This window comes from Phyllostomus discolor, chromosome 1 (assembly GCF_004126475.2).
Source record: "Phyllostomus discolor isolate MPI-MPIP mPhyDis1 chromosome 1, mPhyDis1.pri.v3, whole genome shotgun sequence".
Lineage (NCBI taxonomy): Eukaryota > Metazoa > Chordata > Mammalia > Chiroptera > Phyllostomidae > Phyllostomus > Phyllostomus discolor.
In genome coordinates this window covers 105,963,309-106,212,397 of record NC_040903.2, presented here as the reverse complement: position 1 = coordinate 106,212,397, position 249,089 = coordinate 105,963,309, and the positions used below count along the sequence as shown (strand labels likewise).

General features: G+C 41.7%; 1 protein-coding gene, 1 long non-coding RNA gene and 1 pseudogene across 2 annotated transcripts; all 3 read right to left on the bottom strand.

Moving 5' to 3' along the window:
• Positions 1 to 84,033: 84,033 nt before the first annotated feature.
• Positions 84,034 to 248,089, bottom strand: SCD5 (stearoyl-CoA desaturase 5). Its single transcript, XM_028506535.2, has 5 exons — positions 247,468 to 248,089; positions 152,168 to 152,298; positions 130,139 to 130,344; positions 89,134 to 89,366; positions 84,034 to 85,785 (listed from the first exon to the last, which is right to left on the bottom strand). Exons 1-5 carry the CDS (start codon positions 247,700 to 247,702, stop codon positions 85,595 to 85,597), a joined length of 996 nt encoding a protein of 331 aa, XP_028362336.1. The 5' UTR covers positions 247,703 to 248,089; the 3' UTR covers positions 84,034 to 85,594.
• Positions 95,619 to 96,899, bottom strand: LOC114492316 (annotated as a pseudogene).
• Positions 214,640 to 215,365, bottom strand: LOC118500930. Its single transcript, XR_004903514.1, has 2 exons — positions 215,172 to 215,365; positions 214,640 to 214,963 (listed from the first exon to the last, which is right to left on the bottom strand). It is a non-coding gene; the product is annotated as an uncharacterized LOC118500930 (long non-coding RNA).
• Positions 248,090 to 249,089: the final 1,000 nt, after the last annotated feature.

Sequence of the window (249,089 nt, the reverse complement as noted above, 5' to 3'; positions counted from 1 at the left end):
CCAAGACCCCCACCTACCAGTGGCACCATGTCAATGATCTCCAGAAGCGTCTGGGTCAGTGCCATTTTTGTCACAGGCTCACCATTAACTCCTATTTCAAACGTAGCCTTAGGGGGCTCCCACACACCGTAGATCATCCTTTATCAAATTGCCTTGGTCAGACTGACCTCCATTCTTTTGGGGGTCTCCGTACCACACCTGTCTCATTAATATGTTGCCTCTCGAAGCAGACGATTCAAATTCTCCATTAGAGAACTCTTCCCTTCCCGCACACTCCTGTGATTATTATCTACCTTGTTACTGTTTTCTCCTGGCTTCTACACTGAGCTTCTTGAGGCCAGATACTGGCTTCTCATGTTTTCCTTACCTTAACAAATGGGACTGTTATCCATTCAGTTCAAATAGCAAAAAGAGAAACTTAATTCTAATCCAGAATCCCCTGAAAGTATGTGCTAACTTTTATGGAGGTTAGCCTATGTGTATTTTCAGAGTGTAACAATAGCTTTCACCAGACTCTCAAAGTGATCTGTGAATTTCTCAAAATTAAGACTTGCTTGAAGCCTATCTGTGAATGAACCCCAGCTGGGACGTGACACCCCTCCCACCCCCACCACTCCCTTTCCTCTGCATCAATTTCTCTGTGCTGAATGAAGAAACCCTCCACCCAGACCTTCCAATTCATTCTGTTAAAACTTCTGGATCCATTCAAATAGTTCTGGTTTGTCTCAACTGCCTGCACATCAGAATCACTGGAGTGGAGGGAGGGGTGCTTTAAAACAATGCAAGTGCCTGAGTCCACCTCAGACTCCCCAGTCAGAACCTAGAGTGGGGTGGAGGGTGGCCAGGAGGAGTGGTGGGGCCAGTACATGGGTATTTTTACAAATAGCCACAGGTCATTCTGACATGCAGGTGCCTAAAGCACTGTCTTTCATGGAAATAGGATCCCTGATTGGTAAAATGTCGGTACTTTCCCCACTATGGAAGGACTGAAAGTCCTTGCACTATTTTAGTTTATTTGAACATTTTCATTTTCACTTAGAGCCAGGCTCACTTTTGCTTAAGAAACCAACTTGAATTTGTGAGGATAGCAAGCCCAGTGCCATTTGTCAGTAGCACTAAATTACTGCCACTTTCATCTCCAAAATGTCTATCTAAATAAACCCAAAGAGTGAAATAAATTACATTCCTGACAGTAATATTGACAGCTGAAATATTATGTTAAAATGTTGGCCTGAAGGAGAGTTGGTTGCTATACGCAGACTCTGTTAATGTCATGAGAATTTTAGTGAAGGTTCAAGAGAACTGAAGACAAAACATAAATTTAACTGTGCTTTTTTATCTTTGTTTTGTTGGTCTTGATATCCCACCCATTAAAATTTGTCCACTGTATATTCAATATGACCTTAGATATTTTAAATCATGTATAGGTATAAAATTAAAATACTATCCCAGCACTAGATGTCTTTTTAAAAAGTGTATATAAAGATTCATCCTGTATTCTTAAATGATCTGTTGACAGTATTCCAAAATGCTTCAGAATGTGAGGAAAGGGCCAGCTACAGAACTAACAGGGTTTAGGGCCTGAAGATGGAGGCCAGCCACAGCTACCTGGGGTAGGATGGAGAACGATACGCAGGGACAGAACCATGCCACAGGACCCCAGTGAGGCACCGTGATTCTGACACCATGTTGCTCTACCAACTCTGCTGACCCAACTCTGGTGAATAGCACAGGCACTTATCCATCTGAGGAGGGGGGTGACAGTTTTTTTGGTATAAGTGAACTATCTAACTGAAACAACTACAGACCATTTAGAATTACAAGGAAATTGTATGTACCCACTCATGTCCTTTCTTTTGGGCAGACAATTTGCTGTTGTTGATGATTCAAATCCCTTTCTTACTCAATTGGAAAACCAGACTTGAGAAGCACAACTCGTAAATGAGACTCCCAGGATTCTGGGAGTCCCTACCGCTGCTCAAACTGCAACGACTGTAATTATGATAAAAATCTCTGTAAAGCAGTTATTGCCAACCCTTCTGTAACCACTGATAATTCAAGTCATCTCTGATAAAAAACAAAGTTCATTGAAATTACATTTGATCTTGACCAACATCTACCTATTAAAGAAAACCTTGTAGAGGTAATTGGAAAGAGAATGAAAGAGAATATATTTGGTTACAGGATGTCCAATGGGAGCTATTATTTTGTTTTTATTTTATTGGAGGCTCCACATAATAGTCGTCCATCACTCTTATAAGATGTAGGTCTTATAAAGTAGTGTTTCCTTAACCACTCACTAACCTTGAAGGTATAAGAGGTTTGAAGTGAAGGCTGAGGAGACTGCTGTGGATTAGAGAATGATTTCTATAGCAGAGCTATGGGTGTTCTAAGAGGCCCCTCCTTTGCATCCTCCCCGTGCCCTGCATCCATGGTGGGGGGTGGCAGAGGGCAAAGAGGGCTTTACTCTCACCTTAAGTCTGGTGAGAGGCAATCTGGACAGACCTCTCAGAGAGATCAGGATGTGTCCCCCGCAGTTTGGGGAACACCGTGGACTGGTGTCTACCTCATGCCTGAGAAATCTAAGGGTCCAGAGTTGGTGAAAGTGGCCTGAACACAGGGTAGAAACTATGATAAGGAAGCAATTTACTCCCACAGAAGACAAGCCTAAGAGAATGAGACAGACAGTGTGGGCTTGACTTTGATCCTACCCAAGAGGACTGGTTGAAAGTAAAGGACACCTCAGCACAAAGAAACCAGAGGTTGGCCTTCAGAAGCCCAGGCCCCAGGGTGGGGTGGAGGAGAATCTAAGGCAACCAGTCAGAGGCTAAAGGAACTTGCTTGCCTGAGCCCAGGAAATGGGTAGTGAGAGACTCCCCAGCAGTGGTTCTGAAAAACCCATAAAAATGCCCATGAGAGAAAGTGTCAACGGGAAAATCTGTCATGGCCAGAAGAAGCTGTGTCAGCTAGAGCTGCCCAGGGCCTTTTTGCCTCCTCTTCCCCACTTTAATCTTGGAGGATTTGGGTGGCCTAGTGAGTGTGGTAGAAGGGGAGGAGATTCAGGCTGGGAGAAATACAGAGGAAGCCTGCCATTACTTCCCTTTGCCACTGAACTATGGAGTTTTTATTGTTATACTGCTCTACACATATTAATTACTGATATAAGAAAGTAACCAGCAGCCTTTTTATTATTTAAGAGTGACCCAAATAAGTTACGGGGCCTATGCATTAATTCATCCAAGGGGCAGGAAAACAACTGGCCCCACTGAGTAGGTTTGAACAGACCTGACAGGAGAGAATAAATCTGTGTTCTGATTATACCATGAGTCCCACTGGGTCAATATTTCAGCTATACATTCAAATATAATGCATTCTATATTATATCTTACAACTTCTGAGAATGTCTCATTCTGTCTTCTTACTTGATTTACAAGTAAGTAATATGTATCAAGAAACATTGTTCATGTATATATAAACTATAACTTAAGCTTTCTAGTAAGAAAGTTGGAAGTAAGTGTTCTGGATTGAAAGATCCAAATGGATCCTGTAATGAAGATGATAATATTATCCCAACTGCCATCGATAAGATAGGGATCTTACAGATGATGTAACTGGAGAACAGAAAACAACTTTATAGGGTGTTTGAGAGCATTAACTATGATAATATTTGGAATGCTTATCACAGAGCCTGATATTTACAAATAGTAAACAATTACTATTAATATGAAAAAATAAAAAGAAAATAAAAGATCCAAATGAAACTAAATGTTGGCTTAAACTTATATTAAATAGCTGCCACAGTTTCCTCATCTCTACAGGGTAGGATTAGAAAAAAGGTCTTTTTCAGTTAGAAAATTCTGTTTTGAAAAGGCAACAGCCACAGATAGCATGTTCCAATTAAAGACCTATTAATCCTTCTAAGGATGTTCCACCTGGCCAGCAGCCTTCAGACCAGCACATCTGGTGCTACAGTACTACAGTGTGCTGGAGTGATGAGGGAGAAACTTGTATTTCTGAAATGTGGACTGACAAGTACAGGGGTGCCTTCCTTTGGAGGCCAATGTGGCTGAGGTTGATACAAGCACCTTGGTGACGGTTTCCATATTATGCAGTGGCAGTTGTGATCTGGGCATCCCCAAGCACTTCCCGGTATTCTCTTGAGTATTAGGTGTGATCAGTGCTCTCTCCTCCTCCAGTGGGAGAGCAGATTTGCAAAGAGGTCTGTGACTGGTGCTCAAAGGAAGAATCTCAGGTAAACACCAGATTCTGTTTTCTGAAATTCACTGGAAACTGAGTTTTCCTGTTTGAAATATGAGACTTATTTGTTTCATGAGAGGCAGCCAAAAGAGTGTGAACAATTTTGATTTCAATCAATTCCCTCTCTTAGGACCTTTTGCCAACATGCATTAAGTTTATGGAAGGCATCTATTATTTATATGATAAAAACATACCTTCTAAATCAGGGGGCTAAAGATGAATAATTTTATGGTATCATATTCTTTTTGTCTTAAGGGATGGTTTTGAGGAATTTACATCATTCTTATTCAGTCGTTTAAAGTTCTAGCTAAAAGATGTTGCTTTAACCCTATAGTTTTGTTACCTTACTCTGTTGTCTGCCCTATCAGCAGCCCCAGCCTCTACCAGAGACCTTGCTAAATATTTTAAACATCACCCCTAGACAGAAGCTCAATTTCTCTCCACCAAAAAATCTTTTATAATTTATATCCAGTTTATACTCACTCCCACTCTCTCTTTCTCTCTCCTTCTCCTCCAACCCCACTCTTACAAAATTAAGGTCTTCATTTTATTTTCTAAGTCTCCTAACTCTACCAGTTGTTATTCTTCCTGCTATCCTCTCCTAAGACTCTTAAGAGGCGCTTCTCATTAGCCTATAAACATGGCATTTTTCCTCCATCTTAAAAACACCTATCATAGGTCCTGCTTTCTCAGGCAGGCTCCTATTTCACTACTCCCCCTTCATTTCATGAGAAATTTCTCAAAAACATACTTTTCACTTGCTATCTTCTCTTTATTCTGCTCTTTGATTTACTCTCAGCCCTAGCAATCTGGATTCCACACCTACACTGTGGACTATGCTCCCTTGGAGATGCACAGAAATGACCCTTCAGGCAACTGAGTTCCACTGATTGCTGAATGGACTCCTACCCCACCTCCCTGGCCTCCTTGAAACTTGATGACCCTTCGCTTCTTGGGGTGCCATCATTAGCTCCTGCATTTCCTTCTTCCTCTCTGAGTACTTCCTCATATATTTCTTCACAGGAATGCCCCGTACAGGGATGTGGTCCTGTATATCTTGCTCTTGGTCCCCTCTCTTCTAACACTGGCCTCTCCTTCTGCGTAATGTTACTCTTTTCAGACAACTCCTCAGACCACTCATCCATCATGAGTCTCTATTTGATGAGCCAGCCAGTACCCTCAACTCAAAACTAAATTCCGGGAACATCTTATTTGTATCGTAGATCAGCCTGAAAACTTGGATTAGCAACAACCTCTCTCTTAGAGTAATCTCATCTTCACTCAGTTACTATGTTCTATTTCTTCCTCCTACTTTTACAGTGTCTTAGGAATCCATCTCTTTTTTATTTCTACTGCTTTAGGGTAAGTCTTCATCACCTCCAATAAGCTCGATTATCTTACTTTTTTTCTTTGCCTCCACTCTTTCCCCTATCCCAATTCTCTTTCTCACTGTCCCGCAGTATCTTTTAAAGTGATTTTCTTTCCTTTTTTTTATTTTGTAACTTTTCCTTAGATATATGGTCATATATGCACAATTAAAATATGAATAAAGAAAATACCTGGCTGCTGTGACTCAGTGGACTGAGCACCAGCCTGAGAAATGAAAGGTCATTGGTTTGATTCCTCATCAGGGCACATGCCTGGGTTGTGGTCTAGGTCCCTAGTGGGAGGCATGCAAGAGGCAATCAATCAATGTTTCTCTCACACATTGATGTTTCTCTCCTCTTTTTTTCTATCTCTTCCTCCTCTCTAAAAATAAATAAATAAAATCTTGTTTAAAAGTGAAAAAATTCAAATATGTATAAATAAAATTTAGTCTCCCACTGTCTCTAGCCCCTTCATTCCTACCTCACAATGTTAACAGCCTGGTATATATCCTTTGGAATTTTTTTTTTCATGCTGAAACAAACATATATTCACATTTTTTTTACTTCCAGTCAAGATGGAGGCACAGGTAGACATGCTTTGCCTCCTCGTATGTCCACAAAAAGAATTACAACTAAGTCTCAAAAAAATAACACTCAAAACTGTCAGAAAATCAAACTCCATGGAAGTCCTACAACAAAGGATTTATAGAAGCCATATTAATCTAGATGGGTAGGAGGAGCAGAGATGTGGAGATGGGTGAAAAGGCCAGGAAATACAATGTGGCACAGAGAGGTGGCAGCAGCAGCGGAGCAGGCAAAGGCAGTCCCACATTCACGTGAAGTGGCTAAAAATTGGGAGGGATACCTTGGGAGTGGGCAATCCCAGCCCCAGGCCAGACTATACAGCCCAGAATTCCAGCACCGTGAAGATAAGTCCCCATAACTTCTGGCTGTAAAAATCAGTGGGGGTTGAGGTGGTGGAGGAAACTGCCAGATTTTCAGGAAACTCTGCTTAAAGGGCTTGTACAGTCTTAAAATGTACTCAAAACCACCCACTCTGGGATTTAATGCCAGGGCAGCAACTGGAAGGGTGCCAGTCACATAGCGGGAGTGGGTAAAGTGTCTGGAAATGGGGTGAGTGCGGGGCAAACCTCCAAAAGTCAGGCAGCAGCGCAATCTTCTCTCTGAATCCTCCCCTGACACAGAGCCACAAGGTGAAGTAGGTTTCCCCACCCTGGTGATTACCTAAGACTCCATCCCACACAATTTACTGGTGCCTTGCTACATAGGCCATGCTACTAAGACAGGGAGCCAAGCAGCTCTACCTAATACACAGAAACAAACACCGGGAAACTGCCAAACTGAGGAAACAAGGAAATATGGCTCAAGTGAAAGCACAGAACAAAACCACAGAAAAAGAACTAAATGAAACAGATACTAGCCAACCTATTAGATACAGAGTTCAAAATACTGATGATCAGGATACTCAAATAACCCATTAAGTATGGCAACAACATAAAAGAAGAAATAAAGGTCACATTAACTGAAATAAAGGAAAATCTATAGGGAACCAATAGTGAAGGGAAGGAAGTGGGATTTAAATCAATGATTTGGAACATAAGGAAGAGATAAATATTGAACCAGAACACAAAGAAGAAATAAGAATTAAAAACAAACGAACAAACAAAAAGAAGGTAGTATAAAGAAGACTCTGGGACAATTTCAATAGGTCTAAAATTTGCATCATAGGGGTGCCATAAGGAGAAGAGGAAGAGCAAGAAATTGAAAACTTATTTGAAAAAATAATGAATGAAAACTTCCTTAATTTGGCAAAGAAAATAGACATACAAGTTCAGGAAGCACAGAGAGTCCCAAACAAGTTGGATCCAAAAAGGACCACCGCAAGACACATCATAAGTAAAGTGCCAAGGGTTAAAAATAAATAGAGAATCTTAAAAGCAGCAAAAGCAGAGAGTTACCTACAAAAAGTATCCATAAGACTATCTATCAGCTGCTTTCTCAAAAGAAACATTGCAGGCTACAAGGGACTGGCAAGAAGTATTCAAAGTGATGAAAAACAAGAACCTACAACCTAGAGTACTCTCTCCAGCAAGCTATTATTTAGAATTGAAGGGCAGATAAAGTGCTTCCTAGACAAGGTAAAGCTAAAAGAGTTCATTATCACAAAGCCATTATTACATGAAATGTTAAAGGGACTTATTTAAGAAACAGAAGATCAAAACTATGAACATTAGAATGGCAACAAATTTACAACTATCAACAACTGAATCTAAAAAAAATAGCACACAATCAGAACAGGAACAGAATCATAGATACAGAAATCATTTGGAGGGTTATCAGCTGGGAGTGGAAAGGGGAAGAATAGGGGGAAAGGTGCAGGGATTAAGAAGCATAATTAATAAATACAGAATAGACAGTATAGAAATGGAGAGGCAAAAGAACATAAATGTATGACCCATGGACATGAACTAAGGGGGGTGGGGATTGCTGCAGGGAAGGAGGGTGCCAGGTGGAGGGGGCAATGGGTGAAAAATGGGGACAACTGTAATAACATAATCAATAAAATATACTTAAAACGTATGTTCACATTTTAAACATGAAAATGGAGTCATAATACATATATTACTTTAGAACTATCTCTTCTCACTTAAAAGTATATCATGGACATCTTTCCAAGTCAATAGACATAAAACTAACTCATTTTTTTAGAAACTCACAGCTTTATTGCAATAAATCAAGTACCATAGAATTTACCTGTTTAAAGTGTACAATTCAATGAGTATATTCACCGAGTCATACAACCACCATAATCAATTTAGAACATTTTCACTACCTCAGAAAGAAATCTCATACCCATTACCAGTCAATCCCATTTTCTCCAACACCTTCCCTGACCCCTTGCAAACACTAATCTACTTTTTGTCTCTATGGATTTGTCCATTTTGGATATTTAGTATAAATATCATATAATACATGGTCTTTTGTGTTTGGATTCTTTCACTTAGCATGTTTTCAATACTTAAACATGTTGTAGCAGGTATCAATATGTAGTCCTTTTTGTCCTGGCTGGTGTGGCTCAGTGGATTGAGTGCCAGCTTGCAAACCCAAGGGTTGCCAGTTGGATTCCCAGTCAGGGCACATGCCTGGGTTTCAGACCAGGTCCCCAGTGGGGGGCATGTAAGAGGCAACCACACATTGATGTTTCTCTCCCTCTCTTTCTCCCTCCCTTCCCTTCTGTCTAAAAATAAATAAATAAACATTTTAAAAATACTTAACCCTTTTTTGGCTAAATAATATTCCATTGAATGGATGTATCACATTTTATTTACCCATTAATCTGTTGATAGGCATTTGGATTGTTTTCATCTCTTGGCTATTATGAATAATGCTGCTATAAACATTTGTGTACAAGTTTTTGTGTGGATATATATTTTTAAATTTCTCTTGGATGCACAAGTAGGAGTGAAATTTTGGGGTCATGGTAACCCTATATTTAACCTTTTGAGAAACTGCCAGACTGTTTTCCAAAGTGACTGGACCATTTTTACATTGCCACCAGCAGCATGTAAAGGTTTCAATTTCTCTACGTCTTTGGCAATGCTGTTAGTGTCTAATTTTTTAAGTGCTTTTAAAATTATAGCCATCCTAGTGAGTGAAGTGTTATCTCATGGTTTTGATGTGTATTTCCCTGATGGCTAATGATCTTCACCATCTTTTCACGTGCTTATTGGCTATTTGTATATTTTTTTAAAGAAATGTCTATTCAGCTCCTTTGCCCATTTTTAAATTGGGTCATATGTCTTTTAACTTTTGAATTGTAAAGTTCTTTATGTCTTCTAGATATAAGTCCCTTAGAAGATATATCATTTGAAAATATTTTCTCCCATTCCATTGGTTATCTTTTCACTTTCATGATCATATCTTTTGAAGCACAGAAGTTTTACATTTTAAGCCAAAATCATCTATTTTTTCTTTTGTTGCTCATGCTTTTGGTGTCACATAAAAGACTTTGCCTAACCAAGCCCACAAAGTTTTACTCCTACACTTTCTTCCAAGAGTTTTATAGTTTCAGCTCTTACATTTAGGTCTTTGATCAATTTTGAGATACTTTTTTGTGTATGATATAAGGTCCAACTTTATTCTTTTGCATGTAGATATCTAGTTTTCCCAGAACCATTTGTTGAAAAGATTATTCTTTCCCCTATTGAACTGTCTTGGCATTCTGGGTTAAAACTGGTGACTGTAAGTGTGAAAATTCATTTATTGTATCAGGATACATCAATTCTAATCCATTGATATATCTTGATCTATCATGATTACTGTAGTAAATTTTGAAGTCAAGATATGTGAGCCCTCCAACTTTGTTCTTTTCCAGGATTGTTTTGGATATTCTGAGTCCCTTCTAATTCCATATCAAATTTTGATCAGCTTGTCAATTTCTGTAAAGAAACCAGCTGCTATTGCAATAGACATCACATTGAATCTATCGATCAATTTCAGGGATGAGTGCTATATTAATAATATTTGGACTTCCAATCCATGACCCTGGAATGTTTTTCCACTTATTTTTTTCAGTTATCAAAGTCTTCTTAAACTACTTTCAATGATGTTTTGTAGCTTTCAGAGAGTAAATTTTGCATTTCTTCTGTTAAGTTTATCCCCAAGTATTTTATTGTGAAGCTATTGTAAATGAACTGTTTTTTTAATTTTACTTCCCTTCATCTTTTTTCTTCCTAAACCACCTACTTCTGTGAGCCAGGGGCAGTCTAGAAAATCCCATTACTGCCACCAAAATGTAAAGGAAAACACACTCCTCCTGTATGTCTCCTCTACTTTCTTTTTTTTTTTAAGATTTTATTTATTTATTTTTTAGAGAGGGAAGGGAGGGAGATAGAGAGAGAGAGAGAGAGAAATATCAATGTGTGGTTGCTGGGGGTTATGGCCTGCAACCCAGGCATGTACCCTGGCTGGGAATCGAACCTGGGACACTTTGGTTCTCAGCTTGCGCTCAATCCACTGAGCTATACCAGCCAGGGCTACCTCTACTTTCATTACTCTACTACAATGCCAGATGTGTGGGTTTTGTACAATGAAGCAACTCTCTGACACCAGCTGGGTGTCCTACAATTTAACTCGATTCTGACAAGTTGATATACCTGGAGACAGTGTCAGATCCCACAGGTTAAGGGTATAATCTCTGCCACTGAGTCTCACTTCTGACGCTAATCCCAAGTCCAGTTTGTTACCTGTGCTTTTGGCCAACAAACTGTAGATTGCAGCTTCCAACAATTTTCTTCTGAAATACAATTAACTTGCTAGAGTAGCTCACAGACACCTTAGGACAAGAATTTACTTACTAGATTATTGGCTTATTATCAAAGGATGTAATTTAGGAATAGCCAGATAGAAGACATGCATAGAGCAGGTTACATGCCAAGGGAGGAATGGAACTTCCATGTCCCCTCTGGACACCTTTCTCTCCCAGCACCTCCATTTGATCACCAACCTGGAAGCTCCCTAAAACCTGTTCTTTTGAGTTTTTATGGAGGCTTCATTACATAAGCATGTTGATTATATCATTGGCCATTGGTGATTGATTCAACATCCAGCTCCTCTCTCCTCTCCAGAGGTCAGGGAGATAGGACTAAAAATTCCAACCCCTTCAGTCACTTGGCTGGGTGGGCTTTCCAAAAGTTTTCTCATTGACATAAGCTGACCTGTGGTTGAAAGAGGGGCTTGTTATGAAAAACAAAAGATACTTTTATCACTCTTATAACTTGGGAAGTTTTAATAATTTTTAGAATCTGTGTGCCAGGAACAGTGGCTAAAAGATCAACTATATATTTCTTATTATAAATCACAACATCACTGCTAATGTATAGAAATACAATTGCCCTGGCCTGTGTGGCTCAACTGGTTGGAGCATCATCCAGTGCACCAAAAGGTTGCCGGTTTGATTCCTGGTCAGGACTTACCTAGGTTGCAGGTTTGATCCCATTTGGTCAGGAAGCAAACTGGTTCAATCCCATGTCTGGGTGTGTACATGAGGCAACCAATCGGTGTTTCTCTCTCACATCTCTCTCTCTCTCTCCCCTCCCCCCTTCCTCTCTCTCTAAAGATCAATGGACATATGCCCAGGTAAGAATTAAAAATAAAAGAAGAAATACAATTAATTGTTGTATATCAATCTTGTTACCTGTAAACCTGCTGAACTTATTTATTAGTTCTAATGTTTGGGCTTTCTGTTTTTGTTTTTTGTGGCTCCTTAGGATTTTCTATATGTAAGATAATATTATCTGCAAATTGAGGTATTTTTACATCTTTTGTTCAAGTACAGTTGTCTCCATTTCCCCTCTACCATTTCCCCCCACCCCACTCACCTCCACCTCCCACGCTCAATCCTTCTGCCCTTTGGCTTTGTCCATAGGTCCTTTATACATGTTCCTTGATGGCCTTTTCCCTTCTTTCCCTCATTATCTTCCTCCCTTATGGTTACTGTTAGTTTGTTCTTTACTTCAATGTCTCTACATTTTTTTCAAATCTGTATGCCTTTTATTCCTTTCTCTTGAATAAATGCCCTAGCTAAAACCTTTGGTACAGTTGTAAATAGGAGTGGCAAGAGAAAATATTCTTTAAAAAATGTTTATTGGCCCTGGCTGGTGTAGCTCAGTGGATTGAGCTCGGGCTGCCAACCAAAGCATCGCAGGTTCGATTCCCAGTCAGGGCACATGCCTGGGTTGCAGGCCATGGTCCCCAGCAACCGCACATCGATGTTTCTCTCTCTCTCTCTTTCTTCCTCCCTTCCCTCTCTAAAAATAAATAAATAAAATCTTTAAAAAATGTTTATTGATTTTATTTTTTATTTTAAAATATATTTTATTGATTATGCTATTACAGTTGTTCCATTTTTCTCCCCTTTATTCCCATCTGCCCTGTACCCCACCTTCCAGTATCATTCTCTCACCTTAGTTCACAATCATGGGTCATACATTTAAGTTTTTTGGCTTCTCCATTTCCTATACTGTTAACCTCCCCATGTCTATTCTGTACCTACAATTTATACTACTTATTCCTCATGTCTTTTCCCCCATTCTCCCCACTCACCCTCCCCACTGATAACCCTCTGTATGATCTCTATTTCTGTAATTCTGTCCCTGTTCTAGTTGTTTGCTTAGTTTGCTTTGGTTTTTGCTTTTTTTTTAGGTTTGCTTGTTGATAGTTGTGAGTTTCTTGTCATTTTACTCTTAATTTTTATCTTCTTTTTCATAGATAAGTCCTTTTAACATTTCATATAATAAGGGCTTGGTGATGATGAATTCCTTTAGCTTGACCTTCTCTGGGAAGCACTTTAACTGCCCTTCCATTCTAAATCATAGCTTTCCTGGATAGAGTAATCTTGGATGTAGGTCCTTGTCTTTCATAACTTCAAATACCTCTTTCCAGCCCCTTCTTGCCTGCAAGATTTCTTTTGAGAAATCAGCTGATAACATTATGCGAGCTCCTTTGTAGGTAACTGTCTCCTTTCCTCTTGCAGCTGTTAAGATTCTCTCCTTATCTTTAATCTTGGGTAACTTAATTATGATGTGTCTTGGTGTGTTTCTTCTTGGATCCAACTTCTTTGGAACTCTGAGCATCCTGGAGTTACTTGCATGTCTATTTCCTTTGCCAGATTAGACAAGTTCTCCTTCATTATGTTTTTCAAACAAGTCTTCAATTTCTTGTTCTTCCTCTTCTCCTTCTAGCACCCCTATGATTCAGATGTTGGAATGTTTAAAGTTGTCCCAGAGGTTCCTAAGTCTCTCCTCATTTTTTTGGAATTCTTATTCCTTCATTCTGTTCCAGTTGAATGTTTATTTCTTCCTTCTGCTCCAAACCATTGATTTGAGTCCTGATTTTATTCCCTTTACTGTTGGTTCCCTGGATATTTTGCTTTATTTCACTTTGGGTAGCCCTCATTTGTTCCTTCATTTTGCGGCCGAGCTCAATCAGTTCTGTGAGCATCCTAATTACCAGTGTTTCAAACTGGGCATCTGATAGGTTAGCTATCTCTTCATCAGTTAGTTGCATTTTTTCCAGAGCTTTGATCTGTTCTTTCATTTGGGCCACTTTTTTCTCTTGGCACACCTGTTACATATAACAGGCAGAGCCTTAGGTATTCATCAGGGCGGGGCAACCCACATGGCTGCATTGTGATGCTGTGTGTGGGTTAGGGGTCCTACGGAGAACAATGCTGCTTGCTCCACTCTCTGTCAGTTTTCAGTCACTTCCTCCACTACCCACAATCAAATGGGGCCCTTCTGGTGCTGATTCCTGGTGGGTGGGTTTGTGTACCTTCTAGGACACTGTGGGGCTCTCTAACAAACTCTCCTGTGAAGCTGGGAGTTTCTTCTGCCACCTCAACCTCCACAGGTTTTTTCAGTCAGAGGTTTTGAGGATTTATTTCCCCACTCTGGAACCTTGGATTGCATGGTCTGTCTCACTCCCCAGTTGTTCCTCCCAGTTTTCTGCACACAAATGTGGAACTGCCCAGTCAGCAAGCCACCACCATATTGCATGTCCTCTCCACCCAGGCTACCTGTCTCCACTCCTCCTACTGGTCTGGATGAATATTTCATCTTTAACTCCTTAGTTGTCAGACTTCCATACTGTTTGACTTTCTGGCAGTTCTAGTTATTTTTTGTTTTTAAATTTGTTGTTGTCCTTCTTTTGGTTGTTCAAGGAGGCAAAGTATATCTACCTATGCCCCTATCTTGGCCAGAAGTCAGTCAAACCTGTTTATTGATTTTTAAGATAGAGAGAAAGAAGCATCAATGTGAAAGAGAAACATCAGTGGGTACCTCCCATATGTGATGCACCCAGGGATTGAAGCTGCAACCTAAACCTACAACCTAGGCATGTGTCCTGACTGGGAATCAAATTCCCCAAATTTGGTGTATAGGATGATGCTCTAATCAACTGGGCCACACTGGTCAGGTCAGGAGCAAACATTTTATTTTGCTCTTGATCTTAGGGGGAAAAATTCATTCTTTCACCACTGAATATGATGTTTGCTGTGGTGTTTTTGTAAATGGCTTGATAATAGGTTGAGGAAGTTTCCTTCTGTTCCTAGTTTGTAGAGTGCTTTTGTCATGAAGGGGTATTGGATTTTGTCAAATCATTTTTCTCTGTCTATTGAAATGATAATCTCAGTTTTGTCCTTTATTTTGTATTATGATATATTAATTGATTTGGGGGCATATGTCAACCTTGCATTCATGGAATAAAACCCACTTGTCATGATGTGTAATAATCCTTTGAATATGTTTCTGGATTCAGTTTGCTAATATTTTCTTGAAGATTTTCGTAGCTACATTCATAAGAGATATTGTTCTGTAGTTTTCTTCTGATGTCTTTGTCTGGTTTTGGTATCAAGGTGATACTGGCCTCAAAAATGAGTTGTCATTTTAACAGCTTATGAAATATTTAATAATTATGAAATATTGAAATATTTGGATTATCAATGTAAGAAACATCCAAACCTGTAGAGAATTTTATGAGTTTATTTGAGCCAAACTAAGAACAATTGCTGGGAAGCAAAATCTTAATGGATAGAGAAAATGGCCCAGAGAACGGCAGTTTTGCAGCTTATTTTATACATTAGAATAAAAGGAGGAGACATAAGGAAGGTTACATGAAATCCATTGGTGTAGGTTAAGAGAACATGAGAAAACAAAGTAGGAGATATCTCTGAGATTGGGTAAAAAAGTAAAACAGATTCCAGCCAAGATGGAGGTGTAGGTAGAAACACTTTGTTTCCTCACACAACCAAAAAAAGAACAATAAATTTAAAAATAATAAACAACCATAACTGCCAGAAAATCAACTGCATGGAAGTCTAACAACCAAGGAGTTAAAGAAGAAACATTCATCCAGAGTGATAGGTTGGGTGGAGATGGAAAACTGGGGTGGAGAGGCAAGGTGGCAGCTGGTGACCAGGGGTGGGTGAGGCAGTGCCTGGCCGACAGGATTTCCCAAATTCAAGTGCAGATAAGTTGGAAGGAACAACAGAAGAGTGAGATAAACCGTGCAACCCAGGTGTAGGGAAAATGGTCAGTCAGGCTCTTTCACACAGATATCTGGGTGACTGTGGCTTGGCAGTGTTCAGGTGGACTTGAGTGAGGGCCCACATGCATACAGTGAAGCTGTTACATAACTGAAGGTCAGTATTGGCACCTTGCCAGCTTTGTGTGCACTTAGTATATAAGCTTAGTATATAATCCAAGCTTGTGGTGAGCCTGGATTGCCCCACCTTGGAATAAAGACATGTCAGATATCCCCATGGTTCTGTGAATTTTCTTCTACCTACTTGAATCCGTGTGAGCCTGCCTGGCCTTGAACAGCTTTAGGACACCAGGGTTCCAGCACGGGGAAATAAAACTTAAAAAACTCTGGCTGTAAAAACCTATGGGAATTACAGCGTCAGGGAGAGAAACTCCCAGTCTCACAAAAGAGTCCACTGCAAAGGCCCACAGGATCCTAGAACACACACCAGCCCACCCTTCTGGGAACCAGCACCTGAAATGTTACACTCTGCTTGTGGGAAGTGAGGGAAATGACAGAAAGTGGGGTGAGAGCCAAACAAGCTAGTAAACAACATTGTTCCTTCTCTCACCCCTCCCCCATGAACAGCACTATAACACAGGGAAGTGGGTTACCCCACCCTGGTGAATACCTAAGGCTCACTCCTTGAAACATAACAGGTGTGCTGAGACAAAGAAATATGGCCCAAATGAAGGAACAGATCAAAGATCCAGAAAAAGAACTAAGCAATGAGGAGATAGCCAACCTATCAGATGCAGAGCTCAAAAAACTGGTAATCAGGATGCTCACAGAAATGCTTGAGTACAGATGCAATATAAAGGAAGAAATGAAGGCTATACAAGGAGAAACCAATGAAAATATATACAGGGAACCAACAGTAAAGGGAATAAAATCAGGACTCAAATCAATGGTTTGGAGCAGAAGGAAGAAATAAACATTCGACCAGAACAGAATGAAGAAACAAGAATTCAAAAAAATGAGGAGAGGCTGAGAAACCTCTGGGACAACTTTAAATTCCAACATCTGAATCATAGAGGTACCAGAACAAGAAGAGGAAGAGCAAGAAATTGAAGACTTGTTTGAAAAACATAATGAAGAACTCGTCTAATCTGGCAAAGGAAATAGACATGCAAGTAACTCCAGGATGCTCAGAGTTCCAAAGAAGTTGGATCCAAGAAGAAACACACCAAGACACATCATAATTAAGTTACCCAAGATTAAAGATAAGGAGAGAATCTTAACAGCAGCAAGAGGAAAGGAGACAGTTACCTACAAAGGAGCTCCCACAATGTAATCAGCTGATTTCCCAAAAGAAATCTTGCAGGCAAGAAGGGGCAGGAAAGAGGTATTTGAAGTTATGAAAGACAAGGACCTACATCCAAGATTACTCTATCCAGGAAAGCTATGATTTAGAATGGAAGGGCAGTTAAAGTGCTTCCCAGAGAAGGTCAAGTTAAAGGAATTCATCATCACCAAGCCTTTATTATATGAAATGTTAAAAAGATGTATCTAAGAAAAAGAAGATAAAAAACTATGAGCAGTAAAATGACCACAAATTCACAACTATCAACAACTGAACCTAAAAAACAAAACCAAAAACTAAGCAAATAAGTGGGACAGGAACAGAATCACAGAAATGGAGATCACATGGAGGGTTATTCATGGGGAGTGGGAGAGCGAGAATGGAGGAAAAGGCACAGGGAATAAGAAGCATGAATAGTAGGCACAAAATAGACAGGGGAAGTTAAGAATAGTTTAGGAAATGGAGAGGCCAAGGAACTTATATGTACAACCCATGGACATGAGCTAAGTGGGGAGGAGGAAATGCTGGATGGTGGGGAGGTGCAGGGCAGAGGGACATAAAGGGGAGAAAAAATGGGAATACTGTAATAACATAATCAATAAAATATACTTTGAAAAGGTAAAACAGAGACACACACTTCTTTCACATTGGTAGGTACAAGATAGTTAGTAATTAACATTTCCGGCACAGAGATGGTTTGCAGGGAACAATGAGGAGCTCTGTACTTCAGAAGCAGTTCTGCCCTGAGGGGTCTAGAAAAAGGAAATTACTCTGACATTCCAAGGAAATGTTATATTAGATGCAAAAAGACAATAGATAGGCTCAGTTAAGGTAAAGACTGATTTTTGTTGAGGAAGCTACAGGCCTAGAAAGTGGCTACCCACCAGGACCTCCCTTCAGTTAGAACGTGCTATGTTCAGAACATCCTGTGTGGTTACTTTGGTGTCTGAGTTTGTAGGGCCGCCACGAAGGCCTCCCCTGAGCTTGTCAAGTTTAGTATGTGGCCTCTTTTTCTTTTACAGGATGTATCACAGTTTACTTAACTATAGCCCTATTGATAGCCCAAGCTTTTAGTTTGTTTCCATTTTTACCACTATTAACAATGTGTTAGACATAAATATTTATGTAGTTATGATTTTATTTCTGAAAGAAATTCTTAAATGTGAGATTTCTGACTCAAAAAGTTATACATATTTTAGTTTAGGTGGAAATTTCCAGATATAGTTTCAAAAAGAATATAACAATTTGAACCCGTGCCTCTAATGGATGAGAATATCAGTTTCTCTACACTCCACCAAGAGTGAATGTTGCCAAAAAAGGAGAGTTGAGCTAAATTATCTTAAACAGTTTTACAATATTCCATAATTTGCCAGCACAACCTCCTCTGCCTCAATCCGCACCCCCACACACCCTTTGGGACTGTGGCAGCCCCCAGGCTGCTGAGGATTGAAGTGGGATGAGTAGAACCTACTGGTACTAAGAAGAAAGTGGGCCTCAGACACATACATCCAGAGTAGAGCGAGGCATAGTGAAAGAGAGGCCTCTGCTTTGTTCATCTTAGTAGCCCCGGGTCACCGCAGATACCCCAGTATCTTAGCATGGCTCCTGACACACAAGGCAGGCACTCAGTTTTGCTTACGGAGTTGTGAAAGCACTCAGAAAGCTGAGGCTGTCTCCTTCTAACAAAGTCCTATCTTATTTCCAGGCTATTTGTTACCTTATCCAACATTTTTTTCCAGCCGTTTCTCGGTAAAGGCTGCTTCCACCTTCGTTTGAACCCCAGTGGCCTATGAAAGAAGATAAGCCAGCCAGCACAGGGTCTGATACATCGTGGATTCCAAACTCAGCGAGAGCTCATTTCCTAGGACAAAGTTACCAACAAACATTGGGTTGTTCATATCTAAAGAACAGGTCCCCAAGAGCCTGAGGTCTCAGACCACAGCCACCACTATGTGAGTCTATCAAATTTTGATATGCACCTCAGCATTGCATATGCATACAGTGACCTCCCTCACCTTTGCTCCTTTAAATGCACTAATTGAAAGGTAAACATCTCACATTCCCTAGTTATCTCAGCCCCCACCCTCTGCAGATCCTCTCACCACAGCACCAGCCCTCCAATTTCCCAGCAGGTAGTCCTATCAAACCCACAGAGCCCTGAGCCTCAAAGAGGCAGGCTGACATGATCCTCTCCCTGGGGATGCTGGCTGGACCTCTCCTTGGCTGTTCTTTGTTAACTCTTTTTTTGTCACTATAGATACAATATTTGAAAGTAGCAGAACCATCCTTGTTTTAAAGCATTCAGCGCTTTCATTGGCTCAGTCTGCTCTCCCCACCACTGAGTTAGTGAGGCTAAGTTTAAGTTTGGGACCCCACAAGCACAACTTTACAAGGGGTTATTTTGCATTATAAATAGACGTGAGAAGCTCCCACATGCCAGGTGAGGAGGAAGTCCCTGCCGTGTCCAAGTCAAGCCAATTCAGTTAAACTCCACCCAACAACTTGCTGCCAGGCAACAGAGTTAGTTCAAGATGGTCCTTGGGCCATCAACTGTCATGTCACCTTGAGCCAGCTACATTCTCTGGGTCTCAGCTGTAAAATTAAAGTCTTGGACCTTAGGAGATCTCCTAGCCTGTATGGTCTGTGACTTTAGATGCAGAGTTACCCGTGCAGAATGGAGCTGAGGCAAGTCACTATGAGACAGGATCCTCTGTTCTTCCCCATTAATAGACTTGCACAGAGGAAACCTGATTAGAAGTAACATAAAAAACAGCTTTGTTGGTTAATTAAGGCTTCTAACACTAACATTAAAGAGAGGGTGCATCATGGTTGCAGACAACCAGTCACCAATATTTTGACAGAGGGGTGGGGCTGGTTTGGATCTTTTTTAAGCTGCAATCGATGAGGTCATTCTGCGCTTTCTTCCCAACCATTGCATCCTGTGGATCTCCTCCCAAATCATCCTCATGGGAATGTATGAACAATTCTGTCCCCTCCCCACTCCCAAAGTTTTCAGACTAGAGCAATAAAACCAATGTCTTATTCTTAAGAGCAGCTCTATCCATATCCCTAGTGTACATATGTGCACATGTCTGCTTCATATTTGAACATATTCAATAATCAAGTCCCCCCATCTTATGAAAGAAATTCTCTTTCATTTGCCCCTGAAGACCTGCCACCACTCTAGACAGACAAGAGTCACGTACTTCAGAAACAAAACACAAAGATTGCAAATCCTGTTACTAAGTCTACCTGTAAAACAGAGATTCAGGTGAATATTTGTAGAGAAGTCTCCCCTCACCACTGTGGGGCTGGAAAAGAGCAGGAGGGGGCAAGGGCAATTAAGATAGAAAGATTTTAAGTTTGAGAAATGTCGAGCTTCTTCCACAAGAAGCTTCATTTCTCATCAACACCCAGGAGGCCTCCAAATCTGTGCCCAGTATCTGAAGTCCATCAATTGACCATGATTGACATATACTTGTCCATCCTTGAGCCAGTGACACTTGCCTGTCTTATGACCTCATGTGGACAGCAGCCTTGGACCACCCAGAAGACCTATCTAGAGTTGAAAGCGGGTCTTTAGATATTCTGAGTGATGATGGAATGAAATGGCAGCTTGTGCCCCTGAGCAATGTGAGAAAAATTGAAACAGTTTAAAATCCCTCACTGAGCCTAAGGTGGGGCACATGGTCCTTATTAAACACACACACACACACACACACACACACACACGGTTCCCTAGACTCCTACCCATTTCCCTTGCACAATTGTCATTCAACCTATCATCATTGACAACTGGCCTCCCTACATCTATCTTGTCTCCTGCAATCCACAGAGCAGACAGAGTAGTTATAATAAATATACTTTGCAGATCATTTCTCTCTTCAGTGGCTTCTCATTACACTAAAAATAAAACCCAATCACCTTCCCATTGCCTACAAGATGCTATGTGGTCTGGGGTTTGGACATCTCCCCAACCTTACCCAATCTCCATCCCCCTTGTTCACCTTGTTTCAGTGATATTGGCCTTTGGCACCCACCAGTCTAGAACAGGCCAAACTCTATCTGCCTTCAGGGCCTTTGCACTAACTGTTCTCACTGCTTGGAAAGTCCTTTCCTTGGTTGCTCATATTACTACTCTCTTTTCATTGGTCAGATCTCAGCCTAATTGTTTCCTGCCTCCTCTAAGACAGTTGCTATTGCCCTGCCCGGGTTGCTCTCTTGATTGGAGTGTTGTCCTGTACACCAAAAGGTTGTGGGTATGATTCCTGGTCAGGGCACATGCCAAAGTTGTGGGTCCTATCCCTGGTCAAGGAGCACACCCGAGGCAGCCAACCAATGTTTCTCACATCAATGTTTCTCTCTCTTTTCCTCTCTCTCTAAAATCAATAAATACATACTCAGGTGAGGATGAAAAAAATAAGCTTCTTTTATTCTTTCTCATCACCCTGTTAATTTCCTTCACAGCACTTACCACAATCTGTAATTATCTTGTTTATATATTTGTTGACTATTTTTGCTGGTTTCTTCCAATGTAATTCAAGCTCAGCAAGGTCAGGAGGCAATCTATCTTGTTTATAGTTATATCCAAATGTCCAGCTCACTACCTGGAACATATTAAATATTCAATAAATATTTATTGACTAAAAGAATGATAATGAATAAAGGAGGTGCCAAAATAACACATTTACATGTAATCATACACATATATTATAACTTCACTCACACAATGCTTACCTTGTGCCAGGTATTGTTCTAAGCACTTTATATGTGTTAACACATTTAGTCCTCACATAACTCTATGAAGTAGCTGTTATGATTATCCCAGGTTTACAGTGAAGGACATAGAGGCACAGAGTAGTTAATTAACACCCCTAAGGTCACACAGTGAGCTGGGTGGTGATGAGATTGAATCCCAGCAGTCTTCTTCTGCAGTCCATGCTCTTAACCATTATGTTATAAAATCTCTGAACAAGTAATAACATATTTAGCACATTTTTAATTTTCTGGTGTGGGAGACACTTTTAGCTGCCCACTCCATATCTATCTCTGCTTCCCCTCCATTTTTTCTTGCCAACAGAACCTCACTGTTTCCGGAAGGCAATTTAGTGAGCCCTCAGCACTAAGCCAATCTTGATCATTCTACTCCCATTTGCCATTTGCTCACATTCTCAGTCTTTTTTGCATATAAGGTTGACATGTGACCTGGTTCTGCCCAATGAGAGACCAGAAAAAGTCAACTGGTGGACTTCCTGTTACAAAGGAGACTGGCAAGAGCTAAGAACTCACAGACACCATTTTTCTTCTTGTTCTGTATGTGGACCTGATCCTAGAGCTGCAACAGCCACGTTGGGACCATCAGAGGATGAGTATGAGGACAAACGACCAATATGCTCAGAATGATGGAGCTGCCAGACCAAATTTGGAATCACCAGCATCAGACATCTTGTTATGTGATAATTAAATATCTGTAAACAATCTTTTTTAAAAAATAATTTTATTTTAATTGTTGTTCAAGTACAATTTTCTATCTTTCACTCCCATCTCAGCCCACCCACCTAGCCCTCCCCACCTCCCTCCCATTTCCACCCACCCCTAATTTTTGTCCATGTGTCCTTTATACTTGTTCCTGTAAACCCTTCCCCTTTTCCCCTGAAATTCTCTCCCTTCTCCCCTCTGAACACTATCAGCCTATTCTCTATTTCAGTGTCTTTGGTTACATTTTGCTTGTTTCTTTGTTTTGTTCTTTAGGTTCCTGTTAAAGGTGACGTCATATGGTGGTATTTGTCTTTCACTGCCTGGCTTATTCCACTTAGCATAATGCTTTCCAGTTGTATCCATGCTGTCGCAAAGGGCAGGAGTTCCTTCTTTCTTTCTGCTGCATAGAATTCCATTGTGTAAATGTACCATAGTTTTTTGATCCATTCATTTACTGATGAGTACCTAGGTTGCTTCCAACACTTGGCTATTGTAAATTGTGCTGCTATGAACATTGGGGTGCATAGGTTCTTTTGGATTGGTGTTTCAGGGTTCTTAGGATATAATCCTAGCAGTGGAATTGCTGGGTCAAAAGGCAGATCCATTTTTAGTTTTCTGAAGAAATTCCATACTATTCTTCATAGTGGCTGTACCAGTCTGCAATTCCACCAACAGTGTACTAGGATTCCTTTTTCTCCATAACCTCTCCAACTTGTTGTTTGTTGCTTTGTTTATGATGGCCATTCTGACTGGTGTGAAGTGGTATCTCATTGTGGGTTTTTTTTTTAAGATTTAATTTTTTAATTTATTTTTAGAGAGGGAAGGGAGGGAGAAAGAGAGAGAGAGAGAGAGAAACATCAATGTGTGGTTGCTGGGGGTCATGGCCTGCAAAACATGCATATACCCTGACTGGGAATCAAACCTGCAACACTTTGGTTCGCAGCCTGCGCTCAATCCACTGAGCTATGCCAGCCAGGGCTCATTGTGGTTTTAATTTGCATCTCTCTGATAGCTAGTGATATTGAGCATCTTTTCATGTGTCTCTGGATCTTCTGTATGTCCTCCTTGGAGAAGTGTCTGTTCAAGTCCTTTGCCCATTTTTTAACTGGGTTGCTTGTCTTCTTAGAGTGGAGTCATGTAAGTTCTTTATATATTTTGGAGATTAAACCCTTGTCTGAGGTATCATTGGCAAATATGTTTTCCCATACATACAGTTGGTTCTCTTTTTATTTTAATATTGTTTTCTTTAGTTGTGCAGAAGCTTTTTATTTTGATGAGGTCCCATTTGTTTATTCTTTCCTTTATGTTCCTTGCTCTGGGGGACATATCAGTAGAAATGTTGCTGCGTGAAATATCTGAGATTTTCTTGCCTATGTTCTCCTTTAGGACTTTAATAGTGACATGGCTTATATTTAAATCTTTTATCCACCTTGAATTTATTTTTGTGTATGGTGTCAATTGGTGCTCGAGTTTCATTTTTTTGCAAGTAGCTGTCCAGTTCTCCCAACACCGTTTGTTGAAGAGGTTACCCCATTTTATGTTGCTGCCCCCTTGTCAAATATTAATTGACCATAGAGACTTGAGTTCTTTCTGGGCTCTCTGTTCTGTTCCATTGGTCCATGTGCCTGTTTTTTTTTTTAAAGATTTTATTTATTTTTATTTATTTTTAGAGAGGGAAGGGAGGGAGGGAGGGAGGGAGAGATAGAGATAGAGATAGAGAGAGAGAGAGAGAGAGAGAGAGAAACATCAATATGCGGTTGCTGGGGGTTATGGCCTGCAATCCAGGAATGTACCCTGGCTGGGAATCAAACCTGGGACACTTTGGTTCCCAGCCCGTGCTCAATCCACTGAGCTATGCCAGCCAGGGCCATGTGCCTGTTTTTATGCCAGTACCAGGCTGTTTTGATTACAGTGGCCTTGTAATACAGTTTGGTATCAGGTATTGTGATCCCTCCTACTTTACTCTTCTTTCTCAAAATTGCAGCAGCTATTCGGGATCATTTATGGTTCCACATAAACGTTTGAAGAGTTTGTTCTATGTCTGTGAAATAAGCCATTGGTACTTTAATAGGTATTGCACTGAATGTGTAAATTGCTTTTTTAGGTAGACATTTTGATTATGTTAATTCTTCTGATCCATGAACATGATATATGTTTCCATTTGTTTGTGTCTTCCTTGATTTCTTTCTTCAGTGTTGTGTAGTTTTCTGCATACAGGTCTTTTACCTCCTTGGTTAGATTTATTCCTAGGTATTTTATTTTTCTTTTTGCTATGTCAAATGGGATTTTTTTCTTGATTTCTGCTTCTGCTGTTTCATTGTTGGTGTACAAAAATTTCTTTGATTTCTGGATATTGACTTTGTATCCCGCTGTTTTGTCAAACTCGTTTATTAGGTTGAGCAGTTTTTTGGCAAAGTCTATAGGATTTTCTATGTACACTATCTTGTCATCAGCAAACAATGACAGTTTTGCTTCCTCCTTTCCGATTTGCATGTATTTTATTTCCTTTTCTTGTCTGATTGCTGTGGCTAAAACTTCCAATACTGTATTGAATAGAAGTGGTGAAAGTGGAGAGCCTTGTCTTGTTCCTGATCTTAGTGGAAAAGATTTTAATTTTTGGCCATTGAGTATGATGTTGGCTGAAGGTCTCTCATATATGGCCTTTATTATGTTGAGGAATGCTCCCTCTATTTCCATTTTGCTGAGTGTTTTGATTATAAATGGGTGCTGTACCTTATCAAATGCTTTTTCTGCATCTATTGATATGATCATGTGGTTTTTGTGTTTGCTTTTGTTTATGTGATGTATTACATTTACTGATTTGCGAATATTGAACCATCCTTGCATCCCTGGAATGAATCCCACTTGGCCATGGCGTATGATCTTTTTAATGTATCATTGGATGCGGTTTGCCAATATCTTGTTGAGGATTTTAGTGTCAATGTTCATCAGCAATATTGGCCTGAAGTTTTCTTTCTTTGTTGTGTCTTTATCTGGTTTTGGGATTAGGATGATGCTGGCTTCGTAAAAAGAGTTTGGGAGTCTGAGGCTTTACTCTAGGCAGCGTTTTTCTTGGCTTCTGTGAAGAGGGGGGAAACTTGCGGATAGGTGGAGAAACAGAGCAAGTGGGCCAGGTTACTGAATCATTTTTGAAAGCAGGACATCAAAAATTATTGCACTCTCTGGAAAACCAGACGGTAAGGAGACGGCTACATGGCTACATGACAAAAGGGGCCCAGGGATCAGCGCGGGGTCTAGGGGTGTGCAGACCCCAGGCCCGCCCGGTGCTCCGGGTCCTGCCCCAGGGCGCCCGGGAGAGGGAAGTCGCTGCTTCCTCCCCCGAATATGAGGTGTGAGCAACTCCAGGGGACAACGTGTTGCTAATAGGAACAGATTGGCCAGTTGGACTGGGAAAAAATCGCCCAGGGACTAAGATCGCAAGCCCAGAGACCTGGGAGGAGTGAGGGACTCTAGCCGACAAGACCAGGGGGAGCCTGAAAGGGCACCTGTGCCCCTAGCCCAGTAGAAGTGCAGAGCGGTGGAGGGTACAGAGCCCTGCCGCGCTCTGCTCTCGCCCCATAGGGAGACCTGAATCGTGTGCTGCGATCCCAGGAGGGACATGGCACTTGGTGCGTTCCTACAGTGGTGGCTCAGAGATTTCCAGCCAGCCCGACCAGGGGAGCTGGGAAAGACGCCAACTCCTGGTTGGGGTGCAGTTCGGCGGGGAACGGAGCCGGAATCGGCTTGGCGCGCACCGTCAAGGATGACTGACTCTCAGGCGCTTTGATCCCGGAAGGGTCGAGGCGAGACGCTTAGGGCGATCCTAGACCCCGAATCTCAAAAGTTTGGGGGAGGGGTGCGCCCTTTTACGATCCCCAGGGAGGGTGCAGTGAATCCCAAAACGTCAGGGGTGCCTCCTGAGTGCATAGAGCTGGAAACCTGCAGGACCCGGGAGTCCGGAAGAACATGGGAGTGAGATCCAAAGAGCCAGTGTGTTCCAGAGCGCCTAGGCTACCTGAAACACCAGCTGAGGTCTGGCTGGGAGAGAGAGAAGCATTTTAATGGTCCCTCAGCCAGCTGAAGCCAGCAAGATCAGAATAACTGGTCTGGCCAGTTAGAAACCAACAAGAGGTTTTTTTTGTTGTTGTTTTGTGTGTTTTTTGTTTGTTTGTTTGTTTTGTTTTTGTTTTTTCCCTTTTCTTTTTTTTGTTTGTTTCATTTTGGTTTTTTTGTTTTTTGTTTTTTGTTTGGTTTTGTTTGGTTTCTCTGGCTGTTGTTGGTTGATTGATTTTATCTAGTATTTTATGTGACATTTTATTTTTCAATTCTTATTATTTTTATCTCGCAATCCCTTATGTCTCTCTTCCATTCATCCTAATATTATTCTTTCCACTCCAAATTTATGTCTCCTGCACTACATCTTCTGCTTTTTTTTTGTCTTGCAAGTTACTGTAAATTTGTATTATCTTTTTCTCACTCTTCCGACATTTTTTATTTTAATAATATTTTGGTATTCTTTTTCTTTCTGTATAATTTTCTTTGCTTGGCTGGTTATACTGTCAGTTGATAGGTTCCCCCTGGTATCTCAGTCACAAGGTGTGGATAAGTTACTATCCTTCATCTGTGCTCCTTTAATACACCTCTCAAGGTTCTATACTCTTTATTCTTGTTATCTAGACCTCATCGATTCTGCCACAAGACTGTCACTTTACTATTACTACTAGTAAGACCTAGTCTATACAATTGTAATTGCTTCTCAATACCCGTACCTGATCTCAGCCCACTTTCCAATTTTCTGAACTATACTATTGTGGGGGTTGTCTCTATTCTTTTACTCACGACTCCTATATACTAATCTTTAGTCCAATCCTACCTTAGAATCTGACCTCCCACAGACTCACAGCTTTCTAGATCCAACTAACAATCCTCTCGTCCCCAATAAGAGTCTTACCTTCTTTCCATCCTTTCTAAAACGTGGATAGTGGGGTGGAGGATCACGGTTAACACCATAAGGAGCCAAAGGATAACCCTTCTCTTCTCTACTGGCTGCTATCGTAAATATCATAGTATACTGTCTTGCTGTATTAAACCACTTTGCCTTACTCCTCCAACTGATCACAAAAAAGAATAGGGGGAAGCTGTGAGCACCAGGATACACGAAGGAGATTGCAACACTGAATCTCACAAATATTCTACCACAGAAGTTCACACCATAATTAAAGGTAATTAGAACAGATCAAATTAACAAACAAGAAGAAAAAAAGAAGAAACCCACGAACAATGAGAAAACAAAGAAACAACCCCCAATTGAAGGGAAACAAGGAAGCCTCAGGAAAAATGCTAAATGAAATAGAGGCAACTCAACTATCAGATAGTGAGTTCAAAACAATGATTACCAGGAAGTTCAATGAACTCACAATGAGCTTTCAGAAATTAGAGGGAAACTACAACAATCTCACCGCAAATTATATAAACATGAAATAGGAAATAGAAACTCTCAACAAAGGTCAAGAGGAAATGAAGAATACAATTTCTGAAGAACACAGTAGAAGGAATGAAAAGCAGACTTGATGAAGCAGAAGATCGGATTAGCGAGCTGGAGGACAAAGTAGAAAACAGCATCCAGAAGGAGCAAGAAAAGGAAAAGAGGCTCAGAAAGAATGAAGAGGGATTAAGAGAAATGCAAGAAAATATGAAATGTAATCATATCCATATAATAGGGATACCAGAAGGAGAAGAAGAAAAGCAAGGGATCGAAAACCTAGTTGAACAAGTAGTGAAGGAGAACTTCCCTAATTTGATGAGAGAAAAAGTCACACAAATCCAGGAAACACAGGGAGTCCCAGTCAAGAGGAACCCAAAGAGGCCCACCCCAAGGCACATCATAATTAAAATGACAAAATTTCAAGACAAAGAGAGAATCTTAAAGGCAGCAAGGGAGAAAAAGGAAGTAACATACAAGGGAGCCCCAATAAGGCTAACAGCTGACTTCTCAATGGAAACACTTCAAGCCAGAAGAGAATGGCAAGAAATACTCCAGGTAATGAGAACCAGAGGGCTGCAACCAAGGCTACTATATCCAGCAAGGCTCTCGATCAAGATAGAAGGCCAAATAAGAAGCTTCCCAGACAAAAGAAGTCTAAAAGAATACACCTCGACCAAACCAGCTCTGCAAGAGATTCTAAAAGGACTGCTTTAAGGAAGGGAGGGAAGGGAGAGAGAGAGAGAGAGAGAGAGAGAGAGAGAGAGAGATGTACATAAAAGACAATGAATAAGTACCTATCAATAATAACATTAAATGTAAATGGATTAAATGCTCCAATCAAAAGAGATAGAATAGCTGATTGGATAAGAAAAAATGACCCACATATCTGCTGTCTACAAGAGACCCACGTCAGGATAAAAGACCTACACAGGCTGAAAGTGAAGGGCTGGAAACAAATCTTCCAAGCAAATGGACAGGAAAAAAAAGCCGGGGTAGCAATACTCATATCAGACAAAATAGATTTCCAAAAAAAAGTCCATAAAGAGAGACCCAGAAGGTCACTTCATAATACTCAAGGGAAGAATACATCAAGAAGACATAAATATTGTAAATATATATGCACCCAACATAGGAGCACCCAAATACATAAAGAAAATCTTAGAGGACTTCAAGAAAGAAATGGACAGCAACACAATTATAGTGGGAGATTTTAACACCCCACTATCAAAAATGGACAGATCTTCTAAACAAAATATCAACAAAGATATTGTGGCATTGAACAATACCCTTGATGAAATGGACTTTACTGATATATACAGAGCCCTCCATCCAAAAGAAGCTAAATATACATTCTTTTCAAAGGTACATGGAACATTCTCAAAGATAGCCCACATGATAGGACACAAAGCAAGCCTCAAGAATTTCAAGAAAATTGAAATCATACCAAACATTTTCTCAGACCACAAGGGACTGAAGCTAGAAACCAATCCCAAGGAAAAAAACCAAAAACACTAAAAATCATGGAGATTAAATAGCATGCTATTAAACCATGAATGGGTCAAGAATGACATTAGGGAAGAAATCAAAAGGTTTCTGGAAACAAATGAAAACAAACTCACAACAACCCAAAACTTATGGGACACAGCCAAGGCAGTCCTGAGAGGGAAGTTCATAGTGATACAGGCCCACCTAAAAAGGTTAGAAACATTCCAAACAAACAACCTAACCCTACGTCTACAAGAACTCGAGGAACAACAACAAAGGCAGCCCAGAACAAGCAGAAGGAAGGAAATAACCAAGATTAGAGCAGAATTAAATGACATAGAGACTAAAAGCACAATTCTAAAGATCAACGAATCCAAGAGCTGGTTCTTTGAAAAGATAAACAAAATGGACAAGCCTTTAAGCAGACTCATCAAGAAAAAAAGAGAGAAGACCCAAATAAACACAATCAGAAATGAAAGAGGAGATATTACAACAGATACTACAGAAATACAAACGATTGTAAGAAATTACTACAAAGAGCTGTATGCCAAGAAATTTGAAAACCTAGGTGAAATGGACAACTTTCTAGAAAAATATAATCTTCCAAAACTTGATGAAAAAGAAGCAGAAAGCCTGAACACACCAATAACAACAAAAGAAATTGAATCAGTAATAAAAAAACTCCCAACACACAAAAGCCCTGGACCAGATGGTTTCACAGGAGAATTCTAGAAAGCATTTAAGGAAGAGCTATCCCCTATTGTTCACAGACTATTCCAAAAAATCCAAAAAGATGGGAGTCTCCCAAACTCTTTTTATGAGGCCAACATCATCCTAATCCCAAAACCAGATAAAGACACAACAAGGAAAGAAAACTTCAGGCCAATATCGCTGATGAACATTGACACTAAAATCCTCAACAAAATATTGGCAAACCGCATCCAATGATACATTAAAAAGATCATACGCCATGGCCAAGTGGGATTCATTCCAGGGATGCAAGGATGGTTCAATATTCGCAAATCAGTAAATGTAATACATCACATAAACAAAAGCAAACACAAAAGCCACATGATCATATCAATAGATGCAGAAAAAGCATTTGATAAGGTACAGCACCCATTTATAATCAAAACACTCAGCAAAATGGAAATAGAGGGAGCATTCCTCAACATAATAAAGGCCATATATGAGAGACCTTCCGCCAACATCATACTCAATGGCCAAAAATTAAAATCTTTTCCACTAAGATCAGGAACAAGACAAGGCTCTCCACTTTCACCACTTCTATTCAATACAGTATTGGAAGTTTTAGCCACAGCAATCAGACAAGAAAAAGAAATAAAAGGCATTCAAATCAGAAAGGAGGAAACAAAATTGTCACTGTTTGCAGATGACATGAGAGTATATATAGAAAATCCTATAGACTCTACCAAAAAACTGCTTGACCTAATCAATGAATTTGGTAAAACAGCAATATACAAAGTCAATATCCAGAAATCAAAGGCATTTCTGTACACCAACAATGAAACAGCAGAAACAGAGATCAAGGAAAAAATCCCATTTGAAAAAGCAAAAAGAAAAATAAAATATCTAGGAATAAACCTAACCAAGGAGGTAAAAGACCTGTATTCAGAAAAGTACACAACACTGAAGAAAGAAATCAAGGAAGACATAAACAAATGGAAACATATACCGTGTTCATGGATTGGAAGAATTAATATCATCAAAATGTCCATAGTACCAAAAGCAATTTACACATTCAATGCAATTCCTATTAAAGTACCAATGGCTTATTTCACAGACATAGGACAAACACTTCAAAAATTTATATGGAATTATAAACGACCCCGAATAGCTGCTGCAATTTTGAGAAAGAAGAGTAAAGTAGGAGGGATCACAATACCTGTCACTAAACTATACTACAAGGCCACTGTAATCAAAACAGCCTGGTACTGGCATAAAAACAGGCACATGGACCAATGGAACAGAACAGAGAGCCCAGAAATAACCCCAAGTCTCTATGGTCAATTAATATTTGACAAAGGAGGCAGCAACATTAAATGGAATAAAAATAGCCTGTTCAACAAATGCTGTTGGGAGAACTGGACAGTCACGTGCAAAAAAATGAAACTTGAACACCAGCTTACACCATATACAAAAATAAATTCAAGGTGGTTAAAAGACTTAAATATAAAACATGACACCATTAAGGTCCTAGAGGAGAACGTAGGTAGGAAAATCTCAGATATTTCACGAAGAAACTTTTTTACTCACGTGTCCCCTAGAGCAAGGGACATAAAGGAAAGAATAAACAAATGGGACCTCATCAAAATTAAAAGCTTCTGCACAGCTAAAGAAAACAGTATCAAAATTAAAAGAGAACCAACTGTGTGGGAAAACATATTTGCCAATGATACCTCAGACAAGGGTTTAATCTCTAAAATATATAAAGAACTTACAAGACTGCACTCTAAGAAGACAAAGAACCCAATTAAAAAGTGGGCAAAGGACTTGAACAGACACTTCTCCAAGGAGGACATATAGAAAATCCAAAATCACATGAAACAATGTTCAATATCGCTAGCTATCAGAGAGATGCAAATTAAAACCACAATGAGATACCACTTCACACCAGTCAGAATGGCCATCATAAACAAAGCAACAAACAACAAGTGTTGGAGAGGTTGTGGTGAAAAGGGGACCCTAGTGCACTGCTGGTGGGACTGCGGACTGGTACAACCACTATGGAAAGCAGTATGGAACTTCCTCAGGAAACTAAAAATTGATCTGCCTTTTGACCCAGCAATTCCACTGCTGGGACTCTATCCTAAGAATTCTAAAACACCAATTCAAAAGAACTTATGCATCCCAATGTTCATAGCAGCACAATTTACAATAGCTAGATGCTGGAAGCAACCAAGATGCCCATCAGTAAATGAATGGCTCAGAAAACTATGGTACATTTACACAATGGAATTCTATGCAGCAGAAAGAAAGAAGGAGCTCCTACCCTTTGCAACAGCGTGGATACAGCTGGAAAACATTATGCTTAGTGAAACAAGCCAGTCAGTGAAAGGCAAATACCATATGATCTCACCTTTAACAGGAACCTAAATAACAAAACAAAGAAACAAGCAAAATATAACCAAAATCACTGAAATAGAGGACAGGCTGACGGTGACCGGAGGGGAGAGAAGAGGGAATTTAAGGGGACAGTGGGAAGGGTTCACAGGAACAAACTTAAAGGACACATGGTCATAAGCTAAGGGGAGGGTGGTAATGGGAGGGAAGTGGGGAGGGTGGGAGGGGGGACTGGATTGGGAGTAAAAAGGAGAAAACTGTATATGAACAATGATTAAAAAAAAGAGTTTGGGAGTCTTCCATCATTCTAGATTTTTTGGAATAGTCTGTGAAGGATAGGGTTTAGTTCTTCCTTAAATGCTTTGTAGAATTCTCCAGTGAAACCATCCAGTCTCGGACTTTTGTGTGTCAGGAGTTTTTTGATTACTGATTCAATTTCATCTGCTGTTATTGGTGTGTTCAGGCTTTCTGCTTCTTCTTTACTGAGTTTCAGAAGATTATATTTTTCTAGAAAGTTGTCCATTTCACCTAGGTGTTCAAATTTCTTAGCATATAGTTCTTTGTAGTAATTTCTTACAATCCTTTGTATTTCTGTGGTATCTGTTGTAATCTCTCCTCTTTCATTTCTGATTGTTTATTTGGATCTTTTCTCTTCTTTTCTTGATGGGCCTGCTTAAAGGCTTGTTGATTTTGTTTATCTTTTCAAAGAAGCAGCTCCTGGATTCATTGATCTTTATAATTGTTCTTTTAGTCTCTATGTCATTTAATTCTGCTCTGATCTTGGTTATTTCCTCCTTCTACTTGCTCTGGGCTGTGTTTGTTGTTGTTCCTCGAGTTCTTGTAGACGTAGGTTTAGGTTGTTTGTTTGAAATGTTTCTATCTTTTTTAGGTAGGTCTGTATCACTATGAACTTCCCTCTCAGGACTGCCTTCTCTGTGGCCCATAAGTTTTGGGTTGTTGTGAGTTCATTTTCATTTGTTTCCAGGAACTTTTTGATTTCTTCCCTAATTTCATTCTTTACCCATTCATTGTTTAATAGCATGTTATTCAATATCCATGAGTTTCAGTGTTTCAGGTTTTTCCCTTGGAGTTGGTTTCTAGTTTCAGTCCCTTGTGGTCTGAGAAAATGGTTGGTACTGATTTCAATTTTCTTGAAATTCTTGAGGCTTGCTTTGTGTCCTATCATGTGGGCTATCTTTGAAAATGTTCTATGTGCATTTGAAAAGTGTGTGTATTTAGCTTCTTTGGGTTGGAGGGCTCTCTATATATCAATTAAGCTCATTTCATCTAGAGCATTGTTCAATGCCACAATATCTTTGTTGATATTTTGTTTGGAAGATCTGTCCATTTTTGATAGTGGAGTGTTAAAATCCCCCTACTATAATTGTGTTGCTGTCAATATCTGTCTTGAAGTCCTCTAAGGATTTTTTTTATGTATTTGGGTGCTCCTATGTTGGGTACATATATATTTACAATGTTTATATCTTCTTCATGGATTCTTACCTGGAGTATTATGTAGTGACCTTCTGGGTTTCTCTTTATGGCCCTTTTTTGGAAGCCTGTTTTGTCTGATATGAGTATTGCTACCCTGGCTTTTTTTTCCTGTTCGTTTGCTTGGAAAATTTGTTTCCAGCCCTTCACTTTCAGCCTGTGTAGGTCTTTTGTTCTGAAGTGGGTCTCTTGGAGGCAGCATATGTGTGGTTCATGGTTTCTTATCCATTCAGCTACTCTATGTCTTTTGATTGCAGCATTTAATCCATTTACATTTAAGGTTATTATTCATAGGTATATATTCATTGCCATTTCATACCTGTATTCCGCTCTCTCTCTCCCTCCCTCCCTCCCTTCCTCTCTCTCTCTCTCTCTCTCTCTCTCTCTCTCTCTCTCTCTCTTTTCCTTCCTTTCTTTAGCATAGTCCCTTTAGCATCTCTTGCAGAGCTGGTTTGGTGAAGGTGTATTCTTTTAGACTTCTTTTGTCTGGAAAGCTCCTTATTTGGCCTTCTATCTTGATTGAGAGCCTTGCTGGGTAAAGTAGCCTTGGTTTCAGGCCTCTGACTCTCATTACTTGGAATATTTCTTTCCATTCTCTTCTGGCTTGGAGCGTTTCCATTGAGAAGTCAGCTGCTAACCTTATTGGGGGGGGTCCCTTGTATGTTACTTCCTTTTTCTCCCTTGCTGCCTTTAAGATTCTCTCTTTGTCTTGAAATTTTGTCATTTTAATTATGATGTGCCTTGGGGTGGGCCTCTTTGGGTTCCTCTTGATTGGGACTCTCTGTGTTTCCTGGATTTGTGTGACTTTTTCTCTCATCAAATTAGGGAGGTTTTCCATCGTTACTTTTTCAACTAGATATTCGATCCCTTGCTCTTCTTCTCCTTCTGGTATCCCTATTATACGGATATCATTACGTTGCATATTTTCTTGCATTTCTCTTAATCCCTCTTCATTCTTTCTGAGCTCTTTTCCTTTTCTTGTTCTTTCTGGGTGTTTTCTTCTACTTTGTCCTCTAGCTCGCTGATCCAATCTTCTGCTTCATTGATCCTGCGTTTCATTCCTTCTACTGTGTTCTTCAGTTCAGAAATTGTATTCTTTATTTCTTCTTGGCCCTTGTTGATAGTTTCTATTTCTTTTTTCATGTTTATATAGTTTGTAGTGAGTTCATTGTAGCTTCCCTGTAGTTTCTGGTAGCTCATTGTGAGTTCATTGAGCTTCCTGATAATCATTGCTTTGAACTCAATATCTGATAGCTGAGTTGCCTCTATTTCATTTAGCATTCCTTCTGAGGCTTCCTCCTTTCCTTTCACTTGGGGATTGTTTCTTTGTCTTCCCATTGTTTGTGAGACTCTTCTTATTAGTCTCAGCTTCTTAAATTGGTCCATTCTGTCTCCTTGGGTTTACGGTGTGGTAGAATACCGGTGAGTTTCAGTGGTGCAGTTTCCTTGATGTCCCGAGCTCACTGGTCTTGGGCTGTCATTTAAGTTGGTTCTGTGTTTGTCTTTGGGTTTTGATTGTTGTTGGGTCTTTCTTTGGTGGGTCCTTCCCAGCAATTGGTTAAATGAGGGTCACTCTGTCCACTACCTCTTATATTTTGTTGTACTGGTAAGGGCAGGTTGTGTTGAAGCTGGTTCTTCCATGTGTATAAGGTTTTGAGGATTCTCTCTTGCTCTTGTTCAGTTGTTTGTACTGGGTAGTGTCTCTACTATTTAGCTGTATTTCCAGATAGGTCCTGGATTGAGGTTTGTGTGGTTTCCACTCCCTCCTTCACCTTCTTCTGTTGTTATCTGTTAGTGGTTCCTTTGATGTTGGGTTTCCTCTTCCAGTGGGTATCCTGGTGTTCACCAGTTCCACCTACTCTTTTTTGTGATCAGTTGGAGGGGGAAGGCAAAATGGTTCAAGACAGCAAGAGAATATTCTATGATATTTACAGTAGCAGCCAGTAGAGAAGAGATAGGAGATCCTTTGGCTATGTATAGTGTTAATCATGATCTTCCACCCAACTAGCTGATTTTTAGAAAGGATGGAAAGAAGATAAGACTCTTATTGGGGAAGGAAGGATTGTGAGTTAGATCTAAAAAGCAGTGAGGTTGTGGGAGGTCAGATTTTGAGGCAAGGTGAGAGTAAAGGATAGTAAATAGGTGTAGTGTGTGAGAGAATAGAGTTAACCACTATAGTAATAGAGTTCAGGAAACTGTGCAGTGGGCTATGATCTGAGAGGAGTGTTATGAAGTATTTACAATTGTATGGAACAGCTATTATTTACAATAATATTAGGGCAACGATCATATAACAGAATCTAAGTGATCTAGATAACAAAAATAGGGAGTATATGACCTTGAGTAGTGTCCTAATGGGACACAAGTGAAGTGAGGGACTGTAAATTAGCAATACACTATGAAAGAGATATCAGGGGAAATCTGTCAAATGATACAATATAACCAGCCTAGCAAAGCAGACTATACAGAAAAAAGAGGAATATAAAAATACTATTAAAATAAAAGATGTAAGAAAAATGGAAAAAATAATGCAAATATGCAGTAACTTGCAGGTTCTCTGTAACGGCAGAGTGTAATTTGTCTCATTGTCACAGCTGTTGTGATGCCCCTTCTTTGGGTCCAACTCTGGTCTTTTCACAGTTCCAGGGTTTTATTTATTTGTTTTTTTGGTCTCACTTGTAGGTATTATAAAAAAAAAAAAGGGTAGATGAAGGAAGGAACAGGGATAAAATTGGAGGAAAGAAAGAAAGAAGGAATAAAACAAGAAAGAAGGAGAGGAAAAATGAATTAAAGGAGAAAAAATAATAAAAATTAAAAATTATTTAAAAAGTAAAAATAGAATAAAATTTAAAAGCCTCTTGGTTTCAAAGTGTCCAAACCAGTTTTTCTGGTCTTGCTGGCTGCAGCAGGCTGAGAGGCAATTGGTATGGCTTTTCTTCCTTCCTGATCTGCACGCAGTCAGCCATGCACACTGTCCTGGCACCTCTCCCCTGTGCCTTGGGTGTGGGAACCAGGCCTTTCCCCAGGGTTACCGCTGTGGGCTGGGGTGCGGGAGTGTGCTCACGCCAGCATGTTTGGCCAGGCTGCCTCACCCTTCCCGGTGTTATGGGGTGTGCAGGGTCTTCCACACAAGCACAACCTTCTGTGCAACCTCGGGATCACTGCCCAGCTGGGTGGCAGGGAAGCTGGAGTGATTGCTGTAGGAGAATCCCCCAAACAGTGTCTGTGTTTTCACTTTTTCCTTTTTGAGAAATTCCTCCTACTCAAGCCTGCCTCTCCATACAGTGGCCTGGCCTCTTCCACAGCCCAATTCTCCAGCCAGACTGGTGACTATGGGGGTCAGGGCCTGTCACGCAACTCTCAACTCTGCTGGTGTCCACAGACTCTAAGGGTGCTCACAGCCTCTGTGTGTTTGCTAGCAATAGGGTTTCTCCTCGTGTCACTCTGATCTTGTTTGGCGGGGAGTGAGCCCTTGCCCCAGCTCTCTCCCAAGGACTCTGTGGCAAACTTGGCAGTGGGCACCCGGCAGGGCCGCAGCCCTCCTGGACCCTAAGCTGGTCCCTGTGACCTTATTGTCCTGAAGAACTCTCCTTACTGTCTGTTTTTTCAGTTCTGCTACAATTTTGGGGCCTTTATTTTCATATGTTGAGGTATTGTTGATTGTTTGCTCTTTTACTCTGTGGATCAGCTAGGATTTTCTCCCGTGTGTAGGAAGTGGAATCTGCTCCTTCCTACCCCAAGGCCATCTTCTAAAGCTTGCAAGCAATCATTTTTAAAAACAACTTTATCGAGGCCCTTGCTGGTGTGGCTCAGTGGATTGAGTGCCAGACTGCGGAAGCAAAGGGTCCCAGTATGATTCCCACTCAGGGCACATGCCTGGGTTGTGTGCCAAGTCCCCAGTAGGGGGTGCATGAGAGACAATCACACATTGACGTTTCTCTCCCCAATTTCTCTCTTCCTTCCCCTCTCTAAAAACAAACAGACAAAAAACCAAAACTTTACTGAGGTAAAATTTAATTCAGGCATCCTAAAATTCACCCATGTTAAGCATACAATTTTAGTAAATTCACAGAATTGTGCAATCACCACTACAACTTAGTTTTAGAATACTCTATCACCTCAGAAAGATTCCTAGTGCCAGTCTGTAGTCAATCTTCATTCTATTTTTTTTTTCTGTTTGTAGAGATTTGTGTTTTTGGATATTTCATAAATTTTTTTTGTAGATGAAGGTGTTCCTAACTACTTTTCATAGCATATGGATACTCAACTGGAAATGGACCCCACACTTGGGTCACAGCAAAATGAAGGGGAAAAGATGGCCAACAATACTGGGTAGTAGAAAAAGCCTTTAAGACTAGGAGACCCCATTCTGGCCTTAGCTCTTCTCCTAACCAGCTGCATGCCTATAGTAGGTTTTCAACTTCTCTGAGTTGATTTTTCTCATCCATAAGATGAGAAGATCCAAGTGAATAGCTTTTAAGTTCCCTTCCAGATCTAAGATTTTGGACTACTTTCTCAAGAAATAAAGGCAGCATTTTAGTTATTTTATATAAAAACCCTTCATTGTTCAGTAAAAACTGATTGAGACCACTTTACCCTTTTATAAATCTAAACAGTTAGTCATAGTAAGGTTGGTCATCAGTAGTCATTCTACTAATTGGGAGCATTGAGGGTGTTATGAAATGCCTATCAAAGAAAGAGATCTGTATTGAGCAGGTCAGTTATTGTATGCAGAAGACAATGAATAATTGTTACAAAAGGGTTATGTGTTTTTGGCCTTCTTGTCAGAAAAAGGGTGAAAGATGCTTAGAATGTGTCATATTTATGGCACATCTGAATGTCTTGACATGAATATTTCTTTTGTGAAAGGGGTGTTACGCATTAGAGTGCATTGCCTCATATTGTAGAGAAATAGGATCATATTTACCTTTACAAGTCTATTTCCTACTGTCAATTTTTTAAAGGTGTGACAAGGACATTGTGGCTATGGGTTTCTTAGAGCCCTCTGGGGTGGCGGGACCGTCCTGTGGCATGATTGCAGAGACGGTTACATAGATTTATACGAGTGTTAGAATTCATGGAAATGGGCACACAGCAAACAGGCAGTTTTACTGAACATTAATTTAAAAATTAAAATTAAAGAGTCCTTACCTTTAAGAGATACATATTAAAATATTAAAAATGAAATGATATAATATCTAGCATTTGCTTCAAAATAATGCGGAAGGGAGGGAGATGGTGAGGTGTAGATGAAACGAGATTGGCCATGAGTTGGTAATTGTTGAAAAAGGGTTTGTTAGACTCTTCAGGGGCTCTCTTTTCTCTTTCTGTGTATGTTTAAAGATTTTCCTTATAAAAAGTTAAAAGTTAAATGCAATGGTGAGAAAGAATAAAGTTTCTTCCTGCTTGAGTGCTTAAAATAAGCTTATTTTTTATTTTCAGACTGATGGCTCTCCATAGGGGAAGAGTTGTCTACACAGGTGAAGTGACAGGAAAAATATATCATCCCTGTATATAACTTATTCATATGTCATGATGTGAAAAAGGATTTTTTGTGTATATGATCCAGCTGGGCTGAGTACATTTTAAAATTATCTTTACTGAGCACCTGCTTATGATAGTAATCAAGATAATCCTATGAATATCTTAAATCTTTACACCTTCCACAGAAGATATTATTCCCATTATGCAATGAAGAGAAACCAAGGCTTAGTGAGGATAGGTTACATGCCTAGCATAGCGGAGTTGGAATGCAGAGCCAGATATCCCTCTAGAGACCCTTTTCTTGCCCACTGAGCAGACACTGTTCTGAGAAGGGTGGCTCACACAGGGGCTGTGTGCCCATCCTTGCTTCTACCTGCTTCTATTCCAGCACTTCACAATTGTCACCTTCTTCAGAGTACTCCCAAAGGGCTACTGGGTCTGCTTTGTCCAAGGCTGGAGAGCTCAAAGTGCATGATGTTCACTTCCCCATAAAGTGGCCCAAAGCCAGCAATTCACTGTGCAGGAGTATGAAAGTTCAACTCCCTTGCTTTGACTCAGACAAACTAAGGCGTAATTAATACTCTAGAGCTCCCCTGAAATGTGTCTGTCTCCCATCCCACTTCTTCCACTCCCTCACCTTTCTCTCCTGGTAGCGTTTCATTAATAAATCACTTGACTCATAAACCTCTGTCTCAGGGACTGTTTCTTGGTAGACCAACCAAAGGCAACTTCTTCTTCTGATTTACATGCAAGTTTATGCTAATATTCCCTTACCTAGGAAACATTTGTGAAAATGTTTATTTGTTGGTATATAGGTAAGTTCATATGTACTAATATATTTAGGTATGCAATTACTGAAGTGACTAGAAATAGAAGTGTTAAAGAAGAACAATGTTAACTTCTATGAAGATCACATTGACTTAAAATAAGAGGCTAAAGAATATGCTCTTCTTTGCCACAGAAGCTGCCCAAATACTGTAATAGCAGAGAGCATCAGAATGGGCTTCTACATGCTCACCCAAACACTGTATGCTCAGTCAGCACCTTTAAGGCATAAAGGTGGACAAGAGGGTTGGGAAGAGGCCCTGATAATGTGGATGGAAGAGGAGAAAGAGAATACTTTGAGTAGACTTAAATCCAGGTCCTCAAGTCTTCAAGAACAACACAGGCAGTGCCATTTACAGAGAAGAGAGCCCAACTGTGCTTCATCCCAGGTGAAATGGGGATTTTAGTTTAAAACGGATTCTCTTTGTCATTATGTTGTGTTTTCTACAGGACAGTGTGAGTCTGTAACTAAACTGGGTGAATTCACAGCTGTAACTATTTAGCTGTGCAATGCTGGCAAGTTACTTCAAATCTCTGAGCCTTTATTTCATAAAATGAGACAATAATAAGAACTACCTTATGTGGTTGTTGAAGGAATTATGTTAGATTCATACATTATAGTACATACCTACACCACTCAGACATGATAGGACTTTAATAAATGATCATTACTACTCTTAGGGGAGCTGCAAATTTCCTTCCCCGAATGTCTTTAGCAATAGCATTGAAGCTCAAGAGATCCAAGATGTTCCCATGCACTGCTGGGGCCTGGGAACTTCTGCATCCTTTAGAAAGAAATATGGCAAGTCAAGCATCCCCCAGATAAAGTCAGTCTAGGCTTCCACAGCAATTTGTTCTTATCTATGTTATAGCATTTTATGGTGGTATATTCTGATTTTTCTGTTACAGTGTCTCTCTCTATCACCAGGAAGAGAAGTCTCTGTGGATCAGGACATCATTTTCATTATTGTGTCTACAGCATTAAGCAGCTGAAGCAGCAGGTGGTCAGTAAGTATTTGTTGTTGAACAAAAGCAGAGCTTTGTACCAGAAACTGGGCTTTGGACAGAATCACCCTAAAAGGCTCAAGCTGAAAAGAAGAAAAGAATTTACACAAAGATACAATGCAACTATACTTAGAACAGCAAAAAGAAAAGAAGAAATAATGAAGGGAGGGAGGGAGGAAGAGAGGAAAAGAATGAAAAAAAAACAATGTGAACATCCATAGTAGCAGAAGTTAAGTACTTTAACACATACCTAATCAATTAAGATATTATGGAGTTATTAAAACTTAGAAAGTCTCTGTAGCAACATGGAAAATATAATGAATTGTTAAGTGAAACAGAAAATTTTTTATCTGAGTGATCACTACAACATCATATAATGCATACATACAGGGATGAGCAGGGGATGTGAACATAGGAAAACAAGTTATTTTATTACAATGATGAAATAACAGAAAGTATTTTTAAAAATCTGGCTTTCTGTTAGTATTGCTACAGTATTATTTTGGGCATGAGAAATTAAATAATGTTTTTAAATAAAAAAGAGTGGCTAATCTTTCACTGCAGGACTACCTCAGGTTTTCATAGAACAATCTTCTATGAAAGGTTCCTTCCAGCCCAAGATGGTAATATTTCCCATCGCCTAATACCACATTCTGAGACTTCAAGAGCAGCCCAGCAGCAGTTGCTTGTGCATAACACCTATGCTGTCAACACATAGTGGAAAAATTGAGTTACAATAAAGGCAGAATCAATACAATTTGTGAAAGGGTTAACCCCCAACTCCTAAAGTACTTACTAAAACTTTACTGCCTATCTGCTAATATGCCAGTCACTCTCCTAACTGCTGGAAATACAAAGGATGAACAGGACAAAGTTCTTGCTCTCAAGGGAGTTCAAAATTCAACAAAAAAGAGAAGGAGCAAATTAACAGCCACAGTTATTATGGTAAGTGCTAAGTCAGAGCACAAAATAGGTGCTGAGGAATGGTTAATTAGGGTTTGTTAGGGGCAAAGAATTGAAATGACTTCAAGCTAGCTGAAATTTAAGAGGGGCTCATTATAAGGATGCAGGGAAATGTCATGGAACCCAAGGAGGAAGTACATCCTGGCCCCTCAAGATCCAGGAACCCTAGTTCTTAGATCTGAAATCCATTAGGAACCAGTGTAGCTAGGAGTCTCACCACCTCTCTCTCTTTCATTCCTTTTGGGGTAATGGGATCTTGGTCTCTTTTTCTCTTGGCACATCTATTCCTCTTTATCTCCAGATTAAGTTCATTGCTCTGTTTCGTATGGTCTACTGTGGCTTCCTTCAAATGGTGCCAATCAGCAGAGCCTACATAATCTTTAGATCCAACACTTAAGTTAATTGGAGTCATTGGGCCTCAATTCCAAATTCCTGAGAAAGAGAATATGATAGGTGAATCTTGAGTTAAGCCTGAATGTAGTTGGAGGCAGGGTCATGAGTTACTTTCTCTGTACTCCTGAAGGGCCATGGGGACACACTTGCTGGAAAGGGGCAACATGAAGACCAGTCATATTGACTGACATATCCCCTTCATGGGAAAGCAAGAGACCTACATCTGACTAAGGACACTGTGGTCAGGAAGTGGTTTTGAGTTGAGTTTTGGGGTGATAGTGAGGTGTTAGACTAAAATATGGTACAGATTTCAAATATAATTAAGAGGTAGAGTTAATAGACTTGATTGAATGATAGAAGGAGGATTGTAAATCAAATCTCAGTCTATCACATAATTGCTTTAACTCATTCTATTAGTTAAAAAAATCATCATCATCATCATCATCATTAATCTTTACCCAAGGATGTTTTCTTTATTTCTTTCAGAGAGAGAGGAAGGGAGACAGAGAAACATCAATGTGAGAGAGATACATCAATCTGTTGGATCAGAAGTGCCCAGACCAGGGCTTGAACACATCTGGATTGGGGGTCGAACCTGCAATGTAGATATGTGCCCCGACAGAAGATTGAACCCACAACCTTTTAGTTATAAGAGAATGCTCCAACCAATTGAGCCACACTGGCCAGGGCTATTAAGGAACTTTTTAAACCTCACTGCCCTTGGGTCTATCAGAATTTTTTCCATAGACACACCCAGTAAACTCCCACCTGCTTCAGCAACAGTCCCTTGTATTCATCTACAACTCCAACTGCAGTAAGAGCAGAGTTATGGAAAACAGTCTGACTCCTAAGAGGAATTTCAGAATTCCACCTATAGCCTAAGCTTGTCACTGCATACTGCATTCCAAGACCACACATTCCTATGCACACACACACACACACACACACACTCACACTTTCAAGGAATAATGCAAAGCATTTTTGCCTAGCTATGTGTATTTTACTTGTTTTTCATAATGTGTGAAATAAATTCACCACATAGTTAGAGAAAATTACAGTCAGCATACACAATGTGTTATACTCTATATTATGTTAATACAACACATTGATTGTGTGCTTATGTGCATTTAAATTTTTTTTGACAGAGTTGTTGTCGGTTTACAAATCCTTATGTTTTGCACATTGGTCCTTTCCATTCCCTCTGACATCAATCTAATTCAGGATACTAATAACATCCTAAATTATTGCAGCAACCTCTTTCTGACCATTCTGTCCATAGTCACCAGAGTTAGCATCTCAAAGCATCACTTGCAAGATGAAATTCTCTGTTCACAAACCTGTGTTTCCCTACTACCTACCAAAGAAGTCCAAAGTCATGTCCTGTCATGAAACACCAGCAGAATTAATTTTTTAAAATATTGTTTTTATTTTTCAGTACTTACCAACCTACCAAGCTCCTTTGCTACCCTCTCCCACCCCCACACTTCACCTAAACACACACAAATCTTTTCAATCAGTATATATTTTTCTTTCTGTGTAGAATAAGTACACTTTTTCTTCTCTCTTATCCAGTGAGTAAATTGATTCCATTTCTTCCACTGTATTTTTGCTAACCCAGCAGGAAGTGATTGTGTTTTCCCCTTCACCCCCACAATGTTTATTTAGCATTTACTCTTTTCCTACCATATATATATATATCTGAGTATGCCTTGTCTCTTTTTCTAGATAAGACCCAAACTGTTTCGGGCATGTGCTGTGATCCTTTCACCCACCCCCTCCCCTGCCCAGCCAAGTCCTGTATCAGTCAGTCACTTTGAGCAACAGAACCCAAGCTTGATTCTCTTTAAGGAAATTGTTGGAAGGGTTTTGGGAACTCACAAAATGGTAGGAGGCTAGAGAACCAAGATCAGATTACAGACAGAAACAGAGACCAAGGAGGACTGAGGTCAAGAAATGCAGCTGTTTTTTTAACAGGATTCTGCCACCACTGTTGCTGGGCACTGCTGCTGTTAGTTGCTACCACTGTCATTACATTGTGCCCCTCCACATCTGCTGTAGATAAATCCTACCCATCCTGTCTCTGCCCCTCTAGCCACTGGTTCAGTCTCTGGGCCCAGAGTCTGATAGGCTGAACTCAGATCTTGTGCTCATGCCCTGGCTTCCATGAAGAGAGAAATGGAGTCTCTCATCTCTCTGACTTTCCTTGAGGAGCCAAAGCTCACCAGAGCCAACAGAACCACATACAATAAAGAATTTGCCTCAGATAACATAATTCAGTGAGGTTACATGGCTCCTCAAGACAATTTTAAACCACAATTTCTATTCACCCGTCAAGTCAGGATTTCGATGTCACCTCTCCTAAGAGCTGATGTGAACTTCTCTCTCCTCCTTCCAAATGGAGCTAGGGAGTCCCTGCCAGCTCACAGAACATGCTACACATTTCTCTATTAAAATACTATATTGCACTTAAAAATAATATGCATTATTTTCTCTATCTTACAATTAATTCATTTTTGAAAATATTAGATTATAAGGAAGAACATAAAAACCCACCTATAATCCTATCATTTTTGAATTGTATACTTTTCATTTTTTTCTTCTGCTATACACATATATCATTTCACATGACATTATAATAGTCAGGTTCATATCTCTCTTCCCTACTAGACTTGAACCCCATGAAGGCAGAAGCAGCTGGTAGCACCTAGTACAGTGTTCAGCATGTGCTTGATGCATGCTTGCTCAGTCAGCTGAAAAGCTCCTTGAACACAGAAGCCATGTTTTATAAAACTTTATAATGAATGTAAGACCTATTATACTGTCTTGTACATGGTAGTTTCACTTAATATTTTTGAATTAAATAATTTGTCATGTGTCAATCTTAAATTTTGAAGTTTTCAGCTACAGATACGTAAGCTTTGTTTTCCTGGCTGCACAAACTGAGGGATAAGACCAGGAATCTGAACTACCGTAGCAATGATAACGAAAGTGGCCTTTGTCTCTTCTTCATCCTCAGCAAATCACCAGGAATATTGAGCTTCCCAAAGTGCTTTACTTTCTCCTTGTAGGACCAAAATACTTTTTCACTGACAACCCAGAAGCCTAGAAGTTCTCCTTCCATAGCTATTTGTTCTGACACTTTATGGCTGACCTTTTCCATAGCATAGAGAGTGTGCTAAAGATGACAGCAAGTCCTTTGTCGCTTTCATCACTGAAAGGTGGCATCTATTTCTCCACCCTTCTGTATGTGGGCTGGGCCTGCAACTGCACTGAACAATAGGCAATGGAGAAAGTGATGCTCTCCCCGTTCTGAGCTTGCCTTTACTTGAGCTGTCGGCTTCCTCTCTGTCCTCGAATGCAGCTTCTGTGCTGTGAGGCAGCACAGGCAGCCCCTTGGAGAGGTCTCCATGGAAGAAGATCAAGGCCCTGGCTGCCAGCTAGCCCCCAACTCTCAGCTATGGAAGGGGCTGACTGGAAAGCACATCCTTAGTCCCAGTGAGGCCATCCCAGCAGAGGCTACATGAAATTAATTGCACCAGCCCAACCCTGACCTAATATCAAAATTGTGAGCAAACAAATAGTTCTTGTTTTAAGCCATTAAGTTTTGAGATAGTTTGATAAATAACAATGTATAACTGCAACAACCCCCAAAGTTGACCCTGCTTCTCCACCAGAAGCAGAGGAGAGATCTCTTTCTTTTGAGTAACAGCAACAAACTTGCTCTTCTAATTCCTTCTTGAGTGTGTCAGAGAGCTCAGGAGTTTAAAAGAGATTTAATTTTTTATTTATTTTTAAAGAGAGGGGAAGGGAGGCAGAAAGAGAGGGAAAGAAACATTGAATAGACATTGGTTGCCTCTCCCCTCGCACCATTCCCTTCTTTCACCTGAGGATCTAGCCTGCAACCTAGGCCTGTGCCCTGACTGGGAATCGAACTGGCAACTTTTCCATTTGCAGGCTGGTGCTCAGTCCACTGAATCACATCAGCCAGGCCAAATTTAGGAGGTTAAGTGGAACCTTCAAGTGTCTTAGTCTAAAGAACTCCCTTTCTTCAACAATTGAACAGTATTTCTAGAGCCCTCAGGGCCTTCAGCCTTGCCCTTACACAGAGTAATCTCTCTAAACATCTAAGGCGTTGCCCAAGAAAGTGAGGGCAGCCTGGATGGCCCCTTCCTGTTTATAAGTCTTCATTGTAGCTTCATGGTGCCCAACTAACAGTCCTTCCAATCCTCTTTGTTTTTCCCTCCAAAGAGTCATCAGGTCTCTGTGAAATTAGGGCCCTACTTAGCTACCCTGGTTGGCCTTGGTTGGGCCCCTCTGATGCCCACATCTTAGTCACATGCATCATGTCGTCCACAGTGTCTTGCTAATCTCCAGCAAGCTTTGGAAACCTTCATTAGCTCATAGTAAAATGACTGAATAACTTTTCCCTGGTGTTTGCTTTCCCCAGCTTTCAATTTCTTCTGCTTGATGCTTCAGCTATCTGATTTGGATGTCAGTGCAGCCTCTTACATCAAGGCTCTAGTCTGCCTCAGCAGCCCCCGTGGTGTAATTTCCTCTTCTGACTCCAAGGAGCTGCAGCAGGATGTGCATTATCAGGGAATCCTGGGGTTGAGGGAAGCTGGGGGAATCGCTTAGATGATTTCCTTGCCTTCAGGCAGGACTGCAAGCACACTAGAGTGGTAACAAATAATTTAGGACATAAAAATAACTCAGGAAGTACTTAACTTTCTACCAGACATCTGAGATTCTCTTGCAATCTCTCCCATTTTCCACCCCAAATCTAAAACCTCCAGGGTGGGAACTGAAGCGCTTATTAAAAACCCCAGCAAGCCTGGGTCCTCTGCAGGCCTGGGCCTCCCAGCAGCACTGGAGTAGGCACACACTCCCCAGAATAGGGGAGAGGTGCTGATAAGAGTCTCCATTAAACTAGCTCCACTAAGAAATCTTCTAGGTCAGGTGACTAATCATCCAAATTGGAACATTTTTGAGGATAAGGGGTTTGCTGTTGAAATTATGTCATGGCAACCAGTTACAAACTGAGATTGTCCCAGGCAAACTAGGATGTGTGGTCACCCTGTGTTTGTGTTTGAGGGGTGCCAAGAACATGGTGGGGAGATGAGGGGTGAGGTAGGACATGGTTAAGAAGGGTAAAGTGTTCTAAAAATGTATATACAGTGTGTCCTTCAGAGCTTTTAGACCAATGGTTCTTACATTCAAATTTCTTGGGGAGATTAAGAAAAGATCAAGCCCCAGACCCCATCCTAGATGGATGTGTCAGAATCTCTGTGGGTAAACACCAGGCATGAACATGTCTTGAGTGACCCAGGAGATTTGAACGTGTAGGCAAAGTTGAACACTCTGCTCGAGACCTCACTTGAGTACCTATACTCATAAAGGTGAAAGCTGAGTGGTTCCTTTGGAGCCAAAAGACTCAAACATACCTGTAAAGTTTGACGTGTTATTTAGGCTGTTTTCAGCTGCAAAAATCAGAAAACCCTGGTGATCCATAAGTTGTTTATCACCTCATACAATATGAAGGCCTCAAGTAGGGTGGATCTAGGCTTGGTTAATTCAGTGCTTAGCAACATCATCAAAGTCTTAACACCCTTCTGTCCTTTCCCTCTGTCATCCAATCTTCTTGGCTTTCTTCTAGACTGGATCCTACATAGTCACAAGATGATTTCCACAGTTCCAGGCATCAAATTCAGGCATGAAGTCCAGAAGGACTGTCTTATCCCTGTGTCTTTCTAACATCTAGAAGACCTTGCTAGGAGCCCTGGAGCAGACCTCATCTCCTGTTTCACAGCCAGAACTGGGTCCTTTACCCATCTCCAAAACAATTACTGGCAAAAAGAATAAAATCACCATGATTGGCTGAGCTGGGTAAGGGGCTTCTTCCCCAGCAGAAGAACATCTGGCATAACAGCGTTCTATTGGCAAAGAAACAGAGTGCGTGAGAACCAACAGTGTCTATAGCGCCTAACAGTGCCTAAAATCAGCAACATTGTCAGCAAACTAGGTAAAATTGGTTTTTGGATAGAAATACTTACCCTAATTGGATCATTCTGAGGATCAAATGAGATAGTACATGCAAAAGTACTATATGCAAAGTAATATTTTTATTTTTTTAAATATTTATTTATTTATGTTTATTGATTTTAGAGAGTGAGAGGAAGGGAGAGAGAGAGAAACATCAACCTGCAGTCCCACCCATCCATTCATCCATTGATTGACTCCATTGTATGTGACATCCATTGTATGTGCTCTGACCAGGAATTGAACCCACAACCCTGGCATATATGGACGACACTCCAACCAACTGAACTACATGGCCAAGGAGTATAGTACTATTTTTAAATGATGTATTATTTAAAACTAAGACACAGGTATACCTCAGAGATATGGTGGGTTTGGTCCCAGATCACCACAATAAAGCAAGTTACAATCTTCACTGGTGGAGGGTCTTGCCATCAAATTTTAAAAAGCATAACATCCGTGAAAAGCAATAAAGCAACACAATTAAACAAGGTATATCTGTATCAAGTTTACCTAAGAAGTTCTGGTCAGAATTGAAGTGTTGGCCTGTACTCTCCACAGGCGACCAGTACTACTTAAAATATTCTTCAAGAACACACCACACCTAGTTCAGCCACAAGGTCTTGGTGGACAGGACATAAGAATGAGATACATGCCCTGGCCAGGTGGTTCAGCTGGTTGGAGCATTGGCTCATGTACCAAAAGGTTGCAGGTTTGATCACCCAGTCGGGGCACATACCTAGATTGTAGGTTTATTCCCCAGTTGAGGAGGAGATGGGAAGCAACTAATCAATGTTTCTCTCTCACATCGATGTTTCTCTCTCTAAAAAAAAAATCAGGAAAAACATATCCTTGGGTGAGGATTAAACAAAAAAAATGAATGAGGTGAAATGCATGGGATATTATTAAAGAAATACTATTTATGATGTATAGGGAAAGAAGGAAGTATTGGTATGCCTGGAAAAGGAAGAAACACTTAAATGGAGGGAAATAAGCCAGAAGCAGACCCAGAGAATACATGCAGATGTCAAAGAACCCCTGACCAGAAAACTTTGGGAGGTAGATCACTATTATTTAATATCTGTCAGGCTTACAAAGAATTCATTGCACATGACATTACCTGATGGCTTTTTCCTGATTCAAAGAAGCAAATCTATCAAAATACAGATTTTGCATTAGGCTGCTTTGCCATTTGTAGGGCAGCTTGGCACATATGTTAAAGATTTCAACCACTTGGGGAGTCTTTGCAGAGGAGAGGATGGGGAACTGAGATGTGCATGAAACTGAGATTCTCTTCTATTGAATCATTTTGGAAATGATTAACTTAGTTCTTTTAAAATGTGTTTATTGCTTCTCTTGCCCCTACTCCATCTTTTCTTAAAAAACTTTGCTCCAGACTTCCAATCAAAGTGGAAGCTTAGGTAAGCATGTTTCACTTCATGGAGTCACAGAAAGAATTACAACTAGACCTCAAAAGAAATAACACCCAGAATCATCAGAAAATTGAACTGTGTGGAAGTCTAACAACAAAAGATTTAAAGAAGCCACATTCACCCATACAGGTAGGAGGGATGGAGATGCAGAGATGGGAGGAGAGGTATGGAGATGCAGTGTGGCATGGAGGGGAGGCAGCAGCAGAAGGGACAGTCCCTCATTCATATGTGGTAGATAAAAATCAGGAGGGATACATTGGAAGCAAGCAATCTCAGCCCCAGCCAGACTGCACAGGGAACCCCAGCCAGGGTTCCAGTGCTGGGAAGGTAAATCCCCATATCTTTTGTCTGTAAAAACCAGTGGGGGTTGGGGCAATGGAAGAAACTGCCGGGTTTTCAGGGGACTCTGCTTAAAGGGCCCACATGGTCTTAGAACATATGCAGACCCACCCCTTCTAGGATCCAGCACCAGGGCAACAGCTGGAAGGGCAACATTCCCATATGGGGAGTAAGTGAAATGACTGGAAACAGGGCAAGCGCTGGGCAGACCTCTAGAAACTGGGCAATGGTATTGTTCCCTCTATGAGACTTCCCACACACAGAGCCACAAAGCAGTGAAGCAGGCTGCCCAGGCCTCATAACTACTTAAGGCTCTGCCCCACACTATTTACAAATGCCTTTTAGACAACAGGCCACACTACTAAGACAGGGGCTCAAAGCAGCTCTACCTAATACACAGAAACAAACACAGGGAGGCTGCCTAAATGAGGAGACAAAGAAATATGACCCAAATGAAAGAACAGAACAAAACTCCAGAAAAAGAACTAAACAAAATAGAAATAACCAGCCTATCAGATGCAGCGTTCAAAACACTGGCAATCAGGATTCTCCAAGGACAAATTGAAACATAAAAAAAACCCAGGAAGAAATGAAGTTTACACTTACTGAAATAAAGGAACATAAGGAAGAAATAAGCATTCAACCAGAACAACAAAAGAAAAAAATAATTCAAAAACACGAGGACAGTTTAAAAAGACTCTGGGACATCTCCAAATGTACCAACATCTGAATCATAGGGATGCCAGAAGGAGAAGAGGAAGAGGAAGAAATTGAAAACTTATTTGAAAAAGTAATGAAAGAGAACTTCCCTAATTTGGTGAAGGAAATAGACATATAAGTCCAGGAATCACAGAAAGTCCCAAACAAGTTGGATCCAAAAAGGACAACACCAAGACACATCAAAATTAAAATGCTAAATGTTAAAGACAAAGAGAGTATCTTAAAAGCAGCAACAAAAAAGGAGAGGGTTACCTACAAATGAGTGCCTATAAGTCTATCAGCTGATTTCTCAAAAGAAACTTCGTAGGCAAGAAGAGACTGGCAAGAAGTACTCAAAGTGATGAAAGGCAAGGACCTACAGCCAAGATTACTCTATCCAGCAAAGCTATCATTTAGAGTGGAAGAACAGATAAAGTGTTTCCCATTTATGGGAAAGCTAAAGGAGTTCATCACCAAGTCATTATTACATGAAATGTTAAAGGAACTTACTTAAGAAAAAGAAGAATATCAAAACCATGAACATTTAAAGGCAACAAATTCACAACTATCAACAATGGAATCTATAAAACCAAACAAAGCAAACAGCTAGAAGGTTATCAGCTGGGAGGGAAAAGGGGGAGAATGGGGGGAAAAGTGTAAGGATAAAGAAGCATAATTAGTAGGTACAGAATAGACAGGAGGATATAAGAATGGTATAAGAGATGGAGAAGCCAAAGAACTTATACGCATGCCCCATGGACATGAACTAAGAGGTGGGGACTGTTGGAGGGAATAGGGGTACCAGGTTGAGGGGGACAAAGAGGGAAAATTGGGACAACTGTAATAGCATTATCAATGAAATATATTTAAATGACTTTGCTCCAGTCTAAGTTGTTTCTTCATGTTCTTGGTGTGGGTATAGTGATATTTGAGAATTTTGAAATCCAGACCATGAAACAAAATATTCTGTGGTTAAACCACAGTACCAATGGGATACTGTCACTGAAGGTACCACTAACCACACAACTACACAGTATACCAGTGTTTGTAGAACCAAGGTTCTAATTGTACCTTGTCCTGCCATGTCCAGATCCCAATTTACAATGGGAATAGTAAACCTGGACAAACAATACAGAGGCAAGATCCAGAGTTAAGCAACAATACATTCTTGGCAAACATGTACAAATAAACAAAGCTACTCTTGAGTAAAATTATAAAGAGGTCAATGTCCCCTTGGGTGCCCACCCAGTTCTCTGGTACATATCTCTATTCTCTGTTTCCTTTCTTCCCTTGATGAGATAATGAGAGTTCCCCACTTATAGCAACCCAGAGTCCTCTCTCCTGCTTCAACCTTCCCACTCCTCTCTCTCCCAGCCCCTTTTCCCAAATGATCATGAGCATTCTCTTCTCCCTATCCCCAACCCAGAGTTCATTCTCTTTCAGCATGGCTGGTCCATGCTGGGTGTTAGGATAGGGTGGTTCAGTAAATCAATCTAATTTCAGGCATGATGACTGAAGATATTCACCTTTAAATGAAATGCTTCAAACACAAATGAATCTGTAATTGTAGGGATTTTAGGCAGCAACTAAGAGAAGTAAAAGTGAAGATTTTCAGGCAGTGACAAGGAAAAGAGAGATGTAGAAATTTGGGAATGTCTCTGATATATTACCCACTTAGGCCACAGCAAACTTATTTAAAGCAAGCTCTAGAATCACTTCCTCATCTGGGAGAGAAGCAGAGAGGAAAGCAAGAGGAAATTTTGTCTTCTGAAGTCATGAGGTACCTTTCCTTTTGTCTGGGACTTTGCCTCCTACCCCCTCTTTTTATGTCAGTAGCCATGGATATCTCTGGTCAATGTCCTCAGTCAACCCAAACTGTGTAAAATTGCACAAACTGCACAGTTTGTAATTGCACAAACTGTAATAAAAATAAAAAACAGAAAATAGACAGCTACTCCAGGGTATCTTTTCATAGAAGCACTTCTAAGAGATCAGACTTTGGATCAATATGTTTACAAGGTTCCAGATGCATAGGCAGAATTTTGAAATAAGCAAATCCAGCCCTGACCAGTGTGGCTCAGTTGGTTGGACTGTCATTCCAATGGCTAAAGGGTTGTGGGTTTGATTCTCAGTCAGGGTACACACCTAGGTTGCAGGTTTGGTCCCTGGTCTGGGAGGTTTTGACCCCTGGTCCAGGAGTGTAGGGGAGGCAGCCAATCAATGTTTTTCCCTTGCATAGTTGTTTTTTTCCCTCCCTTTCTTTCTCTCTAAAAAAGCAATGAAAAACTAGCCTCAGGTGAGGATTAAAAAAACTAAAATAAGCAAACCCAGACAAGACATGTAAAAAGTGACAATGATAATGACTCATCTGTGCACTCTAATGTTCTTAGGTCCCTTTGGTTTCCCCGATGAGAAGATTCTAAAAGGAGGTATAGGTTCTTTAAGTAAAGCCTGATGAACCTCTTCTTGTAGTGAATATCAACGGCAGGCAAGGAATTGACAGCAGCAAACAAACAGGGCATTAAGAGGTTCTGCTACTGACTATTCCTCTCATAATAATGCACAAAAATAAAAATTTGTGCTTGATTTCTGTAATAGCAAAAGATTGGGGGGAAATGGAATGTCCATCAATAGGGAACTTGTTAAATAAATGATGGTGCATCTACACAATGAAATACTGGGCAGTTGACCAAAAGGATGAAGAAGCTATGTACTCACTGGCACAGGAATACCTTCCATAGAGATTGAATATATAAAGGTGCTTTTTGTGTAAGAAGGGGGAGCAGAGGAATGCACTTATTCACATGTGTTGCATTTGCATAAGTAAATGAAAATTATGTGGTTACTTGTACAAAGGAAGGGGGTAGGGGAGTGAAATAAATGGTAAAAGGACTGGGAGCCAGGCTCTTTACCACTTGGAAGATTGTTGGGAATTTTGAGGCCTAAAAATGGATTACCTATTTAAAAACTTTTATGTTTAGAATTTGAAATATTTTTGAAGTGTTGAACCTTTAATATACTCTTGCCCAGGGAGCTAGGTTGAACTTGGACAGTGGACTCCATGGGACACAGGCAGAAACAGAGCCTTGATGCAATTTGGAATAAGAAGCCATCTCTACCATTCTTTAATCCTGAGTAAGTTGCTTCACTTTTCTAAGTCTATCTGTAAAATGGGAATAATAAAAGAATCAAAATGATGAATGTGGAACGCCAAGTAAAAGTTAGCTACCACCATTCTTATTACCACGTAGCTGGTCAGTGCTGGTATGCTAGAACCAGGTCTCCTGACCTCATGTTTCCCCATAAGATATACAGAAAAGGGGCTGTTCTTTGCTATTCAAATACTTAAAGATTTCTTGGGAGAAAGGCATCCTCTAAGAGGTAAGAGCAACTTGGTGTTAATGAAAGAAAAGCCCCTGAAATGAACAGTTTTTCCCTCTAAAAGTGGTTCTGTCCTCTATTCATCATAGCACTTTAAAACTTAGCATTAATGGATGAGTTAGTATAATGTTTGAGCTTTGATTTAAAATAATATATAGCAGGGGGTACTTCCAGCCAAGATGGAGGCATAGGTAGTCATACTGTGCCTCCTCATATAACCAAAAGGACAACAAATTTAAAAACAAAAAGCAACCAGAACTGTTGGGTAAATTTCTCCCATTGATCTGCCAACAGCAACCAAGGCTGAACTACAAGAGGAGGGTATATTCAGCTCACACAAACAGCACACCTCAGGTACCCAGCTTGGGTGAAAGGGGATGCTGTGCCACTGGACCCTACAGGGTACCTCCTACATTAGGCCACACTACCAAGACACAGAGTCAAAGCAGCTCTACCTAATATATAGAAACAAACACAGGGAGGTTGACAAAATGAGGAGACAATGAAACGTAGCCCAAATGAAAGAACAGATCAAAACTCGAGAAAAAGAGCTAAACAAAATAGGAATAAGCAATCTTTCAGATGTAGAGTTCAAAACACCAGTTATAAGGATGCTCAAGGAACTTAGTGAGGACCTCAAAGCATAAAAAAGAGCCAGTCAGAAATGAAGGATACGCTAGTTGAAATAAAGAACAATTTATGGGGAAACAACAGTAAAGTGGATGAAGCTGAGAATAAAATCAATGATTTGGAACATAAGGAAGCACAAAACAGCCAATCAGAACAAGAAGAAAAAAGAATAAGGAAAAATGAGGATAGTGTAAGCAGCTTCTGGAACAACTTTCAGAGGTCCAACATTTGATTCAACATTTGAATCTCTTTCTGCCAGAAGAAGAAGAGTAAAAGCAAGAAATTGGAAATCTATTTGAAAAAATAATGAAAAAATTTCCCTAATTTGGTGAAGGAAATAGACATGCAAATCCAAGAAGCACAGAGAGTTCCAAAGAAGATGGATGCAAAGAAGCCCACTCCAAGACTCATCATAATTAAAATGCCAAAGGTTAAAAATAAAGAGGTAATCTTAAAAGCAACAAGAAGAAAGCAGAGAGTTACCTAGGGGAGTTCCCATAAGACTGTCAGCTGATTTCTGAAAAGAAACTTTGGCCCTGGCTGGTGTGGCTCAGTGGATTGAGCACTGGCCTGCGAACTAAAGGGTACCTGATTCAATTCTCAGTTAGGGCACATGCCTGGGATGTGGGTCAGGTCCCTGGTAGGGGGTGGGGTGTAAGGCAGTTGCACATTGATTTTTCTCTCCCTCTCTTCCTCCCTCCCTTCTCCTCTAAAAAGAAATAAATAAAATTTTTTAAAAAGAGAAAAAGAGAAATTTTGCAAGCTAGAAGGGATTGGCAAGAAATAGTCAAAGTTATGAAAAGCAGCGGATAAAATAAAATATAAAAGAAAAGCAGGGACCTGCAGCCAAAATTGCTCTACTCAGCAAAGCTATCATTTGGAATTGAAGGGCTAATAAAGAACTTCGCAGACAAGAAAAAACTAAAGGAGTTCATTATCACCAAACCACTATTATATGAAATTCTAAAGAGACTTATTTAAGAAAAAGAAGATCAAAACCATAAACAATGAAATGGCAAAAAATACATATCTACCAATGATTGATTCTAAACACAAACTACACAAACAAGAACAGAGACAGAATTATAGATACAGAGAACATTTTGATGGCTGCCAGATGAGAGGGGGGTGGGCAAGAATGGGTAAAGAAATGAGGGGATTAAGAAGTACAAATAGTGACTTCCAGCCAAGATGGAGGCATAGGTAGACACACTGTGCCTCCTCACACAACCAAAATAAGGGCAACAATAAATTTAAAAACCAAAAAACAACTAGAACTGACAGAAAATTGAACTGTGTGGAAGTCTGACAACCAAGGAGTTTCAACCAAAGAAGAAACATTTATCCAGGCTGGTAGGAGGAGCAGAGACTGGAAGCGAGGGTGGAGAGGACTCTTGGCAAGGGGGCAGCTTTCGAACTGAGTGGACCCACATTCACATGTAGATAAACCAGGAGGAGCAACTGGGGAGCGAGACAGACTGTGCAACCCAGGGTTCCAACTTAGGGAAATAAAGTTCTAAAGCCTCTGACTGAAAACACCTGTGGGGGTTGAGGCGGCAGTGGAAGAAACTCCCAGCCTCACAGGAGAGTTCATTGGAGAGACTCACAGGGTCCTAGAACATACACAAACCCACCCACCTGGGAATCAGCACCAGAAGTGTCCAATTTGATTGTGGGTAGCCGGGGAAGTGACTGAAAACTGGCAGAGAGCAGAGCAAGCAGCACTGTTCCCTATCAGACCCCTCCCCACTTACACTGTCACAATGCAGCTAGGTGGGTTGCTCTGCCCTGGTGAACACCTAAGGCTCTGCCCCTTATATGTAACAGGTGCACCGAGACAAACAAAATGTCCCCAACGAAAGAACAGTTCAAAAATCCAGAAGAAATACAGCTAAGTGACAAAGAGGTAGCCAACCTATCAGATGCACAGTTCAAAACACTGGTTATCAAGATGCTCCAGAAACTCACTGGGTACTTCAACAGCATAAAAAAGACCCAGGTGGCAATGAAGGTTTGCATTATGTGAAATAAAGAAAAATCTACAGGGAACCAACAGTGACAGGAAGGAAACCAGGACTCACATCAGTGATTTGGAGCAGAAGGAAGAAAGAAACATTCAACCAGAACAGAATGAAGAAATAAGAACTCAAAAAAATGAGAAGCTTAGAAACCTCCAGGACATCTTTAAATGTTCCAACATCCGAATCATAGGGGTGCCAGAAGAGGAGGGAGAGCAAGAAATTGAAAACTTATTTGAACAAATAATAAAGGAGAACTTCCCCAACCTGACAAAGAAAATAGACTTCCAGGAAGTCCAGGAAGCTCAGAGAGTCCCAAAGAAGCTGGACTCAAGAGGAACACACCAAGGCACATCATAATTACATTAGCCAAGATTAAATATAAGGAAAGAATATTTTTTAAAATACATTTTATGGATTATGCTGTTACAGTTATCCCATTAGCCCCATTCATTCCCCTCCACCCTGCACACCCCTCCCAATCACATTCCCCCACTTTAGTTCATGTCTATGTGTCATAAGTTCTTTAGCTTCTACATTTCTCATACTATTCTTGTCCTCCACGTCTACTTTCTACCTATTGTCTATGCTACTTATTCTCTATACCTTTTCCCCCTCTCTCCTCCTCCCACTCCCCTGTTGCTAACCCTCCATGTGATCTTCATTTCTGTGGTTCTGTTCCTGTTCTAGTTGTTTGCTTAGTTTGTTTTTGTTTTTGTTTTAGGTGTGGTTGTTAATAATTGTGAGTCTGCTGCCATGTTACTATACATACTTTTAATCTCCTTTTTCTTAGATAAATCCCTTTAACATTTCATAAAATAAGAGCTTGGTGATGATGAACTCCTTTAACTTGACCTTCTCTGGGAAGCACTTTATCTGCCCTTCCATTCTAAATGAAAGCTTTGCTGGACAGAGCAATCTTGGATGTAGGTCGTTGCCTTTCATGACTTGGAATACTTCTTTCCAGCTCCTTCTTGCTTGCATGGTTTCATTTGAGAAATCAGCTCATAGTGTTATAGGCACTCCTTTGTAGGTAACTGCCTCCTTATCTCTTGCTGCTTTTAAGATTTTGTCCTAAAATGGAGGCATAGGTAGACACACTGTGCCTCCTCGCACAACCAAGATAGGGACAACTACAATTTAGAAACAGAATAACAACCAGAACTGACAGAAAATTGAACTGTATGGAAGTTGGGCAACCAAGGAGTTAAAATAGACACATTCATCCAGACCAGTAGAAGGGGCAGAGTCAGGCAGCCGGTGGAGATGGGTCAAGGCACAAAGAGTGGTGGGACCGGGTGTGTAAGGCATCCAGGGCATGCAAGACTGCAGTGGGCAGACCCTGGGTGTGCAGGGTGACAACCGGCAGACCCAGCAAGGCAGTGATTGTTAAGCAAGGCACTGTGAGCAACCCAGGGCACCAGCACTGGGAAATAGAGCCTCAGGGCACTGACTGAAAAGACCTGTGGTGGTTGAGGCTCAGGGAGAGACTCCCAGGCTCACAGGAGAGGTCTTTGGAGAGACCCACAGGGTCCTAGAACGTGCACAAGCCCACCCACATGGGAATTAGCACCAGAAAGGCCCAGTTTGCTTGGGAGAAGCAGAGGAAGGGACTGAAGTCTGATAGAGAGTGGAACAATCACCATTGTTCCTTCTCAGACCCCACCCCCACATACAGCGTCACCACCCAGTAACTGGGTTGCCCCACCCTGGTGAACACCTAAGGATCTGTCCCTCATATGTAACAGGCATAATAAGACAAAAAAATGGCCCAAAAGAAAGAACAAATCATAGCTCCACAGGAAATACAACTAAGCAACCAAGAGATAGCCAACCTATCAGATGCACAGTTCAAAACACTGATCAGGATGCTCACAGAACTGGTTGAATTTGGTCACAAATTAGATGAAAAAATGAAGGCTAAGCTAAGTGAAATGAAGGAAAATGCACAGGGAACCAATAGTGATGGGAAGGAAACTGGGACTCAAATCAATGGTGTGCACCAGAAGGAAGAAAAAAACATCCAACCAGAAAAGAATGAAGAAATAAGAATTTAAAAAATTGAGGAGAGGCTTAGGAACCTCCAGGACATCCTTAAATGTTCCAACATCCAAATTATAGGGGTACCAGAAGGGGAAGAGGAAGAGCAACACATGGAAAACTTATTTGAACAAATAATAAAGGAGAACTTCCCCAATCTGGCAAAGGAAATAGACTTCCAGGAAGTCCAGGAAGCTCAGAGAGTCCCAAAGAAGTTGGACCCAAAGAGGAACACACAAAGGCATATCATAATTACATTACCCAAGGTTAAAATGAAGGAGAGAATCCTAGAAGCAGCAAGAGATAAGGAGGCAATTACCTACAAAGGAGTTCCCATCAGACTGTCAGCTGATTTCTCCAAAGAGACTTTGCAGGCAAGAAAGAGCTGGAAAGAAGTATTCCAAGTCATGAAAGGCAACGACCTACATCCAAGATTGCTCTGTCCAGCAAAGCTTTCATTTAGAATGGAAGGGCAGATAAAGTGCTTCCCAGAGAAGGTCAAGTTAAAGGAGTTCATCATCACCAAGCTCTTATTTTATGAAATGTTAAAGGGATTTATCTAAGAAAAAGGAGATTAAAAGTATGTATAGTAACATGGCAGCAGACTCACAATTATTAACAACCACACCTAAAACAAAAACAAAAACAAACTAAGCAAGCAACTAGAACAGGAACAGAACCACAGAAATGAAGATCACATGGAGGGTTAGCAATAGGGGAGTGGGAGGAGGAGAGAGGGTGAAGAGGTACAGAGAGTAAGTAGCATAGATGGTAGGTAGAAAATAGACAGGGAGAGGGTAAGAATAGTATGGGAAATGTAGAAGCCAAAGAACTTACATGTATGACACATGGACATGAACTAAAGGGTAGGAATGTGGGTGGGAGGGGGTGTGCAGGGTGGAGAGGAGTGAAGGGGGCTAATGGGACAACTGTAACAGCAAAATCAATAAAATATATTTAAAAAATGAAATTTAACTATTTGTGACAGCAGGGATATACCTAGAGGATATTATTCTAAGTGAAATAATTCAGTTAGAGAAAGACAAATTCCATATAGTTTCACTTATATATGGAATCTAAGGAACAATGTAAATAAACAAGCAAAATAGAAACAGACTCATAGATACAGAGAACAGACTGATGGTTTCCAGAGGGAATGGGATTTGGGGGAATGGGGTGAAAAAGGTGAAGGGATTGAGAGTGCCAGTTGGTAGTTACAAAACAGTCATGCAGATATGAAGTACAGCATAGGAAATAGAGTCAATAATACTGTAACAGCTATGTGTGGTGTCATAAGGTGGGTGCTGAAAATATCAGGGGAACACTTTGTAAGCATATGATCATCCAGCTACTATCTATACACCAGAAAGTAATATAAAATATTGAATGTAAACTCTATTGAAAATAGTTTTCAAAAAAATAAGAACTTATATTCAACCAGTATTGCCCACCAAAAGTATGTGTCTTTCTAAGCAAAGCTATGGTTTGCTTTTATGTAGGTTTTTTTCTTTGCTTAGTTTTCTGTCAAAAGATAATCCTGTCTTCAAGTTAAAATACTTTCAAGTCTGCCACAGGACCATGGGGCTTTAAATATTTTTGAATCCTTTCTTTCAACTATATTGACATTTAAAATTAGTTGGTGGTTCTAGTCTTCTTAGGAATAAATGAAAGTATCTCAATAATGTTAACCAGCCTTACTATATGCCAATCATTATTCTAAGTGTTTATGCACACTGACTTAGGCTAGTCCCCTGTCCTTTCCAAAATGTCCAGCTTGGATGGTTAATTATGTGGTTACCCTGCCTATCCTATTATTATCCCCCATTTTACAAATAAGGAAACCAAGGGGCAAAGAATTTAGGTAGCTTGCCCAAGTTCATACATGGAAGTAAGTGACGGAGCTGGGATCTAAATCCAAGCTTTCAAACCATGCTCTTCTAAATACTGTACAATACTTCTTGCTCTGAGTCTGGTGGGAGAATATGGAAGAGTATAGATACAAGTGACATAACCTTGTTTTTCTAAGTAATTATTGATTAGGTTTGTTAGGCATTATTTAAAATTTATTTTATATCCTATGAATAAGTATGATAGAGAATAAAACTAGTTTAGTGAGTTCCCTTAAAGTCCTGGAAAATGAGTCTGGAATGGTTCTTCCATAGCAGCACAGCACTTAGGCAAGGATGTGGCCAGAATTTCAAAAGGCTTCAGAGACTGGCCACAGGGCACAGATCAAACTGATACCTGACTTAAAACACTTGCGTACCTTCCTGTGCCCTTAGGACCAGGTCTAACAGTCCTCACCTGAACTCCATGACTGTGTCCACCTTTCCAATCTTACAGGTTTTCTTTCTGTTTCTGGAACAATTCATCCTTTAGACGCTTCAGGGTCTTTCTCTGCACACACTGTTCTCTCTGCCTGAAGAGTCCTCCCTTCTCCACTGCCTTTGCCAAGAAACTCAGAGTGAAGCCCCACTTCTCAGAGAGCTGTTTCTTGACCTTTCCCCCAACTCCCCCACCGCCTGGGACCATCTGAAAGGTCAGGTCACACGCTGTGGGCTCACTCTCCTCCCTTTCGTAACACTCATGGCTCTAATCCACCCTCTGTCTTCCCCTTCATTCTGGAGATCCACATCCAGCTTGCCCAATGCTGTGTCCCCAGCATCAACACGCAGGCAGACATCTGGAAATAATTGTGGGCTGAATTCCTGACTGCCACGCAGACTAAGGGAAATAGAAGATTCAGTCCCCTCCACACACACACAAGCTTCAGGCTTGAGAAGTTTACAATTAATGAAAGAGATAAGTAAGAATATATAAATTATAATACGGCAAAATTAATAGAATGGGGTTAACGCTGTGGCTGAAGCTGCATTGTTTAGTTACCCAGGAAAGGTGATGGTTGAATTCATTAAGCAGGATTTTGAGATGTCTTGCCTGTCTTAATTAATTATAGTCTGTGTTAATTTGCACTTAAGAATTACACTTCTTATATCTCAGTTTGTACGGAAAGATCCAGTGTCTATCTGCCACTGAGAGAGGTCCCCATCGAAAAGCATAAGATGACGAACTAAAAAAGGATTATCTTTCATAGTGGCTAATTGTTTTTTGCTTCTGGAGATATTAGTCATGACACATATAAATATCAATTACAGCTATTTATAGAGGGAGTGGTAACTAAAATGTAAGAAAATTTAATTTTAATGATGTTTATGAATTATTTTATTAGTTTATATAACTCAGAGATCAGTTGCCTGCATACTCCCCATGTGTTCCAGTTATGAAGATTAGCCATTTATGATATTAGTCATTTATGACATTATGACATTTGACTAAAAATCATCAACTAGTATATAGGTTATCAGATGATAAGTCTAGAAATGCCATGGAGGAAAGTTCAACAGGCAAGAGGAATAGGAAGTGACGGCACCTTGCAATATTAAGTAGAGGGGACAAAGAAAGCCTCACTGAGAAGATGGTTTTTGAGAAAAGACTGGAAGTTGGTGACGGAAGGGTGAAGGTAGGGCAGAGAGAGAACAAGCTTTCCGGGGATAAGGGAACAGCAAGTACAAAAGCCCAGAGGCAGAGGCATGCCTGGTGAGCTCTGAAACAGCTGAGGGTGGGGGAGGGGCAGAATCTGGCTGGAGTAAAACCAGAAAAGAGGAGAGAAACTGAAGATGAAATGTGACAGACCTGGGTAGGAAATGGGAGGATGGGGCCACGTAAGGCTGTTGTAAGCCTTTTATCCCAATGATTTAGGAAGTCAAGAGGGTGTGACAGGAAGTGCGATATGATCCAACTGGACTGCGTGTTGAGTATAGACCTAAGGGTCAGGATGAAAGCATAGTGGTTCTTCTATAGGCTTCCACAGAAAGGCAGGCAAGAGGTGATGGTGGCCTGGACCAGGGAGGTGGCAATGGGTGATGAGACATGGTCACATTCTAGATACATTTTGTCTGATTACTTCCTTTGAAATGTTGATATACATAATCAGATTTTCTCCCAGAAAGCTTGTACTAATTAACACTTCCCACTGATAATTCAGGTAGCAGCCATTTCTCCACACCTTCACAAACAATAAATGTATGTGTTGCTTAAAAATTTTTTTAAAGATTTTATTTATTTTTAGAGAGAGGGGAAGGGAAGGAGAAACAGATGGAGAGAAATATCAATGTGTTGTTGCCTCTCATGCACCCCCTACCGGGGACCTGGCTTGCAACCCAGGCATGTGCCCTGACTGGAAATCAAACTGGTGACCCTTAGGTTCAAAGGCCAGTGCTCAATCCACTGAGCTACACCAGTCAGGGCATGTTACTTAAAAATTTTAAAGTAGTAGCCCTGACTGGTATACTTCAGTGGGTTAGGCATTGTCCTGCAAACTGAAAGAAAGCTCACTGGTTTGATTCCTGGTCAAGGCACCTATCCTCATTGCTGGCTGGGTCCTGGTTGGGGTGTGTGCAAGGGGCAACCTGTAGATGTTTCATACTTTCACATCGATATTTCTCTCCCTTTCTTTCTCTCCTCCTTCCCTTCTATCTATAAAATAAATAAATAAAGTGTTAAAAAAATTTGAAAGCAAAAGATAATTCAAACTATTTCTCTTTGGAGGAAATCAATCATTTCCTTGAAATGACCAAATTATAAGACATTCCTTAGGCTTGAGAATACCTCTCTTAGAAGGCAAAAGGTTGTGAGCCATATACTGTTCCTATATAAGTGCCTCTGGCTGAGATGGTGATGACATGATGGCTGAACAGCCAGGCTGACCTTGGTTTTTGCATGCAGATATATCACTGGTCTCTCAAACCACATTAGGTAAGTGACAAGGTCAAATCACACAGCTGAAGTGGCTCACCACCAGCTCACTTCCACTTTGCCTTCCTACAATGCCAGCACTATAACTTCTTGTGGATTTTCTGTTGCTGAGGAAAAGTCATTTGTTTTACTTGAAATGACATAATTCAAAGTGCTTTTCTTAGGCTCAGTGTTTGAAGGAGTTGTTGTATTTCCTGCTTTACAGGCCTCAGATGGCTGGCAAAGCTTGTGCCCCACAACTGTCCCTCAGCCCTCAATTTCTGTACCTGCCTTTACCCATTGGATGTGTGTGCACTGCAGCGCCATTTCCTGCTCTATTTTGCCGAGATACTCGCACATTTGGGGAAAGACATCTATGATACCACCAAGAAAACAAGAAAAGAAAAAGGTGATTTCTTAGGGTCCTTCTGTCCATTTAAGTCTTTTTTCTGGTTTGCTTTTCCACTAACTTCTTATTTTATGTAATAACTCCTCAGGGTTGAAATAATTGCATTTCTGGCCTCTCTTATTTGGGTGACCAGAGTGGCTTGGTAATGCTATTATACTACCCAAAAGGTTTCTTTTGTTCCCCATATGGTGTTTGTGTTGTCTATCCTCATTGTCATTCATCAAGTCTTTGTCCCCACCCCTTTCCAAAGTTTCTTCCGTTTGCACACAGGTTTCTTTCTGCGCCTGGAATTGCTGAGATGTGTGTTCTGCAAGCAAATGGGAAAGAGACTGACACAATGGAATGGTCGCCTTCTCTTCCTCATAGTGTGCTTGCTTTTTTGTGACAGGTTGGGCTATAAACTAATTTCCTGGAGTTTGGAGGTACACCAGTATTTTTGAAGCCTCCATCACACCAACACACACAAGGAGATTTTGGGAGTGGTGGTGAAATCTCTCAGAACTATTTCCCGTTTAGTTTGCCACTCACTTTTGCCTGACTTCCTGCTACCCTTGGGTGGGACTGTTGTTTTTAAAGGAAAAATAAGTATTTTCTAGGTTAGATTTTACAAAGTTGCAATTTAACTGTGGTTGCTATCATTTTTATAAAGGAGTTTCTTATGAGAAAGAAGGGGAATTCTGCAATAAAATAACAAAGAAGACAAGGGAGTTTTAAAACACACAGCCACCCATATTTCCATTTAAATTTAGAAATAGTTAACACAATATCAGCAGATCATGATGCCTGCCCTCTTAGATATGGGATCCTGGTCATTAATTAGTCTTCCTTGATGCTTTGCTGGAGCCTCCCTTTGAACACTGGTTCTGTGGGAGCCGTTGCGAAGGAAATCTGGGCCGTGAAGCTCTTCTCCAAATTCATTCTGCTATCCCCACTCTGGGAGCACCTGTGTGTGGTGGGGGCTGTTGTCTGCAGCTAATGCTCATAGTTTTCTCTTAACTGATGAGTAACCACTTGGTGACCCAGGGAAGTTTTTTTTACATCTTGTGATGAGGCATTGAAAAAAAATGATACTGTCATTTTTTTCATCACCTGGATTTTAACTGATGTGCCACTTAACAACTCACTAATATTGTATACGAGTCACTGCCCCCAAATACTTTTATATGTGGAATTAAAATGAAATCCTATTAAAACTATGAGTCATGAAAAGTACCCAGGTTTTCAATTCTGCAAAGATGAAAATTGTGGTCTAAATATTATTTGTAGTCTTCATTTCCCTACTGATGGCAATATAAGACTCACGGGTTAGGAGGATCCTCACCTTCTCAGAATGAATCTTTAAATGCTTCTTTTAGCGCAGCTTTTAGATTTTTCCTTTGCTTAAGCCATTGTCCGTTAATGTGAGGTTTTTTTAAAGCAGATATTTTTTCTTTCTCTTTCTCTCTTTCTCTCTCTCTTTAGGGAAAATCCATACTACCCTGTAATTTGGCTCTCTTCCAAACTTAGCTATTCCCTAAAGTCATCTTTTAAATGAAATGAGGAACTTAAAAAAAATTGGTTCCGATACAGTAAGAAATTAACAGATCATATTTCCTAGCTGTCTCAGTCTGTTTGGGCTGCTATTGCAAAATACCACAGACTGGGGTGGCTTATAAACAACAGGAATTTATTTCCCACAGTTCTGGAGGCTGGAAGTTTAAGATCAGAGGACTAGCATGGTTGGGAGATGGGCCTTCTTCCCGGTTCAGAGCTGGCACCACCTTCTTTCTGTGTCCTCACATGGTGGAAGGGGAGAGGTATCCCACCCCTGAGGGTGGAGCCCTCCCGACCTCCTAAGGCCATCATCTTCAGGAGAGGGCTCAGGGTTTCAGATATGTATTTTGAGGAAACACAAATATTCTGATGACAGCACTAGCTCAGTAACTTTGTACTAATACCTGTGAGCTATTAAGCTCAAAGTCAAAATTAGATAGCTAATGTTTGTTCTTTCATTCACTTGTTCATTTATGTGCTATTCACCCAACATTGACTTTGAGGAAGCCTCTGTAACAAAAAATGTAACTTTTTTTCAGCTGTATCTATTTGTATTTGTTCTATTTGGGGTGTATTGTACTTTCCTGCATATGGTACACTGCCATTTATGCCATGCTTTTACACATGCACAGAGCCAACGCTATGCAAACACTCCTTCAAGGGCAAGTCAGGACATCGTCCAGAGTTATTTTCCCAATGCATGTTTGTCTGCTGTGCTGACTTCTGGACTTCACAGTGCAATGTGTAAGGTTCCTCCTCCTTTGGTGCTTTTGGATCTTGAGGAATGTTACCACCTATTGACTGGTCATAACTCATTCGGTTCTTTCACAAAGATATCCAATGCCTGTCTCTTGCCTAGGCCCTGTGCTAGAAGCTGGGGGCACTGAGATGACTTCCTAAGGGCTCCTGGTCCTGAGGAAGGGTAGAGTCACTTGGGGTGCCATGTGACTCTATCTGCAAGAAAGTAGGTAGAGAGGACAGAGCTGTTAAGGGTGCATATAGAACTTTGAAGGGAGGAAACTAAAGAGGGAGCAGAGGATGGAGACCAGAAAATGCTTCCTCCAGGTTTTGAGAGGCAGTTAGGCAAAGTCTAAAAGTGTAACTTTAATGAAAGACTGTGTGGTTCAGCAGATTGACGACCCAGCATTGTGAAGAAGTTACATTTCTTTGGACACCTGTGCATGCGTGTACACACAAACACACAACTTCCTATCCTTTGTTAAAAGACATTCACTCAACTACCCACGTAGCAAGTCTTGTGATGGCAGCTTGAAAAGACCTTGATCAAGACAGCAGGATGTCACAAGGCAAAGCTGACTGAGCACCTGTCCACCAAGAGGCCTCTGTGGTTGGCATCTTGACATCACCATTCTAAGGTCTTTTCCTCAGCTTTATAGACTCAGAAAGGTGACTCTGTCAGTAATCTTTGAGGAAAGATTCACTCTAGCCTAATTCACAGGAAACTGAGGAGTAAATCAAAAGGCCGGGGTATTTATTACAATGAGAAAGGCAACTAACACATAGACTATAATACTCAATGGGTTCTTATCCTACAGGAGAAGTCAAATTATAATAAGAAGACAATGTGCTAGGCATGAATCAGACCAAGGGGAATTAGAGGTCACATGACTTCAGGCTCTGACAGACTGATCACTCTTGTCTATTGTAAAGATACACTGTCCCCTGGGACTGGACACTTTAATTGTGGTACACACAATCTATGTAGACAATACAGGATCCATGGCAGACCCTGTGGTTTATGTTGTTACCGTCCCTTTGGTGAACTCTCCCCCTGTTTTTCCTTATGTATATTGATGCCTCGCAGAGTCTATGGCAAATACAGCCTGATTTCATCTGAGGTGATACCATGATATTTTGACTGAAAGAAACTTTCAGTTCCACCTTTACAGGATGCATTTCTGTAGTTTTATTTTTAAAAGTGTTCCTTATCCCAGGACAAGTATTCCTCACCTGACTGTGGCCCCTGTTTACCGTTCACCACTGAAGTCTCAATTGTTTTCCAGATAATGCTTTGCGGTTCTGCCTGCAGCACAGGTCTAAGTCTTTGTTCATAGTCTGGATCTGTATTAATTCCTGCAGCTTCTTTTTGACAGTGTCCAGAGCTTTTGTCTCTGAAAATCAGTGACTGAAGAAAGAGGCACCTGTGTAATGTCTTGTTAGTTACAGCTAGTGCTGAGAGCAGCACAATGCATTCATAGGGTAGATAACATCAGCTTAAGGTCATGGAGTATCCAAAGGTGGATCTATCAGAGGCACAGAGTGGTTCAGGTAGATAAATCATCACTTCCCCCTTTCCATTTCCCTTTGTCCAATGCCATTAATATGCATGTGTTACCCAGAGAGTGAAAGGTTCATTTTCAATTAATTAAACAGACATTTATTTAATACTTATTGAATGAAAGGTTTCATACTAGCTATTAAAGAAATGAGGAAATTGGAAAAATAAGTTTGTCTACAAATACAGTGAGAAATTAGTAGTTCTGAGCTCAGTAACTTTGTACTATTACCTGGCAGTTATTAGGGAGAATACAGAGGTAAATATGACACAGTCCCAGCCCTAAAAAAGGCTACAGTGTAATGCAGGAGACAAAATAAGTATGTATTCACTCAATAGATATTTACTGAGCATTTATTATGTACCAAGAGTTAGGCTAAGTCCTGGAGATATAATGTTTGAAACAAAATATTCATGATTCCTGCCTTTGTGGCATACACGCTAACTGAGAAGAAGTAATTATAAATACAAGGCAAACTACGCAGAAGTACAAGAAAGACTTCGGAGAGAATCTGACGATGGCAGGTTTCTAAGAAAGAAAAGACCTGGAGATTATTATGCTAAGTGAAATAAGCCACACAGAGAAAGGCTAATACCCTATGATCGCACTTATCTAATGAACAAAATAGACTGACAAACAAAGTAGAAACAGGGGCACAGATGCGTGGAACAGACTGACAGCTGTCAGAGGAGAAGGCAGTTGGGGGACTGGATGAAAGAAGGTGAAGGGATTAACCAGAAAATAGATGTATATATAACACATAGACACAGACATCAGTGTGGTGATGGCCAGAGGAAAGGGAGTCATGAGGTAGGTGGAGGTGGGCAAAAGGGGGAAAGTGGAGACAGAAAGAGACTCTGACTGGGGCGGTGGGCCCAATGCAGTGTGCAGATGAGGCTTCATTGAGTTGTACACTTGAAACCTGCATGGTTTTGTGAACCAATGTTAACCCCAGTAAATTCAATTAAAACAATAATAAAGTAGAGAGAAAAAGTTCAAAAAAGAAAGAAAGAATAGGAGTGTTAGGTTTGCAAGGAAGATAAAGATGCTGTAGATAGGCAGCTGATAGAGAGCTCAGTATATGAAAAAGAAATGGCACGGTGTGTTGGAGGATCTGCACAGGTTTTTTATCACTAGACCACAACATTGCAAGCAAAGAGGGTGATATGGAAACTCCAGAGGTGTATTGCAGTCAGATGGTGGGGCTTTCACATGCAACAATACAAAGCTTGGGTCTTTTCTTACAGCAAATAAAAGCCACAGAAAGATTGTAACCAGGGGAAAGACATACAAGCACGTCTCATTTTTTTAAAATATATTTTATTGATTATGCTGTTACAGTTGTCCCATTTCCCCCTTTCACTCCCCTCCACCCTGCACACCCCCTCCCACCCACATTTCCCCACTGTAGTTCATGTCCATGTGTCATACATGTAAGTTCTTCGGCTTCTACATTTCCCATACTATTCTTGCCCTCCCCCTGTCTACTTTCTACCTACCATCTATGCTACTTATTCTCTGTACCTTTCCCCCTCGCTCTTCCTCTCACTCCCCTGTTGCTAACCCTCCATGTGATATCTGTTTCTATGTTTCTGTTCCTGTTCTAGTTGTTTGCTTAGTTTGTTTTTGTTTTAGGTGTGGTTATTAATAATTGTGAGTTTGCTGTCATTTTACTATACATGTTTTTTATCTCCTTTTTCTTAGATAAGTCCCTTTAACATTTCATGTAATAAGGCTCGGTGATGATGAACTCCTTTAACTTGACCTTATCTGGGAAACACTTTATTTGCCCTTCCATTCTAAATGAAAGCTTTGCTGGATAGAGTAATCTTGGATGTAGGTCATTGCCTTTCATGACTTGGAATACTTCTTTCCAGCTCTTTCTTGCCTGCAAGGTCTCTTTTGAGAAATCAGCTGACAGTCTGATGGGCACTCCTTTGTAGGTAACTTTCTCCTTTTCTCTTCCTGCTTCTAGGATTCTTTCCTTCATTTTAATCTTGGGTAATGTAATTATGATATGCCTTTGTGTGTTCCTCTTTGGGTCCAACTTCTTTGGGACTCTCTGAGCTTCCTGGACTTCCTGGAAGTCTATTTCCTTTGCCAGATTGGGGAAGTTCTCCTTTATTATTTGTTCAAATAACTTTTCCACGTGTTGCTCTTCCTCTTCCCCTTCTGGTACCCCTATAATTTGGATGTTGGAATGTTTAAAGATGTCCTGGAGGTTCCTAAGCCTCTCCTCATTTTTTAAAATTCTTATTTCTTCATTATTTTCTGTTTGATTGTTTCTTTCTTCCTTCTGGTGCACACCATTGATTTGAGTCCCAGTTTCCTTCCCATCACTATTGGTTCCCTGTGCATTTTCCTTTATTTCACTTAGCTTAGCCTTCATTTTTCCATCTAATTTGTGACCAAATTCAACCAATTCTGTGAGCATCCTGATCACCAGTGCTTTGAACTGTGCATCTGATAGGTTGGCTATCTCTTCATCATTTAGTTGTATTTGTTCTGGGGCTTTGATCTGTTCTTTCATTTGGGGCATTTTTTTTTTGTCTTGATGCACCTGTTATGTAGTGAGGCGTGGAACCTTAGGAGTTTGGGCGGGGCAACCCAGTTGCTGGGTTGTGATGCTGTGGGGGAGGGGTCTAAGAGGGAACAGTGGTGCTTGCTTCGCTCTCTGCTGGATTCCAGTCCCTTCTGCCACTTCCCCTAAGCAAAGTAGACCCTTCTGTTGCTGATTCCCACGTGGGTGGGCTTCTGCACATTCTAGGACCCTGTGAGTCTCTCCAACGAACTCTCTTGTGAGGCTGGGAGTCTCTCCCTGGGCCTCAACCCCCATAGGTGTTTTCAATTTGTGTTTTGAGGCTTTATTTCTCCACGCTGGACTCCTGGGTTGCACAGTCTGTCTTGCTCCCCAGTTTTGCCTAGTTTATCTGTGCGCAAATGTGGGACTGCCTGGTCTGACAGTTGCCTTGCATGCTGCACCCCTCCACAATCCGCAGCTTCACTGGGTTTGCTTGTTGCCACCCCATGCCTGGGGTCCACCAGCCACTGCTTTTTTTGCCACAACCCCTCTCTGCCCAGCCGCCTGACTCAGCCCCTTTTACCAGTCTGGATGAATGTGTCTATTTTAACTCCTTGGTTGTTGGACTTCTATACAGTTCAAGTTTCTGAAAGTACTGGTTGTTTTTTCATTTCTAAATTTTTGTTGTCCTTATTTTGGTTGTGTGAGGAGGCACAGTGTGTCTGCCTATGCCTCTATCTTGGTCGGAAGTCAGCACATCTCATTTTATGCACTTCACTTTATTATGTTTTGCAGGCACTGCATTTAAAAAATCTTTTATTATATTTATTGGTGTGACAATAAAATTATATAGGTTTTGAGTGTATAAACAGATACTGCATTTTCATCAACATGACACACTGAAGGCTCAGAGGATGGTTAGCATTTTTTAACAAAAAAGTATTTTTTAATTAAGATATGTACATTGCTTTTTTAGACAGAATGCTATTGCACACTTAATAGACCACAGAATAGTGTAAACATAACTTTTATATGCACTGGGAAACCAGAAAAACTCATGTGACTCACTGCACTGTGATATCTGCTTTATTGTGGTGGCCTGAAACCCAAACCACAGTGTCTCATGGAGGTGTGCCTGTAGGCCGCTGACAGCCACTTGAAGGACGAGTGCTTGCTTGGCTCTCTGCTGGATTCCAGTCCCTTCTGCCGCTTCCCCTAAGCAAAGTAGACCCTTGGAGGTGGAAGAGTGGAGGCAGGAAGACCATCGGGCAGTGTGCAGCAGTGTCCAGGCAGCCCTGATTTAAGGTTATGACAGTATGAGGACTGCAGAACATGCTGTAGAGATGCTGATTGGGTAGAATGGTAGACAGCCAACTGATTATCCTGAGGCATAAGGTGAAGTGGAGCTGACTTTGGTGCCCAAACAGGAGAGAAAATTAGGAGGGAAATAAAATTGTCCACTTGGGAGACGCTGGGTGTGAGCTGCAAGAGGGGAAGGCGAGGAGGGCTCTGCAAAAGCTGAGCCTGGAGTTCAGGACATGTACTACACATCCTATTGCCAACTTCATTTTAACTTTCATTTCCAGGTCTCTTCTTTACTGTTTTTCTTCTCACATTCCCAGGCCCATTGCTACTATCTGTTAACAGGTCTTCTCCAGGCCTTGGCTCCAGGCTCTGCTCCCTGCAATTCTCTCTTCATACTGCTCCCAGGGTGACGCAACAGCAATGCTAATCTGTCATTACCAGATTAATTCCTTTCAGTGGCCTGCACCTTCCAGTCCTGTGACAAGGGTCAGGCTATTTGGCATAGCGCATATCTTTTGTCTACCTTACACATGCTGCAGCCATTCTGAACTTGTAGTTTCCAGCCCCCACTGTGGCATTTCAAAATCCTGCGGTTACCTCTTGTTGGTAGGATTGAAGAACAGGAGCCAATGGACTCATTAGTGAGGAAGGACCTGGGGAAAATAGAAATGAGCAATGAAGGACACAGGAAGGAAGGAGGAGAGAGACTCTGCTGGGATTTTGTGAGAGGCAGATGAGCTGTGGGGCATGAAGATGAATGTTGGTGGACAAAAGTACACGAAGTGGAGTCCAGAGGGAACACTGTATTTTGGCCAAATGCAGGAGCCCTCTAAAGAACAACTTCGGCTTAGGGACTTCCCAACGACCTGCCTGAGATTTCCTCAGAACGATGCAGCATTCAGAGAGTCTTCCTACCCAAGCCTCCTTCCCTCTCTCTTCTCACAGGGGTCAGACCTGTGTCACTGTTCAAAGGTTCTCCCTGATTACTCTTGCTTCCGTTCCCTTTATCGTCACAGGTACGCCTTCCATGAACCTCTTGTACATCTCATTCCATCTTAGTGTGGGGCTCCTTAAGGACCTAAATTGATACACTACTCCATAAGTGTGGGGTGATAGGAAGATGAAGGGATTGATTTGATCTCCCCGTGTGATGTGAGAACAGATGTGAGAACACAGGAATTACAAGCTAGCTGGTGAGGGTCAGAGAGTAGGAAATTAAAACTTAATAAATCAGAAAGTGAATGGTTTGAGGGTAACAAAGTGTAGAGAATGGCCAAGGGAATAGGTCCTTGAAGTTGAATGGAAATTAAGGTTAACAATATCAGAAGCTACAAGCCAAGAATGTTAGTAGCCTATCCAATGCTAATAGAACCATGGTTCTACTCAGAACAGCAACAGGACCAGCTAAAAGACTACAATTCTTAGCTTTCTTTGCAGTTGGGGACAGCCAAGAATATATGTAAGTTGAAGTCACTGGGTGGGGCTACCCAGGGAAAATTTTGAAGCAAATAATCACCTGAGAGGGGCACCCATATGCCATTTCTTTTCCTTTCTTTCAGCCTTTCTACCAGTTTGGACCATGAAACCATTTTAAGAATGAAAACCAAGGCCAGGTACGTGGAGGAGAAAGACGCAAGGCATCCCCAATAACATGGACTCACCATTCTCACCCTGGTTTGCCCAACTTCTAGACTTGTTTTATGTGAGAGAACTCAGTATTATTGCAGCTGCTTATCTGGGTATTTTATGTACAGCCAAACTGACTCTACCCAATTTGTGTAAGTTGTTCACACAGACATAACAATATCTACTCCTGGAAGTTGGCACAGAATATATGTAAGCAAGATGGCAAAGTGCTTCATAGATAAGAGGGAATAACTTGAAGGCTATAAAAGAGAGGAAGAAGAGGGAAGTGGTGATTATGTGAATGTGTGCATGTTTCAGGAGGTAGCGGTTTTGCATGAGAATGGAGAGGGCTGGATTAAAAATATCAGTAGGAGGTGTCCCCATTGACTGTGGGGTGATGGAGAGGAGCAGCTTTTATACTACAAGGTTGAAATGGGAGGCTTCATTTTCAATAGGAATTTTGGAAAATAATTGAAATGCACAGGGGAGCTCTATCAAGTGAAGGAAGAGTCTGAGGAAATAAATCACACACAAAAAATACTGAGGAGATAGAAGAGAGAGGATGAGGGGAAAGAGTGGAGGGTTGCCTCTGGGGAGGTGCCTAAGGATTACAGAGGATGGAGGCACGGAGAGAATGGCTTGCACCAGTGTCTCAACCATGGAGAGAGTCTTCTGTGGGGTCTCAACCAAGACCCATGGAAGGAGAGAGAGGTAGGAGGGCAGCAGGGCCATTTGGATTGGACAGGGAACTTGAAGAAACCCTAAATTTTTGCTGCTATTCAGGGACAAATTTGTGCAAGGCAGCAAGAATGAGTTCTGGTCACAAAAGTTTCCCCAGACTCAAGTACAGTGCATGTGACAGCACAGCCCAAAGACAAAAGTAAGCTCCCAGGTGAAGGACTTCAGAATCGGAAAGCTGTCTGCAGCTGCAATCCCTACACATTTGGGTTTGCACCCTAATGCCTGGGGATTGGCAGTTTTTCTCCCTCACGTGGCATTTCCTTAGCCCCTGTGCCCTCCAAAAATAAAATCAAGAAATAATCACAGCCCTAAAGATCTAAGAGTGGGGGATACTAGTGGTGAACAATTGAGCTTCGTTTATTACATGAGAGAACCAGTAACTAATGTGATAGGAATGAATCTTACCATTTTTGAAGTTCAAAAATGTTGCAGTCATACTTCTTCCTCTATCTCCTTCCCTCTCCAAAAAATGCTGCATGAACAATAGAACCAAACTTTCTGAACCTCAAAGAAGATATGTGGTCTGATTATAAGTGTATTTTTAATGGGATGGAATCCTTGAAATTAGAACTGTCCTAGAAAATGTAGGCTATATGTTCAGACTCTCTAAGACATATTCATTTTTTATAACTAAGTTAATTTTGTGTTTAGGATTTTGTGGCACTCATCCCATCTTGAGAAAATTAAAAAATATGTGGCCTAGGAGTTCCTAACCTAGATATTTCTTGAAGAGTGCAATAGAGATCCCACAGCCCAACCTAAGTGATTCAGAACCACCGTGCCTGCAGAGAACCCCCACTTTTAAATTTTTTTAAAACAATTTTCTTCTTTTAGTTTAAATTTTATTTTTATTACAGTTACATTCCACATTATTTTGTATTAATTTCAGATTACAGCATAGTGGTTAGACAGTCATATACTTTACAAAGTGTTCCCCTCCATATTTCCAGTACCCACCTGGCATCACACATATTACTGACTATATTCCCTATGCTGTACTTTACACTCCTGTGTATATTTTGCAACTATTAATCTGTACTTCTTAATCCCTTTACCTTGTTCACCTAGCCTCTCAAGAGCTCCATTTTAATTTTTTGTTTTTAGAGGGTGGGGGGAAGGAAGGGAGAATGAGAGGGAGTGAAACATCAATGAGGAAGAAAAACATTGTACACCTCTTAACTGGGGACTGAACCCACAACCTATGCAAGTGCCCTGACTGGTAATCAAACTGGCAACCTTTTGCTTTGTGGGATGATGCCTAACCAACTGAACCACACCAGTCAGGGCAAGAACTCCATCTTTAATTGTCTCTTCTTTACAATGAAGACCAGCCTCTGAAAGGCCAGCTAGCCCAGCCCCCCAGTGGTAACAAGTTTGGGTTCCAGCTTTAATGAACAGACTTTGGACCTTTCTCATGTTATTTTTGCCTCGCTGATTCAATGACATTGGACATTTTCTTCCAGTTGATTAGGGTTAAATGCACTTTTCAAAGGTTCTATTGAGAAAAGCCAGAGGCTTGCATGCCTTGTTACTGTTGCAGTAGGTTCTCCTTTCTCTCCTGCTTTCCCTGGTGTCCCAGGGTCCCATGTACAGGCCTGGATGAGGGTGGGAACACAGAGGTGGGGCATGAAGAAATGCTGGTGGGGAGGCTGGGAGGTGACAGGAATTGGGGTCTTAGAGTTTCCCTTGTTTTTGTCCACAGTCACAGACAGGGCAGCCAGGCTCAGGCGCTCCCCTTCCCCAGTCAGTACGCAACTCCCTGTGAAAAGCCATTCAATCGACATTGAGGTGTGTTGCCAGCGCCTGGTAGGGAAGAGACCGTACAATGCCTTGGGAGAGAGTTATAAAAAGGAAGGTCTTAGTTGGGTTCTCAAAGCCCAGATGCTGGGACAGAGTAAGGGGTGTAACTGATTTATTGGGGGTAGTAGTTATGGGAGATAAGAGGGGGAGGAAGCAAGAAGGAAAAGGGAAAACCTCCGCTCTGCTCTTTGACGCAGACCTGATACACATCAAAGAACATAGGGGAGGAAGCTGCATTGGGCCAAGGAACCTCAGAGCATGACTCAGATCTGACAGCTTCTTAGCTGTCCCAGCAGGGGACTGTGGGCAAAGACTTCTGGTTAGTGGGGTCCCTGTGGTTGGGCAGAAATGCCCAAGGCCTGGTTCCCACCACGCTCAGTCATGGGCTGGTCTGGCTGTTCAGGAAGAGTGTGAAGAAACAGCAGCAACAACAGATCTTGAAGTTTGAAGGCATTCAGTTAACTGCAGCCTTGCCGCAGAAGGGCAAGTTCCTCCTTGAAGGAAGATTGAAGAGGCACATGCACCTCAGTGGCTGTTACGCAAGCTACTCACAAAAGCATGGGGTGGGTGTCGAACAACCACAGCAATGGAGCAGAGCTGGTAAGAGTGGGGACACCTTTACCCCTTTTAGCTCCAAGGATAGAGGGACAGGATCAAGACAGTCAGTTGAGAGACTGGCCAGCCTGCAGCCACCCATGGGGGATACTGGGGAAATCCACACCTTGACCTCACTCTCCTCCCTCTGTCCTGTGGGGGCTCTGCATTCTCCATCCCCAACCAGCTCTCCCATATAACGCCTGCCTGTCAGCCTCCCTGAGCAGAGAGCAGGGTGCAGGAGCTAACAAACTGTGTTTAGTATATCAGGGCAGAGAAGAAGCAAAGTCTCTAGGGAAGTGATAAAAAGCCTGGGAGAAGGCATGAGTCACAGAAAGCTTAGCCTCCTGAGCTTCTCCTCACCTGCCTATATCCCAGAGTCACTGGCCAGCTTCTAGATGACTAGTCTCCAACCCTTCAGAAACTCCACTGGCCAACGCAAGGGACTTAGGGGGAAGTGACTTGGAGTTATTTTTTGGAGGTGGAGGAATGGAGAGTAGGGGGAGAGACAGAGAGAGAGAGGGAGAGAGAGAGAGAGGGAGAGAGAATGGAGGACAATGATGAGGGGAAGGGAGTGAAGGAAAGGGGAGGAGGAAAAAGAGGAGAGAGAGAGTACTCACTAACTCACACACACCACACATACACACACTCCCTGTTCTATTTTCCTAGATCTTACAACTGAGTCTGAGGGACAATGAGGGGACCTGAATCTAAAGCCACTGATTCTCCTTAGACTATAAACCTTAGACTATAAAGGAGTGTGTGACATCCACACTCCCCAATCTGACCATTTTTCGAAGGACTGGGTGCTTCACAGAGTGGCCTGTGACCAAGTGTACACTTGGCCCCTTAGGTCTTTCTTATCTCTTCCTACAGAGGGCTCCTCTCTGTTATCAGCTCGCTGTCTCCAGCTGCCTATTGGCATTTATCTTGTGATGTTATTTCACAGACATTCACAGCTCAGGAAACATTAGTTTTACTTCCGAGGAGTGGACAATGCAAGGCAAATCATTTTTGGCAGTGAGCAGTTAAGATCATTTTTTAATGATACAAACAGGCCTCAGCCAATGGCGCTCAAAACAGGTCTGCTGGAGCTGAACCAGGAGCTGACAGAGGGTTTCTCTCCTAACTTGGTTTGATTGAGTGAGCCATTTGATTTAAGCTATATTATAGGGAATTAATGTATTTAATTGTTTTATGACGCTTGGACTGTTTTAAGTGAAACTACATTACTTTTTGTCTGTAACACTGACCACCTCCCTCTCCTACCCCCTACTTAATATACTCTGGGCTAAATTCTTAAGTGATGACTCAAGGCTTACTAGTCACTTATTTTTCTGTCATGTTTAGAAAAATATAAAACATACAGAATGTCTAAATGATGTGATCTTATTTGGACAGTGGTATGGGAGATGGGGAAGTTTGATTCCTTCTCTTTCAGATGAATTCAATTCCTTCTTAAGGGTCAGAAACAATAACCATCCGTCTACCCATTGTCCTCAGTCCTGTCGTCTCCCCATAGTAGGAGTTAATTCCTGTTGATTGTTAAAAATAAAGGTGAAACGTTTCCTCGTGCTCTTCTCTGTTGGGAAGTTGATATGACACTGGCTCAGTAAGGCGCTCCTTTGGTGGAGCCACTGATGCATGGGACAGTGAAAACAGTGAGAAATGCAGAGAAAGACCCATTTGCAGTGGTGCTTTACTCAATCACCTCTTTAAAGCTGTGTCTCCAAATATAGTCACATCCTGAGGGAGTGAAGGTTAGGGCTTCAGTGGCTTTCAGGGGACAAAATTCAGCCTGGAAAACAGTCTTGGCCTGTTTCACTTAGCACAATCCTATTCTCATAGCTTAAGGGGACTCTCAGAGGGGAAGTACAGCTTTCTGATACTGGCCTTCTTGAAGTGGCTCTGTGACTGCAGTCCTCAGGGGTTTGGGTGCAGCTTGCATTGCGCTTCTTACACACAGGTGAAGATTTTTTAAGTTGAAGCATGTTTTCAAGGCCTGCTTATGAAAGCAAACCTATAATAAACACTCCAGGAAAATTAAGAATTGTCTTCTAACTTATTTACTAACTTTTTGTTAAGTTTGGATTTCTGGGTCAAATGTTTCTGAAAGTAGGACCTACTTGTATTCTAAATCAGAGACAGCTCAACAAAAATTTTAGAGGCCCTGTTATATGATAAGCTCTCTACTGGGAGCTTAGGGTGCAGCTGTGCACAAGGTGGACGTGGGCCTGCCTGCCTGAGGTTTCACCTGTAACAGGGCAAACACAGGAGGGAGTTACAAAGGTGAGCCCTGGTGGAGTAGTGCAGTTGGTTGGAACATTGTCCCGCACATCAAAAGTTTGCTGGTTTGATTCCTGGTCAGGGCATGTCTGGGAGGTAACTGATTGTTTTTCTCTCACAGCACTGTCTCTCTCTCTTTCTCTCTCTAATATCAATAAACATATCCTTGGGTGAGCATTTAACAAAGTAAAAAAGAGTTACAAAGATGAGACACAACAACACTAACTAGAGTTTCTTTCTGCATTGCAGTATATTGCATCCATCCATCCATCCATCAATCCATCCATCTCTCCCATCCATCCATTCAGAAGCATTTATCCAGCACCTCTCACCTCTCAGGCCCTGTTCTGTGGGGCTGGGAAAGCACTGGTGATTAAGACCATCATGGTCTGCCTGCCTTTTAATGGGAGCTGTGAATTTTTTGCCTCTCATATTATAGATACAGGGGTAATAGATTCAGAAAATGAGCCAAATGTGGTCAAAGCAAAGTGGAGTTTTGGAAAATAGCTTTCTATGAAGATATTTTTCTTTTGTGGTTAGCATTTTTTCTAAAGGTGGTGTGCTGAGCAAAATTTCAGTGATGTGTCATTTGCCGATGGGTTTGCTAAGGTTCTGTGGTACCACCAGTGGCCTTTGAAGCCTGATGTGCTTTCATTTGATTTCCTTTTTGATGCAAAAGAAATTTTAAAAAATGTACTACAATCAATGGCCTAGAAATTATAAAAACAATGTTCTCAGAAGTAACCCATAAATGCCATGTATATATCATAAGCAAGGAGCATTCATTTAGTTAGAGCTGAAAAGAGAAGTGAAATGGGGCAGCAAAAAAAAAGATAAACATACACACTTTCAAAAGAGTAATTATATTTTTACACCACCCCAAGCTGTTCTTTCTAACGTGGCAGCACTGAATTGAAAGCAAATGGAAAAACACAAGATTGAATGTTAGAACTGAAGGCATTGTATCAATAAGATTATCTAAGGCAAGTCTGTTGGGAAGGTTTAAGTGATGTGTCTCAGCTTTGTGCACACATAGCCTAGTTCTGATAATAGCAGAGCTTTGGCAGCCAGATCATACGGCATTTGATGGTCAGTGACTTTATTTTGAAGCATGTTATTGTTTCCACATATCATTATGCTGCAATTTCCTGCACACAGCAATGCTCATTTTAAGGATATCTCTTAGCTGGAAACTTAAAAACAAAACAAAAACAAAGACTGTTTATAAATTCTAGCAAAGAAAAAACAACAAAAAAATGAGATTGTTTAGAAATATCTAACCTTCGCAGTGACAGTCCATGAATATCAATCAACCAGCCTCATGATTCTGTCTCTATCTACAGCTGTTTGCAGGGAAGGCAACAGAGGGTCAGCTTTCTGGCTTTGGGCCGCTTCCTTATTTTCTTTTAGAGCCATACATACACAGATACATGCACAACTAGGATGGCTTCCAGCCGCATCTTTCATTGGGGGAAAGCAGAATCTACCTTTTCTAAGCTTGCTTGCTATTGATTCCTACAGGTTTTGATCTAAGAAGGGATCTAAGCAATCATTTGTCTTACTGCTTATATTATAGATGAAGCAGAGGTTTTACATATTTTTCCTTAGGCTGTTTGTCTTCCAACAAAGGAACAATTTACCCCTGAGTTGTGTAGATAAGGGCTAAGGAATCAGGTATTGTTTAAACAAAACCACAGTCAAAATGGCCTATCACTTCAGTGACTTCAAATGACTAAAATGGTGATTGAAATGGGTCCAGTACATCATTGCTTAAGAATTTCCCTCATAGGGGCAAAATCAAGGTCTTCACTTTTAAAATGGTGTTTTGAAACCATGCAGGCCAAAGTATCCACTTTGAGATAATTTTTCATTTTTTTTGTGCCTTGGTTGCCTATATTGCAGCTCTATACACATTCTAACAAACTGACTCGAAGCCTGTAGACCCTGCGTGTCACAGATAGCTCAGTCCAGCAGGAGCTGTAGGGCACAGTGCAATAGGTGCCTCTTGGCTGATTCATCTGGAACACGCACTTTGTGATGCCATGAGCTTAAGAGCCTTTTCATTCAGAGAAGAGAGTCCAGAGAGCTCAATGGCCTCTAGCAGAGCCCTTCTTCTAGTCATGGGCTGGAATTTCAGGGTGGGAAGGAACTGCAGTGGGTCTTCCCTGCCCATCCACCTCAGGCATGAGAAGCCTATTTATCGGAGTTGGAAAGTCATCACCTGCACTGATCACTTGCTCTTGCTTTGAGACACTGGATATCCCTGTCAGCAACCCAGGTCATCCCTCCTCCACCAGTGATCACAGCAATCACAATGTACCCATGATAGGGGTCCCTGCCTTCCACCCTGCTCCGCACCCAAGCGTCGTGGTATAGTTCAGGTTAAGGAGCAGCCTCTACATGCAGCTCCTGTGTTTGATATCCTGGCACTGTGAGCTCGGGCTCATGTGAAATCTGACAATAAAAATATAACCACACCATGCTCCAGTGGGTCCCAGCTACTTTGTCCACCAATGGTGTTGGGGGATGGTGGCTCTGTCCAGTAGTTTGTGCATCTTTCAGAAAAACAACTTCAGAGATTTTTCTCAATGACCCGAAAGGTAACCTTGGAGGACTGGAAAAGGCTGGGAGGGGGAACATTGATTTAGTAAATCCCTAGTTGTAGGGATTTGGACAGGTGGTCAAAGGCCAAGATACATTTTTTCCACAGTAAAAGGAAGGGTACTCTTAGTAAGTACTGTAAGAAAGTATACATGCTCAGTAAGTGCTATAGGGAAGGTACTTTCTCAGTAAGTGTGGTAGGCAAGGTACTTCCTCAGGGCAAAGTCTTCACAACCCTGGCCAGCTCGGTGCAGGCAGCAGGTCTTTGCATTTTGAATTCTGTGAGAAGTCACGGCAGGCTGCTGCTGACTGGTTTTCCAGTCACGGAATTGGAGGCATCACAGGACAGCGAAAGGCAGAGGAACAGAAAAAAGGCTGTCACAGAAGCCCATAGTAGCCGCTTGGACATAGGCTTGTTGCCTTATAGGTGTGTCACGGCTAGCACTTTCCTTCCTCTTGCTTCTCATGGTGCAAATTTAGAAGTCAGGAACATTCCAGGGGTGGGGGCAGGAGGTTATGAACACTACAGCCCACAGAGAGAATGGGACAGCAGTTACCAGGTCATTTATAGTACTTCCTTGACGTCGAGGAAGTGGAAGGAGGGAATTTAGACTAATATCCTGAGCTAAAAATGGGGAAATTTTAAAAAGGGACCAGAAAGATGAGGTTATTTCTTTCCTTCTTTGTTTTTCACATGAGTAGCCCCTGAGAATACAACTGGCTGTCAGCCCTCTCTGTAACTGGGGACAGGACTGCAAGGAATGAATGAGCCTTACAGGAAGTCCCCACAGATCATTGTTATCCATTAGCTTCAACCTCTTCCCTTCACAAATCTATCCCAGCTCTGGCTGAGGAGAAAAAGGAGCTCACAGAACCACACACGACCTTGCATGCCAGGCAAGTCCTCTGATGGCGGTGTGAAGGCCCTGCCTGTGTGAGAGAGAAGGGCAGAGCTGGGCAGTCTAACCGGGTGCAGTCAGGCTCCTTTACAAACAGGGACGCTGGAGCGGCCAGCCGTTCAGGCCTTCAGGCCATTGTAGGGGAGGCACAACCTCTACCCTCTTACCATCTTTGGCTGGTCTGGAAACTCACTGACCTAAGACATTAACAAGAGAGGAGTATATACAGTTTATTATTACACATACATGGGAGCCTTTACAGAAAAAATAAAGCAGCTGGGACCAAATGCTTATATACTGGGATGAACAGACAGTAGTAATTGCAAGAAAATATATGGGAGGCTAAAGGAAAATAAGGGTCATTTAGCAATGTTTGTTTGTACTAATTTCTCTCAGCCCCTCCTCCCCCCTCCTACAGAGAGAACATCTTGCACATTGGAGCTAACTCTTGCTTTTAGGAAGAAATGGGGAAGTCAAGAGTTGCCATCTTGCATGTGCTGTTTTTCAAGAAACTTTAACTCAAAACGATCCTATATCAAAGTGGGATATTTTGGGCATTTTCTGCTACCCTTCACCATTCCCCTAATTAGCAGCAAAATGAGAACTACAGGTGGTTCTCCTCATCTAATGGTGCTTATTGACTACAATTGTTTCTGTCTTGTGCCTGGGACACATCCCTCACTCTCAGCTGATACCGTCAGCACACCTACGATGCACAGGGCCCTGTGCGTGAGGCCTCCAGATTTCCCTGCGGTGCATCAGTGGTGCTGTTCCTGTTTTGGGGATGAGAACACTGAGGTTCAGAGAGGCTCCATAGATTAGCAGTTGCATTTTCATGTGGTTTAGCCTAAAAACATGTCCTAGGTAACACAGCAATTGTGGTCGAGAGTCAGAAAACTGGATCCAAAAAGACTGATTTTCTCAAAGCCACAGAGCTGGCCATATGCACAGCTGAGCTGGCTCTGCCACCCCAGGCTCGCTGGTGGAGCTGCTGTGACACATGGGAGAAGCACTATGGGAACAGCCACTCCTTGGCTCTGCTCACCTGATGTAGGGTCTCTGAAATAAGAGCCTTGTAGGACACAGGAGATGCTGTGATACTTTAAACTGAACCTTTCAAAAAACGAACCAACCTCTCTAGGGCCACCTTGGATGGGCTTGTGTGATGCTTCCAAGGGCTACTTTCTTTTCTTAGATGCTGCTGAGACCTATAGGTCACGTCAATGTGGAAAACTCTAAAGTGATCTAACCTTCATCTACTTCTTCACCAAAACCAGCTCATCCTTCTCTTGATTAGGGTACTGCTGTAGGTAAAGACATGGCACCCAGGTTCAGAGGAGCGAGGTTCTAGATTTATTTGGACTAATTGGGGAACATCCTTTAGTGAGAAGATTCTAGATAGCTACAGCAAAGGTAATTTGCTGATATTCCCTGTGGTTACACCTTCTCATATACCGAAGGCCAATGGTGTATGAGGGGCCTGGTCTTAGGGGCTGCTGTTAGTCCAGAGCCCCGATCAAACATGAGTCACATGGTCATCACAAAGCGTCAGGTGCCCTTGAAAGAACTCTCTCTAAGGAACACTTAGGCATCTGGTCAAGAACACCGACAAATTCATAATCATTTATTGCAAATCACCTATAGTTTATACATTATTAATGGCAAAATAACACTGTTAAACACCTGCTGGATGAAGAACTTCATTATAACAATTTCCTATTGGCATCACTTCTTTTTCAAAAATTTAAAATTTCAATTTTAAATCCTACATCTTTCCTAAAAAGATCTATCTTCAAAGGGCTCCACCGCCAACTCTATAAGTCTTTCTTTGGCTCTAACATATAACACAAAGGGTACACAGTCCAGTCAATTCAACATGCTTTTTACAAGGCAACGTAAATTTTTTAATCCTGAAGCTACATAATGATCGCTTTATATTTTGCTGCAAAATCAGTGATGGCCGCATGCAGGTGAAACATTAGTAGACACTAAGTTCTAGATAACTCTCAGTTATTACTATCTGATGGTCTGATGTGGAAAATTAATATGCTTGTTTAGCAGAAGCAGCTAAAGTACATGCATCAGGGGCTGGGATCAATTAGAGTATAAATTAGGTATCTAAACATTGAAATGAGAGCTTAATTTGATGTCTGGCACATCTGAGTTATACACCTTTAAAATGACAATAGCAAAGAGGACAAAATTGAACACCGAAACAGGGACTGGTTTATGGGGTCAGCCAGGCGTATGGCTTGGGACACAGAACTAGCTGGGCAGTGAACAGATCTCTTTTAATGCAAAAATGGTGGAGCATTAACAAGCTGTAAATGGGGCAAAAAAAAAAGAGAGAGAGAGCCATTTCCTGTATTTTCATTTTTTAAAATGTTCAATTCTCTAACTTAAAAAATAACAAAAATATAATAATTACAAAACAGAAACATCTTTAGTTACTACTTAGACCCCCTCTTTTGTCTGCTACCCTGTCCCTCTGCCCTTCAGGTTGTGTGTTTTAAAACAATGCTGGGTTAAATGGTAGAAAAGAAAATGCTCTCCTGAATCACACTGAAAGAATATTAAATTCCTTCATCGTGTCAGGGTTAACATTGGGAACAAGCACATGACAATGTATGTTTGACATGTTGTAGCCACAGCAATTAAATCACATGTCCACACTCTAAGGTTAAATCATCATTACATTGATTTAAAAAACTTTTGTTTTCATTGGTAGTTATATCTTGACTTTGAGACAAACAAAAAATTTCCGAACCACATAGATTCCATTCCCTCCCACCCTCTATCCCCTCCCACAATCCAATGAGAAAGAGAACTATAGTAACGGAAGGCAGGGACCAAGGTGTCAAGGGCAGACATGTGGGACGGCGATTCCAGGTTCAAGCGCTGCCATCGCCAGTCCTGGCTTTCCGGGCCTCGATCATTGGCTTGGTCGCCTGTTTGCGGTCAGTGGCCAGCCCCAGCCAGCACATGATGTCAATGAACCAGGTGGTGGGGTTGAAATTTAAGCCAAATTCGCTTGCAGAGTAGTCAAAGGGAAAGGTGTGGTGGTAATTGTGGAAGCCTTCACCTGGAAGACAAAATGAGCATTGAAACAAACCACTCACCCACCTCTCTGCACAGGTCTTGAATCACTTACTGGGGGTCTACCATGTACAAGAAACTGCATCAGGCTCTTTAGAGAGCAAAAGACTGAATTTCTACCCGTAGGAAGCTCTATTTAGTTGGCTAGAAAAACTAAATGTAAATGGAAAAGAACAATAAAGTTATTGGCATAAAGTCACAAGATAATTTTCCCCTAAGAATTAGAGACATACTACCATGATATCAGAGCTGAGCTGTACTCTGTAAGCTAGATGCTGACTGGCTGGTAGCAGACTGTGTGTTCATAAAAGGAAAACAGCCTCTGTGGGCTGGAGCAATGAGAGCAAGACCTCGGGAGAACTTGGGAGAGATAAATGAGAATCGTTCAAATAGGTAAGTCAGTCAAGGAGTTGGATCTTGAAATAGCTGAAATCTGCCTACATATTGTCCTGTCCCTCCCAGTGCACAGCTTTTCCTCCTTTTTGTTAAAGTGTTTTCAGGACGGGGATTACCTCAGAGCTTCTTTCATTTGATTTTTTAAAACAGTTTTATTGAGATATAACTCACCATACAATTCACCCATTTAAAGTATACGGTTTAATGTTTTTTAGAATATTCAGACTTGTGCATCCATCACCAAAATGAATTATAATATTTTCATTAACTAAAAGGAAACCCTAAACCCCTTAGCTGTCATCCCTCAACCACCCCCAACCATCCCAGCCCTACTTCCTGTCTCTGAGATGGTTAATTCTATGTGTCAACCTGATGGGCGAAGGGGTGCCCATTAAACATCATTCTAGGTGCGTCTGTGAGAGTGTTTCTGGAAAAGAGCAACATTTGAGTCAGTGGACTCAGTAAAGCAGGTCACATTCCCCAGTGTAGGTGGGTTTCATCCAAATCCATTAAGGGCCAGAAAAGAACAAGTGGAGGGAGGAATTTGCCTCTTTTCCTAATTCACTGGTTGACCTGAGACATCTATCTCACCTTCTGCTGCCCTCAGACTGGGAGCTACAGGATTGGCTCCCCTGGTTCTCAGGTCTTTGGACTGAATTATACCACTGGTTTTCCTGGGTCTCCAGCTTGCAGACTACAGCTCCTGGGACTTCATAGCCTCTATTATAATGTGAGATAATTCCTCATAGTCAATCAGTTAATCAATCAATCAATCAATCAGTCTTTCTATGTTTGTCTGTCTGTCCATATACAGAACCAATAGAATATATCCATGTTTATAAACATATCCTACTGTTTCTCTCTATATGAAAATGTACTATGAGGAATATATATATGTAATATATGTAACAGTATATATACTGAGATACACAGAGTTTCTCTTTCTCTGGAGAAACCTGACTAATACAGTCTCTATAGATTTGCCTATTTTGAACATTTCGTATAAATGAAATCATGCTATCCTATGTGACTGATTTCTTTCACTTAGCATAATGTTTTCAAAGTATAGTAAGTATCAGCATTTAATTTCTTTTTTATATGGATATACCACTTACCATGCCACTATATTTATATCAGTGAATTTATCCATGGATATTTTGATTATTTCCACTTTTTAGCTATTCTGAATAATGTTGCTATGAGCACTCAAATACAGGTTTTTGTGTGGACATATGTTTTGATTTCTCTTAGGGATGAATCTAGAAATAGGGTTGCTAGATTATATAGTAACTGTTTTTAACCATTTGAAGAACTGCCGGATTTTTCCTTTACTACTTAAGTGGCAATAAGTCATCACATGGTTCTTCTCCTGACTGCATTTGAAGGATTCTGCTTTGTACTGAGCACATCAGATGGACTGACCTGTGGTGTGCCCTTTTCTTAATTTAGGTCTTCTCTACTCTGCCCCTCCACCCTTGTCATTTCTAGGTTCTTTCCTGCATAGTATAGAGAAGTTTAACCCTTATTTTCAGAAACAGTCACTTGTCTGCACAGTTGCATATAAGAGCCTTCCAAGAACCTTCATGAAGAAAACTGACTGGGAGTCCAGTGTTGACCTGTATGGATTTAAAACCAATACCCAGCTGTTCAGGGTATTGAATGCATTGATCATGGCCACATTCCTTGGGTTTCCTGGATCTCCTTCTCTCTATAAAATGGTAGCAGTCTCTGTTATCCCCACTCAGGTCTTGCTCTCAGGGTCAGTGCTCGATGTGGCTCCCTCCTTAGAGTCCTTAGAGAATGAAGATGACAGAAGGAGAAAGGAAAGCAACAGGAGGGTCAGGAAATGTCCTGTTTTCCAAGGCACTTTGCTCTCTGCTTATCCTGTCATCCCATAGCTAAATCTGGTGCTCATTCCACCTTATATTGCTCTTGAGCCTTACATGGAAAACCCTAACAAAGTGGTGGTAGGAACTCATTGCTGAGAGAGGCAGAGATCATTTCTATTCAATAGCAGGAACTTCTCTTCCTGCGTTTGAGCTCTGTGCTAAATACTCAGCTTACCAAGAAGCCCAACTGCTTCTATAAAGCTATCATTAATATTTATTAATCACTTACTGAGTGCCAGCCACATGCAAACTGCTTTAATGAGTATGAACACCTATAATCTGCACACCTCTGAGCTATGATTACTCCCATTTTAAAGTGAGGATGTAAATCAGTGGAAGGGACAAGAAATTTGCCTAAGACCATATGGTTGGTAATAAAAACAACATAACTGAGGGCTTATTTTGTACTAAGTACTGCTGCAAGTGCTATTTATTAACTTGTCCAACTCTCCAACAACCCCAGCAGGAGGTAAATACTACTATTATGCCCACTTTACAGATAAGGACATGAGGTGTGGAGGAGTCAGGTAACTTGTCCAGACAGTAAGCAAAGGAACCAGGACTCTACCACACTGGTTGGACTCCAACGGCTTCTTAACCATTTTGTGGTACCACGAGATGCCACAATCTCATTTTGTCCTATCTCTTTGTTTAAAGGGCTGCTTGTATACGGTCAGCCAAATGATAGGACAGCTGAGGATATTCAGGCAGCTGGAGAGAAAAGTCAACTGCTACTCTCCTGTAGGAGAATTTCCATGGCAAAAATAAATAGGTACTAATTATTGATCACCTACTATGTACAATTTACATTATAAGTATTTTACTAATTCTCATATCCCATAAAGAAAGCATTACTAATCCCACTTCATAGGCAAGAGGACTATAAATCAGAAGTTAGGTGACTTGTCCATGAGTCTGGATTCTAACACCAAAGGCCCAAGTTCATTCCATTCCACTCCACTACCTCTCTTTACAGATTCCACAAAACTATGAGAAGCCAAGAAAATTGAGCTGCCATTCTCTCCATTGGCTCTCACACCCCTACTCACCAACAGCACCCAGAGTGACCAGTGGGTTCTGCCGAGGGCTGATGTGCTTATCATAGGGCCGGTTTCCATACATGTGGGCGGCACTGTTGACCAGCCAGGTGATGTTGAGTGAGATGGTATAGCGAAGAATGGAGGCCAAGAAGTAGGAATTCCACAGACTCTCTCCCCAGATGCACCAGGGCACCAGTGTGGGGACCACAAAGCACATGAGCACCACGGAGATCTTATAGTACCTGGAAGGCAGGTTAGTAGGCTTTCAGTGGGCATCTGTTGATGGTGGCGAGAAAAGGCTGAGCAAACTATAGAAAAAGTCAGGAATTGTGCTGGACAGCAACTTCAACTCTTTCTGTGTAAGGAATAACCTGTTACGTGCCACTCTGTGCAGGGGCCACACACCTACATATCTACAGGTCTAGGTAGGTTAACACAAGTTCAAGAATTAGCTCAGGTAGAAGGTGTGGGCCTGCAGCATATTTCAGAGGAATTTTGATATAAAATGATCATCATTGTACTAAAAGCCATGTGTCTTAGAGCTACATTTGTCCTATAAGCCACCAGTTTGACAGCTCCTAGCTACTTCTTTGATCAGTCAACCTGATAATCAGGTTTTCTTGAATAATTTCAAGAAATATTTAGTATTTCTGGAATAGTTTTCAGGCACATGATTCTGTGCTAACTTAGCTAGGTAAAAAAGGAAAAAAATCCTCTCTCCAAAATGTTCTTTGCCCATTAAAGATCACATTCCAAACCAGCATAAAAAAATCAACACTAAGTATAGGAATAGGCATCACCACATAAAAAGTAATCATTAAACAGAAACAATCAATAGTTTGATTTCTGGGCTTGTGTATCCTGTAAGCATTTACTAAGCACCTATTGTATGCCAGGACCTGAGTGCTGATGATACAAAGGCAAACTCGAGATGATCCCTGGGCCACAAAAGACTAGCTTAGCTCTATGCAGGGATAGGAGAGGGGCTCTGACAGGAAAGTGTCCAAAGCCACCTGTTTGTAGCGATTTCTTCCCTGGCTCCCATTGGCTAACCAAGTTTCCAGATCTGGGTTAAGATGCATATGTATAAACTGGGAAGTGGCACCATGTGAGGGCATGAGATTCAGCAGGTGGGAGGCTTTGACTTGAATCTAGATCTGATTCTGGATGTTGAACAGGCCTCATTTTATTCTTTCATGCTCTTTTTGCACACAGGTAGATGGCTCCCCAAACATAGAGCATGAGGCAAGGGCTTGTGTGTGGGTATATTTTGGGAAGTGAGCTCATACTACAGCAGTAGGCAATGGGAAGAATCAGACAGGGAAGAAGAGAAAGCTAAGTTAGGGTGCTCTCTGCTGTGGGCAACTGAAGTTGGACCTTGAGGGGGCAGATTTTATTCTCTCCAAGCATAAAAGAAGGGACCACAGGGATGTCACATGGAGGGATATTAGCTTCCTTACACTTTCAGTTTGGGTCAGAATGGCTGAGTGTGTTCCGCAGGCAGCTCAGGTGGAGATGGCAAAGAAGCTGGGATGGGAAGTGAAAAATAAACAGTACATAGAAGCAGTCAGGAGCTGCAAGATTGTGGGAACACACATGGTGAACTGCTGTAAACTACCAATCCACACATTCCTCAAGCAGGCTCTTTGTTTCTTTCTCCTCTAGCACTCTCTTTCCAAGTGTCTTAAGCAGATACATTTGCCATCTTCCCCATTAGGGAATGAATGATGGTTATGGATGTACTATAACTAGACAGTCATGTTTAAGGAGATCCTGAAAGATCTGCTCTCAGGCAGGAAGGGCTTGTGCACAGTGGCTCACTGTAGCCTCACCAGGGTGCCGGCTCCCAGTGGTCCCCAGGAAGGACAGCTGTGTTCCATGGAGGCTGAGTCTCCCACCTATTGGATTTTACACTAATGGCTAAACTTTATTATAGTTCTTAACAAGTTAGAAGTTCTTTCCCCAAGATCAAGAGAAATAAATGATCCAGAAAGAAAATGAGAGCCTTTTGTAAGGTTTCTGGTTTGAGTTTCTGTTCATTAAAAAAGTAGTTATTGGCTAAAATTTATTACAGTAGATGCATGTGGAGAATAAATAAAATAAAACATGTAATTATTGTTCACACAATTTTTTAATTCCACTTTTTCAAAATAAGATTTTAAGCCATTCTGAATAAGAAGAGGAATGAGGAAGAGGAGGGTGAGAAGAAGAAGGGGGAGAGGAGAGGAAGGAGGAGGAGGTGGAGGAGGATAAGGAGGGGAAGAAGAAGGAGGAGGAGGAGGAGGAGGGGAGGAGGAAGAGAAGGAGGAGAAGAAGAAGAAAGAAGAAGAAAGGGGAAAGAAAGAAGGGGAAAGAAGGAGAAAGGAGAAGAAAGGAGGAGGAGGAGAAGAAGAAGGAGGAGAAGGAGAAGGAGAAAGAAGAAGAGAAAAGGAGAAGAAGAAGAAAGAAGGAGAAATAAGCAGCACAGCTATGCAAGGTGCTGTTGGATTATACCAGTGTAGACAGGTGGCAGCAGCAAGGACAGAGTGAAAAGGTGGGCTGAGAGCATGAGACAGGGCACAAGAGATGTCCAATCCAGCAGTAACTGTAATATCTCACAGGGTTCTTATGAGGATCAACTCCTGATAACTACCTTATACTATGTGCTTACTATGTACAGCACTATTCTGACACCTTTACATATACTGATTCATTTAATTTTAACAAAAACTCTAGGAAAAATGTACCATCACTATGCCATTTTACAGATGGAGAAGTTGAGCAATAGAAAGGTTATGCAGCTGGCCCAAGGTCACAAGACTAGTAAGTAGTAGGACCAAGATTCAAATCCAGGCAGAATCACTGGAGACCATTGTGCTACTGTGCTTTGCAAATGAAATCACATGTGCATGCCTGCTCTAGAGACTGCTAGCTGCACATAAATATCGGTTCCCATAATGATAACCCATGAACACCATTTTCCAGTCACTGGGCTGCAAGATGGCTGCATTTTAGTGCAAAGAGGGCTCCTGGGAGGTCAGACGAGTGGCTATGGTTGGAGAGGCAAAGACAACAGACAAAGAAGGGATGGGTAGTCTTAGAGTGGGCTCCCCAGAGTCTCAGGCAGAAGGCTTTTGGGCAGAGCTCTTGAGGGATACCTGTGAGGGAGGGTGGAAGGCAGGTTAGGCTGAGGGAGACACTCACCCATAATGGGTTTCAGCAGATCCAATAGGGAGCTCTGGGGCTGGATGACCCTTTAGAGTTGTTCCAAACTTAAAGGTCTTGGTATCATGTAGCCATTGGTCGCAGGGTGCCCCTGGGAGGGGGTGAATCCTTGGGCAAACCAGTTCCATGTGGGTGGGCAAAAGCCATCCCCAGAATTCCATGTGAATGAGGGCCATTCCCAGCAAGGTTGGCAGTGTGCGAGGGTGAGAGCATAAGCTACAGAGGAGATCTGGGTGAAGCATGCAGGCACACTCCAAGGGCCCTGGGAACGGTGGTGAGCACGGAAGAGCATGGTGCTCTGACAGGAAAGTGGAAGACATGCCCAGGGCCCAAGACAGCTGCTGCAGCTGTTACTGCTGCTGCTGCTGCTCCTTGTTTCCACTTCACAGAAGGAAAGCAAGCAGCTGAATGTTGCCAAAAGGCATTTTGCAAACTAAGTGTCTCTGTCCCTTCCTCTACTCTGTCCCAACCCAGGACATTTGAAAGAGCCTCTCCTTGCCCTGTTCTGAGCCATTGTCTTGGCCCTCATTGTCTTGGCCCTCATTGTTTTGTTCCTGAAAAGAAGGAAAAAGAAAATTTATTGAGGACTTGCTCTGTGCTGGGCACCAGGCTAAGTATGTCAGAGGACACCTTGTCTAAGTAGGTGCCGGGCCCTTGCTCTGCCTGGTCCTCTGGAATCCCCCTTCCAGGTTTGACGGGCCCACAGGACTCAGCTTCCACTCATGCCCTGGCCCTGCCTCCTCCCTCTGAACTGCTTAGGAAAGCCAGGTGCCTGTCTGGGCTCTGCTCCCAGAAACTCCACTTCCCTAGGGAGCTGGGTCCCTGTGGAGGGATGGCATCAGCAATGTGGCTTCCCAAGTGGGAGGAGAAAAAGGCCTGGTTTTCACCTCCTGGCACAGTCACTGCCCCGCCCAAGTTCCTCTTCCTTAAAAAGACACGCTCTTTAAAAATCACTGCCCTCATTCTAACAAAGCTTTAGCAGATTCAATTGTAGGGTTGCCCTCTGGTTGATCTTCCTGTTTTCTGCTAGGATTCCTCCTTGTGTGTTCACTGTGATGCATGAAAGAGGAAGGAATTTTTAGGTGAGTCTGCATGGGATTGTCAATGAGGCAGATCTTGATGCTGATAACAGTAAAAATTCTCCCTGATTATTTCAAACCCACTCAGCGTATCTTCCCATGGTAGTAGCCAAGTCCCTCTTCCCTCCTCCTGTCAGCCATCTCCTAGGGCAGCTGGTGTGCATTTAATTATAGTCACAGACCTTCTTGCCTTGGAACAAGTGCTGAGAAGGCTTCCCACCTCCCTTGCTTAAAAACACTCACTTCTGAACACCCTAGTCAAGGGTCCACAGGCCAAACTCACCACAAAAGCCTCCAGCATCTAATCTTTCCTCATTTAAAAGATTTCTTTTCTTCAATTGGTGGTAGAGGAGGCTGAAGAGAGCCCATCAGTATTGCTTTTTGCTAAATGGGTTTTTTGTGTTGTAAAGAATCATAGAATACAGGGTGGGGCAAAAGTAGGTTTACAGTTGTTCATATGGAAAATAATACAATAATTAATAAATAATAATGCAAGAATAAACTCTGTTTCACATACTTGTAACTGTAAACCTACTTTTGCTCCACCCCATATTTAACTACCCAGCCCTGCCACTTTCTAGCTGTGTGATGTTAAGTAAATTATTTAGTTGCACTGAGCCTCACATTTCTTCTCTGTAAAATGCAGGTACTAACAAATTTATTGAGTGCCTACTATGTGCCAGGTACTGTTCTAACACTGGAAAAATAAAATAAACAAAACAGACAAAAACCCCTGCCCTTAGGGAGCAGGGGTATTCTGGTAGAAAAGTTGTTTTTATACATATTTTCTGGTAGGGAAGATGGGTAATAAAATGAACAATATATGCAGCATGTTAATGGTCAATACTAAGAAAAAATAAAGCAGAGGAGAATATGAAGTAAGGGTACTGACACAGAGTTTTGGAGTAAAGACTTGAAGGAAGTAAGAAATTAGTCACATGGCTAAATGGGGCTAAAGACTCTAGGCAAAGGAAACCACAAACACCAAGACCCTGAATCAGGAGTCTCCTGCATCTACGACACTTCCCCAGTCTGACTGACCTACCTCTTCCAAATATCAGTAAACATCTCCTGCCCTTGGAGGATTTCTTTGGTCTCCTTGGACCAGACAAGGTGTCCAGTGCACCGTTCCTATAGCTTCTTGCACTTCTCAGCCCTCAGTATTCAGACTTACTGGCTTTGGGGGCCACCCTACCTGCTGGATTGGTGATCTCCACCCTGTCTGCACATTAGAATTGATGGGGCAAACATTTAAAAATGTCTGATGATGGGAACTCACTGCAGTCCAACTGCATCTAATTGAGTCAAAACTTTTGGTCTGAGCACTGATACTTTTAAAGCCTCTCCACTGCAAACATGGATGGTAGTCTCTCCATCATACACCCGCATCCTTTCTTTCTTGCTGGAATGCACTGATTTTGTTCAGATATCCATCTGTCCTGCCTGCAGCCATGCCCTTCAGAGAAATGGACACTACTACACAGGGCATGGATCCTGACTGGTCTGAGACAATCATGGTGATCTCATTCACTTTACCTATAATTAATGTAGGAACTAGCCAATAGTGGTCAAAAAGATATGAGGGAAAGGATGATTATATTTATTTATTTATTTATTTGTTTGAAGTATTTTTATTGATTATGCTATTACAGTTTTCCCAATTTTCCCCCTTTATCCCCCTTCCACCCTGCCCCCCAATCCTTCAGCATTCCGTCCCCTTAGTTCATGTCCATGGGTTGTACATATAAGTTCTTTTAGTCCTCTGTTTCCTATACCATTTTTTATCTCTCCCTGTCTATTTTATGCCTACCAATTATGCTTCTTCTTCCCTGTACCTTTCCCCTACTATTCCTCCTGTCTCCCTCTTCACTGAAATCCCTCCATGTGATGTCCATCTCTCTGATTCTGTTCCTGTTCTAGTTGTTGGCTTAGTTTTTGTTTTCATTGTTTTTCTTCTCTTTTAGGTTCATTTGTTGATAGTTGTATTTGTTGTCATTTTACTGTTCATATTTTTATCTTCTTTTTCTTAGATAAGTCCCGTTAACATTTCATATAATAAGGGCTTGGTAATGTTGAACTCCTTTAACTAGACCTTATCTGGAAAGCACTTTATCTGCCCTTCCATTCTAAATGATAGCTTTGCTGTATAGAGTAATCTTGGATGTAGGTCCTTGCCTTTCATGACTTCAAATACTTCTCTCCAGCCCCTCCTTTTTTGGGGGGGGCTGGGTGCAGTGAACTTTATTGATGGTGCATGACAAGGCAAGGCTCCCTAAGTCCCTCCCCTCTTCAGGAGGTCTAGGATGGAAACTGGAGGTCAGGAGATTCTCAGTGTGTTGGGGGATCGATTTGGGGCAAGGACTCCCCAGCAGCTGAAGGTCTCTCTTCCTGTCATTGGGGCTGGTGGTCCATGAGGCTCTAACTCCTTGGAGGCCATGTGGACCACAAGGTCCACCACTTTGTTGCTCTAGCCAAATTAATTTTCACACCAGGGAATGAGCTTGACAAAGTGGTCATTGAGAGCAATGCCAGCCCCCGCATTGAAGGTGGAGGAGTGGGTGTCACTGTTAAAGTCACAGGAGACAACCTGGTCCTCAATATAGCCCAGGATGTCCTGGAGGGGACCCTCTGATGCCTGCTTCTCTACCTTCTTGTTGTCATCATATTTGTCAGTTTTCTCCAGGTGGCAGGTTAGATCCACAACTGACACATTGTGGGTAAGGACACGGAAGGCCATGCCAGTGAGCTTCCTATTCAGCTCAGGGATGACCTTGCCCACAGCCTTGGCAGTGCCCGTGGAAGCAGGGATGATGTTCTGGGCAGCCCCTTGGCCATCGCTCCACAGCTTGCCAGAGGGCCCATCCACGGTCTTCTGGGTGGCGGTGATGGTGTGGACTGTGGTCATGAGTACCTCCACAATGACAAAGTTGTCACAGATGACCTTGGTCGGGGGACCAAGCAGTTGGTGGTGCAGGAGGCATTGCTGACAATCTTCATGGAGTTGTCATACTTGTCATGGTTCACACCCATCACAAAAATGGGGGCATCCACAGAAGGGGCAGAGGTGATGACCCTCTTGGCTCCACCCTTCAAGTTAGCCCAAGCCTACTCCATGGTGGTGAAGACACCAGTGGACTCCACAACATATTCAGCAGCAGCATCACCCCACTTGATGTTGGTGGGATCTCACTGCTGGAAGATGGAGATGGACTTTCCATTGATGACAAGCTTCCTGTTCTCAGCCTTGACTGTGCCTTTGAACTTGCCATGAGTAGAATCATACTGGAACATGTAGACCATGTAGTTGTGGTCAGTGAAAGGGTCACTGATGGCAACAATGTCCACTTTGCCAGAGTAAAAGGCAGCCCTGGTGACTAGGCACCCCACATGGCCAAATCTGTTCACTCTAATCTTCATCATGGTGTCTCAGGGTTGAGCCTGGCACTGCACAGGAAGACACGGCTGTCTGTTGAACAGGAGGAGCAGAGAGCTCTCCAGCTCCTTCTTGCCTGCAAGGTTTCTTTTGAGAAATCAGCTGATAGCCTTATGGGAGCTCCTTTGTAGGTAACTCTCTCTTTTCCTCTTGCTGCTTTTAAGATTCTCTCCTTATCTTTAATCTTGGGTAACTTAATGATGATGTGCCTTGGTGTGTTTCCCTTTGGGTCCAACTCCTTTGGGACTCTCTGGGCTTCCTGGACTCCCTGGAAGTCTATTTCCTTTGCCAGATTGGGGAAGTTTTTCTTCATTATTTGTTCAAATAAGTTTTCAATTTCTTGCTGTTGTTCTTCTCCTTCTGACACCCCTATAATTCAGATATTGGAATGTTTCAGGTTGTCCTAGAGGTTCATAAGTCTTTTTTGACTTTTTTGAATTTTTGTTTCTTCATTCTGTTCAGGTTGGATGTTTATTTTTCCCTTTTGTTTCAAATCATTGCTTTGAGTCCTGGTTTCCTTTCTGTCACTGTTGGTTCCCTGAATATTTTGCTTTATTTTGTTTTGGGTATCTTTCATTTGTTTTTTCATTTTTTGACCAAGCTCAATCAGTTCTGTGAGTATTTTGATTACTAGGGTTTCAAACTCTCCATCAGATAGGTTGGCTATTTCCTTACTGCTAAGCTCTCTTTCTGGAGTTTTGCTCTGTTCTTTCATGTGGGCCATATTTCTTTGTTTGATGCACCTGTTAAGTTGTAAGGGGGCGAGGCCTTAGATAATCACCTGGGCAGGACAACCCTCCTTGCTATGATGAGGGGCTGCCTCTGGGGGAGGGGCCAGAGAAGCCAGAGAGGGAACAATGCAGCTCGCCTGCTCGTCACTGGTGCACTTTCCAGTGGACTCTCTCATGAGACTGGGAGTTTCTCCCACCGTGGCAACCCCTGCCATAATCCACAGTTAGCTCTGACTCTCAGTTTCCCCTTCAGCCAACCCCGCCCTCGTGGTCTGTGGCTTCACTGTGGTTTTTCTGAGCTGGCCCCACCTACATGGTCTCGCTGCAGGTTCTTACCGGTCTGGTTGTTCTGGTTGATTTTTTCTTTAATTCCTTGATTGTCGGAGTTCCATGCAGTTTGATTGTCTGCTGCTTCTGCTTGTTTATTGATTTTAGATGGGTTGTTATCCTCCTTTTGGTTGTGTGAAGAAGCAAAGGGTTTCTACCTCCACCTCCACCTTGGCCAGAACTCCTGAAAGGATGACTATAATTTTTAAAAAGGGAAATAAATTTTGCTGAAGATGTAGAGAAATTGGAACCCTCATGCATTGTTGGTGGGAATGTAACATGGTGCAGTTGCTACAGAAAAGTCTGGCAGTTTCTCAGAAGGTTAAACACCAAATTACTGTATGATCCTGCATTTCCACCTCTGGGTATGTATTCAAAAGAATGGGAGCAGGGACTTGACAGATATTCAGATACCAATGTTCATAGAAACATGATAGCCAAAAGGTAAAAGCAACCCAAGTGTCCATCAATAGATGAATGGATAGACAAAATGTTGTATGTACATCCAATGGAATATTATTCAGCCACAAAATGGAATGGAATTTTGATGTATGCACAACATAGATGGACCTTGGAAACATGCTTAATGAAATAAACCAGACACAGAAGGACAAATATTGTAATGATTTCACTTACATGAGGTACACATAATAGGCAAATTCATAGAGACAGAAAGTAGTTTACTAGGAGCTAGAAGGAAGGAAAAGGGAAGTTATTATTTAAAGGATATAGAATTCTTGGGAATGATGAAAAAATTTTGGATATAGATAATGGTGATGGTTATGCAACATTGTGAATGTACTTAGTGCCACAGAATTTTATACTTATGAATAGTTAAAATGATAAATATTGTGTTTTATATTCTACTATAATTAAAAAAGAGAGAAAGAGAGAAATTATGGAATATTTTCCTCAGCACTAGAAAGAACACACAAGCAGAGATGACTTGTTTTTTTTAAAATATATTTTATTGATTATGCTATTACAGTTGTCCCATTTTCCCCCTTCACTCCCCTACACCCTGTACACCCTCTCCCACCCATATCCCCCCTTTTAGTCATGTCCATGTGTCATACTTATAAGTTCTTTAGCTTCTACATTTCCCATACTATTCTTACCCTCCCCCTGTCTATTTTCAACCTACAATCTATGCTACTTATTCTCTGTACCTTTTCCCCCTCTCTCCTCCTCCTACTCCCCTGTTGCTAACCCTCCATGTGATCTCCATTTCTGTGGTTCTGTTCCTGTTCTAGTTGTTTGCTTAGTTTCTTTAGGTTTTGCTTTAGGTGTGGCTGTTAATAATTGTGAGTTTGCTGTCCTTTTACTATACATGTTTTTTCTTTATCTTCTTTTCTTAGATAAGTCCCTTTAACATTTCATAAAATAAGGGTTTGGTGATGATGAACTCCTTTAACTTGACCTTATCTGAGAAGCACTTTATCTGCCCTTCCATTCTAAATGAAAGCTTTGCTGGATAGAGTAATCTGGGATATAGGTCCTTGTCTTTCATGACTTGGAATACTTCTTTCCAGTCCCTTCTTGCCTCCAAGGTCTCTTTTGAGAAATCAGCTGACAGTCTGATGGGGACTCCTTTGTAGGTTACTGTCCCCTTATCTCTTGCTGCCTCTAGAATTCTCTCCTTCATTTTTACCTCAGCTAATGTAATTATGATGTGCCTTGGTGTGTTTCTTCTTGGGTTCAACTTCTTTAGGGCTCTCTGAGCTTCCTGGATTTCCTGGAAGTCTATTTCCTTTGCCAGATTGGGGAACTTCTCCTTTATTATTTGTTCAAATAAGTTTTCCACGTGTTGCTCTTCCTCTTCCCCTTATGGTACCCCTATAATTCGGATGTTGGAATGTTTAAAGATGTCCTGGAGGTTCCTAAGCTTCTCCTTGGTTTTTTTTTTTTTTTGAATTCTTATTTCTCCATTCTTTCCTGTTTGGTTGTTTTTTTCTTCCTTCTGGTCCACTCTATTGTTTTGAGTCCCAGTTTCCTTCCCATCACTGTTGGTTCTCCGTGCATCTTCCTTCATCTCTTTTATGGTAACCTGCATTTTTTCATCTAATCTGCGCTCAATATCAACCAATTCTGTGAGCTTCCTGATCACCAGTGTTTTGAACTGTGCATCTGATAGATTGGCTATCTCTTGGTCGCTCAAAAGGATGAGTCCTGGGGCATTGATCTGTTCTTCTGTTTGAGACATGTCTCACTCTCTCTCTCTCTCTTTTTTTTTTTTTTTTTTTTTGGTCTGGTCGCTCCTGTTACAGTGAGGGGAGGAGCCTTAGGTGTTCACTGGGGCTGGGCACCCCAGTTGCTAGATTGTGACGTTGTATGTGAGGGCGGGTGGGAACAATGGTTGTAGCTCCGTTCTCCTGGGACCTCAGTCCATTCTCTGGGATCCTGGGTTGCGCGCTCTGCCCTAGTCCACAATCACCACCTCACTGGGTCGGCCAGCTGCTGCTTGCATACTCAGGGTCCACCTGCTGCGATCTTGTGCACCCCAGATGCCTTACTCGCTCCCTCCCAGTTGCCTTTTGCGCCCAGTTCTCCCTGTTCTCCATGTGCCGGGACCCACGCCTGGCTGCTCCTTTCTGCCCCTCCTACCGGTCTGGATGAACGGTCTTCTTCAACTTCTTGGCTGTCCGACTTCCATTCAGATAAATTCTCTGTCAGTTCTGGATGTTATTCTGCCTCTAAATTGTTGTTGTTCTAATCTTGGTTGTACGTGGAGGTACGGTGCGACCACCTATGCCTCCATCTTGCTGGAAAGGGACTTGTTTTTCACAGCAACTCTCAGACCTGCTACAGCCATCTCGTAACTGTGATGGAAAGAAAGCTGAGAAACAAAGCCAACCACTTGGGTTGACAGAGAATAAAGATGGAAAGGTTCTTGAATATCCATTGAGCTGTTGAATTCACCAGTTCTAGAGTTGTTTTGTCCCTGGTGTCTTACTCTCTGGGACAAGCCAGTTGAGTAGGATATTCCGTGGAGTAGCTGAAAGTGTCCTAGTACAGTGCAATGGACACTCTGAAGTGCTGTCCAGGCCTCTCAGTATTGGAGGACTTAGTCTTCTAGTTACAGGCAGTGCTGCCTTTGCTAGAGGTCATGCCCTTTCTTAACAACCGATCCAGTGACTGACCAATGAGGGGAGCTGTCCACTGCCTAGACCTTGTCCTATTACCCTAACTCTCGTTGACTCTGAAGAGCCTTCAGCGCCCACCATGGGGTTCGCTGAGGCCTCCACTGAGACCAGTCAAAGCCCAGCGGCTGCTCCCTTGCCCACTCCTGTCTCTGTCCTTATTCCCAGTGAACTTTCTACAATGTAATATCCATATCAGGGCCAGCTTCTGGGGTAACCTGACCTGAGACATGGATATATTGCTGGGCCAGCTGAGTACAACAGAAAGCCAGACTCTCCAGCATAAAGTAGGGACTCATCATACACAGCAGGCACTCCTAAATATCTGTGGAATGATTAAATGAATGATACTTTGGTTAAAAAATTAAAGAGTTCTCATCTTCTCAGGAAAATAAAAACACTGTAGTGACTTCAGTAGAACAAAGAATATAAGAGAAACAATGTCAATTTTGAGAAAAAATGCACAAACTACACAGTAAATATATAGCCTACTTTGGGGTTCTTCATTAGAGGTTTATCTCTTGGATTGGTGCCAATGCAGGATTGTGGATATAAAGCCAACAACTTTACTAAAGACATTCTTGTTCAACAGGACCCAACTCCTGTGAAGCTTCCCACCTCTAGTTTAAATGAATGCTTTCTGAACATGAGCTTCCAGGTCATTCTCAGAGCTACCAAATATAGTTAAAATTTTGGCACTATTTAAGATTAATAGCCACTCTAACAGGTTTGGTCTTGGCTTGGAATGTGAATGGCTTCCTCTCTGTCTTTCTGTGAACACTCACACTCTGGGAAATGAGAATACTCCTAAAATCATCAAGGGAAACAAGAAAGGGGTAAGGACTAGAGAAAAGAAGTGGTATGAATCCAAGAACAGGCAAGGAAGAGCAGCTCTCTTCCACAGATGTGAAACTAGAGACCACCATTAAGCCAAAAACACAACAGCCAAAGCATTCAAGCTCACTTTATGAGCAGCAACTTCAGAGCAACTTTCTATAGTTTTAAGGTAACAGCTTTTACAAACAGGTTCATAATTGGAAACATTTCCACACCTACCACCTCATAATTCCTCATCCTACCAGCACAACTGGGAAGATGGTTTTCAGCATTTAGCTCAAGACTGAGTCCATTTTCACACAACCAAATGCCATCACACACCATAATGCCTCAGTCCAAGTAGCTTCAGCCACAGGTCACAAATACAGATATGGGCTCAAACCTTTAAACTTCATCAATGATTTTAGGAATATTCTCATTCTTATAAACTAGATCATAATAAAGAAAACTGAAATATTAAAAATAGCCTTGAGACCAAATGGAGAAGAAAGGATTTGGGATTTTATTTATATTTATTTTAAAATCTGAGTGTGATAAGCATCTTAAAACTCTCATTTTTCTTTAGATGAAAAAGAAATTGCTGTTTCCTGTCTGTAAGCATTTTCTTTTGCTTGACGAACTCTAAGTGCAGCAGTCCAGAGTGGAAGTGTGTGAGATGTTGAGAGTGAAGTCTATTAGAGCATGAAGGGAGGGGAAATGTCCTGTCAGCTTCCGGGGGGGGGGGGAGCGTGAGGAAATGAGAAAAGAAGCAAACACCACAACGGGAGAGGGAGAAATTACAGCTGCGCAAGTGTATCATAATGATGAGCAATGAGCTGTCACCGGCATCTTGATTAGACATGTTTAGTTTTGTGATTTCATTAAAAGCTTAGCCAGAAATTCATTTCCCCACAATTTTTGTGTTTTGGAGAGGACTAGGAGGAATCAACTGGATGCTTACTATAAACATTTATTTAGAGGAGAGATAATACATCCTGGCAATTCATAAATTCATGGAACATCCTCTCCCCCTTCCTCTGTCCCCTCTGGTACTGCCCACAAGGAGGTGGAATATGTGTTTTATTTGGGTACAGCCCATTGATGGCATAGCTCTTTGGAGTTTTCCAGGAAACCTTCCAGATTCTGAATTAAGTTGAAAACAGGCTTTGCTGCTGTGTACTTGGTTTTGCTTCTCCCATGCTGCAGAGTCTTTAAGTGAAAGTGTTCATGATCGCTGAATTTGAAGTATTCTCTGAAACTGTTTATCACTCCAGATTTGTCTTTGACCCTTGATTAGTCTTGACATCACTTCCCCTATACTACTTTATAGTAAGTATTCCCATAAAAAATATTTTAATTGGACTGTCTAGATGCATAACCCTCATCTTCTGGATGTTTCTCCTCCCTAATGGAAGCAGACAGCAGACGGCTGCCCCGTGAAAGCATCTCCTTCAGAAGCTTGCAATATAGTGGAAAAAAGACATTTTTATTTCCTCTCCAACTTCAGCTTTATTTGCTTTCAAAGTCTGAATGTGGAGGTTAGTCACATCCATCCACTTGCATTTAGTTTGTCTTTGTACAAACAGCTTGCATTGATTCACTAAGCAGCAGTTCAAAAGATAATACAAAGACTTTCAACCCAAAGAAAATTATTTCTACCTCATTAACAATGAAGTGCTTACAGAAAATACCCTGGCATGCTGATGGCTAAGACCAGGTAAGAAAGGTTAAAAGGCCTTTTTACTTTTTCAAAGCTTTGACTCCATCAGAGTAAGTGAACAGCAAGTTCTCTGAGGGCAGGATTTGTCTTGATCCAATTCACATCGCAGTTTCTTGAATACAAAAAGCTGGTTAGCACAGTAGGTACCCAGTAAGCAGCTGAACTGATGGCATGCACTAGAAGGAACTGAAGTGGAGGCTCCACCCGTCTTTGGCAAAAATAATTAGGTCAGTACCCTTGTAACTTTTTGATACTTAGAGTTTCTCTAGTTCTCTCAATAGAAATTAAAGTTGATTAGACTGATGTCATCCTAGGTCTCTCTCTAGGATTGTCTCTGTCCTTCCTCCCTCTCACTACCCTCCCTTACTTCCTGATTAGTTATTAATTGTCCTGAATAAGCTATGGGAACACCAGACTAACTCCTGATGGTATATAGAATGGCCATGACAAAAGTGAACAATTAAAATTATTTACAAAATAATTTTTAAAACAAAGTGGCTGCATTTCCACTTCCTCTTACTCTTAAAGCTGCATTCTCCTATCATCCTTGCTATCTGGGATACACTGAACATTTCAGGAGAAAACATAACATTTTTCTTAATCTGAGACCCATGAAATTATATGCCAACTCTTTTGTCTGTTCCCATTCTTCTGGGGTTCAAAGTCTATAGCCTTCATCAGATTCTCAGAGCTATTCAATTCCCAAAAGAATAAAAGCCCAAGATATTTGAAAGTCACTTCTTTTTTTTTCTTTAATGTTGTTGTTTAACTTTGATTTTCTCTGTTTATTTTAGGACCTGGCCTAAGATTGAAGTATCGAAATTGAATTCAATTTAAAGAGTGGTCCTTTTAAAACTTAGATTGTCCAGCCTATATTTTGGGTGGTAAAATTTTTGAAGGAATTACAGTGACAGTAGGTAGCAGTGTGTATGTGTCTGCACTCACACACACCCATGATTATTCTGGCTTACCTATATGTGGATCTTGAGCTGAAAGGCCATTTACCACTAACAAAACACAACCCATCCAAGAGAGCAAGTTTAATCCCAAAACTCTTATCAATGACAGGCTACTCCCAGTAGCCAGTCTCTGGGAAGGAAAGGAGCTAGTGGAGTCATTTAAACCACCTTCCTGATCAATATCAACTGCTCTAGAGGAATTGATCAGGTAGGCTGACCATTTGTCTTGTCGAGGGCAAAATGAACAGGCTGACAGAACAGGGTTTCTTCATTTTGTATGTAAAACGCATGGCCTTTGTGCACAACACATGCTTTCTAGTGCAGAGGTTCCATCCTAAATTCAAGCTGCAACAGCCTTCCAAAGCTCCCCAGGATTCCACACTTAGCTCAAAATTGATTTCGTCCAGAAAGCCTGCCCTGATAAATCTCTCAACTATGGTTATTGCATTATTCAACATTCCTTCAGTAAAACTGTGCTGTAAACACTCAAGAGGACAAGTGTCCATAGCTGATTTTTCCTGCTAGCTGAGGATATACATGTTCATGACCTCAATTAAAAAATTATGTGGAAATCATTGCTCATATTTTTGCCTTTTTAAAAATGTAATCTTTATTGTATTTTTTCTGCTGCCATTAGTCCCCTTACACCCTTCTCCTGTGCAGCAATCATCACACTGTTGTCTATGAGTCCTTTTTGCTTTTCACTTAATCCCTCACCCCTTCAGCTCTCTCCTCCTTACCTGTCATGCTGCTCTCCACCTCTGACTCTGTACCCACTTTCCTTGTTAGTTCAGTTTGTTCATTAGATTCCGCATGAGTGAACTCATATGGTATTTGTCTTTCTCTGCCTGGCTTATTTTACTTAGCAAAATGTTCTCCAGGTCCATTCATACTGTCGCAAAGGTAAAACTTTCTTCTTTTTATGGCCAAGTAGTATTCTATTGTGTAAATGTCCCATAGTTGTTTTAGCTACTCATCTACTGATGGACACTTGGGCTGCTTCCATATCTTCGTGATTGTAAATAACACTGCAATGAACATAGGGGTGCTTATGTTCTTTCAAATGAGTGTTTTGGGTTCCTTCATATATATTCCCAGCAGTGGGATCACTGGGTTGAAAGGTAGTTTCATTTTTAATTTCTTGAGGTATCTCCCTACTGTTTTCCACAGTGGCTGCACCAATTTGCATTCCCACCAACAGTGTGAAAGGGTTCCCCTTTCTTGACCTCCTTGCCAGCATTTGTTTGTTGATTTATTGATGACAGTCATTCTGACAGGGTGAGATGATAACTCGTTGTGGTTTTAGTTTGCATCTCTCTGATGATTAGTGACATTGAGCATCTTTTCATGTGTCTATTGGCCATCTGTATATCCTCTTTGGAGAAATGTCTGTTCAGGTCCTTTGCCCATTTTTTTAATTGGGTTGTTTTTTTGGTATTGAGTTTTGTAAGTCCTTTATAAATTTTGGATATTACCCCTTATCAGGTGTACTGATGAATATGTTCTCCTATTCTGTAGGTTGTATTGTTATTTTGTTGATGATTTCCTTTGTTGTATAAAACTTTTTAGTTTGATACAATCTCATTTATTTTTTTCTTTTGTTTCCCTTGCCTGGGGAGATATATCTGATAAAATATTGCTATGAGCAATGTCCCAGATTTTGCTGCCTATGTTTTCTTCTGTGATTTTTATTGTTTTGGTTCTAACAGTTAAGTCTTTGATCCATTTTGAATTTATTCTTGTGTGTGGTATAAGGAGGTGGTGTAGTTTCATTTTACTACATGTACATGTCTATTTTCCTAACACCATTTATTGAATAAATCAGGGGTCCCCAAACCCCGAGTCACAGACCAGTGGCCTGTTAGGAACTGGGCAGCACAGCAGGAGGTGAGTGGTGGGTGAGGAGTAAAGCTTCATTTGTATTTACAGGCACTCCCCATTGCTTATATTATTGCCTAAGCTCTGCCTTCTGTCAGATCAGTGGTAACATTAGACTGTCACAAGGGTGCGAACACTACTGTGAACTGTGCATGCAAGGGATCTAGGTTGTGTGCTCCTTATGAGAATCTAATGCCTGATGGTCTGAGGTGGAGCTGAGGTAGTGATACTAGTACTGGGAAGTGGCTGCAAATACAGATTATCATTAGCAGAGAGGTCTGACTGCACAGAAACCCTAATAAATCAATTGCTTGCAGACTCACATCAAAACCCTATCTTGAGTGGCAAGTGACAATTAAAGTGCATCTGGTGGTAGGCTGTATAAAGTCATCCACTCTGCCCTCTGGGTCCATGGAAAAATTTACTTCCACAAAACTGTGCCCTGGTGCCAGTCCCCCTGGTGCCCTGGGGACTGCTGGAATAAACTATCTTGAACCCATTGTATGTGCTTGCTTCCTCTGTCAAATATCAATTCACTATAAAGGTGTGGGTTTATTTCTGGGCTCCCTATTCTGTTCCATTGATCTAAGTGTCTGTTTTTATGCTATTACCATGCTGTTTGGATTACTATGGCCTCATAGTATAGTTTGATATTGGGTAGTATGATTCCTCCAACTTTGTTCTTCTTTCTTAGGATCACTGTTGCTATGCAGGGCATTTTGTGGTTCCACATACATTTTTAAAATATTTGTTCTAGTTCTGTGAAATACTTCATTGGCATCTTGATAGTATGGACATTTTAATGATGTTTTCTTCCTATTCAGGAACACCATATATGCTTCCACTTATTTTTATTTTCTTCAATTTCTTCAGTGTCTTATAATTTTCTGACTACAGGTCTTTTACATCTATGGTTAGGTTTATTCCTAGGTATTCTATTATTTTTGTAGTGATTGTGAATAGAATTGTTTTCTTAATTTCCCTTTCTGTTAGTTCATTATTGGTATATAAAAATGCAACTGATTTCTGGATACTGATTTTTATCCTGCTACTTGCTGAATTCATTTATCAGTTCTAGTAGTTTCCTCATGGAATCTTTGGGGTTCTCCATGTATAGTATCATGTCATCTGCAAATAAAGACAGTTTTGCTTTTTCCTTTTCAATTTGGATAGCTTTTATTTCTTATTCCTGTCTGATCTCTGTGGCTATGACTTCTAGTGCTATGTGGAATAAGAGAGGTGGAAGCAGACATCCCTGTCTTGTTCCCAGTCTTAAGGGGAATGTTTTTAGTTTTTACCTGTTGAGTATGGTGCTAGCAGTGAGTTTGTCCTATATGGTCTTTATTATGTTTAGGCGTGTTCCCCCTAATCCCACTTTGCTGAGTTTTATCATAAATGTGTTGTGGGTTTTATCAAATGCTTTTTATGTATTTATTGATATGGTCATGTGGGTTTAATCCTTTGTTAATGTGGTGTGTCACATGATTTGGGGAATGTTGTACCAACCTTGCATTCCTGGAATAAATCCCACTTGATCATAGTGTATGATCTTTTTGATGCATTGCTGTATTCAGTGTGCTAATATTTTGTTGAGGATTTTTGTGTCTATGTTCATCAGGGATACTGGTCTGTAATTTTCTTTCTTTGCAGTATCTTTATCTGGCTTTGGAATTAGGATAATGCTGACCTCATAAAATGAGTTTGGGAGCCATCCCTCCTCTTGAATTTTGTGAAATAGTTCGAGAAGGAGAGGTGTTAGTCCCTCTTGGAATGTTTGGTAAAATTCACCTGTGAAGCCACCCAGTCCAGAGCTTTTGTTTGTTGGGAGTTTTTTGATTATGCTTCAATTTCATTAGGTGCAGTCTGTCTATTCAGATTCTCTGATTCTTCTTTAATTTAGTTTTGGGGGATTGTTTGTTTCTAGGAATTCATCCATTTCATTCAGGTTGTCCAGTTTGTTCATGTTTTTGTGCCCTCATTTTCATTAGTTTCAAGGTATCTTTTGATTTCTTCCTTGATCTCATTGTTAACCCATTCATTGTTTAATAACATGTTATTTAGCTTCCACATCTTTGTGTGTTCTTCAGTGTTCTTCTTGTCAATGATTTCTAGTTTCATACCATTGTGGTCAGAGAACCTGCCTGGTATGACTTCAATCTTCTTAAATTTATTAAGACTTATTTTGTGTATTAATATGTAATCTAAGAAAACATTCCATGTGCACTTGAAAAATATGTATATTCTGCTGCTTTGGGTGAAATGCTCTGAAGATATCAATTAAATATATTTGATCTAGAGTGTCATTTAAGGCCACTGTCTCCTTGTTTAGTGTTTGCAAGATCTATCCTTTGAAGTCAATGGGGTGTTAAAATCCCCTACTATGACTGTCAGTCTTTCTCTTATATCCATCAAGATGTGCTTTACATATTTAGGTGCTCCTATGTTGGGAGCATAAATGTTTACTAGGGCTCTATCTTCTTGTTGGATTGTTCCCTTTATTATTATGTAGTGTCCTTTTTGTCTCTTACTATAACCTTGGTTTTAAAGTCTATTATGTCGGATATAAGTAATGCTACCCCAGCTTTTTCTTTCCATTTGCATGAAATATCTCTTTTTGTCCCTTTACTTTTAGTCTGTGTGTATCTTTAGATCAGAGGTGGGTCTCTAGGAGGTAGCATATATATATATATATTTTGATTTCTTATCCATTCAGCTACCCTATATCTTTTGGGTGGAGCATTTAAGCCATTTACATTTAAAGTGATTTTTGATAGGCACGTATTTAGTACCATTTTACTGTAGGCTATTCTCCCCACCCCCAGCCCCGTCTTCTTAAAGCAAGCCCTTTAACATTTGTTGCAGTACTGGTTTGGTGTTAACAAACTCCTTTAGCTTTTTCTTGTCTGGGAAGCTCCTTATTTCCTTTTTGATTTTAAATTATAGCCTTGATGGTTAAGGAAGCCTTGGTTGTACAACCTTGCTTTTCGTCACCTTGAATATTCCACATCACTCCCTTCTGGCCTGAAGTATTTCTGATGAGTAATCAGATGACAGCCTAATTGGTGTGCCATTGTAGGTAACTACCTGCTTTTCTCTTAGGCTATTAGGATTTTCTCCTTATCTTTAATCCTTGTCATTTTAATTATGATGTGTCTTGGTATAGTCTACTTTGGATCCAAGTTGTTTGGGAATCTCTGAGCTTCCTGGACTTTTGTGTCTTTTTCCTGTACCAGATTAGGGAAGTTTTCAGTTATGATTTTTTCAAATAGGCTCTCAATCACTTGCTTGCTCTCCCCACCTTCTGGTATTCCCATGATGTGGATGTTGTTACGCTTCACATTGTCCGAAATGTTTATAAAGCTGTCCTCTTTTTTTAAATTCTTTTTTCTTTTTGCTGCTCTGCCTGGGTGTTTTTTTCTACCTTGTTTTCCAAATCACTGATTTTATCCTTTGCTTCATTTAACATACTGTTTATTCCTTCCAGTGTATTATGTATTTTCAGATATTGCATTCTTTATTTCGGACTGGTCTTTTTTATGGTTTCTATGTCTTGTTTCATGCTGTCGGGAATCCTTATAATCATTAATCTAAACTCACTATCTGATAAATTGCTTGCCTCCATTTCATCTAGTTCTCCTGGAGAACTCTCTTGTTCTTTCATTTGGGGTCTGTTTCTTTGTCTTCCCATTTTGGCTGCTTGTTTGTATTTTCTGCCTTTGTTGTGAAACTGATCAGTGATATAGCCTCAAGCTGTAATCAGTGTCTCTAGTTCATTCTGTTGTCTCTAGTTCATTCCCCTCTATAGGAGGCCAGGGCAAGTGGCTACATATGAAATTTTGTGTGTTGGCCCTTTAAGAGGCTCTGTGTATTTCCAACAGTCTCTCCCTGGCAGACAGAAACCCTGCTGCTTTTCACAACTGAATGTTATCTGTGTTCCTTTCCAGATCTGGCCCTGCAGGCTGGAGAGCCAAGCTTGGGGTTTAGACCCCACACTTCTCGGGGGAACCTCTCAGCGGCTGAAATATCCTTTTGGAACTTCAGCTGCTGCCTGTGGGAGTCCACTCATCCCTCTCATGCTTCTTCTGTACTCTCTACCAGTCTCGTTGTGGTGAAGTGGTTTCTTCTGTCTGTCAATGATTATAAGGTTTCTCTTCAGCTAGTGTTAAGTTGGTTATTCAGTATGATTACTCTACAATTTAGCTGTAATTCCAGTTTGGTCCTGGGAGATGGTTAGTGTAGCTTGTACTTACTCCTCTGTCATCTTGGATCCTCTGTCTTCTTAATTAGAGTTCGTGGAACAAAACTTGACCCACCTTGATGGTGATGGGTGTCTGCCTGAGTTTCTCAGCAGGCAGAGCTTAAGGGAAAAGCTTATATGCTACTATTTTATGGAGGAAGCTCATTCTGGGGAAACAGAGTATGGGAGGCAGGGGAGGTATAAGAACCAACAAGAGAGTGTGTTACTGAGCTGGCCACTGTCTGATATTTCACCCTAGTGAGGCCATCTTCCAAGAGGCTATATGAACACTGAGCTTTAGAATATTCCTTCTGGGAGGAGGGCAGGGGAAGATGTGGCTACCTGCTTCCCCCATAGTTGTCACCCTACAAACTATGGATTGCAAACATGGGCGTTGAGAGGTGTCATAGGCTTCAGTGGCAACAGAGATACCCCAAGCAGGAGACACACAATAGTGCAGGTGTGAGGAAGGTGCTGTCAAAATAAACCTATCCAAAGCCAGTTGGAGCGCACAGAGAAATGCACAGAACAAGTGGCCAAAATTCCCAGGACAAAGGAGGTCTGGGCAGCCTGCAGTGGGGCTCAGCATGTGTCTGAAACAATGAGAGTGAGTTCAGAAACATTAGTGGGCATTCTCTGTTTTTCTCAGTGTCTGCTGAGGTGTGAAGAGCTCCTTGTCTTGACTAAATTTACTTTTTAAAAAACTGAGGTAAAATTGATATATAGCATCATATAAGTTTCAGGTACACAACATTACAATTTGACACCTGTATATATTGCAAGATGATCATCTCCCTGATCTTACTTATTAAATCTTACTGACTCCTCCTGATTTTCTGGTATGCTGATAAGCTGTCACTTCTATTTGCCAGTGTTCCCACCTGCAGTGGCTTCTCTGTCCCCTTCTACCTTATTTCTCTTAATCTACTGAAGGTATTGAAAACCAGAGAGTTGAGCTTGTTTAATTTATTGTACAAATGAAGAACACACAGGCTCTGGGTGAGAGTTGAGAGGTGTCTCCTGTGCTGAGATTAAATATGTAAACATTAGATTGTGGCATTTATTCAAAAATCTCTTTCTGTGGAGGTGGAGGGTGGAACATGTACTTTGGAGTTTGGAGGATTCCATGAAATAATGTGAATCTGGCACTATTATGATGGTTCTTTTTATTTATAGGTTCTTGGTTTCATTCCAGTGAAAAGAAATTACTGGGGAATAGCTCAGTTTTTAGGTGAGAAAATACTCTATTTCATTTTCACTACACTGTGTATATTTGAACTTAGTGATATTGTTATACAGCAGGTAATTTACTTGAAGATACTTCAGCATAAAAAGTGTGATGTAGAGTGTGTGGGTGTTAGTTTTATTCTTCACCCTAGGGGCAGTTTATTAACATTTCAAGTACCCTAATCAGGAATCCACACTTCAGGCATGCTTAGTTAGCATTTAACAAATTCTAATAATTCATAAGCCAGAGGTCTCTTACAGGCTTCAATTATTTTTATCTCTAATAAGCACTAAAGAGTTTGTATTTAGGGTAAGGGAAATGAATTTTCACAGGTAAAATTAGAAGTTGAAATATGTGGGTTGGCTAGAAAGCCTATCCAGGTACTTCTCAGCAGCATATATGCCTCCAAGTGACATCACCTAAGGCTTTGCTTCCTCCTCTGCCTCACCAGTGGTGGAATTCTGCCACTGGATTCTGACAAGAAGCCGAGACTCCTGCAATGTGCCTTCCATGCACAGGGCTGGTTGGGGTGTCCACAAGAACAGGAGGTAGGGCTTCATTAAGTTTACAAGTGTGTTGCATGGCTGTTTTTGTCCCTAACTGCGAACTGTGGTAGAATTTGGTCTGATGCAGGATTTTGTTGTATGGAAGACACATCACCTCCCTTCTCCTTTCACACTGGAGCCAGCCAATGCCAGTTCCCAGCAGACATGGACAAATGGGTCTCCCATTGCATCATGTATGTTTTTGCAGTCCTCTCACCATACCACTGAGGGTCAGAGGCACCATGAGGACTGAAGGAGATGACTGTTGATGTGAGGAGGCTGTGCAGGAAATGGGCAGTGGGCTCATGGAACTTCCCCACTTTACTCCAAGAGGCAGGACTCTGGAGTGCTGAAACATGCTGTGAGGAAGTGGACCTCCACTGGTGTTGATGGTCTGCGTGCTGCCTACTTCAACAACTGAGGGTTGGAGCATCATACACAAATCATCACCCCTAAGGCTGGTTCTCAGCTACAAGTTGTCTAATACTCTCAACAGACTAGACAATAAAACACTCCTCCTCAGTTCCAAAAGTATTTTGGAAGGTGTTAAGCTTCATTAGTCTCAATAAATAGAAAAATGAATAGGATGTAGTCTCAGTCCTTGAGGAGCTTCTGGTCTAATGAGAAAGACATATAAGTGGATCATTTTCATACAGCATGATAAGCATAAAGGCAAGGCATGCCCATGATTCCACAGACCTGTTGAGGAGAAGCACTTAGCTCATCCTAGGACAATGAATTTTATTTATTTTTTTAAAGATTTATTTATTTTTAGAGAGAGGGGAAGGGAGGGAGAGAGAAAGGGAAACACTGATGTGCAAGAGGAACATCAGTTAAGCCACCTCTTGCACACCCCCCGAGGGACCTGGCCTGCAACCCTGGCATGTGTCCTGACTGGGAATTGAACTAGTGACCTTTAGGTCTGTGGGATGCTGCCCAATCCACTGAGCCACACCAGTGGGGGCAACACTTTTACATTTTTTAAAGTATTATTGAGAAACCCAAAGAGCTTTTGTTTATGTAGATTATCACATATCCATCAATATTGACTGTAAGGGAAATGAAAACAGAGAAATGTTTTATTAATTCATTAAATATTAAATGTTAATGTATGTTGATAATATAATACTACTTATAATGTGTACTATATAAAATGTGTTGGGGACTGCTCTGTGCGGTTTTGGAGGTTGCAGCCCCTCGAGAGCAAGCCCTGAAAGGGGCTAGTAAGTCTCCCTGGAAAACCGGGTAACACAGGTGGCAGACATGACCCGACTCTAACACTGACTCTACTAAGTTATGTTGTAATAATATTCATACTGTCTTTGTTCTTCCTCCATATCACTCTCCTGCCTACTTACTTTGCTTGTATGTTTTATATTTATTGCCATTCTGAGTTATTCAGAGTAAGAAATGATGCTTACCCATGAGCCAGAGTTGTCTTGTTTAATACTTTTTCATGACTTCCCCTGGGGAAAGTTTAATTGTTATCTCCATGACCCCACATGCTTACCTTATTTCCTGGGACTTCTTGTCTGTACTTCACTCTCTAGTCACGCTCCTGTGGGAATCAGGCCTGATAAATACATTGGATCCTTTGAAGCTTTCTCTGCTTTGTTTTGTATGGCCTTGGTGATATAAACCGGATGTTTAAGTTCAAGGCATAAGGAGTGAACTCCTCATCTCATGAAATACATCTTAAAGACCCTTTGGTGTCAGCATGACTAATTGACCCTGATCCATGACAGATCTCTGCGGTCCTTCAATTATTATCTATAGATAATACCTGTTTTTGTGTGACTGTAGCCTTTTGACATAGATTGATGAACTATGCATGTATGCACCAACACATACCATTCCCAATAAAAGCCATTTGGGAGAAGGGCTCCAGGCATTCTCCACTAGAGGGAATCACCACCCCCTTTCCCACCAGAACATCAAGATTGTGTCCAGGACGACTTATTTCTCATCTGCGGCAAATGGGAGAATTATGCTGGACAGAGTTAATCCCACAAAAATGTATTTGTTAATATTATAAAATAAATGTTAAATTAATTGGTTCATTAAAATAACAATGAACGTATTACATGTTAACATAAATAACATTCTTTCATGAAAAATAAGTATATTTTCAAAAAAGTTTTGTGTGAAGAATGGCAGCATTTCACATATTACAAATCTCCAGCTGACTTACTGGAAGCAGCTGGACTGACACATCTGCTTCTGCAGTCAGTCTGCTGCAATATTATTGTTTTTGTTGAAGTCTATGAAAAAAATCTGCCTCACACTGATGTGTGGTTAGAAAAGGGAGGGTCTCACAGACCTCCTAAAAGGAAAAGCTTATCTACCATTTACATTACATATAAAGCCTATGTGCTTGGAGACACCCCCACCGAGAGGGTCCTTGAGCTGTGGACTTCAGCTTCCTAGAGGCGAGTTTTGAAGAATGAGGAAGAGGTGTGTAGGTGACAAATGTGACAAGAACATTGTAGGTCAGGGCTTCTCCAACAATCACTGTGTGTGTGAATCACTTGGGGTCTGGGGTGAGGCTTCAGCCCTGCATCTCTAACAAGTCCTGGGTGATACTGATGCTGCTGGTCTCAAAATCACGAGTAGCAAGGATCTAGGCCAGAAAACTAGCATGAGGGGAAGAGCGTGACTAGAGAGTGAAGTACAGACAAGAAGTCCCAGGAAATAAGGTAAGCATGTGGGGTCATGGAGATAACAATTAAACTTTCCCCAGGGGAAGTCATGAAAAAGTATTAAACAAGACAACTCTGGCTCATGGGTAAGCATCATTTATTACTCTGAATAACTCAGAATGGCAATAAATATAAAACATACAAGCAAAGTAAGTAGGCAGGAGAGTGATGTGGAGGAAGAACAAAGACAATATGAATATTATTACAACACAACTTAGTAGAAAGAGCAGGTACTTTGGATCAGGACAGAGTTTGCTTAAATTCCAGCTCTGCCACTTATGAAATGTTACTGACTCCACTTCTCAGAGCCTCAGATTCCATCATATGTAAAGATACCAGAGACAAATTCTGTGCACAGAGAACAAGTGTGGTACACAATACACTCAAATGAATATAAAGAAAGTATTATAGGCACACTAAAAATAACAAGTGGAAGCTATTATTGTTATTCGAAGATTATATGTTGGCTTGAAAGATAACTGAGTTTATTAGAATTTCACATTTTCAAGGTCAAAAGATTCTGAATGAGGACCTCAGGGGACTTACATACTAAAAGTTTTGGCTATTTCCATGCTATGCAGTGTAACCTCATAGTCTTCCATAGTAATGCAAGGTGGGACATGTTAGATGGTGATGACAATTAAAAGAGAAGGACCTCACGCCTCATGTTAATCATACTTTTTTCTAAGACAACTTGGACCAAAAATTTCAATACCAAATTTGAATGGTATAAGCCTTCGCCACCCACTTCTTCTTTCTAGTAGTTGGTACCAATAACAATGAGCAAAGGCACAAAGAGCACACAAAAAATTATGTTTGCATATTAAGTTGAGCCATCACAGTTTTTTTAAAGATTTTATTTATTTATTTCTAGAAATGGGAGGGAGAAAGAGAAGGAGGAAACACCAATGTGTAGTTGCCTCTCAAGCACCCACTACCAGGGACCTGGCCCACAACCCAGGCATGTACCCTGACTGGGAATCGAACCAGCGACCCTTCAGTTCTCAGGCCAGTGCTCAATCCACTGAGCTACACCAGCCAAGGAAAAGTCACCAGAGTTTTAAAATTCTCTCTCTGCCTGAGCACCTGAATTAGGTATTTCCCAATTTCTACTCCTCTTTTTCTCTGGCAACACTTGGCCTTTAAAATCCAGAAATCCCCTCAATACCTCCTGGGATTCTGAAACTTGTAATATCTTGCCTGAACTGTTGTTATTACCATTACATATGATGTACTGCTCTCTCAATCCACTGGGACAAGCAGTGGTTCTCTGATTGTTTGTAAATGAAAGTTTATCCTCAAAATCTAGGTTCTTAGTTGGGCAGAATTGGAAAGACTGTTTATCTTTTAAAAAAATACACACACACACACACACACACACACACATAAGTATATGTATATTGGGTTTCTCTAAATCTCTTGACAGTTTGGACATCTGAGCAATTGTTTTTCTCTATTTTAAAATAAAAGACAAGATAAGAATAGGTTTATAAGAGAAAGCCTATATCAGGAGAGAGTGCACTTCAGTAGAATCAATGAGCGTTGTGACAAATCACATTATCTCAGAACTAAGATTCTTTGTGTCTTTGTGACAGAGTTGTTATTGTTTTTATATGAAAATAGGCAGTGTGGGAAGTAAGTGACTTGGACAGGAAGACAGTTCAAAGCCAAGTTCTAAAAAGGATTTCCTCAACTAGTAGGCTAAGAGTGATTTCACTGGCCTCTATTTCACTAGGGATTTATCCCTTTTAATCTTTGTAATTTCAGTATTTTAGACTAAGAATTTGACTCTTAGAACACTCTGTACAAGCCTATGCTCCCATTTGTTCATTTATTTTTAAAAATTTTCTAAATTCATGGAAGCATTTCTTTAAGAACTGCAAGGAAGGAGGAAGGTGAATTTTTAATTTCTAAAACTGATTTTTCAGCTATCTCCATGGAGACTCTGGGTTGGAAGCCCTCTGCTTCCTGCCAGCATGCCTTTAGCCGACACCCGAGATGACATCCTCTCTAGGTATGGCTCCCAGTGGCATTCTGTGAAAAGTTTGGGCAACTTGACAGATCCCACTGTTCACCTGGGAGGGATATCTAGGGAGGTAAGATAATGGGTCTGGGCATTCATTTCCTGTCCCTCCCACTGGGATAAAAATTTAACATTCCTGTTAGCAATAACAACAAAAATTATAGAATGTCTAGGAATAAACCAAACAAGAGCATGAAAGGTCTACATTTAGAAAAATGTAAACATTTACTGAGGGCTGTAAAAGAAGTTGGGCCCTGGTGGGGTAGCTCAGTTGGTCAGAGCATCATCTTGATATGCCAAGGTTGTGGGTTTGATCCCTGGTCAGGGCACATACAAGAATCAACCAACGAATACTTCAATAAGTAGAACAACAAATTGATGTTTCTCTCTCTCTCAAATCAATTAAAGAAAAAAGTCATGACAAAAGGATGCACTCTGTTCCTGGAGAATGACAGTAGCAGGATCAGGGTTCCCCCCTGCCACTTACAAAAAACCATCACCTTCATGCAGACGTTAAGGACCTGGTTCTATCAGTGAACTCCCTCAGTTCTTAATATAATCATCTGCTGCAGCATTACTCATTTATATGGACCTGGAGGTCTCTGGCTATTTTATAAGTATGTGTCTTTTCTTCCCAATTAAATTATAAAACTAATAAAAGCGAGAACTACCCCTTTTCTTCTCCCTTTATTCCACACCCCTTAGTGCAGAAACGCCTCCACTTACAAACGTGTTATTTAAGAAAGTTTGCAGGATGAACAAAGCAGGGTGGGAAAAGGGCATCAGCCCTGCCCACCAGCAGCAGGTGGTGTTAGCAGCCATAAGCAATCGTTCTGCTACACATGGCTCCTCAGTCAGGGGAATGTTAGCCGGGTTTGTGCTCAGTTCTAAGATATTTTATGAACACTAGTAACATCGTCAATTTGAAAAGTGTAAAAGTAGTGAGTACCTTTAAAGTACTGCAAAAGATACAATTTTGTTGGCAACAACAGTAGAAATCAGTTTTCAAAACTGGAAGTGGTCAGAGAATGCCAAATTTTGCAGGGAGCTCCTAGCACAGCAGGAAGAATTCTTAAGCCCAAAAATCAAATAATGGTTAAAAAGGAAGGAACAGAGGTTAGTGAAATGAAAAAGGCAACTTTCTGAGGTCATGGCTAAATGTTAGTAACAATCAACAATGTCTTTTGGCTTAAGCTTTGTTAATTCTGGTGAAGGCCAGGAGTTTGCGTGAACTTACACCTAGCATGGTGAAGGGCTATTGATGAGTCTGCTGTAAGGCAAGGGTGGCTCCGTTGGTTCAAAGTTGCTGGGTTCAGGGACCGTCCAAATCGGCAAAACATCAAAAGTCTACAGAGGTAACAAATGAAAGTACTGTAGACAGAGAGGTCCACACTTGAGGGAAGATGCTCAATACAATGTAAGGAAGAGTACCCTGGGTTTTAAAGCTTTGAAAGGCCCACTTATGTTGTTATTGATGGAGATGCAGCTGCATACTGGTCACTAACCTCTCTTAGTTACTTTTGAGTTAAAAAATAAATGGACATATGAACAGGCTTTTAGAACCTAAGGTCTTCATAGATGGAATGGCTTCAGTGTAGTGTTGTATGTGTAGTTAATTGCACAAATACTTATTCGCCACCTCCTCTGTGATGGACACTTTCACATAAAGTAACTAATTTTTTCCCTCAATAATTTATAAGGTAGTTGTCACCACTATCACCACTTTATAGATGTGAAAATGGAACCTTAGAGAATGAAAAAAGTGGGATCTTTTGATTCTAAGACTGTATTTTTGCTTCCTTGTATCGACTGACTGACTGACTGACTGACTGAATAATCCAATGCCAACGTAGATTATAATCCTGCCTATGCTTCACACAATTTAAAAAGTTGCCTCATTTCTGAATGCACACCTCTTACTTTATATAATGTCATCAATGTGCATAAAATATACAGTAGTCACCCATTATCCACAGGGTTAAGTTCCTAGACCTCCAGTGGATGCTCGATACCACAAAGAGTACTGAGCCCCCTACATATACTATGTTTCTTCCCTATGAATACATACCCATAATGAAGTTTGATTTATAGCCCTGGCTGGTGTGACTCAGGGGACTGAGTGCTGGCCTGTGAACCAAAAGGCTGCCAGTTCAATTCGTGGTCAGGGCACATGCCTGGGTTGCAGGCCAGCTCCCTAACTGGGGCCATGTGAGAGGCAACTGATCAATGTATCTCTCACACATAGATGTTTCTCTCCCTCTCTTTCTCCCCCCTCTTCCCCTCTTTCAGTAAGTAAGTTTTTTTTTTAAGTTTGATTTATAAATTAGGCACAGTAAGAGATTAACAGCATTATCTAATAATAAAATAGAGCAATTACAACACTAAAGTAAGGGTTACTTGAATATAAACACTGTGTTAGCAGTAGTTACCTGCAGTATTGCAGGTAACAAACCATGGGAAGTGAAACCATGGATACGGAGGAGACTACTGTATAATATGTATGATGCCATCAACATTATGTGATAGATGAAGTCCCACTATTGTGTCTCTCTTCTAACCTTCAGAATACCTCCAGGACATAGAAGGGGCACAGGCATCAAGAAGCACTTTGTGGAGTGACTCCTGTGAGTATATAACAAAGCCAAACAGTGTGTTCCAGGAAAGATTACTTTTCAATATGCATCCTTAATGCAATTCACAAAGCATCTTGTGGTTGAAGGCTCTTCCTCCTCTCTGGACATCCTTCCTACCAATAAAGAATTGAGAAAAATGGCTGAGAATTCCACCCAGGTTAGTCCAGCAAGGGTTTAATTTCTCCAGCACTCTTGTGTACATTGTGCCAATAATAGAACCTCCCACTTCTCACCCTCATCATTCCAACATATTCAAGAGGATATACCATGGTAAGGTGGAACTGAGAAATTCAAGTAAATTATGTCAAATAAAAGCTCTCTGGTAGCGCTGCCATGACAGCCTGCACATGACTAATCTAAATATTCACTTTGGGTAATGAAACAGCTATCAATAAATTCATTACTTAAGACAACATTTTCATTTCAACTGACAACTGACAAGGGGTCTCCATAATACTCTGCCATCAGTAAGAGAGAAACTGTACCTGAATTTCACAAATATGTATGAATCACAGCCTTTCCATTTAAAAAGTAACTCAGCCTCATTAGAAAATTTCACAAAATAACTGCCAAAAGGACATTAACCTCACAAATCATTTCATGGTAAGAACTGCATGTTGGACAGTAAGTGATGAATCTGTTACAAGTTAATTAGTTTACTCCTTACTTTAAATATATGCACTTGTGGCTTCAGACACCTCTTGTTTGAACAACTTCTCCTATATGACTCTCTTTCTAGCAAATAGTAGTTGGATAAATCCAGAGAGTAGTGAGAGTAGCAGCTGGAGACTCTTGTGTGAAGCAAACCAACACTAAAATGACCAGTATCACCTATGGAGTAATATATCCCAGCTCAGAGCACTGAGGAGAGCAAGAACAACAAATATGTAACATGCCCCATGTCTTAATTTGTCTATTTGTACATCAAGATTCACGTGTGACTGTTCTACCTTCCTGCTGTTCTGTAAAAGGCAGGAGGATTCTGTGTAGGAAATTGGCTTTGTCTCTCTTTGTCAGATCTTTCTCTTTAATAAAAAAGGAGGAGGAAGATGAAGATATGGTATCTTTGTCCTTGTCCAGTGGTAGATTAAGAGGGGGACCATAACTGTTTGCCTTTAATATTAAAGGCAAATGGACAAAAATATATGCACATATGTTTAGCCTTCCTAGTAAGCAAAGATTTGCAAATTCATCATGACAGTAAGTATCAAAAGCAGAGAGTTTGACATATTATTTGACTCAGCAATTCTCACTTGGGAAGTATCATAGCTGCGATCAAAGACTTATGCACAAAGTTGTTCATCACAACATTGTTATAATGATTTTTAAAAGGGGATGAAAATTCTTCCATGTTCATTAGAAATAATTATGATACATCCTCACAATGAAATATTAAGCAAGCATTAAAACTGGAAAGATTTCACAGTTTCTGTGAGGTTAAAACTGCAGACTATAAAATGGTCTACTCAGAAAGTAGAAAGTCATAAGAGAATGTTGTTCCCATCTAAGCAATCAGAAAGTGCTGTGTAATATATAAAATAGTAACCTTTCTTGAGCTCATCAGAGAGATGAGGTCAAAAGGCAACTAAGTAAATTATCATTTCCAAAGAACGATAAGCCCATCCACAAGCTTCTGGCAGAGCACAAGGGAAAGAGGTGGCCACTATAAAAGTAGATAAAAAGAAATCAGCTAAAAATTTAACAAATCCTTAAAAGCCAAGTGTTGGCTAGTGTGTCAATATGGAATAGCTTACAGCCTGAGGCGGGGCGGGTGGGGGGGGGGTTGCATGCACCCTCCAGCCCTTTTCTACAGACCTCCACTGGGTGATTACAAGAAAGGTTAGAGGCAAAGTAGGAGACTAGAGAGAACCCCCTCCACAGACATGCAGGATGTGACCAGGGGCTGCTGGGAGACAAGCAGAAAGGCTTGTCTCCTTCCCCAGAGATTTCTCTTGAAAAGTGAGTCATAAGCCTCTGGGAGAGGGCAGAAAAGTCTCTGACCTCTAGGACCAGGCAAAAGTCCATTGCTTCCTGGAGAAGAATAGAAATAAAACTTCCCTTTCTCTGAGGGAGAGATGGGGAGCTCTCAGGACTTTGGACATAGGCAAAGAAACTTTGCTGCTGCAAAATAGGTGAAAGCAAAAGCCTTCTGCCCCCTGGCTTGTGTCCAGGATTCTGCATTGCTCCAAAGCAAAGGTCCCATGCTGCTGGCAGGAGGCAGAAATACTCAGAAAGTCTTACCCTAAGATTCAGGCACCAGGACACCAAAGAAATCCCCAAACCTCTACCACAAGCCACATACAGAGAAACAAGCAATAGAAGTCTTCTCCCAGTCCCCGCCCCTGGCCACCTTGGGAGACGGGCAAGAGCACAGAGAGAGCCTGATTCTGCAGTGAAGGTGTACAGATCAGAGAAACAGGATTTTATGTCCAGTGAAAATACCCTTCAAAAATGAAGGTAAAATAAAGACCTTTAGACAAACAAAGCTGATAATTTATTGCCAGTAGACCTATGCTACAAGAAATGTTTAAAGAAAGTTCTTCCATATAAAACAGAAATTAGGATCTATGCACACACACACACACACACACACACACACACACAATAGAGGCTAGAAATAAAATACAAAGGTACATGTTAAATAAATGCATTACTTGAAGGACTATTTATTCCAAGAAAATATTAGAAGCTCTACATGGTCTAGAAAGAGAGCCAGGAATTGATAATATCTAGATACTAGTGGTAATGATTATCTACTTGTACCAAAATGTCTTTTATAAAAATCTAACCTTGTTTTGACTTCTACATGTTATTTAAATTTTACATTGAAACCAGCTAAGATTTTATCTCAGCTTTGGTAATAAAGTAATATTTTACTAGCCAAAGAATAATTTCATGCAAACATATGCTGTTCTTTTCTGACATGGTTAACCAAGGTCATGGGAAGCCAGAATATTTAGATTCAAGTCCAAATCCAGGGGCCACCACCTTCATGACAGAGTATTGAAAGGAGCAAAGATAATGTGTGTCAAAGCATAATGGAAGCACATAGTAGACAGTTAATACATGGCAGCTATTATTGGCTACTGAAGTATATCAAAGATATATAAAGATGCCTTTCTTGCCATCAGTAATGAAGCTAAGACAACACTTTACAAATAGCAGTTCCAGAATCCATTGACACCTGTTGATTAATATGTCTAATATGTTAGTGAGTGAAGTATTCAGGTTCCAGATACTTAAGAAACTGTCTCCTCATCCTGCCAGGGGAATTTCACACGCAGAAATAGATCGTCAATGTGGGGAGAGAAAAATGACTGTTAATGCGGTTGGTGTGTTCACACACACACACACACAAGTTCTCCCAAAGTCCTACTTGGAAAAGTACCTCTTATAGAGGCAAACATATGACATTCTGACTTGGAAAATTTTTGAAAAGTCAAAACAAGCTGTTGAATTTTGTGCCACAATGGTTTCTCCCCTGCCCGGATTTTTAACCACTAAAATGGGGAAACTTGGATGTTGATGCTGCAACCTCAGTACTGAGTCATCTCTGTCCTGTATTCCAGAGTAAAATTCAGCTGTTTGGCTATAGTAATTCGAGTCTGTTTAGAAAGGCCAATGGTTTAATGAGAGCAGTTAAAGGATGTTTTACCTCTTCCATCTTTGTTGACTTTTAATGAAAAGGATCTAATTAAAAACAGTTCACAATTCTTTAGTTGATTTTTATCACATCTTTGGAATTTAGAGATTCATAGTTTTAATCTCCAATAACTGCATACTGTGAGAAATTCATCGAAGGGAAAAAGTACTTCATTCTCAAAATTTTGATGGAGCCAGTGTAAGATGTAACAGTTTGAGGTGAGGGCAGGGTGGGAGAGAAGATTCTGGGGTTGGAGCTGTTAGCCAAAGGCAGACTGCCCTCAAAAATCAGAAAGAAGACTCAAGGAGAGGGAATATTTACATACACAAGGAACCTATGACAAGAGTCAGCAGTCAGAGCAAGACAAAGTGAGGGGAGAATACCAGAAGACTAAAAACCTTCTCCCTGCAAAAAAAAAAAAAAAAAAAAAAAATCTGCCTCAGCAATAGGCTAAATGGCTTTTGTTCTCTATTGAAGCTGGGCAAGAGAAAGAACATCTTGGCATTGAGAACATGGTGTAACAGATGAGGGAAATGTCCCCATGCACAGAGAAGAGCACAAAGGGAGGAACAAAGCCCTCAGGCAGGTGAAGACACAAAGGCTGTGGAAACAGAAAGAGGCGAATGGACAAGAGGGAGTGACCAAAACCAGAGCCATGAGACAGGGACTGAGAGACAGCAGAGACGGAATGGGGAGCCGAAAAGGCAGGAGGCAGATGCATGGTGGGGCTTCCTCCCTGACATCGCCAAACCTAAACAGGGGAGCTCCAGAAAGAAAGAAAGAACAGGTACCCCCAGAATGTAGTCTTCTTGTTCACTATCTAATCCCCAGCACCTAGAACAATGCCTGGTATACAGTGAGTGTTTAAAACACAGGTGAATGAAAAGTGATACATGCAGAAATGAGAAGGAAGCTGTATCCCTTGGGAAAGGCCATGTGCCTTATGGACTCCATGACTCAGGTGTGAGTCAGCAGAGAGGGTACCAAAGAGCTGGGCTGTCTTACAGCATGGTGCAGTGACACTCACTTTGGGACCAGTTTGGTTTTGCTGTTGCAGGACCATCAAGTGTAGGACCATCAAGGACCCAAGTAAAATTGGCAGTGGTTACAACGGTAACTGATGAGCAAGGCAGTGGCAGAGGCCTGTTGTGCTTAAAAGGCCCTGCCTCCATGTCTGTCCCCAAATCTCACCCACATTTAGATGTCTGAATGTCTCATATCATCCAAGGCCTCTCCTTTGGTGACTGTTTCAAAGTCACTAATATTTAGACAAGAATCATTCCATTAACTTAGCAACACATTTGGTAGGACCCTGAGGAAAATGGACTCAAAACATAGATACTCCCAAAAACCCAACATAGAAAACTGATCAAAGAGGGTGTCTCAAGGGAGATGGAGTTAGGCTGCTTATAGATTCCCAGTGACTCACCCCACCTCCCAGGGGATAGCCCACATGGAAGACAAAGCCAGGAACAGTGTGTAGAGAAATGAAGATGAGTCTGTTGTAGACTTGTGTGCCTGCTCAGCCCTGGCTATATAATGGTCACCAACAGAGAAACACACCTAGAGCTTACAGAGACAGGAGTGACACAACATCATTAAGAGAAAGGTATCACTGAGCGATATCATGCTCATTCTTAAAAAAAAAGACTAATGATAATAGATAAGAGATAATTATATAATAATAATAAACAAATGGAGATGAAACAGGCCTTAAAAAGATTGCAGTTGTTCGAGTGCTCTCTTGGAGTGGCAAGATTTCATACATTTTCATCTCTTCCCAGGGCACCAAACAGAAGCATTGCACTCTTCTGAATAATTCTATCCATCTTCTCTTAGTTTATCCCATCACCATGGTGATAAGGCAAAGACCTTGTTTATACGTGTCTGCACTAGACTAGCACCCTCCTCAGTGACTTCAGAAATATACCTGGCAGGGTCTACAAGCTACTTCTAATGGAATTTCTTATGTAAGACAAGAATGAATGGGATAAGCAAAGGATGAGGAAAAATAGACTCTAGATCTTATCTTTACTCTGTCATCTCAGAAAGAGGATTGAAATTCCAGTTTCTGTTGACCAAAGGGAGGCAGAGAGGCTGCTCAGTCGCTTCACAAAAATGTTCCAAGACTGAAAAACATGTGAGGCCCAATCATTTTGCCACAGGCAAAGCAACTGAGGAGCTCTGGTAGAGACTGCTAATTGTTTAACCCACATCTATTCACCCTTCTTTCCACAGAAGTGAAGCCAGGGTTTTACTCCAGTGGGCAATGTATTTACCAAGAGACTACACTTCCCAGTTTCCTTTGAGTGCAGATAAGGTCAGTGAGGGGTAAGTAGAGAGGCTCTGTGTCTTCTGGGAAACCTCCTTAGAGGTGAATGGCTCAACTGAGGGGTGGTACCCCACCCCCACCTTCCCTCTGGTTGGAGCATTAGTGGTCACCTTGAACAGTAAAATGAAAGAATGAAAGGCACAAGCTAAGCATGGTGGAACAGAAAGTCAAAAGAACCCTGTTCCCTACTGAATGTGTGCTGACCCTGAATCACCACAGGTCTTTTATATTGGAGAGAGATAAACTTCCACCTTGTATAAGCCAAACAAAATTCCTAACTGACAGACCCACTGTCAACCTTCTGAGTAGTTCCTTTCTGGGCTCACCCCCAAAGCCAGCAGGGCACAGGCCAAGATCAGAGGTGTAGACCCACCCTGTGAGGGAAAGTGAGGCTCTTGGAGGCACAGGACCTGGGGCAGTGGTTTGAGTTGCCAGGATCTAAATGCGATATCACTAGCTTCTCTTCCTCTCACTGCCTAATCCCTGTGTTAATCACTGTCAGCTTGACAGTAGAGCAAAACTTGAATAGTCTAGTTAACTACTGGTAAAATTATCTTTTTTTTTAGAGAACACATACTCTTGTTTCTTTATTTCATAAATGAGGAAACTAAGGCACCAATAGAATTTACTTTTTCCAGCAGATTTTGGAGCAAAAACAAGCCTGAGGCTGCCTAACTTTCAAGCAAGAGCTCTTCTGCTATCCCTCTGTTACTCCTTATGTCATTGCATTATAACTATTTTGCTAAGGTTTTCTATTTTTTAAATTTTATTTTAATTGTTGTTGCAGTACAATTTTCTGTCTTTTACTTCCATCCCAACCCACCCACCCAGCCCTCCCCTCCTCCCTCCCATGGTAAAATTATCTTTTGGAGGAAAAGTCTGGAACTATAGCTTGAACCGTGCTGTTTTTCTTTTACCTTTAATACCAGTGTCTTTTCTCTTTATGGGACTGTATAATGAAAAGTTGATCAAGCTTGGTTCTCTGGCAAGCCTTTCTTTGGTGAGCTGTCATCAGGATGACTAAGTACAAGTTTACCGATCAACTGCAATATTAATGCTGACGTACTGAATTAAGGAGGAGTCTGTAAATCTTTGGTCTCCGTCACTTGCTTATTTGAGGAAACTATCCATGTGGCACTTAGCTGGATATGTCTGCACCAACACTGCACCTGGGAGGGCAGTGGAATCAGTTGCAAACTCCGACTGTCAACATGGGAACAGGGACTGTTGCCTTCAGACAGCCATGTGGGAGCAGTTGGGAACTTTATAAGGTGTGCCACTGAAATGACCCAGGACTGGGCCCTGAACAAGTGGGGTACCTTTCTCTGTTACTTGCAAAGGTCCCAACTCAGCCTAGGGTAGCAAAGACTGAGACCTGATGTGGCAGTGCCACTAATAATGGGACCCAACCTCCAGCTCACACCTCTAAGCACAAGGACTCATCCCTTAAGGAATCTGTCTCCTCCCCATGGCCTGATGGGCAGGACCAGTAAAGCTGGTGTCACAAACGTGAAAATACCCAAGCCATCGCACTCTCTCATTGTATCTTGGAAGCACTTTTCCTTTAGTTCAGTGATTCTCAGTCTTATTTAGATTATGGATCTCAGTGTTCTCTAGGCTGGATAATCACCAAAGCACATTAAGTGCTCACCCACACTTCAGATAACTCACCTTTCAAACAGCCAGATACAATTAAAAAACCATTGAGCAAATAACCTTGTTACAGACAAATGTTTATGTACCCCCCAAATTTATATATTGAAACCTAATCCCCATACAGTGGTATTAAGAGGTGGGGACATTAGGAGGTGATTAGATCATGAGGGTGGAACCATCATGGATGGGGTTCGTGCCCTTATACATGAGACCCCAGGGGAGAAATGAGAAAAAAGAGACTCCAGAGGGCTCCCTTGCCTCTTCTGTCAGGTGAGGACATAATGAGAAGACGATTGCTTATGAACCAGGAAGACAGCTCTCACCAGACACCAAATCTAAAAACACCTTGATCTTGAACATCGCAGGCTCCAGAGCTGTAAGAAATAAATGTTTGTTTCTAAGCCACCTAGTCTATGGTATTTTTTTATACCAGCCCAAAGAGATCAGGACAGTACTTATATCTCCAGCTTTCTAGATACAATGGTATGAGTGGATGGTTTCTGATAGCTACCACCTCCTTTGGTTACTGGGCTGGTGATGGAAGATATTCTCAAATAACTATTCAGGGACCATAATGTAATAGTCTTTGTTCTGTCTGAATTTAGAAATAGTCTTTGGACATATGTACCATGAGTACCCACTTAATGAATAAGATTACAGTATCACATTTTTTTCAGGGACTAGGTGAAAAAAAACTTCCATTTTTATGGTCAGAGAAACCCAGACTAATATACTCAGCTCAGTTCTCATAAAAAAATAGAACATCCTTTGTCTTCTCACCTGAGCTCTTCAAATTAATCTAAGGTCTGCTTGTCCCAAAGCATTACTAATTGTATAGCAACATCATTTATATCACAAAATTGGAAATGACATACATATCCAGTCACAGAGTAATGGTTAAATAAACTATGACACTCAACTGGTGAACTCACGCAGCTTATGACATTGTGCTTATAATATACTCTGAAGTTAAATGGTGAGACATAAATTATATATGCAGTATGCCTGACATCATGTAAATATATTACAAAGAAGCATAAAATATAGAAAGATATACTTCAGAAGATTAATAATGGCTGTGTATATGTGTTAGGATTGTGGATGATTTTCTTTCCACATTTCTGAATTTTGCAGATTTTCTCATGGTGAAAAACCAAAATCAATGAATCATTAATTGTTAATTGAAAACATCTTGTTGTTTCTGCTACAAAACTTTTGGATATTGATACTGGGTGTGTCTACTCGAAAGAGCTGGACTGAGTAACAGAGAGAAGACCCTGTGGTGCAATCAAAACGGGGAATGAAAAGGCACAGAGTCCCCTGTGTAGCTGCCTGTGTAATAATCATCACTCGTCTTAGCTCTCACTATGTGCCAAGCAGTTCCCATGCACTTTTTTAATGTCCTCATAAACACTCTAGGAGTTAGGTACTGGTGTCACTACCATTTCATAGTTGAAATGGAGCCTTAGATTGGTCAGATCTTTTTCTAGTAGGAAGAGAAGTCACAGAGTGTGATCCTGGGCAGTCTGTCTCCATGGTCCACCATCTTCTCACTCTGCTCTACTGCCCCCTCCTATCTAGAAGCAGAGACTGAGGGGAGATGAAGCATATTTCTAAGCCACAATTCCTTTCATGCAAGGATCTCTAATATGCAAGGCTGTGGGTTCAATCTCTTGTCAAGGCACATACAAGAAGCAACCAACAAGTAAGTGGAACAGCAAAACGATGTTTCAATGTCTCTCTCTTAAGATCAATTTAAAAAAAAGAAAAGAAAAAAGAATCTTTTGTGCCAAACAAAGGCACAGTCTCCATGTCCCTTTTTAGGTGATTCTATTCAGACAAGTCCTCAAATGACTCCTGCTTGTCAGTGAACATGGTCTCTATGAGCCACTTGTTCACCAGGTTACCTCAGGGCTCTAATCAAAGGGTGATCTATAAATTGTCCCTGTTTGGGACAATATGCTCAGCTTTGAACACAAAACATAAATCCATTGCTTTGGGGCAAGAAGCCCACTTACAAATGCTCTCAAGGTGGCCAACTTTGCAGACACAGACCAACATGGATACAGTCCATGCCAGCATCCTAGTTAAAAGGTGAAAATGGTTGTTGTCTCTTTGCCAGCACAATTACAGGCAATCGTTTTCCATGTGCTTGTTGAAAGTAGATTGGCCCAGCAAATGACTGGATATGCCCCGCTGACACCGTTAGTGCACATAGCACTTTGAGGCTATTACAGTCACATTCTCTCTGTACAGAAACCTACTGGTGTAACATTTCTAGAAGTGAGGGGAGGGGAGACTTCACTATGAGAAAATTCCAGAACAGAGACAATACCCAAAGACAGTCTCCTCCCATTGGAGTCAGGTGTTTCACTAAAACATAGCGTCTCCCCCACCCTCCCTGCCACCTCAGGGAAACACAAGTAGGGGAATAGGGAGCTACAGAAACAGATTCTGTGAAATGAGCTAAGCAGATTGCTCTAAAGGAAATGACACTGGGCTTAAAGGAAATCCATTTCAAATTAAAATTAAAATTACAAACAAATGTGTGAGCAGGGAAAACTTAATGAGCAAAAGGAAATGAATAAAGACAGAAGTCCTAACAAGAAGACTGAATCATCAGAGAAAGTGAAGTGAGGATAACTACTTGTGGATATAATTGTGTTCCCTGTGCTCTGTGTCTTTTGGTCCTGTTCCCTGAGGGACAGTTCTGTGGTATCTGTTCACTTACTTTCTCTGGAATCGGACCACAGGATCAGCCAGGAGGTCAGTGATGTCTAGCTTTCTCCCCTTCTCGATGACATCCCGATGCTTCCGAACAAACAGCCACCCGATGTGGGAGAAGAAGAAGCCCCGGCGGGCGTTATGGGGATCAGCATCAGTCTCTGAGTACTTGTGGTGGACTCGGTGGTCCCTGGACCACTCGAAGATGTCATTCTGCAGAGAGATTGCAGACTCTAAGTAAAGAGACAAAGCACCCTGGCACTTTCTTAACAGCATCTTAGCTTCCCCATGCCCAGCCCCCCGTCCTCACCACTGACTTTTACTTTACTCCCATCGTCAACCTCAAGTTCAACCCCTGGGGCTGATCTGGGGAGGTATTCATAAAAACGAGAATAAATCCTTACTTAGTAGGGATCTTAGCTTGTGTTTAGGATGTGTCCACCCCACAAGGTTCAGTCTTAAGTGAACTAAGGGGGAAACATAAAAGAAAAGTTCTGGTGGAGGCTATTGAAGTCTTCTGGGAGATCATTCATATCAAAAAAAAGAGAGATCCAGTGTCAGGATAAAGTCTTGGTTGTCAAAGGAGAGGGCAACCTTGAGTATGACAAGGTGTTTGTTCTTGGCCTGGATTTCTCTGCCCTCGAACCCACTCTTAAACAACCTTGATGTCCAACTTAATGAAGGCCAGGAAGTCAGTAAGGAAAAACTGAAAGAGCTATTTCACTAAATCTCTGCCAAATACTGAGGCATAAATAATATTGTCTGAGAACTGCTCTAACAGTGTGCCACAGAAAGGGAGGGGAGGCGACCTTGGCTCCTTGAGGAATCTGGCGTATCTGGCCATATCCACCAAGATAAGCAGCAGCAATGTCCAAGGGGCAGGCAACACTCACTAGATACCAAGAGAGGCTCTGCTGCTCAAGGAAAGAGACTCACCAGAGTCCAGCAGATTCTGACAAACTCACAGAAAGGGTCAGGCTCAGGCCCATGGGGGACACACCCTGTGGACCTTCTTGTGATAGGACAGGGGAGGGTGTCAGGGGGCTGGAGGTCCTGCGTGAACCACCAGGGGCCAGACCAATGGCATGTAGGCTGGTATTATTAATGAAACCTTACCTATAGCCATGCGCCAGTGAAATCTAGAGACTTCCCATTTGTGTTCAGTTTTGTTTTTAAAACTTTGAGAAGGCAAATTAGGTTAAAAGTAACTGCTTTTGATAGGAAAATTAACCTGAAAATAAAAATAACTTTATATAGTATATAAGCTCCTCTTCTGAAAAAAGTTGTATAATGTTTGATACCATACTATTGAGTACTTAGTTGTGTTTTTATTAAGAATTTGCTATTTCACAGATATTGGATTCATCCTGCTGATGAAAAGAAAGGGAACTATTTTATTCTCAAAGTTCTAACAATTCTTTTCATCAAAATGGATTCATTGGGTTTTGGTTTCTCTGGCATACCCAGTGCTACCAGAAGACTACTCAACCTTGTGCATCCTATAACACCACTGAAAACTTAAAAATATTTTTAAAAGATTTTATTTATTTATAGAAACAGGGAAGGAGGGGGTAAAGAGAGGGAGAGGAACACTGATGTGTGAGACAAACACAGATAAGTTCCTTCTCTCAAGCCCCCAACCCAGGACCTGGCTTGCAACCCAGGCATGTACCCTGATCAGGAATCAAACCTGTAGCTTTTTGCTTTTAGGGACAGTGCCCAACTCACTGAGCCACACCAGTCAGGCTGAAAACTTTTAAATTTGCTTAATCCTTGGGTAATGGGTCAGAGAGAGGAGAAGTAGAAAGATCTTAAGAAATATATACTCAGATTAAATATAAAAGAGAAAATAGGTGTTTAGCAGTTTGTTTAAGGCAAAAATCATAGTCTGGCTTACTGAGATAGGAAAAAAAGCCTTTGGATTTTACATATATTTAAACATACTGGGCTGAAAAAGTGAATGCATTTATTATTTATAATCTCAAAATGTATAGTTGGAAAGGAATTTTAAAAGTCAGTCAAGATCACAACAGCCCAGAATAATTTATTCCTTTTGCATCAGTTTAATGCTTTTGTTGCAATGTTCATCTGAACATAGGAAGAAAGGGAACACTCTTCCCAGTTCACAGATGGCAAAATTAAAGCTTATAAGACATCCACATAAGTTCATCTACTAAGTGCAAACAGTAATGGAACAAAATGGCGTTTCTTTATTGCTTAGTCCATGCTCTTTTCAATGAGCTATTTCCCTTATTCTCCAAATTTGGTGGTCAGGAGGTAGGGGTCTTAAAAAAAAACTCTCATTTTTTTCTTGTTAAAAGTTATGTTGATCCTTTAATTTATTGCAGTGCAATTTTATAACTCTAAATGGTGAGTCCCAGAGGGCTAGAAACATTCTCACAAAATTAAGCATAATGATGACATTGTTAAGCATAACAATGACAACAACAACAAAAGAATGATGATGAAGACAAGATGGAACAGAGAAATTTATTTACTTTGATTCCTCTTACCTGGGTACATTCCTGAAAGAAGCCACTTTGACTGCAACAGTGGAAAGAAGCAAGGGTTTTGGCCACATTCCAAATAACTGAGCACAGAATCAAGCCAAAAGTATTCTTAAGACTTTTTTTAATCCTTTGTTGCTTTGTTTTTAACTCTAAAGCTGAGTCCAGTGAAAAATTGGTTCAAAGAACAAGATGTAAGCCAACAATAGGGCAGAGAGGGGAAAAGACTCATATGTTCACCCAGGGGCCTTTTTCTTCCAACTCATCAGCATTTTGCCTCTATCCCGGAGTGACTGGGAGTGGGAGTGATCTGTGAACAGCACTTGTGTCTGATGAAAAGCTGTGTGTACCTAAGTGTGTCTGGTATAGTCAATATGTGCAGAAGGGAGAGCTGAGGACTGACGAAGAGGGAGAGATGGCTAAGCAAACCTCAGCAGGTGAGGAGTGAGAGGAAACAGCCTGCCACAGCCCCAGTAATATCCTAGTAATCTCTCTTCCTTCCAGTGTTTACATTGTGCTGATTACTCTTGTCTGGAACTATGTGCACCACTCCATCATCCCCGCTTCACAGAAAAGAAAAAAAAAGTGAGGCATAAAGAGATGGTGAACTTCCATCAATGAGCTGACTCTCAAGTATGTGGATTCTGTCTGTTCATCATGCCCTGTGTGCACATCTGGATAGTGGCCATGACGTGGAACTCAGCAGCAACTCCCGAAACCTATAGACTCATATATTCTAACAAATCAATTAACAAATGATTCAATTTGCAACTTTGAGTTTATACTTATTGGTAGGTTCTGGTAGGTCACAGTCTTAATGCACAATCCAATTACTTTCAAAAGTGGATATTCACCACATTTATTGATTATTCCTGACAAAGAATTGGAGTGGTGAATGGAGCTACCTTGGTTCTGAAAGCTCTGGGCATAACTGAGGCACAGGCAAGTAGGGGAGCAGAAGAGGAGGAAAACAAGATTAGGAGTGTATAGGTGGTAGGTTTTATTATATGAGGAGCCATACCATGTTCTACTTTGTACTATCCAAGAGAAATATAAGTCACATATGTAATACAATTTTTTCTTGTAGCAATGTTTAAAAAGTGAAAGAAGGCAATTTTAATAGTATTCTTTACTTAGCATAATATACTCAAAATGTTATTTCAATATATGATTGACATAAATTATTAATGAGATACTTTACATTACATATTAATACCAATTCTTTGAGACTGGGTGTGTGTATTTTATAGTTCCAGCACACCTCAATTTGGACTAGCCACATTTCAAGTGCTCAGTAGTCAGCCACATGTGGTTAGTGACTACCATAACCCATGACATATACTGTTCTTTATGTGTTATACTTTAAGAATGTTTTTAGAAATAAAATAAAAACTTTTTAAGTTTTAAAAATTCAATGTTGCTTTTTAAAAGTTTTAAAATTTAATGTTGTTTCACCTGTGAGTGTGAAACTGACATGAACCAGGTAAAGGGCCAATGGACTGAACATATTAAAATTGTTCATATGTAAAACTTAAAAATTCATTTTCTTGACCTAAAGGACATTTATTTTAAGGTAAACTAAGATAAAAGGAATTTGCCTTAAGGAAGTAATCATGGTGTGTACAAAGATTTAACCACAAGGATGTTCAATGCAGTGAAAACATGGAAAAGCCCTAGATTTCCACATAACAGGAAATGACTGAGTACTTGTGATACACTAATTAATTCAATACTATGTGTGTGTATACTTAGAAAGCTTCTGGAGAGAAATGTTAAGAGAAAAGTCTTAGGGTTATCTCATGGGAGTGAGACTGAGAGGTAGGAGCTGAGGAGAAATACTTTTACATTTTATCTTATACTCTCAAATTTTTTTACAGGAGCATCTGTTAGTTTTGCATTAAAGAACTAGTTTATAAAAAAGGATACTGTAGTACTGACATGGAGAAATGACAGGGAAAATAGTTAAGTGAAAAGTAGTTTCCAAAACAGTAGGTACAATATGAACCCATTTTTAATAAAAATTTGTATTTGGGCATAGGAAAAATAAAGGAAGTATGTAAGTCAACCTGCTTACAGTGATTCTTTCTAGAAAGTGGGATGGTGGGTGATTTTTAAGTTTTTCTTTTAGTTTGTACTTTTAAAATTTTTACAATAAACAAGTTTTTCTTTTGTAAGATGGGGAAACAACATTTCTTTTTAAGTTTCTATACTCCTGAATCAACACAACCCAGCTTCTGCTATCAGCCCCACATTAGGAAAAACTCTATGAAAAATAAGATTCATTTAGTTTCAAGTTATGTATCTTTATATCACCCATTAGCACTAAATCAACCAATCACACCTCAACCTGTGTGACAATGCCCTTGCTTAAATTCACCCCGTGTCTTGTACCTTTATTACTTCACTTGCCATCATAGAAATATTCCTAAACAGGGTCCCTTCTGAGACTGTAGTAATGGGAATGGATTGTATGGTGATTTTTCACTATATGCACAGTCTTTTGAGCAGAGGTAATTAATCTTATAAATTCCACTGAAGCTGATTATGAAGCCACCCTCTCCATGAGTACTTCTCCCCAACTTCCTCTTACAAGCAGAAGGGAGTTGTGAGTCTAGTCCTCTAAATGGCCAGAGGGGAAATTGTCTTTTAAAGGCCACATAATTTCCTAGTTAGCAAGATGAAGGCCAAAATGTAAACAGTATTAGCTGTTCCTGTTCAACAGATCTGAGACCAGAGTCCATCGGCTTTCCTCCAAGCCTAGCTGCAAACAGCTGCTCACTTCTGACCAGACACCAGGCTGCTTGATCTCTTCCCTGATCCAACTGTGTTGCTGCTTTAGGTTCCAGAAGGGGGAGTTTGCCAAGTGGCTCAAAACATAGCCAAAGGGTGAAAAAGGTGAAGGGATTAAACAGCAGCAGCAGCAGCAGCAACAACAACTCATAGACATAGACAACAGCATGGTGATTACCAGAGGGAAAGGTGGGTGGGGGAGGTAGAAGAAGGTAGGGGGCCAATAAACAGTGATGGAAGGAGACTTGACTTTGGGTGGTAAACACACAGTATCAGATGAGGTATTATAGAATTGTACATCTGAAACCTGTATAATTTTATTAACCAATGTCACCCCAGTAAATTCAATAAAAAATAAATAATATGACAAATCAGTGTAAAAGAAAAAAAAACATAGCCAAAGGGAATTCCACTTGTATTCATAATACACTTTTGTTTCCAATCAATAGTGAAAAAGAAACTAGAACAACCAACAACAGACATGTCAGCTTGAACAGGCAGGTTTTAGAGTAGAATGTGTGTGTCTTGTGAGTGAATGGCGTCCTGTCTGGGAAGAGCCATCCATTAAGGGAGTCAAAGAGAGAAAGACATTGCTGTTTCTACTCTCCACTGACTGTAAGGCTCATTTGAAATAGAGTTTATCTGAGTTTCTGGGGACTGAATATAACCTCCTGCAGTTCAGATGCCAACATTCAATTAAAAATAAATAAATAAAAGAATATGACAAATCAGGGTAAAACAGAAAAAAAAAAACCATAGCCAAATAGTGAAGAACATTCGGTGCTTTCCCCATTGTTCATACTAGGTCAGCACTGATTTTCCCCCACATAACACTGACAATGCATAAGAAGAGCCCGGAAAGTCCCCAAAGGACCTGGCAGCAGTCTACACCATGTGGCAAACTGTAGCCTCTGGAGAACAAGTCCCCACCTGCTGCCCAGCCTTCACATGGCCCTCAGCTTACGGAGTTTTAGGAGCTAGGTAAGTGCTAAAAAACTAGCTTTAGTGATTTAAAAAGTGTTTGCTGCATGACTGGTGTGGCTCAGTTGGCTGGAGCACTGTCCCATACGCCAAAAGGTTGTGGGTTTGATTCCCAGTCAGGGCACATACCTAGGCTGCAGGTTCAATCCCCAGTTAGGGAGCCTATGAAAGGCAACCAATTGATGTTTTTCTCACACATCAGTGTTTCTCTCTTTCTTCCCACTTCCTCTCTCTCTAAAAACAATGAAAAAATGTCATTGAGTGACAATAAAAAAAAGTGTTTGCTGACCCTAAAAAATTGCAAAAAAGGAAAGGGATGGTTCATCTTTTCTTTTATTAAACCTTACAATGAGAATGTATTTGAATAAAACTTTTATTCAAATTAAAACACATTTTTAACACACATTTTAAAAATGGCTTGAGTAGTCCTCTTGGTAGACAAATTGGCCATCTGTGAATTTTGCCAATTTGGGTTTTGGAGGGTTTTTTGGTCAGTGATATCAGCATTGTTCTAGTCTCCTCAGCTAGATCTCCTTCACTCGGTAAGCCAAAATTTCAGGAAAGAAAATACCTAGAAAACAATGACAGCCCAGTAGCAATGGACTCCTCTTGCTCCCAGATTTTGGTTTTTAAATAGCATTCCCCTTGGTTTTTAAAAAGAGTGAGGACTCTGGTGAAATGGCAGACACCAGGACTAGGGCAGGAAAAACACAAGAGGAACTGGATATACTTTGTTATGCCAGAAAATAAGGATTTGCTCTAAAAATGATGGCAACTAGTCAAAAAGGACACAGGAGCCCATTTGTATTGTGTTCCACTTAACAAACTGGGGCAATTTGATTAATAATTTGGGGCATCAAGATATATAACAGTTACAGACTAAAATCTATTTAATAAATAAGAATCTAGGTTCTGGCCAAGATGGAGGCGTAGGTAGAAACCCTTTGTTTCTCGCACAACCAAAAGGAGGACAACAACCAATTTAAAATCAATAAACAACCAGAAGCACCAGAAAATCAAACTGCATGGAACTCTGACAACCAAAGAGTTGAAGAAAAAATCAATCAGAACAACCAGACCAGTGAGGTGGTGGAACACAAGGGTCAGCTGGGAGAGAAAAACCTTGGCAAGGCAGCGGACCGGGTGGGTGGGGCTGGCTGCAGCTGTGGGGCTGTGGGCTGTGTGGGCAGGGCTGACTTAAGGGGAAACTGAGACTCAGAATTGATATGGCGGTTGCTACCATGGGAGAAACTCCCAGTCTCACATGCGAGTCCATCTGAAAGTGCACTAGAGACTTAGAGATGAGCAGATAAGCTGTGCTATTCCCTCTCTGGCCCATCCCCCATAGGCAGAGCCATACGCAGCAAGGAGGGATGCCCTGCCTGGGTGAATACCTAAGGCCCCGCCCCCTTACAACTTATCAGGAGCCCAAAGACAAAGAAATATCGCCCAAACGAAATTACAGAGCAGAACTTCAGAAAGAGAGTTAAGCGATGAGGAAATAGCCAGCCTATCTGATGGAGAATTTAAAGCCCTGGTAATCAAAATGCTCACAGATCTGATTGAGCTTGGTTGAAAAATGAAAAACAAATGGAAGATACCCAAAGTGAAATAAAGTAAAATATTCAGGGAACTAACAGTGACAGGAAGGAAACCAGGACTCAAATCAACAATTTGGAACAAAAGGAAGAAATAAACATCCAACCTGAACAGAATGAAGAAACAAAAATTCAAAAAAGTGAAAAGAGACTTATGAACCTCTAGGACAACCTGAAACATTCCAATATCTGAATTATAGGGGTGTCAGAAGGAGAAGAACAACAGCAAGAAATTGAAAACTTATTTGAACAAATAATGAAGAAAAACTTCCCCAATCTGGCAAAGGAAATAGACTTCCAGGAAGTCCAGGAAGCCCAGAGAGTCCCAAAGAAGTCGGACCCAAAGAAGAACACACCAAGGCACATCATCGTTAAGTTACCCAAGATTAAAGATAAGGAGAGAATCCTAAAATCAGCAAGAGGAATGGAGACAGTTCCCTACAAAGGGGTGCCCATAAGGTTATCAGCTGATTTCTCAAAACAAATCTTGCAAGCAAGAAGGGGCTGGAAAGAAGTATTCAAAGTCATGAAAGGCAATCCAAAATTACTCTATTCAGCAAGCCTTTCATTTAGGATGAAAGGGCAGATAAAGTGCTTCTCAGATAAGGTCAAGTTAAAGGAGTCCATCACCAAGCCTTTATTATATGAAATGTTAAAGGGACTTATCTAAGAAAAAGAAGATCAAAACCATGAACAGTAAAATGACAACAAACTCACAACTATCAACAAATGAACCAACTATCAACAACTAGGCAAACAACTAGAACAGAAACAGAATCAGAGAAATGGACATCACATAGAGGGATTTCAGTGGGGAGTGGGAAGGGAAGAATAGGAAGAAAAAGGTACAGGGAAGAAGAAGCATAATTAATAGGCATAAAATAGACGGGGAGAGATAAAAAATGTTATAGGAAACTGAGGACTCAAAGAACTTATAGGTACAACCCATGGACATGAACTAAGTGGAGGGGATGCTGGAGGGTAGGAGGGGCAGGGCAGTGGGCGGATAAAGAGAGAAAAAGTTGGGAAAACTATAATAGCATAATCAATAAAAGTACTTTAAAAAAAAGGAAAAAATGATCTATGAGCCCATAGTAAATACATACATACATACATACTTATATGAAATGCCAATCAACAAACGTAGAAAATTGTTCTGGCTGGTGTGGCTCAGTGGATTGATTGCCAGCCTGCAAATCAAAGGGTTGCTGTTTGATTCCCCGTCAGGGCTCATGCCTCACTGCAGGCCAGGTCCCCAGTAGGGGGCATGCAAGGGGCAATCACACACTGATGTTTCTTTCCCTCTCTTTCTCCCTCCCTCCCCCTCTCTAAAATTAAATAAATAAAATCTTCTTTAAAAATCTAGAAGAAATTATAGAGTTAGGAAATCATCATTTAGCAGGTGTCATGGCAATAACTGATACAAGCAAGAATTACCAATGTATGCTAAAACTACTGGGTAAAAGGTTAATGAAGAAAAGTATTTACATAACTCACAGTATCTCAGCATAAATTATTCATTAATTTTAAGGGAGAATATTGTAATCTTACACTGAAAAACCAGGTAGATACCTCTTTAAACAAGTGATCAAAGTTTATAGCAGCAATAATATCACAAAGTGATAATCATGTGCCTCTTGTTTTATGCTCAGGACACAAGATCATTGATGTAGCATTCCTGCCAAAAACGCACGATCTGTGTAGTTATGAGGAAATGTGAATAGAACAAAAATGAGGAGCATTCTATAAGATAAGTGGTCTGTACATTTAAAAAATGTCAATGTCATAAAATCAAAGAAAGATTGGCAAGTTATTTCAGATGAAACAGGAATAAAGAGACATTATAAATGGTAACATAGGATCCTGAATTGGTTTCTGGACTAGGCTCCTGGCTAAGGTATTGTATCAACATTAAATTTTCTGATTTTGTACATGTACTGTGTTCATGTGAAATGTCTTTCCTATTAGAAAATACACACTGAAGTATTTAGGGATGAAGAGGCATGGTATTTATAACTTATAAAAATTACATAGGAGAATGTATACACATATGGAGAGAAAAAGACAATAAAAAAGCAAATGAAGCAATATATTTATAATTAGTGAATTTGAGTGAAGGTATACAAGAGTTCTTCAATGGTATCTTTGCAACATTTTGTAAGTTTGAAGTTATTTAAAAATAAAGAGTTAGAACTAGGAAGAAAAATGTCAAGGACATCTTTCTTTTTTTTATTTATTATTTTTTTTATTTTTTATTTTTTTTATTTCAATCATTGTTCAAGTACAGTTTTCTCCCCCCTACTCCCGTTCCAGCCCCTCCACCCAACCCTCCCCCCTTCCCCCCATTACCCCCCACCCCTAGTTTTTGTCCATGTGTCCTCCAAATTTGTTCCTGTAATCCCTACCCATTCCCCCCTGAAATTCCCTCTTCTCTCCCCTCTGGCCACTGTCAGACTATCCCCTATTTCAGTGTCTTTGGTTATATTTTGCTAGTTTTTTGTTTTGTTTTGTTTTGTTGTTTAGATTCCTGTTAAAGGTGATTCTTGAAAAATCTCAGATTTTCTCTTTCCACTCTCCTTGTTCAGGCTTTTATCAGTTGACATGGATTCCTGTAACAGCCCTGTAATGTCTCCTGCCTCTAGTCCTTTCCCCTCTGTGATGCATTTGGTATACTGAGACTATACTCCCCAAATACCTATCATCCTCTTGCTTATTATCTGAAAACCTCTCCATTATTACTTTTCTCGTCAAGTCTAAACACGCCTTCTTGGCAAAGAGCTTCAACTGGCCTAATCTTATCTTTCCCACTTCATTCTTTAATTTGACAAATATTTCCTGACTGTTCATATGTGCTAGGAGATAAAGAAAGAACAGGACAATCAAGGTTTTATCCCCAAGGAATTTATATTTTATGGAGACCAACATGAAGTAAATGAATTTAACATCATTTCAGATTGGGGTTAATGCAAATGAGTATGTGGAGTAACAAGGAAGACATTGAGCAAGGCAAGGACTTTCTAATCAGGTTAAGAAGAGTCAGTTAGGATTGAAGGAAGAAGAAGGGCATTGTCTCGGGTAAAGGGATGGGGGACAGGGACAGGGTCCAGGAACTAAGAGAAGTCCAACATGTTTGGGGCATGGAGCCAGGGCAAGAGTGGCTCAAGATTAAGTGGTATAATAAAGAATATATCTGGTCTTAGTCCTTGGTGGTTTCTGGTACAGAACTTCAAAAAACATTGGAATTTCCTGAGTGATAGGAGTGTCTTTATTTTGCTAATGAGGCCCCCTAGATAGCTTTAGGATCTGGGCTGGTCACTAGAAAAACCAACCATGTAATTAGAGAGTTGGCACTTTGGGAGGGCAAGGGGGATGGAGACTGAGGTCAATCACATGACCAGCGATCTAATCAATCACACCTGTGCAGTGAAAACTCTGGACACTGAGTGTTGGAGGAGCTTCCTGGACGATGAGCACACTGATGTTCAGGGGGATGGCCACCCTGACTCCCCGGAGAGAGGGCGAGAAAGCTCTGTGTGAGGGATCCTCTCACACCCTGTCTGATGTGTTGGTCCTGATTTGTATCCTTTATAATAAAAGTGTAATAGTAAGTATAACTTCCTTGAGTTCTGTGAGTTGTTCTTCCAAATTACTAAGCCTGAAGAACTGTGGGAACCTCTAAATTTGTAGTCGGTCAGTACAAGGTACAGGTAGCATAGAGACCCTATGGTGGCTGGCATCAGAAGCAGAGGCAGTCACATAAGGGCAGGATGCACTGAGGCTTTAACTTGTGGGATCTGACACTTGTCTGAGTGGTTAGTGTCAGAACTGTAAGGAAGGACACCCACTTGCGGGGGAATCTGTACTGGTGAGCAAAAGCCTGATCATGCAGGGCCTCCTTGGCCACAATAGAAAGGCTAGATTTCATTCCAAATGCAACATTAAGCCACTGAAAGATTTTTTATTCTTGTCAAACAGTGGTTTAAATTTTCAATAAGCTCTGTCTGGCTACAGTATGGAAAGAGGCAAGTGTTGAAGGAGGAAGACCAGTTTATGAGGCTTGTGCAATAATCTAGGCAAGAAACGATTACGGCTTGGATTTGAGTATGGCAGAGATGAGAAGTATGCAGGTTCAAGATATAATTTAGCAGTAGAAAAGATTGGCTGACAGACTGAATGAGGGATGATTAGGAAAATTGAGAAACAGATTTGACACAGATTTCCAGTGGGGAAAATTAGAGAGAAGTAGTTTTGGGGAAGAGGGGAGAGTCACAAATGCGGCCTTGGGCACATTGATTTTGAGAAGCGTGAGAGACATCTAGTGAGAGGGTAGTGCAGGTACCTGGATTTGCAACACACTATACCACATCAGTATCCTTCATTCAGACTTATTCTGTACGATGTAGGGACCCATACAGTATGTCATGGTCATTCCTCTCTCTATACCTGTGTTCAAGTGTTTCCTCCTTATTCCTTTCTACCTTTCAAGTTTCAACTAAAAACCCTCCTTCTGCATTACACTTTATCCTCATACCATATTCACATCTCTGCAGCCACAAGAGTCAGCATGAAGCTTTTGAGCAATTTAATCCACATTGTCTTATGAAGGTCCCTACTTATTACACTAAAGTCTAAACAGATCTATCAGGTCATAAGCACCTCATGACATGGGCCATGTCTTATACATCTCCTGTGTTCCTCACAAGTGGTTTATGCGTCTCTACATACAAAGAGAATTAACCAGCAGATCTACACAAAAAGCTATAGAAGAGTTGATAGGCCCTGACTAGTGTGGCTCAGTGGATTGGGTGTTGTCTCAAAATTCAAAAGTGGCTATGTTCAATACCACAGGTTCAGGGCACATGACTGAGTTGTGGGCCAGGTCCCTGACTGGGGGCATGTGAGATGCAACCAATTGATGTTTCTCTCCCTCTCTTTCTCCCTCCCTTTATCTCTCTCTAAAAATAAATAAATAGCCCTGGCTGATATAACCCAGTTGCTTAGGTACTGTTCTGTAGCATGAAGGGTCACCACTTCCACTCCAGTCAGGATACATGCCTTGTGGGCCTGGACCCCAGATGGGGCATGTGTGAGAGGCAGACAATTGATGTTTCTCTCTCACATCAATGTTTCTCTCTCTCTTTCTCCCTCACTTCCTCTCTCTCTAAAAATAAATAATAAATAATTTTAAGAATAAAAATAAATAAAATCTTTTACAAAACAGTCAATATAAGATGAAAATGATCAGATGTGTCTAACTTTTATATGTTTTTAAAAGTAAGACTACAAATGTTAGACTTTGGCCAAGGTGGAGGTGTAGGTAAATATGCCTGGCCTTCTTGCACAAATATAGCAAAAAATACAACTAGAGTACAAAACAAATATCACCCAGAATTGTCAGAAAATCAAGCTGTGTGGAAGTCCAACGACCAAAGATTTAGAGAAACCACATTCATCCAGAAGGGTAGTAGGGTCAGGGACGTGGAGAGGTGTGGAGAAGTGGAGAGGTGCCAAGAAGGGAGTGGTCAGTCTGACATCCAGGTGTGGAAGGATAAACATTGGGAGGGATAACTTGAGACAAGGGATGTCAGCCCCAGGCCAGACCACCAGCCCAGGTTCCATCACCAAGAAGATAAGTTCTGATGAGTTCTGTCAGTAAAAACCAGTAGGGACTGGAGTGGGGGAAGAAACTGCGGGATTCTCAAGGGACTCCTCTTAAAGGGCCTACAATGGACTTAGAACTCACGCAGACCCACTCCCTTTGGGATTCAGCACCAGGGTAATAGCTGGAAGGGCACCAGTAGCATATGGGGAGAAAGTGAAGTGACTGGCAATAGGGAGGGTGCCAGGAGATAGCTTCCTGCCAGTCAAAACTCCAGAGGCCAGGCTGTGGCATTGTCTCCTCTCTGAGCCCTCCCCCATACAGAACCATAGAGCAGTGACAACGGTTTCCCCACCCTGACAATTACCTAAACCTCCACACCACACAACTTATGGGTGCACATTTCTACAATAGGTCATGCTACTAAGACAGGGAGTCAAAGAAGCTCTACCTGATACACAGAAACAAACACAGGGAGGCTACCAAAATGAAGAGATGAAGAACTATGGCCCAAATGAAAGAACAGAACAAAACTCCAGAAAAAAAACTAAATGAAATGGAGATAAGAAACCTATCACATGCACAGTTTAAAACATTGGTTATCAGGATGCTCCAGGAATTCCTTGGGTACTTCAACAGCATAAAAAAGACCCAGGCAGAAATGAAGGTTGCATTAAGTGAAATAAAGAAAAATCTATAGGGAACCAACAGTGGAGGGGATGAAGCTGAGAATCAAATCAATTATTTGAAACATAAGGATGGAAAAAGCAGTGAATCAGAACAGCAAGTAGAAAAAAGCATTAAAAAAATGAGGATAGGCTGAGGAACCTCTGGGACAACTTTGAATGTACCAACATTTGAATCATAAGGATGCCAGAGGAGAAGAGGAAGAGCAAGAAACTGAAAACTTATATGAAGAAATAATGAATGAAACCCTAATTTGTTGAAAGAAATAGACATACAAGTCCAGGAAGCACAGAGTCCCAAACAAGACAGACTCAAAGAGGACCACACCAAGACACATCATAATGAAAATACTGAAGTTTAAGATAAAGAGAGTATCTTAAAAGCAACAAGAGAAAAGGATAGTGTTACCTCCAAAGGAGTTCCCATCAGACTGTCAGCTGATTTCTCAAAAGAAACCTTACAGGCTAGAAGGGACTGGCAAAGTATTATTCAAAGTCATGAAATGCAAGGACCTACATCCAAGATTACTCTAAGCTATCATTTAGAATGGAAGGATCGATAAAATGCTTCTCAGATAGGGTAAAACTAAAGGAGTTCATCATTACCAAGCTATTATATGAAATGTTAAGGGGACTTACCTAAGAAAAAGATCAAAATGATGAACAGTAAAATGGCAATAAATTAACATCTATCAATAACTGAATCCAAATAACAAACTAAGCAAACAAGCAGTATAGGAACAGAATCATAGGAATGGAGATCATTGAGAGGGTTACCATTTGGGAGGGGGAAGGAGGAGAATGGGGGAAAGGTGCAGGGATTATGAAGCACGAACTGGTAGGCATAAAATAGATAAGAGGATGTTAAGAATAGTATAGGCATGAAGGAGCCAAAGAACTTATATGCATGACCCATGGACATGAACTAAGGCAGGGGGTACTGCTGGAAGGAATGACAGTACCAGGTAGAGAGGGGTAAAGGGGGAAAAACTGGGACAAATATAATAGTATAATCAATAAAATATATATTTTTAACAGAGACTACAAATTTTGTCCAGTATATGAAATTCTGTGAACTTTAACATTAATTAAAATGGTTGATTCAATAACTTCCACAGCTATTGTATCTCTGTAGCTTAATAAAAGCATGTAAAATAGTATCCCTGAATCATTCCTGTGACAAAACCTGCAGCTGGTGCTACTAGGAACTAGACAAAAGGAATGAAAAGCCTGAACTCTGATAAACAAGGACCAGAGATGAAAAACAGCTCAAGCCTTCCCTGGTGTAGATCAGTTGGTTGGGTGCCGACCTACAAAGTGAAACCTCACTGGTTGCAAGTTTGCTACCTGGTTGGGTTGAGTACAAGAGGGAAGCGATTGATAGTTCTCTTCCTCTCTTTCTCCCTCCCTTCCCCTCTTTCTTAAAATAAAGAAATAAAATCTTTTAAAAAAGAAAAAGAAAAACAGTTCAAAATCTATTGGGGAGGAGAAGAAAGATGAGGAGGAGAGGAAAGAGGGGCAGGGAGGCAATGAATGGAGGCTCCAATGTATCTGTTAGATCTAGTAGTTTTCTTTAGTATCTTCACTAATGACTGGGAACACAGTGTGCACATTTTGTTAATAATATTGTTGGTTGGTACCAAATTAAGAGTTGCTGCAGACATCTTTGAGAACAGATGTATCTAAAGAGGTTAGAAATGTGAACAGAAATGATCACAATGAGGTTTGATTTAGGAAAAAATGCAAATGAAGGCAGCTGGGAAAAAAATCATCCAAAATGCACAATAATCAGTGGGTTGGAAAACCTAGAAAGCAGTAACGTCACAGTGTCTGGCAGGAGAGCAATGGAAAAGAATAAGCAGTGACAACTGCTACCACAGACCAAATGGTTGGTGGCAGGTACAGGAAGAAATAGCTTGTCAAGGAATTGCTCTGCAACACAGGCTCCTTCAATCTTATAAACATATTTGGAGGTAATGTGAGAAAATAAAACAAAAATAAGAGCAGGTATTTGGGCCTTAGTTTCTTCAGTTGTTAGAAAAGTGATGAGACTTGGCTTCTGCGGAACCCCATCTCCAACCTCTGTGCTTCTATGAAAGGAAGAGATTGGCAGGGGAGAGCGCAGGGTGAAAGGGATGTCCTGTCGGACTGCTTCTGAAGATCTTTATGAAAAGGCAGAATGAAACATTCAGCTTGAAAATGTTTCAGAATAGCTTCCAAATTAACAGGACTACAGGAGAATTCATCTTAAACAAGTGGACCTTTCTTTCAGTATAGATGTGGAGCCATATTAACAAACAAAATCTGGGAGCTATTTGTTTACAAAAATACCCTCTACTTTATCAAGTATTTCTTTACATAAAAGCTCTCTGTGTGCTTTTAAATTATATATATTTTTTGTTTACTAAAATGTAATCATCTTGAAATGCTAAGGGAATACAAATGTTGTACAAAGAGGTAACAGCTGCAAAGTTTCTGCCATGTTTGTGGAGGGGAACACGAGAGACAGACCGGCCCTACGGGTTGGTGTGTCTGAGTATAGAACTGCTTGCTTTTCCCAGGCCACCTCAGGCTATCACCTTTTCATTCCTTTGAGGTGATTTCACTCCTCTCACCTGCTTTCACTGACCTACATCCACAACAAAGAAGGAAGTGAGGCATTTTAGGAGGTTGGGGCCATGTCAGTCTCTATCTTAAAAGGTATATTTTTATTGGCAGGAAGTGTAGTTAATCCTGCCAGGTAAACATAGAAAGAAAATGCCAAAATACTGTGTGCCTCCTGCAGCAGCCTCAAGAGAGCTTCTCTCTCTCCCTCTCTCTCCCTCTCTTTCTGACATACAACCTCCCACCTCCACCCAGTCATCTGTTAGGGTCTCCACCAATACTGCCAATCTGGAGTTAGAGAGCAGTATGTATAACAAGAATGCTTTAATGAATCCATAAATCACCATTATCATGAGCAGAGAAGTTGCTCAAAGATGGCCAAGCTATTTGTTTTTTCCACTTGACTTCCAAATGTGCCAGGAGGGCAAAATGCTGTGGAAGGAGACATTGTGAAGCTTGGCATGCAAGCTATCTTCCAAAACCACACCAAGAAGGCTTCTCAGGGCTTCAAGGTCAGGGCTACTTTTAGTGCTGCTTGTTTACACAGGAGGAGGAAACCAACAACATCCACCCATTCTGGAAAGAGGAAGGCAAACCTGCTTATGCCAAAGAAAGGCTGTACCTCTGAAGCTTAGGTTTGTGGTTGGGGAAGGTGACAGATACTGAAACAGGATGCCTGCAGTGAGCGATGGAGCCTGTGCAGACCTCCAGTAAGGTTATGGATTCTGGAGCCTGCAGTAGTGTATTTTGTTCTAGTAGTAGTAGTAGTAGTAGTGGCATTTTGTTCTCTTAACCAATGGCTATTGCATGCTGCTGCTAATGCCCCAGCCATCCTCGACAGCATTGCCTCATGGCCAAGTCTCCCTCCTTGATGTGCACGCCTACAGAGACCCAGAGGTGGGGGCTGCTCTATGAGCCCGAATCTGGCACAAAAATCTCTGGCCTCTCATGACTATTCTGAGGCTTCCTTGTGCCATCGGAATATATTAGGCCACATCACTCCTCTGACTAAAATCTTGCAGTGCCTCTCTATGGCTTTTAAAACAATATGAAACTCTTTGCTATGCCTGACAGTCCTGCACTGGTGTGGCCCCTGTTCCCCTTTCTGGCCTCTTTCTTCTCTGATCATCTCCCACACTCAAGTGGACCAGCCATACTGGCCATTCTTCTCTTCCTTGAACTCACCATCCTTGTTCTCACTTTGCTCTGGCTCCTCCTTCTGTCTGGAATGTTCTTCCCCGACCTATTCTCTCCCTCTGGTCTCAGTGCTAATGTTACCTGTTCAGCGAGGTCTTCCCTGACTGTCCTCTCTAAAGAAGCTGCCTCTCTCTTACCCTTCATCACATCACTGTGTTTAAATTCTTCACGTTCTTTTGCTTATTTATTTGCTCTCTCTCCTCCTGCAATGTACAAGTACACATTATGAGGACAGGGAGCATGTCTGTCTCATTCTCCAGTGCAGGAAGCAATGTTTAGCATGTGTGTATTTGCCAAATGAAAAAATAAATGCACACTTTCATGCTGGGACAGGCGTTAGAGCATCAGTGAAAGGGTGACCTCTGAGTCAAGCTGCCTGCACTTGAATCCCCCTTCTGTCACTTAAATCTGAATGTCCTTGGTCAGGTTATATAGTAGCCTCTTTCAATTTTACTGATATTGCCTATCATATGAGGACAATAACAGTATCTACTTTGTAGAGTATTGTCAGATAGCTAACGTGTTTAGTGAAATGCTGGTAGGTGGTTAGCACTCAAAAATTGTTATTGTTTTTGTTGTTATATACCTGCCAAAGTTCATGGCCCATGACCACGTGATCTACATGACATATTCACAGATCACACTATAACTTCCACTTTCTGCCTGATTTGCAAAGAGCTTGGAAATAGTAACTCCTACCCTCACAACAAGAAAAAAAATGCCAAATAAACCGAAAATCAACAAGTCTATTAAGTCCATCAGAGAAGTGAGGTCACAGGCAAACTGCAGCCCCCAAATCTAGAAGGACAAATAGCCAGCAACAGAGAATCACAGCCTACTATAAGCAGAGGCCTGGGAGCAAAAGCCGGAATGGGTAGGAATTCTTTAAACTTTAACTGATGAATTATTTTAGTTGATGAATTATTGTGGACAAGCTTGAGAATTAGAAACTCCTAAAGTGCCTGGTCCTAGAGGGCTCTGCACATTCATGAATTTTACCTCCAGAAGCCCCACCAAGTTCTCACCATGATAGCTAAGGAAAATCCCCTTGCTCTTCTGGCAGGAAAAGGAAACATAACCATTTTGAAACTCAAGCTCTGTGGAGAGCTCTCTCTTTTCTTTAGCAATATCTGTCCTCAAGAGAAACTATCCTATCAGGGCCTATCAACTGAGTTTTACCAAAGCCTCACTGCCTGTGGGAAGGGAAATACCCAACTCAGGCTCACCACCAAGGCCAAAACCTAACTGTGGGACTATAGAGTCCTCCACATCAATAGGGCTCCTGCATAATAACGGGATTTTCAATGGAGAGAACTGAAGGCCTTAATCCCTATTTAAGAAGAAGTCTCTAGAAAAACCCAAAGACAACAGCAGAGAGACATCTCTTCAGACTAAAAGTAGAGCTGAAAATCTTTCCCCACTACTGCCCTCCGCCCAGCACATACCTCCTCACAAAATAAAGATGAAAAGGGAATTTCAAATGTTTCAGTCCTAATTTTTAGAAGATTGTTTTTGATGATCGAGATCTTGTTTGCAGCATCTAGCAAAAGCCCTGATGATGATCCTCAGAGCTAACCTTGCCATTTTCCCATTGTGGCCAAAGGCATGACCATTCTGATGAAAGAAAGCAGAAGAGAACCCTTGAAACTATCTTTAAAAACCCAGGGGGACATCAAAGGGAAATTAAATCAATGGCTCTACATTGAGTCAGAGATATATAGGTCATACCTTAGACTGGCAGATCACAGCACATTTTTCCGTTCCCAGGTGGTTTTCTTCCTGAAGTTAAGTGATCTGGATCGACTGCACTCTTCCCCTCTGACAGTTACACATTACATGGGAGTTGACCCTATGCTGATCTTACATTCTAAATGACGTTGTTTTAAAACCCCAGGCCCACGGAACACTGACATTTCCACTGGGAAACTGTGGGAATTCTAATATCCCAGTAGACAGAAGGCTCCATGAAGGCAAGGGTGGTGGCTGTATTTGCTAATCATTAAACCCACTGTGTTTAGCTCAGTGCCTGCTACATAATAGGGCTCAATAAATATTTGTGGCCCTGGAAGATGTAGGCATAGTTCAAATTTGATTATTTCTAAAAATGCTTTAAAAATATTAATTCATTTAACAAATAATCATTGAGGGCTTTCCATATCAGAAACACTAAAATACAGAAATGAATGAGGCGGTGTGCCAATTCTAACATAGAAGGGGGGAATGATATTCACTGACTGCCTCTGGGTGCTTCACAATCTGTGTACTTTTTGTTTCTTATTTCATCCCCTCAACGACTCTGTGAGGTAAGTAGTATTATCCCAACCCTTTGCTTATAAAGGAACAGAGGCTTGCACAAAGGCCCAGAGTTAGCAAATGGCAGAGCCAAGAATTTATTCCAGGACCCGGGTCTACAATGTACTTTCTCCCCAAAGTAAATTTAAAATCACCATGTGATGTTCTATTATGGGATGTTTTGTTAAGGAAACTTATATTCTCAAAAATTGAGTTATTAACAAAGTATCACTGGGAAAAAAGGTTTATGCTCTCAATTTCAAGTTATTGATGTTGGGAAAAATTCCAATAGAGGTGCTTTATAACCATACAAATGTATAATTGGAGGCTAAAAATAATAAATTGCTTGAATGAAATAAATGAAAGTTACTGAATTAAGTCCTAAGTAGCATATAAGACCTAAGTCAATGAGTTTCTAAATTATCATTATCATAACTTCTTGTCATGATGAACAGAGTGTTTAACACTGAGCCAAGATGGCTGAAGTCAAAATGAAGTGTGGTGTAGGTCACGATGCCAGTGGCAAACAAAGCATGCAACCAGGAGGCTCCAGTGACTCCTCTGCCCACAAACAGCTTTTCCCCTAGGCCCCTGATTCTAATTCCCAAATGTGGTTGAATTATAACCAGTAGGTATACAGAATCTGGATTGTGTTCCCGTGGTGATCCGTTGTGTTAGATCATATCTGCTTTCAAACTGCAGGAGGGAAGCCTGGAAAAGGGATTTGTATTCTTAGATACAAGGGCAGCTTAGAGAAATGCTTAGGGTCAGGCTGTCTTGTAGGGATATGAGGCCCAGTGTAGAGGTGGTCACGTGACTCCCATGTCTGTTGTCCCAAATCACAGGGACAACAGAGGGGATCCTGGGTCACTTGTTTCCTTTGGCCCTAAAGCACTTTTGGGAATTGCCATTTCTTCCCAATGGGTGAAAAATCACAGGGTCTGGAATCATCTGCACTCATATATGGGCAAAAACTTTGAAAACAAGTTGTTCCCACTCTGCCTGAAAAAACAGAGATCCATGATCAACCCAAAATTCCAGCAGCTCAGAAAGTAACCAAGATGGTGGGACATGTATAGGACTATAGTAGTCCTGAAGACACAGCCCAACCCAGTGCAGTGGTGATCCTGTCTTACATTTTTATATATAGCTCCTTGCAATTTTTAATGGTTTCATAACAACTCTGGGAGTGAACTCACATCTGTACTTTTACAAATAAAAAAAACTGAAGATGAGTAAGCGATTCACAGCTAGCAACCATCAGATCAAATCCTGAGTCTTCCAACTCCATATTGAATAGACCTTCCACTGCAAACTTAGAGGGTGGCTTCAGGAACATGTTTTGTAGAAATAATGGCTTTGTATCAGACCGACATTTGCCTATCCTAGAAGGTTCATTTTTTTAGTCATATAATTTGAGTACATTCTTTAACTTCATTAAGCCTTAGTTCCCTCATCCATGAAATGGGAAGACACGTAACACCTAACCCATGGGGTCAGTGCAAGGATCAAATGCAATAGCATACAGCATACTCAGCATACCGAACTGGGCTCTCATTACAGCTAGACAGGCGGGTTCCAGGGCACATTTGGGGCATGAATTCTGGAGGGAGGAATCTCCTTTCCTCTGGAGTTCAGCATGTCTTGAGCCACAAAGTACCCAGGTGACATTTGATAGTATGTAAAACTGCAAGGAGATAAAACTTGGGACAGGCAGGGAGTGCTTGGGGCCTGAACACTGAGCCTAGAATGTATGTGGAGGAATGTCCACTCCATCCCCACCTGGAAAGCCATGGAGTTGGCGACAGCCAGAAATATCCTCAGAGGCAGCTTGGCCTTATAGGACCTGTGGCTCCACAAGCGATGGGCACCAGCTGTCACACCCAGAGCAGTCAGGAGGAAGCAGAAGTAGGCTGCAAGACACAAGCAAGGAGAATGTCAGCAGATGTCATCAAGCTTTTAAACACCCCATGCCTTTTTCCTCCTGAATAGGGACCCATGTGAAATGGTATCAGGGGAAGAATCTGCAATGTGAAGAATCAGTAATTTGGGGAAAATGCAGACTTTTTATTGATTTGTAGATTTCTAGTACCAGACAGAAGTGGAGAGAACTTTCCCAAGAAACTTTGACTTTTGAACATCATTTTTTCTATACCAAACAAATCTTTTATTTGCTAAGATTTCTTGCCAGTCTCGATGCAAAAATCACAACTATATTAGTGTGCATTTATAATTCAGTCTTACAAGTCCACTCTCGTTGGAGCTGAGATTGATCTCTGTGTTGCCTCTTAATTGGCACCCATGTCAAGATGAGTTATATGAAGAGCATATTTCCAAATCTAATATGCCCATTAGATGGTTCCATGTTATCATGGCTCCACAGATCTTGGTTTGGAGGAAATAGGGCCAGATCAAAAAGCAAAGAAGTCTGGCCCAGGACCAGTAAGAGAAAACTGACATCAGGGACAACTGAGATTTGTCTTCTAGAGATCCTCACTTAATTCATCACTATGATGAGGGCTGGCAAAGATGGCCAGATGAGGAATTTTTTAAAAGCCAACCTACAGTGGAGCTTATTATTATCTCTGACCTGTGTTATTGGATAATTTTACTCATTTTACAGTTGAGGAACTGGATCTCTGAGAGTTGAATCCTGCATATAAACTCAAGTTAGCCTGGTTCTAAAGTCTCTGCCAGAGACCCATGACACCTACAGGTGATAGTGGTGGTTTGCTTTGTGTATGGAGACTTGGAAGAAGTTCTAAGTGTATGGTAGAAAGTGGACACAGAGGGACCTAAAAATTCATGATTCCTGAGGTTATTACAACTACCATAGTGATTTTCAAGCAATATGCCCATGTAATGCTAAATGTCTTCCTAGAATTATCTTATTAATACACATCAAAAAATCCCACTGGGTTTGTATTATTATTAGCCCCATTCTACAGATTAGAAATCAGAGGCTTAAAGAAGTGAACAAATTTCTCAATGTCACAAAGCTAGGGGGTGTCTTTGCTGAGAGTCAAACCCAACTCTGTCTGAACCAAAATCTGAGTTCCTGCCCTCTACACACCCTTTTGCTTTTGGGAGATATCAGGTACATTTTATCTTTACTTCTCTACACCTGATTTTCATCCTAAGTATTGGATTCCAATCTAAATTTAAAAGTGAGATGCTTCCTTACTTGGGGGTAGAGCCCTAAACCAGGCTATAAGTAGGTAGAATGAGGCAGTTTTATTCTACATCATTGCTTCTAGCACTTAGCACATTCAGGGCCCTCCATAAAGAACTGCCAAAGAACAAGTGATGAGCTGTGAGTATATCCTGAGCAACTGTAAATGGTCCCAGATCAGTATCAGTCCCCTATAGGGAGCCCACTGTAGTACTTCCTTGGAAGAATTACGAGGGTAACTTCAGTCTCTGTACACCTCTTTAAAGGGAGCACAATAATACTTCATCCAAAAGCCATGTCTGACTGATCTTGATCTCAATCCAAGATCAAGATCTAAGAATCTCATGTGTCTAAACATACTAATATGGCACTAAGATAAGTCTCTGAATACATGTGGTTTTCATAAACCTGACAAATCATTCCTTATTGAAAGGTTAAAAACAAAAATCAACAATGTGCTTATAAGTCACAGAAGGTGGTAGTAAAGAGAAAGCTCTGGCCTGCTTTGTTAATATACTTTAACCTTGGCCTAAACCCATGAACTGCACAGCTACTTTCCATGTCATCCTTGGCCTCCATGTCTGTCACTAATTTTTTCTCAACTGTCAAGTCATTACTGAACAAGTGAAATCAATACAGGCAAAATACAGTGTAACCCTATTTTGCCAGTGGGCTAAGACACTGGACCTTTGGTGCAATGAAATGAATACTAAGACTCCAGGAAAAACATTGGCCAAAAAAAAATTCCTCCAATCTGTGGTTTCCAGGCAGGGCCTTACTGCAGATGATAGCACTGCCTTTCCCTTTTTGGAATCTTGACTATTTCAGGGACCACTTACATGGCTGGTCTGTCCATGCCTTCGGGGAGGACTTGGACAATGGGCTTGAGTCAGAGCCTGCACTGAGCAGTAGTTTTCCATGGTCTTTCTTCTGGCCTGGCTTAGTATCCCATCCTCCTGGCATTGGGACTAAAAGCCTGACCCAACCCTTCTTTCTCTTCTGGCTGAAAAACTAAAGGTCACATTCAGAGGCACTATTGCAAGTCAGGAACAAGGCCAGGAAAGGGAGACACAGAGATGACGGAGATATCAGGAAGAGCATCAGAGAGAGAGCTGCCTGTATGGAGCTACTGTCTGCAGGCCCTGGAGCTCTAGTTCTTCTTTGATCCTGTGAGACTCCCCAGTAGTTCCCTAGTTTATATGAAATAACAAATTCTCTTTTCTTGTATTCTTTTGTATTCTTGTATTTTCTTGTTTCTTTTCATTGGCACTGGATTTCTGATATTAAAATTCTGCAGAACTTTTAAGGAAGAAAGCAACCTTCTGGTCATAGCCAAAATAAGGATAAACTGCAAAAACCTTGGTTTGGGTATGAGAATTTATCAGCTGTTCCATTAACAGGACTCAGTTTTCCAACTTTGCTAAGGCTAATTTGAGAGGTTCCTAACTTCCCTTCTATGATCTTTGTAGAGATTAACATCCAAACTAGTTTTTGATAGATGCTAGGCAACTGGCTCTGAAGTAGTAAAGTATTCAGACACAGAACTGATAACTTTGAAAAAGAAAAAGGAGCAATTCGTAGTGTTAATAGCTCACAGAGAATGGTGATAGATCAATAGAAATCAAGATTCACAAAATTACAGAACAGTGGGCAAGTACAGATGGTCCCTGACTGGTGATGGTTTGATTTAACAATTTTTAGACTTTATGATGATGCAAAAGCGATATGCACTCAGTAGAACTGTACTTTAAATTTTGATCTTTTCCTGGATTAGTGATAGGTGGTACAATACTCCCTCATGATGCTGGGCAGAGGCAGTGAGCCACAGCTCCCAGTCAGGCACACGATCACAGATCACAAGGATAAACAATCAACACAGTACACTGTGTTGCCAGTAGCTTTTGGATTTTTATTTTTGTTTTTGTACCCCATCAACTCTACACAAGATTCATCTGTGTCTTCTGCTTCTGGTGAGAATAGAAAGGCAATTACTATTGAGGTGAAACTCAAGATATTTGCCCAACTGTAGGCTAATGTAAGTGCTTTGAACACATTTAAGACGGGCTAGGCTAAGTTATGATGTTCAGTAGGTTAGGTGTCTTAAATGCATTTTTGATGTAACAATATTTTCAACTTATGAAGGATTTATTGGGTCATAACCCCATCTTAAGTCAATGAGCATCTGCATATGGGTCGTAATGCAAATGAGTCACCGATTATGGTTAGCTCAAGCCAAAAAGAAATGGATTATAAAGATATTGAATAACCTACAAAACCCATGGGAAGGTTTCAGGACAGTTTTGGTACAGCCACCAAGATGGCCCCAAAGCACACCACTTCCTGGTAGTCATAGTCTTATGTAATCTCCTCCCCTTGAGTAACTTCCTTCTAACCAAAAGAATATAGCCATGTTGACTTCTAGGCAAGAAGGAGACATAGGTAGATATGCAATGCTTCCTTATACAACCAAAAGAAGGACAACAATTAATTTAAAAACAAAAAACTGCCAGAAAATCAAACTGTATTGAAATCCGACAACCAAGGAGTTTAAAAAGACACATTCATCCAGACAGGCAGTTGGGGTGGAGAGGATGTGTGGAAAGGCTGCAGCTGGCGGACTGGGCAGTCCCACCTTAGCATGGGCAGCCCCGCATTCATGTGCAGGTACACCAGGAGTAACAACTCAGGAGCAAGACAGACCACGCAACCCAGGGTTCAGTGTGGGAAAATAAAGCATTAAAACCTCTGGTTGTAAAAACCTGTGGGGGTTGCAGGGGTGGGATAATTCCAAGTCTCACAGAAGAGTCTGTAGAAGGGACCCACAGAGTCCTAGAATGCACACAAACCTACCCACTTGAGAAGCAGCACCAGAAGGGCCCAATTCCCTTGTGGGTAGCAAGGGATGTGTCTGAAAGGGGGGTGAGAGCTGAGCAAGCAGCATTGTTCCCTTTCTAAACCCTACCCCACATATAGCACCACATCACAATGAAGTGGGCTGCCCTGCCCTGGTGAATACCCAAGGTTCCACCCCTTACAATGTAGCAGGTATGCTGAGACAAAGAAATATGGCCCAAATGAAAGAATAGATCAAAGCTCCAGAAAAAGAGCTAAGTGACAATGAGATAGCCAACCTATCAGATGCAGAGTTCAAAACACTGGTAATCAGGATGCTCACAGAAATGATTGAGTTCAGTGGCAAAATGAAGGAAGAAGTGAAGGCTATACAAAATGAAATAAGGCAAAATATATAGGGAACCAACAGAGAAGGGAAGGAAACTGGGACTTAAATCAACAATTGGGAACAAAAGGAAAAAATAAACAATCAACCAGAGCAGAATGAAGAAACAAGAATTCAAAAAAATGAGGAGAGGCTTAGGAACCTCTGGGAGAACTTTAACATTCCAACATCTAATTCATAGGGATGCCAGAAGGAGGAAAGGAAGAGCAAGAAGTTGAAAAACCTGTTTGTAAAAATAAAGAAGGAGAACTTCCCCAACAAGGAGAAAGAAATAGACTTCCAGGAAGTCCAGGAAGCTCAGAGAGTCCCAAAGAAGTTGGACCCAAGGAGGAACTCACCAAAATACTTAATAATTAAATTACCCAAGATTAAAGATAAGGAGAGAATCTTAAAAAGTGGCAGGAGGAAAAGAGGCAGTTACTTACGAAGGAGTTCCCATAAGAGTATTAGCTGATGTCTCAAAGGAAACCTTGCAGGCAAGAAGGGACTGGATAGAAGTATTTGAAGTCATGAATGGCAAGGACCTACATCCGAAGATTGCTCTATCCAGCAATGCTATTACTTAGAATGGAAGGGCAGATACAGTTCTTCCCAGATAAGGTCAAGTTAAAGGAGTTCATCATCACCGAGCCCTTATTATATGAAATGTTAAGCGTCTTATCTAAGAAAAAGAAGAAGATCAAAACTAGGAACAGTAAAATGACAACAAACTCACAAGTATCAAGAACTGAACCTAAAAAAAAAAGAAAAAGAAACTAAGCAAACAACTAGAACAGGAACAGAATCACAGAAATAGAGATCACGTGAAGGGTTATCAGTGCAAGGGGTAGAGGGAGAATGGGCAAAAAGGAACAGGGAATAAGAAGCATAAATGGTAGGTACAAAATAGACGGGGAAGTTAAGAATACTATGGGAAATGGAGAAGCCAAAGAACTTATATGTACAACCCATGGACATGAACTAAGGGGGTGGGGAATGCTGGAGGGAGGGTGTTGCAGGGTGGAGTGGGATAAAAGGAAGAAAAAAATGGGACAACTGCAATAGCATAACCAATAGAATATACGTAAGTATATATATTTAAAAGGAAAAAGAAAAAAAAAATAGCTACATGGAAGGAATGTCATTTCCATATTAGATCACAAAAGACTGATTTCTGTTTTGCTGGCAAATTCTCACATAGGCTTTGATCAAGTAAGGAACTGAGGGTGGCCTCCACACTACAGCCAGTAAGGAAATGAGGCCCTCAGTCCGACAATCCTCAAAGAACCAAGTCCTGCCAGCAACAATGTAAGTGAGCTTGAAAGTAGCCTCTTCCCCAGCTGAGCCTTCAAGTAAGACCATCACCTTGACCAACTCAGGATGCCTCCTGAGAGATACTGAAGCAGAGGACCCAGCTCAGCTGCACCAGGAGTTCCACTTCATAAAAACCATAATAAAATACACGTATGTTGTTTTATGCTGCTAATTTTGGGGTCATTTGTTCTGCAGCAATAGGTAACTAACACAAGTCTAAAGCAGAAACCTTCCTCCTAGGAAAGGAAGGTACAGTTTAATTTCTGGTTTAAGAAAAAGTTGCCATCTATAGGAACAAAAAAGAAGATTCCTATTGCCTGGAGCAGGCTGGGAGAGAGAGGAATGGCTGCTAATGGGTATAGGTTTTTGGGAGCAAAGGGTGATGAAAACATTCTATACTTGATTTTGGTATTGGTAGCACAATTCTGTGAATATACTATAAACCAATGTGCTATACACTTCAAATAGATGAGTTGTATGGTATGTTATAGCTCTATAAACTGAATTCTTATTAGATTTTATCATATATAATTTCTCAGTATAAAATAAAGTAGACATGTTGCAAAACAAACACACAAAAAGAACTAAAACAAAATTCACCATTTGCCTAGGATGCCACCAGAGGCATCATCAACCCTCGACACTCAGCATCACTGGATACTTGTGTCACACCATGGACCCTTAGATCTTCCACAGCTGCCAAGAAGAGTTTCTGTGTGACCCTACACCTACACCTGAATCTATCCAGACCCTAGATTCCAAGGCAGAAACACCCAAATGCCGTGCTTGGAGCATAAACCCATGCTCTAGCTGCCAGCAACAGAAGAGGGAGAACCCCCAGCCCCTTTGGCTTCCATAGGGGATCCAGAGGCTCCCATCTATCCTGAGTCCCCAGTTGGAGCAGTGTTGAGAGGATGATTGTGGTGACCCCCTCTGAACCACACAACTAGAGAACACTCCTGGAGAAATGCTAAGAAGCAAAATTTAAAACTCCCTTAATTCTGGGTCTGATCAGAGAGAGAGAGAGATGGACAGCTCCTTTCAAGATCTGTCCCTGAAAACTAGATGAAAGAAACAACTGCCAGAGCTCTTTAATGCTGGCTTATTATCTGTGTCTCCAGCATCAGAGTGAAAACTAATTAATACCAATGACTGAGTGCTTTCGATATGCCAGGCCCTGGTCTAAGCGCTTTATACATAGTAACTTGTTGAATACTGTACTCACCTCAAGTATAGGGCATAGGTAATACTATGATCTCCATTTGACAGATGAGGGAAACAACACAGGAAGGGATGCAGTCAGGATATAATCTAAAGTAGGAAGAGCACATACTCTGAACACCCTGCTGGCTGCCTGGACCCCTAGATGCTGCCTGAATTCTGAAGGAAGGAGCTTGAATGCACCATGTCCTTTTAGTCAGCTCACAACTCAAGCTGAAGGTCAAAACCCTTGTTGTGTACTTTGCCTTTACCAGCTGGCAAGCTTACTTACAATAACACCTTCACCATCATTCTGCATTCAGTTCAGCCTCAGCTTGTCATAAACATGAGGACCAGGCAAGCCAAGGAAGGCTTTATGAGACAGTTTACTGAGCTACTATTATGGACCAGGCACTGAGCTCAGAACTCGGTTCACAAGGTGATCCCACAAACATGACCCCTTCCTTTTCAGACAGGAGTTTGAAGAGTAAATTACTTTATACATAGTAACTATATAAATACAAAGTATGGCAAATGCTGTAGAGAATAAGAGAGATTAAAAGGTGAATAATGTAGTTTTCAGGAACAGAGAAGACTTTGGGAAGTAAGAATTAAGTTAACTCCTAAAGGGTGAGGAGGAAGCAAGATTTGGGCATAAGGACCAAAGTTGCAAAGCCTGGACTGGAGAGGAGGATCTGACAGAAAGTCTGTATCTGACCACCTCACCCCCATTAAGACGGCTACTGTAACACAACAGAAACAAACAGAAAATAACAAGTGTTGGTGAGGATGTGGAGAAATGGGAACCTTTGTGTGCTGCTAGTGGGAATGTCAAGTGATGCAGCAGCCACCATGGAAAAGTTTGGTGGCTACTCAGAAAGTTAAATATAGAATTACCATTTAATCCATCAATTCCACATCTGGGTATATATACTCTACAGGGGTTCAGATGGAATCTGCCCAGAATTTGCCACCCTGGCAGGTAGAAGACAACTGAGCCTTTTATCTCCCTTGCACTGCCTAAAACAATTTAGATGAAGGAAAAGTACCATCACCAGAGGTACCTACAAAGAGTGAAGGACTTAGAGAGTAAGTCCTCTCTGTATCCCATTGTCTCTGCAGGGCATGGCAAGAACCGTTTTTTTCCAACTCCATGTGAATCACCTTTCTGCCTTCGAAGTCCTAGACTCTTACCCTTTCCCCTTAGTTCAGGATGGCATATGAGCCCCAATTGCCTTTCTGCCTGAAGGCCTTCATATTTTTAATTTTTCTCCTAGTAATCAGTCTTATGTTAATTTGATTACTAGACAAGCCAAAGAACCTAGAAGGAAAATGTTTCCTCCCCAACAACCCCAAAGAATTGAAAGCAGGGGCTCAGACATCTGTTCACCCATGTTCATAGCAGCACTATTCACAACAGCCCAAGGTGAAAGCAACCAAATGTGCATCAACAGACGAATGAATACACAAGTGTAGAATATATATACACAATGGAATATTATGTGAACAGCAAGTGGAATGGAATTCTGATACATGCCATAGAACATGGATGCACCATGAAAATATTCTGCTAAGTGAAATCAACCAGAAAACAAGACGAATATTACATAATACCACTCACATGAGGCACCTGGAATAAGCAAGTTCATAGGGACAGAAAGTAGAATAAAAGTTACCAGGAGATGAAGGAAGGGGAATGGGGAGTTGTTCAACAGGAACAGAGTTTCCGTTTGGGACAATGACAAAGTTCTGAAGATGAACAGTGGTCATGGTGACACAACGCTAAGTGTCACTGAACTGCACACTTTTAGGTTAAAGCAATAAATTTTATGTTATGTATTTTTACCATAAGTTTTTTTTTTTAAAAAAGCCTGTGTTTGAAGCCCAAGGCAAGAAGGGGAGGGGCATCAAGAAGCGCTTCAAGGGACTTACATGTGGAGCTGGCCACGCAGGTCTTGGGAGCCACACTGAGGAGACTGCATACTGTGCTGAGAGCCATGGGAAGCCATTAAAGGGTTTCAAGTGTGGAAGATTTAGAAAACGCATAGAAAGTAGAGGGGGGGAAAACAGTCAATGCCCCAAATCAATTCTTGTTAATATTTTGCTCTAAATCCTTCTGATACTTTTGAAAACAACCTTCTCTTGTCCACTTTCAAAACCTTTGCATACATAAAACATTACAACCCTTATTATGGGAGTGATAAGAATAAAATATCAATATTTACGAACAGAGTGCAAAAGGAAGTTGGTTCCCTTAATTTCTTAAGCCAATGCACAGTAAAACTCCTCTTAAAAAAATATACAGTACTGCCTAACAGAGTGTCGGAAGGGAGGCGGGAGAGGGGAATCTACTCTCACTGAATGCCTGCCATTGACTCTCACTTTACAAATGTACCTAATCTTATTGTTTTGCTCTTATGAGGTAGATATCATAATTCCCCATTTTACAGATGTGCAAAGCTGAGGCCCAGAGCTTTAAGATCTCAGAATAACACAGCTGGGGCCCATCCCCAGACCAGTCCTGCCCCAAGCCCCTTCCCCTGGTTCGTGGTTTTCAGCCCTGGCTGCACACCTGGAAATCACCTGGGATCTTAAACAGAGGCTGGGGCCCGAGGAGTGGACTGCATCAGAGGTGAGGATGGGAGAGCAGGCAACTCTCTCCATGGATGATTCTGATGCACAAGCTGGCCTGAGAAACCGCTGTCCTATACAGCACACCCTCTTTCAGACACTATCTGGTCCTATGCCCTCAATCTACAAATGGAGAAACATAGATCCAGAGTGCTGTACTCTCTCCTACCCACCCAGAGGCCAACCTCTGTGGAGCTTCTGGCACCAGTGGGGCTCTGGTCAGAAGAGACCAAGCTGCCCAAGTCTGGACGCTGCTCATACTCCCTTCCCAGCAGTTCATGTTGATGATGATAGCTGCTCTCCAGGCCCTGGACAGCAGAGCCTTTGATATCCAGGACCCCAAGGGTACGCAGCAGAGTTCAAGCTCTTAAACCCTTCCAGAGGAAGAGGACTACATAAGCACACAAAATTGTCTTCCACCAAGGGAAGGGGAGGGGCAAAGGAAGCAGGAAGAGGCTGAAGGGTCCTGGGTACTGGCAGAGGAGGGGTGAGGGGGAATGGGGCTGCAGTGGGAGAAGACACCTTGTCTGGATATCTGTTTTTTGTGCCAGCTCAAGTGTTTTGGTCACTTTTGGGCTCTGACCCTCTCCAATCCTTCCCAGATTTGGAAGATAGATAGGGACAGGCCAACAGACCCATAGATGGAGAGATACAGATAGATACATATATCTATAAATGTGTATGATTGACAACATAGCATAATGGTTAAGTGGACCTGTAGTTGACCTCCTCGCACATCACTCACTTTCCAGTGTGACTTAATCTCCAAACCTTGGTTTCTTTATTCAGAAGGTAAGAAAAATAGGACTTGCCTTACAAACAACATAGATTTGTTGTAAAGATTAAAAGAGGTATGCAAAACACAAGCTATGTCTGGTGAGCACTGAGCATGGGCACATATTATTGTCCCATTATGAATGACACCCCACTGCCTCTATAAAATATCCCTCCCTTGATAAACTCCTCTGACGACACCCTCACTTGCATCACTCTAAGCCCATGGTTCTCAGGAGGATGGGCAATTTTGCCTACTCCCTCATCCTGGGGACATTTAGCAAAATCTTCAGACATAATCAGTTATCACAAACCAAAACTTCAACAGTGCTACTGGCATCTAGTAGGTAAAGGCCAGGGTTGCTGCTAAGCATCCTACAATGCCCAGATGCTCCCTATAACAAAGAATTAGCATTACTGCCCTGAATAGTGTGGCTCAGTTGGTTGGGTGTTGGCTGGCAAAGTGAAAGTTTGCAGGTTCGATGCCTGGTCAGGGCACACGCCTGGGTTGAGTTCAGTCCCTAGTCTGGCACGTGCAAGAGGCAACTGATCAATGTTTCCTTCTCACATTGGTATTTCTCTCCCTTTCTTTCTCCCTCCTTTCCCCTCTCTCTAAAAATAAGTAAAATCTTAAAAAAAGAATTATCATTATCAAAATGCCAATAGTGCCAAGATAGAGAATCCTGCTCTAATTTCTTAGGAAAGTTCTTCTGGAAAGCTTCTCTGTTCAGTCTCTGGGTGTGATTGCACCTGTCCTTGCTTCGTCACACCTTTCTGGTTTCATGGGGAGCTGTAGGAGTAACTTATCTTTAAAATTATTTAATAAACAAGCTGAGAACAAAGGTCTAAGGTGAAAGATCAACAGTATTTTAGGTCACTGATTCTCAAACATTGATGTGCCATACACAGCAGAAAGGGCACTTGTTTAAATGCCTATGTTGGGTCGCACTCCCAGAGATGCTGATACAGTGGGTCTGGAGAGGGACATGTTGGAGGGATCCACACATTTTGATTTTAACAAGTTCCCAGGTGCTGCCACTGCTGCTGGTCCAGGGTCCCAACGTGTTTAGCTGACTAGCAGAGATAGATAGATAGATAGATAGATAGATAGATAGATAGATAGATAGATAGGGAAAAGTGTCTGATAAAGGTCTGACTGACAGGGTGAGGCCCTCCATGGCCACTCATCTCATGAAATAATGTTTCAAAGAATTTCAGTTAGCCTTTACATCTTCCCTTTAAAGGTTTGGATTTATAAAGTTCGAGATTATGAAGCAACTTTTTCCTAGGTACTATTTCAACAATTCTCTCAAAAACAGAACATTTTCCCAGGGTCTTGGAGACTGCAGGCTGGGAAGCACAGGGCTTCTCTTTAGTAGTAAAGCCTGAATGCTACTCTATTTACAATAATCAACAGTCCTCTACGCAATACCCACCTCCTTCCACTAAACCACCTTCAAGTGTGCCACACAGTGAGGGCAGGAAGATATATTCTCTCCCACCACGGCACGAATGTTTAAGCTACTTCCCATATCTTATATTCCATTTCCCCACTCCCTTTTGCAGAAAAACATAGTAAATGGATTCTCTCTTTTTTAAAGATTTTATTTATTTTTATTTTTAGAGAGAGAAGGGAGGGGGGAAAAAGAGGGAGAGAAACATCGATGTACGAGATATACATTGATAGGTTGCCTCTTATGCATCCCCTACTGGGGACCTGGCCTGCAACCCAGGCACATGCTCTAACTGGGAATCAAACCAGCAGCTTTTCAGTTCTCAGGCCAGCACTCAGTACACTAAGCCGCATCAGCCAGGGCATAAGTGGATTCTCTTAATTGCAGAATATAGTTAATCACCTCCCATTCTCTTTTAAGCCCACTCAATCATGTTTTCGCTCTTCTTCCCTTGTCCCCACCCCCAATCAATACTGTTCTTATCCAGGTCCAGACAGAACAGATGTAGTCCTTTTACTTGTGGGTAGTCTCCAGGGGCATATGAAACAAATCTTTATGGGGGTGGTGGGAACAATGAAGGAGAGGCACAGTTGCTATAAGAGTCCCCAAAAGGATGAATTCAGAGAGGGATGGTATTCCAGGCAGGAGGAATGGAGTGAGCAGAGGCATGGAAGTGCGAAGGCTTTGTGCATTCAAGCATTGGCAAGTGACTTGGTCTGGCTCCTGGGAGAGGGTGTGGGGGTAAAATGAAAGGAGAAAAACAGACAGGGACCTGACCAGAACTTGTATGTGATAAAGAATGTAAGATATATTTGATATTGAGGACAATTGGGTACCACTAAAGAATTTTATATGATCAGATTTAGAATGATAGATCTGAAAGTATTGTGGAAAACAAATTCAGTGGGTGGAACCTGGAGAAGTTTTGCTGGATATTCTTCATGTGCCCCTGCAGACACACTCCCTCCCTTTTTTACACTGACCTATGCCCCAGGGTCCTGGCCTCTGTGGGCTGTACCAATGTGCTACTTCTGGTGCTGGGCTAACTGCACCAAAATTACTTGAGGCGCTTTAAAATCTATACACATATTCAGTGGAAATGCCTTGTGACCCAGCAATTTCACTGCTGGGATTATACCCAAAGAATCCTGAAACACCAGTTAAAAAGAACCTAGGCACCCCAATGTTCAGAGCAGCACAATGTACAATTGCCAAGTGCTGGAAGCAACCTAAGTGCCCATCAGTAAATGAATGGATCATAAAACTATGGTACATTTACACAATGGAATACCACTCAGGAGAAAAAAAAGGAGCTCCTACACTTCATGACAACATGGATGGAACTGGAGAGTATTATGCTAAATGAAATAAGCCAGGCAGTGAAAGACAAATGCCATATGATCTCACCTGTAAGTGGAACCTAATCAACAAAACAAATAAGCAAGCAAAATAGAACCAGAGACACTGAAATAAATAACAAACTGACAGTAACCAGAGGGGAGGGGGGAGCCGATAATGGGGAAAAGAAGTGGGAGGGTCATTATGAAACATGTATAAAGGATGCATGGACAAAGCCAAAAAGGGGGAAGGATTGAGGTTAGAAGTGCGGGTAGAGGGTTGCGGGGAGTGGTAGCAGGGAAATGGAGACAACTGTACTTGAACAACACAATAAATAAATAAATGAATAAATATCTACACACATATTCTAGAACCTTATATGACAAGGCAGGAGTTCACAATTCTGGATCCCAAATGACTCAGCAGTACAGCCTGGTATGGGAGTGATGGACAAGGTCAGTGCTTCTCAAACAAATGTCCTCACAAATCACCTGGGGATCTTGGGAAACTACAGACACTAATCTGGCAGGTCTGGGTGGGGCCAGGGATTCTGCCTTTCTTTTTTTTTTTTTTAATTTTATTTTAATCATTGTTCAAGTACAGTTTTCTCCCTTTTACTCCCATTCCAGCTCACCCACCCAACCCTCCCCACTTCCCTCCCATTACCACCCTCCCCCTAGCTTTTGTCCATGTGTCCTTTAAATTTGTTCCTGTAAACCCTTCCCATTCTCCCCTGAAATTCCCTCTTCTCTCCCCTCTGGTCACTGTCAGTTTAGATTCTGCCTTTCCACAAGCTCCCTGGTAATGACACTACTGCTGTCCATAGACCACACTTTGAATTGCGAGGCAGTCAGATTCATTAGGACCAAGAAACCTAGCTTCTCCTCTTGGTTTGTGATTCAGGCAAAGGAGTTAGTGATAGAGTCCTGGACAGAGATCCCATATCCCTACCTACAGCCCTAGGCTTTCCATTCCTGTCTTCCATCCCTTCCTGCTTTCCTTCTTCAGGTACAGGGTGAAAAAGTTTATTTCATGTAAATTTTACTACTTAGAAGATTAAACAAGGACTGCCTTCAAAGCATCGCAAAAACAATTTCATAATATAAAACCACAAGAACTACCAAAAGAACCACAGCTGAGGCTGAAGGTCATCTGTGCACTGCAGCACCACCTTCATGCCTTGGTGTAAAAAGATGCCTTGACAGGAATAAAATTTGTTCGACAGAACGTTCAGAGCTCTTAATCATCACAGAGTGGTGTTGACATCCTTTCTCATGAAGGAAAGTATGTAGAAAAAGTTGACCAAACTGAATGGTTGGGGGCAAAAAGGGGAAGAGGATTTTTTGTTGTTCTTAAGAAAATGCTGTATGTAAACTTATGCTGTTCAGGCATGTAGTTGGAGTGGCCACACATGTAAGAAGAGCTATATATTTGGAGCTGCTGATCACTTAACATTTTATTTACCAAAAATGCAAAAAACAAACAAAAAATCAAAGTTATGTTATTACCTACCAATATTTTCTCAGTAGGACACCAAAGCAAATCCTTGACAGATAACTAACTGTTCAGGAGTGTAAATTACACTGGAATCTTTCCACTGTGGCTTCCTGTTCCCTCTAAGCTTTCTTACTTTGTTGTTCAAAGCCTTTTCTTCTCCTCTCTCAAGTAATACAAAGCTTCTCTTGAGGAAGGGGGAGAAGTAATTTATTAGACATGGAAATCAGAGCTCCCTGTAACAGCTCATGGAGAATGGAGGCTCCTTATGGAGACCAGTGTGGGGTGCACAGAGTACCTGTGAAACACCCACCTGCCATTTCGTAGCTGGCAGTGATGGTGTACCATTTTCCTCTTTCTTAATCTCATTTACCTGTGAAACAAACAAAAGACTATCTCAAACTGTTGTTGTGAGACAAATTAAAATGTATATAAGGTATTAAGCGAATAGTAATGCCTCAATAAACATTAACTATTGCTCTTATCACTAGGGAACCCCTGCTAGGTTGAGGCCGGGTGACCAGGAAGCAGGGCCTTCAGGGGAGGGAGAGGATGCTCAGTTCTCAACAATGACACTTTTCCTTACCCTGATCCCCTGCTCTCCCAGTTCACTGAGGTGAATTTGGGAAGAGCAGACATACTCAGAGTCTATGATTCAGGATAACTTCCATCATCCATCTCTTCTCTCTCTCAAATAATTGAAATCAAAACACAACTCTCAAAATTAGAATTAGACATAATTGAGTACAAAGAGAATAATTTACTATGGGTACTCTAAATTGCCTTTTTCATTATTATTAAATTTTGATTTTTCTCTTAGGCAATCAGTGTATGTGAGAAAGAGAGAGAGGTGTACACATATATTTTACATGTAAGTGGCAAATTATAATATAAAAATGTTGGTCCCTCTGAAGTAAGACTGAGATTAAAAACAGCACCCAAGCCCTGACTGGCATGGCTCAGTGGGCCGGGCATTGTCTACAAAGCAAAAGGTTGCAGGTTCCATTCCCGGTCAGGGCACATGCCCAGGTTGCAGGCCCTGTCCCTAGCTGGGGGTGTTGCAAGAGGCAACTGATACACATTCATGTTTCTCTCCCTCTCTTCCCCCATCTCTGAAAATAAATAAATAAAATCTTAAAAAACAAAACAAAACAAACCCAGCACCCAAACTGGTCAGTTTGGGGGAAATGGGAAAAAAAGAATAATTTCTGCCCTCATCATCTGAAATATCTGGGTAATTATGAGTCATGTCATCATCTCTCTCTCTCTATTCGTCTTTCTCCCTCTCTGTCTCTTTTTTCTAACAAGCAACTTCTCCAATGGAATTAAGACCACTGGTGGTTGAAGCCCAGGACCCAGAGGTTTAAGCCAGAGTTAGCAAGCACCTTATACAGCAGTGAAGCAAGAGACTGGGTTGCCCAGATCTTCAAAGGGCTGAGCGCTGACCCCTGAAGGCATACCTTAACAAAATGCCCTGACAAGAAAAGCCAAAGGCACTACTGTTGCTTTTCTGCCTGAGAGAAAAGAGCTGGGAATTAAAGCAAGAAATTGAGAGGAATTCCTCTGAGGAGACACTGCTTTCTCTCTGTCTCCATTCCTCCTCCAGAACCTCCTTATCCTCTTCACCTTTTCTTCCCACCAGAGATAGTCCTCCCTAGGGCTCAGCATGAACTCAGTGGGTTCTGACCAAACTTTTTCTATCTAGCACCCTAAGGCCATGACAGAGCTGAAAAACGTTTGCCAGTGAGGAGTACTTGGCTCCCCCTAAGGAAAAACAGTGACAAAACACATCTTTGCAAGGTTGTTTCTTTACCACAATAATGCTTCTGCCTTAAGTAGAAAAAAAAAGTCAAAAGTATAATAATTACCGGATTCTGTGAACACACCACAAAATCCCCTTCAATTCTCTGATTAGTGAAAGCATCATGAGGCAGCCTGACCTAGTTCACAAACTCTGGCTTCAAGGCTACATAGATCATCACATATTTTCATTCCTGCCAAGTCTTTAAGTTTCTGTGAAAAACCCTAGGCACTTTCTTTTCTTTGCAGCACAATCCAGGACCTAGTTTTCTGGTCTTCACTGTTTTGATGAATAAAATTCAACCAAATTCTAACAAGTTGTCTTAGCAAAGTGTAATTATTCATTCATTTGTTCCTTGGTAAATATGTTTGAGCACTTTCCATGTGCCAGGTTTTCTGTAAGGTACTGAGTATAGGAATGATCCCTAGCCCCCTTGGAGGAGCCTCCCGGCCTCCGGCAACTTGAACTGGCAGCCCTCAGGCCATAATCAGACCACAGGATTTTTTTTAAAAACTGGGCCAACAATTAAAAATAGAGGATTTCAAATTTTAGAGTATCTCTTTCTGGCTTCTCCTGAAAAATGAAAACATCTGGCAACACCAGGCCACTTCCCTTTCCTACATGGTAACTTTCTGTTGGAATTCAATGTCCCTTCCCTTTAGGCAGCCGCCCCCAGTCACCACCCATACACATGTGCACTCGGAACCACCCCTGTTCGTTCACCACTTGTGGGTTCCTGACTGGGGGCATAACTGGGCTAACTTCTCCATTAGGCAGAGTGGACAGCAACAAAAGCCCACAGTATGTGACCTTCAGAAGAAAAACAAATGAATGCTATAATAAATATATAATAATAAGTCCAGCCTAAGTTATAGTTATCTTTATAACAGTTATAAAATATAATTTCTAATTTTTTTTATGGTGGAAGGGGCCCACAAAGGCAAAAGTATAGGTGACCCTGAGTATAGCTGAATTATATCAACTCCTTACTTGGAAAATTGGTAGAGAGAAAAGCTTTAAGCTTTCACCTCTTTTTCTTTTTTAATTGAATGTGTTAGGATGACAGTAGTTAATAAAATTATATGGGTTTGTGGTGTATAATTCTATAATACATCATGTGCATACTGCAGCAATTTTCAACCAGTGTGCCACAAGAATTTTTGTAACATGCAGTAGCTGACTAGTCAGGGGCACTGGCCTCTTTTCCCTTACACTGTCAAATAAAAATATGACAAGAACCAACACAATGATAGCCATCAAAGTGTGAATGAATCAAAATTATACCTATTTTTTGTCATATCGACAAAAAATATATTTTTTAATGTGCCACAGAATTTTAGTAATTAGTTGATATGTGCCAGGAGAGGGAAAAGGTTGCAAATTGCTGGTATATTGAAATGTTTGTTCACCACCACAGGTCAAGTCTCCTTCCATCACCATTTATCCCCCTTTACCTTCTTCTACTCCCCGCTCTCCCCTTTACCCTCTGCTAATCACCATACTGTTGTCTGTGTCTAAGAGATTTTTCTTTTTTGTTTGCTTAACCCCTTTACCTTGTTCACCCAGCCCCCCAACTCCCCTCCCCTCTAACAGCTGTCAGTCTGTTTTCTGTACCCAAGAATATGTTTCTATTTTGTGTGTTAGTTTACTTTGTTCATTAGATCCCACATAAAAGTGAAATCATATGGTAACTTGTCTTTCTCTGACTGGCTTATTTCACTTAGCATAATACTCTCCAGGTCCATCCATGCTGTCATGAAGGGTAACATTTCCTTCTTTTTTACAGCCAAGTAGTAGTCCATTATGTAAATGCACTACAGCTTCTTATAAAGAACTTCTAAGTCTCAACACCAAAAAAACAAACAATCCAATTTAAAAATGGGGCAAAGAACCTGAATAGACAATTCCTCAAAGAGAACACAGATGGTCAACAGACATATGAAAAGATGTTCAACATCACTAATTATCAGAGCAATGCAAATTAAAACCACAATGAGATACAATGTCATACCTGTCAGAATGGCTATGATAAATAAATCAACAAACAACAAGTACTGGTGAGGATATGGAGAAAGGGGAACCCTTCGCACTGTTGGTGGGAATGCAGACTGGTATAACCACTGTGGAAAACAGTATGGAGTTTCCTCAAAATGACGCAGCAATTCCGCTTCTGGGAATATATCTGAAGAAACCTAAAACACTAATTCAAAAGAATATATGTGCCCCTATGTTCATAGCAGCATTATTTACAGTAGCCAAGGTTTGGAAGCAGCCCAAGTGTCCAACAGTAGATGAGTGTATAAAAAAGCTGTGGTACATTCACCCTGTCATTTTCCTCACCCAGTTGATGAGGGAAAGCTTTTCTTTAGGAAGGGTGCCAGCTAATAACTGTAGATTTGGGGGGAAATCACCCTTCTGTAGTCCATAGGTGACCAGATGCCTGCCCCAACCCTCCCTTTAGGACCCAGGCACTCATTCCCCCAGTTGCTACAAAGTTGGTACCTAACAGCTCACACCTGAGTCTCTCCAGGTATTGCCCTGCATGGAAGGAAGCTTCCCAGCCCAATGTTTTGCCCCCTCCCTAGGGGCACCTTGTATCCAAAAGTTATTTGATAAAGGGTTTGGCCCTTTGCCTCAATTTGCAACATCTCTGAAGGACCATCCAGTTCCAGAGCTGCCTGCCTGCAGTGGCAGCTGAGAAACTAAAGTAAAGTCTATTACAACTAAGTTACAGTTCGACCTCTCTCTCTGCTCAATCCTGCTGCTCTTAGCCTTTCACAGATGTTATCAAGCCCAGACCCTGATAATCCAGCACACAAACTTTATCTCAGAATCTCTTTCCCAGAGAACCCAGCTTAAGACCCCAATATATAATGGATTATGGCAAGAATCATCAGTGGATACTGTTATGGGTTGAACTGTGCCCCCCCAACCCATATGTTGGAGTTCTAACTCCACGTGTGCTGCAGAATGCCACCTTATGTGAAGATGGGGTCTTTAGAGATACCATGAAGTTCACAGGAGGGCCCCATTAGGGCCCTAGTGCAGTGGATCATAATCCCAGTTGACTGGTGAACTAATAAGAGGAGATTTGGACACAGGCCCACACAGAGGGGAGACGATGTGAAGTCACACAGGGAGACAGCCACCTACAAGCCATGCAGAGAGCCCTGAACCAGATCCTTCCATCAGGAGGAACCAAACCTGCCGACACCTTGATTTTAGGCTTGTAGCCTCCAGGACTGTGAGATAATAAATTTTGGTTGCTGAAGCTACCCAGTCTGTGGTACATTGTTACTGTAGCCCAAGTATACTAATACAGATGCTAAAATCATTAGGTCAAAAGATTGTGGGAAGCAGGATATCCCCATGGTGCCAACGCATCACCCCCCTTAGTTGTTTACCAACCGTGAAGGGGAATAGAATTTTGCAATGGAGGAATCCAGCACTTAACTGAGATGAAACTTAGCATTAGAGACAGCAAGAGGAGGAACTGGACACTAGTTGTTCTTTGATGTGATAAACATGAAGCACACTGAGGCCTTTTTGCCAAATATGGTTAACTTTGAACTCCCAGCTTATAGAAAAAAGACGAAAAAAGGAAACAACCAGACAATCCAAAACGTGGGACATTCTACAGGAAACTGACCTGGTGTCTTCAAAAAGTCATTGTGAAAGGCAAGGGTGTGTTCTAAAGATATTGAGAACCAATAACAATCAAATGCAATGCAATAGCTTCATTAAATCCTCATTCATTAAAAAATCAACCAGAAAAGATATTTTGAAGACAACTGAAGAAATTCTGACTATAACCTAGATAACAGTGTATTATTGTTATCATAATGCCCTTATTTTTTAGGGTATATATGGAATTATTTAGAGAAAAAGGGCCATAACATCTGCCACTTACTTTTAAATGACTAAGAAAAGTTACAGACAGGTAAAGCAAACATGGTAAAATGTTAATAATTGCTAAGTGTTAATAATTGCTAAATAGTAGATACACAGGTATTCCAGTAGTAGCCTTTAAAATTCTCTGTGTTTGAAAATGTACATATTGAAAGTTTAGGGGAAATAAATGTCACTGAAAGTCAATACATAAATATTAAATTTCATCTTTCTTCTTTTGCATCACACATGAGACACCAGCCCAACTTCAGAATTAGAATGCAGGGGCCCACCATGGGAAAAAGAGGTTAAACTTTGTTTGTTCTGGCTTTATGACACCAAAGTGATTAAAGTTAAATATATGATACTTTTCCTTCCTGCCTACCAATAATTCAGCCCTAAAATAAGTGGGAAAGACAAGGTCAGACAAAAAAAATAAGGTGAAACGATATACACGTGGCTATGTTTAGCTCTTCTCTGGTACTGAGTGTTTCTCCTCATCTGTAAAATGGAGAGAACAAAACAAATTTGAAAGGATGATTTTTAGGATTAAAGATGAGAAATGTCAGGGGTCTGACCGGCAGCAGATGGGTGGTAACTGCCCTTCTCCCAGCTGCAGCTGTGACTGGGTGGCAGAACAGTCAGTGGCAGCAGTGAGATAAGAAGCCAGACGTCCTGGCTCCACAGCCTGGCTTCCAGGCTGCACTGCGGCTGTGCTGCCTCTGAAAGAGACCATACACAGCATTTCTTTTCTAATGAGCTGAAAAATGACAGCTACAAGGGAATTTTCACCCTTCCCCATACAAAGAAAACACTATACATATTTTGTTTACATCTCAGATCATGCACTTGTATTTAGGGTAATAATCAGAAATAATTCAAGTGGGTTTCTTGAAGGCCAAAGATAAGAAAAAACAAAAAAATTAAATCAGAATAGTTCCACAACAAGGAAGCTAAACTTTTCTTATAATCTCTGTCAAGAACTTGGAATACATTTTTTACATTTTTATTGTATTTTTCCATTACCACTTATCCCCCTTATAAGTAAGACCTTGGAATATTTTATTGCTTTAAAAAAATAACTTCCCTGAGCTTTAGAAATAGATAAATCTTTCCATTTTACATGCACTGTAGAAGAAGCTCAAGGGCAAAGGCTTTTGATGTTTAGAATAAAACCTTGAATTCATTTCAAACCCCAAGAACATGAACTGTCAGCCAACATGAACTGCCTGAAGGTAAAACCCACACCCGGGTTTTATTTGCATTTCAGCATTAACTACTCTTAGTACCTCAATGGTACCCGTTGTCTCAACAAACAAACAAACAAACACCCAGGTTGGATGGCATGGGTATATTTTTTTCCATTTGTTTTTATGATGCTTTACTGCATCCATAAAAATTCTAAGATATGACACCTATAAATGAAAAAAAAGCATTTGACTTTGACTCCCACCTAAGGGAGCAGTTCAAGTGAAAAAGTGAGTCACAGAATAGAAGGGAGGAAAAGCCACCCTGAGGGTTTTGAGCTTCTGAGTCCTCAGACATCCTGTACCAGCAAGCAGTGGAGAGAGTCCTTCCTGAAGGCTCTTTCATGGGCACATGCAACTCCTTTCTGCTACCAGGACATGTTGCTAAACAATAACCTTGAATTTTTATAGCAAGGCTAAAAGGATTTCCCCAACTGGGCATGAGTTACCTGAAAAGACTAGTTATTTTTACCTTGTTTTAAAGTAGGCAACTGTTTTTTTAAAAAATATTCACAATAGTGGGGGGCTTCTGGCCAAGGTGTAGGCATAGGTGGATGGACTTCGCTTCCTCCCACATCAAAAAAAGGATAACAACCAATTTAAAAACAAAACAACCATAACTACCGGAAAATAAAACTGCATGGAAATCTGACAACCAAGGAGTTAAAGAAGAAACATTCATCCAGGCTGGTAGGAGGGGTGGAGACAGGCAGCTGGAAAGGAGAGTATGCCTGGCAAGGTGGCAGCTGGCAGATCAAGTCGTCCTACATTTTCGTGGGGAAAAACTCACAGGAACAACTGGGGAGCAAGATAGACCGAGAAACCCAGGGCCCCAATGTGGTAAAAGAGAGCATCCAAACCTCTGGCTGTAAAAATCTGTGGGGGTTGTGGCAGTGGGAGAAACTCCCAGTCTCACAGGAAAGTCTGCTGGAGGGGCCCATGTGGTTGGAGAATGTACACAAGCCCACCTAACGAGGAATCAGCACCAGGGCAGTACCTGAAAGGGCACAATTTGCACGTGGGAAGTGCGAGAAGTGGTGGAAAGCCAGGTGACAGGCAAGCAAGTGGCATTTCTCCTCTCCGACCCCTCCCCCACATAGAGTGCCACAATACAGAGAAGTGGGTTGCCCTGCCCTGGTGAATACCCAAGACTCCACCCCTCACAACGTAACATGTGTACTGCTACAAAGAAATATGGTCCAAATGAAAGAACAGATAAGAACTCCAGAAAAAGGACTAAGTGACAAGGAGATAGCCAACCTATCAGATACAGAGTTCAAAACACTGGTAATCAGGATGCTCACAGAAATGATTGAGTTCAGTGGCAAAATGAAGGAAGAAGTGAAGGCTATGCAAAGTGAAATAAAGGAAAATATACAGGGAGTCAACAGTGAAGGAAAGGAAACTGGGACTCAAATCAACAATTTGTAACAAAAGGAAGAAGTAAACATTCAATCAGAACAAAATGAAGAAACAAGAATTCAAAAATATGAGGAAAGGCTTAGGAACCTCTGGGACAATTTTAAACATTCCAACATCTGAATAATAGGGATGCCAGAATGAGAAGAGGAAGAGCAAAAAATGAAAACTTATTTGAAAAAATAATGAAGGAAAACTTCCAGAATCTAGCAAAGGATATACTTTGCAAGTCCAGGAAGCTCAGAGAGTCACAAACAAGTTGGACCTAAAGAGGAACACACAAACGCACATTATAATTAAACTGCCAAAGATTAAAGATAAGGAGAGAATTTTAAAAGCAGCAAGAGAAAAGGAAAGTTACCTACAAAGGAATTCCCATAAATCTATCATTTTCCAAAAGAAAACTTGCAGATAAGAAGGGCTACAAAGGGGTATTCAGAGATGAAAGGCAAGGACCTACATCCAAGATTACTCTATCCAGCAAAGCTATCATTTGGAATGGAAGGCCAGACAAAGTGCTTCTCAGATAAGGTCAAATCAAAGGAGTCCATCATCACCAAGCCCTTATTATATGAAATGTTAAGGGACTTATCTAAGAAAAAGAAGAAGATCAAAACTAGGAACAGTAAAATGACAACAAACTTACAACTATCAACAACTGAACCTAAAAAAAAAACAAACAAAAAGAAAAAGAAACTAAGCAAATGACTAGAACAGGAACAGAATCACAGAAATGGAGATCACATGGAGGGTTATCAGCAGGGATGGGAAAGGTGGAGAATGGGGGAAAAGGTGAAGGGGACAAGAAACATAAATGGTAGGTATAAAATAGACAGGGGGAGGTTAAGAATAGTATGGGAAATGGAGAAGCCAAAGAACTTATATGTATGACCCATGGACATAAACTAAGTGGGGTGGGGGTGAAGATGGATGGAGAGGGGATACAGCGCAGAGGGGGATGAAAAGGAGAAAAAAATGGGACAATTATAAGAGCCTAATCAATAAAATATAACTAAAATATAGACTCACAGTAAAATATATTACATACTGCAAGCTAGATCACAAGTATAACAAATAAAATTTTCATAAACCAATCCTTACTTCTTACTATATGCAATGTACTGATATTTTTTGTTTTATTTTATTATTTTTAAAATGTTGTCACAATCCAAATTAAAGTGTTGCACACCCACTAATAGGTTGCAATCTGCAGTATGAAATGGTCTGGGCCCAACGAAGCCTTTGCTTCTTGGCTCATTCCTGTCACATACATAACAATCTTCTTCATTCCATTCCTTCCTCTAGGAGCTGCCACAAATCAGTCTTGATTGGTCAAGAAAGAAGGACAGCTTTTCTCTTTTTTTTCTTCATTGTCAGAGTTCCAAAGGGCACCCATCACTGCTGCCAGGCTCGTCCTACAGGGTGGAGGCTGTCCCATCCCTAAAGGAGTGAGGTCTATTTATCTTTACAATCATCTCAGGACAAAAGATGGGTTGTGTTAGGGCTACCCCATTCACATTCTTGAGGCTCTTGGGTTTATATCCAAGTGAGGAGGGATTTCCCCATCAGACAGACCCATCAAAATCTGAATTTCTCATCCTTGGACTCCAGTGAAACCTGAACTTGACTATGGGGCATGGGGATTTGTACCCAAATCTCCATATTCAGTGGACAAGGCTGCAGCACTGCCCAACTGCAAAGGGTACAACCTGCATTGTCCCTGGAATAGCTTTCAAAGAGATGCCTTCCATACTGAGCAAGAAGACAGTGGTGCCTTTGGACTTGTATACCCTTGCCCACCAGCTGCTGAGTTGAGTATATTTTAAATACTTGGAGAGACACTTGTCCTCCCCCTCTTTGAGTGTATAGGCCCCATCCTTGGATTATGGTCTCCCCAGATCAGGAGTTATGGCCCGCCCAAGCACCCCTGGCCTCTGAACATTCTTCCTTTCATCTCCCAGGGAAGGGGCAGCTCTAGGCTTTGCTTCCCTTTTGGTTCTTTTGAGAGGTAATGGTCTTTCCCGCCTGCCCCTTGGCCAGCCCCACTGACAACTAGTCCAAAATGTTCTGACTTCATAGGTAAATCCCTTACTAACTGGTAATTCACTGGGTCTAGGAAGGTCCAACTTCTCTCTACCTCCCCTCTTTGACCTTGAGCTTTTCAATGAGTAAGACCATCTTTCTTATTTCCTCTGCATCTTTCCTATCTTCAGTTAGGCCAGTTAAGATGAGTGGACAGTTGTTTCATCCCTCAGTAGATGAGTAGATAAAACAACTATGGTACATTTACACAATGGAATACTACTCAGACATAAAAAAAAGAAAATTTTATCCTTTGCAACAGCATGGATGAACCTAGAGAATACTATGCTAAGTGAAATAAGGCAGCCAGAGAAAAATAAATACCACATGATTTCACTGATATGTGGAACCTAATGACCAAACTGAACTAACAAGCAAAACAGAGACAAACTCATAGGTGGAGAGCAGGCTGACAGCTCTGGGGGAAGGGTTGGGGGTAGAGGGATAGAGCAAAAAGGAGAAAGGACTCCTGGACATGGACAAGGGTGAGGTGATTGTGGAAGGAAAGGGTGTAAGGGGGATAAATGGTAATGGGAAAAAAATGCAAAAATAAATAAATAAATAAATAAATCATCTACCTTGCCCAGGTCAGTGTGGCCCAGTGGGTTGGGCATCAGCCCACGGGGTGAAAGGTCATCAATTTGATTCCTGGTCAGGGCACATGCCTAGATTGCAGGTTTAGTCCCTGGTGAGGGTGTGTGCAAGAGGCAACATACTGATGCTTCTCTCTCATGTCAATGTTTCTCTCCCTCTCTTTCTCCCTGTCTTCCCCTCTGTGTAAAACTAAATAAATAAAATCATTTAAAAAACCAATCATCTACCTTAATTTACTTGTGCAGATCTTGTTTTTGCCTACCTGTCCTTTTTTCCCCCTTTAATGAATATATTTTAGTTCTTGCAATTCTTTCCTGGCTTTGTATGTCCTCACAATCACCAATTAAGGGACCTGTCTGAACAGTGGTCTCAATGTGGAGAACACATCATAATCACCCAGGAAGCTTTCAATAGTCTGGAGCCAAGGCTGCACCCCAGGCTGCACCCCACACCAGTTTAATGAGGACCTCTGGGCATGGGGCCCAGTCAGTATTTTTAAGCTCTCCAGGTGATCAGAAGGTGCAGGCAAGGCTGAGAACCACTGTTCATTATTCCCATTTACAGCACGTTTCCAAGTTGAAGACACTGCTACAACCAGAAGGAGAGCAAAAGCTCCAATTTCCAGAAGGAAGACTGTCCCCATCCCCACTGTCCAGGAAGGTCACATGCAATGGTTACATCTCAAGCCAAGACTTGCATCTCTAAAAGAGTCTTTTGAATCCAAATAAAGCCAGCTTTGCCCAGCAAACACAAGTATGAAGACCTCCAAGGGGACCAAACTTGAGCACCAGTGCTAAAAGCTCTGACCCTGAGAATACTGAGGGGGGTTTAGCTCTGATGGTAAGACCTTTGGGGCCCCAGGAATAGGCATTGAACCAAACGAGAAATGAAGAGCTACAGGCAGTAGCGACTGTTTCTGTCTGGAAGGCTGCAAAGAGGATATGGTTTCTGACCTGGGTTTTTGAGAAAGAACAGGAATTTCTCAGGCAGAGGGGAGGGAGACAGGCATGGATGTGCTTGGAAAAGGGCCAGAAGTCCTCTGTGTCCGAGGTAGCCATGCATGGCTCTTTTTAAGCAAACCTCACGAATCCACCTCTTCTGTGACGTCTTCCAAAGCTGAAACTGTACCACCTAAATTAAAGAATCCAAGCCATCAAGAGGTATCTATCCCAAAAGCTTATGATGAATTGCCAAATATTGAAGATAAGTAGATTGTTGTTCAGAAGGTAGAGGGATTTGTTTGAGGCTAGAAAGCTGGCATGGGGTTTCCTGGAAGAGAGGAGAAGCTGTACCTCAGGTGGTGAGGAGCGAGAGGGCCATCTGGAAGATCATGGAGGCTGGGCTAGAGCTGAGGTTTGGCAGATGGCTGTTCAGCACCAAGTTAGAATTACAGGGGCTCCTGGTCAGTTCCCTTTTATTGTATTTATACCTCATCTGACAAGCACAACTGTAAACTCCCTGGGAGCAGCAATCAGCCCTGGATTCAACACCATCTCCAAGAGCTCCAGCCCAGAGCTCTGCAGACTGTAGGTCTGAGTAAAGAAAAGTTTGTCAATGGGATAGGAAACATTCTTGGAATTAATGAAAGGAGGAAAAGTGGAAGGGATATGTTTAAGAAAAAGAATTTCAAATACATCACCATCTTCTTGAACACAAAGAGCTTACTCCCTTGAAAAACTGCTTCTAGGGAAGGTTCCTCAAAGCAAGCTTACCCTTCCTGCTTGGGGTGCAAAGAGGCCCCCACGACCATCAACTACCAGACTGGAATGCTCCATCTCATTAGGGTATTTTAGGGCTTTTCTATTCTTTTCATTTCATTATCATTTTCAAGTCTGTGACTGATATGCAGAGGACCAACCAAGCTTTTTCCCGAGAGGAGAAAGCTCTCGGAGATGGAGGGTGTGGAGGATACAGCCAAATTCTCCCCAGTGACTTCTCCCAGTAGCCAGCTGGTTGTAGCTGGAAGCAGGAATTATTTTGCCTTTGTCAGGAATCCAAGGTGCAGAAGACAAGCTGCTGGGCTAAGGTCTGCTTGGCACAGGTGCAGACTGGCGAGGACAGCTTTGAGAGCCTGTAGGGACTGTGAGTGCAGAGCGGGCCACCTGACCAGAGTGCCAGCTCCCACCTTCTCCCTTTTCCCAACCCAGAGGCAACTTTCTCGAAGCCTTCCTGCCTCAGTGCAATGAAACTTGCTGTGAGCGACCCCAGGACAGTGCCTGGGGCTGTGGGACACCCCCAGAAATAGCCACCAGCACAGTTGCAGCAGCTAAGAGCATAGACCAAATCCAGGGGGCACACGAACCTGTACTTGGAATCACATGCCAGCTCTGCTCTTGTAGTCTAGAAGTGTAACCCTTATTTTCAGAGCTTATCTGCACATGGGCACGAGGCCTTCCAGTTACTAGGAGGCAGAGCAGTGCGATGAAGGTGGAGTCCAGGGTTTTAAACTATGGACTGGGAGCCCTGTCATGCTCTAATCCCTAAGACAGAGAGTATGCTGGAGTGGATTCAGACCTCAGAGCCATACAAATATTAGGACCCCAAATAGCCCAATTTACTCTTCACTCCCTTCTCTCCTCAGAGGTAGGAGAATGACTACAATTCCCACTTCTATTTACACAGCGTAACCATTTACTTGGAAAAGGTAAGTTGTCATCTCCCTGGACCAGACCAGCATGTAGCCTCTGGCTTTTGAGTCTCACAAACCCCACAATTCCAATCATGAATGTTGTAAGGAGTGTCCCTCTCTCTCTATTCTCCTCTCTCTCATCACCTCCATCTCTGCTCAAAGGACATTTTCTCACGGAGAATAAGATTCTTTTCTCTCCTGTCTTATTACTTTCCCAAATCATAAGTTGTTTTTATTCATGCAGCCGCTCCACCAGGTGGGTTTCTGTGCCAACGATGTGTCCAGCACGTGCTCATCCCAGTCATCTCATTGGCTTGAGTCTTCCTTGGCTGAAACCTTACTATATGATCCTGCTGAAACCCAGGCCCTGGGCTAGGTTCTGAGATGGCATATTTTTCACTATTATTCATAGCTGTGCAAGCTGGGTCCCCTCTCCCTAAGGAAAGATAAGTACAAATAGTATAGGGACAGAGCTTGGGCTACTAGAAAAGGGAGCCTTTTCTAGTCTTTTAGGCTTCTGGAGCCTCTTCCTCTGTGTTCTCAAGCTGTGGCACCTGGGAATTTGTCAGAAATGCTATTTTCATAACCACCAGTCTACAAGAAAGAGGTGGAGTGTGGTTCCCAAGTGTTGGTATGAATGATGGCGATGACAGTGATGGCTAGTGTACAGTAGCTGCACCAGCCACTGTTGTAAGGACTTTATTAACACACTTAATCATCACAACAACCCTCTCAGGAGCTAAACACTATTAATATTCTTGCAAGTTTAGAAATGAGAAAACTGAGCAATGGAAAGGGCAGGCAAATTGGTGTAATCACAGAATAAATGACAGAACGACAGGTCGAGATCTACATACACACACATCCCTTCACCTCACTTATTTTTTAAACAATCATGTTTTTATTTTATTTTTTCTTTGGACTGATTTTATTTTTCATTTATTGATTTTACAGAGAGAGAGAGGAAAGGGAAGAGAGAGGGGGGGCACTGATTTGTTTTTCCACTTATTTATGCATTCATTGGGTGATTCTTCTATGTGTTACAACCAGGGATTGAACCCACAACCTTGGCATATTAGGACAATGCTCTAACCAACTGAGCTACCAGGCCAAGGGTACCTCACTTTTCACCTGGACTTTGATCTTCTCTTCCCAGAGCACATGCAAGCTACATCTGATTCACTGTCATGAAGCAGTGTAGCTCAGTGGCCAAGAGCTTGTACTTTGAGCCACCTGCTTGGGTTTGAGGTTGGAACTATCATGTCATGAACTTGGACAAGCTACTTAGGCTTTTTGTGCCTGTTTTCTCAGCTGTCAAGTGGGGAAACTTGACAGCTGAGAAAACAGCTGTACAAGCTGTACATATAACTGTACTCTTCTGCTTTCCAGGGTGGTTGTAGAGATTAAACAGGTTAATATATGTAAGCATGCCTGATGCATAGCACGTGCTCAAGAAATGTTACCTTATTATCTTGAAGGCCTCTACTTTGTGGAGGGAAAAAAAGAAGAAAGAAAAATATGGGAAAGGGAAGAAAGAATTTAGAAAGCCCCTAAGAATTCTATAACAACTTCGCAGGTGAAAACTCAGGGAAGTCTCTGCCCATTGTCTCCTCTGCAGACAAGCACATGTTAAATGAAGCTTTCTGCGCACCTTGCACTGGTGGGGACGGCAGGTTCTGGGGTCTCAGGCACATATTTCATCTTGTATGAAACTCAGTGGTGGACAGTGTGGATGTAGGCCTACACCCTCTGACTCTGAGAACCTCAGTGCCCTGCTTACACAGGTGCAACAGCAAAAAGAAAAATGGACACTAGTAAATAAAGGGAAGTCTGTGTGTAAACCCTTAAGATTAGCTACATGGAGGAAGTGTGTGACTATATTTTATTACAACTATTTTGCTGATGGAGACAGATAAGATAACAAAAATAGCCATCAGAGGATGCCCAGCTCGTGGGACAAGAAGGAGCAGACCAGAGGAAAAAGAAGCCTATGGTGCTGAAATGTGGCTTAATTAAGGGGGAAATTCTTACAAGGAGAAAAAAGAGCTACCGTGTTGCTTCCTTCCTTCCACACTGGTCTCCCTCACTTCCAGAACAAAACAAACAAAACAATCCCAGCGCCAGATGCGAGTCAGTAAGCCTCTGGCATCAGATGAGCTGACCAGACCCAATGTGATTTTCTCCTGCAACCATTCGATACCTTTGGTGATCACACATCCCTTCTCTGTATCATCGGCAGAGAATTTGTGCAGTTCTGAGATGTTGTTTCTACACTATTTCAGATCATGTTGAATATCTACAGCTATCAGAAACTATGTGATGGAGGTGTAGGTTCTACCTCTTTTCTGTCCTTAATAAATTACAATATAGAGTGTAGCCTTTGAAACTGTGTTTTTAACCAATTCTGCAATAAGAGTGAACCACAAACATCAAAGCAACAGAAAAATCAAATTCACTTGTCACCCTGCCATGTAACAAAACTGAATAATCTCTTCTTAGCTTTATTGTTGTATAAGCTTTTAAAAAAATACTTATAGTCAATATTCACAAAATTTGAGCTCAACTATTTTTGATTGAGCATTATTTTATACCAACATTTTTATTTGTTTTCATCATAAACATATTTATCATTCTTAATAGTAATATTATATTTCATTTACACCCATATTATGATTTTATTTAATCATTTCCAGGTATTTTTAAATATTTTTCTTCTTTTTCCTGTCCCCTACCCCCCACTCCACCCCACCCCATCATTTTTTTTTCTTCTTTTGAGTTATGGTCTTCTCCAGGATATGGTCTCGAACATATGTTTGCAGGCCAAAGGATGTGGTATCTCATGATTCATTACACTTTGCCATGTTGCTGTCCAGAAATATTGTATTAATTTACATCAGTATGAGAATACAGCTTTCTCAAAAGCTTTGTCAGTTTGTGGTTTTGCAATTATAATTTACTTTTACCAGGTTCACTGGCATTGTGTGATTTCGTGCTTTAGGTTCTTATAATTATTATTACACTAGGGAAGCTGAATCTTTTTCAAGGGTGTTTTCAATTTGTGTGGTATCTTGTGTGAACATGTTCAGATTTTTTACCATGAATGCAATGGAAAACAGTATTGCCTCTGTGGATTTGGTTCTACTACCTAGTGGTTCTGAATGTTCATTTCTTTCATCCATTCTCTTTATCACAAATAATTTCCTCCCTAACTGACTTTGACTCAAGAAAGTTTTGCTCAGTTTAGACAGGTCCCCCAAAGAAGATCCATCAATTCAGTCCCAGGTTCCTGGTACTCTATTTCCTGATGGCTGCACACAGTAATCCCCTCATAAATTTTCCTGAAGGCAGCCTGATTTTTAAGCTCCCCAGCTCCCTAATGAACTCTATTTCTGATTTGTCAAATATACCCAGCAATTATTCAATGCTGTATCATGTGCTACTGAAAAAAACATCAAGAACTATTTTCTTTTTTTTTTAAGATTTTATTTATTTATTTTTAGAGAGGGAAGGGAGGGAGAAAGAGAGAGAGAGAGAGAAACATCGATGTGCAGTTGCTGGAGGCCGTGGCCTGCAACCCAAGCATGTGCCCTGACTGGGAATCGAACCTGTGATACTTTGGTTCACAGCCCGAGCTCAAGCCACTGAGCTACGCCAGCCAGGGCAGAAGCACTATTTTCATGTTTGCCTTTCTGGCCATCTCTGATCTGTACTGTGTCTTTCTGTTAAGGCAGCATTTACATATTGTGATTTCAAAGTATTTTACAACTATTGGATCAAACTCTGAAAAGAGGAAGGAACCAAAATCAAGATGTTATCAATGGCATTGTGGGGTAGGAGAGCTGGGTAGGAAAACAAGGTCATGGACAGGACAAAATAAAGTAAACACACTGAAACAGAACAAGTATTTGAGAGTTAAGTTAGTTATAATTAATAATACTATACCGTATATTAGAAGGTTGCTAAGAGAGTAGATCTTAAAAGTTCCCATTACAAGAAAAAAATTGTAATTATGTGAGGTGATCAATGCTAACTAAACTGATTGTGGTGATCACTTCACTATATATACATATCAAATAATTCTGCTGTACACCTAAAACTAATATTACAATATTATATGTCAATCATATCTCAATAAAAGCATAAGTATTTGAAACATGTTACAGAATATACATAAGTCAATTTACTTAGCTAAGAGAATACTCACTACCTAAAAATACAGGGTCTAGAAGAAGTCAGGCCTACTCAAGCAGGGTTGGTGGAGTAATAATATGGGTATAATAAGTTACAATTTTAATTTGAACATTTCACCTAAAATGTCATATGGTGTGCTTGAGTGTGATATTGCTATGTTACAGAATTACATGCTTATGATTTTGTAATAAAAGATTTTGTAACAAAAAGGGGCGTTATTTGTGCCAGACCTTGCTCTCCCTTTTGTAGGCATCACCCAAATTATAAAACAGCAACAGCAAAAACTGAGCAGTGTACAAGAAATGCTGAACAACCTTGACCCATGTATCTCAGTTGGTTGGGCATCGTCCTGCAAAGCAAAAGGTCATTGGTTTGATTCCTGGGAAGGCCACGTGCCTGGGTTGCATGCCCAGTCCCCAGTCGGGGAATGTGTTTGCCTCTTGATGTTTCTCTCCCTCTCTCTCTCTAAGAATAAATAAAAACTAATAATAATAAAGAGATACTCAACATTGCACATATTACTTGATTAAAATGGCCAAAAATTTCTCTCTTTTAAAAAAAGTTATTGTCCCTATCTTGGCCTTATTTTCTTGTATTTTTTTTTTCAGTTGGGGAAAAATGCAACCAAGCTTGCTTCCTCCCTTACTCAAATTCTTTCTTACAAGTTTAGACTATATAGCCATTCATTCACCTCATCCACCCCTCCACACCCATCCCCTATTCCCTAACCCTACCTAGCTCAACTTTGGTCTCTGGAGAGGATGTTGGTAGATGGTACAGAAGCTACTCCAAGGAGGGAGCTACATATTCAATTGGAGAAAGGGGCATCTCTCTCTTGTACTAGACACAACTACCTTACAGTTCAAAGTTATAGATGCCAAATAGCTGCTATTGTTATTATTGTTGTTTTGTTGGCGCTTATTGAGCACTTAGAATATGCTATGACCTAAGATGAGCACTTTATATGCATCATCTTATTTGTAACCAACACTATTACTCCATTTTACAGATGCGTCAAAATGAAGTTTAGAAACTTGGCCAAGATCACACAGCTAGTAATAACAGAACTGAGGAATGACACTAACTTATTGCATCTCATAGTATTGTAACTTCCTGGTGATTTGTAATAAATTGTAACGTTTCCCACAAGCGTGCTGTTTTTAACTATAATAATTTTTAAAAATACAGTTCAATCTCTCGCCTACTAGTTAGGAGTTGACTGTTCCCATGAGGCCAAACATAAAAAGCCCAAACTATGATTTCCCAGGCAAATAGCAGTAAGCACCATTCTTTTCTATTAGTCCCACAAGCACTGGTAAGATATTTGAGATCAGAACATGCAGGTGGGTGTGTGCGGAGGAGCAGGGGAAGAGAGGGTGGGGCTCTCAGCCTGGAACCCAAGAAGCCTGTGTTTCAGCCCACTTCCACCACTAATGTCCCTCTCTGGACCACAGGTTCCTCATGGGCAAAAGGAAACCAGTGGGTGATATGGTTTCTAACACCCTATCGAACTTTAAATTTCTAACAATTTATGAAACTTGGTAGAGACCTCATAAAGGTGCCCAGAGGTGTAGACGCAACGCCCCCTACCGGCAGCCTCTGGGCAGTGAGGTTACGGTCACTAGCTCGGCACTGCCCCCTGCTGTTCCTGCTGCTTAGGTGGCCCAGCGGAGGGGCCTATGGGAAACGGGGCAGGATTCAAGCAAGCTCCAAACTCACCCCAGCCCTGCTCTACAGTGTGTTTACTGTGTCTGCTGTATGAAAGGCGCTTAGGATTCAGATGGGTGAAGGTTTTTAAAGAGGGCAAAAGGATTATAGAATAATTTTAAGAGGGAGTCAGATGGGGCAGTCTATAAATGCTTGTTCTTAGTCTGGTTGATAATATAAGGCCACAATTTTTAAAAAAACGTTTTTTTTAAGTATGGAGTATTTTCTTGAAAGCAGGTATATATCTAGTCTCTGAAAGGGAAAAATAAATTCTTCTATAGCTTTTGTGTGTTCATTTAAATATGTTCATTTAAAAAGTTTCTGAGCCCACCCCCATCCCCAAGAGAGCTTCTCAGCTTCAACAACCTGCTGTTTGAGGCTGTTCACCTTGGCCAGCTGAAACAAGCCCAGGCACTTCATTTCTCAGCAAAGTGACCTGCCCTCCCAACGTCACTAGCCTTCACTCCCTTCCCTCTAAGGGCATTTGATGGGAAACACAGGCCCTTTCAATTTAGACTCATAAAGCGTTCACACTTTTAAAAACCCTTGGGCAGCTGTGAATCTGCAGTCCACAGCCGAGCAGAGCCATGGTGCTAATAATTGCCTTGGTTTCCTTGCTTTTCCCACTTACCTCTTGCTGAAACCTCACACCTGAAGAAGGGGTTGTCGGGCCAGTACCCCACACCTCTCCTTGTGTTACTCACAACCCCTGTGAGCACAGTCAGAGGAGAGAAAGGATGGGAGTGGGATGTGTGTCCAAGGGGCAAGGGAGCAGAAGAGGCAGTCAGTACTGGGCATGGGCACCGAGGAGTCAGTATCAGGATAACATCCTATAGTGTCCACTTAAGCCAGGACTCAAGAGGAATCGAATCTATGGTGAAGTCCATTTTCACAATAAGCTCCAGAAGGTCCCACCCTGCCAATTCACACAGAGACACTGACCTGCTCATACCTTTATGAATGGAAGAACCAGCCTGGCTTGTTCTCTGAACCAAGGGCCCCGGGTTCCCAACCTGTGGACCATTCCAAGGGATGCTTTTCCAAAAAGCCATGGTTGGCTCTGCTTTTTCTCCCCCCTCCTCTCATCTTCTGGAGCTTTCCTTTCCCCTTCCTTTCTCTTTCCAAATGCAAACCAACCAAACCAATATAGATTCATTTTGATTCCTCTCCTAATCCTTTCTCCAAATCTGCTCAGAAAGAGTCTAGACCCAGAGTTGGCAGGCACAATTCTCCATAATGAACTGGGGAGAGCCAAAGCTGTAAATGCTAAAGCTGGGGTCTTTTTTCCCACCTCTTGAATCCAGGCTGGTCTTGTGATTTTGCTGTTGCCAATAGGATATATGAAAGTGACGCTGTGTGATTTCCAGAGCCTAGGCCTCAAGAGGCCTTAGTTAGAGCTTCTGCTTTGATCTCTGAAACACTGCCCAGGTCACCATCAAAGGAAGTTGGTTCAGCCTCCTGGAGAGTGAGGACTGAGGTGCCCAGCCAACAGTCAGTGCCAACTAGCAGCCCTGTGAGTGATGGCTGAGAGCAGCTGCAGTGCAGCCCAGGTGAAACCAGCAGAGGCACTGCCCCACCGACCTGCACAGTTGTGGGAAAGGAAGTATCAGTGCTGTTTAAGCCACTCAGTTTTGGGGTGTTAGGTAGCAACAGATAACTGAAATGTACACTTTTAACCTTTATCTCTGTTGTTTATGGGATGAGATACTAGAATGGTTTTTTTCTGCCTCTATTCCGACTGAGACACCAATGTGACAGTTATCAGAGTCCCCATTGTTGACTATAAAACAACCCCCCTTATACAAAATTCACAAAGAATATTATTGAGACCTGGCTCCATTCTTGGACACCTCACCCAGATCAAGGACATGAAAGGAATCAGAGGGGTGGGGAACAGGTACAGAGCTTTTTTGGGAAAGCTCTTAATGAGCTGTGAGTGTCCCCTTTAACAACCCCAAGAAAAGAGGGCTACAGCTGTATCTCCTTCATCTCAAACCCAGGGAAGGAAGTTCAAGTGAACCACATGGAGAATTTTGAAATACAGCTGGAAAACAGCAAACATAATGGGTCCAGATTTGTGCCTCATCACCCAGAGGGCTGTGACAGGATGGAGGGGCCTGCGGGGACCAGGCTGCTCTTGTGGGGTTTCTTGGGTAAAGTGTGTCCTGCGCACCGAATGTGGTCACTCAGAAGAGAGAGCTGGTATGAGGTCAGCTTGGGTCCTGTTTCATAGGACACCTAGAGGGGCAGAGAGACCCCGGAAGCATTTACTACGGTCTTAGAAAGAAAGCCAAAGAGACCTCCTAGAATAATGATACATCCTCTTATATCCAGAGAACTGTGTGAGAGAAAGATGGTCAACAATGGGGGTTTCTGAAGAACTCACCACAACGCCTAACGAGGAAAGGAGACCACATCAAACACTGGTGCAGCTCAGAGAGAGGGAAACTGACTTTTCTAATTCCCTTGTCCCTAACTTCCTACGTGCCACCCAATCCTAGAGGTTCAGAAACCAGCTAGCAAACTGAGAATTGCAGGCAGGGAAAAAAAAAAAAACATAAGGCAGAGACCACAGAGAGGCAGCCATCTGCCTGCCAACCTTTCCCAGGGTGGGCCCCTAGCCTGGCTTGAAATGCAGAAGCGAAGGAAAGTGGACATTAAATCAAGTTCAAAGGTTTGACTTCTCATCTTGGGTGGACATTCTAATTTCCAAACCGAGACCAGTGAAACATAGAATGACATGAGGACATGAAAATGAGATAACTTTCCAAAGGAGTAGAAAAGTCACAGGGTTCGAACATGTGTTGGAAAAAATCACAGACTGAGTTTTCACATCAACCTTCCCCCATTAAAATTTAAAAGGGCAATACAGTTGGGGCGGTGGGAGTACTGTTTTGATTGCACCACTAATTAATGTTGTTTGTTGGGAATGCAAGTTACATTTATTTTGTCTATTTACCATTTCTCAGGAATACACATGTTTTAAATGTTATTTAGTTATTTTTAGAGGGAGGGAGAGGGAGGGAGAGAAACATCAACTTGAAAAGCATCAGTCGGTTGCCTCTCCTTTGCACATCTAACGAGTACCAAACCTTTAACCCAGGCATGTGCCCTGGCCGGGAATTGAACCAGCAACCCCTCACCTGGCAGGATGATGTCCAACCAACTGAGCCACACTGCTCAGGGCTGGAATATACTTTTCAAAAGATGAGAAAAAGTTCTAATTGTACAGTCTTTTTTTTCCAGACAGTATACATATTCCTCTTTGCTCACATTCTCTTCCCACTCCTACAAACTAATTGTGCTTATGACTTATCACATGATCACATTTATCCAGGTCCAGAAAGTCCCTACCTGCTCATTATTTAGGACATGGCAGCTACTGAGGTGATTAACCTGGATATTGGTTTCCCCAGGTGCTTAAGGCCTTGAGCAAGCTTTAGCCCCATGACCATGGGGTGGGCAGGGATGGGGAGGTGCGGTCCATATAGCTGTCTATTGGCTTCAAGTCAGTCTCACTTGTCTGGAATGCAGGATTTCATCCACACATCTGCCTAAGAGCTTTCAAAGACTGGAGTCAGTAGGCAAATTTTTATACTTCATTCTAGAAAGTTGAAATCAAATAGAGAAGATGGGTTGGCAGAACCTATGTCTGAACTTCCAGCAAGTAAACTTTCATAAATAAAAGATGCAATTAACTATTTAGCATAACCAGACACGCTTGAAGAATTCTGGTATCACTTGCTAGTTCTCAAGAGTTTAATGCATAATCACAGAGATGCATACATAATGCATGAAGATATGGCCCCACAGGATACCACCTTAAGAGAGAGACTGGCTGGACTGAGAGAGAAAGGCATCGAATTTCAATCAATTATTTGCATGTGATGTGTTGCATTTATTCATGTGGTGTAATAAAGCTGAGGTGGGATAGTAACATCAGTGTCTTCTCTGTGGAAAAATGTGCGAGTCAATGAGAATATACAGGGGTGGGCAAAAGTAGGCCTACAGTGTTGAGTACATGAAACACAGAGTTTATTCTTGTACTATTATTAATTAATTACTGCATTATTTATTATAAACTGTAAATCTACTTTCGCCCACACCTGTAAGTGAGACAAAGAACCAGGATGTTGAGTTCTGTTTCTAACTGTGGAACAAATGATGCTAATTGCCATGGAAGTTTAAATCATGCTCCACAGTCACTCCTCAGGGCTGGAATTGACACCCCAGGAAGACGTCCTGCAGGCTGCTATACAAAAAATGTCACAAAGTGGACTGTGAAGATTTTGTGAAGGTCCAGAGCATGGCCCTCAGCCTCGCTGGCACTGAAATCTCACCTAATGACTCCATTTCTCAAGGACTTAATTCTTAGAGGCAGAGTCTCATGATTCAAACTCCCAGTCTAAACCAGAGAAAGTTTACTAATTCACAGGGATACTCGAAGTCCACATAACTAAAGCATTTATTAATAAAAAATGGCCTCCTTCACAACAGGAGGCCAGATCAGGAGCACTGGCTTGCTGGGTGAGTGTGGCATCAGAACTAGGAAAAACATGACTGGAATGTGTCAGGCTCCAGGCTGAGGTGGCCTGAGGTGTCCATTTCACAACGGAAATGGCATGTTGTTTTCAAACGTCATGTCTGTACCCCTTAGACTTGTAGACTCATAGCAAGTCACACTCAGACACCACTTGAAAATAAAATAGTAGCCCTAGCTGGTGTGGCTCAGTGGATTGAGTGCTGGCCTGTGAACCAAAGGGTCACTGATTCAATTCCCAGTCAGGGCACATGCCTGGGTTGTGGGCCAGGTCCCCAGTAGGGGGTGTGTGAGAGGCAACCAGACATTGATGTTTCTCTCCCTCTCTCTCTCCCTTCCTCTCTCTTTAAAAATAAATAAATAAGATCTTTAAATTTTTTAATTAAAAAATAAAATAAAATAATAAAATATAGAGCAGAATAGAATGTATGAGAGAATACTGGATGTAACTGAGGTAGGTCAGAGGCAGTGCAGAGTGGTGGTTAAGATGACAGATGCAAAATGCAGGCTCTGAGGAACTGAATACCAGCCATATAACCCTGGGCAAGTTACTGAATTTATAATGCTTCAGTTTCTTTGTTTGCATAACGGGAATGATAACAGTACCTACCTCCGAAGGTGGTTGTGAAAATTAAATGGTTTGATGCCTATAAAGAGCACAGACCCGTGCCTGGACATAGGTACAATGTGAGTTTTCATTATTAGTAAGAATTGCTTTGTGAAACTATAGCTCACAACCCGAGGTATCAGAATTGAGTTTGTATTACATCTGGAGTCAGACACACTGAGCACAACATGAGAAAATTGTGGACTGAGTGGCTTCCATTGTACTTGAATTAGAAAATTATGGAAGTAATACTCGATTGTAGGAAAATGAAAACCAGAGGAAATTATCCAAGAGAACATCCTAGATGACCAGGCTAGAGCTCTCTTAAGCTGGGGAGTGTTTTTTAGTGAATTAAGATTAAAGCATTTTTGTTGAGATGAGAGCCTGTAAATATCTCTTTTCTGGAGAGAATTCTCATTCTCTGAGGTGCACTTTGCCTTTTTGTCTTTCTTTTTGACTTTCATCTGAGACCATGATGACATATTTTGACCCATTAAAATGGATCACAAACTTTAAATTTAAATTTGAACTTGAATTTCCTCTCTCCTATCAGTCAGGTTTTCATCTCAATTTTTAAGAGTAGCAGTCGTACCAACTGATCTTTCCACCCCCACAGGACAGGTCCTTCTTTCATATATTTTTCCATGATCTACAGAAGTCTGGACAAATCGGAGGTGACTGATAATGTAAAGAAAGAGCTAAAATACATTTTACAAGCAGAAAATATATCTTTGGAGAAGATATGACAAAGCCAATGGAGGAGAGTTAGTAATATTTAAGCAAAATAAGAATAATTGCACTGACTGGTGTGGCTTGGTTGGGTATTGTCCAGTAAAGCAAGGGATTGCTAGTTCAATTCATGGTCAGGGCACGTGCCTAGGTTGCAGGTTCAGTTCTGGGTCAGGGTGCATATGAGAGACAACTGATCAATTTTTCTCTCTTACATTGATGTTTCTCTCCCTCTTTCTCCCTCCCTTCCCTGTCTCTAAAAATAAATAAAGTCTTTAAAATAAAGAATTAAGAATAACTATATTTACCATAGATTGAGTACCTGCTATGTGCCAGGCACTTCATAATCATTAATCATACATTTCACAATGACTTTGAAAGGTATATGATACAACTACAAGTAAAGAAACTGGCCCTTAAGACAGTAAAAAAGAAACTGCCTAAGACCCACTGCTAGTAAATGTTAGAGCCAGCACTCCAACATGGATCTCCTGACTCAAAACTCATGTCTTTCACTTAACACATGCTTACACAAGTTATAGAACTAGATTCACTGGGTCTAAATTCCAGCTGTACCACTTATAAACTATTTAACTTCTCCAAACCTCACTTAATTTCCTCTTACATAAAAAGGTGGTGACTACAGTAGTTTTCTCACAGGATTTTGTGGAAATTAAATGAGATGCTTATTCAAGGCTTTAACACTGAAGCTGGCACATAGTAAACATTCAAATAGATGCCAATTACCATTATTGTTATGCCAGTCCTTGCAAGGCTGCCTATACTTGCAAACATTGCATATGGATAATCAGTGGACCAGAGCAGCCAACAGGGTGCCATCTGGCCTACAGTCTTTGAACTCCTCTATCTTATAAAGGCATTTCCCATGGCCCCTCATTCCTGCCAGTGGCACAAGGAGAAAACAAGGTACCACTGAGGGCAAAAGAATGGCATAATGTGGTAAAATAAGGGAACTGCACCCGTCTGAAAAGTTTTGGCTCAGGCCCATGGAATCAGGAAGAAAAAAAGGAAGAGATGATGCTGAGACCATGACTGAGAGAGTCTCATAAAGGACAAACGCTAAACACAGTGGAAGGCAGGAAGATTGCTACTGAGGAAAAAAATTAATTACTTAGGGGTTGGAATGGAAGTTTTGGCTCATGTAAGTGTGAGAAGAAGTATTCCCACAAAAGGGCAAAGGATTTGGGGTTGAAAAGAATTTAATCAGTTTTTCCAGCCTACTTTAACCTGAAAGAGAAGAATTAAATTGCCAGGTCTTAAATTGGCACCAGAATTTAGAAAGAATCATACTAGGAGGGGAAAAAGATGAGAAGGACCCATCCATCATCCAGAAACTGGAAGGGAAACACCTTCCCATGGAAAAATTAACCCGGCTCAGACTGAGGGCTGGTCTGACTCAGCAAGCACAGGACATGGTAGAGAGAGTGGGGTGAGAGGTCACAAAATAGACCTTTTCTTATTATCACCCTTGTTTTTTATGTTTTTTGCTGTTGTTGTTGCTGTTGGTCATGGTGGTAGTGGTGGTAGTGTGGGTATGTGTATATGTTTGGATCAGCTAGATGAAGACATCAGATTCAGCTGTGTTTATTTCTGCTTTACCAGGCCAAGGATTTTAAATTTAACTAAATAATCAATAGGCAGTGACCTTTCTTTTTAACATCTGCCTAGCTGAGAATTAACACATCTGCTGCAACTCCTGAAGGACATGGGCAAAAACGTTGCCAGGCATCTTCATTATTCCAGAAAAGTGGAATTTAAAAATATGTTATTAACTGCAGATGGATGGATGCAGTATATGGTATGGATCTGGCTATACAAGGTCCAAGATAACTCTGAGACCCAAAAAATAGTACAAGTGAATTTACAGAGGTTAGTGGAAGGAGAAAACCAAATGTGAAGAAACAAAGATAATTCAACCTGCTAAATTTATCATCGGGCTGGGCTGAGGTATGGGCAGCTGGTCACATATTCAGTGAACAACACTCCTTAGTGAGAAAGGCCAGAGGGAGGAGATGGCAGTGGCTTCTGCCTTCATGACACTATCACCTATAAGTACTCTTCACCACAATGTGAGAGTCATTGAAGGACGCTGAAGCTTACAGTCTATTTAAGGAAACAAAACACGTACATAAACCGAGAAGTAAATGACAACACAAGCTGTGCCAAGTGGGCAATGTTTCTTTCTTAGAAACTGCGCAGTGTCTTTGTATTACAAAAACATATATCCATCTTGCTGGGCAGAAGACACATCATGATGCTAAACTCAGAGAAATAGCCCTAAACACCAACATCACACAATTGTGCTCTAAGTCATCCAACAATTAAAGGATAGCTGTGATATTAAGATATGAGGCATCACTGCTCGAGAAGTTATTAATGAACTGCCTTACACGCTATTTAAAGTTGTCAGTTTTAACCTCATGCTGATTTGGCAGCTGTCCATTTGAAATGACTTTAGGTTTTATACCCCTATGTATATTTTATATTTATTCAGGAAGGCAATATAAGTATAGTGGCTAAGTGTAAGGACGCTGGAATCAGACTTCCTAGGTTCAAGTCCCAGGTCTACACATATTAGCTGTATAACTGTAGCGAGTTACTTAACTTCTCTAAGCCTTGGTTTCCTTATATGTAAGCAGGAATAATAATAGTGGCACATAGTCAGCCCACAGAAACATTTGCTTTCATTTCTATTATCACTAAGGCGGCTGAGAGCGTGAGTTGGTATGAGATGGCTACTGGAAGGGGCCAGGGTCTCCACATGGACACCTTTGAGACCTGCCCCCTCATTCTCTGTGTTTAATGGCAGGTGTGTGCACAGACTAGAGACAAAGGAGAGGCACCCAGTAGTCTCAGAGAACAACACAGGGAGGAACTAGCACATCCAGGACATCTGCTTAAAAATGACAGGTTCACATACACAAAGGGGGAAAAACAGAGATTCAAAATTAGAAGCAAATAAGCACACTTTGAGAAGATCAAAAAGTTGATGGGGACAATGGGTAAGAGTGTTCATCCAGACTAATAAAATTACTTGCAGAAAAATGTTCTTAAAGGTCTAGGGAAGCTGTGAAGATCCGTTTGGGTCTCAAGCATACAGCTTTATTTCTGCCTGTGGCCAGACAGCTGCTTGTTGCAAAAAAGTTATGGGATCAAAAGGCAGTTAATTATGTCTATTTTAAGAAAAAGTATTGTAGATGAAGAAGAGGAAGCTCTGATTAAAAGGTCTGGAGGTGGACAGAGAGGGAGGGTTCAGAAGCCCATTTTAGAAACAGTGTTAATCTCATGTTTAAGGCCCAAGTGCAACTGTGTGCACTTGGGCTTTGGGGTACAAAGTGCCTCTAAATGTGTGCAGCAAATACCAGAGAATATATGTTCCCCAGAAGTCTCAACTGTAGTAAGACATTCATAGAGTGCAAGCTCCAGCCTGCGTCGGCATCTTTGTTCTGTGCTCTTAGACCTGGTTTCTTTCTCCCATCATACATGTTCCTCTATTTTTTAAATTGAACTGAGAGAGAAAGAGAAAGATCGACTGGTTGCCTCCTGTATGTGCCCCTACTGGGGAGCAAACCCACAACCTAGCTATGTGCCCTGACCAGGAATGGACCCTGCAACCTTTTCGTGCTCAGACCACACTCCAGCCAACAGAACCACCTGGCCAGTGCTTACACATTCCTTTTTGTCATCATTTGTCTTCCTCACCAGTCTTCAGACCTCATGGAAACAGGGGCCAGGTCTGTTTTTGTTTTCCACTGTATCTTAAATGCTTAGCAAAGAGCTGTGTGAAAAAGCATATAGTAAGTCCACAATAAATATGTATGGGTTAAATGCATGAGGAGATGAACAAATGTATGTGGGAGAGATAGGAGCCTGAAATCTGAATACTTGCATTCTGCATTTCATGTGTTAGCATTGGGCCTGATTATTGGGGTTCCTTTAAACATTTTTTTCATGGGACTGAGAGAAGCCAGATCCTATGAACATCAGCCGGGGAAGTTACTTCCCTATAATGCAATTTTCAAGTTACAAATGTCTGTCTCAAAGCACAAGTGTTAACCAAGGAAATCTTTTGAATCTTTTAGCTTCTAAAAGGAAATCAGCTGGAGTGGCCTAACAAGTATCTTTCAAAAACCATTTAATAGGCTAAAATGTTTTCAACTATCTCAGCAAATAATGACAACTAGTTACACTTTTTATTATTGAGGTTCCTTGCTAATAGAAAAAACATAATAAAATATTTATTATGTATCTATGTGTGTATGTGTACATGTATACATACATACACCCCCCCCCCATCTCCTGGGGCTAGTCACAGGCGGGAAAGCCATGCCTGATGGCTCAATCAGTTATAACCAGGCCCCACGATTCACCTGCTGGCAGCTACTTTTGATGGTGCTTTCTTTCCACAGAGATGGCAAGTACATAGACCATGGGACTCCATGCCCCTGCTGAAAGTCCATGTTAAATACTGCGAATCCATGACAGCACTTTCTCTCAGAGTCTAGATACCACCTCCTTATTGTTTTCAGTGCAGCACTGCAGCCAGCCACTGCAAATCAATTAAAGTTCAAGTACAAGATGAAATATCTTTGCCTCCTTAGTCTGGGAGTATACACTCAAAAGTATTTCAAATTCTCTTTTCCATGATCCATACCTTTTTTTAAAAAAAAGTCATTTGTATCAAATATACACACAAGGTTTCACTGAATAATATTAGCTCTTATTCATGTTGTTTTGATTTTTTTGTTTTTTTCTATTTCACTTTTTAAAAATGCTATCTGCAACCTACTGATTTTATCACCTGTATAAAATATGGTTTGTGACCTGCAATTTGAAAAATTATGCTATAAAGGAGCACCTCTGCAACCTCCAAATTCTAAGGTCATAGCAAACAACATGAGGAGATTGCTCAGACAGACAGAGCACTGGACTAAAGGAACCAAGGTGAGAGGCTCATTGAAGCTCTGCAGAATCCTTCTTTGAGGAGAGGAGGCGGTTAAACAAAACCATGGAGGGAGAAAAACATCTTTTCTCTAGATTAGAAAATATCTTTGTTAGTAAAACATTCTTCTCCCTGTAATGATAAATTGGAGGAATCCCTGGAAATAGGACAGTGACAAAATCCTGGATTGTGGATTTTATCAAGAAATAATGCTCTATTAGAGACCTATTCTAAAGCAAAAATAAATAAATAAATTAAAAATCCCCATAGATATGTGGGCAGGAGAACCACTACCACAAGGCTTAAAGTATGTAATCTTAATTAAATATAACTTTAAACCTGGAGAATTTGTTCATGTATGGGAATCTGTCATTCTACAAAGATGAGAAAAAGCAGAAGGCAAAATGTAGGCAATGTCTCTCTAAGGCTGACCTTAACTTTAAAATATATATGTAATGGTACAGAACTCAGGCAGAATCTCGACACTCTACAACAATGGTGTCTGTGTCTCACAGCAAGGTTGGGGGAGGAGAGAAAGGAGAAGTGGGAAGGACAGCCTTTTAAAGCAGCCAGCTGAAATGTGACCAAGAAAGGCATAATTTTACTTCTGCTCCTAAGTTCAGATGATTTGAAGCCCTGCATAAACCAAAAGCTGTCACTATAATTCAAGAATAATTGGAGCAAATGGCTGCTTAGCACAAGAAAAAGATATGACTGAGGAGAAAAAATCTTCCAGCCTTTGAGTTGCTCTGGGAAGCAGGACCTTCACCTAAAATTCCAGCTGAGTAAAATGTGCCCCTTTTCTCATCTCCTCATCATAACTGGACCTACAGAAGCCTGACATTTGTCACCCTTTGACTTTCCCGAACATAAGATTAATTTAACACAGAATATTCACCCTTTGAGCACACATACATTTACACATTCTCCTTCATATTCCCTTCCTCTCTTAGCCAGAAGATAAGGTCCAGCCTTGCCAGGAGCCTGCTAAGATAGAACCACCCACCCCACTGGAACCTGTGGGAACAGATCTATATTGTAATGAGGTCCCACATGATTCACGTGCACACTCCAATTGGACACACGGTGGTCTAGGAAGCATTTCTCAGACCTGTTTGCATAAGGGAATCATCTAAGGAGCTTTAAAACCTACCCAAGCCAGGCCTCCCACACCTGAGAGCAAATTAATCAGGAACCTCTGGCTGCTGGTGTGATTAAAGACTCCCCAGGGACTCTGTCCTGCAGCCAGAGTTGAGCAGCACCGTTCCTGTCCAACTCTCCCCTCTCACAGATGAAGAAATGGAATTGCAGAGAGGCCAAGTGACTTGCCCAATGCCACAAGGCAAGACAGTGGTAGGGCCGAACCCACACAGCGAGGTTCCCTAGGGACCCTCAAGAAGATGGACTCCAATAGTGGAAATGTCTGCCTCCTTCTCCCTCAGGAGTCTGGCTCTTCTCAGGCACAGTGACGGGGGTGGGGGGGGGGTGGGGAGAAGGCTTTGTTCATAGAGGGTCATCCATCTCACTCATTTTTGAGCCCTCCTCTTCTTTCACAGAAAGCATTTAATTTGGCCTGGAGTGTAGCTTTAGAAAACTATGTACTCATAACACTTCTGTTTGACCTACCAAATATATGTTGAATGAATTTATATTTGTCCATCCCCTTCTCAGCTGTCTTCCTCTTTTCCCCAGACTCCTGTTTAGAAAACAGCACACCACCCAGACAGATATCTCTGAGAAAATCCAACTCAGGAGATTAAAGGACAAGACAGGGTTTGTTCCCTTTCCTTGAACCCTGGGAAAATGCTTACAGTGGAGCCTGACTGGGCCTACCAACGGCAACAAAAAAAGCAACGTTGCTACCAGCTGTTGGAGGCAGGCAAAGGCTAGTCTCAAGATTTGCCTGGGCATCGCAGAGGTGGTTTATGAAAACCTCAAATGTCAAAGTTGCCTTGCTCCTTAGGGTCCTTTCAGGACAATACGGGTCCAGTCAAGCATAGACCAGCCTGAAAAATGAGACCTGAGAATGGGGGCAGGGTGAGGAATCTATTCAAAGACTGGAATTCCCAGAGGCCCATGCCTTTTGTGTGATGGATAACTCATCCCCTAGTTTTGCAGGAGAAAGAAGGGCACAGAGGAATGAAGGCAAAAGGACACAGGCAGAAATCAAGATAAAAAAAGAAAGAAAAGAGAGAGAGGAAATAAGAATGAAGATGCAGGAGGGAGAGAAATGTGTGGTTATTAAAAGTGAGTTAAGAGGCTCTGTTTTTTGCTTCCTGAATTTTAATATCATAGAAAAGGGGCCAAACCTTCTAAGACAGCTCATATGCAAGAATGAGGAATGAGGAAGGTGACACTGGAGGTCTTTCACCATCATTTTGAGGTCCTGCACTGCCTGACCCCATGGCTCTCCCCACAGGGGAGAAGCACTGGATGGTCCCTGAAGGGAGGTGACTCCTCCAGGCTCCATTCAGACCCACTTTTACAGAAAATGGGACTGAAGCTTCCTACTGTCCTTCCCAGGAGCCAGCACTCCTCATGCCACAATGGGAAGGAAGCCTGCTCAGTGCTTCTCTTTACAATTTCCTTTCGGACAGTCATCACATTTTGAATGGAGTCTGCTGAGGGAGATAATTACAGCTCCTCTCCTATTTTCAGGTTCCCTCTTATATGAAGGGCGGCATCAACTAAGCTCTAAGAAGCAATTTAGAAAGTGGGGTTGTTGGAAGGGGGAACCCAAGCCAATCTACAAACCTGCAAAGCCTGGGGAAGAAGCTTTTATTTTTAACACTGGGATCTGTGAGGCTGACCTATATTTCACTCCTTACACTGGCAGAAATGATAAGCCTTGAAAAGCAGGACACAAAACTGAGCAGAGGCCTTTGGAAGGCTCTGCATGGAGGAGCAATTGCAGTAAGACACCAAACCCCTAACCTGGACAGAGACAGTGACTAAAACAGAAGGTGCTGGAGGGTCTGAGTAAGGGTAATGAGGTCCCTCAGGTAGGCTGGAAGGGAAGCCTCAGTCTTAGCTTTACCTTCAGATCTCAGAAATGAGTCCACAGCCAGACTGAATCACACAGCTAATGTGAGAAATATGGGTGGAGGGGAGCCGATTAAAGGCCCAGGAAAGGAGAAGGTGGGTGTGGAACTTCCAGATTTCACTGGGAGAACCTGTCCAACACATCAAAATCCCTTGATCAAACAAGCAAAAGAAGAGGCAAAATTAAACAATGTAATCAAACAGGACTGCTTAACACCATCAGATATGTTTTTTAATGTGTTATCTCTACTGTTATTTTATTTCTTCTATTCATTTCTCAAAGCTTAACCCTGCAAATCATATTTGTCTGGCCACCCTTATGAGGACAAGTCTCCAAATATTTAATACAATGTTAACTTTCACTGCCTGAGACACTGAAGGCTGGCACAGCTACATTATTTTCTTTGTGTGTCAAACCTCACATTTTAATCTGCCATCCAGTCAGCAGACCGGAAAAAGAGAGAAATCATTTCAGATTATGAGAGATTTTAGACCCTGTACCACCAACCTTTTTTTCTTATCAATGTGTCATCTAAATGTAAAGCAGTATAAGGATTTAGTGCAGGTGCAGGAGGCCGGAGGCTCGGTCATTGGCGGCTCCAGGAGTGCACAGGCATGAGCTGGGTTCCTCCACTGGGTGTTCCACAAGCACCTCACACCAAACACTACAATGAGGAACTGATATCTTTCTTCACTCCCTCCCAAAATCCACGGTAGTGGCACACCGTCCACTTGGTCATTGGCAGTGAAGGCAGTGGTGGTGGTGGGTTCACTAGACGCCTTCCCCTGCCCCCTGGGTCCATTCAGGAGAGGAGCAGCAAGGTGAAGAAAAGAGGAGGTGACAAAGCCAGACTACCTGACGTGAGTCTCAGTCACTTGCTAGCCATGAGAGAGCGCTGGGACCAAGTAAGTCTCTTAGCCTCTCTGTGCCTCAACTTCCTCATCTGGAAAACCTCTTAAGGTTGCTGTGAAAGTAAATGAGTTAAAACATGTCCTACATTTAGAACCATACCTGGTACATATTAAGGGCTCAGTGTAGGCTAAGACTTCCTGTTCACCAACTCCACATCTACTCAGCCATCAGGACTTTCAAATTCAAAATCCTCTCCGCCATTCCCTTTCCTACTTGTAGCCCTCACCATCTCTCACCTGGACTGATACAACTTCTTCCTTCTTGCTTTCCTTGTCTGTATTCTCTCCCTCTTCGCTTTCAGCCACTTGTGCCCTATCTCCTTTCCTTTCACCCCATGTACACTAATCTGCTCTTCACGCCCCAGCTTGCTCTCTCAAGCCTCCCTGACTTTGTCTGTGTGATTTCTCTGTGGAGAAGTCCTGTAAGTCCCAATTTATGCATCATCCCCTTGAGACAGCTCCCCAGAACCCAACCCCAGGCAAACTTCTCATTCTGGATTCCTAAAGCCCTGTGCATTTCTCCTGCCCCACATGCAAGTCATCTTGCAGTTCTCTGGAGCTTGAGGACAGGACCCATCCCAACTACATTTATACCCCCTTACAGGTATTCAAGTCCAAATTGATGACTGTAGCGTGCTGCAATTAAGAACGTGTACTCTGGAGTCACAGTGCTGCATACATATCCTGGTCCTAGCATTTACTGGTTAGAGGACCTTCATCAAGTCACTGATTTTGCAGAGTCTCATCTGTAAAATGGGAATGAATGACTGCAGGACCTCCATCACAAAAGATTGTGAAGAATGAACAAAATTAACACCATCTTTAGCTCAATAGTTCACACATCCTGAGCACATATATAAATTTCAGGGGAGGAAAATCCTGACAAATGAAAAATACCAAGATGCAAATTTTTTTAGAAAGTATGGACATGAGATTCAAACACTTTTATAGGCAGAACTCATTAATGCATAAGCCAAGATAGTCTTGGATATGATGTTCATTTGCCTGCTTCTGAGACTTCAAAAAAGTAAAAAGAAAATAGCTGAATCAATTGGTAACTGTGCCCCATTCCTAGGAGTCTAGGTTAATGAGCGTGGCCCTATGAGAAGCAAGTGGAGACATTCTGGAGGATTCTGGAGGTTGACTGTGAATCCAGAGCAAGCTGTTCACCCTTCAGAAGCCAAGGTGTGCAGAGAGGGGGAGCAGCCAACAGAATCTGGATCCTCCTGCCAGTCACTGCAGGAAACCAACTTCCCAGAGTTAAGCTCTGCCAGAGCTCTTTCTAACAGCAGGGTATTACTCCACAGTTGGCCCAGAGCACCTGCCTGACTAATCTCTGTTTCCATGACTTCCTTGCCCCTCAGCCCCAGCAAAATCCACTGCTGGCAATGGTATTTGGAAATTATTCTTTGCTCTTCATGCCAGGAATTTGAGTGAAAACACTCTTGGCTCCTTAAAATTCTATATAACCTTGTAAATCTTGCCAAACACCACCACAAACACATACTGAATTTTTCTTCATTAACTGATCTCCTCACAAATCTATCACTTTTCTAGCAGGGCATGTGCAGAGGCTCTCCTACTTTTAGTCATGAGCATCCTCAGAAAAACAAACAAGCTGGGAAAGTTGGACATACACGTATGTTGACTGCTTCTCTGAAGGAGCTGAGAGCCAATCAGCCACAATTAAACTTCTTTTTCTTTTTTAAAGATTTTATTTATTTTATTTTTAGGGAGGGAGATAGAGAGAGAGAGAGAGAGAAACATCAATGTGCGGTTGCTGGGGGTTATGGCCTGCAACCCAGGAATGTACCCTGGCTGGGAATCGAACCTGGGACACTACAATTAAACTTCTGACTGAGGCTCTCAGAGCACAGACCAAAAACAGTGAGTTCAACAGCATCGGGGAAGGGATCTGACTATGACAGTGTGGCCTAGGGCAGCAGCAGCAGCAATGGGCTCCACAGACTCCTGAACTGAGAGACTTCAGAGTTATTGACCCACTGTATTAGTTTGCTTGGGCTGTCATAACAAAGTACCACAGGCCACATGGCTTGAACAGCGGAAATTTATTCTGTCAGCTCTGGAGGCTAGAAGCCTGAAATCAAGGTGCCGGCAGGGTTGGTTCCTGCTGCGGACTCTGAGGGAGACTATTCCAGGCCTCTCCTCTAGCGTTCTGGTTTGCTGGCAATCTTTGTCATTCTTTAGCTCATAGAAGCATCACTTCTGATCTCTGCCTTCATCTTCACATGCTGTTCTCCCTGTATGTGTATCTATATCCAAATTTCCACCTTACAAGGACACCCATTATGCTTGACTAGGGTCTACCCTAATGACTTCACTTTAATTTTACTACTTTGGAAAGACCCTGTCTCAAATACAGTCACATTCTGAGGTACTAGGGGTTATGTCTTCAACATATAAATTTGTGGAGGACAGAATTCAACCTGTAACACCTACTCTCTTCCCAGAGACTCTGTGACATCAGTAAATAAGCCCTGGATCAGTGTGACAGGATTTGGGTGTTGCTGGCTGGGACATGGGCTCCATGCATGAGGGCCTGGAGCAGGTGAATGAACTGCTCACTGGGTCACAGTGGCTCCATCAGCATTCGAGCAATCAGTGAGAAGAATTAGCATGTGTACAGCCCAGAAAAGAAGGCTGACAGACTGGCTCCACCAAGAAGGAGTCCTGGCAGCCAAAAACACACCGTGGTTCAAGTGTCTGGCATTAGCTGTCACCACTACAGAGATGCCTCCTGGGTGAAAAACAAGCACATCACCTCACAGTCATGAGGCACATGTGAAACTTTGGGCTCATCCTGCAGCCTGACCTGACCCTTCACCCCAGCTCCCAACTGACATCTCCAATTGCTGTTCAGTGAGTCAGTCGTCTTGTGCTTCCCAACAGCATGGTCCTCCCAAGCAGGTCCAGCAGAACTCACTGCTCTTTTTTCTACACTCAAACCTGTCTTCTCCTCAAACTTGTCTTTTCTTACTTAGCCTAATTCTGCCTTATGTCAGTAAGTTCTTAACGAGAATGTGGCCTCCATGAGAGGAGGATATTTAGTCCATTCTATTCCTGCATTCCCAGGGCTAGCACCTGGTGGGTGAGTGGAGGAGGGTCTAAACACATACCTTTGAATGCTGGAATGAAAGCTGCCTTTGCCCCCACTAGACAGGCAGTTCCCTGAGAGCAGGGAGTGAGCCTTATTCATTTCTTTTGAGTTCCTGCCCCGAGACAGCCTCATATAGGGGATTCAACATCAGAATGAATCAAATGAATGGATACTTCCCACTTAGGTGTTCTTCCCACCTCATACTAAACTCTGAAGTCAGATATAACCCTTAACTTGCTTCTTCTCAAACAAGCCTGCTTTCAACAGTCAGCTCAACATTGCCTCTTATAAAGACAACCTCTGTCTTCCTCTCCAGTGAGCCCCTCATTGTACTCAGTACATGCTTCTAGCCCAACATCTATAATCATGCTTGTCTTCTACTAGGCTGTGAGTTACTTAAGGGCAAGGATTTTCCTCTTATCTTTCTGACTACCATAGGACTCAGTTGGCATCATTTCTTTTTAAAGGTCTAAATAAACTTCTTTCCTATTGACCCAGATTTAAACCTTACACCTTCCCTCGCATTCTGTTAGATCCAATCAGTTATAGTCTACTCTCAGTATCTGAGGTTCATCCATTCCATCCACTGATCCCTTTCTTTTGTTCCCTCAACCTCTATCCTAACCCCATCCAGTCTCTCTGGTTCTTTCTTCCCTTCTTCAAACAATCTTATACAAGGCTGCCAGATTAAGAACCCTACAGCATTACTTTGCAAAAAACCAAAAATACAAAAAAGAAGTTCCAGTCAAGATGGAGGGCTAAGTAGAAATGCTTTGCTTCCTTGCACACCCAAAAGAAGGATAACAACCAATTTAAAAACAAAACACAACCAGAACTGACAGAAAATCAAACTGTATGGAAGCCCAACAACCAAGGAGTTAAAGAAACATTCATCCAGACTTGTAGAAGGGGCAGAGAGGACACGCAGCAAGGCAGTAGATGATGTGGGTGAGGCGGGGCCTGGAGGACAGGGTGGTCCCACATTCGTGCACGGATAAGCCAGGAGGAACAACTGGGGAGTGAGACAGTCCAGGATCCCAGGGTCTTGGCATGGGAAACTAAAGACTCAAAACATCTGGCTGTAAAAATCTGTGAGGATTGCAGCAGTGAGAGAAACTCCCAGTCTCATAGGAGAGTCCACTGGAGAGGTCCACAGGGTCCTGGAATATACATACACCCACCCACCTGGGAATCAGCACCTGAAAGGGCATGATCCACCTGTGGGAAGTGAGGGAAGTGACAGAAAGTGGAGTAAGAGCCGAGCAAGTGGCATCATTCTCTCTCTACCACTCTCTCACATATAACACCACAACAAAGGGAAGTAGGTTGCCTTCCTGGCGACTACCTAAGGCCATGCCCCTTACAATGTAACAGGTGTGCTGTGACAAAGAAATATGGTCCAAATGAAAGAAAAGATCATAACTCCAGAAAAAGAATGAGAAGATAGACACCTGTCAGATGCAAAGTTCAAAACATTGGTAATCAGGATGCTCATGAAAATTATTGAGTTTGGTCACAAAATAAAGGAAGAAAAGAAGGCTACATAAAATGAAATAAAGGAAAATATACAGGGAACCAACAATGAAGAGAAGGAAACTGGGACTGAAATCAATAATTTGAAAGAAAAGGAAGAAATAAGTATTCAACTGGAACAGAATGAAGAAACAGGAATTCAAAACAATGAAGAGTGGCTTAGGAACCTCTGGGACAACTTTAAATGCCCCAACATCCAAATCATAGGGGTGCCAGAAGGAGGAGAGGAAGAGCAAAAAATCGAAAACTTATTTGAAAAAATAATGAAGGAAAACTTCCCCAACCTGGTGAAGGAAATAGACTTCCAGGAAGTACAGGAAGCTCAAAGAGTCCCAAAGAAATTGGACCCAAAAAGAAACACACCAAGACACATCATAATTTAGATACCCAGGATTAAAGATAAGGAGAGAATCTTAAAAAACACCAAGAGGAAAGGAGACAGTTACCTACAGAGGAGTTCCCATAAGACCATCAGCTGATTTCTCAAAAGAAACCTTGCAGGCAAGGTGGAACTGTAAAGATGTATTTGAAGTCATGAAAGGCAAAGACCTACATCCAAGATTATTCCATCCAGCAAAGCTATCACTTAGAATTGAAGGGCAGATAAAGTGCTTCTCAGATAAGGTCAAGTTAAAGGAGTTCATCATCACCAAACCCTTATTATATGAAATGTTAAAAAGGTTTATCTAAGAAAAAGAAGATGATAAAAACTATGAACAGTAAAATGACAACAAACTCACAACTATCAACAAATGAACCTAAAAGAAAAGAAAAACAATGAAACCAAAAACTAAGCAAACAACCAGAAAAGGAAAAGAATCAGAGAAATGGACATCACACAGAGGGAGTTCAATAGGGAGGGGGAAGAGAGGAATGGGGGGGAAAGGTACAGGGATGAGGAAGCATAATTAGTAGGCATAAAATAGATGGAGAGAGATAAAAATGGTATAGGAAACAGAGGACTCAAAGAACTTATATGTACAACCATGGACATGAACTAAGTCAGGGGGGATGCTGGAGGGTTGGAGGTGCAAGGCAGAGAGGGGATAAAAAGGGAAAAGTTGGGAAAACTCTAATAGCATAATCAATAAAATACTTAAAAAAGAAAAATGAAATAAAAAATAAAACATTTGACATTCCTTTGCTGCCTACATGAGAAAGTCTAAACTTCCTACCATGTGCTTCAGAATCCTGATATCCTGAGCCCCCAACTGTCCCTTGCATAATTTATTTTTCAATCTCTGTGTCATTAACTCTCCTTCTCAAATAACTCTGCTGCTTTCCCCTGAACAACCACCCACACTCATTTCTGTCTTAGTATTTCTGCTACTTTCCTCACTTACTGGTTTTCATGGTCCTCCCTGTTACCCTCCCTGCCCTCATTCCTGCTCAGCTGAAGTCCCACCCCCTCCATGACCCTCTCCTTAATCACCCCAGCCTTGGAAAGAAGGATGCCCTTTTGAATTCCTATGGAGTTTGTTGTCTATACCATTAATTTGTAGGATATGCCACCTTGTATTAGCATTTATTCTTCCTATGCCAATGCTTATCACCGCCCCCCCCCCAACGACTGTAAGCCACCAAGGGCAGAACCTGTGCCAAGTTTCATTCCTTTTCATAACCTCAACACCTAACACAGTGCCCTAAGCACACACACACACACGCAACAAGAGTGTGGGTGAAAAGAAGACACTGGCCATTTGATGATTTAGGATATTAACCTCTATTGTTACAGATCTATCACAGAAATGCAAGCAATTTACATTCATTGTGACAGGCATGCATTTAACCAGCATGATGGATAAGTTTGACAGAATTCAGTGCTAGGTGCTCTATGAATATTTTATCAAATGATGAGTTACAGGTTAGCAAATTGTCCTCTGGTTATCAAAGCCTAGAGGCAGCAAGGGAGGTGTCACCGCCATTGCAACCAAAGAACTGCTCCTACCATTCCCTAAAAATCACTGGACATGTGACTTTTGACATCTACCCTGGCAGTGTGAGGCCTGACTCTCAGGATAATCTTCTTAAGACCCTAATACCTGTCCCAAATTCTGTCTTCTTTCTAAGATTAGTTTGATTTATCCTGTTGTGGGTCCTCTCTCTCTAGTTGACACCAAGATTTTGTCCATACAGAACACTTTGTAGCAACCAAGAGAATCAGCTGAGGTGTTGCCACGGAAACAGTGGTGATTTCAGGAAACCCATCTGTTTTTAAATTGTTCTACAGACTTGCTCTAACTTCTGTTACAGATCATGTTGCTCAGGGCCCATTAAACTCACAGAAACTTCACTCCCACAGGAACTTTCACTTCCACAGGAACTTTCTGCAGCCTCCTTCTTTTTATTCTCTTCCAAATTTCAAACCTCATCTTGGGGGCTAACTAGCTCCAGTCTCCTAACATTCATCAAAGTCAAGCTAGGACTAGCACCTCCACATTAGTTGAAAGCCAGTGTAGTCATGGCAACAAGAGGCAGCTTGTCTTGGGTGGGAAGAGTTGATGGCCTACTGGAAGGGTCAGCATTTTCCACTAGTTCTTCTGGATGTCAGGAGAAACAACATTGTTCACTTAAAGTTTTCCTTTCATTAATTCAAAAGGAAAAATACAGGGACAGTCAAAAGTAGGTTTACAGCTATTAGTATGGAAAAACAGAGTTTATTCTTATATTATTGTTTATTAGTTGTTATATTATTTTCCATATGAACTGTAAACCTACTTTGCCCCACCCTGTATATAGTGATACTTCAATTAAAAAAAAAAGATATAGCAAGAGGCATAATTTGTAGTCAGAATGTTCAACAGAAAAACGATACAAGCCACACAACATTGTGGGTGGATATAATTCCCTTCCTCCCCATTCTATCTTCCTCCATGACTCTCTTAAGAGGTGAACCATAACCCCACAACCTTAGCCCTGCCTCTTGCATCACAGTCATCATAAGCCAGGGATGGCACTGTGTGCTTGACAAATATGCTGCCCCATGGAAGCCCAGAGACACTGTTGTTGGGAGGAGAGTTGTGATAAATAATGCCCCTGGATGTTATGGGTTATATTGTGTGTTCCTCCAAATTCATATGTAGAAGACCTAACCCCCAGGACCTCACAATATAACTGTATTTGGAGATAGGGCATTGAAAGTGATAACTAAGTTAAATGAGGCTGTTACAGCAGGTCCTAATACAATATGACCAGTGTCCTTCTAAGAGAAAATTTGGCTATTTGATGATTTGTGCATATACATCTCTCTATGTACATGCACAGGGGTCATGTACACAGGGGTGCATGTACATAGAGAGATGACCATGTAAAGAGGCAGCAAGAAGGTGGCCATCTGTAAGCCAAGGAGAAGCCTCAGAAAAAAAACAGCCCTGCAACGACCAGATCTTGGACTTCCAGCCTCCAGGACTATGAGACAATAAATTTCTGTGATTTAAGCCACCCAGTCTATGGTATTTTGTAATGGCAACCCTAGCAAACTAACACATTGCCATTTTTTCCTCCACTGTGCCACCACCACCAACATAATACCAAGGATGACTAAATAAAAGTGTTTGTCTTCAGAGGAATTATTAAGTCCTCTTGATACCTACTTTGTATTAACATATCCATCTTTCTTTAAAGATTTTATTTATTTATTTTTTAGAGAGGAAGGGAGGAAGAACAAGAGGGAGAGAAACATCAATGTGTGCTTGCCTTTCATGCACTCCCTACTGGGGACCTGGCCTACAACTGAGGCATGTGCCCTGACTGGGATTTGAACCAGTGACCCTTTACTTTGCAGGCCAGCAGTCAACCCACTGAGTCACAGCAGCCAGGGCTAATGTATCAATGTTTATTGGGGAATGTTTGCATGAGATATCTTTTTCCATTCTCTTTTAATCAATTTATCTTCATAGTCAGAGTTTGCTTTTGACAGCATATAGTTGGGTCTTACTTTTTAGCCAATCTGACAATCTAATCTTTGCCTTTTAAATCAGGTATTTAGAATTGTGCTAATAGGCCACTAACCACATGTGGCTATTTTAATTTAAATTATTAGAAGTTTAAAATTCAGTCCATGAGTTACATTTCAAATGCTCAACAGGAGCATGTGACTAGGCATTAGAGACTACAGATAAAGAACATTGCCAGAAAGTTATATTGGACAGTCTGGTTTAGACCATTTAGTGCTGTTGGTGCTGTTATTAATAGGGCTAGTTGACTCTACCATTTTGCTATTTATTTTCTATTTGTCCAACAGTTCTTTGTTCTCTTTTTAATCTTTTTCTGCCTGCTTTGAATTAATTGAACATTTCCTTCATTCCATTTTACCTCCTCATTTGGCTTATTAGTGATAACTGTTTGGTTTTGTTTAGTGGTTACTTTAGTGCTCACAGTATACACATGTAACTTATCATTATCTGCCTTCGAGTAATATTATACCACTTCACATGTCATATAAAAATCTTAGAAGAGTCTATTTTATTTCCCCCTCATGGCCTTTGTGCAATGATTTCCCTATGTTTTACTTTTACATATTTTAAACCATAAAGTACATTGCCATTATTTTTGCTTAAAACAGTCATCTTTTAAAGATATTTTTAAATAAGAAAAAAAGGCTTTTATATTTATCCATGTATTTACCATTTTGGATGCCCTTTACTTCTTTATGTTGATCAAGACTTTCAGTTGGTAGGTTTTCTGTCTAACTAAAGAACTTCCTTAACATTTATTTAGGTGCAGGTCTGCTGGCAATGAATTCTCCTGGTTTTTGTACATCAAAAAAGCATTTTATCCTCATTTTTGAAAGATAGTTTTGTTCAATACAAAATTCTCAATGGGTATTTTTTTCCAGTGCTTTAAAGACATTGCTACACTGTCTTTCAGTCTTGCACTGCTTTCAACAAAAAGTTTGCTATTATCCTTGTCTTTGTATCTCTGTAGGTGATATGTGCTATTTTTCTCCAGATAATTTTAAGATTCTCATTACTCTTCTTAAGAAATATCATTTTGATGTTTGTATAGGTTTCTTTTCTTCATATTTCTTGAGCTTGCTGTGTGTTGAGCTTCTTGAATCAATTGATTTTTCCATTTTGATCAAATTTGAAAAATTTTGGCCAGTATTTCAATTGTTTTTTCTTCCCCGTCCCTACTTTGTGGACTCCAGTTGCCCTTTTATTAGGCCACTTGAAGTTGTCTCAGAGCTCACTGATGCTGTTCCTTTATTTCTTTCAGTTTTGTGTGTGTGTGTGTGTGCTCATGCACTTTATTTTGAATAATTTCTATTACTATATCTTCAGATTCACTTTTGAAGGGAAAAATAATTTCAAGTATATATAATTCAACTGCCAACCTTACAAGAGAATTAAAGCTCTGGATGTTAGAGATTAGATCTCTTTCATTTACTTGCCTGAGATTAACCCAAAACTACTATATAAAAATAATAACTAGTCATTCCAACAGATGTGAGGTGGTATCTCATTGTAGTTTTGAGTGAAATTGAGCATCTTTTCATATAGCTGTTGGCCATCTGAATGCCTTCTTGAGAAAAGTATCTGTTCAGGTCCTCTGCCCATTTTTTAATTGGATTGCTATTATCATCAATACAAGTAATAACAAGTGTTGGGAGAGGTTGTGGAGGAAAAAAAAACCTTTATCCACTGCTGTTGGGAATGTTAACTAGTACAGGCACTATTGAAAACCATATGGAGGCTCCTCAAAAAGCTGAAAATAGAGTTACCATATGACCCAGCAATCGTCTTCTGGGCATCTACCCCCAAAATTTGAAAATATTTAATCACAAAGATATATGCAGCCCTATGTTCATTGCAGCATTATTTGTGGTGGCCAAGACATGGAAACAACCAAAATGCCCTTTGATAGATGATCAGATAAAGAAGACGTGGTACCTATATACTATGGAATACTACTCAGCCATAAGAAAAGATGAAATACTGCTATTTTCAACAACATGGATGGACCTTGAAAATATCATAATAAGAGAAATATCAGTCAGAAAAAGCTAAGAACAATATGATTTCACTCATATATGGGATATAAAATTGAAACTCATAGACACAGACAACAGTATAATGATTACCAAAAGGAAGGGGAGGGCTATAGAGCATAAAAAGGGCCAAATATATGATGACAAAAGATTACTTGACTTTGGGTGGTGGGCACACAATAAAGTAGACAGACTGTGTATCATAGGAATGTATATGAAATGAAACCTATACCATATTCATTCCTATATCATAGGAATGAAACCTATATGATCTTATTAACCAATGTCACCTCAATAAATTTAATAATAAAAAATAACTAATGAATACTCATTACATACCATGCTCTTCTAAGTACTTTTTAAATGAATTATAGTATAACACAGCAGTAAAGTAAATCATATAATTATCATTACATTTACAGATGAGAAAATTAAAACTTAAGACTTGTCAAGGGATATGTGCTAGGACGCTAAGTCCTTTGGACATTAAAGTCCACTGTATGTAGAAGTAGTCTGGCAAATTGGAAACCCTATTGCCTCACTGAAGAAAAATAACATTGGCTAAAATAACTATTAGGATAACAATTCAAATAAGGAACAAAACTCCCTATTAGGTAAAAATAAAAAGTCTGACCAATAAATATAGGAAGACTAAGGTAATGAAAAATAAGATGTCATCTTTCATAAGCTAGTTGGTGAAAGGTGAAGATAAATTATCTGTAATTGAACATATTAGTATGAAAATACTGTGATAACGTGGGGGAAGTAAGATTAGTGTCCTGAGTCAAGATAAATGTCATGGGTGTCCAGGTACATGTAAGAGTGAAGGTACATGTGGAAGAGAATGAATGGTAAAACTTGGAAAAATGAAGTCATCCTTTGATAAGATAAATCCTTTTTTTTAAAAAAAAGTAGTTTTGCTCCTCACTCCCTGAGAGCAATGATTTTCCCTTTGAAAGAAGAGGTGAAACAAGATTAATGACAGGAGGATTTGTAGGGTGGAGGTGGAACTGACTATGTATTAGACAGAAGTAAAAGGCTCAGTTCCTGAACCTAGCTCTGGAATCAACTTGCTGGGTAATACTGAGCCCATATTAAACTTCTCTAGGCCTAATTTGTTTTCAGGTAGCAAGGCCCTTTCTTCCCAGAAAATCATATGGAGAAGCTCAATACATGCAACAGGAAAAAACAAGTCTATCTGATGGAGGCTGGAGGTTGAAGACTAGGGTCTTATTCTTCCCACTCATCATACCTGCTCTGGATCCTGTTTGGTCCCAAAGAGCCCGTGGGCTCTCCTTATACACATCAGACTGATTCTCTCTGAAGGGCCTTCCGAGCTTAGAGTTAAGATCCTTGTGCTCCAGTCCCAACCACTGTCCTGAAACTGTTAAGGCAATATATTTCTGGTCCCCAGTTTGCTTAAATGTAAGTAAGGCTAGAAGAATCTCTAAGGTCCTTTCTAGCTCCAACACTGTCTCTTAATAGGAACGTGATGGTTAATAAATTAATAAAATACCATTGCACTGAAGCAGACTATCAAGGGAAAAGGATATTAACCACGTAGGCAGTGTTTTCCAAGGCTCATAAATGTTTTACCACTTTATATAGAGGATTAGATTTTTCTTCTAAGATTGAAATAAAATCAACAGAATTTGGAAGGTCTGTGAACCTTAACCTGTGTTTCAGTATCCCACTGGGAGAAAACTTTACACATGCACCAATTTAATCCATTTTGGCATATGTTTTATTGGTGAAGGATTTCCTGTGGTAGGAAGTCACCTAAAAATACTGTACAAGCAACTAAAAATGCTCAGAAATAACTGACTATGGCTACATAAGAAAACATCTTTGTTCTTAGGAAATACATATGGAAGTATTTAATGGTAAAGAGGTTCAATTTCTCCAAGTAATTATTTTTTCTTAAATTCTCACCCGAGGACATGTAGAGAGTGGGGAAGGGAGGGAGAAGGAGAGGGAGAAAAACATTAATGTGAGAGAAACATTGACTGGTTGCCTTTTGTGTATGTCCTGACTGGGGACTGAACCTGCAACCCAGGCATGTGCCCTGACAGGGAATCAAACCCGTGACCTTTTGGTTTGTGGGACAACACCTAACAAACTGAGCCATACCAGCCAGAGCATCCAGGTTATTCGTAAGTGGTTTTTAAAAAATATGTACTTATATATATGCATTATAGGGCAGAAGAGGGAGGCAAGATAAACATGTGTTCAATCTGGGTAAAGAGTATATAGGAGGCCCTTGTATTATTCTTGCAACTTTTCTATAAGTTTGAAATTATATAAAAATAGCAAGTTTCAAAAAATGCTCAGAAAAAATACCTAACTGAAATGAACTTGTTTATGTCCATCCTATACCTTTATTATAAACTTCCTGTCATATTCAAACATAAAAGAGAACATATGCAACATTTTCCTCCACGTAATTTTCTCTTCCCCTGTCCCCCTTTCTCCTTGCTGTTTTTCAGAGCAGGAGTACCTGAAAGCCTAAAGGTTAAAGAGTTGCAGCCGAGAGTCTGCTTAACCCCTGTTCACAGCTCTTAGGCTGCTCTTACTATACTTCTAGAGTATCTCAAGAAAGCTACTGAATTTCTAGAAACCTTACCCACCCACAGTGATCACAGAAAGCAGTCAGTCAACTTGCATTTTTCAGCAGGTAAGTTTTATTTTCTGCTGTAACAAACAATTAAGGACTCCTCTGTCCAGTAACAGTGAAACAATATAGTCGAGGGTGCAGAAGGGCCAGTACAAGCAAAGAGTTTGACCCCCATAATAGAGTGGCAACTTCTGTAGGAATCAATGCCCCAGGGAAGGATGCACTGCCTAGAGAGGGACTCACTCTAGGCTCGTCTTAGCCCCCTTTTTCCATTGTGGACTCAATGAAAAAACATGGGGGGAAAACCAACAGGGAAAGCTCGTTGAGACAGGAGGTGATAGAATTTCGGATTTCAACAGGGTCTTCACCAGTCAGTCGGCTAAATGAGGGGGAAAAGAAAATCAAGTTAAATATGATAGCTCTGTCCCGAGCTCTCTCTGCGCCCTCGGATGACGACAGGCCCGGGGCACAGTGAGTACCTCCTCAGACCTGAACTTTGGGGGTCTCCAATTCACTGTTATAGTCCCCTCCGGAGACCACCCCTGCCATCTGCCACCACCCCCACCTTGGCCCCCTTTAGAACTAACATCATCAGAAGACTGCCAGACACCGAGAGCTCCTTCACACCCGCCCCTCCGCGGGGCTGGGCGTGCGGGGCCAGGAACTGGCGGGCCAGCTCTGCCTCCAGGAATGACGGGAACGGCACTGTGAGGGAGCTGGTGGAGGTTCGGTTAAGGCCTCACCCAATGCCGACTTTGCTCGTTTCCCCACAGGCCACGCACAACGGTCTTAGTCCCCTTAAATTTGCCCCCCTCCTTTGTGGCCCCTCAGGCTGTCTCCCCCGCACCCCACCATCTCAGCTGGCGGCCACCGGCCCATCCCCTCGGCCGCTCTGGGCCCCTCTCCCATCTTCACGCCCCTCTTCCCTGTCACACTGCCTCCCGGCCACCCCTCAAGCAGGAAGTAGGATACAACTGGAGCAGCCGTCCTCCTGGCCTTCCGGCTGCGGGCCCACTGGGCCCTGGCACCACACCTCCGCCCGGCCCGGGGGCGTGGAGAGCCCGCGCGACGGCCCTGGCCTTTCCCGTGCCGCCTGGACGGGGGCTCTCGTGGCCTCCAGGGCTGCCGGGACTGCCCCGGCCTTCGGCATCCCCGGACACGCTGCCCGCGCCTTGCCCCTCGGCCTGCATGGTCTACCGGCCTTTGCTTCCGGGGCGCAGGGCGGCGGCTCCTTAGGAAGAAGCCCCGCCCTTTAGTGGGGACATCACTCCGCACCTATCCCCAACTCTCCTTCCTCAGTAAAATCTTTGTAAAGTAGAATAAATTATTAGAATAAATATGAGAATTCATAATGTTCGTTCAGTGAAATGGCAGCAGAGCCGACACTGTCAGTATTCCGCACATGTCCCCTTAGCTCTCACCATTCACACGCGTCATCAGTGGCTTCTTCCAGCAAACTCCTCTGATTCTCGGCCGGAGAGCTTTTCGCAGCATAGGAAGCAGAACAGACATGCTGCACATTAATGCCCCTGACAGTATCCCTCAGCCAATGATGGGTAGTGTGGTGGGTACATACCCCGCACTTCCTCACCCTCTAAACCAGGTTCTAATCTCCCACATGTTACCAGAGAGACTGAGCCCCAAGTGACCATGTTCATAACCAAATTAAGAGACCATGGTTTGAATCTTTTCTCATCCTTATCTCACTTCTCTCTATTTCCTGGGATCACTTCCCAAATAAACTACTTGCACTCCAATCTTTCTCTGAGGGTCTGTTTCTAGAGGAACCCACTGCAAGACAGGAGGCACTTCAAGCAGGAAAGAAAAGAAACTAAGTTTCTCTGCCTCAATGCAAGGAAGCCCAGGCTAGCCTCTTGGAAGATGAGACCACATATAGACTGGGAAAGGAGCTGCCTGATGGACTGTGGCCTTACAAGGAGAAACTTGGCTTTGTCCATTTTGCAGTCCAACAGAGAGAGAGCCATAGACCTAAATACCCTGACCTCTCTCTCCTCCCTATGGGGCTTTGCAATTGCACCAGAAGCCATTGCTGTAGTTCATCCAACTCAGTCTCCAGAGCTTTAAGCATGATGGAGAGGGATGGAGCATGGATCTAGATGGACAAACAGAAGATAGTCATCATGATTCCTAACTAGTTTTCCTTCTTCCACTTTCCATTTCCTATAGTCTATCTTCCACATTACCACTATGTATCTTTTTAATTGTGGTCATATGGTTCCACTACTTAAAACTCTTTCAGTGGTTCCCATTGTTCATGGCTTTAATGATCACATCCTGAAGATCAGATCCAACCTCTAACATGACATGCTCTTCAAGGTCTGGCCTTTGCCTTTTTTTATGGTTTCACTTTACTCCACACCGTGTCTGGAACCAGACCAAACCATCTGCCACTACTTGAAAACACAAAGCCTTCACACTACCTTTGCTAATTTGCCATTCCCTCTATTTGGAGTACCAGTCCTATCTTCATGAGCTCATTCTTTTGGCACCCCCTGTATCTCTAATTCACTATCCTCATCACCCTGGTAACAATCTGTTGAATGTCCTTCTGGAGACTGTCCATGTTTGTCTTGTCACTGCTTTATTCTCAAAACTTAGCACACAGGGGCTGGTCCAAGGTAGAGGCTCAATAAGTATCTATTGAATGAATTATTGGACTATACCATGAATGTATCAAATTCCCTCCTTGGGTTTTCTACAGCACTTAGTAAGTCACTTCAACTATAGCACTTACTACCTTTTATTATAGATATTTGTGTGCCTGTCTCTGTCCCCAGATAGTTATCTCCTCAAGATCAAGAACCTATCTCAATAGCCTCTAAGTTCCCAGGTCATAACATGAACACAGTTGGTTGAGGAAATGAATGGATGACAAAGCTGGTTGTTGGGTATAAAAATTCATGTATTCAGAAAACATTTATTGAACACATACTGCATCCTGGGCACTCTTCTAGAAATCAACAATGAACAAAAGAGGGAAATATCTTTGTCCTAACAGAGCTTACATTCTCAAGGGTAAAGGGAGTTGGACAGACAATAAACAAAATAAGTAAAATATATATTCATTGACGATAAGTGCTATAGAAAAAATACAACAAAATGGGGAATAGGGACTGCCAGGTGCAAAATGGGGTACAATTTTAAAAACACTGGTTACATTAGTTTCATATTTCTGCCACAAACTTAGTGACTTAAAGCAACACAAATTTATCTTAAATTTCTGTATATTAAAAGTTCAACATGGTCTCACTGATCTAAAATCAACATGCTGGTGGAACTCTGTTCCTTCTGGAAGCTTTAGGGGAGATTCTACTTCCTTGCCCTTTCCACCTCCTAGATGCTGCCCATATTCCTTGTCTTATGGTCCCTTCGTCCATCTTCAAAGCCAGCACCAGCAGGGTGAGTCCTTCTCACATCAAATCTCTCTAACTCTGACTTACCTGTCTCCCTCTTTCACTTATAAGGACCCATGTGATCACATTGGGCCCACCTGCACAATTCAGGAGAGTCTCCCCATCTCAAGACCCCCATCTTAATCACACCTGCAAAGGCCCTTTTGATGTATTGGGTTGGCCAAAAAGTCTGTTTAGTTTTTCCACAAAATACAACACATATTTTTTCATTCTCACCAATAACTTTATTGATTTGGATATTTTGAGTATGTTGGCTGGCTATCTCCCACTATTGGCTTCTAGTGGGTAGAAGCCAGGGATGCTGCCAGACATCTTCCAATGCATAAGACAGCCTCACAGCAAAAAACTATTTGGACAAAATGTCAATAGTACCAAGAAACTTTGCAAACCACTTTTCGCATGTTTGATCAGTCACAGCACCTTCTCCATACACTACACAAATCTGTTTTCCTGTTTTGCGTTTCAGTTGCATTTTTACCTTTCTTGAAATACTAAAGCAAAATATGGTGAAAATGTTGCATATTTACCTCCATCTTCAATATTAAAATGGTTGCATAAAAAGTCACCAACTTTGATAAGGTTTTTAATGCACACTGATATGACAGCTGTCAAAATACAATCTAACAAAATTGTTTTGAAGTTAAAGACAACTAAGCACTACCAGAGCCATTGTATGGAAAAAAACTAAAAGAACCTTTTGGCCAACCCAATATAAAGGAACACACTCACAGATTCTAGGGATTAGGATGTAGACATTTGGGGGCCTCTTTTTCTGCTTACTACCATAGTCTTCCAGAAGGACCTCAGTGAAAAGGTGACAGTTGAGTCAAGACCTCAAAATTAGGGAAAAAAGCAAGTTTTGTTCTGGCTACCTGGGAGGGGAAGTGGGGAGTATCCCAGGCACAACAGCCTCTAATGGGACTGCACCCACTGTGCTTGTGCAACTACAAGGATTCCAGTAGGATGAAGCAAAAATGAGCTCAGACAGCTCACCGGGCAGTGGGGCTCCACCATGTAGGACTACCACATAGACTGAGTGAGGTGGGAGCTGGAGGATGATTTTGAGCAAGGAAGAGACATGGTCAGAGATATATTTTAACAGAGCCACTCTAGATGTAGTGTTCAGAATGAACTAAGAGAGGCATAGACAGCAGTCAGGAGACTTTGTAGGAGGAGAATCACTCAGAGTACCCTGGACCAGAATGGTAGCAATAAAGGCGTCTGCTATATTATTCCATTCACCTTTCTATGAGGCCTGTTCGGAAAAAGTCCAGCCATTGTTAATATAATGAGAACAGTTTGCGAGGCATGGATGTAATCTGGCAGCTGAGGAGAATAAATCGGAATGCATATTGCGTGAACAAAGACACTTTACTGTACTAGTCAGTGAGGGCGGTGCACTCCAATTGAGTGAGCATGTGTGCTGTGTGGCCATCACATTCAAAATGAATGAGTGAGTACAGCAATGAATCTGCATCAAATTCTGCATTAAGCTTGAACACTTCTCCACAGGAACTATTCTGATGATTCAGAAGGCCATGGCTATGGGCAAATGGTGACTGGCAGCTTCATCACAACAACACACTCACTCATGTGTCATGTCTCCTGCCGAGTTTTTTGGCAAAACATCAAATCACCCTGGTAGCTCAGCCCTCCTACAGCCCAGATTTGACACCCTGTGATGTCTGGCTTTTCCCAAAACTAAAATCACCTTTGAAGGGGAAGAGATTTAACACCATCAAAGAGATTCAGGAAAATATGACTGGGCAGCTGCTGGTGATTGGGAGAGCTGTGTGAGGTCTCAAGGTGCCTACTTTGAAGGGGACTGAAACGCCATTGTCCTATGTACAATGTTTTGTGTATCTTATATCTTTTCAATAAATGTCTCTATGTTTCTTATGACATTGCTAGATATCTTCTGGACAGACCTTGTATATGATGGAAATATTTATAATAATAAAAGAACCTTGATTTTTAAATGCATATTTAGTCCAACTGCCTTCTTTCATAGATGAACACATTGGAATGGCCTTGGTGAGACCAGAACTGTTTCTATTTTTAAATACTTCCAGAGAAAATTCTACATTCCTTTGCTTTGGGCGAACTCCAAACTGGTCCTTCAGTTCTTGACTTACATTTCTTCTTGTCAAAAGTTCTGACACCAATCCCTCTCCCCCACCCCACTGGCTCCAAGCACCTTGTATGTCCTTCACAGTGCTTAGAATTCTTGGGGCATTGTTGATTCTATGCTCTATGAGGGCAGGAGCTCTGTCTATTTTATTCATTGACTGTCATGGTGCCTGGCATTAACAGATGCTTGATAAATATTTGTGTTATTAATAAATTGGTATAACACACTTCAAAGATAAATACATGAAGTAACCACTTTCAATGAGTGTCACAGGTTTATCTGAGAAGGACACTTCGTGAATAGGGTAACATTTTGGATCTCACAGCACTGTAATATATGGTGAGGGGGTGATGTTTTTCATTCCTGATGGGTAGGCCCTGGCCAGCACCCAAGACACAGGACTTCACACTCCCTATGCCAGCTTCACAGGAGATGATAGAGGCTTTCTGATCTGCTCCCTCCTCCTATATTGTACAGTGGCATATGTTCTCCCTGCTTGGGTCATCAGTGCCCAGAATCAGACTTCATGTCCCTAAAGAATACATACAATCAATCTTCTTTTCATTGCAACAAGGACTGCATTGTTCAGCACTGCTGTGTCCCACCCTCACCCTATTGCCATTCCTTCTCTCTGTCTAGACCTCTTTCCTCTGCGCCCCCTCCCAGGGCATCCTGCCCCTCTTTCTCTCCTGGATGCAAGAACAGGTTCCAAGTGGCTCACATTAGCCATTTCCCTACTCCAAAACAGCTTGGGCACACGAATCCTTCTGCGAGCAGAAGACAAGATGGGACTGGGTTGGTTTTGGGTAAGTGCCAATTTCCTCAGAGGCATTGAAGTTCCGGCATCACAAATATTACCAAGAATAAAAATATATATATGTGCGATGGAATATTATCCAGCCATGAGAAAGAAGGAAATACTACTGCTTGCCACAACTTAGATGAGACTTGAAGGCATTATGCTACTTAAAATAAGTCAGAGAGAGAAAAACAAATACTGTATGATATCACATGTGAAATCTTAAAAAGCCAAACTCATACAGAGAGTAGACTGGGGGTTACCAAGAGATAGAGGTGTGGGGAAAATGAGGAGACACTGGTTAAAGAGTACAAACTTCCAGTTATAAGATTAACAAGTTCTGGGGATCTAATATAAAGCATTTTGAATAAAGTTAATACTAGCCTATTGTGTCATATACTTCAAAGTTACTAAGAGAACAGATCTTAAATGTTCCTACCACACACACACACACAAATGATGGATGGAGTTGTTGGCTAATGCTATGGTGGTAATCATCTTGCAATGTTTATCAAATCAACATATTAGATACCTTAAACTTACACATTATGTGTCAATGAATAAAACCGAGGGGGAAAAGTTCATGTGCCTAAGAGTTTCTCAACCTTGGCGCTAATTAATGCTTCAGACTTGATAATTCTTTGATGTGGAAGGCTGTGCTGTAACTGTAGGATGTTTAGTAGTACCTTGGTTTCTATCCACTTGATATGAGCAGTAACCTCTACTCCAGCTGTGATGTCTGAAAATGTCTCCAGAAATTGCCAAATGTCCCTTGCCAGGAGGGGTCTCCCCTGGTTGCAAACCACTGATCTAACCCTTTAAAATATACATGGAAACATATCCTCTGGAAATGCATCCAAAACTTTATTCTGAGGAAACAATTAAGGATGTGCATGAAGATGAAGCCAGTAGACTATAGCGTTGTTGATAAGAACAATAGCTACAACAAAAGAACCACCTAAATTTCTAATAACAGGAGGTTAAGTACATGCAAACTTTGGAATACTATCCTGCCATTAAAAAACAATTCATGGCCCTGGCCAGGTGGCTCAGTTGGTTGGAGCATTGTTCCATACACTAAAAGACTGTGGGTTAGGGCACATACCTAGGTTGTGGGTTCAATCCCCAGTCGGGGGTGTATAGGAGTCAAGCAATTGGTGCTTCTCCCTCACATTAATATTCCACCCCCCCCCTCAAATCAATAAAAATATCCTCAGGTGAGGATTAAAAAAAAACCCATGATCCACACTTATGGAATGAAAAGATGTCCACGATGTGCCAACAAATAAAAAGAGCTGACAACAGGATTACACTATAATTACAAAGACTGAGACTATAATTATGCACAGATAAAAAACTCTAAGAGGATATAGCCCAAAATGTTAACAACAGGTATCTCTAAAATGGGAAATACAAGTCATTTGTTTTCTTTTTCATGCTTGTATTTTCTAGGATATCTACAATGAACAAGTATAACTTAATGTGTAAGATGTAAAATAAAATTCTTCAGAAAGAAAGAAAGCAATGCTATATCTTAAGCATCCCCTCCACTCTATTATTCCTAATAGATAAGAGAAACTTACTTCCTAAGTAAAAATGTTAACTAATCCAAAGTCTTTTTAAATTCTGCTTCTCTCCCACCCTGCCTACTTCCCCACACACCCTGTCTTCTTAGGATTCCAATTAAAAGTGAGGATATCAGCTTTGAAAAGAGAGGAATTTGCCCTTGGACCATCAGCAGAGCTTCACCAATTGTACCCTGGGTGGGGCTTGAGCCATCCCTAAACCCTTAGGCTCTAATTACCCCTGGCCCTGCCAGGCTGCTCTAAGAGCTCCATGGGCCCCTGGGCTCAGCACACTCCAAAATCTCTAGGCCAAGGAATTTGGGCCCCTTGGCTCCCTCCCCCTCTCCTGCAGCCTGCCACTTCACAGCTAATTAGCACCTTAGTCTGAGCCAGGGTAGGGTAGGCAGAAGAGAAGCTTGCCATGAACTGGGAAAAGGGTTGGCAAACAATGGTCAAAATGATTTTGTAGCCATCCTCCTATTTTTCCTCCCACAGGCTTCCTCCACCCCCACCTCCAGGCCTTTTCTCCCTCACACCTGGCTGGGAACTGCCCGAATTCTGGATGGATGCTGGGTAGGCTGCTGTGAAAGCTCAGGTCTCCGACTCAGGGGCTCTGGAGTCCTGCAGAGAAAAGCACCTCCACAGAGATAGGATGGGTGTGTGTGCCGGGAGCAGATAATGGAAAGTAGGGAAACAAGCCACATTAAACAGGGTTGGTCCTTAGCAGTTGTGCCCACGTTCCTCTGAGGACTTCATGACCCTTAGTTCTGGCCAGAGACCTGTTGGATGGGTGGAGGACCAGAGGGTCTCCTTTTAACCCCTACATGCCAGGCTGTCTCTCAGAGCACCCTAACCAATAAACTTCATTATCTCACTCTGGAGTCCGTAACATGGTCTCTCCATTGTACAGATGAAGAACTGGGATGGGGAGAATCTAAATTGTTTGTCTGAGTTCACACAGCTGGGAGAGAAGGCAAGGTTCTGAGAGTCCTAAGCTTCTCCTTCTTAGCCCCCTCTCCATTCCCACCCCTAGAATGTAGGCTGCCCCCACCCAAACAAAGCAAAGTACCTTTCAAATGACATCAAACATCCAGTGCAATTAAGAAAAATTCTGTCATAAGAAAGTGAGTTCTCAGGGGCAAGGCCCACAGTCCTGGCAATTCTCTGGGAAATAGGCCTTGAATATCATCATTCATGATATCAGAGTGTGCCCAGGACACGCACAGGTACCTTATTCTGGGCAGGGGCAGCATCATGGATGTGTAACACAAGGCCCCACATTTAGACACGTCCCATGCTTAAATACTCTACTATCACCATCTTGAAATACGTAATAATTATTGAAGAGGGGCCCTGTATTTTCATTTTGCACTGCACCCTATAAACTATGTAGCTGGTCCTGCTTCTGAGACATTTTTTAGTCACCTTCTTCCTACCTTCCCTGTCCCCAGTCTCAGGACTGAGACTCCACACAGTCACAATAAAGGGTGCTTTCCCAACCAGTGACTGAAACCAAATCAATAAAAAAAGTCCTAAATCTATGCAAGTAGCCAATAAAGTCTCCTCACTGAGACAAAGCCTCACCCCAAACCTGATGACCTTTGAGATCCATTTTCCCCCTCAAGAATCCCCCCACCAAGATCTTGCTGTCATTTTTTAGGTGACTCACAAGTCACATGACCAGGGGCTCTTCCCCCTCTTCATTTTCTTGCATAAATTTGCCCTTGTTTCTGTTGCTATTGCCACTGTTGGATGTTCTGTTTTCCCATCTCTTGTCCTCTCATCTCTGCTTGCAGCTGCATACAGACATTCCTAAGGGATATTCCAGGCAGGCCAAGGATCTCTCCTTACCCCTAACCCAAATAAAATGTTAATTTGATGGTTTCAAGACCATAAGCTGCCTCCAGGCAATTTTTGCTAATATATGTCACCCTATCCCTGGCTGGGTAGCTCAGTTGGTTAGAGCATCATCCCATACACTACAGTTACACGACCAGGGCACATACAAGAAGCAACCAATGAATGCATAAATAATGGAACAACAAATCAATGTCTCTCTGTATAAAAATCAATAAATAAAAAACTTAAAAAATATATATATTCCCTATGACTGCCTGGAAGTGAGTCATCAAATACTGTCACCAGCAAATGTCCTTTGGAAGATCCTCAGGAACATGGCAGTTCCTGGCAGGTGGGCCACAACCTATGAAGTGGGCAGACCATCCCCCAGGGAGGGGAGGATAAGGTCAAAGAATTTGGATAACCATTTGATATGCCTATCACAAAGACAAGTTCTCCTCAGTGGAAGGTTATACATAACTGAACGTTTCTGTCCAGGTGGTACCTATTATAACTACAGGAATGGATGCAGATTAGTTTTCTTTCTCAGAATAATGGCCTCCCCAAAATATCCATGTCCTAGTCCCTGGTACCTGTGAATATGTTACATTACAGGGTAAAGGGGGAATAAGGTTTGCAGATGGCATTATGTTTGCTATCACCTGACTTTAAAGATGATAAGAGTATCTCAGATTTTCTAAGTGGGCCCAATGTCATCACAAGGGTCCTTAAAAATTGTAGAGAGCCCTGGCTGGTATGGCTCAGTGGATTGAGCACCAACCTGTGAACCAAAAGGTCACTGGTTTGATCCCTGGTCAGGGCACATGCCTGGGGTACAAGCCAGGTCCCCAGTCAGGGACATGCAAGAGGCAACCAATTGATGTTTCTCTTGCACATCAATATTTCTCTTCCTCTCTTATCTCTCTAAAAACAAATAAATAAAAAATCTTTTAAAAACAAGTGCAAGAGAAGCAGAAGAGGAGGTTGGGATGATGCTATGTGGGAAGGACTTGACCAGCCATCACTGCCTTTGAAGAGGAGCAAGGCCATGAGCCAAAGACTATGGGCTGCCTCCATCTTGGTGATAATTTGTTACAGCAACAATAGAATACTATATTTTTCCATGTCTAAGGTGCACTTTTTTGCCCAAATTTTTGAGGAATAACTAAGGATGCACATTATACATGGGAGTACTAATTCTGTATCTATATGTTTTAAATTCTTTTATTTATGCTTATGTGTTAAAAGCATAACTCTAGAAAGCGATAATGATACCCATGTGCAAAATATCCTGGAAGGTGATAATTGGTTTTATATATAAATAAAAAATTGAGTTAAAAAATTAAAATGAAAGATTTTTTCCCTATAGTTTTGGGCCAAAAACATGAGTGTGCATTATACATGGCAAAATATGGTACCATTAACTTGGGTCCTTAGGATTCTTATCACCAGTATTAAAAAGCAGAGCTAAGCAGGGGCAAGGAAAGGCCCCTAAAGGTACCATTACTGCTATCCTCATGATAAGGAGGCCATTAAAAAAGTGTATTTTAGGTAAAAAGATGAAAATACATTTTGTTTTTTGGTCTTTGGGTTATCCCACATTCCAAGGGGATCCCTCATTTGGGTGGAGGCTCCATGAAGAACTATTTCATAAAGACCTACTGAATCCAGAAGCTCCTAGGTGTTCCCTTCATCCTATTAAAGCTTAATGATCCTATCTATTAAATAAAGCTTGAAAGTGACTATATTGACTATAAATACACTAAGGGATAATGAATGGTAATATATAAATGAATACTCATTTACTGTTTATCCTGTTAGGAAACACTGGCATATTTAATGTGGTTTCTTCTAGCAATGCTTAACCTTTTTTTTTCTTAAGATTTTATTTATTTATTTTTAGAGAGAGGGAAGGGAAGGAGAAAGAGAGGGAGAAAAGCATCAATGTGTGGTTGCCTCTCGAGTGCCCCCTACTGGGGACCTGGCCCACAACCCAGGCATGTGCCCTGACTGGGACTTTGAACCTGCAACACTTTGGTTCATAGACCGGTGCTCAATCCACTGAGCCACACCAGCCAGGGCAACCTTTTCTTCTTTAATCCTCACTCAAGGGTATGTTTATTGATTTTAGACAGAGAGGGAGCAGGGAGAGAGGGAGTGAAAGAGAGAGTGAGAGAGTGAGGGAGAGAGAGAGAGAGAGATACATTGATGTGAAAGAAAAACATTAGTCGGTTGCCTCCTGTACAGTTCATGACAGGATTGAACCCACAACCTATGTAGATGTCCTAACCAGGAATCGAACCCACCACCTTTTGGTGTATGTGATGACACTCCAACCAACTGAGCCACTCAGCCGGGGCATGCTTAACCTCTTTAAAGACAGTTTCACTGAGAATCCAATTGAAGAAAAATACCAACACATGCGAAATCTAAGGGGACTCGTGAATGAATCCCTGAAGCATCTATCCCAGTCCAGAACCCCTGCTGCAAATGCTAGGAAAACTGAAGAAGTTAATTTGAGGGTTGTTTAAGGCCTGTGTCGTTAAAATCACTTCTCGATGTCGACTACTTACATCCTGCCTACACACAGGCTGACCCTGTCTCCAACCCACAAAACTCCAGAATTATTCATAAGTACATAAGTACATATTTCACACTGGTCTAGGAGACCACAGGAGTAACAGACCAGAAGTCAGAGATGAAAATAAGATGTGAGAAGAATGAAGAATAGGGAAAAAGGAATAATAAGAAATGATTGAGGGAGTGGCTTTTTGACAAGGTTACAGATCTTATAGGCAGAGAGGCACAAAATCATTATTTCCTTTTAAATAGAATCTGTTAGGGGAAAGTTAGAAAATGAGGAAGGAGGAGGAAAGGTGGGAGTAGGTCCATTGTTCTTAACAGAAAAGCAACCACAAATAATTTTGACTAACTGTCTCTAGTCATATAGCTGTTTCAAAACAGATGACAAAATGTTGCCTGGAGTGGAAGATAAGGATCCTGGGAACACTCCCCTACAGATGCCTATGTTTAGGTGGTCATGTCCTCCATAGAAAAAACATGTATGGTCAGCACCACCATAATCCACCAATCAATATGTAACTCCTATTCTCTAATGTCATACTAACCCTCACCCCACCCTGAAAATTATGTAAGTCCTCAGGACAAGGAACTTGGGGCCTCTCTCACCATCCTCGGCAAGGCCTGATCTATTTCTTGAGAACGTGCAAATAAATTCTGCTTGCACACTACTTGACTTGCTGATCTGTAATTCTTTACTGTGCTGGCAAGAAGAACCAAGTTTTCAACAACCTAACTACCACCAGAATAAGGGTGGCTGAGCCCAGGCCAAGACAATAGATTGACAGCCTAACCCTGTCCACCAAGCGAGTGGCTCTCAGCCACCAGGGATGTATCCAAGGGCAATGCTATCCCAGCCCATGCCCACTCCACAGCTGCCCACATATCCAGTGCCCAGATCACTGCTGTGTAGGGAGCCAGTGCTTCTTGAGGTAGTCAGCTGGGCATGCCCACCAGGGCTCAGTAGTCAGAAGTACTGTTGTACAAGCCCTGGCTGCTCTGTGATTGGGCAAATGAGTCCTCCCTGCATTCTGGAAACTCAAATGCAAAATGCAAATGATACCAAGACAAATCTTCAGTCCTTTATCAAAATCTTAGGGTCAGATATACTTCAAATTCAGATTTTAGAAAGGTAACAGTGCCTATGCACTATAGTAATGCCTATGGTGGGTCTGTCATCAAACACATTCATATGAATATTCATCCTAAATAGGAGAAATAGTTTAGGCCAAATTTTGCCACCAAATGAATTTATTAAGTCAAGTTTCTCCTCCAAATTAGTTATGAAATAATTTTGTTTTCAAAGTTTTGTTCAGAACTGCAGTGAAAATTTCTGCCTCTTTAATTACTCCATAGGGTAACTGTTGTATAGATTAAAAGAATCACAATGCCACCCTGCCCCTCCCTCAGGCCTCCTTCTGTCCTGCCATTCATCATACTGAATTATAATTGGCCCTCTTCTATAGGAATAATAGCTCCTCATCTGTGTATTCCTAGCACCTGGCCCACACTAGGCACATGTCCCCAAATGTATGAAAAATGGAATTTAATTAGACATCTAAATCCTCCACTAGCCAGTCTCTAACCAGGTAGGGAAAGGACATCCCAGTAATGCTCCCTCACTGCCCCTAAACCCAAGCAGAGATCAAAACACCAATGTGCCTACTTAGCACCAACACAATGGTGCCTGGAGAACACTTTCACATTTCAAAATACTTTTTTTCATAAACCCAATTAAGATCCACTAGGAATGGCCCTAGCCAGGGAGAGACTTGGGAGATTAGCACTTTAGGTAATCAGCACAAATTATCTAAGTCAAAAATTTTCCCTCCAGCCTTTAGACTGAAGAAACACCTGGCAGGCCCAGAGGCTCCCCTGAGGAAGACTGAATGAGCCCCAGACAACAGCAAGCCCAAGCTCTGGCTTTACAAGCTCTCAAGATAAAAAAGATGTGTCTCCTTTCCAAGGAACAAAGGGGAATATTTAACAATGGGAGGAAATATCCACCTGGACTACTGTCCTAGGTAAGGGTGGTCACTGGCCCCTGTCACTCTTCAGGCCAGTAGTACATCTTATGTCACATGGCCACTGGCCAGGTGAGCAAGGTGCAAGTCAGGATTAACTCTCTGCAGTCTCCTGGAGGCACACTTAACACCTAGAGCCAGGTGTCTTCCCGTTGTTATCACTGTTGATGGGCCAGAAACATTTATTATACAAAGGGCCCTTGTATCTCCCAGGGCAGAGAAGCCTGGTCCAGGATGCCCCCTAAAATGTGCTTTGTCCCAAGCAGAACTACACTGTCTCCAACTACCCAAGAAGCAGGGCATGAATGATCTGAGAAGTGTCTGCTCTTCCGCAAATGATCATTCATTGTAAAGCCACTCACCGTAGGAGATGAAAGGGACCTTAGAGCAAGACTCCATCAAGTCCATGTTTAAATTAAATAAATCTAAAGGAGCCAGCCAGACCTCTATACAGTGGATTTATAGCACGAAGATGCACATCTGTTTCTGGGAGTGATAGTAATGGTCACTACTCCTAGTGTTGGGCTGGTCCTTCCTGCAGGGGAACATAGGGGTCTCTGCTGCCACTGGACAGGTGGCAGTTGCAACTAACAGTCCTCACACCAGTCCTATGAAAGAAGGTATCAGGGCCCTCTCCTGGGCAGGTGATTTCTGCCTAGGGCTAAGGAGGCTTTCTCCAGAAGTTTTTATTTCCCCCACCTCTTTGGAACAGCTTTTCCTCCAGACATCTAAGGGGTGATCCAAGTACCTCTCCCCACCACCACCCACATCCCCAGAAAACAAGCTTGTTCCACCGCCACAAAGCATTCCAAGTCCTTCACTTTCCTCATCTCCTTCCAGTGGAAACCCTCTCCCGCAGGTATCAGCCTATGTTAGAAGAAACTATATGCAGAAAGCAATTCACAGGCTGAAAATGCTGTCTCTCTCAACCCTAAGGCATCTCATCTCAGGCTAGTGGAATTTCAGGCAACATAGCAGTCATACAACAAATCTGAGCCACTGGCAGGGAGACATAATGTTAAGCTTCTGAGGGCACAGCCTCACTCTCAGGTCACCTGCCCCTAGGATAAATGCCTCCAATACACAGGGTAGAAGAGCTACCTGTGGAAACTGTTAAATGAAGATCCCTGGGTCCTGCTCCCAGAGGTTCTCCCTGTAGGTCTGGGTAGAGCCCCAGAATCTGCACACTCAAGGAGCAACTGATGACCCCAATGCAGGCAGTGTGCTGACCATGCTAAGAGGTACTGACTTGCTCACCACCTATACCAACTTCTCAGTTTCCACCCCTTTACATTTTTTAAAAAAGTTTTTAAAGTAATTTGAGAGAGAGAGAGACAGACAGACAGACAGACAGAGACGGAGACATCGACTGGTTGTTCCACCATTCATGATTCATTGGAAGTCACTGTATATGCTCTGACTGGGGATCGAACCTGCAACCTTTGGTGTATCCAGATAACACTCTAACTAACTGAGCTGCCCAGCCAGGGCCTCTTTCCACTTTTGAAAAGTCTCTCAAAGCTGTTCCCTAAAGAGCTGGAAGCAGTAGGTAGGAGAAAGACAGTCCCTGAGGTTTTCCATTTGGAGGATGTAGCCAGAATGACCCCAACTGATACTCAATACCTGGGTAGTTATAGACCCAATTGTCTGGAATTTGCTTCAGCCTAATCCGAAGGGAAAAAAAGTATAAAAGACATAACTAGGATACCTGATGACATTTGACTAGTCACTGTTGAGTAGATAATATCAAGGTGACATTTCTAGCTTTAATAGCTTTACTGTGGTTTTATTCTTTTTCTCTCTCTCTCATTACTCTTTCTTTTTAGTGTTTCCAAATATTTTATTGTATTTTTTTCAATTATGATTTAGTCCCCTTATACCCCCCTCTCCCACCACAATCACCACTCTGTCGTCTATATCCATGAGTTCTTTTTCCTTTTTACTCAATTTCTCCTTCCCCTCCTTGGCTGTTATCCTGCTTTCTATCTATGAGTCTGTCTGTATTTTGCTTGTTAGTTCAGTTTGTTATTAGATTCCACATATGAGTGAAATCATATGGTATATGTCTTTCTCTGACTGGCTTATTTCACTTAGCATAATGTTCTCCAGGTCCATCCATACTGTCACAAAGGGTAAAACTTTCTTCTTTTTCATGGCAGAGTAGTATCCATTGTGTAAATGCCCATAGTTGTTTTATCCACTCATCTGCTGATGGACACTTGGGTTGATTCTATATCTTGGTGATTGGAAATTAATAGTGCAATGAACATAGTGGCGCTTATGTTCTTTTGAATTAGTGTTCTTGGTTCCTTCGGTTATATTCCCAGAAGTGAGATTGCTGGGTCAAAAAGCAGATCCACTCTTAATTTTTTGAGGTATCTCTATACTGCTTTCCACAGTGGCTACACCAATCTACATTCCCACAGATAGTGTGAAAGGGTTCCCCTTTCTCCACATCTTCACCAGCACTTGTTTTTTGATTTATTGGTGATAGCCATTCTGTCAGGTATGGGATAATATCTCATTGCAGTTTTAATTTGCATTTTTCTGATAGTTAGTGATGTTGGGCATCCTTTTATATGTCTCTTGGCCATCTGTATGTCCTTTTTGGAGAAGCGTCTATTTAGGTCCTTTGCCTATTTTTTAATTTAATTTCTCTCCCTCCTTTAATTTTTTAATTTAGTGTCATCCTTTGTCTCTTATTATAACCTTGGTTTTAAAGTCTATTTTGTTGAATGTAAGTATTGCTACACCAGCTTTTTTTTTTCCTTTCCATTTCCATGAAATATCTTCTTCCATCCCTTTACTTTTAGTCTGTGGGTATCTTTTGATCTGAGGTGGGTCTCCTCAAAGCAGCATATATATATGGATCTTGTTTTCTTATTCAGCTACCCTATGGCTTTTGGTTGGATCATTTAAGCCATTTACATTTAAGGTGATTTTTGATAGATACATATTTAGTGCTATTTTATTGGTAAACTATGTTTCTTTGGTTTTGTTGTTGTTATAGCTGTTTTTCTCCTCCTCCTTCTTAAAGCAAGTCCTTTAACATTTGTTACAGTACTGGTTTGGTGTTAACAAACTCCTTTAGCTTTTTCCTGTCTGGGAAGCTCCCTATTTCTCCTTCCATTTGAAATGAAAATGATAGCCTTGCTGTGTAAAGTAGCCTTGGTTGTACAACCTTGCTTCTCATCACCCTGAATATTTCATACCACTCCCTTCTGGCCTGAAATGTTTCTGATGAGTAAGCAGATGACAGTCTATTTGGTGCTCTCTTGTATGTAACTACCTGCTTTTCTCTTGCAGCTTTTAGGATTCTCTCCTTGTTTTTAAGCCTTGCCATTATAATTATGATGTGTCTCAGTGTAGGCCTCTTTGTGTCCAAATTGTTTGGGACTCTTTGAGCTTTCTGGATTTGTGTGTTCTTTTCCTTCACCAGAATAGGAAAATTTTTCAGTCATTATTTCCTCAAATAGGTTCTCCATCCCTTGCTCACTCTCTCCTCCTTCTGGTATTCCCATGATGTGGGTATCATTACACTTCATGTTGCCCAAAATGTTTCTTAAGATCTCATCATTTTTTGAAGTTCTTTTACTTTCTGCTGCTCTGCTTGAGTGGTTTATTTAGTTCATCTTCCCAATCACTGATTCAATCCTCTGCTTCATTTAACCTACCACCTATTCCTTCTAGTATATTACTTATTTCAGATATTTCATTCCTTATTTCTGAGTGGTTCTTTTTTATGGTTCCTTTATGTTTTTTCATGCTGTTGAGTATTCTTATAACCATTACCCTAAACTCTCTATCTGATAAATTGCTTGCCTCCATTTCATCTAGTTCTTCTGGAGAATTCTCTTGTTCCTTCATTTGGGGTCTATTTCTTTGTCTTCCCATTTTGGCTGCTTCTTTGTATTTGCTTTTATGTATTAGGTAGAACTGCAAAGACTGGTGCAGGATTTTGTCAGACACTGTTTGTGACTTGCCCTGGGCGACCTGTTTGGAGCTATCAGTGATCCACATGTGGATCCCTTTGCTGGGCCTGTTTATGTGCAGAAAGAACCAGGCTGTGCACCAACGCTGGCTTTTACCAGCGCCAGGCCCAGGGGAAGGTCAACTAAAGCCTCAGAGTCCCCAGAGAACTGTCTTATTTTGTTAAACTTAATCAATGATATAGTTTCAAGCTAGACTAAGCAGCCTGGCTTAAGCTCTGCAGGGTGGGGCAGAGTAATTCCTTCAAGTGGGTCTATTGCTTCTCCAGGCTGATGCCACTTGGAGAGGAGTGTTCTGCCTGAGAAAGATGGTTCCTGCAAATGGGAAATGACTCAGCACAGGGATTCTTGTGGCTGTTCCTTCACTGCTCTCCCCAGAGCCACTAGCTCAAGACTCTCCTCAAGTATCTCCAGTCTACTCTGTCTTCCCTCTGCCGGAGCCCAGGTTAAGTGGCTGCAACAAAATTTTGTGCATTGGCCCTTTAAGAGACTCTCTGAGTCTCCAGCCATTTCTCTCTGGCAGATAGAAGCCCTGCTACTTTACACAGGTGGATATTATCTGGGTTCCTTTCCCGGCTCTTCTGCTGTAGGATGGGGATCCCATCTTGGGGTTTAGACCCTATACTTCTCAGGGGAACTCCCTCCAGCTGCTGAAATATCCCTCCAGAACTTCAGCTGTCACCTGTGGGAGTCCAGCCAGCCCTCTTGTGCTCCTCCATGGCCCATATCAGTCATGTTGTGGTGAAGTGGTTTCTTTTATCTGTCTGGAATATAAGGGTCATCTGTGGCTAGTGTTCAGTTGGTTATTCAGGATTTCTCTACAATTCAATTATAACTCCAGATTGGTCCTGGGAGGTTAGTGGAGTTTCCACTTATTCCTCTGCCATCTTGGGTCTCCTGTGGTTTTACTCTTAGTCTTAGGAATTAAATACTGACATATTTAGAGATAAAAGGCCATAGTATCTCCAACTTATTTGCTAGTGAGCTCAGAAAAAAATAACACACACATGTATGTATATACACATAGGGAATACAGTAAAGCAAGAAATTGTTTAGTCTGGATAGAATATCTGGGAGTTCCCTATACTATTCTTACAACTGTCCTATGTTTCTCAAATTACATACTAAAGTAAAAGTTACAAAATAAAAAATCCCAGCATTTAGAGAGTGTAGGAGAGTACGGACTATGTTCTTTACTTTTGTATGTGTTTGAAATTTCCTACCACTGAAACAATTCCCTATACTAAGTCTCAGGTATGGTTTGGGTGGCACTGACCCTACGCTATGGGAGAGCCTAGATACTCATTTACAACATTAGGGGCCAGGAAGTTTGAGCTAAGAGGTCACCTGAATTTGCAGTGCCATACTTCACATCTTGTCCTATCAGTTCCTAACACCAAAAGGAAATAACTTTACAATCTTATTTTAATAATGTTATTTTTTTCTGATGATAAAAGTAATACCCGTCCTAGCTGGTATAGCTCAGTGGATTGAGCACAGGCTGCAAACCAAAAGGTTGCCAGTTCGATTCCCAGTCAGGGCACATGCCTGGGTTGCGGGCCAGGTCCCCAGTAGGGCCCACGTGACAGGCAACCACAAATTGATGTTTCTCTCCCTCTCTTTTTCCTTCCCTTCCCCTCTAAAAATAAATAAATAAATAAATAAATAAATAAATAACATCTTTTTTAAAAAAGTAATACCAATCCCTTCAGGGGGAAATCTTATATAAAGGCAACTATAAACCAGAAAATTAAAATCACCTTTCAGACATACATTGCCTCTATCAAAAAAGGAGTTTTTATTAGGACAGGGGAGATACCTAAAACCTCAGAATTTAGATTACACTCTAATACCTTTCCTTACATGGTTTTGGGGATATAAATGTAAGCCAGAATGATAGACTGATTTGTTTTAAGTTCTTATTCAATGAGAATAGAATTGTGAAAGAGAAGCCAAAAATCATATGACTCAGATGACAAAAGATGCATATGTAGAGGGATATTAAAAATATTTTACAACCCACAGGTACACCAACCAATTAAAACCAATCAGAACCAATGTAGATTTGATCTTTGCACCTGATAAACCCTTTAACTTCTAGGTTGTTGGGAATCCAGGAATATCTTGAAAAGCACTAACTATTCACTATTTTAACAATTGATAGAGCCACAGTGGTATATTCTGGTTGAATACCAGCTCTGTGCTTGAGGGGATATTAGCTCTAATAACTGTGGTTTATTCCAACTCTCATGAGATATATGCCAAGTTCATATGCAGTCTATACTAAACTCTGAGGAGAGTGACTTAATTCTCCCCAGAGCTCCAGACAAAGTGAAGACCCTGGAGTAATTTGGGTATAGCTCAAAAATGTTAATGACTCACCCACTTTTCAAGAGCTACTGAGCCAAAGCACAACCCATTTGGTGTGGCAAAGGCAGGGGGAGATGGAAGAAGGAAGATATGTGGGCATTATTCACATTGGCTAACAAATTTTCCCTTTGGTTACAGAGACTCTAGAACAAAACAAGTGCCTTCAGGGACACTGAAGTGAGTCATAGGCTGAGAATGGAGACAAACTTCAATGCAACCACCTGCAAAACCTTCTATTAAACATATTTTTAGAGGAGTGAATTGACAAACTACTCCATGAAACAGTTAAATTTTAGAAGTTCATTTCTAATTTCAGGCCTGGGGCTTTTAAAGAAGAGTATTTTCCATTATCTACCCATGCCGAGAGAATACTGTGTTGGTTACAATGCAGGGGCACATCACAGCTGTTCCTGTGAGTTATAAAAGGTGGGAGATTTCTTACACAGTGCCTGGCTCAGGGCCATAGGTAATTAACTGCTTGCTTAATAAATGCTTTTTGATGAGGAGGATGCTATCAGAGATGACCTTGCTCATTGGGTCACAGGTTGCATTTATAAGCCATTGTCTCTTCAGGGAACCAACCTGAAACCAACACAGTCAAATTGTAAGTGTATGATTATATTCATATAAGAGGCAGTGATATAGGAAAAAAATAAATGTAAACGTGAGCTGTAAACTCTATTCTTATCTAGCTTAATTTCCAAGTCCACTGGTATTTGTTTTTTTTTTCCCAATTTCAAGGATACTCTCAAAAAACTTCCATAATCTGGAAGACCTTGATTACCATATCAATGTTACCTACAAATATGGAGAGAGTAATGACCAGCTCCTAATCCAAGCCACCCAAAAGCCACCATAGGGACATCCACTAAGTACTTACCTTAAGGAGGCACTTTACATGCAGTATTTGACTCGAAGGCTTTACACAAATGGCTGCCCTACAATCCTGCTCTACACCATTTTCTCCATGTCCACACTTTAAAATACAGTTTTCCATACTCTCTAGCTAAAAGCTATTGCTTTCTTTCCCTTGTAACATAGTTAGCAACTTCCTAAGTAAAATGCTTCTTTCTAGGTTGTTTGTGCAACCTAGAAAGAGTACGGGCTGGGCGAGGTTAAGCAGACTTTTGAAGGCCCCCAAAGTAAAATTTGATGCAAGAGAACAGAAATCTGGCCATGACTTCATCACTGAGGTAGTATGTCACCTGAAAGATGAAGAAAATGACCAAGAAAACTATTGGGTTATCCAAAAAGTTCTTTTAGTTTTTTCCATCTGATGGCTCTAGCAGTGCTTAGTTGTCTTTAACGTCATTCAAAATAATTTTATTACATTGTATTGTGACAGCTGTCATATCAGTGTGCATTTTTAAAAAACTTATCAAAATTGGTGAATTTTTGTGTAACCATTTTAATATTGAAGATGGAATAAAATAAGCAGCATTTCTGGCATATTGTGCTTTATTATTTTAAGAAAGGTAAAAAGACAACCAAAATGCAAAAAAAGATTTGTGCAGTGTATGGAGAAGGTGCTGTGACTGAACATGTCAAAAGTGGTTTTCGAAGTTTCTTGGTACTATTAACATTTTGGTCAAACAATTCTTGGTACTATTGACATCTTGGTCAAACAATTTTTTGCTGTGGGGCTGTTTTATGCATTGGAAGATGTTTAGCAGCACCTCTGGCCTCTACCTACTGGAAGTCAATAGCAGGGAGATAGCCAACATACTCAAAATATCCAAAATCAATAAAGTTATTAATGAAAATGAAACACGTGTCTTTTATTTCATAGAAAAAAACCTAAATGGACTTTTTGGCTAACCCAATATTTATCAGTTTGAGACAACTCACCATGGAAAATGTGGATGAAAAAGGAGTACATTACTAAATCTGACAAACTCAGGTTAGGCCTGCATGGTAGATTTACAAACTGAGACACCACATAAGGTGGTCTGAAATTAAAACTTTCTAACTAAAAGCAGTTCAAGATAGGTCGTCATGTCCTGGGGTGGTATTTTTCCCTAACAAAGGTCAAACTGAACCTGTCTGTTGTCTTTTTGTATAAGATAACATACCAGATAACATCCTTTGGAATAGCACAGAAATTTCCATTTTTCCTGACCCCTCAGGGCACAAACACTGAATCAGAGCAGAGACCACAATTCCCTTCATTGTTATTATTATCATGTTAATTTTAACTCTTAACTCTTCTATAGCCACGTATGTAAAAGAAGTATGTGTCTATAATCAGGAGTGTCCAACCATGCAGTCCAAGGATGGCTGTGAATGCAGCCCAACACAAAGTCATAAATTTACTCAAACATTATGAATTAATTTTTGTGATTATGTGTCACAATGTATTTAATGTGTGGTCCAAGACAATTCTTCTCTCATTGTGTCCCAGAAACACCAAAAGGTTGGACACCCCTGGATTCCTTTTACTTTTTACCCAATCTTAGAGATTCCCCTCTCCTGCTTCCCCCCACTTCCCTAATTTATAAACAATAAATTTCATGTAACTCCATTACATCTTCCCCTTTGATGCTGATGTATAAAGTAAGTGGTAAAACTGCCATTTTCTGGAGCATACATGTACTCAGTCCCTTGAAATTTTGCTTCCCATCAATTGTTGTGAGTTTTGCTCAAATAAACTCATAAAAGTTCTTACAGGTTTGGATATTTCTTACACGGACCAAAATCTTGGTAAGGAACACATTTTAGGAGACTTCCAGTCAAGTTGGAGGTGTAGGTAAACATGCTTTGCCTCTTCATACAACTACACAGAAAAAAATTACCTCTAAACTATAAAACAAATATCACCCAGAACCATCATAAAATCAAGCTGTATGGAAGTCTGACACCCCAGGATTTAAAGAAGCCACATTCATCTGCTGGTGTGGCTCAGTGGACTGAGTGCCAGCCTGCAAAGGAAATGGTAGGCCAGTTCAATTCCAAGTCAGGGCACATGCCTGGGTTGCAGGCCATGTCCCCAGTAGGGGGCATGCGAGAAGCAACTACACATTGAAGTTTCCCTCTCTTTCTCCTTCCCTTTCCTTCTCTCTAAAAAGAAATAAATAAAATCTTTAAAAAATAAAATAAAATAAAATAAAATAGCCACATTCACCTGATGGGTAGGAAGGGCAGAGACAAGGAGAGAGGTGGAGAGGGGCAGAGGAGTGGAGCTGTGGTAGTGGCAGGAGAGGCAGAGGAATGAGGTGGTGGAATTGGCAGTTCTACATTCACGTGTGGTGTATAAAAATTGAGAGGGATATCTTGGGATTGAGGAATCCCAGTTCCAAACCAGACCACTCAGCAGCCCAGGGTTTCAGTGCCAAGAAAATAAATCCAAGTAACTTCTGCCTATAAAAACCAGTGGGGGTTGGGGAGGCAGCAGAAACTGTCAGATTATCAGGCGACTCCTTTTAAAGGGACTGCAAAAACTGAGGATTTACACAGACCCAAACCATCTGGGATTCAGAACCAGGGGAAGAGCTGGAAGGGCACAAGTTGCATATAGGCTAGAAACAGGGCGAGTGCTGGGGACAGCTTCCTCCTGGGCAAACCTCCAGAAGCCAAATGGCATCACTGTCCCCTCTTCAAGCCCTCCCTTTACACAGAGCTACATAGCAGTGAAACCATTTGTCCCACCCTAGTGATCACCTAAGGCTCTGCTCCATACAATTTATAGATCCGCTGTTCTACAATAGGCAGCACTACTAAGACAGGGAGTCAAAGCAACTCTACCTAATACACAAAAACAAACACAAGGAGGCTACCAAAATGAGGAGACAAAGAAATAGGGCTAAACTGAAAGAACAAAAGAAAACATCAGAAAAAGAATTAAACAAAATGGAGATGAGCAACCTATCAGATGCGGAGTTCAAAACACTGGTTATCGTGATGCTCAAAAAACTCACTGAGTACAGCAACAACATAAAAAGACCCAGGCAGAAATGAAGGTTACATTAAGTGAAATAAAGAAAAACCTACAGGGAACCAACAGTGGGAGGGTTGAAATTAAGTATTAGATGAACAACTGGGAACATAAGGAAGAAAAAAGCAGTCAATCAGAACAGGAAGAAGAAAAAAGAATTTTAAAAACCCATAGAATAAGAAGCCTCTGGTACATCTCCAAATGTACCAATATCCAAATCATAGGAATGCCAGGAGAAGAGGAAGAGCAAAAATTTGAAAACTTATTTGAAAAAATAATGAGAGAAAACTTCCTTAATTTGCTGAAAGAAATAGACATATAAGTCTAGGAAGCACAGAGAGTCCCAAATAAGTTGGGCCCAAAGAGGACCACGCGAAGACACATCATAAGCGGGACCCTCTCTCTTCTTCTGTATGACATTGTTGTAACTCCATGCTGCCTGGAACTCTAGCAGCCATCCAGCAACCATGAGGAAAATTAAATTCAACACGGCCATCATGGCAGAAATGAAACCTGCTTTTTGATGACATTATTGAGTCATCCTAGAAGTGGCCAAACTCAGTATTTCAATGACAGACAGAAAATTTCCCTATCATTTAAGCCATTTGAAGTCAAGTTTTATGCTACTTGCAGCCAAAAACATCCTAACTGATAAAATTTGCTTCACAATTCTTGGAAGGTGGCCCTTGGCCAGCCCTCCTCACCTTTACCAGTTCATCTACTAAGTAAACAAGCTGAATTCTCAAGGGCCATGCACAGAGCCTCCCTGTTATTTTCCCCCAGTTGTATTTATGAGAACAAAATTAATTTCTAGCCCATGAATTAAACATTGCTGCTCCAGCTAAAAGATTTTAGCCGTAGCCTTTTTTTTTTTTTTTTTTTTGGCAAGAGAAGCAGATCCCGATATGTTCTAAATAAGCTACAAGGAGGCAGAGGGGTAGGAGGGGAGGCAGAGGGAGGCAAAGGGGAGGCAGACATTAAAAGAAAAAAGGAAGAGTTAATAAATCCCACTCATGTCCAGCTTCTCTGAATTGTCAGCCTGAGGCTGACAGCAGGCTGGGTAATGTGCATCTAACTTGAGCAAACAGGTAAATCACCTGGAGATCTTATTAAACTCAGGTATTGATTCAGTAGGTCTGGGACAGGGTCTGAGGGTCTTTATTTCTAACAAGCTTCCAGGTGATGCTGATGTTGCTGGTCTGAGAATCAGTCTCGGGGGGCAGGTCATAGAGGCCTCCAACCATTCATATTAACCACCAGACCCTGCAGTGACCCCAGCAACTGTGGAAATGGAAAGCAGAAGTGATCATCCCTGAAATGTGAGCTAGTGAGAACCAGCTGTTTAAAACTCAGGTTCAAGGGAGAAAATGAGGTGAGAACATGCCCCCAAACACACACACACCCGCCTTTTAGAAATAGAGGAGAGTGGAGAATAGAGGAAGAAAGGAGGAGGAGGAGGGCACTCTGGGTCTAGTATTTGGGTACTATTATACCTTTTGGAGCATTTTATTATTTTAGTCCTGGGGCAGTACCTGAGTCTGTAACATCAAATGCCCAACTAAGACATTATTCCTAGCCTCCCCTCAGCCATAGCCAGCCTGAGGGGCCCAGCTCCAGTGTATTTCCCCCAGGGCCTCTCCTGAAAAACTCCACACTCACCCCAACTAGTGTCTGGTCTAGCAAATGGGCTCCAGGCCATTCTATCCGGGTAGAAATCACTGGCCTGTGGGATGGGCTGAGAGGAGGAGCCAGGCAGAGGCTGAAGGGCAGTACCTCCATAAGCCTGATCTCTTCCCCGTCCTCCTGGTCCCGCTGAATCTTCCTGGCCCTGGATACCTCCAGCCTTGCTAAAGCATCAGTCCTTGAACCACCCGCTCTCTCTCCCTCCTCTCAGGAGCTCTGCTCACACTGTTCCCTGTGGATACAATGCCATCTCTCCCAAACCCCTGGGCCAGCCAGCTAAGGGCTGCCTGCCAGGCTTAGTCAGCTGCCTCCTCCTCTGGGGAGCCTCCCCAACTACCTGAGCTGGCAGTTTGTAACTAATGCTGCCTTGGCTGTTACCACCTGTGCACTTCCAACTGGCCCCTAAGTACCATAAGTCAGGAATGGTGCCAGTGCCCAGCAGGTAATCGGTGTGTAATAAATGTTATTGAACAAGAAAATTATATCATGATTCTTATCTAGCTGTGTATTAGAAATACCTGAATGGCTTTTTTTTTTAAGCCAGGACATCAGTCCTACAGATTCCAATTCAGTATGTCTAGGTGAGGGCCCAGGCTTCTGAAAATTTAAAGGCCTCCCAAGTGATTCTCATGTGCAGTCAACTTTTGACATCATTGGAATGACAGAAATGAATGAATTAGTGGCTGATGAATGTGACTGCTCGTATCCTCACAGTTGTGAGGGTCCTGCTCATGGCCATTCACACACATACTGAACAACTGACAGGCACTTATGAGGGAGGAGGGCTGGTACCTGTTGTTGTACCAGCCGTCCTCCCTCATAATCCATGGCCAAGAGAAACAAAACCACAGACACATCACCTTTACCCTTTACCAGGGCCTTCTGACAACCAGGGAACAGTCTGAAACAAATCTCAGCCTACAAGGGATGAGATAAAGGGCAGAAAGGCAGGATGGGAAGAACTGAGGGCATGCATGACTGAGGCTCCAAGGCTAACAAGCATCTGTGCCAGATTCCTGACCACCTTCTTTGCTGTATTATCTCATTTCCCTCCAGCCACTGGCTGTACTGTTATTCTCCTCACAATACAATTGGGGACAGTGAGGTTAGGGAGGGGGAGTTTTCTGCCAAAGGCTGACTTTGGGGATCTGGGTTTGGAACTCAGACCCTCTGACTCTAAAGCCCATACTCTTAATCCCAGAGTTGTGGCAGTTCCATAGAAACATGACGTGTCCCAGCAGAGGGTCGCACGCACTGCAGGCCAGAGACTACAGAATGTCAAAATAAATGCTCAATGAGAATAATACCACCCAAAGACAATGTTGTCTTTTGTAAATTCTTAAAGAAACCACCATGACTGTGTCATTCTGCTGTAAATCTGTCAATGGCTATAATTTTATACAACACACAAATCTAGATAAGGTGAGAACTAAAGCCTTATAGTGAAGTCATGATCAAATATTGGGGCTTAAAGGCTGTGCCTTCCATCTGAGCCATGAGTGCTACAATCTCAGACAGCCAACAAAGCCAGGGCAGGTTTCATAATGTGGGCCTCCATCATGGGAGGTAGTAAGAGCAGAAAGCATTGAGTGTCTACTCTCTGCCAGGCCCTTTATTTTATGCTTCAATTCTTAAAACAACTTTCAGCTCAGTGTTATTGTCCCCATTTCCTAGATGAGGATATTGAGGACAACAAACTGGTAAGGAACATGTATGAAGTTCAATTAAGTGGCAATGCTGGGATTCTAGCCGGGTTTCTCCTCAGCTGCACTATTTCTCCTTTCATGATCATGGTGCAATCTGCAGTGACCTTGACTAGTTATAAAAAAAATGAGCTAATTATGTTAACCTCAACCTATATTTACACATGTTAGGACTATATAGCCAGCAAAAGCTTACTCATTCTGTAAGTTTTACTGGACTCCAGCCCTGGGTAAGGTAAGGTTTTTACTGCTTGCTCAATTATTAAAAATGCAAAAGTTGTACAATAAATGGGCTGGCAATTACAGGGTTTAAAATGAAAATTCATTTATATTTTTCAGTTTTGTAGTAGTTTAATTGAGCATTAAAGATTTTTTTTTTAAAGATGACTCAAGGAGACAGGAAGGGGTAAAAAATTCAAAACAGACCCTAGAAGAGTTACAGAAATGATTTGGCCCTGTTTCTACTGCTTTCATTGCCTACTTAAGGGACACCTTAAGAAAAACACTAAAGACCAGGTGAGCTGTTAGATGAACAAAACATTTATCTACTAAATAGTAGCCTTTTGGAGGGAAATAGAATGAAAGAAAAGGGAATGGGGGAGGGAGGGATTGTGTTCATTTCTCTTTGGGGACTTTGAGAAAGAACCCTTGTTTCCAAAGCCAAAGCAATATTTACTTACCCATGCAAGAGAGGCAATGAAGCCAAATACTGTGCTGGCTTTGTAGAATGCATTGTGCTGCAGGAAGACCTTTTCTCCTTCCAATAAAGAAAAACAGCCAGCCCTGATTGATGTGGCTCAGTGGGTTGGGCGTCCCACACACTGAAAGGTCACAGTTTTGATTCTGGATCAGGGAACATGCCTGGGTTGCAGGACAGGTCCTGGGTTGGGGGTGTGTGAGAGGCAACCAATTGATGTTTTGCTCCCTCTCCTTCTCCCTCCCTCCCCTGCTCTCTAAAAATACATGAATAAAATACCTTTTAAAAAGCAAAAAAAAAATAGGAAAGAAAGAAAAACAGCCAGTATTAGGACCAATAATAATAACAGCAGCTGACAATTACTAGACAGCAACTGAGGGCCAGACACTGTGCTAAGTGATTTACACATATTATCTAATTTAATTCCCACAACTTCATGAGCAAGTAGTGTTAGTATGCACCCCATTTTACAGGTATGAAAGCAGAGCATAGAAATGTTTATGTCTAAGGCCATACAGCTAGTAAGTAAGTAAACAGGAGAGCAGGGATTCACATTTAGATCTGTCTCTCTCTTGAGTCTTGCTCGCCCTAAAAAACCTGGAGGCAAAACAGAAGTCTCTGGCCACACATCACCGTGGCTCCTCAACAACCTTCCATCATTGATGGAAGAAGTAGCACAACCCAACAGACATTAGACATCAGGACCATCCCAAGTGGTGGATGCAGGTTATCCGATGCCCAACAGAAGACAGCTCATCTTTGGGCAACTCTCAGAATTGACCACAATTTGACTGAAGGACCAGTACTTTCCAAACCCCTGCCTCTCTTGACCCTCTCTACCCCCAGACTGCTTTGTTAATCCCTGCCAATTCTCACCTCCCTCCCCAAAGGCTGAATCCCACTCAGGGTGGCCCAGATGCATCAGCAACCAGGATACCAGAGCCAGAGAATCCTGTATTAGCTTAACAATGTCCATGTTTGCCCTGGGCAGGATAGAGGAAGGGAGCAAATCACTGCTTTGTTTGCCTGGTACAGTCACTGAAGTTGTCCTTTGAGGGGAAAAACCCATGATGTCACCATGAGACATTGCCTTTACCCCTGAATAGGACTCAGGGTGACATTTCTAGAAAAACAGAAAAGTCTCTGCCATTTCTGGAAACCAACAATCAGAACACCTGGAGACAAAGGTGAAGCTCCCTGGAAAGCAGTCCCAGGAATTCTACCACAGCTGCTCCTTACTCCCCTGTTCTATTCATCTTGAGATTGAGGGCACGGGCTAGCTGCCCCTTGGGCCAAACCCTCAAAGCAGGCATTTTCATGAGCTCAAGGCTTCAGGTGAAGATTTTATTCCAGTTGAAGTTTGCATTCTGTCCTTGAAACTCATAAACCCATCCCTCAGGATCTGTGGGCACCACTTGGTATGCTGCAGGGATAAAGAAAACTTGTTCTGGCCCCAAGGACAGTTGTGAAAAGGTGGGGGCTAGTCAGTGGAAGAGTATGGACTGGACAACTTGATAGATCTTTCATGGATGACATTTTACCACTATGCAAATTACTCTCCATACACTTCACACCTACCACATCCTCTGATAGGCATACTGCATAGACGCCTCTTGTTTCCAGGGCAACTGCACCTGGGGTGGGGGCATTGATACAGCCAGCAAGGGAGGGGGTGTGAAGGGGGAATCTAGTGAGGGGAAATTTGTGGGTCAAAGCATCAGAGCTTTCACTGGAAATAACCCTGAGATGACAGTGTCCCTAGTCTTCCAGTTGCCTTAAATAACCTAGCCACAGCACAACCAATCTTCTCTCACAAGGTATCCATCAGATAATATTCATTTGTTTGGAATGTTTCTAAGTCACAATTGTGAAACTTGAAACTACAACACCCACCATTGCCTGCTCTTTTTAGGGACACTTTATATTTTTTTCTAAAGATTTATTTACTTTTAGAGAGAAAGAGAGAAACATCAATCAGTTGCCTCTTGCATGCTCCTAACCAGGGACCTGTCCACAACCTGTCCACAACCCAGGCATGTGCCCTGACTGGGAGCCGAACTGGCAACCTTTCCATCTACAGGCTGGTGCTCCATCCACTGAGCCACACCAGCCAGGGCTCGGGAAAGAATTAAGATTAAGAGAATGGAGCTGACAAAAAGTAGCTAAAGCAGAGACTATGCACAGAGGAGCAAGGCTGGGGTTTGGCAACATCACCACAAAACGGAAACCAGATTCCTTCCGAGTTGACTTCTCTGGGGAGTGTGGAGCCAAGGGAGGTGTCCTCTGGCCAAGGTCCTTCAGAACAAAGATTCTGCCTTCGCCTCAGAGAACAACCTGAATTGGGCAGAAGTGACTTAGAAAACCTTAAGGGGAGGCCTCGTCCTTGTGGCTTCTGGAGTGTCAAGAGTCAGTGGGGTTCAGTGGCTGTAAAAAGTGGAGCCCCAGACATGCAACATACTATTTTAAGTGCTCACTTCTCCCTGAGCTCTCTCTGACACTGCAGCTATTATATTAGGCTAAGACCCAATATCCCAGAGGTAGGTGGACTCTGAAGTACAACAGTACTGCCCCTGGATGGGGCAGGAGGAGCTCTGTGGAGGTTCTGGGGCAATAAAGGCTTTGGCTGGCGGGGTAGAAGTGTGTTCATGAATTAATGTCTGGACATCTTACAATTTAGTCATTTGGAGAGAAGAAGGAAGGCAGACTAAAATTAAAACAACACAAAACAAAGACCAGGGTGAAAAGGACACAGAACTGAGGAGGTGCATTAAATGGGGAAGGGCTGAAAGGCTTCATGATTCCCAAAGACCCCTGCTCCTCTCACTATTTTTCAACTCTGCATCCCCCCCACCCAGGCGCAACCCCCTCAGCCACACCCCCTACAAAAGGTACCCAGAGTCTGCATGGGTTTGTTTCCAGAGCAGGGACTGCAGGATTTCAGGGAAAGGCTTGGAACCCAAGTGGCCCCATTATCAACCTAGGCATTTGAAGCTGGCACTATGTCCAGGAGCTTTGCAAAAAGAGGTCTTCTTATTTTCTCTTCCTCTTCCCCTCTGGAAATAAAAGTAGGTTGTATTTCTCCTGTCCCGGTTCCTTGGTTATCTCAGAAACCCAGCTGAAAGAGCTTCTTGGAGTACAGCTCGTCCAAGTCTCAGCCCAGGGGACTATCAATGCCAGCGCCTTTTGTCTGGGTTACTGCCGCTCTGTTGGCCAAGGCCAAAACCAGTTACTAGGGCTAGGGGTTCTTCCAGGTGGTTTAGAGGTCAGCGACTGGAGTCACTTAGGGCAGGCAATGAGCCCCTGGAGACTGGGAGGGTGGGGTGGGAAGAGTTCGAGGGGTTGTCGACTTCTGGGTTCCCTCTCCTGCTGGCAGAGATGGGGGTGCTAAAAAGGAGGGTGGGGGGAGAGCCACCGGTGTGGTGACATACCAGCACTAGCCAGAGGGGTATAGGGCTTGGAGAGGGCTCTGCATGACCACAATCGGGGCTTAGTGCTGGAAGCAGCGCACTCTCAACGTGAGCTCGTTGTGCTCGCCAGGAAACTTCTAGGGCCACAGAAGTGCAACTGGGCATGAAGACCAAGGAGCAGGGCAGGTAATACGGATCTTACAGAGGTTAGGAAGGTAACTGGCTTCTTTCATTTCGAGCGCGAAATCAAGACTGTTCTGGGCCAGGTTTCTCCACCCACCTTTTTTCCTTTCTTGTCCTCAACTTGGCCCCGAAGTCCGTGGCCCATCGAGGACACTGAGAAGCTTAAAGGCGACAGATAGGAGAGCCCCTGGGGCCCACAAGGGCAACACAATCGACCCGCCCGTCTTCCCTCGCTCAAAGCCCGGTTGGGTCGGTGACCAGCCTCTTCCCTCGCTCACCTCTGCGAACACCCGCGGCGCCGCAGGACTCTGGGTCCCTCCCGCTCTCCATCCGGGAGCGGACAAGTGCGCCTACTCAGGCAGACAGCGGGGGAGGCAGAAGTTGAAAATACCTGGGTAGAAATACTTGCCCGCCCCAAAGGGAGGGCAACTGCAAGCCACGGGGACATGGGCGCCTGGCGGAAGGCCAGTGGAGAGCGAGGGGGGCTCCGCACCGCCTTCAGCCGACCCGCTACTCCACGCTCGGCCTCGCCACGGCGCGCGACTTACCCCAGAGCAGTGTAAGCGGCTTGGCTTTGGGGATGAGCACCAGGGAGTACACAGCGGCCAAATGGAGCAGGCTCATCAGGACGACGTTCCTCCACACGATGTTCTGCCGCTGCCCACGTGCGCCCGGCCTCTCCTGGCTGCCGCCGCCGACCGCCGAGCCCTGAACCCCGGCACCGCTTTCCTCCGCAGCGTTGCAGAGGGGGACCCTCCCGGGGTCGGCGGCCCGGCCTGGCATGGCTGTGAGACGGGGGCGCGGGCGGCGGCAGCAGGCAGAGATCTGCCCGCGCGGATCTCTCTGGTAAGGGCGGGAGCACCTGCCTTTTAGGGGGGACCTCCACACCTTTTGTCCCCGCCTTCCCGGCCCTTCTCCGGTTCCTTCTCTCTTCAGGCTTTCAGCGTGGCCTAAGGATGCAAACCTAGGAGCCCGGCATCTGTTGCTGGCGTACTACACACGCTGCAGCGGGGGGCGGATTTCAGCTGTGAGGCGGAGGGAGCGAGCTCGAGGGCCGGAGCGGCGCGGAGGAGCTGGAGGAGGCCGGCGAGCGGGGAACTCAGTGGGGGAGGCAGCGCTCCGAGGGAGCCGGGAAGAAAGACCTGCAAGAGCCAATCACGATCGCTCGTGGGGCTCTTAAAGAGAAAGGTTCCCCCTGGGTCCCCGCTGCGCTGGCCCTCTAGGGCCAGGGCGGGCCGCTGGGCTGGCGATGGGCAGCCAGGGTTTGGGGTTGGGTGGGCTTGGCTCTGGGACCGGGAGCCTGTTAAGCGGCTCATAGCACTTCTGCTGTGTTTCTCCAGTTCCAAAATATACCTTTCTACTTGAAAAGCTTCCTCCCCCCCCCACCTCTCCCCCCATCCCTTTCTCTCCCTCCCCCCTTTCTCTCTCCCTTTCAACTTTTGCAACTACAGGCCACCCGTGTGGAAGAACTGAAAAAATGTGCTCGGAGTCCCAACACAAGTTAAGGCCAGATCCGAGGTGGGACTCAGAAGTCCCGGGTCTGCCGGTTGGTGTGGCTTTTGGGCCTGTGGAGGGATGGAAGGCAGCCGCTCAGCTCTTAATTAGGCTGCTGCGGCCAGACAGTTGCTCGGTTAGTGCCTATTAGAGGATACAGAAACTAATCGGGGGATAGCCAAAAGCTGCCGCAGCTCTATTTACGGCAAATTTTTGGCTGACCATCGCGTTTGTGGACTGTCTGTCTCCTTAGCCCTCGTTGATGAAACAGTACCTTCAAGTCAGCACCATTGAGAATTGGGCTTTAGAAAAAAAATCACACAGAACAAGAAAAATCAACCTGTGAAAAAATTGTGTCTGCTCATTCCTCTTCTAACGCAGGTAATTTAGAGCTGCCCAGAGCCAACCTCAATTGCACAAAAATGCAGGGGGTGCCCTGTACATGTCCCGAGCAGGTGTGGCTGCACCTGCAGGTAGGTAGCAGAAGAAAAAGGGCTCAAGACTGGAAGCCAAGGTGTCTGAGTGACCCTCTCTGGCTCTCTATGCACGCATTTCCTTACTGGGGAAACAGAACTGATCTTTATTGTTCCTTCCAGCTTGCAAATTCTGTAAGTGTGTGCTTGAGAGGGTGCCACTATGTTGACAAATAAAGCTGATTTTTTTAGATTACCCATTG

Bases quoted from the DNA above. Each gene is read 5' to 3' on its own strand.
- SCD5 (XM_028506535.2), bottom strand. From the start codon at position 247,702: ATGCCAGGCCGGGCCGCCGACCCCGGGAGGGTCCCCCTCTGCAACGCT. The intron at 130,345-152,167 runs GTGGGGATGGAG...ATCTCTCTGCAG, and splicing joins CCAACTCCATGGCTTTCCAG to AATGACATCTTCGAGTGGTC. The intron at 89,367-130,138 runs GTAAGTGAACAG...CCTGCCTTCCAG, and splicing joins GTGGTCCGATTCCAGAGAAA to GTACTATAAGATCTCCGTGG.